General features: G+C 52.0%; 4 protein-coding genes, 2 long non-coding RNA genes and 2 pseudogenes across 11 annotated transcripts; 4 read left to right on the top strand and 4 right to left on the bottom strand.

Annotated features, from left to right (window-relative positions):
* Positions 1 to 17,961: 17,961 nt before the first annotated feature.
* LOC142452506 (large ribosomal subunit protein uL29 pseudogene) lies at positions 17,962 to 18,317 on the top strand (annotated as a pseudogene).
* Positions 18,318 to 38,700: 20,383 nt separating this feature from the next.
* On the top strand, positions 38,701 to 43,829 carry LOC142453627 (uncharacterized). The gene is made up of 3 exons (XR_012785398.1): positions 38,701 to 38,900; positions 41,626 to 41,760; positions 43,471 to 43,829. It is a non-coding gene; the product is annotated as an uncharacterized LOC142453627 (long non-coding RNA).
* On the bottom strand, positions 40,922 to 60,403 carry MED20 (mediator complex subunit 20). Of its 2 annotated transcripts, none has more exons than XM_075555121.1 (4): positions 60,189 to 60,338; positions 58,941 to 59,095; positions 53,632 to 53,885; positions 40,922 to 46,925 (listed from the first exon to the last, which is right to left on the bottom strand). In XM_075555121.1, the coding sequence occupies exons 2-4, from the start codon at positions 59,083 to 59,085 to the stop codon at positions 46,710 to 46,712; spliced, it is 615 nt and encodes a 204-aa protein (XP_075411236.1). In that variant the 5' UTR covers positions 59,086 to 59,095; positions 60,189 to 60,338; the 3' UTR covers positions 40,922 to 46,709. The 2 variants fall into 2 exon arrangements, with proteins under 2 accessions (XP_075411236.1, XP_075411235.1); XM_075555120.1 differs by having other exon boundaries at positions 40,935 to 46,925; positions 60,278 to 60,403.
* A 63-nt stretch (positions 60,404 to 60,466) lies between these two features.
* BYSL (bystin like) lies at positions 60,467 to 70,213 on the top strand. The gene is made up of 7 exons (XM_075555116.1): positions 60,467 to 61,048; positions 62,081 to 62,243; positions 66,110 to 66,248; positions 66,424 to 66,557; positions 67,055 to 67,215; positions 67,365 to 67,467; positions 67,805 to 70,213. Exons 1-7 carry the CDS (start codon positions 60,784 to 60,786, stop codon positions 68,151 to 68,153), a joined length of 1,314 nt encoding a protein of 437 aa, XP_075411231.1. The 5' UTR covers positions 60,467 to 60,783; the 3' UTR covers positions 68,154 to 70,213.
* CCND3 (cyclin D3) lies at positions 69,022 to 75,904 on the bottom strand. 2 transcript variants are annotated; one of them, XM_075555117.1, is made up of 5 exons: positions 75,674 to 75,904; positions 74,607 to 74,822; positions 71,567 to 71,726; positions 70,920 to 71,056; positions 69,022 to 70,493 (listed from the first exon to the last, which is right to left on the bottom strand). In XM_075555117.1, exons 1-5 carry the CDS (start codon positions 75,869 to 75,871, stop codon positions 70,332 to 70,334), a joined length of 873 nt encoding a protein of 290 aa, XP_075411232.1. In that variant the 5' UTR covers positions 75,872 to 75,904; the 3' UTR covers positions 69,022 to 70,331. The 2 variants fall into 2 exon arrangements, with proteins under 2 accessions (XP_075411232.1, XP_075411233.1); XM_075555118.1 differs by lacking the exons at positions 74,607 to 74,822; positions 75,674 to 75,904 and adding an exon at positions 73,356 to 73,379.
* A 9,529-nt stretch (positions 75,905 to 85,433) lies between these two features.
* LOC142452944 (uncharacterized) lies at positions 85,434 to 182,557 on the bottom strand. Of its 3 annotated transcripts, XR_012785352.1 has the most exons (4): positions 182,273 to 182,557; positions 165,837 to 165,932; positions 86,948 to 87,011; positions 85,434 to 86,046 (listed from the first exon to the last, which is right to left on the bottom strand). It is a non-coding gene; the product is annotated as an uncharacterized LOC142452944 (long non-coding RNA). The 3 variants fall into 3 exon arrangements; XR_012785354.1 differs by lacking the exons at positions 165,837 to 165,932; positions 182,273 to 182,557 and adding an exon at positions 100,564 to 100,620; XR_012785353.1 differs by lacking the exons at positions 165,837 to 165,932; positions 182,273 to 182,557 and adding an exon at positions 98,781 to 98,970.
* A 1,026-nt stretch (positions 182,558 to 183,583) lies between these two features.
* On the top strand, positions 183,584 to 200,118 carry TAF8 (TATA-box binding protein associated factor 8). 2 transcript variants are annotated; one of them, XM_075555114.1, is made up of 9 exons: positions 183,584 to 183,669; positions 184,728 to 184,884; positions 186,474 to 186,572; positions 186,884 to 186,946; positions 188,130 to 188,254; positions 192,111 to 192,258; positions 193,487 to 193,629; positions 197,899 to 198,038; positions 198,193 to 200,118. In XM_075555114.1, exons 1-9 carry the CDS (start codon positions 183,625 to 183,627, stop codon positions 198,290 to 198,292), a joined length of 1,020 nt encoding a protein of 339 aa, XP_075411229.1. In that variant the 5' UTR covers positions 183,584 to 183,624; the 3' UTR covers positions 198,293 to 200,118. The 2 variants fall into 2 exon arrangements, with proteins under 2 accessions (XP_075411229.1, XP_075411230.1); XM_075555115.1 differs by having other exon boundaries at positions 198,280 to 200,114.
* A 19,082-nt stretch (positions 200,119 to 219,200) lies between these two features.
* Positions 219,201 to 219,540, bottom strand: LOC142452505 (large ribosomal subunit protein eL33 pseudogene; annotated as a pseudogene).
* Positions 219,541 to 220,150: the final 610 nt, after the last annotated feature.

The following is a 220,150-nucleotide window of genomic DNA, read 5'->3' as shown; positions in this document are numbered from 1 at the left end:
GCTCTAAAGGAAAGTTTTCTCTCCAAGCTCTGGGTGAGGCCCTTGCCATCTTTCCACGTTTGCTGACCCAGCATCCCTTGGCGATCCCGTGTGTCCTGATGTCAACCTTCCCCTGGGACTAGGAGGGTCTCAGCACAGGGACCCTAAGTCCAAAGGACATGTGCCCATCACTGCTCTTCTTTCTTGGCAGTAGTAGATCCCTCGAATCTCTGCTTCCTTGTTTAATCTCTTTTACAGCTCAAAAGAGATGGAGTCAAAATACAATTAAATCCTGTGGATTACATAATCTACCTGCCTCTGAGCCTGCTTCACTAATGTCACAGAGGTTGGGATTTATAATACATAGAAAAATCACATCAGATTACAAAAGGGAAGACAATTGCAGTATGAGGACCATGGCCTGAGCCAAAGTGGAGCATTTTTGGGGGGACACACCTGTCAGCTAGCGTTCCATGCTACCCACTTATTAGCAGGTGACTTTGAGCAACTCACTAGAGGCTTGCGGCCTCTATTGCCTTATCTGCCTCCCTCCAAGGGCGCTATGAAGAGCAAAGAAGATAACGTGCTTGTAAGCCTACTGTAAACTGACCAGAGCAGTACCTGTATGTCTCACCCTTGGTAGCAGGAAGAGCAACGACTGCAGATCGCCACGCAGGTGAGAAGAGGTGCTGAGGTTCACATAGTCAGAGGCAGGCTGGGATGAAAGAGCCAGATCATTCGGGTAAAAGTCAAAAAAATCTTAAAATGTTTACTATATAACCGCTGTTTTAATTCAGAAACCTCATGGACTTAATTGAAAGCCTCAGGAAGACTAAAGAACTGTGGATTCCTTCTCACCCAACGCCCCAGAGAGCTGAAGGCAATGGCACACGACGAACTTGTATTCGCCGCCATCGTCCGAGATAAAGACGAGCAAAATCAATACCAAATTCCATTTCCTTGCTAGAGCTGCGGTGTCCTCGACAGAAATCGCTTTCCACATAGCACACGCCCCGGTTGCTCTTTCACCGTGCCGCTTAATCCCACACACTAATCCTGCTTTTTCTACGCCCAACAGATAATGCATCATGATTGCTAGCGTTCAGTCTGCCAGCGCACGTTCAAGCCATTTCAAAAACATTACTTCTGTCATTGGAGGCACTTTTTATAAACACTACACACCCCTTTGTCAGCCGAGAGCAGGGACGACAATGGGGCGGGACACTTGTGAACACTTATTATGCTCCTACTAGATGCCACGCTGGCGGAGGTGTTCTCACATATGTTTGCTCCGTTAATTCTCACAATGAGGTCGGTGTTGGTGGCGTTTTACAGATGAGGGGATGGAGGCTCAAACTGGTTATTAAATGAGTGGCCCAGGCTCACACAGCAAGGCAGCAGCAGCGTCGAGGCGCATGGTAATTGCTGTAAATTGTGCCATTCCAGTAACTGTACACCAGTGGCAAGGAACTCAAGCGGCGCTGAAGTGAAGGTGTATGCCCTTGGTCCACTGTGGTTTGCAGAGAGCAACACGAGCTTACGGGCCGATTCAACAGAAAGACTTCTCACTGCAGCTAGGTATCTTCAGGGAAGACACGGAAAGGGAAACATCAATGCCCTCACTAAGTAGCTCTCAACAGCTGTTTTCAACAAGCTATCACCTGCTACATAAGCAATTGTGTCCCCACAAAATTACGTTATCAACGTCTTGGCCCCGGTAGGTACCCGAGTCTGCGATTCTGTTAGGAAATAGGATTTGTTATGTCAACGGGGTCATACCAGAGTAGGGTGGGTCCTAAATCTCCAATCACTTCCCAGCCACCCAAAAAGAGCGAATGGACTAAGAGCTGCACACAAGGTAAGGAAAGAGAGGACAATTACGTCAGATCACAAAAGTGGGGATAATTACACAAAATGGAGAATCATGGCTCAACCAAATTAAAACATTTTGGGGGAAAGACAATTCAAGAACACCAATTAACTCCAGAGGCTGCTAACGAGAAAGGCATACCTCCTACAGCTATACCCTGAAGTCAAACTTCCAGCCTCCTGAGCTGTGAGAAAATAAATTCCTACTCTTTAAAGCTGTCCACTTATTTCACTCCAAAAAACCTCACTGCCATTGAGTCTGTCTGGCTGTTGTTTTTGTCATAGTATCTCTATTCAACTAAGACATCCGCTCTTAGAGAGCAGATGTAAATATTCACCCAAACATTAAACCAACATTTAAAATAGTTTAAATAAAAAGTGCTATAAAGCATCTCCTTCCATCACAGCTCTTCCTTAAAAAAAGTTAACTCTAGTGTAAATATCAGTATTCACTAGAGTATAAACATATGTAATAGTGTTGGTTTTCATGCAAATCTCCATTTAAAAAACTATTATTTTGTCATGCCTTACGCTGACCCATGTCTCCTTTCATCCACTTTTCTGTTGTATGTCGCTCAGGAAGGGGGTTATAGGTAGATCATTGTGATCAATTTCATTTATAAATTATCAAGGGATTCGTGAGGGAGGGAAGGAAAAAATGAGGAGCCAATTCCAAGGGCCCAAGTAGAAAGAAAATGTTTTGAAAAGAATGACAACAAATGTACAAATGTGCTTGACACAATAGAGGTATGTATGTATTTTGAAAATAACTGTATGAACCCCCAGTAAAATGATTTAAAAATAAAAAGAACAGACAAAAATATTAAAAAACTAATATTTAGAAAAACTAATATTTTAGATGGACCCCAAAACAGACTATGTTAACAATATAAAACAGTTTTAAGTGGCTACATAAATTCATGCCAAGCCAAGTTAGCAATAGTGGGTCAAGACCTAAAAGTCTGTACAGATTTACAAATAAATGCTTCTAGTAGAAACAACATGGCTTGAAGATAAACAAGCGGCCATCTAGCTCAGAAGCAACAAAGCCTACATGGAAGAACACACCAGCCTGTGTGATCGCGTGGTCCTGAAGGGATCAGTTATCAGGCATCAAAGAACAAAAAATCATATCATTGGCTGCACACCTCCATGATACGATCGCCAAAGACAAACGGGTGCATAAGCAAATGTGGCGAAGAAATCTGATGGTGCCCAGCTATCGAAAGGGATAGCGTCTGGGGTCTTAAAGGCTTGAAGGTGAACAAGCGGCCATCTAGCTCAGAAGCAATAAAGCCCACATGGAAGAAGCACACCAGCCGGTGCGATCACGAGGTGCCAAAGGAACCAGGTATAAGGCATCATGCAAAAAAAAAAAAAAGAATATACTATTATATATATATATATACCATAGTGAATGAAGGGGGAAGTGCAGAGTCTAATAAGCTACAGTGGCTTGGAGCTTGGGTAGGGAGCCAGATTGGCTGGGTTAGAATCTCAGCAGGGCCAAATTAATAGATACGTAAATGCTCGGTGCCTGTTTCCTTGCCTCTCAAGGTTCTTGGGAGGTGAGGATGTACTAAATGTTCAGAGAGCTGATGGCAGCTCAATAAATTACGCTGTCCAGTAATCACTGGGCTGCTAGTCACAAGGTCAGCGGTTCAAACCCACCAGCTGCACTTCAGGAGAAAGAAGAGGTAAGGTGTCTGCTCTCATAAAGATTTAATACCTTCAAATTTGGCTAGACCAGAGTATGTACACTGGTTCAGATAAGAGCTGGAAACACAGGGAATCCAGGACAGATTCCAGGAGAGTAAGGGGAAGGTGGGGGGGGGGGGGGGAGAAAAGGGGAACTGATCACAGTGATCTACATATAACCCCTTCCAGGGGGACAGACAACAGAAGAGAGGGTGAAGGGAGACACTGGTCAGTGTAAGACATGAAAAATAAAATTATAAATGATCAAGGGTTCATGAGGGAGGGAGAGTGTGGGAGGGGGAAATGAGCTGATACCAAAGGCTCAAATAGAAAGAAAAGATTTTGAGAATGATGATGGCAACATATGTACAAATGTGCTTGACACAATGGGTGGATGGATCAATTGTGATAAGAGCTGTACGAGCCTCCAATAAAATTATTTTTTTTAAAAAAAAAGAAGAACTGAGACTAGAAGAGCTGTAAATACAAAGCTTGAGCGAGTCACCACCCCTCAGGGTTCACGTTCCCACTCCACACAGGGAAGGGCTTCTCCAACCCTCCTTCTCCAGTTCAATTAAGGGCTTGCACCGGCACTTGCTCTTTCAGTCCTAGCAAGCTATGCTTCTCTTATTCCTGTCCGCCTGCGATAAATCAGAACCTGCAGTACGATCCCTTCACAGGCTTGGAAAAGCATTTGGTTTAAAAGTACTTGTGATGGGTTTATTGTGCCAACCTGGCCTATAGGAACATGTGGGATTCATCAAGTTGCAGTTTGATTGGAAGGCAGACAGATAAATGGCTCTTCAAGGCCCGCCCGTGTGTCTCTTGCTCCCTGGTCATCAGACCAGCATGCTGCCGCTTTAGCTAGTTCTCTGCCTCAACCTGTGTGCTACTCCACCTGTGGACCAACCCAACACATGGATTGTGTTGCTGGAGCTTGAGGTTCCTTTAAGACCTGCTTCACCACGCTGCTGGCTACTGGTGGGTATATCCCTTGAACTGTGGCTCATGGATCCTGCTGCCTTGCAGTGCTTGAGTTCCATATCCCATCCGGGCCGGCTTTCCTAAGCTCCCAGTTACTGGCTGTTGCTGACCCACCCTGCTGTCTGCTGCCTGTGGGCAGACTCCACCTGCCTTTTCTGAGGAAGAACTCCACTGTCTGCTTCCTTGACCTTGGACCTGGCAGCCTATGTGAGTTGATGGATTTCCAGTATATTAACTGTTACACCAGTGGTTCTCAACCTGTGGGTCAAGACCCCTTTGGGAGTTGAATGACCCTTTCATTGGAGTCGCCTAAGACCATTGGAAAACACATTTCCGCAGGTCTTAAGAACAGAGACACCGCTCCTCTATCCGTGTCCAGGTGGTCCACCCACATGCAGATACACCCACATACAAGTACTCAGTGTGAAGTCTGTTATCCATGCCACATCATGCTTCAGGACAAAATTTCATTTAGTACTTGTAATTAGAAATAAATATTTTGACTCACTCTTACTTACTCACTCTCACCCACTCACTCTCACTCACTCTCACTCACTCACTCTCATTCACTCACTCTCACTCACCCTCTCACTCACTCACTCTCTCACTCACTCATTGTCACTCTCTCACTCATTCACTCTCTCACTGTCACTCTCACTCACTCTCTCACTCACTCACTCACTCACCCTCTCACTCACTCTCTCACTCACTGTCACTCTCTCACTCTCTTACTCACTCACTCTCACTCACCCTTACTCTCTCTCTCACTCACTCACTCACTCTCTCACTGTCACTCTCACTTATTCACTCACTCTCACTCACCCTCTCACTCACTCACTCTCTCACTCACTCACTGTCACTCTCTCACTCTCTTATTCACTCACTCTCACTCACCCTCTTACTCTCTCACTCACTCTCACTCACCCTCTCACTCACTCACCCTCTCACTCACTCTCTCACTCACTGTCACTCTCTCACTCTCTTATTCACTCACTCTCACTCACCCTCTTACTCTCTCACTCACTCTCTCACTCACTCTCACTCACCCTCTCACCCTCTCACTCACTCTCTCACTCACTGTCACTCTCTCACTCTCTTACTCACTCACTCTCACTCACCCTTACTCTCTCTCTCACTCACTCACTCACTCACTCTCTCACTGTCACTCTCACTTATTCACTCACTCTCACTCACCCTCTCACTCACTCACTCACTCACTGTCACTCTCTCACTCTCTTATTCACTCACTCTCACTCACCCTCTTACTCTCTCACTCACTCTCTCACTCACTCTCACTCACCCTCTCACCCTCTCACTCACTCTCTCACTCACTGTCACTCTCTCACTCTCTTACTCACTCACTCTCACTCACCCTTACTCTCTCTCTCACTCACTCACTCACTCACTCTCTCACTGTCACTCTCACTTATTCACTCACTCTCACTCACCCTCTCACTCACTCACTCACTCACTGTCACTCTCTCACTCTCTTATTCACTCACTCTCACTCACCCTCTTACTCTCTCACTCACTCTCACTCACCCTCTCACTCACTCACCCTCTCACTCACTCTCTCACTCACTGTCACTCTCTCACTCTCTTATTCACTCACTCTCACTCACCCTCTTACTCTCTCACTCACTCTCTCACTCACTCTCACTCACCCTCTCACTCACTCACTCTCTCACTCACTCACTGTCACTCTCTCACTCTCTTATTCACTCACTCTCACTCACCCTCTTACTCTCTCACTCACTCTCTCACTCACTCTCACTCACTCACACTCACACAAAAAAGAAATATTTCACACTATTGCATATTGTTTTTGTGATTGATCACTATGCTTTCATGATGTTCAATTTGTAACAATGAAAATACATCCTGCATATTAGATATATTTACATGACGATTCATAACAGCAGCAAAATGATAGTGATGAAGTAGCAACGAAAATAATGTTATGGTTGGGGGGGATCACCACCACATGAGGAACTGTATGAAAGGGTGACGGCATTAGGAAGGTTGAGAACCACTGTTACACGAAAGTGAGTTGAACTGAGCCCTCTGTACTGCTGTGTGGACTTTTTATTCCTTCCTCCTGTATAAACCTATATATGTATATATATTTAGTTTTTTAATAGATATATTTGTTTAAAAAAAACAACCTTCAGAATCCTGCCTCAGCTTGCTCTGAGTCAGAATCTACTTGATGGCAGTGAGGTAGTGTCTCTGAATCAACCTACTGACAGTGGGTTTGGGTTTGGGCCTTTCCCTTGTGGGAAACAGGAAACTATAGACGTAAACAGATGTAAGGCCTTGTGTGGCGTTCAGAACTTGAAATACGATAAAGTTTCGAATGTAAAGCAGGAGGAAAAGACATAAAATCCTAACTTCTGTGGCGGTGGCCAGAAGCGTGAATGGCCCTGAGGATGCCACCGCTAAGTGTTCCACTGTTAACTGAGGCCAGAGGTTCAAGCCCACCCAGAGGCTCCACGGAAGACAGCTGGGCTCCCATAGTGAGGGCCGCTGAGGAAATCCCACGGGGGCGGCTCGACTCTGTTCCGTGGGGTCACTATGAACGAGGGTGAACGCGGTGGCACCTAGCAACAGCACAGGACAGCGCTACCTGGGGGCGGGGCCGGGAAGGATCACAGAACTTTCACACTCCAAAGGCCTGTCTGTGACTAGTCTTTAAAATGTACACTCAACATTTCTGTCTCACATATCATATGTTTGACAACAAAGAATAGAAAGCAATAGATTCCCAGGGCATAACAGTGAGAAATCATTGTTTAATGTTAGAGAGAAAGTCAAAAGCAGAGCCATGCGTCGATTCAGGTTCATAATGAAGGTATCCTGTAGGGCAGGGCAGGGCAGAGCAGCTCCCAGGAGTTTCCAAAGATGACTATCTGTACGGGACAGGCTGCCTCATCTTCCTCCCGAGCAGCTGCTGGATTCACACTGCTGACCAGGTGCAGTGCAGTGTGTAAACACCATGCCACCAGGGAGGGGAAACCCCAGTGCCCTAAGCCCCTAGATCTCTGTTGATTGTGTTTGTGACAGCTTAGCCTGGGCCTGGGAGAATTTCCATCAGATTCTATTCACTCTTCCACAAAAACAATACAAAAACTCACTGCCATTGAACTGACTCTCACTCATAGGGACCCTATAGGAAAGGGTAAAATGGCCTCTTTGGGGCTCCAACCTTTTTACATCAGGAGGGTTTGAACCTTGTTCAGTGCTCAGCCTAATAGCACCAGGGCTCCTCTATTCAAGCTTCGCGGTCTTCCTGAGTCAGCTGGTACGAAGGGTGTCCCTGATGTGCTAATAGCACCCCTGTACAGTCATGACATGTAAGGAATCTCAGAGGACGTCTCTTCTCCTTCTTCACTTTCCAGATAAGGGAACAGGGAACCCACTGACTTTGAGAAAACGAGCAGGCTGTCCCCACTCCACTCCCACCACTAGTCCCTGGAGCAGGGACTGGAGAGACAGGGAATCAGACTGTCCGCAATCTGATGTGAGTTCCAAGGGAGGCCGGCCCACGGAGGAGCATGGGGAGTCGCTCAGGGAAAGCACCAGAAATCCTGACAGGAGGGTCTCTGACCCCAAAGACAATGATATATATGAAAACAGCCCAACATATGGGGACATGGGGGTGTTCTGGGGCAACGTGCATCAAGTACACAGACAGGAGGAGAGGAGGCTGACAGAACCTGTGTGCAGCCCGGGGTGAGATGGAGGGTGGGGCCTTGGGAGAGGAGAGCCGAAGTTTGCAAAATTAGTCCAAAGAGCATTCCGGTGTTTCTCCTAGAGAACTTGTTCACATTTTTAAATATCTTCTTCCTTTGCCTACATCAAAAAATATTTTAACAAATATACTAATTTATCCTAAATCACCTTATTTGTTGTTGTTATAAGTAAGTAACTTTACCTGTGAAGTATGAAGGAAAAAAGAAACCTTATAAGTGTGAGTTATAAAATCTTTAAAACAGCAGCATCTTCAACTGGTAACGACACAAAGCTTCCTATATTTTAAAGTTGATAAAGATAGTCAAGGGACACTAGCCTCCCTATAATAGCAAGGAGGAAAACATTTTTTTTAAATCCCGCACATAATTGTGATCTTAAGCCTACATCTAAATGATCAGGGCATTTGGGAGACCTATGGGTGGCTGAGGGAGAAAGATGGACTTTCTACTCCTGTGTAGAGTTATAGTCTTTACACCCACAGGGCAGCTCTACCCTGTCACGCAGGGTCGCTGTGAGTCGAATGGACTCGATGGCAGTGAGTCTGGGGGGCTGAAGGGCTTCCATTGCTAGTTAGTTCATGAGCGAGGACAGAACCCCACTGATAACAAAAAGAAGGCCAGAGAGGAGACTCAGAGTTCCAACTCTGCCGCTCTCTAGACCTGTTTCCGTATCTGTAGAAAGGTCACACAAGTTCACTGAGAAGCAGCCCGGCTGGCCAAATGGTTAAGCCCTGGGCTACCTAACTAACGGGGTTCTTTACGAGAACACCTAGAAATCTGCTCTGGAAAGATCACCGTCGAGGAAATCCTACTCAGGTGTCACTTCCCTTATAGTGAATGATACATTAGATATTAATGTAAAGAGGGGGCAGAAACCGAAACAAGCATATGTCATCTTCAACTCTGCTACTGCAGCTAAATTTCTGCAATTGCTCCAAGCTGCCGAACAGACTGTGAGCCCGGTGCACGGCGCCTGGCGGGAAGGCTTCCGGTCTTCCTGCAGCACGTGGGGATTTGCAGCTGCCTGTCAGGAGTCTGTGTGTGGCCACGATGCCGCAGCACTTCAGCACGGATCAGGAAAGAAGCCGGAGCCCTGGGCTGCCAATCACCGGCCCGCGTCAACCCAGCGGCTCACACAGCTCATTGTGCAATCCTGGGGGTGGGGATGGGGGTGCTATCGGCCTGGTCACAGCACTTCGCTCCATTGTGATGGCGGTTGCCATGACTGGGGTGTCAACTCAACAGCTGTAAACAACAAATTAAATCTTGTGCTAAGGCAGACTAGCAAAGAAAAAGCTTGGTCTTTCAGCTAAACATGGTGCCCTGAGCACCTGCATTTACCTCTGCGCTCCCTGAAACGACAGGAGAAATCTAAACCCCTCAAGGGCAAAGAATAAAAACAGGAGCAGCAACACCACCATTTTGGGGGGAAACAGATGGATACAGTGGAGAGCTTAGCAGAGTGGAAAGTGGAAACCTACAAGCATGTGGAGGGGAGGCAACACGCTGAATCGGGCTGGAGGCCACTAGCAGAGCTTACAGTGCCTCCGACAGTGGGCCGGTAGAAGGGCCAGAGAGAGAGCGATGGCAGACCTCTACCCCTGGCTTCCCAGCCTGGTCCAGAGCAGCAGCTGGGCCAAAGATGGGAGCTCTCCTTTGGCAAGATCACTAGAGGGACTCGACTTTGGTAGAGCTCAGACAGACTTAAGGCCTACCGCTCTAAGGCAGATGCAGGGGAGACCGCCTCAGCCCCACACTCAGCAGCCAGGCTTGTAAGCCCCAAGCAAGTGGCTGGAGGAGTCATTCTGAGGAAAGAGTTGGCCCAAGAAAAACTCACCTGTAAACACTGATGCCTAAAATCAACCCAACAGCAACCAACAATGGAACCACCCAGAGAAGACACGGAGTTCCCCGCCCCTGCCTACCACTGGTTGCTGGTTCACGCACTGTCATCGAGGTGACTCTGATTCATACAGACCCTATAGGGCACGGCAGAACTGCCCCTACGGGTTTCTGAGACTGTAAGTCTTTAGGGGAGTAGAAAGCCTCATCTTTCTCCTGCTGTGCAGCTGCTGAATTTGAACTGCTGGGCTTGTAGTAAGCAGCCCAGTTCATAATCCACTGTGCCACCAGGGTTCCTTGGTTAATATTTAGAAACCCGGACTCGGCAAATAAAGCATTCTGTTTTAACGAGTCCCAGAATCACAGTGGTTAAAGCACTTAGCTGCTTACCAACAGGTCAACAGTTCAAACCCAATAGCCACTCTGCAGGAGGGTGGTAGTCAGCGTCCATGAAGAGGACAGCCTGGGAAACCAAATGGCGTGGCTCGACTCTGTCCCATGGAGTCACTAGGAGTTGGAATGGACGCAACAGCATGGATTTGATTTTTACCAGTTTTTCATGATTTGCTTTAAATATTTCTATTTTTTTAATTTAATAAATCATTTTATTGGGGCTCATACAACTCTTATCACAATCCATACATACATCAATTGAGTAAACCACCCTTACACATTCGTTGCCCTCGTCATTCTCAAAATTCACCTTCCACTTGGGTTCCTGGAATCAGCTCGGTTTCCTTTTTTTCCCTTCCCTTCCTTCCTCACTCCCCCCTCCCCCCTATACCCTTAATAGTTTATAAATTATTATTTTATCTTATCTTACATTGCCTGGCGTTTCCCCTCACCCACCTTCCCATTGCCCATCCCCGAGATCGGTTCTCCCTTTCTACACCCACTTCCCTCCTGGTGTCGCCACTCCCACTGCTGGTCCTGAGGGGTTCATCCGTCCTAGATTCCCTGTGTTTCCAGATCCCTACTGCACCGCTGTACATCCTCTGGTCTAACCAGGTCCGCAAGGTAGAAATGGAATGATAATGGTGGGGGGGAGGTGTCTATTTTTTTTTAAGAGCAGTTTCGGGTCCATAGAAAAATTGTGCAGAAAGGTTCCTTACCCCTCCTTTTCTCCCTATCCCTGGTTTCTGCTATTATTAATATCTAGTATTTGTGTGGTGCCTGTCACAGCTGATGAGCCACTACTGACACACTCTTGGGAACTGCCGTCCTCAGTTTACGTCAGGGCTCACTCTGCGCTGCTGGCCTGTTCTAGCTGTTTTGACAAGCGCAGAATGTCAAACAAGCACCATGACAGTTTCATGGTGTCACTGTCCGAAAAATACCCTGCGCTCCTACCCAACTCAACTATTAAAATTAATAGCAAAAAATAATAAGATTAACAGCACCAGGTTGAAAATGGGGGTGGGAGGTAGGGAAATGGCACACTGGTTATATAGGAGGGGCTCTTCAAAAGATTGGTAGACAAATTCCATTAGCTCTTGACTCCATTTTTCTCCAAGAACTTTTAGATGTCATCCATAGCTCGTCATTAGTGTTCAGGAATCAGATTGGCTCTTGAGAGATCCCCTCTAAATTTAGGAGGGATAAGTGTATCAGGGGGGATAAATCAATACCACTCCAGGTTGTATTTTGGTTCTTGTGGATTTATTTGAATTTTCAACCTCAACTTGAACTTACTTCTGAGCAATTGATGGTCTACTCCACAGTTGGCCCCTGGCCTCGTTTTCAATGTTGATATTGAGCTTCTCCATCACACTGAGCCTGAAGGACGGCTCAAATCAATTGCCTGGAGACAGCTCTTAAGCTTTGACCCAAACCATACCATGATGTCATCTCTAAGCTAAACAATAATTTACCTCACATCATAAATGCTCCTTGAGCACTGTATTCATTTAAAGCGTTATCTATTTGAATCAAATGAATGCCAATAACAATAACAACACTACCATAGAGTCAATTATGACTCATAACAGACCTAGAGGACAGAGCAGTACTGCTCCCTAGGATTCCCAAGGCTCTAAGTCTTTGTGGGTGCAGTCTCAGCTTTCTCCCGCAGAGCAGCAGCGGGGTTCAAATGCTGACTGTGCAGCTAGCAGTCCTGTGCTTAACCAGTGCACCACCTGGGATCCCCATGAACGCAGTAATTCTAAGAGACAGATAAGAGCTGGGGTGAAGTAATATTACTGACTTATGGCTCCTCTAGCCATACCACCAACTGATTAGGTGGGGCCATGCAAATCAAGTGTGTCAAGCACTAGTAGAGGAATTGGCCAGTTTTGTCATTCCCCTGGGTCTCAGAGGGCTGGCTCAGGTGAAAGTTCCTGTGACCGTTGAGAGCAGGGCCACCAGTGGAGACCACGTGATACCCCTGCCTGAAGTGGTGGAGGCAACAGAGGAGCCATTCTGAGACACAGGAGAGGAACTGTGACATGGAGACCATGGGGTGGTGAGGGGGAAGCCAGCAGGCTCCCTGCCAGCTGAACAAAGCAGAGGCAAAGGGATCATGTGGCTGGGAGACTGAGGACCAGAGAGACCAGTGGTTGCTGGCTGAGGAGAGGTGTTGTTAGGGACTCAAGACTGCATCCTTCATGTTTTCTGAGCCTGGCTTGGGACAACTTGTGAACTTCCCTACTAAGCCCCCATAACTGTGAGTCTTGCCTGAGGCCTGTGTAACCATGGCAGTGGATTCTCGAGGCTGGCAGAGAAGTAGTGTTTGGGTCAGAACAGGGTAAAGGAAGGATGGAAGACAGAGGCGTGTCTGACCCCTGCCTTATAGCAACTGGTCTTGAGCTGGGATTTAGCTGAGTTCTCCCTACCCCTACAGAAGCTGAAGGAGGTCAGATGTGGTTTCCCTGTTGTTCGTCAAGAACTTTAAGGGTTAAAAAAGAACTTTAAGGGTTAATGGTGGGGAAATGACGTGGGCAGACATTGGAAGAATGATAACACAGTGTGAAGCGTGGAACTGTTATCAATGAGCTATATACATAAAAACTGCTGAGTTGGGGACTTGTTTTGTTATGTGCAGTTTTACCAAAATTGAAATTTTATTTGAAAAAACTGCCCATGCACTTACTGTAAGACATCTTTTGCTTCTAACTCTGAGCAATTACAAATAGTGAACATGTGACTCACACACCAAACAGCCAAGGGCATTGAAAGAAATCCTCCAAATGATTAAAACAGATGGAAAAATAAAGTTGCTCAGAGGAAACAAAGATTGGTGAAGAAAAGCTGAAGAAAGCTGTTTAAAAATTATAATTCGCAGGGGGAGGAGAAAAAAGGAAAATGAGCTGATTCCAGGAACCCAAGTGGAAGGCGAATTTTGAGAATGACGAGGGCAACGAATGTGTAAGGGTGGTTTACTCAATTGATGTATGTATGGATTGTGATAAGAGTTGTATGAGCCCCAATAAAAAGATTTATTATATATTAAATTAAAAAATTACAATTCACATACTTAGAAAAGTGCTACTCTAGGAAACAAAAATAGAAGATGAGTTTAAAAGTCACATGCTAAAAAATTAAAAAGTCACATGGTGAGGGGAAAAAATCATTAAAATTCAAAATATGAAAGCTGAACTATAAAAACTCAATGAAGAGCAGAAATAGTAAAAACTTCAGAGAGAAAGAATAAAAGAACTGGATAGAGGGGAAGGAGTGGGTTAGAATTCAAGAAAATTATCCAGAATTGAAGAAAAATGTGTTTACACACTGAAACAGTATTCAGTGCACTCAACACAAAGGATAAAACAAAGCCCAGAGTGAGGCAGGTTATTATAACATTTCAGATCATTGAGAACAAAAACAAGAAACTAAAAGTAACCCGGGCGGGGATGGAGAAGCACAACAGTGCTGAACTTCTTAGAGCAAGACCTGAAGCTAGAAATCAATAGGGCGCTGCATCTAAAGCTCTGAGGGCGTATCGTGCAATCTATACCCAGGTCCACTAGAAATCGAGAGCCACAGAAAGACATTCTCGTTCTCAGACAAAGCGAATTCCCACCGTTTTTCTCTGGAGGGTACTGGAGGATGAGCTCCCTGAAAATGAAGTCCGGGTCTGCAGGTGGAACCCCCGGGACCTGGTCACTCACTGGGACTTGAACTGAACTCACCCCTGTGGCTCCATCTGCAGCCAAACAATGAACAGGTTTATAACAACACTAACAACACTATTGGTGTGCACCCACCTTAGGCCCATGGACCAAGTGGGACCCAGGAGGCACAATGCACGGGGTTAAGAAGGAAGGAGGAAGGGAGTCAGGAAACGCAGGAGCATGCAGGTGCGCTGGGTGATGCTCTGCAGAAAGGACAGACATCGGGACAGTAACTGCACAGATCTGAAGGACACATTATCCCCACTTTTCAAAACAGCAGTATAAGCCTACTATGTGGGATGTGGTATGACGTACCAAAGACTTAAAAATAGAGGTATTTGGAATGGCCAATGTTACGACCGGGGAAAACAGGTGGGTATTTTTTCCCCCTAATTCTGCAAACTTTAAGATTTTTTTTAATTATTATTTTTTTTAATCTTAAGGCGGGATGTTTGAAGGTGGATGCTTGATCACTGTTGAATGCAGTCGAATCAGTTCTCACACATCACAACCCCACAGGACACAGGAGAACATCTTCCTCTCACAGAGCTCTTGGTGGGTTCCAATCATCAACCTTTGACAAAAACTAAAATTTAAAAGATGCTTAAGATTAAAAAAGGCTTAGAGATCACATCTAAAAATAAGGTTTTCCCCAACTAACCCAGTGGATGAATGGACCACTCACACATTAGTCTCCGCGACCCTGACAATAGAAGAACAGAAGGGTGTCCGGCTACCACCACCAGCTGCCGTGGAAAGACTGAATTCCCAGACCCTGGGGAGAAATCATGAAAAAGACCAGGCTGACTGGCCTTGGGGAGACTGGTGGAATCCCAGGGAGAATGGCTCTTCCTCACCCTGTAAGTCTGGAACGGAATTCACCTCTGTAGCCCAATTTTTCAGCCAAACAATAGAATGATGACAGTACAGAGGTCCACACACCAAGACATAATCAGCCATTTGAGAGGAAAAGGACAGCATTTCCCCAAGGACCACACTGAGAAGGGGGAGGGAGGAGGAAGCAATGGAAGGAGAAACAGAGGGACGGAATGGATAAGGCGCGGTGGGGACTGCAATCAATACGGAATAAAATGTTAAGAATGATTGATTTGCTCGGTAAAGCTTCACCCGGTTCACAACAAAAAGGGTGGGTTTCTAAAATTAACTAACCCCAGTACGATTCAAAAACACCACACACACACACACACACACACACACACACACACACACACACACACAGAAGGGTGGGGACAGATATTTGGCCTGTGGTCAGTTTGTTGATCCAATCACTATTCTAGCACCTTATTTCAACCGGATCCGACTGTTTGTTTACTCATTTCTTACAGCTGCCTCCCTGGAGAGTAAGTCGCTTTTCTATCTTGTTGCCACCAAGTCTCTGCACCTAGAACACATTCCAGTTTACTGCGCCACAAAATAACCCAAGCTCACTGCCACAGAGTCGATGCCAACCCACAGAGACCCTGTAGGACAGGGGAGAATTGCTCCTCTGACATTCTGGGACTAACTCTTCACAGGAGTAGAAAGCCTCGTCTTTCTCCCGAGGCGTGGCTACTAGTTTCGAACTACGGATCTTGCTGCTCACAGCCCAAAGCATAACTATGCCAAATACTTGGTAAATGAAAAATACATAAATGAAAATCTGACTTTCCAAGCAAGATTTCTGAGGGAAGAAAAACAACACTACAGAAAGAAACTAACAAAATCAAAGAATTTGTAAAGTTTTGTGGTTTTGTCTCAAAAAATTTAAAAGCATGAAATATTGTTTTTCTGATACTCAGTCAAATGTCAGCATAACCACAAAACCAGCAAACAATTAAAAAAGAAAAAAATTAAATTATTAGGGTGTTATTGGAAAAAGTTCATGGTTCACAACTATGTCAATCTCTTAAATTAAAATTTTTTTCACTCAGTCAAGCAGATGCCAGACTAATCTCACTTAGACACCTGACAGTCGCATTTTGGTCAGAAATGCAAGCTTCTAAAGTCGTACTGGTTTCTCTGGGGAGAGTCCAGCAGCATTTCGAGTCAGGTGCGCATTCTTTCCTGTAGACTGAGCCAAGTAAAGGTGGGGTTCACACGCAATTGTAAACAACCGCTGCTAAACGTCATCTGAGATTCTGAGACGCACGTGGTATCTAGTTCACTGTACCACAATAAGGGCACTTGCCTTCCTCATTCCCAAATTAGTACTTTAAAAAAGTTGCCAAAGACTCCCCAGAAAAGCTTCGAGAGCTAATAGAGGAATTCAGCAAAAAGTTGCGGTGCACAGGAGCAGCAACCCAATATAGCAGGGTTTCTAATGCACTGACCGAAACCTCCACACACAGAATCATTGCCAGGAGTGGGCTCTGCCCCATAGCAGCCCTAGTGGACAGACTAACATTACCCCTGTGTTCGTTATGGAAGCAGAAAACCTCATCTCTCTCCCGCAGAGCAGCTGGTGGCTTCTAACTGCTGACCTTGCAGTTAGCAGCCCAGCATGGAGCCACTCCATCACCAGGCTCCTTAAAGATGAATCTGAAAGGGATGTTATGGAAATTATTCCATTTACAACAATAGCATCTAAGAAAACAAACCATCTAGGAATCAATTAAAATAGGGGTGTGGAAGACTTAAACATTGAAAATTATAAAACGCCGCTGAGAAGGACTGAAGAAGATATAGGTAAATGGAAAGATATTCTGTGGTAATGGATTGGAAGACTTAATATTAAGATGTCAATACCACCTAGCAGTCAATAGATTCAATGCAACTCCAACCAAAATTCCAACAGCCTTCTTTACAGAAGCAGCCAAACCAGTGCCCTACTTTATATGGAATGGCAAGAAGCCCTGAAGAGATACAACGATGCTGATGGAGTTCAAGGTAGGAAGAGGCACACTTCCTGATTGTAAAACATACTGCACGGCTAGTTATCAAAACAGCGTGGCACTGGTATAAAAATAGCTAACGATGGAATGGACCCGACAGTCCAGTAACAAGCCCACACCCCTATGGTCAACTGATGTTTGATGAGTGCGGTAGGTTCATTCAACGGAGAAAGAAGAGTCTCTTCAATACATAGTGCTGGAAAAACTAGATTTGTGCCTGCAGAAAGCTGAACCAGGACCCCAAAACAAATTCAATATGGACGAAGGACCTACACATGCAGGCTGAACTCATAAACCTATCAGAACAAGAAGCAAGGGCACTTCTGCCACCCTAGCTTTCAACAACCACTGTCTAGTAACAGGAGCACAACGGCAATAACATAAGAGACCTCAGAAAAATAAAAACTCGTGTTCATCAAAAGGCTTTCCTGAAAAAGTGAAAAGACATGCACTAGCTAGCCAAATATATATGTAACTTCAACAGCTTAGCAGTAACAAGATCAATAGCTGATCATGAAATGGCAAAATGGCTTGACTATAGACACCTCACCAAAGAGGACTTTCAAACCAATTTTTCCGGTGGCCACCAGGAGCTTAACCACTGCACCACCAAGGGTGCCTTCTATGGAAGGATGAGGGACAAGCCTGTCATTCTGAGAAAGAGCCCAGGGCGGGGAATTTCTCCTACCTTTATTGAGAAATGCTATGAAGCAAGAGCAGTAAGCATGGTATCGACACAGGGTCTTGGTTGGGGGGCGGAGGGAGCTGACACCAAGGGCTCAATAGAAAGTAAATGTCTATAGTCTCTTTCCCTGGGCAGGATTCTACAGCTCAGCCATGGTCAAGATGAAAGCCCGGGACCATCCCTGCAAGGAGGAGGAAGAGCTGCTCAAACAGCTGGACCACTTGAAGGTGGGGTTGTCGCAGCGGTGTGCTTCCAAGCTCTCCAAAATCCGAGTTGCCCGTAAATCCTTAGCTCAAGTTCTCACCGTCATCAGCCAGACACAGAAGGAGAACCTCAGCGAGTTATACCAGGCTAGGAAGGCCAAGCCTGGTATCTGCAGGCCAAGCGCTGCCGGCTGCACATGAAGACCAAGAAGCAGCGGCTGTACCCACTGCGCACGTACGCAGTCAAGGCACAGGTGTGCGCATCAATAAAACAAACTGGCTGGGGGAAAAAAGCCAATGTCTAGAAAAGAAGGATGGCAACATATGTACCAGTGTGCTTGATACGACTGATGTATGGATTGTTATAAGAGTTGTAAGAGCCCCCAATAAAATGATCTTTTAATAATAATAAGAAACCATAGGATCTGATCTCAGGGGTGACTGGAAATGAGTGGAGTCTCAAAATATCACAATGACTGAGCAGCACGCCCACAGTGCCCCCCTGAGAAACTGGGAGACAAATGAACGCATGCTCATGAACCATGTGTACAAAAGGAAAACTTGGTTTACAATCATGGTGTCACCGCAAATCAATTGGAGTGTGTAGATGGCTGTGTCCAGTGGTTCTCAACCGGTGGGTCGCGACTCCTTTGGGGGTTGAACGATCCTTTTCACAGGGACCACTCGATTCATCACAGTAGCAAAATGGCAATGATGAAGTAGCAATGAAAATACTTTTATGGTTGGGGGTCACCACCACACAAGGAACTGTATGAAAGGGTCGCGGCATTGGGAAAGTTGAGAACCACGGGTTTTGTAGATGGTGTTGGGAAGATTAGGCATTTCCTGTGTAGAAACAAAGCACAGGGGATCCCAATTCTCATTTCTTATTTCATGAAGGTCACTCTGAGACACTGCAGACATAGTGGGAAAGGAAGAAAAACCCTATGGTAAAGGGAAGAAATATGGGGAGGCGATCGGGGGAAACAAGTCCAAAAATGTCAAAAAATAGATAAATGGGATTCAAAACAATCATGGGATTCAAAACAAAATGAAAAGATAATGGAAAATTCCCAGACTTTTCTAAAACCCTTTTATGTACATATTTTCTTTTTTTGTGTGTTATTTTGTACATAATTTCTATTGTGAATTGGGTAGAGTTTTTCAGAGCACATCATCCATTCAACAGTTCATACACGCTTTGTGTCATTAATTGCAATCCTCACAAATGAGCATCGCATATCTCCCTTCCTCCCTGTTATCCACTTCCGGTCCTCCTCCATGGGAGCCCTTCTGAGCTTCGCCCTTGGGCAAATCAAGCATTCGAAGTTGTCCTGCAGAGCTCCTTGGTGTGACTATGTCCCCTTTTAGGCCAGTGGGTGAGTTGTTCTCTTGACTTGAGGGGTGACCAAGGCCACAGTCTCAAGGGTGCTGCCATTTTCCATCTCTGTCTAGTAAGCCTGGTCATCTTTACAATTTCTGGGTTTTATTCGACATCTCTCTCCCGCTCAATGATAGCCGGGCGCCTAATTCTTCTGGTCTCAGAGTTGTGGGGAGCAGACTGGCGGTGATGGTCCATTAGTGCACTGGACTAACTGCTTCCATGCACCTACAGTTTTCTTCACTCTTCCTCTCTATGGATGGGAAGAGAGCAGTAGCAGCACCTTAGATGGCTGATCCTGAGCTTGGAAGACCCTGGAGCAGGATGCCAAGCATTGTGTTTGTGGACTGTTATACCAATTAACTTTGGGCTCCACCAGACCATGGTCCTGAGCTCCTAGGCCCCATGACTCATTCCTTGAAGATTTGGTTCCATGTACAAAATGTTCCTAACTTTGTCCCCTGTATGCTCCATCACATTCATAGATACATTTACTGTAAAAGTAAATATCCACATTAAAACATCCTTTGTCAAACCTATGTATAGTATGTATTTTGGAGTATACTCTCACTCCTCTCATGCCCATTCAGCCTTCATGTCTATCCATGCACATACTCACAGATCACCGCTACTGCAGGTGTGTGCATATAGCAGTATTCACCTCTGTTGCCTGTAACTTACACTCCTCCCAGGGTCTTGCTCTGCCTCCATCATAGCTGGCCAACCTCCCACTTACTGTATATTGTCTTTCCCTTCACCCAAATTAACAAGCATATCTTCTAGCCCAGAGGTTCTCAACCTGCCTGTGGGTCGAATGTTCTCAACCCAAAGGGGCCGAACAACCCTTTCATAGGGGTCGTCCGATTCATAACAGTAGCAAAATTACAGTTATGAAATAGTAACAAAGATAATTTTATGGTTGGGGGGTGTCATCACAATATGAACTGTTTCAAAGGGTCGTGGCATTAGGAAGGTTGAGACCCACTGCTCTAGCCAGTAACTCACCCTCCTTCCCCTGATAACCATCAAAGGAAGTTTCCTTTAGTGTGTACATCTGATCCTGACATTCCACAATGCCTCAGAGTATTTGTGCTTTTGTGACGGACTTGTTTCCCTAACTGCAATGTCCTCCAGGTTCACCCATCCCTTCTCCTCTAACACGGCGGAGTGTCCCACTCTGTGCAGGCACCACACTGTGTACCCGTGTGCCATCAGTGGGCATTTTGGTCATCTCCGTCCTCTTGCCATTGTGAACAGCATTGCTGCGATGAATGAGTGTGCCCGGATCTATTTCCATTCACTCTTTGATAGACTTGACAACATTTCTGTGCAAAAAAGAATACCAAAGAAAACTGCAAAAGGACAGTCACAGACAGGCAGACAGATGGACGGTGTTGGTTGCTGGGGCGTTGATCCCAGCTCGGGAAGGCCCCGTGTGTTCTGAGTAGACATGAGCTCCACGGGGTTTTCAGGGCTGTGAGCTCGCAGAGGCAGAGCGCTAGGCCTGGATTCTGAGGCAACTCCAGGTGGGGTACGCACCGCTAATCTTTTAATGAGCCGTCCCACTCAAAAGCCACTGCCATCAAGTCGGCTTGAATTCATAGCAACTCTACAGGACAGAACAGAACCGCCCCTTTGGGTTTCTGAGGCTCTAAGGCTACAAAAGCAGAAGGCCTCGTCTTTCTTCTGCAGAGCTACTGGTGGATTCGAACTGCTGACTGTGCAGTCAGTTAGCCAACCTCACAACCCACTACACCACCAGGGCTCCTCAGTTAGTAATCCAGCGCTTGCCAAAGTGCACCACTCGTGCAATCACATAGGAGCCCTGTGGGTATAGTGGCCATGCATTGGGCTGCTAACCCAAAGGGGCAGTTTTACCCTGTCCTATTGGTCACTAGGAGTCAGCTACCCCACGGGCAGTGCGTTTGGACTCAGATGTCCGCAACAAGAAAAATACAGGAAACACTAAGGAAGTAGAGAGGCAGTTCACCGAAGGACAGCCACTCACTGGAGCATGAAGAACTGCTAACACTCACTAGTCATGAGAAAGCAGAAGCTAAAACGCAACACTGCTGAATGAGAAATATTAGAAATGTGGACATACCAAGTGTTGGTGAGGTCGTGGGCATGCAGTGCTTGTGGGGTTTAAAGTGACAAGGTTACTGAGCAATCTGACAGTATCTATGCCACAGTGCCAACCCTGAGCCACGATCCCAGAGAAGTTCTCAGTGGCATCCAAAAGGGGCGTGTACAAGACTGGTGGTGGCGGTGGCAGTGTTTGTGGTATCCTAGGTGCCCATCACTATGGGGATGGCTGCCACCACGGAATACTACTAGGTGGCAGGTAGGAGCAATTAGCTCCAAGTACATGCAACCTGATACAGAGTTTCAAACAGTACTGAGTGAAAAATGTCAAAACAGGAGCAAGGATCTACCATATTTTTACAGGGAGAAAATTATGGGCAATTCTGCAACAGGGACGTGCAATGAGAATTTTTCTAACTAAAAATGCACATACCAAAAAAAATCACTAAATAATATTTAAAGTTCTATACCAAGTGTCAAGCACATTAAAAAAGGGTACCTATGGGCACAAGAATTGAGGCTGTATTAATAAGCTGAATAAGATAATGTCACACACCAATCAACGCAAGACTATTCAAATCAAGGAATATGAAGCCAAAATTCAGGGGAAGAATATGTTTTTATTCCTACATTCATTTACTCAATAAAAGCTTACTGAGAACCTCTTAAAGGAGTCCTGGTGGAGTAGTGGTTATGCATTGGGCTGTGACCCATATGGACACCAGTTGAAAACCACCAGCATCTGAGGGAAAGAAGACTGGCATTCTACTCCCACAAACAGTTACGGTCTTGGAAAGCCCCTGGGGGGTCACTGTGAGTTAGCTTGATGGTAGTGAGTTTGCTTTTGTTGTTTTTGGAGCACCTCTGCAGTGGCAGGTACTATGCTTAAATGTGAATATTATTTCTGTAACTTCTGCTGATGGGTTTCTTGGGAGTTAAACCTCAAAAACTATAAGTTAACTGGCTGTGAAAGAGAGAAAAGACTTACATTAAAACACATATGCCTCCCAAAAAAGGTTAACACCATTCTTAAAATAGCAGACTATGAATGAGCTGTGGTGTTCAATCTGTGTCCCGAGGTGGGCGATGCCACCCCCTGGGGCCCAGGAGGGTTGCAAAAGCAGATCCCTATACCTTACCACGGATCATGAGCTATAGCACAAACGTTCTTCACTGCCAGGGGATAATGCGAAAAATAAATTATTTTTCACCTGGAAAAAAGGGATTGTAGACTAAATAAGTTTGGGAAGCGGTATGCTAGATGAATATAATAAGATGAAAACATGTATTAGAAGAAGCTTTTTTTTTTTTTTAGTTTGGCCCCTGGCTGCTGAGCCCATTGAGACACATGGTGAGCGACAAGAGCAGACTAGAACTGCTCATCTGGTTGCCTGGACTGGCTCTCCCTCCCTCCCTGGAAACAATCAGACCACGTCCTTCTCCCATGGGGCAGCTGGTGGGTTTGAACGGACAACCCTGTGGGTTAGCAGCCCTGTTCTCATCCCACTGGGACCACCCTGGCTTCCTATCTGACGTAAAGAAAACAATTGCATTTGGGAGATTTTTTTCTACTTTATTAAAAAAACAAACACTTCAACTGCTCAGGAACACTTCCCACCAGATTTCTGTTTTCTGAAAGATTTCACAAGCAGAGTGCTGGCTGCCAATGTAGGTGTTGTAGCTAATGTGCTCATTACACCACACTGCTAACAAAAACTGATTAACACATTCAGTGTAAGTCACAGAGCTACTCCACATCTCCTGAGCACAGAGAAAGGCATTTGGGCCTGTTCCCCCCCAAATTACCTAGCCCCCTATTTTTAAATTATCTCACAATTGTAATAAAATGCCACAAACCCAAAATGTTGTTTAGAGAAAACTTGTAAACTGTCGGCTCTCCGATAGAAATTCCACCAGCAGTTCACACCTCGATGCTAACCAACAGAAGAGCTGTTAATACTACCAAAGGGACTCAAGCTTGGGGGCCAGTTGCATATAAGAGGTGAACCATTAATTTAAAGAAGCTTACAAAAGGTACCTTTTCGTTAAATAACATTAAGCTAATAACATCATTCACTAGCTAGCATTGAGCACTTAGTACATGCCACTCTGTTGGAAACACTGTATCTGCATTATTGAAGTTGATCCTCACAATAACCCAAAGGACGAGACATTAAGATCATTTCCAATGTACAGATCAACTCTCAAATCAAACGTAGGCTCTAAAACCTACACCGAAGAGTCTCAACTTCCACTAGATGCCCCTTTCCTGTCATCCTTGTCCTCATTCCTGAGGTCAACCTTATCAGAATGAAGCCATTCTTGCCTATAGCCAACCTCTCTACTTTTTCCTTAAACTCCTACGCTCTCATGGAGATGTGCTCAGTGAGCCCCATCCTCATAGGCCTGTTAAGTTTAAAACTGCAGAGAGCCCTGGTAGCACTGTGGGATAAGTGTTGGGCTGCAAACCACAGGTTGGTGGTTCAAATCAAGTCACTCCGTGGGAGAAAGGCTCCCACCAAGATTTCCAGGGTCACTAATCTGTCTTGGAAGAAGTATGGTCAGCGTGCTTCCCTTTGAGGCAAGGGTAGAAGAGTGACTACATCTTACATACTTTGGACATGCTGTCAAGAGAGCCCAGTTCCCAGAGAACATCGTCATGCCTAGGACAGTCGAGGGGCAATGAAAAGAGGAAGGCCGTCAACCAGGAGGACTGGCACTGTAGGTACAGCAGTGTGCTCCTGCAAAGGAATGATGGTGAGGCCATGTTCCCTTCTGGTGTCACTATGGGTCACAACCGACCTGATGGCATCTGACAACGTAAGTATCAACCCAACGGCAGTGGGTTTTAACAGTATAGAAAAAGTGAGTATTTCTTGATTCTCAAAAAGGTACAACCTAATCCTAGTCCTTGTATTTTATAAAAATAGGAATCGAATATGACTGAGTGTGTGTGTAGAACATGATATACCGTTTATACTTGTGTATAAGCCGAGTTTTTCAGCACAAAAAAAACGTACTGAAACACTGGGGTTCGGCTTATACACGGGTCAGTGGTACCCCAGCGAGGTGTAACATCTCGCTGAGCGGCCCCGGCCCCACCCCCTCCCCAGGTAACGGGACGGGTGACCGTTATCTCATGGGTGACTGCCGTTTCTCCGCTGTTCATTCAAAGCCCCGCTGACACTGCAGGGCTTTGAATGTTTATTTACTCACATCTAACCAATCTGAGCCGTCCTATGACGTGTATCTTTGAATAAGTCTTTTAAAGACCGTGCATGAAGGATGTGGCATGAGTGGATGTCATCTGGTCAAGCCCGACTAACAAAAGGAGGACATCTCATGAAGCCTGACATAGAGTTAATAGCAAAGTGGGTTCGAGATGCATGGGAAGTCATTCCAGAAGACACGGTGCGACGTGCCTTCCAGAAATGTAGTATTAGTAATGCTATGGATGGCAGTGAAGACTGCGCTTTGTATGAAAATGACAACAGTGATGGTGATGACGGTGATCTCAGTGAGGACAGAGTCTATGATGACCTCACACCAGCTGAAGCTCTGCATTGGGATACGGATGATGATGAGGAATCCAGTTTTAAAGGATTTTAACTCTTTCCATTTTAGCTTGGTTGCTGATTGAGCCCAGGAAATAGTACTCTTAAGGTATCATTGTTGGTACCTTATTGTTTTTGCTGAACCAATATTTCATTTACTGTGCTAGTTTACTAATGTTAAATGACTTGTCCTTTTATTTGTTTTTTATTTAAAATAACTATTTAAATACATGACCCCACTGATGTCTCAATTTGTAGTAATTTTATTTTCATTTGTTTTGACTATTGAAACTCACCAAAAGCTTCTGCATTTTCCACCCAAAGCTTATGCTTGCGTCAATCAATTTTTCTGGTTTCCCAGGTAATAATTAGGTACCTCGGCTTATACTCGGGTTGGCTTATATTCGAGTGTATATGGTATATTTCTTACATAATGGCATCTTCCCATATCAGCACATAAGAGATCTACTGCATTCTCAACAGCTAAATGGTATTCCATTGTGCAGACCCATCATAAATTATTTAACTAGTACCTGGATAGACATCTCAGATACTGGGGGAGGGGGGGAAGGGGGTTGTTTTATTTGGGGGGAAGAGCATGTTATGTTTTCACTATAACAAAACTGCTCTAAAGAAGAGCATTTACTTACATGCAAGTGAATGGATTTATCTGTAAGACAAATTCCTAAAAGTGGAATTGCTGAACCTCAGGGCACATATATTTGTAAATTCTAATAGACACTGCCAAATTTGCCTCTAAGAAATCTTACATTCCCAATGGGCTGAGAGTCCCAGCTGCCTCACCCAGTACTGGCTTGCCTCAGCCTTTGTAACTTAAGCAAAAAGTGGTGATTATATTTTTATTTTAGATTTATTTAAATCATTAGGAGTACTGCATTTATGGCTTGAATTAATTTTCAATTTTTGATTAGCTATAGGCTAATTTGAATAGCCTTCAGAATAGAGAGGGGATACAAGCAGCACATTAACAGTATAACTGAGGAGAGTGGTCATGTTTAATCAACCTCAGAATTTAGCACAGGGTATCCAGTGATGGCAACCACAAATCATTCTAATCTTTTCATGAAAGCACTTTTACCTTTCCCTTGAACTACACTGTTACCTGTTTCCCAAAGTTATACCATATGCTTTAGAGACTTTGTTTCTTTTAAAACAGCCGTTCTCAACCTGTGGGTTGCCACTCCTTTGGGGTCAAATGACCCTTCCACAGGGTCACCCGATTTATAGCAGTAGCAAAATGACAGTGATGAAGTAGCAATGAAAATAATGTTATGGTTGGGGGGTCACCACAACACGAGGAAGTGTATTAAGGGGTCACGGCATTAGGAAGGTTGAGAAGCAGTTTTAAAAGAATGTATTTAATTCCCTCCACTGTCCTCTTTACTAAATAAATTGCAGTGGGTGCTATGAATTAACTATGCATGGTCTTATAACTCCTGCACAGTGACTGGGGGAAGATGATTCAAAGAAGGTGCTTATGGCTCAACAAGAGGACTGGACAGATTATTAACATGCAAATGAGATGTATGGAACCCTTAGGGGGGGCATGCAATTAAGATGTATGGAACCATAATGATGGATTTGTCAGTTTTTCCATCCCAGAGGTAGGAAGAGGGAGCGTCACTCTTACTCAGAAAGAAGAGCTGGGAGCTGAGACTGTCCTTCTCCGTGCCAGGGTCCCTGCGCTGAGAACCTCTTAGACCCAGGAGACAGAAAGAGCTACAACAGCACAGGCAGCAGAAGATGGCAAGCAGCAGAGAAATGGCCGCTGCAGAGCCAGGCGATTAGCATGAGAGGCAGGGTGGGGCCCCTCCAGGCACCTGCTGCCAGAGCTAAAGAGCTTTCTAACTGTTGCTTGAAGAGCAAACAGAGGACAAGAAAAGGAAGTGAGAGGGAGAGAGAAACTTGCCTTGCAGGCATGGCTGAGAAGTTGAACTGCCAGAAGAAATGTATTCTGAGTGGTTCTGGTTCCTGTTACCCAGAGGATCCCCATACTGAGTAAGGCCTATAAACTCCGTGTAGCCACTGCCGTGAGGTCAGTAGGGAAGTCATGCTGTGTAAGGGAAGGCTAGTATCCAAATTGATAGCGAGGTTGGCACGAGGGAGAATGTCTGACTTGGACTGCACAGCGATCAGTGTTAGGCTGATGTTGAACTTGATGAAGTCTCCGTTCTCTCTGAAGTGGAACCAGGCGGTCCACCAACCCTCCCTGCCACATCCTTCTGGAACTTACTCATAACACCTCTCTGTGTGATCAGTCCATTTTGATATTTTACTTTATCTTCAATATTGCTCATGAATCTGACCTTTGACCTCCTCTAGAGAGGTTAAGGTTCTTGTTAGGTTGCTGTTACAGGCTGCAATTCAAACACAGGCGTGACTGCATGTGATAGGGCAGGACTGCCCCACCGGGTGTTGGGGGTTGTAATCTGTATAGACACACATCACCTCCTTTACTCCCCTAGAATCACGGGGTGGGTTCAGGCGTTCATGTTGGCTGGCAAACTGAGTGCTTCACTAGTGGGTCACCAGGGCTCCTTAGCGTGTGCTTACTGTTGAGCCATAAGCACCCAGTATGATTAACACACTGGGACAGAAAAGGAGAGGGGGAGGATGTTGGCACAGCCAGTGGTCTGCAGTGTTGATCAAAACAAGCACTGGGAGCAGGGCCACGTCCTCTCTGCCCCTAGGCGAGGGATACTTGGCTATGCCACTGTCCAGGGTCACACGTCCACAGTTACACTATGAGCCACGCTGGCCACACGCTCTCCTAGTTGACTTTCTTTGTGGCCATCTCCAGGTAACCGTTTGTCAGGGGGAAATCCAATCAGCTTCGATGGGGGCTGGGACCTGACTGTCCTGATCAATTAGTACCCAGCAGCATACCCACTGCACGAGAAGCTTCCCACGCGGCCTGGCTTTCGGGAGGGTTTGGGCTCAAAAGTAGCCACATCTCTCCATCCTCCCTTGGATTTTCCACGGAATGTGTCTTCTTTCCGAAACTCACTGACCCCAGGGGCTTTATTTCAGTCAAGAAGAGCCTTTGCTACTGGAATACGCCCACGTGGCACAGCCAAGCCAGCAGCGTACATGACAGACAGGCCACATCATCTTTCCCATTCCGGAGCCATCCGTACAGCAGGCGGGAGGAGGGCACGGAGCCAGGCTCTCGTCACTCGCTGCTTCATTCTGAAAAAGCTGACACCAGGGGAGGGCCAGGTCCTCCTTTGGAGGGACATGGGTGTCTTAGAAAAGCAGCAGGACTACTCTCCCAGCCCTTCCTTCCCCTGCCTGCCTGCCTGCCCGCCCGCCCGGCCCAAGAAGCAGCACTGAGTTCCAAAGACAATGACCAGAAAGAAGCTCTGTATCCTGCTGCCGGGAGGGAAAGCGTCCTGAGCTCCAAACGCTGCCAGACTGCCTGGCTAATCCTCCTCAAATCCCACAACATTGAGGTGGGGGGTGGGGTGGAGTTGAAAACAATCAAACATGGCACCCAGGGGCGGGAGTTCTGGATTATAGGAGGTCACAGACCTCCTATTTGAATTTGGGAGTGGGGGAGGGGAGGGAAGCTGTGTTCAAAAGCCTGTACATTTCTAAAATCGCCACACACAAAAATGCCTCTTACCCCTGGTCCTTCTGTGCTAACCAACATCTGTCCCCAGTCATCCAGGAGCCCTGGTTGAGAGGAAGGCACTTTCACACAGTGAGGTGGGGGGAGATGCTACTAGAGTGTAAATTACTAATTAACTCGATAGAAGACAAAGAGAGAAAATACCTGTCACTGATGGCTGTTTACAACTTGACATGTAATAAAAACAACCCTGGAAATTTCAGGAGAGAGCCTTCCTTTCCAGATTTCCATTAGCATGTAAATGGCAAAGAAGCCCCTTATAGTTGGCTACAGAAAGTGCCCATGTCTCTGAAGCCATAATGCATGGCTGGAAAGGATGCTTTCCAAATAATCTGTGATCGTCTCATCCTTAATGAAATCCAAGTGTTTTTAATTATTACAATCCGCTCTAATTGGGAGCTGCATTTCATAGCTTTGATGGTCACTTGAAGCTCACTAGCCCTGCGTTTCTCCGTTGGTCAGCAGACAGCTACTATCCCTTTCACTCACACTGGACAGGCTCACTCCTCTATCAAAGGTACAGGCTTGTCATTTCCAGAGAGCTTCGCTAAAAGGTGGCCGCAGCGGTGGGAGCCACTAGCAGATCTGTCGTCTCAGTGGCTTTACTGCTGCTCTAACAGAAATGACACAGGTAGTGGCTTCAACAATCCAGCTTATTCGGTGAGGTGGTCAGAAGTTCAGACCGTCAGCTTTTCTCTGTTCCTCCCAGAGAAAGGTTCTTGTCATCTGTCAACATCTAAGGGCCTGGCATTCCGTAGAGAGCTAGCTCCCTGTGTCTTGGCATTTATGCTCCCTGGGTCTAGAAATTTCTCAGCTCAGGGTCCAAATGACTTGCTTGGATTGGGGGCCTTTATCTGGATCGTACTGAGGCCCCTCCCATGCAGGCCACACCCCGGGGAGGCCCCCCTTTATCTAGGATCAAGGAGGTGACTTCATAAGGGTGAGGCTTCCCACCCTACCCCTGCCTCATTCCCCACCAGCAGAGGTCAGGATTGGCAGCACCTCAGGAAAAAGGCCCAAAATTTAGGTTCACTTTTGGGGGAGGTGCTGGAAGGCTGAGGAGACATGGTAGCTCAGTGGTTAAGCACCCAGCTGCTAACTGCAAAGTTCTGTGGTTTGAAAGCCCCCAGCTGATTCGTGGGAGAAAGATATGACCACCCAATTCCCTACGGAGTTCCAGTGGTGGAAACCTAACAGAGCAGTTCCACTTTGTCCTCGAGGGTTGCCATGAGTGGGAATGTTAACATACACATCCCTCACCACAGAGCAAACCTGTGTAGGAAACGACATTGCTAAAAGCGTCCATTTTACCCTTTTGGCTTTCTCCGCCGCGCGAAGTTACTTCCGTGTTGTTGTGCTGTTATGAGGAGCCATGGAGCTGTTGCAGTTCATGGTGACCCTGTCACTGCCTGAGCCTGCCTGCCACCACTGCTGGGCCCGCACCCACTGTTGCAGTCACGGTGCCAACCTAGCTCCCGGACACTACACACGGAAACACACAAAAAACTCACTATTGTGATTCCAACTCAGACCCGACAGGGCAGAGCAGAACGGTACGGGGGGGGGGGGGTGTTGGAGACTGTCACTCTTTGGCTTCAGGTGAGAGGTAACCAGAATCATTTCAGTCAGGAGACCATACTCATTCACTGCCATTGAGCCACTTCTGACTCACAGAGACCCTTTCGGGAATAAAAAGCTTCATCTTTTCTCGAGCAGGAGAGCAGTTAGTGGCTTTGAACTGCTGACCTTGAGGTCACTACATCACCAGGACTCCTCCAGGCTACCTAAGCATCACAAATTATGCATTTCGCCTATTTCATGCTACTGGTGTTAAAAGGCCCCCGACTCCTGTTTCTCTGTGCCACAATCACCCATACTTCTTGAGTGCTAGCTAGTAAGTCCTAAACACCCCATGTGGGAGCCAGCCACGCTAGATGCTAAGGAAGCTCTCAACAGAAGGTACCCAAGACAGTTCTCACTGATGAGGGAGGGGGCACCGCCTGGGTCCTTCATGGGTGAAAGGCATTCTCTCAGAATGAACTGACGACAACAGATCATCGCCACAGAATCCACTTGAATCCAACCTTGAGATATCTGTGCTTTGAGTGTTTGATTAAAACACATGCCAATTTTTCTGTACGTTTGAAAAATTATAGTCATGTCAAAACTCATCCACAATCCAACTAGTAGCTCCCGCGTACGATTGCTGCATGTTTCAAACCATTTACGCGCAAGCTCAAGGCGGGCACTTAGTAAGCACTCGGTGATGACTGGAGAGTTCCAAAAGTGAGCAGTTGAATTTGTGAGTAGGCCAGAAGCAAGCCCGGGTAGATGTGCTCACCGAGGACTCGCAGGGGCACACACAGGAAGATGAGAGCAAAAGCCCCGGGGCGCACAGTGGGAACGGATTCTGCTTATGCATACCTGCACTGAAACAAGCGATGCAGTTTGCCTTAATAGGCAACACTTTTCAACTGCAAACCTGTTAGGTAAACACCAAGTCCAGGGTCTTATCCTAGCTAAAGAGGTCAAATGGTATCCACTGATCGGCAATGCAGTCAGGCATTTAGAAAATTGGTTTGGGTTAGACTGGAAGAACTAGATGGTGCCTCACTACCAGTATTGATCATTCTGATCAGGGACCTGACAGAATGGGAAGAAAGAAATGGAGCCTGATAAACAGGGAGAAAGATGTGAAGAGAGCTTGAATCTGTAAGTCCAGACTTACTGGGTCGGTTGAGACTAACGGGCACCCTGCGACTACTGCCTCCAGAATATTCCTTAAACCTCGGACAGAAATGATCCTTAAGTCAATTTTCATTCGAACAACAGATTGGTACACAGAATGGAGGCAAATGGGTTATGTGCGGGGCTACACACTGCCAAGACTGGCAGTTCAAGCCCACCAGCTCCTCTGAAGGAGAAAGGGGAGGCTTTCTGCTCCTGTGACAGACGTAGAGCCTCAGAAACCTCACAGGGGCAGTTCTCTTCTGTCCCAAAGGGTGCGATGAGTCCGAATGGACTCGATGGCAGCGAGCTTGAGTTTTGCAGGTTACTCATGAATATGACACTCCATTAAAAAGAGGGCAACATGTGGACACAACATGTGGACACACAGGTGTGCTTGACACAATGGATGGATGGATGGATGGACTGTGATAAGCGCTGTACGAGCCCCCAATAAAATGTTAAAAAAAATAAATTTTAAAAAGAAAAGTAAAAAAAATCATTTCTATGAGACCAAAAGGGCAGGAGTTACTCTACAGTAAAAATCAAGGAGCAGGGAAACTAGAACACAGGAAATGGAGCAACAAGAACACAATTCAAGAGCATGGTGATGCCTTATGAAAAATGTAAGGATCCCAGGGGCTTACATGGAGAGCAAATGTTTTGAGAATGATGAGGGTAACAAATGTACAAAGGTGCTTTATACAATTGATGTATGGATTGTGATAAGAGTTGTATGAGCCCCAAATAAGATGATTTTTTTTAAAAGAAGAAAATAAAATACTCCTTGGATAACAAACCAAGGAGTAAAAAGTTCCAGTAATAATACTATCAGTAAAGTAGATCTAGCTGCATGTTAAAAAGAAAAATGTAAGGATCGTCACTGAACAATTTTGAATAAACTGTCAAATCAGAACCTAATTTGCTGTGTACATTTCCCCTTAGAGTACATTGTTGTTGTTTGCTCTCCGTTACAAATACAATTTTGGAACAAAAACCAGAGCAGTAAGAGCCATGAGGTAACCCTTCATGCTCAGGTTCCTCAGCTAGCCCTGTAACGCCTGAATTTTCAATTTCAGGGGAAAAAATTCTTTTGTTTTTATTCTTTACTTTCATAGTTATCAATATATATAACAACCAAAATATATTAAAATATAAAATTTGCAATGTTTTTTAAATGTAACCAAATTGTCGCATTCGTCCATGGATTTATAATGAATGTCATAATTGAATGTTATGAAAATGGCACAGTCGGTGTTATAGGGCTAGAAATGAAGGAAACAAAGGTAATGACAATCACAGGGACAATTTGAGACTTGATAAACAAGATTTATTAAGAGTACACAAACCAGTCGTTTAATCTGGAGACAAGCGTGACAAGGGTACCGACAAGAACAGAGGGCAGTCTGCCTGTAAAATGCCCAGGTTCAAATCCCAAGCCCACAACTTAGTAGCTTTCTACATCATAAGCAGCCAAATTAGAGACTAAATGTATAATTGTACTACTTTCTTGACAAAAAAGTATCGCTTGTACTACAAGCTTCTCCGCTCTCAACCTGTCCTCAGTATTACCTTGGATAAGTCACTCCACCGCCTCTAATGGGGACACTAATGGTGTCTCCCTGTCAGCACTGTGAGGCACAGAGGGCTCCCACTGTGCAGTCTTTACAAAGTGTCCGACTCAAAAGCCCCATAGGTGAGGGCCGGTCGGGTTGCTGTCTAGCCATTGCCGACTCACAGAGACCCCATGTGTCGCAGAACTGGGTTCCACGGGGCTTCCAGGGACTGATTTTCCAGAAGTGGATCAACACCCTTTCTTCCACAGCTGGCCTGGAACTTCCAGGGGTGAACCGTTAGCATTACTCAGGGACTCCATTCATGAGTTAGCTACTATTATTAAGTTCATGAGAGGTCAGAATGAGTCAGAGTTGACACAATGTCAGTGAGATCAGTTACAAGCCACCAAGCTACCAACCACCCAACCCAGCCGACTGTCACTGAGCCACTTTCAATGTATAGTGAACCTATATGGAGATTTCTGAAGTTTCACAAATCTTTGTGGAAGCAGACAGCCTCATCTTTCTCCCTTAGAGCAACTGGTGGGTTTGAACCTCTAACCTCGAGGTTAACAGTTCAATGCTTACCTGACAAGGTCACCAACCCAAAACCCAGCTCCCTGCCATCGAGTCAATGCTGACTCATAGCGACCTCTAGCGGGTTTCCAAGACTGTAACCATTTATGGGAATTGAAAGCGCCTAAAAACTCAAAACCAAGCTCACTCCCATCAAATGGATTCTAACTCTTAATGTCCCTATAGGACACAGTAGAATTGTCCCTATTGGTTTCTGAGACTATAAATCTTAATAGTGGCAGAAAGCCTCATATTTCTCTTTTCAAGTAGCCTATAGGTTTGCATTATTGATCTTGTGGTTGGCAGCCTAGCATGGAGCCGACTATGGGACCAGGGCTCCTGACCAGAGGGAGGAGAGCTGTATACATACTGAAAAGGAAGTGACTGTTTTAACTCAAATGAGAACAAGACAAAAGAAAACAAATGCAAACACAGCATTAAGTTTATGCTGGCTAGACTGAAGATAGACTCTCCTGGTAGAGAAAATAAACTCTAGAAAAGATGATCAAAAAGGGTACCAAAACCTCTTAGGATTTATGAAAATAGGATAAATGTTGATCTACCTGGGATGATTTAAGTGGGATATTGATAAAAGTTGCAGGTTAAACTAGAGGTCCTTTCAAGGTCTCTTCCCATCCAAAGAATCTACGATTAACCAGAAAAACATTTAATCATGTACCAGCTACTCAATCAAATCTGAAAGTATAAAGAGACATTTTAAGTAGGTTGGTGGGGAGATGATAACTCAAATAAAGCAATGTTGGGTAAAACGCTACTTGCAGAATAAGCAAGCGTGAAGCTTAAAATGTTCATGGGGGCCCTTGTTGAGGCCTTGTATCATTATTGGAACCTAATGATCAATTTTCATATAGTCCTGGAAACGTCAGCTGAGAAATAACCGTTTGCAATGAAAAATCTGAACTTAGCACACTGGACACACACACACACAAAATACACACGCGCATGCACCAAAACAACTGCCACTGAGTTGATTCTGCATCACAGACGCCCTATATAGGGTTTCCAAGACTGTAGATCTTCACAGGAGCAAACAGCCTCATCTTTTTACCCTCATAGTGGCAGGTGGGTTTGAACAGCTAACCACTCAGTTAGCAGCTCAACTGCTTACCCAACAGCACTTAACCACCAGTGCCAGCAGGGTGCCAATGACAGAGCCCAAATGAACTCTTTCCCTTGGTTAACCTTATAGTTTACATTTTCTTCTTCTTCATTATCTTTGATAATGTGGATACTGATTTTTAAAAATTAAGCAAACAAAGAACCCTACCATCAAGTTGATTCTGGCTCACAGTGACCATACAGAACAGGGTAGACCTGCCCCCTAGGCTGTATGAGACTATGACTCTTTACTCAACTGAAATTCAGTCATCCATTCAAGAGCGACTCACAGCAGCCCCATAGGGGAGGGTAGAACTCCCCCTGTGGGTTTCCAAGATCGTAACTCCTCACAGAAGTAAACAGCTTCATCTTTATCCTGCAGAGAGGATGGCTAGTGGTTCCAAACTGCTGACCTTTCAGTGAGCAGTACAATGCATAACCACCAAGAACGGGAAAAGCCTCGTCTTTCTCCTGTGGAGTGGCTGATGGGTTTGAACCGCTGACTTTGTGGTTAGCAGACCAATATGTAACTAATTATGCCACCAGTAACAAGGATAAAACAATTACGTTACGAAAATGACAATTCCATACATCGAGCGCATAGTACTACTAGCCCCAGTCCAAAGTCACCTCCCAATGAGGGGAGTGCGCACAGCTACCTCCCAGAAACAATGCCACCTCCCAGAGTCACTCTTCAACTAGAAGTGTAAGATTTGCAAGCTAATCCTTTGGAATGTAGCAGCAAAATAGTAATCTTTAAGCACCTTCGGTGAAATTGCTAAATCAATCTAGTCATCTTGAACACCTGCTCCAGGAAACAACCCCCCCAAACGAAAAATGATACCACTCACCCAGGTAGCAGGTGAATCCAGAAAGATTTAAGATTCTAGTCCTATATATGAATGACCAATGGTTCTAATATCTACTAATCAAAATCGAATCTTTGTCATTACAAATACCCAACACCCAATCTTTACTACTTAGAAACACCCACAAAACTGTGTAATTCAAAATTCCTGCAACCTGGGAGGTGGAAAAAATGTATTATGTTATCTGAATGTCCATTAATGAAACAGCCCTACCTAAGATTATCCAACATAAGCCCTGCTGGAGTAGTGATTTCGTGTTGGGCTGCTAAACACAAGGTCAGCAGTTCGAAAACACCAACTGCTCCACAAGAGAAAAATGAGGCTTTCCTACTCCCATAGAGTTAGAGCCTCAGAAACCCACAGGGGCAGTTTTACCCTGTTCTACGGGGTCGCTATTGAGTCGGAATTGAACAGGGGGCAGTGAGTTTATTTAATTCTCCAAGGAGCACTGGTGGAAGACTGGTTAAAGCATTTGGTTGCTAAATGAAAGGTCCATGGTTTGAATCCACCCCGTAGCTCTAAAGAGAAAAGACCTACCAGTCTGTTCCCATAAAGATGACAGCTCAGGAAACCCTATCAGGTAAGTCTTCTGTGTCCTGTAGAGTTGCTACCAATAAGATTTGACTTGATGGCACCAAACAACAAGATTCTCAGGGAAGAGTTTACAGTTTCCCTCGATAAACTACATGCTATCTTTTGGCACCATCAATAGTGAGCTACATGTAAAAGCTGGAGAGCTGCCATCAAATCACTCGATAAAAAAAACCAGAGCCTGGTTGCAAATCTCTTCTTTGAGGTTCCAAGACCATTCTAAACATCAAAAGCTTATAAAGTTAATGGTAACAGGGCCTTCATTCTCAACCACAAAACAGGAGGGGGCTGCGGAGCTGTCCAAGGCTCCAGCTTGCAATTGTATCTTAGGAGATATTTTTGAAAATGATACAAAATTACTCATCATTGGGGCTCAAAACATTATTTCCGCATGGAAGACCCATCCCGCCACTCTAAAATCCTACTTTCAAATTCTGCTCTTCTTTTATTTCATTTGGTTAACTGGATGAGTGATGTATTGCTCTATAAAACATCCCACACAAAGCTAAAGGCTGCTAGGGAACCCAGAGCCCTTACAGCTCTGACTCAAATCTCTTTTTGAATCAACTTCCTCTGTTGGTTATTGTGCTTTCCTCTGAAATGATTTCTCAATGTTCTCCAGCCACTGGAAACAATTAAGCTGAGATTTGATTGATTCATAGAAACAAAAAATGATTCTCATCGTTTCCCATCCCAACAGTGGTGCGCTCTCTGTTGAGAAGCACTGTGCCCAGCATTTGTCTGGTCCAGCACTGCTAGCCCACTAACCCCATCACGCCCGTCGGCAGCAGGCACACGGCCACGCTGGAAGGCAACACAGCCTGGTTTCCAATCATCACGTTAGTGAGGCGCAGAGGTCTGTCTGCTCCCAGAGTTGGAAGCATTATCATTCCCGAAAGAGCACAATCAAATCAAAACGAGCCTCCTCTGTTCAAAGTGGACAAGAAACTCGGGTTAAAAGCGATTGAAAGGTGGAGCTAGATTGGATGCCTAGCAGAAAGAAAGAGGTCTCTGGAATTTCCTACTTTGGGGGACAAAGGGACTCACAGTTTCCACACACAGGTCTCTTCTCAACAAAGAATTCCTTTCTCATATCCCCCCACCTCCCAATACAGATATGCACTGCCGCCCTTACTTTATAGCTGGTATCTCTGGGTCCTTGTCCACTCACCATGGTTTCTCCTCTTCCACACCAAAGGCTCCCTGCACTTGGTCCTACCTCACAGGCTCTGCACCCTGACCCATTCAGACCTCTGGGACAAGTCCCCCAAAGAGTACATGTGACCCCCACTCCCTTGAAGGCTACCCTAGTTCCAATCCATCACAACCACCCCCCACCCCCCAGCTTCCCTTGACCCCTTTCTCTTCCCTTACTGTCCCCTCATCCTTTAATCTCCGTGGCCCATCTCTTCCAAGCTCCTCGCCATCTGGCTCCAGCTCTGTCACTTCTCCTCCCTGTTCTTACCTGGGGTCTTGCTGAACCTCTTCAATTAACACCATTCCCAGTTAGCCTTGTCCCCGGGGGGCCACAGCCTCCGCCTGCTTCTCCCTAGTCATGCCCAATCCCCCATCACAATCGCCTGCCACTCTGCTCTCCTTCCGGGCTCCGCCGGGCTCCCGTGCCGTGGGTGTTTCACCCACCCTGCCTGGCTGGACTGAATTCACGCCCACTAACCCGTACCTTCCTCCGGAAAACGCCGGTCCCGGCCCTTCAGCTCATCTCGCTGTGCACTAGTTCACACCCTTGTCACGTCTGGCTCTTAATCACTCGCTCTCATCCCCCTACTCCAACTGTTCCCCTAGCTCTGCCCCTCCTCGCCTGCCACTTCCAACTCTGACCCCAGTCCCCCACACCCCAACACCATCTCTTGCCACCAAGCGATGCTCTGACACCTAACCCTAGGCTCCCTGGCCCCGAGCCCCGCTCCCCCTACCCTCAGCCCCTGCCTGCTGCCCCTCAGCCTCCTTCCGCCCTCCAGGGCTGGCTTTGCCTCACTCCTTCTCTCCCGGGCTCCTAACCCTTTCTCCCGTCACCCTCCTCACCTCAGTCTCGCCCGGGTTCCCCCCAGCCGCCCCTACAACCTTCCCTTCCCTCTCCCTCCCAGGCTTTTGCCCTGCACCCAGTCGCCGTCCACCCCGCCAAAAGGAAGCGCCCGCGCTCCCCGCCCCTCGCCCGCCGGCCCCCGCCCGGGGCGCCCCGGCCCGCCGGCTCCGCGGTCCCGCCCCCTGCGCCGCTCCTCCCGCCCGCGAGGCGCGCGCCGCCTTTGTCGCCCCTCACCCGGTGTGTGGACCGTGCTTCTTTAAAGGGGAGGGCCGGCGTGCCCGAGGTGCCAGTCCCCGCCTCCGAGCCTCGGAACGGGCTCCCCGGCCGCCGCGGCCACCCCGACCCCCGCCCCCACCCCGAGAGCGACCCCCTTGGCCGCCGCCCCCGCCCCCGCCCCGGGCCCCCTTCTATTTACCGCCATCATCAGCACGCGCGAGCTGTCACCAGGGCGCGAGACAACCGAGCCCGGCCCCGCCCCCTGCCCGCCCATTGGCCCGCCCGCCGGAGCCCCGCCCCCAGCCCCGCATTGCGCCAACGGCGCCGCGCTGGGCCGCGACCCCGGCTCCGGGCGGCCGCGCGGGGGCCGCAGTTTAGGGTCAGCCTCAAACGGGCGGCCGACGCGAGCCTGGCGTGAGGGGCGGCGGCGCGGGGGGGCTCTGCGGATGGCGGGCCGAAGTTTGGTTGAGGCACAGGAGGGTAACTCCGGAGGCTTCCAGACAAAGAGACTCTTAAAGGTACAGGCTGGCGTCGGTCCCCTCCTCCTTAAAGGGCCAGCGCCGCCTCCGGCCCGCCCCGCCCCCGCGCCCCGCACCGTGCGGGACTGTTAGCGCGGATTCCTCGCGCGCCCTTGGAGCGCTCCTCGCGCCGCTCCCCCTCCCGCTGCCATCGGTGCCTTACGTGCTGGGAAAGACGCCGGTGGCTTTAACCGTGTGGTGCCGTAAGCAGCAGCCTCCCCACCTTGGGGCGGCGGCGTGGGTGAAAGTTGACTGTTGGCTCCCAGGCTGCGAGCACGTGTCTGGCTTTGGCCACAGGTGACCGTGACCGTGGCCGGCTCCGCTCGTCCCGCCCGCCCCCGCTCCAGGAGCAGGTTCGCTGTCGGACGCAGGGAAAGTTCAGCTCGAGGGAAATAAACCCGGCCGCGTTGGGAGTGGCCCTACGACTCCTGGTGGACCCACGGGGGACCCACGGGAAACAGGAGCCGCAGTTTCTTCCAGTTTCTCTTTCCCCCGAAAGAGCCAAGGAAACCGAGGGGTGGGTCTACCCCGTCCTGCAGGGTTGCTGAGTCGGCATCGAGTTTGGTCTCCTGTATAACTTCTAAAGGCAGGGGTCCTCCCGGAATAGCCATCAGGAGGAAGATTCCCAGCAGTTTGAGGAGGACGCATTCATCAGCCATGGTGATGCAGTCGGGTTAGCATTCGACTGCTAACCACAAGGTCGGCAGTTCGAACGCACCAGCCACTCGAGGCAGAAAGTGGAGGCTACTGCTTCCATAGATTTATAGCCCCAGCCCCTATAGATAAGGTTGCTGTGAGTCCGATTTGACTGTGTGTGTCTGTGTGTTCTGTTTTAATTACAGCAGTGGTTCTCAGGGCTTGGGAGCCCACTAAGGGTCCCTGAAGCCCATCAGGATATTCCTGAGGTCAAAGCTATTTTTATAATTATACTGAGACATTATTTGTCTTTGGCATTGTGATGACATGTGACAGTATTAAGGCGATCACACCGAGCCCTACTAGTAGTCATGGTATATGTCACAATAAAGCCTGTTTCATTTAGATGTCTTCAATGAAACACTAAAAATTACTGATTTTACTCAATGTCAACTCTCAGGTAAGCATCTTTTTTCTTTTAATAGTAATATTTTACGTGATGTAAGTGAAGTACAAGTATGCTTGTTCCTTATTGAAGTATAATGGTTGTCTTAATCCATTATGGCTCGCAGTGTCCCTATGGACCAACTGTGGGTTTCCAAAGCTGTAAGTCTTCTGAGAGCTGTGGGAGAGCAGGAAACTTCGTCTGTCTCCTGGAAAGTGGCTGGAGGTTTTGAACTGCCAGCCTTGCCGACAGCAGCCGACTTGATAAGCACTATACTCCCAAGGCTCACTACCTCCAGGCAAAGCACTTTGCCACTGGTTTGAGTTGAAGGAACTAGGGTTATAGGTTCTTGGAACACCATTTTTACTCGAACGAACAGCTTCCAGGTTTGTACGCTCATGCTTGGGTCATGGGTAGATATTTCCTTGAAAGTGAACCTGACAGCATTTATCAGCATTGATAAAATCCAAGGTTTTAAGTAAAAATGATTATTGTGGAAAACCTGTATCCAGCACTGTATGAGTTTCCCCATTCTTTTCTAGTGAGACCAGTGGTATTAAATGATTTTTTTTTATCATTCAATAATGAAATGTGTCCATGTCTGGAAGATAGACAAGTTTCCAAACAGCCAGGCCATGCCACAAAATTAACAGCCAACTAACAGATGAAGTCAAAGTGCTAGATACACCAATGAGTGTCAACAGAGAGAGAATGAGTTTGTTGATAGAGTTGGAGACACTGCAGCTAACCCTCAGTGCAGTTTTGATGTGTTTCAAAGTAGAATATCCACACTAGTCCTTCCTCTCCCAACTGTGCCTGTGGGGGGGTTTGGATTATCTTAGCATCTTCAACCAAAACCTCGTATTGCCACACATTGAATACGGAAGCATACCTGTTCACTTCAAGCAGACACCCAAGATCTTTGCAAAATTATAAAACACTGCCATTGTTCTGAAAAAAAGTAGTTATTTTTCATGAAAATATTTTGTTGGTGTCATCGGTTTATTGTTGCCTTTAATGAACACACCATTTAAGTTTTAAAATTGTGAATAAGATAAATAGCAATAGTCACAGTCTACGTACACAAATGGTCGTCAGGGCTCTTAATACTTCTTTAGAGCATCAAGGGTTTAATGCAAACAAAACAGCTCATAATCCTATTAGCTAAAGGCAGAGAAAGAACAAGAAGGCCATTTTAAGCCATTCAAATATGAAGAGGCAAGGTAGCTGGCTGCTGAAACGTTTTATAAGTAGATTCAAACTAGGTCAGGGTCTTCAATGGGGAATGAAAAATGGGATCAGGAATACTTAACTTTCTTTAAGAACACAATTGTTTAAAAGCCAAACCATATATTGCCTTAAAAAATATTTCAAGCAGCAAAGCCCACTTGGGAGAAGCACACCAGCCTTTGTTAACAGGATAAGAGTGGGCATCAGAAGACCCAAAACAATCAAATATATCAAAGCAAATGATGGGGGTCAGAGTGGTGACCCAAACCCCATCTGTAGATAATTGGACATTCCCTCACAGAAGAGTCACAAGGAAGGAATGAGACAGCCAGGGTTTAGCACAGCACCGATGGAACCCACAACATTCCTCTAGTTCTTGAATACTTTCTCTCTCTCTCTCTCTCATGACCCCAGTTCTACCTTACAAATCCGACTAGACTGGAGCATGTACACCAGTACAGATAAGAGCTCTCGACACATGGAATCCAGGACAAATAAACTCCTCAGGTACAGCAATGGGAGTAGTGACACCATGAAGGTAGGAGAAAGGTGAGGAGAAACGGGGGACTGACTACAATGATGTATAACCACCACCACCACTCCCAAACAACATGGATGAAGGGTGGTGAACGATATGAAAATGATTTAAAATTTATCAGGAGTCCATGAGGGTAGGGAAGGAGGGGGAAAAAAACTGATTCCAAGGGCTCAAAGAGAAAGAAAATATTTTGAAAATGATGAAGGCAACATATATACAAAGGTGCTTGATAATTGATGTATGATTATAAGAGCCCCCAATAAAATGACTTATGTATTTAAAAAATTGTTTTCAGAGAGAACTAATGAGGATGAGGGGAAGTGGGAGTGGATTTGTTATACATGAAAAGAACAGTCATTTCTAACCCCTTTTTCTCTTTAACTCGGCAGTCTCTTCGGAGAACAAGTAAAATTTCAGCATTATGAGCATTGAAAATGTATTCTAACTTATTTTTAAAAAATAGTAAATCTGCGCTCATTGATCTGGTTACAAAAAGCACACCTGACTGACACACACTCTGCACTGCTTGTCTTGTTACAAAAACACTTTAGAGGGCAGGCGGTGAGCCCGGGAGGGTCTAAAACAGAAACAAAAACACTCTTTGTATGGGGCAAACCAGCTACCGAGCAGGAATGATCCCAGGGCTCCGTCTGACATCCTAAGCAGACACAGTCCACTCAGCATCAAGAGGTGCAAGAGCAGAGGCGGCACGTCCCCACCATTCTCCACTGGGCCCCTCCCACTGGACAGACTGAAGTTCCTTTGGAAATCGGGTCAATGCCATAGCCACCCCCACCCTCCCAGAGCCTCTTAGGCTGCCGGTGGGAGTGGTGGGAATGTGGCAACAGTAACAAGTGTCTGCGCTTGCACCGACCAAAGAACATTCAAAATCAACGTGTACCATCGGGCATGGCATTGGGAGCCTTCACTGCAGCCTGGGCTCTGACCACAGAACAGGTGCCTGCAGCCCTTCCAACACCTGTCTGTTAGGACCTGCGCCCCAAACGCTGAGCTTAAACTTTCATTTTCAATTCTGACACGGAAGCAGGGCTTCTTAAAACTTTTTCCACACATGACCCCTGTCGCCAAAAGTTTCATGCAACCTGGGGATTTTGGCATAAGAAAGGAAGTGTACAAATCAAACATGGCTTTTAAAGGAGTGATTTTGATAGCACTGCCAAGCACATCTAACTCTGCTGGTATCTTTGGCTATAAGCATGTGTATGCTTGGAGTAAGGCTGCAGTGAAGTCACACAACGGAAGCCCTGCCCCGAAGACCCCCAACTTCTGCATTTTCTCATCGCCGTGCGTTCAGACAAGCCTTTTACTATGGCCAGCTGTTTCGAGACACCCCCACCCCCCACCCAAATACTCAGCCAGTGTCAGCAGCTCTGGAGTGGTCATCCCTCTAGCAGAAGGCTGCACACCTCTTGGCGCGGCCACAGCCTCACCTGGCCTGTCCACACTACAAACCCTTTCCCATTTCCACTTCCGTCTGCGGGGATCGAGGCTCTATCAGTGTGGTCCTTAGTCTCCCTCTTAAAGCACTTGTGAAAAACGACATTGACCATCAACAGGTCTGTGTACTAGGGGCCAGGGCAGAGATGTGTTGGCAAATTAAAGACCATGAGAAAATTAGTTCTCTTTTGCCCTCATAATCCCAAGAAATTTTTTTGTGTTCATTTCACCAGCGATAACTATTTCTCTGTCTCATCAATCAGTTGGGAAAATGAAAAAATACTCATTATGCCGAACAATGCTGATCCCAGGAGTGTGTCACAGAGGAACAGGAAGCCCTGGAGCCACCAAGGATGTGACACAGATTGCTTCCCACATGGACTCCTGCCCGTGTCGGAGGACGAGCGTGTGTGGCGTGATAAAGAAGGGGGAACCTGCAGGAAGCGAAGAGCCTGGGCAGGTTCTTCTCAGAAACTCGCTGAACGTGGACAGAAAATCCCCTGGACAGAAACCTGGAGGTGTGGTCCACAAGACCACAGCCAGTTCCAGCTGGACATGTTTCAACACTACCGGCCTGTTCCTCCTTCATAAAGGTGTTTGTTTGTTTGGGGGGGGAGGGGGAAGGAGGGGGTTGCAATTTGTTTTCAGATCAATTTTTTAAATTAAAAGATCATTTTATTGGGAGTTCGTACAGCTCTTATAACAAGCAATTGTATCGAGCGTATTTGTACACATGTGGCCATCATTTTCTAGACATTTACTTTCTATTTGCTCTTTTCAAAAAAACATTTTATTGGGGGCTCATACAACTCTTACCACAATCCATACATCCATCCATGTGTCAAGCACATCTGTACATTTTTGCTGCCATCATCATTCTAGATCACAGATCTTACAAACACTGCACCCCCCCCTCCCCAAACCACACATGTACACACAGTTCCACCTCCAGTCCAGGGCACCCCAGCCCTCTGGGGAGCCCTGCTTGTCACATTCTCCCACCCCACGGCTGCAGCCTGATAAAGGTCTCCCCCTTGGGAAGCCCAATACTATACACAGTCTCCACCACCTGGGAGGGACGTGGCAGATTTTTGTTTGGAATTTTTTGTCCTAAAGTCATACACCCAGGAGGAAGGAATTCCCCTAGACGAGGCCAAACCCAGGCTTCGGGACCTCTTCATGGAGAGACTGAGTATTGGATCAAGGTCAACTTAGGTGACCTTCAGGTTCTTTCCAGCTAAGAGACTGATTTGATAAAAGTCTATACCATGGGTTCCCAAATGTATGTGGCCTACCACCCCCTTTTCAAGGAAAATAAAAATACATATATACATAGCATCCTCCCTGGCAATGAAAAACTTCTGTAGTATAGCCCAGAATTCACGATAACGTGAAGACACCTGCATAGATAACCCTCCTTGGGTCATCCCAGCGCCCCCCAGTGCCCACTTTGATAAAGACTTCTTCTATACAGTCGGCAGAAACTCCCCTTGGGGGACAGCCCACCCAAGTGACTGTTTAAAACACCAAGCCCCAGAATTGGCCTCAACCTGTCAGTACAACTGGTTACACCATCCCAGAAGGCAACAGTGACTCGGCCTTGCCACCAACGGATAGGGGGAGGGAGCCCGAGACCAGGAAAAGGCAGGACTGTATTACAGGTTTGAGGCTTGGAAACAGGCCACAAGGCCACACATCAGGCCTGCCCAGCTTGGCATCAACTGGGAAGGCTCTCAGAACTGTCTAGCCCTCTGACTTCTTGTAGACACTGGTATAAGAGAGTCTAAGAGTCAGTGTGTGACAGCTGCAGGATGCGCTTGGGTAGGAATTGCTAACCCTCCCAGACCCGAGTTTGGGAAAAAGAAGCGCTCACTAAATGCCGCCCTAGTTGGGGGAGAAAGCGCTCACTAAATGCGGCACCCGGAAGCTTTGGGAATGGATGCTGTGGACCCTGGGTGGAGGCAGATCTGAGAGCTGGACCAGCAGTCATGCTTTAAGAAACTCCTTCAACAGAGTAGTGGCACCAGTAACGTGGGGGTGGAAGGAGGCAGGACTTCCGGCCCGGCCTCAAGCTCGGAAGAAAGGAAGCAGGCAGTGTGGAACCAGGGTCACAGAGAATCAGAACTTCTCTGGAGAGCCAGGGCGGCACAGAGCAGGAACCGTCACTGAGCGCCAGAACGTAGGCTGGACGCATCGTAGAACATAGCGTTTCTTTCCCTCATCTTCAGGTGTAAAGTGCTCACTACGCTATGCTAGTCTCTGGTGCACGTTAAAATGTTAGGTCAAAACAGATGGAAAAGTCCCCATTCTCCCTGGAAACAGGTGGCCCGTGAGGGTGGCAGGAGTCCCGAGTGAAGCCTGGTCCTGACTCAGCTCCCTGCTTTGGGAGCAGAGCACAGCCTCGCCGTCGGGCTTGGTGAAGAGCGAGGGCTTCAGGGGCTGCCAGATGCCATGCCAAGGCTGTGACTTCCAGCATGCCTCTCAGCAAACAGGCTGCAGTGATGTGCCAACCACAGGGATGTAGCCTTGAAAGAGGAAATGTTTCTTCGAGTCTCACTCATCCTCCCCCGGAGAATGTAGGCCTGGAGCTGATGAGTCTGCTTTGATCCCGGGAAAAGGACACCTCCAGGGTCAGGTGGACAAGATAGGAGGCACTCGATTTCCTGCCGCCCTTGTAGTTTTCACTGCCATCAAGGCGATGGTGATGAGTAGCAACCCTATAGGACAGGGAGGAACTGCCCTTGTGAGTTCCCGAGACTGACCGTTGACAGGAGTAGAAAGCCCCATGTATGTCCTAAGGAGCGTTGGGTGTTTCGACCTGCCAACCTTGGGCACCACAAGCCCAACTGGGAACCACTACGCCACCAACGTCGTCTTACAGAGTCCGTGAGGGCAAAATGACATTCCATCTAGAAGGGTTACTGGACATTTGGTTTTCTGTGTGGCAGCAGCTTAGCCTGTGGCTTAAAAAAAATTCACAACAGAATGAAAAGGTGTCAAGAGACTGAGTTCAAATGACTGAGGTAACACAATTCACTTCAGCAAACAGTTGAGAGGCCAGCTGTATCCTCTGAGAACAAAAAGAGGCCTTTATTACAGCAGTCCAAGCACAAGGTGCAGTCTGTCCAATGGCAGGGTGAGGCCAGACCCTCACTAGGCAGAGATGCAGGCTGCTTTCTCCACCAAGACTCGGCAGGGACGCCCTGTCCTACGTTTCCCCCACAGCAGAATAGGGCCAAACTTCACCACTCTTCATCATCCCCATCCTCCAGGTCTCACCAGGTCCAGCCAGGCTCTGGGTCAGGCAAGCTGCTAGAGGGGACTGTGTGTGAGTGTCAGGGGAGAGGGGTTCCAGATCACAAGTCACAACTGGGAACTGGAGACACAAAAGAAGCTTCCATGACTGTTCAAGGTTTCCGGGTCTCAAAAGCCTAGGGGTGCAGCCCCTGCTCCTCCTGTGGTGACCCTTGAAGACCGAGCTTGGCCAGGTAGCCGCCAGGCACTAACGAATCCCAGCCACCGGCACCTGCTGCTGCTTGCGGATCTTGTTGAAGAGCTCCATGTACTGGACCATGGTATCTGCTGGGCCGTACACGGCATCGTGTCTGTTCCCGAACACGGACGGAGCCCCCGGTGTGTGGCTGCCTAGAAAACTCTGCAGGAACTCAAGCAGCAGGCTCCAGCAGTCGCTGGCCACGACACAGGGGCCATACTCCACCTGGAGGGGCAAAGGAACAGACTAGGGTGAGAGAGGGCCAGGGGCAGACAGCCGCCTCCTCTCTCTGGCACCTGCTAAAGACACACACCTTCTGGCACACTGTTGGTCCACAGAAAACATCGCCCCCACACATCAAGAACTCAACACCTCCAGGATGGATCCTGGTTGGCAGTTCCATTAACTTTCTCGGAGTTGTGCCAACCCACGGCAGCTCCAGCCCCGCCCTCCTCGCTGAAGGTTTGTGTGGTGGTTTAGCTGAGGGTTCCAGAGCAGATCACAGTTCTACTTCAGCAACTTGCACACATTTTGCTTCAACTCATCAGTTCTCATGCCCTCAGTGTGCCATTGCTTATCCTACTTCCTCCCCGTGTTCCCTTCCCAGTCCTGCCCTCTGGCCGTGAGGAAGCGCTGTCCTTCCGATCTTAGCTGATTACTCTAACACAGGGCTGAATCCGGTGCCGGTGCTGAAGGGGGGATGAAGGGCCACAGTCCTGGGAGTCCCACTAACCTCTCTCTGACCAGTAGGCCTGGTTTCTCTTTGAACTTCAGAATCCTCTGCCAGTTTTCTCCAACTCTAGCCAGGCCCTTCTGATGGGATCTAGCTCCTGTTGATGATCTCTGGGCCATATAGACCAAGTACAGACTGAGGGCAAGCAAAATTTGAGGGAAATGGAAGGGGTGTGTGTGGGGGGAGGGAGGAGTGTTCTACAGTCATACTGTGGAACTCAAGTTGTTCCAAAGTCATGGTGAACACCCACAAGTTTGAGAACTGAACAAAGTTTTCCCATAAGAACCAATGAAAAACCAAATAATTGATTCTGCGGACCCAAAATTAACTAATAAATTCATTTTTCCAGGGTTTAAAGTTAACAGCATAAGAGCCATAGGTTGTGGAAATACATCCTAAAACATCTAAGTACAATAAATACAGTACATTAAATATCCGAACACAGTACAGTAAATAAAGTTACAGTATTTTGCACAATGCACACACACGGCACAATGACATGTCTGAAGGCACTCTGAGCGAGAGCGATGCTTAGACTGAAGCGTCACCGCTCTGTGTTCACTACGAGAAGTCACGCATGACTCTCTCGAGCCAGACAGGTTTATTCCAGACAGATTCTCCATTGACTATCAAGCAAAGTTACAAACACCAGATTTTTTTAGAACCTTGTTATTGTAGTAGTGGAAAGTTCAAGGCTGGGGCGATTCGTATCACTAACCAAGGTATCACTGTAGTACAGGGCAGAACACATGCATTGGCCCATGAGCCTTAAGACCAAACACCACCATAAGGCAGACCCAGGCAGACCTCTGACCTAAGTAGTCATTTCCCATTCAACATGGCAAAGGCCATAACGTTTACATCTTAGGTTTTCTCATCTCTCTCAATGTTTCACTGAAAAGATGGTATGGAAGGAAAATCACTGGTAATTATGAGAAATACGCTTACAAATACGGCTGGAGTGTGTCTGCGCTGCACACTTAGGAGGCTCAACAAACTATGGGTCCCCAGCAGGTGTGGGCAAGTGCAAAGTCGAGCAAAGCGTGAAGGTGTTAGGAGACTGTGGCCGGAACAGACCGCGCTTCGGAGCAGGAACTTGCACTAATGGCCTTCTCTCCATCTGGGATGGCTCCTAGCGCCTCACTGTCCATCTCTCAACAGCTTTTGAAAAAATGTTTGCTGTTGGGAATATAGGAAACACAAGGTATGAAATCCAATAGTGTCAACATATATTAACTTGGCGACACTAACAATCTCCGAGTTATACAAGCATTCTCTCTCCTTTACTGACTTGATCTTTCCTCCTCTGCGTAAACACACTGCCCCCTAGTCAATTCCAACTCAGAAGCACGACACATGCTAGGAGGGCCCATGCGTCTGCATGGTGAAACCCTACTGAAATTGCAGGAGCCCAATGGGAAAGTCCTTGGCTGCTACCTGAAGGGAAAGCTAGCGGTCTGCTCCGAGAGACTGCTGCTGCTGTTCTTGGGTGCCATGCGGTGACGTCCAACTCCACGGGCTCCGTGTAACGGCAGAATGAAACACCGCCTTGTCCTTAGTCATCGCTGTGTCTCAGCACTGGGTGGCAGCCAGTGTAAAGGCAACGACTTGAGGAGCATCTTCTTTTCCTTGTTCTGTTTTCCATCTTCTTTCTCCAGGACCCGCTCCTGTACCAAGAATGATGTCATCCTCTAGAGATTACTCCCTCCTAATAGCATGTCCAAAGTACCTGAGATGGGGTCTAGCTTTCAAAGGGCATTTCTTCCAAGACAGATTTCTTTGGTAATTAGAGGTATCAATAGTCTTCCCCAACATATTTTGTGTTTCAATTGTGATTTGGTGAAAGTTTACAGAGCAAACTGGTTTTCCACGCATTACTTCTTACACATCGCTTCATCTCACGGCGTTGATTGCAAACCCCACAATAATGCCTCCCCTTTTCCATCTCGCCTCCTTTCTCCTCCCCTCTGAGCTGTATCCCTGGGGAAATGCCATCCTCTTGGGGTCTGGTGTGGTTGGTTTACGTAGGCGTAGTGCCCCCTGGTGTTATGGTTCACTTTATAAGCCTTTGAGTGGAGGAAAGTTGAAGTCTAAGGCCACAGCTTCCAGGGATGGGAGGTGAGAAAGGGGGTCCCACCAGTCTCTGCCAGTTCGCCTGATCTTCATTATTTTGAGTTTTGTTCCAGTTTCCTCCCTTTGCATCCTGGATCTCCTACTGTGATCCCTTTCAGTCGTCAGCAGTGTTTACGAACACCTTCTAGTTCTTCTGGTCTCCGTCCTAAAAACTAGAGTTCAAGTGGTCAATCCATCGGTCCTTAGTAACTTAGTAATCTTCAAGCTGTTTCTGAATGCAGCCTGAATTTCTGACACTTCCCTATGTACGCTACAACCATTTTAAAAGTTATCTTTGACGAAATTTTACCTGCATGATATTAATGATATTCTGTAGTGATTTCGGCATTCCACTGGATCACTTTTCTTTGAAATGGCACAAATGGAAGAATCTCTTCCAGCATGCTGTCATCCAAATTTCTTGGCATGGATGAGTGAATGAGCACTTCCAGCATCGTGTCCATTTGTGTGAACAGCTCAACTGATACAGAGAGCTTGTGGGTTTTATTCCAGATCACCACCAGAGAGCAAGGCACACACATTTTCTGGTTTCCCAGTTGCTAAAGAAGTTGCTGCCACTACTCTGTAGTGCAGTTAACATTATGAAAAAGTTTGAAATACTGTGAGAATTCTCAAGCTCTGGAACAAAGACCCAAAGTGGGCACATGCTGTTGAGAAAGCGGCCTCGACAGACTTGTCTGATGCAGGATCACCACAAATCTCCATTCTGAGAAAGTCACAGCACTGCAACGCGCAATCACGGAAGTGAAATAAAATGAGGTGTGCCTATCTTCTGACAAGTCCTGGAGCCTTGTCTTTAGCGAGCGCCTTCCATGCACGATGGACGTCTTCCTTCAGGGCCGCGGATTCTCATGCATATGCTGCCTCCCGAAAGGGCTCCACACCGGCCAGTCCCTTTGTGATGCGGAGACTCCGGACTCCTTCCATTTGCTTCTGCTGCTCCCTGCAGCATGCAATATTTTGCCCATAGAATCCTTCGAGGACGCAACTTACAACTTGTGGGGTTTTCCCTTCAGTGCAGCTTGAGAAGTGCCACGTCCTTCCTCTTTGGTTTTCCACCTCGAGTTCTTTGTACATTTCATTGTATTATTTTACTTTGCCCATCTCATGCTACCCTTGAAATCTGTTCATCTATTTAAGCGCAAGCTTCATAATCCCTCTGACAGTCCCTTTGGTCTTTCTATCACACAAAATAAAAAGGAAGATTTATAGCCAGGCTGAGCTTCTGGGCTGTCCCATCAAACACAGTCTTTCCCAGGTATCTCGGTGAGTCATCCTGGTGGTTGTCAAGCCGTGACTCAGATGACGGAGCCGAATGCGGGAACATCCGCTTTGAGACCCTGCAGTTCCTCCACTAGGTACTGTGGCCCCACGTCAGCAGTGGTCCCCAGGGCGAGAGCCGCAGTAGCCACTAGAGTCCACGCTGCAGCCAGAAGAGACTGGAGGACGCTTTGGGGGGGCACTTGGGATGGGGCTATTAGCAGGACATTTCAGCAAGACTTTCAATCTTGGTCACAGACAAGCGCAGTGATGGTCCCTGGAGAGTCTGAGAGCTCTTTCTTTCCTATTTAATAACGCTTTGTGGTAAAGGGGGGTGGGGAGAACTAAATAAATCAATAACTGGATAAATAAATGCTTTGCTTTCTTCGTGTATGATGCCTTTGTTGACATCCCTTAACTGTTCTGGTTTGGTCTTGAGTCCAATCTAATTTTTGAAACAGTCTGGAAATTGAGGCAGGAAACACTCCTGGCCTGACTTTGGCGCCTGTGGATTTGTTGTATTGTCTGGGGCTCAGCTTGAACCTGCATAAGAGCACTTGATCCTCGGTTTCTGTCAACCCCTGGCCTCGTTCTGATGGATGAGTCTCGTCACAGATGTAGCTGATTCATCTATTGAGGCCCGCATGTGTAGTCAGCAGCCACGTAGGTTGCTAAAAGGTCTCTGCAGTGGTCAAGTGGTAGGTCTTACAAAAAAATCCTGTGTCATCTCTGGCTTCATGTCTACTACCAACACCTTATTTTCCAACTACCAGGTCCTTCTTGTTTCCAACTTTCACATTCCCGTGATCTCCGGGAATTATGGGGCCCACCTTGAGTGCATGGGTGGCCAGTCTCAGGCTAAAGAAGGTGGTAGAGTTATTAATGTGCTTCATCGCAGGCATAGTGGTGGGGGTGTCACTTCGAGTCACAGGCTCCTGGCCGTCCTTGGAGGCGTATGGATATTAGCCTACACTGTCAGTGCTCTACTCCAACACCGATTCTGCGATGCTCTTTTGGACAACGAAAGTGCTGCCATCCCTTCAGTTTGTTGTTCCCAGCATAGTAAAGCACAGGACGGTCCAATTCAAACTGGCCAATACTAGCCCATTTCAGCTCACTCGGGTCTAGGCTTCCAATCCATGAGCATTCCATTCGCTGCTGACAACTTCTCCTTTTCCTAGATTTCTACTTTGTATGCTCCGTGTTCCGATGATCAATGTATGCTGCCAGCTGTTTCTTCTCGTTTTGCATGGGGCCACGTCTGCCAATGGTCCCGAAAGCTCTGTTCCATCGGCAGCTTTAGGTTGACGACTCTACTTCTTACAGGAGGCAGCTCTTCCCCAGGCCTATCTTGAGAGCTTTCCAACCTGCAGGGCTCAGCTTCTGGTACTGTTGTGTTCTTACACAAATAATACACACACGACACTACTGCTGCACGCCACTCCTCTCCACAACAGGTGAGTTTGCTATCAGCACCCCATGCAGCCCATCAGTTACTTGGGCGCGTGGGGTTGGGGGTGGGAGAATCTGCCCAGAGGTAGACACTTTGAATTAGGGAAAGTCAGGCAAAGTACTCAGCCAACGAGGAGCCAGGGGAGGGACTCTGAACTAGAGGATATAACGCTGCTAAGATGTCCCTTGTGCATGCTGTCCCCGTCAGTCTGCTGAGGCTTGGGCCCCACTTTTGCAAAACTGACTTGGGCCCAACAGAAGAAAGCCGCTATCAGACAATGCTCTGCTGCTGTTCATGAGGCTGGCACTGACCCGTTTGCTCAGAAGTGCATCGCCAGGGCCTCCTTCCAAAGCTGCCCTAAGTCTGGACGCTCTGCTGAAACCTGCCCGCCACAGGTGACCTTGCTGGTATTTCTAATACCTGCCACATAGCTTCCAGAACCACTCCAATCTGCAAGCCATCAATGATCTAACTGATCAATGAGTAATATGCTATATAAATCACAACCTTGGAAACCCTATGGGGCAGACCTACTCTGCCCTGCAGGGTCGCTACAAGTCAAAACAGACTCTGGCACAGAGGAGCCAAAATGAAACTCACACAATCCCCAAGTTAGCAAAGCTCTTTCTAGTCTGTGACTTCACAGACAGTCAGGGCCTCTCGTACAACATTTCTCACAAACGAATGTTAAAGACCGTTTGTACATGCTGTCCCTACTCCCTTAGTAAAGTATAAACTTCCCAGAGACTGGCTGTGACTTCGTTTTCTGTCTCTCATGCCACTGGGCACCTGGTGGCACCTGTGGGCTTGCAGGGTTTCCTGGAGGATTCCCTCTTTGCAATTTTCAACATGTATCTTTAGCCGCAAAGATAAACTCGGCACGCACGCACACAGCACTACCACAGAAGAAAGTAGACCACAGATTAAAAAGATAAAGGTACTTTTGCTACTCGACCTTTGAGACAAGTATGCCAAATAGAGGTATGTGTGGGGACATGAGTTTAGGCCCCCTTCCCCTAATGAACTGCACCGAAAGACGTCCTGGGCTGCCCAGCCCTTTTCCTGATGGGTGATTGGGCCCTCTACACAATACACCAGTCCCTCTTGGCACATCCCCCAGGAAGTCACTCTTCCCCTGCGGAACCAGCCTTCCCATTCCTCCTCCTGGCTTAGAGAGTCCTAGAGCCATTAAGGACAGGGTGAGGCCATTCGGGGAGAGGGGGAAATGGTGCTCTGGTGGGACAAAGCAGGGTGGCATGAATCTATGTGCCAACTACGAGAAACCTCCCTAGACGCTTTCACCGAGTGGCCCCCTTCAGTGCATCCTGACTCCCATCTCAGCCCCGTCTTACCTCCACGGAGATGCCCCGGGCGCTGGGCCCCATGGTTACGGTGCCCACCTTCACTAGGAAGTCACAGTACTGGTAGCGGGTGCCCCGGGTCTCAATCTTGCTGGCTTTGGCACTCTGGAAAAAACCCTTGAGCTTCAGCATGAGCACGTCAAAGTTGGTGTCGGCAATCAGGCAGGGGCCGTTCTCAAAGAGGGCGAAGCAGCTCAGAGGACACTCGGAGTTGTGCATCACGTACATCAGCTTCCCAGACTGGCCTGTGAGGGCACACACACGGCTCGTCACCGCTGGCTCCACTGGCAACCCCCGAGAGAGAGTCAAAGGCACGGCCCAGGGCCAGATGGCAGTCTCTGTGGGGGAATCCCCCTCCAGACAGCTTTCCCTGGGAGGAAGGGGGAGGGACAGCAGACGAGGCAGCATGTGCTAAAAGCAGCCGGCCCAACAAAGCATAGTGAGGGCCACCAAGGAAACTGCAGCAGTGTTGTTAACGGGCTCGTTCTGAAACCGAGGACTGAGCTTAATTTTGAGAATTAAGAATGCATAGCCACTTGACAGGTACCCTTCGGTATGCACTGTATATGCCTCAATGGGGAAAAGGAAATCTAAGTAACAGCATGGAAGCAAGCCAAACAAAGCCACTCTGCAGTCTTCTGTCCACCCTACCTACCCTGACAACCTGCATCCTACGGATACGGAAAAGGGCCCGGAAGCCACAAAGGGACACACCTGAGAGCATGAGGTGGGAGGCCAGCCAGGCCGTGAGGAAGAAGTTGCAGCCAACATGCCTCAGGAGTTTCTCCCGAAAGCAATGAGGAAGCCTTTGGAAATCTGAAGATGTCCAGATGCCTGGTGGCAGGTATGCCCAGGAGGGAAGAAACCCAGAGGCATACCTCAGTGGGATGACCCGGAAGATGAGATCATGGACTCAGGTGATGCTGGAATGGGCTGGGCCCTTGGAGAGCATGTGACAGAGTGAATGGGGGAAGATCTGTTACAAAGTCCAGCCTTCGTGCTATGGGGAGAGGGTTTTTTCTTTGTTGTGAGATCTGAAAGGAGCCCATGAGCCCAGAAGCACGTAAGCAGAGAGGGAGAAGGACAGAGGCTGCAGGGAGCTCCCCAAGCACTGCTGAGCGCACAGAACACCTTCTCCAATGTTCTCACCATGGATTTGGGCTCTAGCCATCTAAACTACGAGAACATACAGGCCCATCGGTGGCTTCCCAAGTTTGCATTCATTCCCCTGCTGACTTTCAAGCCCACCCAGGCACACCCCTCTCCTCCAGGGGTACACTGGAGGGAGAGACCTGGTGATCGCTTCCATTAAGGTTACAAACTCCACACTCACCGCCATCAAGTCAGTGCGACTCACAGCAACCCTACAGGGCAGGGTAGAACTGCCCGTGAGTTTCTGAGACGGTCGCTGTTTACAGGAGTAGAAAGCCCTGTCTTTCTCCTGAGGGCGCCTGGTTGTTTTGAACTACCGACCTTGTAGATCGCAGCCCCACATGTAACCACTATGCCACCAGGGTTCTGTCCATTAAGACTGCAGTCAAGAACACATGCTGGAGCAGACCTACTGTGTAAGAATGGAGTCACCGTGGGCTGGAGCTGGCACCATGGCAACTAACACAAACAAACGTACCAGTGGTCTTGAGAAGCAGCCCTCTTCAGCAGAAACACAGGAGGGATGGAAAGAGCTAGTCTCAGCCTGGCTAACTTCTAAGAAATGGATTTTCTCCCTGGTTCCTGTAGGTTCGTGAAGAAGGGGAGCTGAACTTAGATGGTTAATATGGGAAATGGAAGGAGGCAGGAAAGGGAACGCAAGCCCTCCTTCCAGGATGCACTGTGAGAGTTAATCCCAGGGATGTCAGTTCTTACACTTACCCCACCCGTGGGTTAGGATCTAAGCAATACACAAGTACTCAGCCCTTGACCTCAGGAAGCTGTCAACCTCACTAGAGATAAGCAAAACACTTCAACCACCACCACCAAAAACACTCCCACAAGATGGCAAACTATGTGGGAAAGACCAGAGATCTTTTGGAAGGAAAGACGCCAGGGAAGGGGAGAAACGGATGGGTGAGAGTCGGCGGGAACCACTGTCACCAGAACAGCAGGCTCTAGACTGGGAGGTGAACAGGACGAGGCTTCCGAGATGGGTTCAGAGAGCAGCGATGGGAACGAGTGAGATAGGCCGGGCAGGGGCGCCTATGAATATCCTTACCCAGCCCTGTCCTAGACACAACAGGCTCTGCATTCCACACACCCACCGATCCCTCTCGACAACTTTCACCACCTCTTTTGCTTTTCTTTAATAGCAACCAAAGCTGACCTCTTCATTCCGCTCTCCTGCACGCAACGCTAACTATACGCTTAACAGACACTACAAGGGCCTCCAAGGACAGGCCTGGTCTTGAAAAGCGTCTGAGAGTCAACTGAAGTTTTCTTTCATGAAGAGGCGCCGCTGCTGGGTGTTCACACACGCAGAGGATACTGGTTTATCATGGTAACACCAGCCCATCTCTGTGAAGCAGCAGACCCAGGGCTATGGCACAGCTCCTCTTTCACAGAGGAGAAACAGGAAGCTGAGAAAGCAAAGGGGGTAAAAAGTGACTTCTCTAAGTAGTTCTCAAAAGTGTGGGTCCCAGTCCAGCAGCATCTATAGCACCTGGAAACTTGTAATACATGCCACGTCTCAGGTCCCACCCCAAACTTCCAACCTGAGGAAGAAACGCTGGCTTCCTAGAAGTGTGTGTGTATTGACAAGCCCTCTGTTGGGTGATGCTCGAATGATCAGAGGGAGGATCAACCCAGACCCACTGTGGCTGAATTAATCCAGGGTCATTACAACCCTCCAGGACGGACTAGAACTAGCCCCTAGGGTCCCACGGCTACCTCTTTACAGAAACAAAAGGGGGGGGGGTCAGACTGCTGGCCTTTTAGTTAGCAGCCACTGCCCCACCAGAACTGGAACTCAACCCAGGCTGCCTCAGCCCATTTCTGGATCTTTCCACTCCATTTTACTGACTGCCACAGATGGGTCCTGTCTCCCCAACTAGCCTGGAAGCTCCTTGAAAGTGCAGGTCCCACCACGAAAGAGCCTGCACGAAGCAGTTTCACTTGAACTAGTATGTGCCCACCTTTGACGATCAACAAATGTCTCCTTTCCTGAATGTGTTCCTAACTACAGGTACTACTACTCTTGACGTGGCCAGCCTCCCTTTTGAAGGTGAAAGCAGATGGGACTCTGCCGTTAGTGACGTCTCAGTTCCTACTGATTACATCACCACATTAGAAGGCGCTTACTAATGATTGTCTCCATTTTAGAGGGGAAAGGCCAGTGCTGGGAAGGGTCCAGATGGATTCCACAGAGGGCATTTAATGACAAGGGATCAGCCCAGGAGAAGTGAAAGATGCAAAGGGGACAGTGAGGCAACCCAGAGAACCTCCCAGAAAGCTACTACCAACCTGTGGGCCGAGGGGGGAAGAGAAGGTGGGCTGTTGTCAGAACCGGAACCAGAGCTGCCGAGCCAGAGCGAGGGCCACAACTGTGGCCTGGAAATGAGGGAGAGAACCTCTGCAATGTCCCTTCCTCCTAGCACAGCGGTTCTCAACCTGTGGGTCACGACCCCTTAGGGGGTCGAACAACCCTTTCACAGGGGTTGCCCAATTCATCACAGTAGCAAACTGACAGTGATGAAGTAGTACCGAGAATAATCTATGGTTGGGGCCACTACCACATAAGGAACTGTATTGAAGGGTCGCAGCATTAGAAGGTTGAGAACCACAGTCCTTATTTGAAACCATCCCCAGATCTCCCAGTGGCAAAAGGTAACTAAAAAGGAGTCTGGGAAACGCAGTCTGTAAGTGCATGGATCTAAAGTGGAACAGGCAAATGGCAAGCAAGGAAATAGTCACAGATGTACATTTAATGAGCGGTAAGGCCAGGACTCAAGAGTCTGTGTCCACAACCCCTGCTCGGAATCTTGGTGCTACGCAAGTCACAAAAGAGCTAAGAGCATGAGAACCCAGGTCTCTAACTCATATTCAAAGATCCCTTCTTTTCCTCTCTACCACTGATACCTCCATCTCATCCAGGCAAATTCTTTCAAGCACAAGTTGGTCAAAGTCAAAGCTGTGTTAAAGACGTGGTCAAAACCAACTGGCTAGGGGTTAATACAGAAAGTACTTCAAAAATCACACACAAAGACTTCTGAGCCAAAGAGTGTTTTCTTAAATAGTACGCACAAAGATCAACTGGGGGGAAAAAAAGACTCCTTTAAAAGAAAAAGAAAAGGGAGATTAAAAAAAAAAAAGATCAACTGGGAAACTCATTAAAAAGTAGACTGTGGGCCTGCAGCCAGGAACAGCCGTTCCTGGAGCCAGGAACGGCCACTTTAACAAGTATCCCACGTGGTTCTGATGCTCTGGGCCAGCAACCAATCCTTTGAGAACACAGCTTTTAAAAGGTCAAACTGGAAGACAGTCATACAAGCTCTAACCTAAGAGATGAATCACCCCGTCTACTGCAAGCTTCAGGGTGGATTACAACTTAAGGTCAAGAAGAGCCTCACAGCTGCACCAACAAACATGCTAAAAGGAGAAAAGGCTGACGTTGTCAAAGGTTCCATTTGGCTCGGAATCATGATCAATGTGCACAGAAGCAGCAAGCAAGCAGTCAGGGGATGCGTTGCTCTGGGCAAACCTGCTGCACCAGACCTTCTTGCAAGTGTTGAGAGATGTAACACCTGACCCCAAGCCACGGTGTTTTCAATCACCTCATATACATATGGAAGTTAGACAATGAATCCAGCAAAGGAGGACCTGATCCATCTGAACCATGGTTTTGGTGAAGAACACGGAAAGTAGCGTGGACCACCAAAAGAACAAGCAAATCCTTCTGGGAAGAAGGACAACCTGCATGCTCCTCGGAAGTGAGGACATGTTACCAGGAGAGACCAGTCTCTGGAGAAGGCTATGACACTTGGTAAAGTACCGGACCAGCGAAAACGAGAAGATAACTGACAGAGTGGTTACATCAACAGGCTCAAGCATGACAACAACGAGGCTGGCACACCTGGCACACATCGGGGTCCTCACTCCCAACATCATGACAACAAGGAGGCTGGCACAGGATCGGGCACTGAGAGGGGAGTCGTTGTGAATCAGAACCAGCAGCACCCAACAGCAACAAGAGATGAAGGCCTGACAGTATCCTTCTTAGGAAACGCGCAGAAAGACTTTGAAGAACACCAATGTCCATCGGACTCCCCAGTCAGGCTTCAAATCCATTATGGACCCATCTCACTGACCTTGGCTGCCAAGGGTGGCAGCAGCCGTGTGGTAGGTCTCACAGTCCACACAAAAAGTTCCTTGTTTCTCTGCTCCCAGCATCTCCAGTTTCCGGGTGAGGAGCTCCACAGTCTGCTGGATGCTCTTGCCCTCGGCCACAGGCATCTGAGACACACTGGAAGGTGAGGATTGAAAACATCAGTATCCAGAGACACACAAGAACCCGCTGAAGCCATTCCCTCACAACCCATAGGTCCGAGAATTACCTTGGAGACCACCTCCCCTCACACCTGTATCCCTGAGGGCTCCTCTACCAGGTGTCCTCAAACTGCAGCCCGCAGAAGACATTTATACAGCCCGCCGGGTGTTTTTGCCCCGCTTGGTTTTTTTTACTTCAAAATAAGATATGTGCAATGTGCATAGGAATTTGTTCATAGTTTTTTTTAATAGTCCTGCCCTCCAACAGATCTGAGGGGCAGTGAACTGCCCCGTTTAAAATGGTTGAGGACCCCTGCAGAGCACAGGTTTCAGGACTTCCATACCAGTTCAGGGAGCTTTCTAGTACACCAGCATTTCCACAGCATGGCAAGTGGGCCAAAGACTCAAGTCCCACTGACTGGGAATTCTATAACACAATGACACCCTCAGTGGTATCATGGGCAAGGGATGTTCTCTGCAATTCTTCCAGTTCTGACTGCACCACAGGCGAGAGTCTGTTTGGAGTTAGTCCGTTCTTACCAACTACACAACACAACACTACACAACAGTGTGAGCCTGGGCTGTAAGGAGAGTTAAGGCTTACACCATTTTAGAGGTAAAAACGACTAGAGAAATTAGACCAACCATGGAATCCAACAGAGTAGGAAGCATATCCCGAAGAGGTGAAGCAACTGGAAGCCCCGCTCGCCTCATTACCAATGTCTAAGCCCCCCCCGCTTTAAATCGGAGATGTTAAAAAAGCCAAGGTATCTTCTCCTTGCCCATCCCCGACTCCCTCGAGTCTTGCCGGCTGATACTGCCGGATCGGGGGTCCATTTCGGAGGCTGAAGTCCCACCCTCGGCAGCTGAGCTCCGGCCTCACTAGCAGGAGGAGGTCCACGACCACGGCGGGCATTCTGGGGCGAAACCTTTCCCCTGCCGCCTCCCAGAAGGACGGGCTCCTCGTCGACGAGGCAGGACCGGGAAACCCGCAGCCCTCCAGGTGTCTTCTTCCCCACAACCCGGGACATTTTGCTCAGTTCCCCGCGGAGGGCGGACCCCGACCGCACCCGTCCTCCCGCGTCTCCTCCAGGCGCCGAGGGTCCTACGCGACCCCAAGGCCCGCGCCACAAGCCCCGGGTGACTCTCGCAGCCCTACCAAGTCACTCCCATGGCGAGGGGCAAGCGCGAGGGGCCTGCGGACGCTTGAAACGCAGCGCCAACGGAAGCCTGGGCGGAAGGAAGAGCTCCGGAAGTGACGTACTAACCGAGCGCCAAGTCAACCCGCCCACGAGGCACGGAGCGGCCGGCGACGCCCCGGTGACGTCAGCCGCGCCCGCCCCGCCCCGCCCCCCGGCTGGCGGGGCCTGAAATGCGCATCCGGCCGGCTCGACGCGGGGGCCTGTGAGACGAGGGGAGCATGGCGGGGACCCCCGCCGCCGGCCGCACGCTCGCGCTGAAGGGCGAGAGGCATATTTCGGACCTCGGGCTCCGCGGCTCTCTCCGGGCGTGGGGAGACTGGCCACCGTTTCTGGCCTCCGAACGCTGGGGGGCGCTGTGCTCCGCGCGTGGCCTCTTGGGAGCTGGAACTGCCCGTGGCAGTCCCATTCGGCTTCTCTTCTCGCGACCCACGTGGGAGCCTTCCCGGTAACTTTTTTGAGCGAAATGCCCAAAGTTAAGGCGGCCCGCGGGGCCCGAGATCGGGAAAAACACGCGCCTCTGGCGGAGCAGATCCTGACTGCGGACGCAGTCCGGGAAGGGACCCGGGAAAAGCGGAGGGGCCGCGGGGCCCGAGAAGAGGAAGACTATGTGGACCCCCAGCTGACCCGGCGTATTTTGCAACAAGCGCGACAGCAGCAGGAGGAGCTGGAGACGGAGCATGGGCCTAGAAACAAGGCCTCTGCTCCGAAGGAGCGCACCACGCGACTGGGTGAGCGGCGACGGGGCCGGGATCGAGGAAGGGAGTGCTTTGTTGCGGATGGATGACCTGTGATGACAGCGTCGGGAATAGGTTGGAATTAAAAAGGTGGGGTCCGTAGTACACCCTTAGAGAGGTGACCGGACCCAGGAGCGAATTTAGAGAGGTCAACCCCACCACGCCCCTCCTAGGTGTGGGCGCTTTATCCGTGCGCTGTTTTGGTGAGATTTCTTGACGCCGCTTCCTGACGGCTCCAATCTTCTCCCCACTCATCATGATGTTCTCGATTGGTCCAATTGTGAGGATTTTTGTACTCCCCACATTGAGTGGACTGTAGGGCTGCCAAGTACTAGAGTAGTCCAGTTGAGAGATGGTGGTGGCTTGAAGTGGTCTGATTCCAGATAAGGGGGCGGGCACAACAGTGAGAGGCTCCGGTTTGGAAATGAAGGTTAAGAAGTCCATACACTAAGCCCCATGCCACTCCAGTGATCAGAGACAGGACAACAGATGAGCCAGCAAAGTCAGAGGTGGTGACATGGGATGTCGCAGTCATTTGGAGGGGAGGGACGTAGCTGGAAGGTCATCTAATCTGGAAAAGCTTCCTCGTTGTTATGGGAGAACTTCTATTTTCCCTTTCGTGGAGTGTAGTGTCTAATTGTTTCACTGCCCCTCCCCTAGGCTGTTGGCTTCTAAAGCCAGTACCATCTTGTTCTTTTTCTGTGTCCAAACCCCTAGCATAGTTGGAAGGATAATAGGAGACACCGGTGACAGAGTCATGCAACAAGTGACTAACTAGAAGAGCTTGGTTGGTCTAACTTTAGAGGTGCCAGCTGAGGACAGGAAGGTCCTTTGAGAGGGGCTTTTAAAAACTGGAAGAAAACAAAAACTTTTTTTTTTTGAAGCCCCCTCGTGTGTGAATCTGTTTCATCGTACACATCTCTGTCTGCTGCAGGCACTTGTGCGACTTGCACCAGACACTTGTTCGAGCTGAAAAGATTCTGAACTGCTCCTCACTCCTTGTCACGCCCCTCTCCGGTCTTCTAGGTCCAGGAGTGCCCCAGGATGGATCGGATGAGGAGGATGAGGAGTGGCCCACCCTGGAGAAGGCTGCCACAATGTCAGGGGTGAGCCACCACGCAGAGGTGGTGGTGGACGCTGAGGATGAACGTGCTATTGAGATGTTCATGAATAAGAACCCTCCTGCCAGGTAGGGCTGGCATGGCCTGGCATTTGGGATCGCAAGTTCTGGTGGAAAGGTCCCACGCAGAAGCAAATACCCTGGCAGACCTTGGCTTCCCTGGCTTTGGGAACGTTGCTGAGTTTTTCAGGACCACCATGGCAAAGCTGGGCCTTCCTGAGGACCGCTACTAAAGATGGGAATGGCTAGACTTGGAACGCATCCTCCCTTCTGCTCGTTGTGATTGCCTGGGCAGACGGGTGGGGGGTGTCTTTCTGCGTCTCTGGGGAGGCCCGTTGCCATTGCTGTGTGATGTTGGTAGCTGTTGGCTCACGGTAAGCACAATCACCTGGGCAAAATCTCTTCCACACTTGGAGCTTCCTTGAATCCTGGAGCTCCCAACCTTGGGGGCCCTGCCGTTTGAACAGTTCTTTATTAGGTCGGCTGCCTGGTGCCAGGGCAGCATCCTTGACCTCTAACTACTGGATAACCAGTCGCAACTCTCCCCCCAGTGGTGATGCCTAATGTCACTGCCATCATGTCAGCTCCACTCAGTCACCCTAATAGGACAGGGTAGGGCTGCCCCTGTGAGTTTCCAAGACTGTCATTTGTGTTTGTGTGTGTGACTACTTTTTTAACGGGACTAGAAAACCTCATCTTTCTCCCAAGGAGCAGTTGGTGGTTTTGAACTACTCTTTTCCCATGGAGCAGCTGGTAGGCTTAAACTGCCAGGGCTTTGTGGTTGACTGCTTGGTGCTTAACTCACCGCACCACCAGGGATCCTCATGTCTCCTGGGAGGGAAGGGGAACAAAATTGCCTTACCTGCCTTGTGAAAACTTAGATAGTGAATAAGGAAGAGTGCAGACGGATCGGTGTTTGAATTACAGTGAAAGCACCACGGAGTGCCAGAAGAACAAACAAATCTGTCTGTAGGTCTTGGAAGAAGTACAGCCAGAGTGCTCCTTAGAGGCAAGGGTGACAAGACTTTATTTCATGTACTTTAAAAGAGCTGCCTTTCTGGAGAAGAGCAGCATCGCGCATGGTAACAGTCGACACAAAAGAGGGAGACCCTCAGCGATCGCACAGTGGCTGCAGCCTGGCCTCACAGCGAACAACAGTTGTGAGGGTGGTGTGGGCCGGGAGAGGGTTCATTCTGTTATGTGACCTACAGTGTCGCTGTGAGTCAGAGCCGCTAACAGGCACCAGTAGCCCTGCTCGTGCCGTGGGTAAACACTGGCCACGAGCTGAAAGATCAGTAGTTCTAGCCCACCAGCCCCTCCGCAGGAGAAACCCTTGGCATCTGCTTCCACACAGACTGCCGGCCTTGGCAGCCCGTTAGGGCGGGTGTCCTCTGTCCTGTGCAGTCACTATGCGGCAGAGTCGACTCGGAGACACTGGGTGTGGTTTGGGTTTTTAGGCTAAATGCAAGGGTTAGGTAGGCCACTGCTAACAAGAAGGTTGGTGATTCGAATCGACCCAGCAGATCCACTGGGGACAGTGACAAAAGATCACCACCAAAGGGCTACTAGCTATTGGTGATAGGGCTGCGTAGTCTACTGTAGTCACATCAGTAGACGGTACAACTGTCAACAGTTGAGATTAGCCACAATTGTGTGGCAGGTCATTGTCCGAATCACGTGCTTAGTGCCGTAGTTCTTCCACCTGCGGATCTTAAAGGCTTGCAAGCAACTGTCCAAGGCACAAGAGAATGGGTTCCTGTTCACCTGGAGCAGCAGAGGGACAAGAAGCACAGGGACCTGGGGGTGCAGGTGACATGCTGGCTCTGGCTCCCTGTTCAGAGTCTGTAATGCCCACTTGCATGTTTGGGCGGGGCCATGCAAATCAGTTGTGCAACGCTCGTCCAGGGGATTGGTCAGTTTGCCTTTCGACGGGGCTAGAAGAACCACCAGCAGAGTGTCTACAAGAGGAGGCGCTGCCTGAGCTCCGATAACCCACAGCCTCACAGTCCAGCCCGACACGCAGTGACCCTTCTATAGGACTGCCGAGGCTGTGAATCCTTCCCTCCGAGCTGTTGCTGGCTTTGAACTGCTGTCTTCTGGGTTGTGAACTGCTGTCTTCTGGGTTGTAATCGTGAGCATTGTGTGTGGCCATGGTGACAGGTGACTGAACCCAGCCAAGAAGTTTCAGGCCGTGGGAGGGGTGGGTGATTGCCGCAGCAGATAAAGGAGGATGGCGGTGGAAGCGGATCTTCTCTCCATTTTGTGGTCATCTTTCTTCGGCAGCCGTGGAGCTGGAGTCTCCTCCCTTGGGAAGCCAGCAGAAGCCAGAAGCGGCCCCCATGCCATTTCCTCGAGACCTTAAACCAGAAGTACCCCCAGGGTGTTCTTCAAACCCAAGAGTGGAATGCGTCGCTTAACCAGTCGAGAATACCCGCTTTCAGCGCTCTGCCCTTTTGAGAACTGTCTGTGGGATGAAATGGATAGCAGCAACTAGCTAGCAACCTCGGGGGGCAGCGAGCTGATGCTCACGAGGCGGGAAGAGCCCCGGGAAGGAGCGTGAGGGGTGCACAGCCAGCTGACATCGGGTGGCGGGATTGCACTTGTCGAAGCTGTTGAGCTGGGGCAGTTTGTGTGTATTCTCCACCTCCCGTAGCCCATTACAGAGCAAAGGTGGTAGCCGCCACTCTGAGATGCAAGTCATTCAGTAGCTCCCGCAGAAGCCTGGCACTGAGCCTTGGGTGGGGACAGTCTAGGGACAGGTCCCTCACTGGTTCATGGGACTCTGGTGCCGACTAAACAGGAGTGTGTCCTTGGTCCTGTGGGCTGTTTGGGGTGGAGTGGAGTGCAGGATGGGGCCGAGCCTCTTAACAAGGTCTCGCCAAGCTCAGACTTAGGGCCTGGGCCCCGACCAAGAACCTCGGGGTTCTCCTGCAGTGTCTCCACTCCACGTCCGAGATGATGTTCACAAGCAGGGCGGAAGCATTTGCCACCTCAGAGTAAATGTAAGAGGGGAACAAACAACTGTCATCAGCCCTGTGTAGGGTTTCTGAAATGGAATCTTTTTTTTTTTTCCCTTGGGGGCACTAAACAGCTCTTAGAATAATCCCTACATGCATCGTACTGAGCACATTTATACATATGTTGCTATCGGGTCCTCTTTTTTTCCCTGCCTTCCCACCCTGGTAAGCCCTTGATAACTTCTAAAGCATCTTTTATTTCCATCTTCTACACCATCCGCTCAAGGCTGCAAACCTTGGCGGGAGCAGATAGCCCCGTCTTCCTCCCAAAGAGCGGCCGGTGGGTCGCACCACCGTCTGACTAGACGCAGACTCCTAAAGTAGACCTTGAACTCAGCAGGCAAAGGCCGTTTAGTTTGGGGGCACATTATGGTGGTCCATGAAGTATCTGAACTCTAGACTCTAAAGGACCAGGGTTTGAGTCCTTGCTGCCGCCCCCTCCCTGTGTTCCCGCCCCCAGTCTTGGCTGCTTTATTAGCCTCTTGAATCTCAGTTCTTATCTCTGTATAAGGAACTGAATAATAGCCAGGCCTTTATTCCATGGCTCCCCTGGGTAGTCTGAGCCATCACCCTTTCAGGGAGTGGCCGGGCGGATTTGCCACCTGTGGACGCTGGCGCATCTGGTCAGGTTGGTGGTTAGTTGCCCTGCTTTCCAGCTGAGGAAACTCGGGGATGGAGCGGTCGGTCTCGCACGGACTGGACTTGGGCAGTGTGTGTGGTAAACTCCACGAGAGGGCCACCTGTGTCATGTGTGGGATGACACCGCCCCTTTGTGATTCGGGGGTGGGTGGGTGGACTGAGAGGGCAGAAGCTGCATGCCTTGCTGGACCTCAGGTTCAGCCCAAGTTCACAAGGGACTGGGAGGAGTCCAGACCCTCCTGAAATGACCACAACCTCTCCCTCTTCCCTACCTCCCAGACGCACTCTAGCGGACATCATCATGGAGAAGCTGACGGAGAAGCAGACGGAGGTCGAGACGGTCATGTCCGAGGTGTCAGGCTTCCCTATGCCCCAGCTGGACCCCAGGGTCCTGGAGGTCTACAAAGGAGTCCGGGAGGTAAGAGGCAGGGCAACCCCAGCAGGGGCTGTGGGTGACAGAGAACAGACTGCGGAGTGGACTCGGCTTCCCAGTCCTGCTCCACCATCTAGGGGCTTGGCAAGTTTGGGTGAATTCCATGAATGGTCTCGTTTCCCTGTCTTCAATGAGGAAAATATGCTCTCCCGGACCCCAGGTGCTATCCAAGTACCGCAGTGGGAGACTGCCCAAGGCGTTCAAGGTCATCCCGGCGCTCTCCAACTGGGAGCAGATCCTGTACATCACCGAGCCCTCCTCCTGGACGGCAGCTTCCATGTACCAAGCCACCCGGTAGGGAGAAGGCGGCACGGGTGCCAGAAGGCCAGCTTCCCCCTCCCCCTGCCCACCCCTCAGAGATGACAATGTGTTCTTCCCATCAGCCCTCCCCCAGCTTTTCCGGTGTCCTGTTTCAGGCCAGGCTCTGGTGGGAAGCCCCTGTAATGGGAGTCTAGGTCAAAGGCTCCTAACTGCTTGGCTACGCTCCTGGAGGGTCGGCGTGGCCACAGCAGCCTCTGGCGGCACCCACCGGGACCCTCGGTGTGAGGAGGGCAGGCAGCTGAACAAGCTGTCACTGGGGGAGCGCTGATTCTCCCAGAGGTGGACAGAGTGCACCTGACTTAGGGCATGGCTATGCCCTGCAGTCCCCTCTAGTCTGCCCACCCCTCCTGCGCACGCCCTACTCAGAAAGAACGGGTTCGGCTCTTACTTAGAAAAGGGGCCATCCACAGTGACACGAAAGGGGAGGCGCCAGATGACACAGAAACTCTTTCCTCCTTCCCGCACCCCAGGATTTTCACCTCCAACCTGAAGGAGCGCATGGCCCAGCGCTTCTTCAACCTCGTGCTGCTGCCCCGGATCCGCGATGACATCGCCGAATACAAGCGGCTCAACTTCCACCTCTACATGGCCCTCAAGAAGGCTCTGTTCAAGCCCGGCGCCTGGTTTAAAGGTGGGGGCCCAGGCGGGGGCCTGCAGCAGCGAAAGGGTCTTGCAGGGAAATGGGTGTCTCCGCGGCCAGCCTCCAGTGCCTTTCCTCGGACTGTCCTACTGTGACCGCCTTCCGGCGCTCAGTGACCCGCCTCTCTGGCCCTTTCCCAGGGATCCTGCTCCCACTGTGCGAGTCCGGCACCTGCACACTCCGGGAAGCCATCATCGTGGGCAGCATCATGACCAAGTGCTCCATCCCAGTGCTGCACGCCAGGTAGTACTAGGGGCGGTCAGGGGCTGGCCCTGCACTTCTGTTGGGGGTATGATCACGCCAGTGGGCCCCGTGCTTAGCCGAATGAGTGAGTGAACGAACACGGAAATTAGTTGAGTGGAGAGTTTCGGCAGGTACTAGCTGCAGAGGGACAAGGGCTCGCCAGAGGTTAGGGGGGTGAGATGGGCCCATGTAGCAACACTCCTTGTCCAAGTATAAGATGGGGTTGGTAAGCAGAAGGCCCCCTCGATGCCAGGGTAGGGGCCTCCAAAGGAGGGGACATGCGGGATCTTCCAATGTTGCCCCACCACCAAGCGCAGGCCGCCTCCCTTTCCTGCAGCGCGGCCATGCTGAGAATCTCCGAGATGGAATACAGTGGTGCCAACAGCATCTTCCTGCGGACGCTGCTGGAGAAGAAGTACGCCCTGCCCTACCGGGTGCTCGACGCTGTGGTCTTCCACTTCCTGAGCTTCCGGGCCGAGAAGCGCCAGCTGCCCGTGCTGTGGCACCAGTGCCTCCTGGCCCTGGCCCAGCGCTACAAGGCAGACCTGTCCGCCGACCAGAAGAAGGCCCTCCTGGAACTGCTCCGACTACAGCCCCATCCACAGGTGTCACCCGAGATCAGGCGTGAGCTTCAGAGCGCAGTCCCCCGAGACGTGGAAGATGTGGCCCCTGCCACCATGGACTGAGATGGTTACAGCACCCAGATGGTGGCTAGAGGATACTTGGGACCTTTAGGCTGCACATCAGGGGTGGGATGGGGTGTCCCACCAGTCTCCTTGCCATTTGGGGTCCTGGTCCCTGTTCAGTTGTGAAATGGGTCTTGATACCTCACCGCCCCACGCCCCCCAATGGCAGCCCCTGGAAGTGTTTAAAGACTTAAAAGTAAAGCCAAGTCCTGTTGTAGCACCTGGATTTCTCTGTGCACTCCTACTTGAGCAGGTGCTCTGACCCAGTTCACTCTTAAGTTCCTTTCCCCGGGCCACATCCCTCCCAGGGCCTCCTAGCCCCAGAAGGCATTGCACCACGACCCCCACCTCGTGGAATGTCTGCCAAATGTGTTAGCTGTACATGACATGCCTAGTCAAGGAATGCCCTTCCCCAAGGACATGGAGACCCAGGGCTGGAGGAGAGTCCTCCCAGGCCTGGGCTGACAGCTTGGGAGCAAGGGGTGGGGGCTGTCCAGGCCAAGGGCCATATAAGGCCCTGCAACTGTTAATACTGGTTAACACTCACCTCACCAGAGCAGTCCCAACCATCACAGGAGGGTCCCGCAGGTGATGTTGTAAATGTGCCCCACCCTGTTCTAGATCAAGGGTTGGTGGCTCCACTTGGGCCTGACGGCTGTTATGGAACTGGTAAAGCCCCTTTTGTGAGAAAGAACCATGAGCTCCCCCACTGTCTGAGCATTTGCTAGAGCACCCCTTCGCTGACATGTCTTTGGCTGTAACCCTTCTGTGCTTCTGAAGACATCAGTGTTCTCAACCCAATGGGTGTTTTCAGGGACAATTCCCAGCAGCGAGCTTCAGGTCCTTGTCGAGGTACGAGGGCTGTGGATTGTGTTTCTTGACCATTTATTTAGCAATTCTGCAACACTTTGTTACAACAAAATATCACCGGTATGCGGTTTTTGAGCACGGTGTCCCCAGCCCCGTGTTGCCTGTGATTCTGTGTGCATGTGTCGGGACGCTTATGGCCTGGGAGGGCAGACCCAGAGAGAGGGGCCCGCAGGGCCTGAAAGACGGACAGTCGTGGCTCTCTTACAGAAAAAGCTGCTCACTAGGGTCCCTTTCTAAGCTCATCCGCCATGGATACAGCAGGTTTTTCTAACCCACAAAACCATCCGATCCAAGAAATCGGGGTGCACTTTATTCCAGAATCTTTATTGAGATCTGATGGCGGCTCTGGGCTACCAGCCGGCACCTTGTGGCCATCAGAGAAGACTTATGTCCATTGGGCTTCCCTCCCTCTCCAGCAGGGGCCAAGGGGAGGGGAGAGCAGGGCCCCACCCCAGGGGATAGCAGCTCCTTGGCCACAGACTCTGATCAGCAGCAGAGGGAGGAATACAGCCAGCACCAGGGTCCCTACCGCTTGTGGGGCAGACGGGGCCCCCCACACCCTTCTCACAGTTGTACTCAAAACAATAAATTAAAACGCCGTCTTCCTTCAGCACTGACCCCTCTCAATCACAGGAGAAGCTGGAAGGAAAGGCGAAGGAAGGAGGAATTGGTTGTCCCTGCCCCTCTGCCCATGGCCAAGACCCTTCTCTTAGGAGCAGCTAGGAACACGGACTAGTCTATGCGTCTGTGCGTCCATCCAGAGTGTGGCGAGGGGAGCTGTCTGGGTGGTGCCCCCTCAGACCTGTCCATCACAACGTCGGGAATTTCCGCTTCAGAAGGACCCCCAATCCAAATGCAGTAAGCCCTAGATGGGTTCAGCACCCTAAGAAGGCACGGGGAGGCATTTTGGCAATTGGGAACATGAAAGCCTCAGAGAAGGGGACTTCCGCAAGGAATGCTCGCTGGGTTGCGCTTGTGTTTCTTGGATTTTTTTTTTTTTTAAACCTGCTTCAATTTGGTCTCTGAGCAGCCCAGATCACCCCCAGCTAGAGTCGGGAAGGAGCTGTTCAGCTAGAGGAAGGGGGAGGAGCCTGACCAGCCACCCAATCACGGCTGGCTGGCCCAGCCCCTTAGTGCACAGTGCAGGGATAGGTAGGACCTGGCCCATAGGCTAGAAGAGGGGTGTATAAGAGGAGCCCCCTCAGGCTTCATATGTGGCTTGACTAATTCTCGCAGGGCAGGAGGTGGGGATGGGGGCAGTGTCCCCTCCTCTGCTCCTGGTGGCCACTTGAGGGGGCCTCACCGAGGCTACAGGTTGACGGCTGTGACATCTGTAGGCGTGCTGGTCTGGCTGGGCTCGTTGCTGGAGCCGCGGAGGGCCTTGGGCACAGGGCTGGAGTTGGAGCGGGGGTCCCTGAGGCTGTCCCTGAGCGCCGTTTCAATCTGCTCCTGACAGGCCCGCAGGCAGTCCTGGGAACGGGAGAGGGGGCGGGAAACAGGTCGGTTGCTCACCCCCACCCCCGATCTGGCAGCCACCTCCCTGCACACAGGGAAGTCTGGGGAGGGGAGGCGATGCAGCCTAGCCCCAGGAATCGGCCTTCGGTTCTTAGAAACTGGCAAGAGGATGTGGCAAGGGGGTGTGAGAGCAACCCTGCATCCGATACCCACCCCACCCCAACACACCAACACTTGGCACGGAGAGATGGCCCAGCCCCAGGCCCCGCTCCATCACCCAAGACACTGGAACTCCTCTCCAGACCAAGGCAGGAGAGAAAAAGCCCCAAGGGTGGGGGGCCTAAAGCCAGGAGCCCCGGAGAAGGTTGGGGCATTGGAGGCTCAACGAACAGCCAGTGGGACTTCACAGTCACGGCTGCTGCCCAGCTGCCCAGCACTCACCACTTCAGTGCCGGTGATCCCTGCCAGCAACTCCGTGAGCTCATCAGCAGACAGGGAGGTGGCACCCAGGCCTTGCACTGCAGCTCCCACGCTGCCCGTAGCGATCATAGATGGCGGGTACATGGCAAACGTATAATCTAGGAAAGGGAGGGAACCGTGGGGTCAGGAGGAGAACAGGGCGACAGCAAGCTTCCCAGGCAGCCCAGGGAGAGCAGAGGCAAGCTAGGGACTCTCCACAGGGAAGCCAGGATATGAGCAGAAAGGGGGGGTCCCCTTCCGTGGTGGACAGAGGCAAACATGTCCCAGAGTCTGGGGAACAGACAAGGCCCACCTCAGTGTGAACACAGGGCCAAGAAACCTGGGTTCTCAGCCCAACCTTCCTCCGGACCTTGAGCAAGTCACTCCCCTGCTCTAAGCCCTCCTTTTCCCCATCTACACGGGGAGGAGAAAGGGGTCTCTAAGATCCCATCCAGTTTGGATTGTTCTTCAGCCTTCCTGCATGGGTTCTGAACGCAGGGGGGTGGTGCTCAGAGAGGAGATAATGTCTAAAGGAGTGTAGACACTGGAACTGCCTCCGAGCTGGCACACCCCTACTCCAAGTCTTTCGTTCCCCCAATCTGTCCACAAGCTGTGCACAGGGCTCTTACCAGTCGCACAGAGAGCCAAAAAGGTCTGGGCGTGCTTTCTGACCAAGTCCTGCCGGTCGCTGGGCAGGGTGAGCCGGTGCAGAATCAGAGGCAGGAAATCGTGGGCAATCACAGCGGCCAGGTCCCACTTGAGCCTGCCCAGGACCAGCAGCTCCCAATCCTGAGGGTGGGAGAAGAAGGCAGGCTCAGTGGTGGAGGAAGGGAGTCAAGGAGGGAGTCTCAAAGGAAAGGAGGCCCACCTACATCCTTCTGAAGGTCAGGACCCCCAGTGGGGCTCCTGGGCTTAGGGCCTGGGACTGCAGAGGGCAGAGAGAATACAGAAGAGCAAGGGGCATTTGCTTTGAGCCTCTGGACCACATCCAGGTGGTGTGCGTCCTGAAGGAAGGCCTCATATGGATTCTCTCTCTGAATCCCGATTTGGCCATCTCAGGGTGCCGGGGTGCAACCGCTGGGGTGCTTCTCCAGATGGCACACCTGGCTCCAAGTGGAAAACACAACACACTTTTTTTTCAGGCTACACTGATAAGATATGGCCAGCACCACCGTGAACTCAAGGTTCCTCTGAATCAAACACAAAGACCCTCTATCACCCCAATGCCTCAAGAAAGGGGGGGGGCTCTCCCCCAATTTCACATTCTAACCAAGGCCACATCGCTTGAGCAAAGCACAGTGGGCAAGAGGCCGCCCCCGCTCGGGCCCTGACACTGGGCCTCCCCTGAGGTTCCTCAAAGGGGAGCTTGCCCAACCCAAGCCACATCCCCTTGGTGGGACAGTCAGGGTGGGCCCTGGGGGGTGGCAGCCACCCTTTGTAACCGGGGCCCAGATGATGCCAGTGCCCAGTGAGTCTCAGGAAGCAAAGTCAGAGAGACTGCATCCAGATGACCCCCAAAGGACCCAACTGTGCCCCTCCCCCTCCAGGCCTATAAATCCTGGCTGGGTCGGAGGGAGCCTGGGAGCCCCACCCAACCCACCCGTCTGGTGTTCCCAGCCCTGGCCCCATTTCCGAGTTGCACTGAGGATTTCTTCATTGTTTTATCTCAGGAAGGAACTCGTGGGTTTGACCCCGTATTAAGGCAAACATGACGACCCCGCCCAACCTCTTCCAGGCCCCCAGCCACAGCTGTCCCCCGTCCTGGCCCCAGAGGAGGTGGCATTCTCCCAAATAAGACCCAAGTCCCTCACGGGGCCCCACAGAAAACAGCCTGGCCTGGAGCCAGAGTGTGGGGAGCAGGAAAGCGAGGATTCAGCTTGCACTGATTCCAGTGGCCACACTTAACTCCCAAGCCAGGCGGGAGCACCAGGCCCGCTAGCCTGCCCTGTAACAGAGGCAACCCCTAACCAACCTAGCCCTACCTTGGTGGAAAAGACCCCTGGGAGGGATTAGCTGTTTCTTCCATGACCCCACCCAGCCAGCCAGCCCTCTGGCCTTCCAGACAATGTGGTATGGGTAGCTGTCTGAGCTTCTGCACTTGGCTGCTTCAGTCAGTGTGAGCGACACTTAAGGCCCAGCCCTTGCCTCCTCTGGGCCTCATGTTCTCTGCTGCACCAGGCCTCGGGTGGACTGCAATTCTCCTGAACTTCCGGGCAGCCATCTACAAAATTGTCCCTCCGCTCAGGCAGAGGGAGCGAGGGAAGTATAGTTTTGACTTTTCTGAAAAAACTCCCCCCTTCCCCAGTATTTTCACAAAAAGGACGCCTCCCATTCTCCCTTCCAGCCCAAATCCCCTCCAAGCACATCTTGCTCTGGGGCCTGGAAACCAGCTCCCCCTTCAGACTTGCCCCAAAGTACCAGATTCATCAAAAGGGCCCAGAGGCCTCCCAGATTCCCAATTCGGGCCTCCTCCTCCTCCCATCTCTGAGAGCTACTTGGCAGGAAGAGGAATCTTGTTCCTTGATTCACAGCAGTTGGGGGCCCCAGTACCCTGGCCTGCCCGCCAGCCAATCACAGGCGACTTGCATGCTGCCCTCCTCCCTGGAGATGGGGCCCAGAGACTGCTCTCAGGGTCAGTGGAAGACTTGGCCAGCCCGCCCTGGAGAGCAAGGTGGAGGAAGGTGCCAGCTCACCCACCCTCTACCCCAGGCTCCCCCCCCCGCCCCGCCCCCAGATGCTCTGCCCGCCCTCAGTCACCTCTTCCAGGGCTGCCCGGCTCTACCATCTCCTCCTGGGGCTCAGGGAGGAAAGAGAACCCAGCGACTTTGCTGCCCTGCCCAAGTTCCCAGCAAGAGGCCCAGGGAGCCGCTTCCCACACCGCGGGGGTGACAGCAGCTCCCCACAGGGTTATGAAAGACCTTGGTCAGAGTGGGCGGGCCAGGGGAGGGGGATCATTATCAAGTCCAAGCAGCTGCAGCCCAGCTCCCTGGCCTGTCCCGAAGGCCCGCGGAGGAAAGGGGCTTCCTTCCATCGGACCCAAAGCGGGGGCTCAGGCTCCTCTGAATGAGGGTGGGGGGTAGGGGTGGCCTGGGGCGCTGGGAAGGAAAATGAAAGGCGGGCGAAGGGGGTGGGGGGGCCGGGGAATGCGGCGCCCTGCCTCGGCGCAATCAGGGCCTGGCTTCAATCAGCTCTGGGCGGCTTTTCTATCACAACGTCCACCCCGGGAGAAAGAAACCAAGGCAGCCCCTCCCCCACCCGCAGCGCATTCCACTCCACCACGCCAGTGGGGGTGCGCAGGCATGCCCTGCTGCGGCCAATAAATAACTCACGGCGGCTTTGTCAACCCAGAGGCAAAGGACTAGAGAGTGCAGACATGCAGCCGGACTTGTTGCTCTCTGGGGGAGACGGGGCCGGTGGCGCCCCCTGGAGGCCGGGAGGAGGGGCTTGCGTTCCTGCGGGCAGCTCCGGCCTGGCCATCACGCACTGCCATGTTTTGCTTCCCACCCCCGTTCCTTTCGAAATGCAAGCTCGGCCGGCCTCCTCCCGAGGCCTGGTTGCCTCCCCTGGGCGGCGGAAAGCCTCGCTGGCCGTGGCGTTCCTGCTCCTGGGAAGCGGGGTGGCCGGAGGTGTTGGGGGGGCGGGGAGGGGGGCTGGGAGAGAGCTACGCACCAGCATCTGGCGATGGGAGATAGCATGGTCCGAGTAGATGCAGAGTTTTTCGATGGTCACGGGCTTGCAGTCCCGCAGCTTGGAGGCCAGCAGCATGCAGACCGAGCCCAGCAGCTGCAGCTGCGTCTTACGAGTGGGGACGGCGGACAGGAATCGATCCACGTAGTTCATGGCCAGGAGGAAGACTTCCTCCTCGCAGTGCTGCTCCTCGCACACCTGGGGGAGGACGCGTGGTCACTGCACGAGCCCAGCCCGGGCAGCCGCGGGCGCGGGGGGGACACGGAGAATGGGGGCGCGGAAGGCGGAGAGGGTTCGTAAGGGTACCGACAGTCAGTACAAGGACCAACATGGAGAACGCAGCGCCCTCCCCAAGGCGGCGCCCCCCCACTTCCTCTGCACTGCACGCAGGCAAACGGGGGTGGGGGGCGGAGGGAGTAAGCCTGGGGGTGCGGGAAGGGGGGCTTCCTTCGCTCGGGCCCCTCTCGAACGATTCCCAGTTGGGACTCCCATCCCCCCACGGCGAGGGGGGACGGAAGAGGCACTCGTGGTAGCCGGAGAGCGGGGACCTTCCCCTCATGACCACCACCCGCTGCACACACCCAAGGGGAAGGGAGGAGACTCCTGCCGCCGCCTCCCGCACTTTTCGTTTCCCCGTCCGTCCGCCGGAACAGCCCGAGCGCCACCACCCCCCCGCCTGCCTCCCCCGGCCAGAACCCCGCGACGGGGCACCAGGACTGGCTCTGGGGTGGCGGCTGCCAAGCGCAGGGTTTTCCAGGCTCGCTCTCCAGACCGCGGGGTGGGGGGGATAGTCGGGGGGGGTGGATCGCAGGAGGCTCCGAAGGGTGGAGAGCGGCCCTTGTCCCCCTTCCCCGGGCCGACGAGACCGAGTTCAGAGCGCCCCAAAGAGGTGGGGCTCCGAGTCGGAAGGCGCCCGGGTGGGGGAAGGACGCGGGCCAGCCCGAAGGAAAGCGCGCAGGCCGCAGAGTGTGGGCCGCCGAAAGCATCGGGCCCGGGATGGGGCGCTGGGAGACGCAGACGCGGGATGGGGGACCCCGTGGGCGCCGTACCTCCAGCATCCAGTACGCCAGCATCTTCCTCATGTGCGGCTTGATCTCGTACTGCACGCACTGGAAGTAGGAGACGCACGGCAGGTAGCGTTCCTCCATGCGCAGCAGGGTCTGCAGGACGCGCTGGTCCTCCAGCAGCTGCAGGTCCGGCCCGGCCCGGGGCGACTGCTGGATGTTCTCGCAACACATCAGCTCCATTCTCGGGCGGGCGGGCGGGCGGGCGGGACACGCGTGCGGACTGGCGAGCGGCGCGCAGCAGAGTGAGCAACGCGGGGCTGGCACTGCGCGCTGCAAGCCCAGCCCGCCCGCCGCCCGCGCGCCCGCTTCCCTGACAGGCGCCCCGCCCCTCGCGACGATGTAGCAACCGTGGAATGCTGGACGGCTCAACGTTCCAAGGGGCGGGGCCCGCGCCGGCGCCCTCCTCCACCCGGCCCGTCGCATTGGTCCGCGGGGCGCCAGCCCGCCGGCTTCCGGGCGCTCCGGGCCCTCCTGACCGCCGGGTGGGGCCAGCTTCCCGGGAGGCGGGCCTCTGCCCGGCCAATGAGCCTGCCCGCTTCCCAGCTCGGGCTCCTGTCTCCAAGGCAGGAATTCTCCCCTCCAGAGGTTATTCATTCATTCATCTGTGCATTGGCCCGTCCCCCCACCCCCTCCGTCCACAGCGTGCTCCCGGGAGCGCGCTAACAATAGCAAGGGCTCGGCCACCACGTTGCAAAGTACTCCGAGTACAAGGCGTCGCCGCATCCCCGGGAAGCCCCTCCTACCGGCGGGGAAACTGAGGCAGGCGCTAGGAAAGGAATGAAGTCCAAGCCAGAGCAGGCATGGAAAAACTGGCCAGCTCACGCCCAACACTGACGCCACTCTTCCTGCGGTCCCCGCACCAGTGTCTTGGGCCTCCTTCCTGACGACATCCCTGAATGGAATCACGTCTGCATTCCTTGTGAGCAGGACGGGCCTCGCTTGTAAGGCAATAAATACAAGGCCTCACCTTGCCATGAAGTTAGCTGAGCGGCTCCCACAAGCCCGTAAGGCCGGCCCCAGTTCGTTTCTGTTTGGGGAAGACATGAGCACAGGATAGAAAAATGTTCTTGCTCACGCTCTGCAAAATCTATTTGCTTTTTACATTTTTTTTCTTTTTCCCCACGTCCCAAACTGGGAGTCACTTTGTAGTTTAACCCAAATTCCACAGGACTGAGAGGCTGACAACAGGTCTCCACGGAATGGAATGGGGATTCCCCCCACCCCATCGCCTGAGGTTCTTCCCTTCCTAAGTGAGTTACTCAAGCCTTTATAGAAAGGCAAGTTCTATGAAAACCTTGTTCACAATAAACTTTTACACACACACACACAAAGAGAGAAAGCCCTCGTGATGTTATATAATATACAAGGGAGCTTAAAAGATTCATGAACCCCAAAAATCTCCATGATCTTTAAATTCCATTTTCCCCACAAACTTTTAGAAGCCCCCTCATACGTAGTACATTTTATCATATTGACAACATGGAAATTTTTATGTGTGGTGGAGAAAACAAAAAAAAATGCCAGTATGCTACCAAAAAAGGAAAATAATCACTTGTAATTTCACTGTCTAAAAGTAAAGGAAGCTGGCCAAGGAAAAGGAGGCTCACAGGAAAAACCTCGGACTACCTGCAGGATCTGAGGGTCCAACCCACCAGCCACTCCCAGGGAGAAAGATTTTACAACCTAAGACACTGTCTCCATGACTGGAGTCTGCTCAGAGCAGTGGGTGGGCTTTCAGAGAGAAAGGGGTCCTAGAGGCTCAGTTAGGTTACCTGGTTGGCTGAAAGCTCTGTGGTGCCAACCCATGGAGATTACAGCTTAGAAACTCTTCTGTGCCAATTCTCTAGTGCCCTAGAGCGGTTCTCAACCTTCCTTTCCTACAGTTCCTCATGCGGTGGTGACCCCCCGGCCCCAACCAGAACATTATTTTCATTGCTACTTCATCACTGTCATTTTGCTACTGTTGTGAATCAGGCGACTCCTGGGAAAGGGTCCTTCAAACCCTAAAGGGGTCGCAACCCACAGATTGAGAACCACTGTAGAGTCACTAAGAGAATAGTCTTAAATACAATACTTTGGTTATTCTAATAATTTTTCTCCCAATTAGCACGCACATTTATAAAAATAGGATCAGCATCAGCTTTTGTTGGTTGCTTTCCACTAAAAAAAAAACTAAATAGATTATATACTGTCAGCACTTTTTTCATGTCATTAAACTTTCTGTAGCGTTTTCCAAGACTACATAGTATTCTAGTAGATGAATAAATCTTAATGTATTTTACTTTGCAAATCTGTATTGTCTGGATTTTGAGTTGTTTCAAGTTCTTCCCTATTAGAATCAAAACATGTTTGTTGTATCATCTTTGTCGTCACTTATGATTATTCCTAGAAGGGGAATTTCTAGATTATGAAACGTTTTAAGGCTTTTGAGACAGTTCTTATTACCAAATTTCCTGGTTAATTGATCTATTCTCACCAACACTAGGTATCGATAAAAAGTATTTCCAACTAGAGATGAAAAGTAATGACATATTATTAGACATCCAGATCTCTTAAAAATTAAAGTTACCTGTATGAGGGTGTATGCCTTAATTCCTAAGTATTCATTACATTTTTAGGATATTAAGCCTGTGTCATATATTTTGGTTTGAGTTTTGAGTTTCTTGTTTGCCATTTATTTTGGAGCTTATGATGAATTTATCGTGCAAAGAATGTTTTTTTAAAATTTGTATTATTTGTCAATCTTGAATGATTTCTGCCTTTGAAGCACACCTTCTACACCCTTGAATTACAGAACTACTAGAAGAAAACAGGGATTTAAAAAATATAATTTTTACTGGGGGCTTATACAGCTCTTAACACAATCCTTACATACATCCATTGTGTCAAGCACATTTGTACATTTGTTGCCCTCATCATTCTCAAAACATTTTCTTTCTACTTGAGCCCTTGATATCAGCTCTTTTTTCCCCCCTCCGTTCTCCACCCTCCCTTCCTCCTGAACCCTTGATAATTTATAAAAAAAAATTTTAAACATAGGGATTATTCACAGAACCCCGCCCCTTTTCTTCTTCTTCAAATCACCCTGGGAGCTTATTAAAAATACAAAGAGATTCCTGGGCCCCATTCCAGGGCTTCTCATTCTACTTGTCTGAGGTGAGAGCTAGAACCCTACATTTTCAATAGTACATACAATATATGCGATATTAGATATTTTAAAATACATATTTAAGGCCTGATTTCCCTTATCCACGGGTCCTTCGTTGTGAGCTGGAGCCCATTGGACCTCAATGAACAACTGTAGCAAGGAAGACAAAGAGGAACCAAATCCGCTCTGCTGCTCAGGTCTTCCCAGGGCTCTCCCCTTCTCCGCAGTGCCTCCCTCTGCCACGGCTACCCGGGTTCCTGGGCTGGAGGGATCCTCCCTGCTCAGTTTATGCTTTCACACATCTAGGCCCAGCTCAGGTTAACCCTCCTTCCAGAAGCCTTCCCTCAACAGCCCAGTTATCAGAACTAACCTGTGGCCTCCAACCCCCTGTCCAGGTTCGCCCTCTCGATCCCAGGGCAAGCTCCTGGGCAGCGGAAGACATCTCCTGTACTGAAATCCAGCTATGTGCCGGGTCCCAGGCAAGGCGTCTACAGTGCACCCTCTCGTTTCACAAGTCTGAGTTACACGCTGAGGGGTGTTTTGGAAGGGAAAACTGGGGTTATGTTGAGATTAAGTAGTTTACTAGTGATTTATTTCACGCCCCACAAACCACCCCACTTCCAGTGCTACCCTGCGTCTGGTTAAGGGCAGGGACTCCGTGAGAGAGAGAGAGAGAGAGTGTGTGTGTGTGCTTTGCAGTTCCTGGGACCAACAAGAATACAAAAGGGGGTTCCAAAAATTGGTGGAAAAATCCCAGTTTTTCCAATTCCATTTTCCCATGAATTTTTCAAAGCTATTTTGCATGTTGTTTTGTGTCAGTCTTAATATTCCAGGATCGATTCATCCTTACATCCAACTTTATGAGGATACTATGCTGTTCCCCCATTTTACAGAGAGGAAGACCAACATTCAGCTCGCCTATGAACCAAAACCGAACTTACAGCCATCAAGCAGACTCAGTGACCCTCCTGTGGACCTCCGAGGCTGTAACGATTCAGTGGAGTAGCAAGCCTCATCTTTCGCCTCATCTTTGGCTGGTGGTTTCAAACTGTCAACCACACAGATCAAAGCCCAACTCCCAAGCACTGTATCAGTTAAGCGGTAAATGCAGGCTTCAAACCGAGCAGTCTGACTCCAGCATCCTCTCAGCCATTTCACTCCGCTGCCTCCCAGGCGACCCCATGATTGTGGATGGTTGAGTTGTTACTTTATTCCTCAAGGGGAGGGCGCAGAGAGGTCGCCCTGTTCTAGAAGTTCAGGTAATTCTCAGTACCTGGGGAGGCGGAACGCCCGCAGTAGAGGTCTCTGAAGGAATCCTCCACCCCACCCTTGGCTGGTACTGCCATGTCCAAAACTAGGACCTCATCAAGTGACAACCTTCCCCAGCTGGGACTGCCGTGCCCAAAGCGGGGCTTCCATCCTGGATCCCAAAGACCAAGACGACAACCCCACCCCCCATGAGTTGACTGACTGCAAAGGGGGCCGGGGGTTCAACCCAAGGTCGAACTCCACCAGGACGTCCACCTCCTCCAAGAAACTGGGCCTCCCCTGTTTTTCACTACAAGAGGAAAACGACCTAGTGAGGAACAGGGTCCAGCTGGAGTGGAATTTCTAGTCGGGAACATTCCATCAGACAAAGCTAGAGGGGGGCTGGGAATGGGATCCCACAGGTCAGAGGAGACCCTAAGGACAAAGGAAGAGAGATCCAGTGCTTTCTTCCTTCTTGTCTTGATCTGTGCTCCATCTGGGAGCCAAAGGGTAAACAAGGTGAGGCCCACATCACCCCACTACATTCCATGGGTCAGGTGCCAGCAAACCTACTGAGATCATAAATAGAGCCGCCGGGGCAGCCTGGGGGTTGGGCTGGAGGGAGATATCCTATTCTCCATAAAGGGAGGTGGACAAGACTCTGGAGACACTATTTGGGGCCTGGCTTCACACCTTAGGATTTCGAAAGTCTCTGGACACTCTCCCTGCTCTAAGTTTCCTCCCCTGAGCCACAGAGATCACGATAGCCCCGAATCAAGCCCAAAGGGCTAGTCTGAGAACGACCTGAAACAATGTGCAGAACCCCTCTTGCCCAGGCCTGCTGCATAGAGATCGTTCAAAACGGTAACTCCTGCAAAAGGTGTCCTCTTCTCTTGTTATTCCTTGCTCAGAAACAGCCCTTGCTGCTGTGGGCCTGGGCCCAGAAGCCCTCAGAGAAGCGAATGCTTCCGTGGAGGCAACGTTCTAACAAACCCAGAGATCCCATTCACAACGGCAATCACAGGGTCCCCGGAAGGTGGCGAACACCCTGCGCTGCCCCTCTACCCTCACTGGCTGGGGGACCCTAGAGAAGTAGCATAGCCTCCCTGTGCCTCAGTTTCCTTTTCTGGAAAAGGAGGGCTACACCCTACTACTCGATATATCATTCTCCTAGGGAGGTTGGGAAGATGACACGGTGGGTTTGTATAAAACACATGGAAAGGTGCCTGGCTTAGGGTGGGCCCTTAACAGAAGTTCATTCAAAGTGTGGCAGTTACATACTCTCCTGTGAACTTGCAAAGGGGTGGACTCTAGCCTGTATATCAGGTCATAGCCAATCACGCTCCTGTGTGGGCATGGCCTTCTTCTGAGGATTCTGGGAACTCCTATCTCCCTCCTGGGAGGCTGGACACACACTCTCCCTGCAAGACTTTCCAGTTGACAAGCCACATGGAACAACACTGACGGAGCTAGAGTCCTGGAGCTGGAGGAGCCACATGGAGACGAAGCACTGAGTTGCTTCCACCACCACTGGATCCACAAGACTTTCCACCCACTGGCCTGTGGTCTTCCTGCATTCGGCATCATTGCATGTGTTGAATGAGTCTGAAGAGCAATTTGCAGACTGGTATCGGACATAGCCATTGCTCTGATATAAAGCTCTTTCTTATAAACACGCGAGTGTCTATGAATTTGTTTCTCCAAGGAGCCCACACCTTCATGGTCACGGTCAAAAACAGAAAACACATAGCTACAGAAAAGCTGAGCAAAAAAGTCTGATGAACACCAAAGCGCAGGCAACAATAGGGCCACGGACACCTTGCCTTTCATCCCTGAGTGTGCTGTGTGGGACCATTTGAGTGACAGACGGCCGAATGTCCGAGGCAGGGCCAGGCTCCCACACAACACGGTGAACATCCTTCCAAAGCCAAACACACCTGAATAAAAACCCGGAGAGAACCCGTGGCCACAAAGTCAATCCTGACTCATGGCTACCCCGTGAAACGTGCAGGCGCAGTGGACGTAATACGAGCCCTGTGACACCCCGCCTCTGCTCCCCCATAGAATTATTTTGAGGACTCCCTAGCTTAGGGTTTGCAATGGTTGGCTATTTTGGAGGTGGGCACCCTGGAGGGCTCAAATCTGCCACCTTTCCCTGGACTGCTTACCAAGTTCAGCCTTTAACTAGAAGGGGATTACCCTATGTAGCCCAAGGGCATACGTCCTCAATTGTCTCAATAATATCCTTTGGTGAATTTTTTTTCCTTCCTAATCCAAGATCCATTCAAAGATTGTTTGCCTATAGTTTCCCTAACTCTTTTATCTCCTTGAATGGAGGAGAGGTTCTCTGGATCTCCTCCCTCTCTCCTGCCTGAACCCCCCCTCTCCCTTGATAACACTGATATTTTGACAGCCAGAGGATTTCTACTATGGACCTCAACTTGGAGATGTCTGTTTTCTCATGAATCGCTAATAGGTTAACTATTTCTGATAGAGATTTGGGGGCAGGTGGGGAGAGATCCACACACTGGTTAGAATTTGGTTTTGTTTCTTTAAGGATTCAAGGGGGACTTTGGAGCTTACCAGGACTGATTTGAGCATCTATTGTTCAGGAACCCTGGTGGACCGGGAGGAGCTATGCGGAGGAGCTACGCACTGAAAGACCAGGCTTTCTGCTCTCCTAAGGGTTAACAGTCTCGGAAACCCACAAAGGCAGTTCTACCCTGTCCTTTAGGGTCACTATGAGTCGGCACTGATGGCAGTGAGCCTGTTTGTTTTGTTTATACTTGTATAAGATTTCAGGTCATCTTCAAACTTTTTGTTCCCCCTTCCTATCAATTTAAAACCAAGAACACCCTCACGATATATAGAGACCCAGTGGCGTGTTGGGTTACATCACCCACATATAACCCCCAAAATCACTGCCACCCGGTGGATTCCGACTCACAACAACCCTATGGGGCAGGGCAGACGTGTCCCTGTGGGTTTCTGAGGCGGTAAATGTCTATGGGAGCTGACAACCTCGTCTTTCTCCCGCCACCCAGAGAGTAATTAATTGGCAAACTACATCTCTGGGCTACTCTAATAAACAATACACACACACTACAGCCATCTAGCTGGGAAGCAACAAAGGCCACATGGAAGAAGCACGCCAGCCTGTGCGATCACTAGGTGTCAATAGGATCAGGTATCAGGCATCAAAGAACAAAATATCGTATGTGAAAGGAGGAGTGTGGATTGGAGACCCAAAGCTCATCTGTAGGCAACTGGACAGCCCCTTACAGAAGGGTCTGGGGAGATGAGCCGGTCAGGGTGCCGCGTAGCACCCATGAAGGATACTTCTCTACTTCTCCAATGCTTCCTCCTCCTCCCCCATCAGGATCCCAATTCGACCTTACAAATCCAGCTAGACCAGAGGATGCAGACTGGTACAGATAAGAGCTGGAAACACAGGGAATCCAGGACAGATCAACCCCTGGGGCCACTAATGAGTTGCGATTACCAGGAGAGTAAGAGGAAGGTGGGGTAGAAAGGGGGAACCAATCACAATGATCTATATATAACCCCCTCCCTGGGGGATAGACAACAGAAAAGTGGGTGAAGGGAGACATCAGACAGTGTAAGACAAGAAAAAAATAATAACTTATAAATTATCAAGGGGGATGGAGGGAGGGAAGGCAGGGGAGGGAGGGGGGAAATGAGGAGCTGATACCAAGGGCTCAAGTAGAAAGAAAAGGTTTTGAGAATGATGGTGACAAATGTACAAATGTCCTTGACACCATGATGGATGGATGGTGATAAGAGTTGTACGAGCCCCAATGAAATGATTTTAAATAATTAAATGATATGCATTATAGAATATACTCAGAAATGTTAAGAAGGATAAAACAAAATACGTAGAAATGGTCGCATTTTCTCCCTCCAATACAAGGATCCTGCGTGGCACTGTGGGTTAAGTACTGGGCTGTTAAGCAGAAGGTTGAATATTCAAGCCCACCAGCCACTCCACGGTGGAAAGATATGATAGCCTGCACCTGTAAAGATTTACAGCCTCAGAAACCCTACAGACCAGTTAGTTCCATCCTATCTGGTAGGGCCGCTGAGTCAGAATGTCTTACACATACCCAGAATTCACCATGACATAGGTGTGCAGCTCCCAAGATGGGTTTGACTACCGGTCAGAAAACTCTCTCCCATTTCCGCCCCACTGCAGTCAGTAGTACCCCAGAAGGCTGGCCTGGGTTGACCTGTCTTCTGTAGGAGACAGTGCTGGGCAAATCTAGACAGCTGTCCAACTACAACTATATCACTTCTCCAAAAACAGATCAGGCCCTGCAATGAACCCTCCTCCTGCTGCAGGCTCACTCATTTCACAAGATGGCAAACTGGTCCTTCCAAGCTAAGAGGGGCTGCTCCCTCCAGCCTCGGGCTGCCCTGTGGGCATGAGGGTTGCCATAGGAAGGGGCTTCCAAAAGCTGGGGGACAGGGAATGATAAGATGATGGAATTTTCCCACTAATTGACCAGCACCTCCGGTAGAGTCCGCTTTGTTTCCCAGGGAAAAGGCGGGCCCAAAGGAGTTGCTGTCCTGTTGATGGCGTCTAGGTCTTGCAAATCCCAATCCTGTCCAGCGGCAAATTATACTCTGCTTTCAAACCAGCTCTAGAACCCAACTTCAATGCATCCCACCTTGGCCACCAGGGTCTAAATTCAAGGCTTCCTGTTCCATGCCGGTTCCCCAGGCCCAATTTTCTCACCCAACCCCATTTTTGGTTGATGATCTGCCCACAACACATCTCTACTCCTTCCCCCTTTCTCTATTTCCATGGCTACCATCCTCATCTAAAGAAGACCCTGTTCTCACCTGGCTTCCGGCAGGTGCTTCCCAATGGGGCCCTCTAGTCTACCACCACTGTTCCTCTTCCCTCCCCTCCCCTCCCTTTCCGTCCCCTCCCCTCTACTGACCAACCTCTACTGGCCCTCCTGTCACCCGGACTCCATGTCTAAGGCCTCACACTGCTCACTGGGCTCTAGGTCAGCGGTTCTCAACCTGTGGGTCACAAACCCTTGGGGGGGTGTCAAACGACCCTTTCACAGGGGTTGCCTGATTCATAACAGTAGCAAAATGACAGTGATGAAGTAGCAATGAAAATAACATGGTTGGGGGGTCACCACCGTAGGAGGAACTGTATGAAAGGGTCACGGCATAGGAAGGCGGAGAACCGCTGCTCTGGGTGATCTGCATCCAAGCACCAGCATCACTGGGAGGGTGCAGGGAATCAGAACGCTCCAGGCAACAGGGCCGGGGAGGAGAGGGTGCAACGACACTGAGAAGAAAAACCAGCAATTTATTATTAAGCATAAAAAGATCCCTGTAGTTAGTTGTAACAGCAAAAACATTTTTTTCTGGGAGCCCAGTTTACATGGATCCATACGCCTACCAGCCTACACCTACATCGATTTATTTTTTGAAGCGTCTCATGCCCTCTGGCCGGAGGCCGTATTATGCACCCAATCACAGCAGGCCTGGGGCATGTGCTCCGAGGCGGCCCCTCTTGCTTCCCTTGCCGCCGGGCTTCTTCCAGTGGCCGTTTGTCAAATGTTCTGGTGTCTGAGCTCCCCTCTCGCGGTAAGAAGACCAGGGATTACTTGGGACCTTTGAATGATGGTGTGGGCGAAGGACACAGACAGCACCACGGACTGCCGGACGAGCGCACACAGGGCGTCTTAGAAAAGGTTCAGCCGGAACGCTCCTTCGGAGGGAGGATGGCGAGGCTTCGTCTCGTCGTTCGCACCTGTCATCGGGAATGCCGGGTAAGTTCATGGCGAAGGGCATGATGCTTGGTCAAGTAGAGGGTCAATGAAAGAAGAGTCAGGCCCTCAGAGCTGTGATGGTGCGGGTGGAGCGGGACCAGGCCGCATTTCGTTCTGTTTGACGCAGGGTCGCGATGAGCCGGAACCTGAAACAAGAGCAACAACAGTGTGGTTCTCAGCATCTGTGACCCTTTAACACTAACAGCTCTGGGGAGGTAGCAGTCATCAAAGGAAAACAAGGGGAAGGGGGACAATTTTTTAAAAAGCCTTCCACTCCTAATTCCACGTGAAGCATGATAGCTAGTAAGGGGTAGAGCGACATGGGAGCCTGAGAGCGGATGACTAATGATCTAGGTGACACAAGACCTGAGACCACTGCCCGTGGCCCACCTCCCACACTGTCTGGGCCACACAGGCCTCCTTGTTATCCCTGAAGCATGTCAGGCAGGCGGGTCCTCTTTGGATCTGCTGCGCCATCTGCCTGGAATCTTCTCCCCCCAGCCCCCGCCCCCATGGCCCACTCCCTCACCTCCTTCAGGTTTAAGCCCCATTGTCATGTTCCTCATCAAGCCTTTCCTGGCCATCCTGTTGCATTTGTGAAGCTCCCCCACCAAGCCCGGACACTTCCTTTTGTTGTTTTCTCTGCTCACCACAAATAACTAGCACACTACAGATGTGAAGTCCATGCTCTGCTTATCCTGTGTCCCTTCCTCCCCTCCCACCGCCACCAAACAGAAGCTCCTGGGGGACAAGGGACTTTTCCTTCCGCCATCGCCACCAGAAGGGCTCCTGGTGTATGGAAGGTGCTCCAAAAAATTCCTTTTTGAATGAATGAATGAACGCAAGGACAACCAAAAATCACCCCAGCACAAGTCACCTGATCCATGGCCAGGCCGGGTGTGGTAAAAGGGGGGTTTGACAGGAGAGGCTGCTGCCTCCAGCCTTCGCATGCGGATGCCGGTGGCCATACATTGCCCTTAAAATATAAGCCCCTCCGTAGTTCAATTAAAACTAAATACATAGACGAGTTGCCTGCAAGCCACACACCAGGTTCCACGGGCCAGATCCGACCTGCAGGGAAGCCAAGTGCGACCTCGAGCTTGTAAACCACCTACGAAGAGAAGAAAGCTCTGACCTTGGCCTCTGGGCCTCCCCAGCTTGCTTCCTATCATCAGAACACAGCCTCCCTAAGGACACGCGCGCCTCTCTCCCTTTCGGGTTAGGTTTCTGATTACGTGCGGCTTTCTTTCCTGTTCCGTTATTCTGTTTGAGCTTTCGGGCCCAAGGCGAAAGCCAAGGGAGGCGACCCCTGGGCCTCAGTGCAGGAGGTGGGTCGTCTTCCAGAGCCTGACCCTAGAAGTCAGCTCCTCTGTGGGGTCGGGGGGGGGGGGGGGTTCCATAGCTCCTCGCTCTAAGGATGAGAAAGCGGCCGGGGCATGAGTTTGGCAGAATAGTTGCCTGAGTGAGGGAGTGCTGGAGCTGGGCCCCAGCTCTGCTCTTGAGCTTCTCTGGGCTCACCTGCCCCGTGGGGAGGGGAGAGCGCCAGCACCTACCGCTCACAGGGAGGCCATGTTGACTAATATGGCAAATGCACCTGGAAACAGGGCCCAGCCCAACCTGGTGCCAGCCCGTGGAGACGACCTGCATGATCAGGTAGAGCTGAGCTGCGCGGGGTTTTCTTGGCTCTTCATCTGATTCAAGCCAGGGCTTTCTTCCGCAGCCCCCACCCCCACCGGCTCAAACCACCAAACCTTTGGGCCACACGGGCCTCCTTGTTATTCCCGGAGCATGCCAGGCAGGCAGGTCCTACATAAGCCACTGTACCAGCCAGAGACCCATAACACCGTCAGATACATAACAAGGGGAGCTGTGGCCAGCAAGTGCTGAGCGGAGTCCCTTGTAAGAGCCTCCAGGTCACCGTGACAATTGTCAGGAGCCTGAGCATAAATGGATCCCGAGTTGTCGTGCAGACATTCAGTCTCACTCCCCGTTGTGATCACTGGGGGAAGTGACTCGGAGCCACGGTGTGATGCCATTTCACACCCACTGGGAAGACCATGAGTCCTGGTGGCACAGGGGTTACGCGTTAGGCTGCCACGCGAAAGGCCTACAGTTAGAAACCACCAGCTGCTCCACAGGAGACAGACAGGCTTTCTCAACAGCCACAGTCTCAGAAACTCAAAGCGTCCCACGGGGTCACCATGAAGCAACGGCGGGCGGCTCGATGGCAGTGGAGGATGCCTGTAATCACCCTGGGTGTCCCTGAGGCTGGGAGCCCACAATGGGGCATCCTCTTTGTTAAACAGACTGGCGACGCCTCACACAGGGAACCGTAGGGTTGGCGCGATGAGCCAGGAAGGTACCTATAATGAAAGCAGGCGCCCACTGAAGAGCTGTACTGAATATCCGCAGCAGCAAAGTTCAGAAGCCACAAGGAGCTCCAACCCAACGGCCATCAAGTGATGGCTAGGCAAACATCGAGTCAGGTGTCATAGGGAGCCTGATGGTGTAATGGGTTATGTGTCGGGCTGCTAACCTCAAGGTCAGCAGTTCAAATCTACCAGGGAGAAAGGTGAGGGAGCTTTCTGCTCCCATAATGATATGGAGCGTTGGAAATCCACGGGGGCAGTTCCACCCTGTCCTGCATTCTCGCTAGGAGCCAGAAGTGACTTGATGACAAAGAGCTGTTTTCAATCACGTACAACAAAAAGAGAATATTATTGGGCTGCAAAAAGGAAATGAAGGGTCAAAGAAGAAAAAAGACAAGTGTTTTGCTTTTTGGGTTTTGTTTTTTTTTTTACGGTTAATTTTTGGTCTGGGATTTTCTAGCAGCCACCAGGAGGTAAGCAAGGTGGCTTATACCTTGATGGAAAGGATGGATGTATTGGGAGTGGTGGGGGGGCATGGTTCTGGTCCCCTGAACTCTTTCTTTTGGCTCCCCTGAGTCAGCCTGTGGCAGAAGTGGGACTGTAAGATCTTAAGAGAGTAAGTGGGGAGGGCGAGGCAGAAAGGCGGGTACCCCCAAAGCATAAACAGTAGGGTCTGAAGTGGTGCACCCCCACCCCCAGCCCAAACTGTGGTACAGCCAGCCATGGCAGCCTCCCCTAGCATTTTAAGTGGCAATACGCTACCTGTTGGCTAAATGCTTTCTCTGAGCCAGACAGACACAGGGAACTTTACCACGTTTGCTTACTTAAGTCTCAACCAAACTCTATGAGGGATAGAAGCTATCTTGCCCTCATGAGACAGATGAGCAAGCAGATTCACAGAGAGGTCAGGTAGTTCACCAAAGGCCACAGGGCTAGTAAATGGCTGATTGCGTTCGGGCGGCCCAGATGGAGACCTAGAGACAAGGACTCTAGGGAAGTAGTTAACTTGGGAGTTGATTCCAGAAAGCACCGGAAGGGAAGGGAAGAAAGGAGCCAGGAAGGGCAGGAAAAGGCAGTAAAGAGCACGTCATTAAGTGAGTTACCATGTGGGCAACTGGAGCCCAGCCCCGCTGTGGAACTCTGGGAGACAATGAAGAACACATGTCTCGGCGCATTATTTTTAAAAAATGAGCATCACTCACATCAATGGCGGGAAATCGTATGATTGTATCAGCAGACCCAGAAGAGGCACCGGATCTACAAGTCAGCATCCAGGGGCCATCAGAAAAACGCTCGGCAAACAAGGGAAAGACATCAACTCAACCTCACAGTCAATCTCTTAGTGTGACACCAGGAGAGCAAACCCGGCATAGCCCCAAGTAGGCCAGGCCAGCGAGCACAACTTCCAGGCCCTTGGCAGAGGCTGGGAAGGCCCGAGATGTGCTGGTTCCTCCGTGACCAACCTCGCCAGTCCTTTCCTGGGAGCCCTTTCCCATCCCACCGCCTTCTCCTCCCCTCGAACCTGCTCACGAATGGCACCACTTTCTTCGGCACTCTCAGTGCCGTCTGTCTTGGGCTTCTCCCTTCCTTTGGTTCCCGGGATCTACTCGACTACTTGGCTCACCAAATGTCTCCCGAGCACTTACGCAGACGCCACCTCTCCGACATCTCTCAGAATCTGCCACCATGGAACCCCCCGGGGAGAATTTGGTAGCACAGTCCAAAATCACTCTCTGCAAACCTGAACCTCATCTGAAGTCTCAGATTCTGTCTTCAAAATGGACTTGCAGTTTGGATTCTTCTACAGTGGAGCCCAAAATTGTTATAAAGCACAAATACTGGTGGAAATAATATACAGTTTCAAGGGACATGGAATTCCAATGGGCGCCATATTTTAGCACACCCTGGGTGGGCATCTTGGGGTTCTCAACCCCGAGTTTCAAAGATGAGGCCTACTTCAAGGCCTCCCCGTCTTCACTTGTTGGCCTTATCAATCCGGATCAATGGCTCAAAGCCATCAGATTAATCTCTCTCTGACACTCTTTTCATCTCCAGTCCAAGGACCTGCTTATCGGGGCCAATTTAAAAGTCAACCAGCCTGACTTTCAAAGTTCTCCATCAAGAGGCTCCAGACAGCCCATTCAAGTTTATCTCGGCACTAGCACCACAGCCTACCTCAGGGTCTTATCACCCACCGCCTACATCCTGCTCCTTGCCCCAAAGCCAGCCCTTCCCTGGAGGCTTAGCTCTTGGCCCATGTCTTCTGGGAAACCTCTAGGGCCCGAAGGCTGGAATGCCCATGGGAACTGAGAGCCAGGCTGGTCGGATCGGGAAGCCCAGACAGGGGAGAAGGCTGGCCCCGACGTGCACAGCCAGTGTCTGACACTAGTCTGACTGCTTCTAGTGAATACAAGCGGTCCCCCCCCCCAACCCCCCAGGAAACAGAAAGTTCTGCAGCCAGGTACCACATCCCACCCCCTCTACCCGCCCAGCCCCCAAGGCTTGGTTCCTTAGTCCGGACCACTCTCACTCAGCCCAGGAGTTGGTTCGGGCTCACAGTGACCCCACAGGCAGGGCAGAACTTCCCCTGGGGGCTTCATTGACTCATCTATTTTTTCATTCCCTCCAGGAGCGCTGTCTCCTTCAATCAGCCATCCCACAGATCCTCAGGGAGGGTCTAGCAGATTCGAGACATGCCTGGGGCCATGAACAATATAAAGAGCTAAGAAAAGACCATCCTTGTCTTTCTTCTACACTGAATACGATCTCCTGGGGGCGAAATAGGATGGGCTTTGCTTGTCTTCTTAATTTACCTGTTAGTTTAGTCTCGGCCTCTTGTATAAGGCTTTTGGGAAAGGTCTCTGAAATAGACATGGAATCTTCCCGGGTTCTTTGGTCTTTAGTGTCCAGTAGCGGTTCTCAAGATCCCTTTGGGGGTCGAATGACCCTTTCACAGGGGTCACCTAAGACCATCGGAAATACGTATTTTCGGATGGTCTAAAGAACCAAGACACGGCTCTCCAGGCGGGTCTGGTCACATGCAGACGCCCACCTAAGCGTACCCGGCATAAAGACTTATCCATGCTACACCATGCTTCAAGACAAAGTCTCATTGATTTGTCATTAGAAATAAATATTCCACAATATAGAGTTACATATTGTTTTTGTGATTCATCACTATGCTTTAATGATGTTTAATTTGTAACAATGAAAATACATCCTGCCTATCAGATCTTTACATGGCGATTCACAACAGTAGCAAAACGACAGTGATGAAGCAGCAATGAAAATTATTTGATGGTTGGGGGTCACCACCCCATGAGGAACTGTGTGAGAGTCGCGGCCTGAGGAAGGTTGAGAACCACTCATGCAGACAGAGTAGGGATCCGTTCCAGTTAGTACCCGATGCATCTATTAGTAGCATACCCTTCACCATGGCTTTTCAACGTGTCCCAATTCGTTGTAATGAGTACCGGTGAGGTTGAAGCGCAAGATGACCTTCCATCTATTGCTGTGGGAATGCCCAAGCGTGCTGCCATTTGGGGAAACGGTTAGGTCATTCTCCAAAATGTTAGACACAAAATCCTAAAAAAAAGCTGGGGAAAAAAAAGCTATCAAGTCAGATCTGACTCAGTGATGCTGTATGTTTTTGGTTTTTTAAAAAATTATTTTATTAGGGGCACATACAATTCTTATCACAATCCACACATACATCCATTGTGTCAAGAACATATGTACATCTGTTGCCATCATCATTCTCAAAACATCTGCCTTCTACTTGAGCCCTTAATATCTGCTGCTCATTTTCCCCCTCCCTCCCCACTCCCTCCTACCTCATGAACCCTTCATAATTCATAAATTATTATTTTGTCATATATTACAATGTCTGATGTCTCTCCCTGCCTTCTCTGCTGTTCATCCCCCAGGGAGGAGGCTATACATAGATTCTTGTAATCAGTTCTCCCTTTCTACCCCACATTCTCTCCACCCTCCAGGCATCGCCACTCTCGCCACTGGTTCTGGAGGAGTCATCTGTCATCGATTCCCTGTGTTTCCAGTTGCAATCTGTACCTAGGTACATCCTCTGGTCTAGCCAGATTTGTAAGGTAGAATTGGGATCATGATTGGGGGGGGGGGGGGGAAGCATTTAAGAACTAGAGGAAAGTTACATGTTTCATCGTTGCTACCCTGCACCCTGACTGGCTCATGTCCTCCCCACAACCCTTCAGTAAGGGGTGTCCAGTTGGCTACCAATGGGCTTTGAGTCTCTACTCTGCACTCACCCACATTTTCAATGATATGCTTTTTTGTTCCTTGATGCTTGATACCTGATCCCTTCGACAACTCGTGGTCACACAGGCTGGTGTGTTTCTTCCATGTGGGCTTTGTTGCTTCTGAACTAGATGGGCTATATAGGTTTTATGAGGCTTTATAAATCTCTATGGGAGTAAACCATCTCATCTTTCTCCCTCCGGGTGTCTGGGGAGCTTGAACTGTCCACCTTGAGGTGAGCAATCCAACAATTACCCAACGGAGCCACCTGGGTTAAAAGGTACTTTATAAACCAATGATCTGAATCTTAGGCATATACTCAAGTGACAAGAGAACATAAACCCACGCAAAAATATGGATACAAATGTTCCTATTAGCATTATTGATAACAACCAAAAAGTGGAAACAAGCCAAATAGCCATCAACGGAAGAATGGATGAGTACTTCCATGGTAAACTTATATCCAATGGAATACGCAAGGAAGACCGCTCAGCCATAAAGCATGGCTATACCCACCTCTACATGAACCTTGAGAATATTATGCCAAGTAGGAGACTCGGGTCACAAAAGCCCACCTCCTAGATGGCTGCAGTTTATAAAATGTCCAGGACAAACATTTATATGGACGGAAAGTAGAGCGGTGGCTGCGTAGGGCTGAAGGGGGCCCTGGTGATACAACGCCGAAGCAGTGGGTTAATCACCCAAATGAGCCGCTTGAGCCACAAGAGAAAAGGCCTGGTGCTCCATCAGCTCCTGCAAAGACTTCCGAGTAGGAAACTCAGGGCAGTTCTCCTCCATCCTATATGGTCACTCTGAGTCCTGACCAATGACCCAAAGAGACGGCGGAAGGAGAGAGGCAGGCAGGAGGGGTGGTAAGGGACCATGACTGCCAATGGATCCTTGGTTTCTTTGCCAGGGTGATAAAACAATGTTCTCAAATTCAATTGTGGTGAGCGAGGCACCACTTTGTAAGCATACAAAACCCACTGAACTGCACGCTTTAGAGTGGTAAGTTTTATGGCTGGAAATTACATCTCCATAAAATGTTTAATGTGCTCCAGTCGGATAAGAAATTATACAGTCCTCTTCTGTCTAAGAAGGCCTGATTGCAAGTGACTGACAGTGTGAGTCTAGCTTTTGAGTTCAGCCATAGTCTGAACCTCAGCTCTACTATTTCCTGGCTGTGGCAACCAAGAGAAATTCTTTTTTTTTTTTTAGAATTAATTAACTTTTATTTTATTTTATTTTTAATTTTAACAATTTATTGGGGCTCATACAATTCTTTTCACAGTTCATATATATACATACATCAATTGTATAAAGCACATCTGTACAGTCTTTGCCCTAATCATTTTTTTCTCTTTTCTTCTTTTACATTTTATTAGGGGAGAAATTCTTTTATCCCCTGCCCCTCTGCAAAAAAGTAACAATGTTCACCTCGCAGGGTGACGACAAGTCATCAATGCATGAAGCGCTCTAGAAGCCTGCGTATGCACACGGAAGGTAATACATGGTTTCGTACACACTGACGCATGCAAAAGTCGAACACAGGACTGAGAGCGGGATGGGCAGAGGCTGCCAGGAAACAACTCAAGACTCAGAGAGTGGTGTGCGTACACAGAGTCCTGGTGGAGCAGTCGTTAAAGCACCTGTCTGCTAACATCAAGGTCAGCGGTTCAAACCCAGCAGCTACTCCTCAGGAGAGCAGTGTGCGTATAGACATTTCAAAAAACAAGAGGCACCCCCGAAAAGAGATGACCTTATTATCAGGGCAAAACGTTCCCAACAACATTCGCCCCAAGAGAATTCAACAGCAGATCAAGAAAACAATACATCACGATTCATACCGGAGATGTCAGGACGGCACGTTGGAATTCACCACATAAATAAAACACAGGAAAGAGTGACTTGGTTATCTCCATCAACGCCGGAAAAAAGAAAACAAAAAAACACGTGATAAAATCCTTTCCTCAAAAAAACTCTCCATAAAATAGGAACGGAAGGGAAACGCCTCCGCTTGATGAGGAGCATGTACCCAGAGCCGACAGCCGAGGTGACTCTCAAGGGAGGAGGCCTGAGGTCACGGAGGAAGGCCCGGGTGTCCGTGACCCGCACTCTTACTTCATACTGTACAGGAAACCCTAGCTGGAGCAGGGAGCCAAGAGAGGGACATACGGGTACTCAAACCTGGAGGGAAGGGGGTCAAGCCATCCTTGTTTGCAGATGCCGCGACCTCTACACTGACAATGCCGGGGCCGCGGCAAGCAGTTACTAGAACCAGAAGAGAGCTCCAGGCCAGGGCCAGATCCACACACGCTGAACACATATTAGAATCGGGGTCCTCTATGCTAATGAGGAAAGTAAAACAAATAAGACAAAGCCCCCAAAGCCACCAACAATGCCACTTACAAGAGTTCCCAGAAGGATGAAACGCGTAGGAAAAACCTTAACCAGGGTCATAAAAGACCAACACAAGGAAAGCTAGAAAAACTGCTGCGAGAAGCTGAAAGAGAGCTACATGAATGGAAAATACCCCATGTGCATCGGTTGAAAGCCTTAACCTCGTAAACATGGACCCCCAAAGCAATGTCTCTCTACATGACGCGATCTTAATCCAAATCCCTCAGCTTCGTTTGTGAAGCGGAAAAACTAAGCTGCAACTTCATGGGAGAAAGAAGGACGTCCCAAACAGCTACAGAGAACGCAGCAGACGCGGCCGCAGCCTTCTCATCTCCAAACGCGCCGTGCGGCCAAGGCGCATGGGAACAGGCTTGCCAGCCGATTGCAGGGCGAAGACCTTGTTCCCATTAACAAATGGCGCTGGCCAAACGGGACTTCTTCATGCAGACCAGCAGAGCAGGCGCAGTGTCTCAGCGCAGGTGCAAAGACTCACCCACGATGGATTTGTACAGTCGCGCACGATTCTGGGTGGTGACATGGGTTTACGAGCAAAGGACCCACTCGGGGGCCGTATCCAGCCTCCCAAAGAAAACGGGGAACCGCACAGCCCACAGAAAGATGCGTTGGATAACTAGCGAAACACAACAACACTGGCCATCCCCGAGGCCGCCCAACTCCCAGTGACCCTGAGGGTGGGACAGAACCGGCCCCTGGGTTCCCAAGGCTGTAAATCTGTATGGGATCGGAGCAGAGAGCTTCCACTTTCTCCCACGGAGGAGCAGCTGGTGGGTTCAGACTGACGACGACTTTGTGGCTGCAGTAAAATGAGGGAAAAAGAGAATACGAAACAGAACCTAGAGACTTGGGGGGGGAATATTTGTCCAGGATACATCTGATAAGGATCTAATTTCGAAAAGATAACGGCGCTGTCCACACCGCAAAACAAAAAAGCCAAACAATCCGATGAAAATCAGGGCAAAGGACGCGAAGAGACACTGTACCTCGAAGAACTCAGGCAGGCAGCAGATGAATGGAAAGAGGCCCGTGACCATTAGCTACTAGCGATGAGCGACCATCTCACCCCAGCAAAAATGATAACGATAAACAACAACAACAGAAGACGGCCAACGCTGGCAAGGTTGTGGGAGGGTCGAACTGTCCTACCCTGGTGGCTGGTGGGATTGTAACATGGTGCAACCACTGTGGAAAACCGCTTCTCAAAAAGAGTAGAAACCGAAAACCTTCGCACCCACTCCTAGGGGTGTTGTGTGGGGTCAAGGAGTCAGTTCTGACCCACCAACTGAACGAGGCATTGACCATCATGAGCCATCCTCACAGTGGTCCTCTGCATCCAGCCGAAACATCCGAGGGCGGGGACACAGACAGCTGCTCCCCTGTCCTCGCTCCGGCATTAGCAAAAGGACAGCAACAAACAAGCAGGCCACTGCATCCTGGCAGAGTGGACGTGAAAACTACTGTCCGCACATACAACGGGACAGGGTGGGACTGTACGAAATACCCACGAGCCCCTGAACTGTCGTCTCACGTGGATGAATCTGGAGAAAACAATACCGAGTGACATGAATCAACCACAGAAAAACAAGTCGGATAAAAATGTCAGTGTCGCGTATCGTTTCAAGATTACACTGACTCACTGCCATCAAGTTGATTCCAACTCCCAGAGACGCTGTAGGGCAGGGTGGGACTGCCTCGGTGGGTTTCTGAGACTAGCTCTCTATGGGAGAGCAAGCCTCCCCTTTCTTCCGGATTATGCAGATATTATGATTCCAAAAAATCAAGAATAGATTAGGTAGATATGACACTCTAAGTATATGAAATCAAAATCCTATGGTGGTTACTAGAGATGGGAGGGAGAAAGCGGGGGAAAACACTTTCTGAATAGTGAGTAGAATGTGACGGAAGGTAAACAAAGGCACTAAGCCGCAGAGGAAAAGGGGGCACTTCAGTAGATGCTGAAACAGCAGTAAAACCAGCTAGAAGTACGTGTGCGGTTACACGGGTAGATATGGATCTGTGTGTGTGCACGGAATGGCAAACGAGTACACGTATGCGCTTCCACAAGTGTCCCTGTAGGCATGGGTCTGTACACTGTGTGTGAGCGCCACACCATCCACACATAGAGCAAACCGCGTAGGGGGTGTGGTTCTGGGGGCTTCCATCCAAATGACTCAAGGGGCTAATTTACTAGGTTAGAAGGTTTGGGACCATAGTCTTGTGTGGGAGAAGGGCAACTTAGCCAGTCATTCACAAAGATAATATTCTATACCCTTAATTGAGGAGCACCACTTGGAGTCTTCAAACTTTTCAAGTGGCCATCCAAGAGAGAGCTATTGAAAAGCAAACGCCCCCAGAAGACAGCAGTTACCAGGCTTCACAGCCACACAAACGTCGGGAGGCAGGAGAGCTAAACGGGGCCCGGCTCCCAGCCATTCTGACCAGGGATGCAATAAGTCTGGGACAGAATGGGAGGGGAAAAAAAACAGACCCAAACTGAAATTCCTCCAAAGGAGCCGACTCACTGGGCTGCAGGAGACTGGGGAAACCCTGGAAATGATCCCCCGAAGATGACCTTTGAACTTGGGTGTGAAGTTGGCACCTTTCAGCCTAATAACAGACTGGTTTATAAAACAGACAGTACCATTTCTTAACCGTTGCTTTAAACCATAATGACAAGAAACGAACGGGTCAACACTGACCCAAAGGCAAAGATGAGGCGGCAAGGAGGGAAAAGGGAGCCAGGTCCACGAGGAGAAATTAAGAGACAGCAGAGGCACTGTAAAGACTGGAACCAATGCATAGAGCAACGTGTATAAAACTGTGAAAGGAGATCCTAATTTGCTGTGTAAAAGTGTACCTAAAATGGTAATACTTAGATCACACACACACACACACAGCCACTGAGCTGATTCTAACTCATAGGGACCCTATAGGACCAGAAGAGAATGGTACATCCTTACGGTATAGCTTCACCTTTCTGGTGAGTTTGAACCACGGACCTTGCGGCGAGCAGCCCGTGCTGAAGGGAGCCACCAGGCTCCTCAGGGGGAACCTAAAACAGCAGGTGAAGCCCTGGAGAGCATTCCCCACACTGCCCATCCCATCCTGCTCAGCCGCTGAGCCCCTCCCTGGTCCCTTGTAGTGCTGCTCCAAGGCTGAGTTCCCTGGAGAAGAATGAGGAGACATTGAGAACCCCACCCTCAGGAGTTTCCTCCTCGGCAGTGGGAGGCTGGGCACAGACACAAAGAGCATGTAAACAAGCCCAGGCTGGCCGGAAGCACCCCGTCCCCCAGTGTCTCTGGGCAGATAACTGGACAAGATCAGTGCGGCGCTTCCCTTGAGATGTGGCCTCCAGCACCTCCCCTCAGATGCCAAAGCGGCTCACCAGGCCTTCCAACACCACTGGTTTTCCTCGACTTTGTCCAACACCACCTCACAGTTAGTTCATTCGTGGATTCCTCCTCTGCCTGTCTCCAGAATCCCAAGTTTTTGCCAAAAGCCAAAGCTTTACTCTTCTCTCCTCACGCTCACCTTGGAAGCAAGTCACTCCATTCCTTCGCCCTCCTCTTACCTGGTTTTCTAGCCCTGCTGGCTTGGTGGTAAGTGCTCCCAGCGACTAACTCAAAAGACAGCGGTTCGAAACCACCCGGCCGCTCCAAGGGAGCGCCATGTGGCAGACATGCTATGGGGCGCAGCTCTGCTTTTTGGTTTGGTTTTGCTTACCTCCAGCTGAAACTCCTGGCCCACAGCCACAGCTAGATAGCACACAGATGCCTTGAATTAAAATTGCCCCCAAACCCCTTGTATAGTATGTCAATTACCATTATCCACTGAGTCACTGAGGCAAGAGAAAAAAAGGGTTCCATTATCAGCTTTGTCTCCTGCTCTAACAGCTTCCCAAGCGGGCCTTCCGTCTCCAGCTCCCAAATGCCTCGGGAATGTGCTCCCTTCCCTCCACTCCCTGCTCCAATACTTGGCCCAATCCGATGGTTCGACTCCTTACTGGTTTCTACCTGCAGTCACCGGCTCCAGCCCTGCTCCTGCCCAAATGGTCTTCCAAAAACTTCAGGAATGCACACGTGTTTCCTCTGCTTCTCGAAACTCTCAAACTCCCATGTTGACAGGATTAAATCCAGAAATGGACACTCAAAGCCTGCCATTAAAACCACAGACTGCCTGTCATGATCTAACCTTCCTCTCCGCTCCCAACATGAGCCCCCGCCTCCCAAACACACCCCCTCCACAAACCGACATCCCAGCTCAGCTCCACTGAATCCAACACCAAAGCTTGCGCTTGGCTCACACGGTTCTGCCCAAAACCAAACTGCCCACCTCCACCACTCCTGAAATGCTCAAGTCTCACCCCTTCACACACATTGTGGGTGTCAAGAAGCAGTGGAGGGTCACCCAGCAGTGGCACCAACGTCCCATACTTAGGGGTCTGGTCCTCAGTTTGCAGATGGGGAAGATGGCTCTTCTGATGCTGCCCGGAGGGGAGAATGGAGAATGGACACAATCTCACTGGCTCTCGGGCACACCACAGCAATTGATGCGCCAGACAGGTAAACTGAGTCCCCAAGTGGCTACCAAGTTAACTCATTAGCTCGTGCTCTGCTTGACCGGAGGAGCCAACCCCAGTGAGAGGGCTGCTTGATCAAACACGCCTCCGGCGCCTACACACACGGAGGGGTGGTCAGCAGTGACGAGTCGAGAAAAGCACAGGCCCGTGGGGACAAGAGCCCACTGGATTGATGGACCATGCAGACCTCCGCCTCCACGACCCCGAGACCAGGAGGACCAGAGGGTGCCCAGCCACCACTGCTACGGACCGCTCTGCCTGGGATCGCAGCGCCGGGTCCTCAGATGGGGAGGAAAATGTAGAACAACATTCAAAATCACTTAAGAAACAAAACAAAGCAACAAAGCGGGCTTCCGGGCCTGATAGCTAGAGACTGACGAAATCCCGGAGACTGCAGCCCTCAGACGCCCTTCAAGCCAGGAACTGCATTCACCCCTGGATCAGCTTTCAGCCCAACAATAGACAGGTCTATAAGGTCAACTAAGAATACCAAGGACATGTGCACGCTTACAACAATCAACCACATAGGCCAAAGGGCAGCCTCTGCCCTGCTGCACACGCGGACCGGCAGGAAGCAATGGGGAAGAAGGCCCAGGGAAACGGGAAACACGGGGAGGAAACGGGGAGAGCGCAGTGACACGGTGGGGGCGGCCACCAAGAAGCATCCAGTGGGAAAGTCGTGTGCTCTTGCCCCCAAGTCCCAGTGAAACAGTTAAAAATAAATGACGCATTACAGGGCTTGGGGTCCAGCAGGGCCGCCGCTTACCCCGGGGCTTTGGACGCCCTATCTCGACTTGACTTCCTCGTCTGTGGAATGGGGCTCCTAACTCCTAGGCCTGGCTGTTCCCTCCACTTGGAAACCACTCCTCCCTTGGTGCCTTTCTTGTATTCCCCAGGCTGCTCAGTTTTTCCTGTTCAGAGCGGCTTTTCCTGATCTTCCTGGATCAAAGGGGGAACCACCCCCTTCCCGCTCAGCTCCCCCTTGCCCATCTTCAGGGCCTGCCCAGTGGGAAGTGCTTGCTCACCTATAGCCGCATGAAGCTCATCTGCTCATAAGACTGGTCCAGTGGAATGTGTTTGCCACTGTGCTCTCGGAAACGAAGACCAAGAACACATACCTCTGTCCAGGGGGTGGATCCTGACTCATCACCCCCCTAGGGGACCGCATACAAGTCGAATGATGTGACTTTTTATTGTGGGGTGGGGGAACGTTTACAGGGCACTTTCTGGTTCCTGGTTCGTCTCATTCCTTGCAATCTTCTCAGTGCAACCCATTTCCCACTTCTGTTTCCTGCCTCTATTCTGCCTTTTTCCCAACCCTTCTGAACAAAATCCTGGGGTGAATGCTGCCCTCTTGATCCTAATAGTCAGTTGTTGGAGAGCAAGTGTGTGCCTCAGTCGGGTTACCGTCTCTCTCATCATCCTGTCTATTGTTGGGCTGAGGAGCGGAGTGGTAAAGGTTGGCAGTTCTAAACCACTCGGTGGGTAGTTGGGGGTGGAGATGAGCCTTTCTTCTGCCGTCAGGAGTCACAGTCGCAGAAACCCACAGGGGCAGTTCTACCCTGACCTCCAGGGTCACCAAGAGCCAGAACTGACTTGATGGCACTGAGTTGTTTTGTTGGCTGACAACTGAGCCACAGGGAAGAAAGATCTCAGGTCCAGACCTGAAGGGTGACTGCGGGCCACGGTCTCTTGTGGCTCCATCAGTCTCTCGGGGTGTAGCGTTTTATCTTTCCCCTTCTCTATTTAGGACCTTCCAATGAGGATCCCTTTCAGAGCAGATGGCAGCAGTGGCCTGGCACCATCTAGTTCTTCTGGTCTCAGAGTGGGGACGTGGTCCATCAGTTCACAGTAATCATGGTTTCTGTGTGTCTCTGGCTTTCTTTCTCTGGATGGGGTGAGATCAATGGTTGTACCTTAGATGGCTGCTTACGTGCTTTTCAGAACAATCCCCCTCCCCAAGCACCACAGCCGGACAGGCTCTGAGTGTACCATGTGATGTAGGTGGTCATCTTCAGGGAGGCCGACTGCGACGGCTTCGTCCCATGGGACAGCTAGCTGGTGGATCCAAACGGCTGACCTTCCAGGGGCAGCCCAGCACTTTAACCCCGGCCCTCCCACGGCTGGCTCCGAAGGAACACCCAGACTCCACAAATGTAAAACCTTCCTAAGAGAGTCTCCCACGGAAGTCTGCAATATGCCGGCCACCCAGGAATGCTCAGGGAGAGTTGGGGACCATGGAGGCCTCACAGTTTCACTGGGCAGACACAGAAACCCTGGAGAAGGACACCTGCTTCCCCCGCCAGGTGTGTCTGCGTCGCCTTCTCCCAGGGAGGGCTTGACGATGTGGCCTGAGCTGTATTTTGAGTGGGAAATGGCCAAGTGAGGAGGAGAGAGGGAAGCAGGAGGGACAAGTGAGGCCGTGGCTTGCTTGGTGTGTGGTTCCGCCATGCCAGCAGGATGAACCTGAGGTGGGAGGGTGGCAGGAGTGGGGGGTGGGGGGGTTCGAAGGCAGAGCCCATCAGTAAAGGGCTTGAGGCCGCAGGGCAGAGTTCAAGCTGTATATGAAAGGAGAGCCATAAAAGAGAGGGCTTTAATCTAGACAAGAAAGAACCTGAGTAGTCAGGCATCTGGGCATGAGGTTGCCAAAAGTAAGAAGCCACTAAATAGCGACCAACAACAACAAAGCAGAAAGTCGATAACAGGTTCTTGCCCAAACCTAGTGAGCCGTTCCCAGGGCAGCTTATATAAAAGAAATACAGAAGAAATGAGAGCGAGGGGGAGCGAGTACCGGACTGTGACAGAGGGGCGGCCCGGATGATACTCAAGTTTCTGGCTTTGGGACTTCAATGGAAGCGTATTTCTATTTCCTCTGATAGGGTTAAAATGGGGGAACAGATCCGGGGGGAAACTTTGAGGTCCCCAAGAAGTGGAGGGAAGCCCTCTAGCAGGTGGATCTAATACACAAGTGACATTTACCAGGTATTTACCTTACCTTGTACTCCTCAGGCTCGTGGCAATACTAGTAGTACTGTTAGGTAGCTAGATGGAAGGACGGGGGGGCTGTCCCTTCCAGGCCGGCTAAGGCTCCGGAGAGGAGCTTGGAAAGAAACCAGGCAACCCTTGAACACTAGGACCCCCCAGGCCCAGGAAAATCCAAGCCCTCGGACACGCCCACCTTGGGCACCAGCAAATGACATCACACAGCTGGACCCAACTCAGCTATGAGGTCAACCAATACCTCCAGCCATGCCCCCCCAGCCAGGGGGGGGCGGCGGCAGCGAATAAAGGCAGGGAGCACGCCCCAGCATGCTCTCTTGGCACCCCACTTGGCCTGCCGCCAATGTCTTCTGCTCTGCCCTTGCTGGGGGACATGCTGTCTGGAGGGCCTCTGAGTGAGGGGCCTGCACTTGCCTGCCTGCCCCCTCAGGGCCCACATGGGCTTGACCTCTCGGCCTCTGGGGAGTCCCCAGTTTCCACCCCTGTGGGTGTTTCTTTCCCATTGGTGGTTCCTGCCCAGTTGTGAGCCTCCCCCCCCACAACCACAACACACACATGCAGCTTGGCACGCTTTCCAGAAATAGTGCGCCGTGCCCTTTTGAGACCGTAAAACCTGGACCTTTTCCCGTCCTTCATAAAAACTGACCTGAGTGACAAAATGCGCCTCAGCGGGCGAAGCCAAGGACCGAGGTACGACCCGCTCCAGAAACCTAACCATATGACTGTCCCATTTCATGGGTGAGAACACTGAAACTAAGGATTACCATGATTTGTACGGCCCGTTAGCAGCCCTGGGACTCGGTCAAGTGAGGTCACACCCACCAGCCGCACGGAGGGAACAGATGAGACTCCACGTAGGGTCCCCATGAGCCAGGCGGACGGACACAGTGGCTGCCACCTTGAGCCAGGCCCAGCAGCCATTGTGAGGTCGGTGCAGGGCCAGCTCATGTCCCCTCTGTTGTGTGCATGGTCGCTGGGGGTCAGGACGGGCTGGATGGCACCGAACAACCACAACACGGGTCAGAATCTACTTGAGAGCTCTGGTGTCATCGTGGGGTACAGGTTGGGCTGCTAACCCCGTGGCCAGCTGTTCGAAACCACCAGCTGCTCCATGGAAGAAAGCTGAGGCTTTCTGCTCCCCGTACAGCCCGAGTCTCGGAAACTCAGAGGCAGCTCTACCCTGTCCTGTAGGGTTACGCTGAGTCAGAATTGACCTGTGGCCACGAGTTTGGTTTGCTTTGGGTTTGGGCATGTGTTTGTTTAAAAGGCCCACAGCTAAGTCCCCCTGCTACATCTGACAACCTACCTCTGCCCTTAACCTTGAAGCCAGGGGGCCTTGACAGCTCGCAGGCGGAGCAGTGGAGGCAGGGAGTGGAAAGGGCCCCTAGGGGCAGTGGCATTCCCAGAGCGTTTGGGGGGTAAGTGAAGAGGGAGAGGCTCCAAAGGAAACACAAGTCAGGCCAGAGGGTGGGACAGGAAGCCAAGAGAGTTCATGCTGGCTCAGCCACAACGCGGCCTCTCAGGGTCTGCAAGCTAGACCCCTCCGCAGCCTCGGCAGAGTCCCCACGACTACCGGCCGGCGCCCTCCCACCCCACGTACGCATTGCATTCTTCCTTTAGAAATGTTAATAGAGGCCAGGGGTTAAGGTTCGGCCTTCCTGGGGCTTCGGCAGCCTTTGTGTTTCACTAAGTCCGTTTGCATATCTTTGCTCTGACCCATTATGCATCGATTTTATAGTTTACATCTGAGTGGAACAATCTTAATTTCAATTTCTGGGAAGAGTCCTTCAGGCTGGCCTCCCGTGGACTACCGCATAATAAATGAGCTGGGCCTCTAGACTCACGCCCCAAAACAAACCACACTCACCGCATGGAGTCCTTCCCAGGGCTCATCAACCCGACAGGGCAGAACTGCCCCTGTGCGTCCATCCCACTCCCCCCTCCCACCGGTGCAATTCTTTATGGGAGTAAAGGACTGGTCTTTCTCTCCAGGAGTGGCTGGTGGTTTCGAACTGCTGACCTTTCGGTTAGCAACCAACTCCTACGAATCACTAGGCCCACTGCAGGGCTCCTGGCCAAGATGACAGCAGGCCCTGCTGTCCAACGCTGGCTGGTTTTGTCTCACCTCGGCGTTGCTCCCTGTGAAATGGGGAGAAGATACATGACACCAGAGAACCTGCCCTGGCTCTGCTTCGGTCTCCCCGACTTTCCTGCCTTTGACAGTATAAAGCCGCCGCGACATTTTTCAACGGCTCACTTCCATGGGAAAAAATTGGGGCTTTCTGCCTTTTACAGACATTGTGGCGGAAGTGTCAGGCTGTAACTCAACAGGTTGGCGGTTCAAAACCACCAGGTGCTCCTCTGGAGAGAGACGGGGTTTTCTACTTGCATCAACAGTGACACTCTTGGAAAATCAACGGGGCAGCTCTACCCTGCCCTATAGGCTGGCTAGGAGACGGTATGGATTTGATGGCAGAGAGTCTGCTTTGGTTTGGCTTTCCCAAGTTTTACTGTGCCCATTAAAGGTGACAGGAGCCCAGGTGGCATGATGATTACGAGATGGGCTGCTAACAGCAAGGTCAGCAGTTCAAAGCCACCAGCCGCCCTGGGAGAAAGCCGAGGCTTTCTACTTCTGTAAAAAGTCACTCTGGAGCAGGCAGGCCCTGTCTTACTGGGTTGCTATGGAGTCGGCAATGGAGACGAGGGCAGCAGGTTTGGTGAGATGCTACAGGTGGTCCATCGCGCATGCCCTGCTGTTAGGCCTATCCATTGACTGCTCGGCAAGAGTAGTCGGGAACTGTGACAGCGCTTCTAGTCCCCAGCCTCAATGTCAGAAGCTTAGTTGTGGGGCCCAGGCTCTGCGTGCATCCCTGTTCCCCGGGAGACCTGGGAACAGCCAAGGGCGGAGGACCACAAGACCTAGTCAGGGATCGCTCCCCTCCCCTGGTCGCACCGGTTGCACCTCCTTAGGGAATTTATCCAGGCCCATCCACAAACAAAGGGGCCCTGGGGGTGCACTGGTTGAACTCCTGACTCTTAAATAGCCAGCAGTGGTGTTTGGTGGCCTCCGGTCTGGCCGGTTCTGACCCTGTGTAAAACACAGTGACACACTGCCGGTCCTGGGGCAGCGGCCTCACGACTGTTATTGAGTCCACTGAGTCCACTTATCTTGTGGAGGGTCTTCCTCCTTGCTGACCCTCCCCGTTACCAAGGAGCCCTGGTGGGCTACACTCTGAGCTGCTGCCCCCAGGCTCAGCGGTTCGAATGTCCCAGCTGCTGACTGGCAGTCGCAGGAGCCCTTAGGGGCTAGTCTATTCCGCGCTGTGAGGTCGCTGAGAGTCCACGTCAAGGAGCCGGCAGTGCATTGAGTCTGTGTTTCCTGAGAACAGGTCCAAGGTTCGTGAGACATACGGAACGGGGCAGCTGCTCCACCCCAGAGACCCGTGGCGTGGGGGGGGGTCTGCTTCTATACAGATGCACAGCCTTGGAGACCGGAGATGTTCCCTTCCGTCACGTGGCATCTCCGCCAGTGGGATCAGGCTCGATGGGCAGGAAATGTCGGCGGTGAACTGTCTCTAGGAGGAAAAACTGTCCTTCCCAGTGGCTGAGAATTCTCGCAGGGCCACCTCGCTCCTGGACTGGTTGTGGCGAGTCCCAAAGCAGTCATCGATTGAGTCATGTTTAGTCATTATAATAATTTCGTGGTCAGAGGGAGAGCTCAAGCTTTCTAATTTATTCATATATTCACTCATTTGCAGTGCACCCCCCCCCACCTTAAGCCCTCGAGAGCATGGATAATCGAGAATTCATACAAATCCAGGGGTCTGTCTGTCTGGAAGAAATGGACAGAGAAACAGCACAAACTCACTCATGTCTCCTCTAGTTATCAATCAACTGCCCTGCCTTTCCCAATAATACCAGCAGCAGTGGCTGCATGCAAATATCGTGTGGTTGGCATGGTTCCAAGTGCCCTGTGAGAAGTCCTTCCATCTTCACGTTCACCTCCCGTCACGTCATGGATGAGGTGACCAGAGGTGACAGGGCCTGCCAGGGTCACACAGCTAGGAAGTGGCGGGGTCAGGACATAAACAGATCTCTGGATCCAGGATCCAGCTTTCCTGACGATGCCAAAGAGACTGGAGCTGGGCAGGCCCTGGCAGCCCGATGGTAAGACTTTACCCAAGAGAAAAGCCTGCTGCACTTCCAGGCCTGGTGAGGAGTCAGCAAGAAGAGGGGGTGAGCCCCAGGGAAACCAGACGGGGGATGTGGTGGGGGGGTCACTACTGACCACAGGCTGCAGGCTTCCTGGATTCCCTGGCAGAGGAATGAATGACCCGAAAGGGAAATTCCTCCAGGAAAAGAAAGCATTTTTGAGGTTTTTAAGCCCTCCCCCACCCCCCCATCTCTGATGTCAAACCCATGGTTTCATTGATGTGTCAGAGGACTGCCTGTCACCTTCCACTCCCAAGCAGTGATGTCACCAAGGCTGCACAGGTCTGCGAGGCCTCCAGGCAGCCCAGCTCCCAGCCCCTGGAAGCTGACTGCAGGCCAGCTCCTTACCTGCCCTGATCTGATTGGAGAAAAGTCACTGGAAGTAGATCCCATCGCACATCTCCCTCTCCGTGACCCAAGAAAGAAGCATTCGTGATTCCAGGACCCCTTCGCTCCCATCTCCCGTGAGCATTTCGAAGCCCCCTAGTATGTGCTCCGAATGAGTCAATCGGTCAGTCAGGGGAGTAAGTCACACACAAATGCTGGCTGAGCTCTGCTCAATGAAGCCTTTGGAATCAAGAACCCCTGGGCCGGAGGCCTATCGTTCAGGACAGAGCCATGCTGGAGCAAGGGTCAAGCGCTCAGCTAACCCCAAAGACCTGGTGCTTGTCTCCCGTAAAGAGTCTAACCTCACACCCTGTTCCGTAGGGCCGCCAGGCTCTGCAGCGGACTCACACAGACCACCACCAACCGCTTAAGCAAGCCTCGGTTTTTCTATCTAAAAACGGAGACATTGGTCTTCCAGCCACAAGTGTGAAGGGAGGACGAGATGACATGAAAGGGGCAAAGCTTTTGGTATACGGAGGGTGCCCGCCCAACGTCCTGCCACCGTCAGAAGCTAGAAATCCAACAGGAATACCCCTCACCCCACCCCTCCCACCACTGGTCCAGTGAGAGGGGAGATGGAATAACCAATACAATAGGATGACTGCCTGCGGGAAGACCCCATTCCCAAGGCTAGGGCCCGGGGAGGAAGAAGCAGCCAACTGCTTAGCTGGGGCAGGGCGGGTGCGGCCAGGAAGTTCTTGCAGAAGTCTCAAATGCAGCACTTCCGGGCCATCATCACCTGCACACAGTCACCTGGGGAACTGGCTCTGTAGTGCTGGGCGCGGCCCAGATTCGGTATTTCTTACCAGCCCCCACAGCTGTGGCTGGCCTAGTGGACACGTAGCTGCGGGGTGGGGCTCTCTACCTCCCTGTAGCTTGCACCTGCCCTCGCTCACAGACTGCCTTGCTATCCTGTGTGTCCACTCTAGGGCCATCCGCCCGCTGCCATCGAGTGGCTCTGTCTGGACTCATAGCGACTCCAATACCAGCATTAAAGTGATGGCAGCGGGGCTGGTGAATGCTGCTGCCAGACCCCAGACCCCAGCCACCCCCTGAGGAGTCAGTCCAATGTCCCTTCTCATCCTCATCCGTCAGCCTGATGCCGCTGGTCATTTGTTTGCCTCTCCCCCAGTGAGAAGTAATGCGTTCCTGTTAAAAGGTCATGGAGTTATGGAAAAGGACTCTCCACTGTGAATCTTTCATTCATGTCAGCCATCTCCAAACCATCTCCAGTGGTAAGAGACGGCAAGTGGTCCTGGGAAAGATTTAAGATTTTGTGCTGGTTGGACACGAATAATAATACTATTAATGAAGAGGATACTTCACTGCGCACAATGGGGTACGAGGTTTCACCAGTGCAAAGACCATGTCCAATCACTGCAGCAGAAACACACGACAGGTCCTAAGGCCTTCCGGTTCCTAGCTGAAAAACTCGGGAGGTGGCCCCAGAGCTGAACACAATCCTAATACGTATAGGACATTTCCAACAGGAAGCTGGAAAGCTAAAATAAACTTTTCTAAACTGTCGATAAGAAAATAATCTCCAACGACTCATGCTAGAAGAATTCTGCATGGTATTTCTCTCTCCTCTGTGAAAAATGCTGTAAAATCATCATCGCCACATGGAGAGGCGGTCCAAGAGGATGCCGCCAGAAGGCCTAAGGAGAGGGTATTAGAGAGGAAAGTGGGGTGTCAGAGTGCGTACTCGCTGGGCTGCTGACAGAAGCCAGCAGCGGGAAACCATCGCAGACCCACAGGACAGAGAAGAGGCTTTCTCCTCCCGTAAAGAATTTCAGTCTCAGAAACCCACAGGGCCAGTTCTACCCTGTCCTCCTGGGTCACTGTGAGTCGGAATCGACTCAGTGAAGTAGGTGAGTGTGGGTCACTTTTCTGGATTCTCTGATGATTGGATTGTGATGGTTTCCGCTTTACATATTTTCTTGGCATTTATTAAAAAAATTTTTTTCAAGACCATTTTTTTGTTGGAGCTCAGACAGACAGACATCCAACCATCCCACGGAGCAGCATTGTACAATGGCTACACTCCCTTCTGGAACTCCTGAACATCAGCTCCCTTTGACCCCGCACCCCCGGATAGTTTGTGATTTCAATTCAGTATCTACACAGATACCCCCTCCATACCTAACTCTGTACCAGACGGGGCATTGCTGATCTTAAAGGAGCCTCGAATCCAGTTGGTGACCACTCGCTGAGCTCCAGGACCGGGACTGATTGAAGATGGCTTCACTGTGAGGGGGGATGATTTACAGAGCACACCATCGGTTTCCACTCCGCGGCTCGGACGCATTTTATTCTTGGCCATTGACGGCAATTCCCACAATGTAACCTACCTCACCCCACTTCCTCCAGCGTTTCCGGTTTCTCTTCCTCCTCCTGTCCCAAACCATCCCGAACTTTGTCCACAAGGAAGGGCTGCTCTCCGGGCCTCACACGATTGGCTCCGCTCAGGTGTGTGCGCCTTGTTGGCGTTATTGTTCCTCACAGCGACCTGTCACTCGGCTGAAAATGGAGCCCCGGGGCGGGTTCGATTCCACCCCTGACAGTGACTAGGGGTCCCAGCCATCTCTGGGGTCCACCGTCTCGAGCCGACCAGGAACCCTGGTCCTATTTTATGATGAGTTCTGTTTCACGGGTCTCTCCCACAACCTTCTAATAGTATCTCTTTCCAGGCCAACGGTCCGCGGTCTCCGGGCACCGTTTAACGCCTTCCGATCTCCGTATGGCTTGTGAGGACTGCGACTGGCACGGTCCATGAGCCCACTGGACGCACAGGGCACACAGTTCAATGCCACCGCTCACGAGGTTCTCCTCGTGCAACCGCTGCGTCCTTGTCTCTGCCCCGTCAGCGCGAGCGCACTGTCCCTCAAGGGCCTGGCTAATGCGCCCAGTGGCTGCCGTCCCTTTGCCCGCACACACACAGGCCTTTAAAGAGCGTCAGCTCCCAGCACACATGCCTTACTCGTTAAGCAGAACCGCCACGCCACTTCGCTTTGAGAGGACTTCAAGGGGTTATTTTCCAGGGAGGGTTTGAAGGTGCAGCTCTTGGGGGGGGCGAGCGCTGCAGTTTCCTCAAACTTTCTTTAAACCAGAAAACCAAAACCCCTGCCGTGGCACCCAAAAGGATGGACAGACAGAGTAGGTTTCCCCAGGCTCTACACTGTCAGGAGGCAGACAGCCTCATCTTTCTCCCCAGGAGAGTGGCCGGGAAGGTGGGGGTGGGAGGGGGTTGTGAGCAGCTCAGTGTGAGGCCCCCTATGTCGTCATCATCATCATCATCATCGTCATCATCATTGCCAGGGCTTGGTGTTTTTCCTTTAAAGGTTCCCTCCTCCCCCTACGACACCCCCTCCCCCCTAAGACTGTACAAGCCTTAGTGTCTTGATCTGCCCGGGGTGTTCCTGAAAGCAGGTGCGGTTTGGTCTGAAGCTGGCGGGGAATCACGGGCCACCACTGGCTGGCTGCGTGGCCCAAGACAAGTGACTCCCCCTCCCTGAATTTCAGCTTTCGACAGAACAAGTCTATCTACTGGGTAGACTTGTCTTGCCGATTCAGTGCGATATTCTTTGGAGAGGGTCTATTATTATAAGGCCATTTCAATGACCTTGTGGCCAAGAGACAGTTGAGGCAGTGCGAGGTTAATCTGAGGTCACGGGCGCTGAGGGGCTGTCCTGCAGAGAGAATCAGGATTTCAAGTGCATATGAACAAACTCACTTCCTCTCCACCTCCTCCCACCCCCCTTTCAAGACAGGAAATAAAATGCAAACGTGGATCTAACCCATCAGTCATCCCCACACCCCTCCCGCACCCCCTAACAGTACTGGGAGGATGGAGCAAGGGCAGCGTGGGGAAGAAGTCCTGAATCACATGAACTGGAGAAATAAATCCTTACTGGTTTTGTACCCTACTTTTCCCCCACCCATTCCAGCAGCCCTGCAAACGCGTGCCAATTGTGTCCTGAGCACCCTGATTTCGTTCCCACGGAGACCCTATCTGGTAAGGACTTCTCATTGACATTTGCACAGAAATGGGGGCTCCGAGAGGGGCAGGCCCTGACCTGGAGAGGGGCCCAGTCTGAAGACCTCTGTGGTGGTCACCTAATCTGGTGTCAATTTAAGGATGAAGAGTGAAGGGGTGGAGTCTAGGCTGTCAATCTGGAGCTAGCCAATGAGACTTCAGTGTGGGCATGGCCTTCTCCTGAGAATTCTGGTTCTTCCTTCTTGGAGGCGGAAGACACCTCTCTGCTACTCCCTGGGAGACCTTGCAGAAGACAAGCCACATGAACACAACCAGACCTCAGAAGCCGGAGAAGCCACAGAGAGACCCCTGCCAGCGCTGAGATGCTTACAACGCCACTGGATCCAAAGACTCTCTACCCACTGGCTTGTGATCATCCTGCATCTGGCTTCATTGCATGCGTTTCATGAGTCTGGAGAGGACTTTATGGATAGCCTTGGACTGGACTGGGTTGGGATGTTTTCTCCATGTTCAATTGCTCTTCTTATACACATGTGTGTCCATGGATTTGTTTCTCTAATCTGCCCATCAGACCTGTTTGTCTAATGCACCAGGCCAGGCTACCTCCCAGTCAACGGTGCTCTCTGTACAATGAACCTGGACATTAAGTGTGTGCTGGGGTGGGGAGGGGCCTAACAGACCCTTATAGTTCGTCTTCAAAGTCTAGTGCTAGCCCCAGCCAAGTCAAATGGCTCCTGCTTTCTCCAAACCTGTCCTGCTGATTCGGGCTTTTGCTTCCGATGCTCACAGCAACGCTCCAAACTACATCTCTTCGCAGCTCTAGGAGCCACAGGGGCGGGTGTCAGAAGGCCCCCTGCCTCTAACCTGCTTGAGTCCCTGTCAGTTGATTGCTCTGTGACCTGGTTTGCCACTATTTTAGAAACAAGAGAGCTCCAGGATCCTCTGCAGCCTCAAGGCCATAACACAGGTAACTGATGAGACTTTGAGTAGATCTTCAGGCTTCTCCATGGAGACGGCTCGGGGCGGATGAGAACTTTCAGCCTTTTGACTAGTAGCCAGAGAATCCACTGTGTGTCCCACCCAGGGCCTCCACACAGTATCCTAAGGGGCTTCCAAAAGTTCAGGATGGAATGGGAAAATGACAGATCCCCTACCCCGCTACAAACCTTTCAAAGCCCCCTCGGTACATGGCGGTTAATGAGACGTGGGTGCTGGTTCTGAAGCTGAACTCTCCCAGGCCCTGACTCTGGCCCTGGCTCCTGAAGCTTCCCTTTCCTCCTCTGTGAAAGCATGGTTGTTCTCCTATCCATAGTCCCTGTCAGGTGAGGGCAAAAGACAGGAACGGGACAATGCCCTGCATCATGCGAAGGACCTAGTGCAGTGGTTCTCAACCTGTGGGTCGCCACCCCTTTGGGGGGGGTGTGGCAAACAACCCTTTCACAGGGGTCGCCTAAGACCATCAAAAAACAGATATTTCCAATGGTCTTAGGAACCAAGGCACGGCTCCTCTATCCGTCTCTAGGCGGGTCCGCCCACATGCAGACGCCCACATACAAGTACGGACAGGCATGAAGACCGTTACCCATGCTACACCATGCTTCAAGACAAAATTGCATTCTTTTGTTCTTAGAAATAAATATTTCACAATATTGAGTGACATATTGTTTTTGTGATCAATCACTATGCTCTAATGATGTTCAATTTCTAACCATGAAAATACATCCTGCCTATCTGATATTGACATGACGATGCATCATAGTGGCAAAAGGACAGTGATGAAATAGCAAAGAACATAATGTTATGGTTGGGGGGCCCTACCCCATGAGGCGCTGTATAAAGGGTGGCGGCGTGAGGAAGGTGGAGAACCGCTGTCCTAGGAAAATAAGGTGGTCATAGTTCAATACCGTCCACGGTGCCCTCACGCTGCCCTGTCTGTCTTCACCAAGCACCCGAGTAGGTAACCTTGTGGGGAAAATGACTCAGAGAATGGGGGACAGGGCAAAGGGATAGGGGACGTACAGGCAAGGAGACCACAGACGGCTGCACCCCACTTAACCGGGAGCAGGCACTGTCTTGCCCTCCGCCCACCCCTGCGTCTCTGGGCAACGTCAATGCGGTGGTCGGCTGGATGGGGTTAGAGAACACGGAAAGATCCAAAGGAGAAAGGACAGCTCGCGCTAAGATGCACCCCCATCTTCTATTTCAGTAGGCAAAGCCGGACCCCTGAGTTGCGTGCGGCATTGAGACTTCTCCCACCCCTTTTTGGTCCCTTCCCTTCTTGATACACCCTCCTCAAGAATAGTCCCTCATGTGGTGGTGACCCCACCAACCATAACATTATTGTCGTTGCTACTTCATCACTGTCATTTTGCTACTGTGATGAACCGGGAGACCCCTGTGAAAGGGTCATTCGACCCCCCCCACCCCCCAAAGGGGTCATGACCCACAGGTTGAGAACCGCTGCTCTACGGAATGGTTGAGCCAAATGTTCCGTCGTGGTACCCAGGCAAAGAAGGTAGTTGTTCACGGGGGCACTCAGCCACACGTTCCCTACCCTCCTCTCTCTCCTGACTCCCCACCGTCCTGGAGGCTCCTGAAGAGAAGAGACCAGCTTTGCGCCCGAGAAGGTTGCATGCAGGCCTCTAAGACCCAGGGCCCGCAGAGTGAACTGGGAGGGAGCGAAGCGGCACTAACACCACCATTAGCCAATGAGCCGGGATGTCCCACAGCGCCACCAGGCGCTTCCATCCCAGGAGCCAGATGCCATGTGTCTGGTTGGCGACTCGTAAGCGTTGGGTCATTGTTTGGGGACATCTAAGACACAACTTCTACCAACTCCACTCTTATGATGACAACGGGCTACACGATCCTACCATCAATGATTTTTCCAATACCATGACCTCCAACCCCCACCCCCCCACCCCATCTCCTTCCCCTCCTACCATGGTAATGTTGGTCTTTGTACACCGCTTGTCTTGTTCTGTTTGGCTTGTTTTTTTGAAATATAAGAAAGGTCACACAATGTTTGCCCTTTTGTGATTACCCTGTTGCACTGGGCGCAACGTCCTCGAACTCTCGAAGCTTCCCTCCCTCCTCTGTAAAACGGCGGCTGTACTTCTTTGGCAGTTCCCATCTTACAGGGTGGTGCCGGTAAGCCTTAGGAACTGCCAAGTGCTGGGTGTCCTGCGAAGGACTCCATGAAAGAAGGCCGCACGGCCATTATGGCCATTACTGGCCATGGTGCCCTCCGCCTCTGGGTGGTTCTGGGGCTGCTGCGATGAAAACTGGTGGGCAGTCTAAGGGTGACGGCGGAGCAGCGTGACAGATGCAATTCATGTCACCGCACTCCCTATGGGAAGGCCGCAGAGCGGTCGGGGTTGTGGAATACATATTACTGACCACAATACTTCTTTTTAAAAGGGAAAGGCGTTGTTAAAGGTTAAAAACAAAAACCAACCTTACAATGATCATGCCCTGGTCAACGAATACAATGGGATTTAAAAAGTTTTTTGGGGAAAAAATCACCGATCTCTTAATTCAATTTCCTCTCATATTGTCCTCCTGTCCCATCACCCACCCCCACTGACCCCCAGCCCTCAATGAAGCCATATCCATTCACCCCACTGTGAAGGGCGACATCAACATGGTGCTAACCCTCCCCCCCCCAACAGAAACAACCGGAGGCTGCTGGGGCCACTTGAGTCACACAGAAAAACAAAGTCGGGGCTCAGTGTCCCATGAGTTGGTGTGTGCCAACTGAGGCCGATGGAAACTTCACCAGCTGTGTGGCGAGAGCTCCCAGTGGAGGGTCCCCAGTCCCCTGCGTGACCACTCAACAAGAACCCTGCTTGGCTGGGTCACACAGAGGCAGCACCTGCTGGACCACACAGCGTTACAGTTCAGTTCCCAGCTTAGTGCTCCCTCTGGGTAAGGCTGCACTATTATCAGCCGAAGAGAAATGGGGGTGGGGGGTGCCACTCTGGTATTTCTCTTGAGCTTAACTGTCATCTCCCCCCTGCTTCTTCATCCCTCCAAGCACATCATGTTTTGCAAAGGGTATACATGCATGACCTTGTGTAAGAAAAGAGATGATCATGATTTACATGTGCACACTGCATAACTGTCCCAGAGTGCTTGCCCCCACTAATGGAGCCACGTCTTCACAACAACACCAGGAGCTGTGGACACTCACAAGGAGACACAGGGGCCATGCCTGGGGAGACAGGACACCTTCATGGGTACCTCAGGCCTGGAACCATCCCCTCAGCCTCCCAGATTCCAAAACAAACCTGGCGAGTCAGTCCCCAGGGGTCTTCACTCTTGGGGAGGGTTCAAGGTGATCAGCACCCCTAGACAACTAGACCATCCAGACTGCCGCGGGTGAACTGGTAGTAGGGTGCAGAGGTCTGGGCAGACAAGACAGAGATGCCTGGGGTCTGGTGCGGCCAAGTTCCCTCCCTGAAGACTGTTCCTTAGGGGACCAGAAAGGTGGGCAAGCGAGGCCGTTCTCCGAGAGAGATTGTCAAAGGGACATGGACCCAAGTGGGGATGCCTGGGCCAGGCCACCTCTCCCTTAATGACCTCTGTTCTTTTGTTTTTCCCCCGCTTCTTAGGTCTCCGGGATGAACTGCCCTTTCTCCACAGATATGTCAACTTTCCAGTTGGGTAGCAATTAGGCCGCAGGCCTTCTTGTCCACAAGCGAGTCTGCCTCCTCAAAACCACCGTGCCACCGCTCCATCCAGTCCGCTGGGGTGACGTGGGTTACTTACCTCTCAGGAGCTGGGCCTTCTTTTGTCCCAACTCTCACGGAGATGAAGTGAGGGCCTCCTGGTCAGATCATCCTTTGGACAGGAGGACAGCTGTGATGAGGAGACTGTCTTTTGTATGTGACACAGGAAAGCAGACGGGAAGAGCCAGCCCTGATCGCCCCCACCTGCTCCGTGCTCCACACTCCAGAACTCCTCCATCAAGACCCTTCAGAAGGGGCTGGACCTCCAGAACCTTCCTTAAATGCCCTGCTGCCAGGGACACCCAACGGCCATCTGGTAGCTGCACGGGCAAGGCTGTGTTTCCTGTTTGTGCGCAGTCCCCCATCCAGAGGCTCCTGTCTGCACAACGACTCACTGACGGGATGGGTCTGACACCGCACGGGGGACTCAAAGGGGACCACAGAGTCCTCTCCTTCGGCTGACCCAAATGACTTGCCACCCAGTTCCCAGAAACTTACACCTGAAAAACAAATGAAACACCCCCACCCCTGCTTGTAGAGAACAAGGAATAAATAAGGCCATGGCTCCTTCGGATTCTTAAGGAAAACATCTAGAGGCCACATGAAGCTGGTTTTACCGAGGATGGATCTCCTGAACACTGGATCGGAAGGGAGAGCTCAGGGGGAAAAAGGACGGTGCTTTAAATAAAGTGGGGTCCGTTTAATTTTTTTTTTAATAAAAGCTCGCTATGTATCGCATGACAGTAGCGTGGGCTGACAGGCCTCAGACTCCCTCCCTGCAAATGGTCCACACAGCCCTGGCCCGAACGTCTTACAGGAAGAGGAATTCACAAACGCCAAAAGGCTCTTAGGCCGTGGCCGCAACAACAGGCTCTAGGTGAGCAGCCCTTGTGCGATGGTGCAGGCCAGGCAGTGCTGCTTCGTGCTGCTGTGCTCAGGCTCCCGCTGCACCGAGGAACCGATCGACGCACCTGACAACCACCACCTCCTGATACCCACCACCAGCCCAGTGGTTGGGGATGCCTGCTCACGCTCACATATGCTCTGCAGCTTACTTTTCCCGTTTGGTAGGCATCCTGGTTTTTAACCCTATCACGCTTGAATTTTTAACTTCAGGAAATTTGTTTGTTCTTACTCTTTACTTTCGTAGTTACCAATGTATATATTAATATATGCATTTAATTAAATGTTATGAAAACGTCCCACTCGGCGTCATAGGGTTAAATACGACTGCATTTCCTAGAGCACTTTTAGGTTAAGAAGAGGGATTAATCTGGGCAGAAGGCACAAGGACCCTCTGCTCTCACACCCCCTGCAGACTGTTTCGTGTGTCCTTTAGTTTAACAACGGCCAAATAAGCATGTAGCTGAACGTCGCTATGAGCTCCATTGTAACGTGAGCAAATCCAGGGGCATGACGTGTGTCCCTCAGCAGTCACGTGCTGCTGCCTATACCAGGTGCCATGGAGTCGTTAGGTTGCAGTGAGCCACCAAGTCGGCCCAACTCAATGCAACCCAATGGACAGCAGGGTGAACCTTCCGCGCATGCCCAGTGCACGACTGTGGTCCCTGTGTGTGCTGACAGCCCTGGTAGCATGGGAGTTATACAAGGGACGTCTCACCACGAGGTCAGCAGTTCAAAACTCCCAGCCAGCTGTTCTGCAAGTAAGAAAGACAAAGCTTTCCATTCTTCTGTAAAGAGCGACAGTCTCAGGATCCCACGGGGGTCCCCATTCTACCCTGTCCTATAGATGGGGTCACTTTGAATCAGAAGCTACTTGATGGCAGTGGGTGTGGGTGTTTGTGTATTTTGAGTGTCTAATCCGCCTAGGAATATCGTCAGGTCCTAGACTGCACAGGATCCTGTTTTCATTGGCTGATTTTTCAGTAAGAGACGGCCAGGCCTTTTCTCCTCACCTGTCTTGTTAGAAAGTGCTGCTAAAACCTGTTTGCCCCCGGGAGATCTTCCGGTCTTTGAAATACTAGTGGCACGGCTTCCCAGCATCAAAGCAACATACAAGCTGCCACACCACAGCACATGGACAGAGAGGGAGTGAATTATAAAAGTAGTCATGCCATCAGAGTCCAAAAAATGGACACAATAACCCTGACTATCAGTGGACTGAAATCAGGCATTAAAAGACTGAAGCTGGCAGACTGGCTTAGAAAACACAACCTATCAATCTGCTGCCTACAGGAGACACATCTCAAGACTACAGACAAAAAATAGGCTGAGACTCAAAGGCTGGAGAAAAGCATACCAAGAAAACAGCAATCAAAAGAAGGAGTTGCAAACCCAATCTTGGATAAAATTGACCTCAAAGTGCAAACCATAAAAAGAGATGAGGAGGAACACTACATATAATGCTAAAGGGAATGGTAGACAAGGAACCAGTAAGCATTTTAAACATATATTCCCTGAACAAGAGGCCGGCGGAATACGTCAACCAAACACTCCAAAAGATGAAAAAAGAAATCACAGGCTCAACAATTATAGTGGGTGACTTCAATACACTGCTCTCTGAGAAAGATGGATCACAGGGAAAGAAATTCAACAAGGAGGCTAGAGATCTAAACGCTACAGTGAGACAATTTGACCTGAGAGATATTCACAGAACTCTTCATTCAAATACAAAATAAATTCACATTCTTTTCAATCCCGCATGGCACATGTTCGAAGATAGACTACATGCTGGACACAAGGCAAATCTACATCAATTTAAGCACATTGCTATCATACATACCACTCTCTGAACACTGTGCCATAAAGAAGGGAAAGAAACCAAGAGGAGAGAACCGATCTCGGAGATCTATGTGTAACCTCCTCTCTGGGAGATGGGCAATGGGGAGGCGGGTGAGGGGAGACGCCGGGGAGTGTAAGATAAGATATAATAATTATTTATAAACTATCAAGGGACCAGGGGTGGGATCGGGGAGGGAAGGGGATGGGGGAAAAAAGAGGGAAACCGAGCTGATTCCAGGAACCCAAGTGGAAGGTGAATTATGAGAATGATGAGTGCAACGAATGTATAAGGGTGCTTTGCTCAATTGATGTATGTACAGACTGTGATAAGAGCCTTATGAGCCCCAATAAAAAGATTTAAAAAAAAAAGAAACCAAGAGGAAAAAATTGGAGAATGAATAACTCTCTACTGAAAAAGGAGTGTGTACTGGCCCAGATCAGAGATGAAATTAGGAAATTTCTAGAAACCAACAAGAATGAGAACACGACGTACCAAAACTTATGGGACACAGCAAAGGCAGTTATCAGAGGAAGTTTCATAGCAATACATGCACACCTGAGAAAGGAAGAGAGACTCATGATTGATATGCTAACACAAAGTTTACAACAACTAAAGCACAGTCAGCAGGACAATCCTACTAATAGCAAAAGAAAATAAACAATAAAAATCAGGCCTGAGATTCAGGAGAGGGGAAATAAGAAAACTATGGGGAAAATTAACACTGCTAAAAGTTGGCTCTTTGAAAGGATAAATGGAATCGACAGACCGCTGGCAAACCTAACCAAAGAAAGGAGGGAACAAATTTTAATAGCAAGAATGAGGGATGAGAGAGGGGACTTTACAACAGACCCTAATGAAATCAAAAGTATAATTACACAGTACTGCGAAGGATTGTACTCCAATGAATTAACAACTTGGAGGACATGGACAAATTCTTGGAAAAACAATCCCTCCCTAGACTATCCCCAAAGGATGTCAAGAATCTCAACAGACCCATAGCAATGGAAGAAATAGACAAGGTTATCAAGGGATTACCAACCAAAAAATCCCCTGGACCAGACGGTTTCACAGGAGAATTGTACCAAGCATTCAGGGAAGAACTGACACCAATCCTACACAAACTCTTCCAGAACACAGAAAAAGACGGCAAACTTCCAAACTCCTTCTATGAAGCTAGTATAACTCTGATACCAAAACCACAAGAATTGAGAACTACGACCAATAACCCTAATGAACATCAATGCAAAAATCCTTAACAAAGTACTGGCCAAGAGAATACAAAAGTAGACAATAATTCACCACGACCAAATGGGACTCATACCAGGGATTCAGGGATGGTTCAACAAACAAAAGTCCATTAGTATCACTGATATGAAAAATTATAAAAATGAAATGACATAATATTGATAGGTGCGAAAAAAGCACTCAACAACATCCAACACCAATTCCCGTTTAAGACACTCAAGAAGATAGGCATGCAAAGAAAAGATATCAAAGGTATTTGCATGGGAAGGAAGAGGTGAAACTATCGTTATTTGCAGATTATATGATTTTATATATGGAAAAAGCTCTACAAGGGGAGTACTGGAAGCAATAGAGGAGTTTGGCAGAGTGGCAGGATGCAAGATCAACAAACAGAAGTCCATTGGACTGTTATACACATCAGATAAGACCACAGAAGAGGAGATCAAAAGGTGGTACCCTGCACAATACCCAGCACAAATTGAAATACCTAGGGATACAGTTGACTAAAAGAACAAAAGATCTCTACGAGGAAAACTACAGAACACTATTACAAGAAACCACGAGCGACCTCAACAAATGGAGGAATAACCCATGCTCGTGGATTGGAAGGCTCAATATAGTAAAGATGTCAGTTCTGCCCAAGGCACTATATAAGTTTAATGCAATCCTGATACAATTATCCTCATCTTTCTTCAAAGAAATGGAAAAACTGATTACCAATTTCATATGGAGAAGGAAGAAGCCCAGAATTAGCAGAGAACTCCCCAAGAAGAAGGACACAGTGGGAGGGCTTGCTTTACCTGACTTTAGCACATACTACACAGCCACAGTTGTCAAAACCGCAATGACAGATACTCAGACCAATGGAAAAGAACTGAAACCCCAGAAATAAAGTAAGTCAGCATACAGACAAATGATCCTTGAAAAGGTCCCAAAAAATATCCAATGGGAAGCAGATGCCTTCTTCAACAAGGGGTAAATGTTTTGGACAGGGTTCTCTAGAGAGACAAACCAGATTGCTAGTAATTATATATAAATATATTTATAAAGATAGATATATAATACAAGAAATGAACCATTAAATTATATACAGATAGATAATACAAGAAATTAACAGTTAAATTATAAAGCAGTGAGACACTAGCAGTCCCTTAAGGCTTGAGAGCCGTCAGTTACCAGTCCCTTTCTGTAGAGAGAGCTGGGCTATATATACCCAGGCAGCAAACAGCAAGGCAGGTCCCCAACTGTCATCAACTGTCAGTCCCCAGCTCCAGAGACGAACATTCCAATGGTGTGGGCTTAAAGGGACCTCAAATTACAGCGACACAGTCCACAGGGTAGGCATCCCACAGGTAGTGTACCCCTTTAAACTGAGGCACAGAACAAGCAAGGCGAGGCTCACCGAGCCATTTATCCCTCTGCCCTTCAGTTAATCCTACTTGTGTTTATCGGCCAGGCTGGCACAATAAACTATCGCAGGGTGCTGGAAAAAAATGGATATCTACCTGCAGAAAAATGAAGCAAGACTCTTATCTAACTCCATGCACAAGAATAAACTCAAGGTGGATCACAAACCTCTAGGTAAACCTCCAAACTATTAAGGCCATCAATCAGGGAATTGGGACCAACCCGAGAACTTTGGTACAGAGAATACACAGGCTATCAGAAATAGGGAAGGACACAAACACAGAGGAGGCACAAATTGACAAGTGGGATATACTGAAGATAAAACACCTGTGGACTGGGAAAACATCTTTAGCAATGACACATCACACAAAGGCCTTATTACTAAAATCTACAAATACTCTGCCAGCTTCCAAAAAGAAAAAAACTAATTGCCCACTGAGGAGGTGGGCCAAGGAAGGACCTGAACAGAAGTTTCACAGGGGCAGAAATCTGAATGGTCAAAAACATGAGAAAATGTTCCCGATCATTAACCATAAAATAAATGCAAATTAAAACAACTATGAGATACCACCTGACACCCTCAAAGATAGCCCAATTCAAAAAGTCAGAAAGCAACAAATGTTGGGAGGGCTATGGCAAGATAGGAATTCTCATCCACTGCTGGTGGACCTGTAGGTATGTACAGCCACTATGGAAATCAATCTGGTGATCTCTAAAACAGATGAAAATCGAGTTACAATACGACCCATCAATCCCCTACTGGGCATATACCCAGAAGAGGCAAGAAATAAACCAAGCCCAGACATCTGTGTTTCAATGTTCATCGCAGCACAGTTCACAATCGCAAGGAGTTGGAAACAACCCAAATTTCCATCAACAGATGAATGGATTAAAAAACTGTGGTATATACCTACAATGGAGTACTACGCATCGCTAAAAAGCAGTGATGAACGTATGAAGTACATGGCGGCATGGGAAGAACTTAGTAATTATGCTAAGCAAAGTAAGCCAAGCACAAAGGATAGATAAAACATGAGTCCGCTGAGGTAAGCTTTAAAAATATATATATATAAGGGGCATATAGAGCTTCTGTATATAAACATTCCTGGGGTGAGGTCCAGGTAGTATGGCAGGGGCCAGACGGAATCCAGGGATACATATGGCAGCCAACTAAAAAGGGGTGGTGGTGGAAAGAAATGGGTAGCGGGGTCACAAGGCACTGACCCACCCAAGGAAAGGATATTTTTTATATCTCCACTGGGCAAGAGGGGCTAGACTTCAACCTGATACTCCAAGATGTGAACACAACATACCAGCATGAAACAGGAAGCCAGTAGAGAGGTCTGAAGAGCCAGTCCCAATCCCAACTATGTGGACACCTGCCCCTACCCCCAGCAAAATTTATTTCAGAGGACAGCACTGAATCTGCAGCTCCGGGAGAGGGACATGTCTGATAAGAGCACGTGGGAGCAAATGAAGTGGGAGGAAGAGAGAGTGGAACACATCCTGGTCCACCAAGCCTTGAGGATGATATTCCCGCTCAGAGCAGCCAATCCGCAGAGAGGACTGTATGGCCAGCCCCACTATGAGACACCACATCCCTCACTGACCCATAGCCCTATGGGGGACAACACTGGAGACACAGTGTGGGAACTGCACCCCTTCTGATCCCACCACACCAAGGCAAAACACTAAGGGCATACAATAAAACAGCAAGGGTAGCAGAGCAAGGAAGTCCCGAGGGAGTACCAAAAATAGACTTTGGGGCCGGGGTGTGGCATCCCATCAGACTCCACCAGAAAAACACTCCTAAAGGTCAACAAACAGACTGAACTATTTACAAGCTTTGCTCTTTTTTTGTCATTTTTTTGTTTTGTTTTCTTTTGTTGCTTTGTTTTGCTCTGCCTTGTTTTTGTGCATATGCTGATTTCTGCAGGTCTATCTAGCTAAGATAGGCAGGATAAACAATCTGGAGGAGAAACCAACAGGACTGATGGTTCCAGAGGGTCAGGGGAAGAGGGGAAGGTGGGGGAAAGGAAGTGGTGTTTACAAACCCAGGGACAAGGGTACAACAAGTGATCCAAAATAAGTGGTGAGGAGGGTGTAGGAGGCTTGGTAGGGCTTCATCAAGGGCAATGTAACCAATAGGAATGACTGAAACCCAAATGAAGGCTGAGCATTATAGTGGGTGTGTTAGTGGGTACATTAGAGAAATAAATTCACAGAAACCCATTATGTTTAAGAGAGAGTTTTATACAAAGGGTAAGTGCACATCAAGAAAACATTCCAACCACCAATCCACAAAGTCCTCCTCCATCTCACAAAACACACACTATGATGCCGACTGCAGGAGGAAAGCCCAGTCAGTGAGCGTGTAAGCATCTCAGCGCTGGCAGGGGTCTCCACACAGCTGCTCCAACACCCAGTACCGCATCAGAGTAGGTCCATGTGGCTTCTCCTTAGGGATGTCTTGCAGGAAGTGAGCCTTGCCGGCTGAAGCAGGGAACTGGCTAAGGCAGCTGAACCCTGGTCCGACCACCAGAAAGCAAGAGATCTGAGAAATTGAAAGGTGAGGCTCACTGAGCCCTTTAACTCTCTGCCCTTCAATTAACCCCCATGTGTTTATCAGCCAGGTTGACACAATAAACTTTAACTATCTCACTGGGACAAGAGGAAAGTAAAAGGAAACAGAGGAAAGAACTAGGAGGCAAAGGGCATTTACAGAGGTCTAAATACAGGCATGTATATATGTAAATATATTTATACACGATGATGGGGAAATAAATCTATGTGCATATATTTATAAGTTTAGTATTAAGGTAGCAGATGGACACTGGACCTCTACTCAAGCACTCCCTCAATGCAAGAATACTTTGTTCTATTAAACTGGCATTCCATGATGCTCACCTTCCTGAAAAAAATTGCTTAAGACAAATGGGTGCAAAAGCAAATGTGGTGAAGAAAGTTGATGGTGCCCGGCTATCAAAAGATAAAGCATCCAGGGTCTTAAAGGCTGAAGGTAAATAAGCGGCCACCTAGCTAAGAAGCAACAAAGCCCACGTGGAAGAAGCACACCAGCCTGTGTGATAACAAGGTATCGAAGCGACCAGGTATCAGGCATCAAAGAACAAAAAAATCCTATCATTGTGAATGAGGGGGAGTGCGGAGTGGGGACCCAAAGCCCATCTGTAGGCAAGTAGACATCCCCTTATGGAAGGGTGAAGAGGAGGAGACGAGCCAGTCAGGGTGCAGTGTAGCAACAATGAAACATACAACTTTCCTCTAGTTCTTAAATGCGTCCCTACACTATCATGATCCCAATTCTACCTTACAAATCCGGCTAGACCAGAGGATGTGCACTGGTACAGACAGGAACTGGAAACACGGGGATTCCCGGACTGATTATCCCTTCAGGACCAGCAGTGAGAGTGGTGATACTGGGAGGGTGGAGGGTGAGTGGGTTGGAAAGGGGGAATCAATTACAAGGATCTACATGTGACCTCCTCCCTGGGTGACAGACAACAGAAAAGTGGGTGAAGGGAGATATCGGACAGTGTAAGACATGACAAAATAATAATTTATAAATTATCCCTAGGGAGGGAAGGGGCAGGGAGGGAGGGGAAAAATGAGGAGCTAATACCAAGGATTCAAGTAGAAAGCAAATGCTTTGAGAATGATGAGGGCAACAATGGGCAAATGTCCTTGACACAATGGATGGATGTATGGATTGTGATAAGAGTTGTATGAGCCCACAATAAAATGAGTAAAATAAAAGAGTAATCACGCACATTTTAACAATTTTGGAATTTTAATAATTTTGAAACGGTAGAAGAGAACACTGCTCACAGTCTTACCAATCAGGAAACCGTCTCTGTTAACATTTTTTTTTTTAATTATTTTTTATTTTTTAACAATTTATTGGGGCTCATACAATTCTTGTCACAGTTCATACATATACATACATCAATTGTATAAAGCACATCTGTACAGTCTTTGCCCTAATCATTTTTTTCTCTTTTCTTCTTTTACATTATATTAGGGGCTCATACAACTCTTATCACAATCCATACATATACATACATCAATTGTATAAAGCACACCCATACTCTGTTAACATTTTGATCATGCTTCACAAGGGGGTTATTTTGTTTTATAAAGATGAAGGTTTTTTTAATGCAAGAGTATTTTTAACTTGGCTCCAATTTTAGCTTCTTTGTAAATTTGGTTGGAGGAATTTGCTGTTTCATTAAGCTCAGGGTTGTCGGCATAGCCTAACACTCAGAATATCAGTGACTGCTCAAAACCCTCCACAGACTCTCCGCGTGTCAAGCAAATAATTTCCAAATGGCTTGGTTTGGCACTCAAGGTCCTCCCGGAGCTTCTCAAGACGGTCTTTATCTTTTGTTTCCATTTCCATACTCTGGCCCAAGTAGCCAACCTAGTATCCTAGCTATGGGGCCTCCACTGCCTGCACCCTTTCTGTATTTTTCCCATCCTCTGGGACTCTGTGGCACTGGTCGTTCCGGATGACCTGTCCACAGCAAACAAGCAGGGCGAAGGGTGGCCGCCTTCAACTTCCAAGGCACAACGTGGTTGTTTGTCATACAAGCAGTCATCTCCACCAACACGACCGTTCCAAGAGTCGCTTTTTCAGTTTCCCCACGAACTGTCCTCCCCCCCTCCCCCCAATACACACGAAAGGCCACGAGGAACCTGGGCCCGGAGAGAGGCCAGCTGACGGCAGAGCTAAAATGGACTCTGAGTTTCCTTCTTCCACCTACTGCCACCTCCGGCCCTGAGGTCCCCCACGTCCTACCATCACTTTCTCGGGGACAACATCTAGGGGCCACCTCCCACTCCTCTCTCCGCCACACACCCCATACCCACGCCGTCAGTGATCCAAACACGTGTCAGCATCTCCACAGGAACTCTGGAAGCCCCGGTACCTGTTCCTCGCCTGGGCTAAAGCAGTCGCCCGGCCTGGCCTTCCTGCCCGCAGTCTGGCTTCTCAGCACACTATTTCCAACCTACCCGTCAAAGGGCTCCTTTCAGAAGGTGACATTAAGAGCAGACCCTTACTTGCCTTCAGTGGATCCCACAGCCTGCCATTGCACTTAGAATTAAAACACAAAACCCAGCCCCTGGACATCTCTTTGGCCCCCTTTCTCACTACTCTGCCTTCGGTGGCTCCTTTACAGCCATTCTGGCCTCCTAAAGCCGGAAGTCAAATTCACTGTTGTCTAGTCATTCCTGACTCATGGCAACCCTGCAGGACAAGGTGGAAACAGGGTAGAACTAACTGCCTCTGTGGATTCCTGAGGCTGTAACTCTTCATGGGAGTAGCATGCGTCATCTTCTTCCTGGGAGCAGCTGGTGGCTTTGAACTGCTGACCTTGCACGGTTACCAGCCCGGCGCGTAACCACTGCGCTACCGGGGCTCCCTAAAGGTCCCTCCAACTCACAGACACCTTCGCGCCTGTCTTCACACTTGTGCACCTGCTTTCTTTGCCCAGAAAGCAGAGCAGCAAGTCACCTGTGTCTGGTGAGCACCTGAAATGGGGTCGATCTGCAGTGGGGTGTGCCTGGGAGAATAAAATATGTGGGTAAGTCAAAAAGACCCGTACCCGATCACGGATTTCTCTATGGACCAAAAACAGCGAAAGCTGAAGCTGTCGTTTCTCAACACACCTTCCATCTAGGGCTACGCGGTTCTTCTACACGCTGGATTCCAAGCCTCGGTCTCCCAAACAGTTTGTAGTATCTTATTAATTAATGGGCTTTATGTGGGTCACATGAAAAAGACAACCTTTTAGCGACATCAGCTGAAGGGAAATGTTCAAACAATCACTCCTTTCTTCGCATGGTTTTACACGCGGTTACTCGACTATTTTAAGTTACCTTCCATTTCTACTGGACAAAGCTGACCCGGACCTGGCTTCTCCTCCCCCGCCCCAGCACCTAGTAAGTACGTCAATGCGTGATGGCCCTGCCACATGGCTCGCCTGGTCCCCCAGCCTCCTGACGGATGCGCACAGGACACCTGTCTTCTCTGGCTGCGCCTGAGGGCCTAGGTTGCTCTCCCAGCCCCCGGGCTTAAATGCTGCTCCCTGTCTCCCTCCCACCACCCAGGACACAAAGGGCGGCTGGCATGCTCTGCAGAAGGGCCCCCCAGTCATAATTCACTTTGTGTGAGCAGCAACCTTTGCCCCCTCTACCATCAGTCCTTCTCAGGGAACCCGCTTTGCTTCAGGAACATGGTGGAATCTGACCGGAGCACTGGGCTGGCTGGGAAAAGGGCGCATGGGGGGAGGGGGGAGCAGCGTGACGGTCTGGGCACTGGTGTGGGAGTCACAGAGCAGCAGGGAAATAGGCAAGGGGGCAGGAGAGGGCTGAGGGAGGCGGGGCCTGGGAAGCTACTGCATTAAACGTCCCTACTTGGCCAAAGAGCCGACAGAGGCCTAAGTGCAGGCTGTAAACCAGGGGCTGCAGGAAAGTCGGACAGGAAATGGCTGCCCCACAGAGAAGGGTCCCATTCGGGTGCAGGGATTGGGCAGGGCGATTTCTCCGGACCATTCCAGGGGGACCATTCATCCGTCCTGTCGTCCTCAGTCCCTGTTGTGCATCTCGTGGGTTCCCTTTGGGGGACCTGAGGTGTGTCAGAGCCCCGTCGCCCCCTTTAGGGATTTCATGGCTGTCACCTTTGGAAGCAGGCCACCAGGCCTTTCTTGCGAGGCGCCGAGGTGTGGGTCTGAAGGATGAATGCTATCACAAACTTCCACGGAGGCTCCAGGGTCAGTCTTCTGTGAGGCCATGAGCTCCTTACACACAGGGTTTCCCGTAAGTCCGCCACTTAGATGCTCAGGAAACCGAAATGATTTTGAGGGGGAGTGGGTGAGTCGGTGTAGAAGTGCCAGGGCTCTTTGTCTGGGGCAGGCAGTTTTAAATAGATGGCATGATACTCAGGAGGGGCTACTCTGCTTGCGTTGAAACCAGGGCTTCAGGCTCGGGCAAGAGGGGCTTCAGGATGTCGGAACAGCCTCACCACTGGGGCTGGAGGAGTAGCAGGATCACGGGAGCGGCGGACGTCTGGGGAGGCCCTGTGCCGTGCTCCCGTCGGCCTCCAAGGAGCTCACGCTCAGACGGAGCCTGTGAAGAGACTCAGGCTGTTCGAGCTTGAAGCTGGGATCGCTGAGGCCCACAGACATCAAGGGCCTTGCCCAGGGCCATGCAGCTGGTGGGCCGGGCGACTAGGATTCAGTCCCTCAAATATGACAGTCACATAATAACCACAAGAATCATAATTACAGAAACATCAAGCCGCCACTGATTAAGCACCTACTATGCGCCAGATAAAGGAGCTCTGTTGGCATGGTGGTTACGCGTAGGACTGCTACCTGCAAGGATGGCAGTTTGGAAGCACCAGCTGCCGCTTGGGGGAAGGAAGGGCTCTCCTCCCATAAAGAGTTAGACGCTCCGGGCGGGGGCGGGAGGGGGAGCCCATCTCAGGGGCTCAAGTAGGAAGAGGATGCTTTGGCAATGAGGATGGCGGCATATGTGCAAATGTGCTGGACACTCTGGATGAACCCATGGATTGTGAGAAGAGATTTAAGAGCCCCAATAAAAGTATTTAATAAAGAGAGAGAGAGACTCAGAAACTCACAGGGGCAGTTCTACCCTGTCGATAGGGTGCTAATGAGCCAGCATCGACGGGTTGGCCGTGCACTGGGTTATGAGCCACATAATGCAGTACTGTAAGGACATTCACCTTGTGCCATGGCATTTGCAAGTGTTTGCTAGGTGGGGGGGAAATGTAGTAGTTCCCTTATCTAACTAAAGCCAGGGCTCTTAACCACAATGCCTAGAAGAAGGCCCAGGGGGACAGTCAGCTGACCTGAACAACAGTAATTATGTTCAATATAATTAGCAAAGATGAATAGCAAAGTGGCTTGAGCAACAGTAATTCACAAGATCGTTTCCAGAGTGGTTGCGCATGGCCGATGTCCTTTGATGCTGACAACCTGCGCTGGAGTAGGCTGGGGAAGACAGTCTATTTACACCCACGAGAAAGAAGAGCCCCAAACTCCAGGGTCCAGTTGAGCCGGACCCCAGGGCGCTCTAACAAGGCGGTGCACCTGTGCTAGGACAAAAAGCACAGAAAGAATGTGGTACCTTGACTTCAAACTCTGTTATGTGATGAAACATACACCTTTCCTCTGGTTCCTAAATGCTTTTCCCCCTCTCCCCCACGATCATGATCCCAATTCTACCTTACAAATCTGGCTAGACCAGAGGATGTACACTGGTGCAGATAGGAACTGGAAACACAGGGAATCCAGGACAGATGATCCCTTCAGGACCAGTGCTGAGAGTGGCGATACCGGGAGGGTGGAGGGAAGGTGGGGTAGAAAGGGGGAACCGATTACAAGGATCTACATATAACCTCCTCCCTGGGGGATGGACAACAGAAAAGTGAGTGAAGGGAGATGTTGGACAATGTAAGATATGACAAAATAATAATAATTTATAAATTATCAAGGGTTCATGAGGGAGGGGGAGGGGGGAGGAAGGGGAAAAAGGAGGAGTTGATACCAAGGGCTCAAGTAGAAAGCAAATGTTTTGAGAATGATGAGGGCAACAAATGTACAAATGTGCTTGAGACAATGGATGGATGGGTGGATTGTGATGAGAGTTGTAAAAGCCCCAGTAAAATGATTTTAAAAGAATCTGTATGTTTATTAGAGTCTGTTACAATAACCCTTATTGTGTGCCGGAATGACAGAGTACGTGTGCCAGTGCACCCTCAATTGGCAATGGTTTAAAAGACACCCAGCTGTGTAAGTCTGGTGCATTAAAGAAACAAATCCACAGAAACTCATATACAAGAGAGAGAACATCCCAACCCAGTGCTGCCGAAGCCCACAAGTCCAACATTAGCCCGTATGTCCAACACCAATCCACAAAGTTCTCCTCCATCTCACAAAACACACACTATGATGCCGACTGCAGGAGGAAAGCTGAGTCAGTGAATGTGTAAGCATCTCAGCACTGGCAGGGGTCTCCACATGGCTGCTCCAGCACCCAGGGCTGCATCAGGGGAGGTCCATGTGGCTTCTCCTCAGGGATGTCTTGCAGGAAGTGAGCCTTGCAAGCTAAAGCAGGGAACTGGCTAAGGCAGCTGCACCCTGGTCCGACCATCAGAAAGCAAGAGACCTGAGAACTAGAAAGGCGAGGGTCACCCTCTGCCCTTCAATTAACCCCACATGTTTATCGGCCAGGTTGGTACAATAAACTGACTATACCACCAGCTAAACTAGACAAAAAACGACGAGGAAAATCAACGTGTCTACCTTCGAGTACTCCATCTACCTCTTTGGGCAACAAGATGAAGCAACCAAAAAAAACAGAAAGCATTTAGGTGACCCCAACAATGTCACTGACGAGCTCGATCAGAGGTTGATGCACACACAGAGATTCTTTCAAATGGAAGAAGGAATATGTATGACACTGTACTCTACTTTCAACCATAAAGCAAGGATCCAAAGTATTTTTAAAATCAGTATCATACATAAATCCAGGGTGTGGTGTAGCACTGATGAAACGCGTAACTATCCTCTAGTTCTTTAATATTTCCTCCCCTATGATGGTCTTTTTTTGTTTGTTTTACCTCATTAATCATGTTAGATTTTTGAATATTCATGTGTATATTTAAGATCATTCGGTACATGAAAGCCAAGATAGGTAACCCTTCAGAAAGAGTAATAGGAGTAATGGCTCCCTCAGGGTGAGGGAAGAAAGGCGGGGTGGGGTGTAGGAGATAAGGGCTGATAACATTGATAACTGTATATCCCACTTGAGGGGAATGTGTAAGAGATGGCAAACAAAAAAATCAAACTATTACAGAAAAAATATGGCTTCTTGGTGGGAGGGGAGAAAGGGGAGCTGCTATCAAGGAGTTCAAGAAGAATGAAAAGTACTAAAAATAAGAAAGAAAATGTTTTGAAGTTGACGGTGGCACCAATTGTATAATGCTGCTTGATATGATTGAACTATGGACCGTTATGTTATCTGTAAGAGCTCCTAATAAAATTATTTAAAAAAATTTTTTTTAATTTTAAGTAAAATAAAATCAGTATCATACAGAGGGTGTTATTGGAAATGAAGAGGAGATAGGCTATTACAACATGGTGAGCCTAAAGTCATGAACTGCACACCAAAAATAGCTGAAATGGTGATGGCCATGCTAGAGATATATTTAAACACACACACACACGCACGCACACACACACGAAAGACAAAAGGTATGTAGTCAGAAATAGGACAAGTGTTTTGATAGACTTTTCAGGTAACTGTGAATCTTCTTCTTTGGTTCAATACCAAAACTTAGCAAGTGGTCGCCTCAGAGAAGACAGTTAGCACATGGAATCGGACACCCTACCCAGAAACTTCTGAGACTCCTCTCATGTTCACTGTGGGTCAGACGCTGGTTGGGGTGTTAACTGCAACCTCCTGAGAAAGATGTGAGCTTCTTTGTTCCCCAACAGATTCACAGTCTCAGAAATCCTACATGGGCTCGCCAGGAGTCAGAATCAACTGGCTAGCAGTGGGTGTTTTTGTTTATTTTTTCAGTCTAGTGTCACCGTGGTTGAAGCATGCGGCTGCTAGCTGACAGGTCAGGGATTCAAACCACCAGCCCCTCTGAGCAGAAAGACGGGGCAGTCACCGTCTACGAAAATGTACAGACTCGAAACGCTATGGGGCAATTCTAATTTCTCCAAGACGGTCATCTACGAATGGGAATCAATGCAATGGTCTGGATTTGGTTTAATCTGCCTTAAACAAACAAACAAAAAAGTTATATATATTAGCTGACCAAAATGCAAATGAGTTTGAAAGCCACAGCGGCAGCAACAAAATCCCACACGTGTGGGGAATTTAAAACACATTTCCAAATAACTGACGGGACAGAGAAAACTCCCCCTTGTAAATGTAAAACACAGTGTATGTGTTCCTGCAGCAGAGACTACACACAGCAGAATGCACTCCTCCTCAAGGACACCGAGAACATTCTGCACGGCAGCAATCCCTTCGGGCCTCCAGTGCTCCGGCTGTCCTTCTCCAGTGGCCCTTAGATCTCTCCGCTACTCTTTCACGTGGCCTTGACCCCAAAGGGGCCGTCCAGAGATGAGCGTGGAGCTGGAGGCAGACATTCTGTACTAGCTAAGATAACCTATTATTTGTGTTTTAAAAGACTTCAGGGGATACTTCCAGTGGAAAGTTTTAAGGTGATTCGGGCAATACTTTTAGAGGCTCATCCAGCCTCAGTGGTTCCACAAAGTCTGGATTCCATGAGAACTTTGTAAAAAAAATCATTTTATTGCAGGCTCATATAGCTCTTATCACAACCCATCCATCCATGGTGTCAAACACATTTATACATATGTTGCCGTCATCATTTTCAAAACATTTCTTTCTAGCGAGTCTTTGATATCAGCTCATTTCCCTGCCCCTACCCTCCCTCCCTAAACCCTTGATAATTGATCTTTTTTTTTTTTCTGTCTTATACTGACCAATGTCTCCCTCCACCCACTTTTCTGTTGTCTGTCCCCCTGGGAAGGGGTTATATGTAGATCATTGTGATCGGTTCCCTCTTTCTTCCCCACCTTCCCCTTCCCCTCCTGGAATCACTACTCTCATTATTGGTCCTGAGGGGTTTATCTGTCCTGGATTCCCTGTGTTTCCAGCTCTTATCTGTACCCACGTACATGCCTTGATCTAGCCAGATTTGTAAGGTAGAATTGGGGTCATGATAGTGGGGTGTGGGGGGAGAAGGAAGCATTAAAGAACTAGAGGAAAGTTGTATGTTTTGTCAGTGCTATAATGCACCCTGACTGGCTCGTCTCTTCCTTGTGACCCTTCTGTAAGGGGATGTCCAATTGTCTACAGATGGGCTTTGGGTCTCCACTCCACCCTCCCCCTCATTCACATTGACATGATAATTTGTTTTGCGTCTTTGATGCCTGATACCTGATCCTTTCGACACCTCGTGATCGCACAGGCTGGTGTGCTTCTTCCATGTGGGCTTTGTTGCTTCTGAGCTAGATGGCCGCTTGTTTATCTTCAAGCCTTTAAGACCCCAGATGCTATATCTTTAGATAGCCGGACACCACCAGCTTCCTTCACCGTATTTGTTTATGCGCCCATTTTCCATAAGAAATTTTAAGTTATCTTCTGCCTCCCCTCCTCCCTGCCAACCAGGGGAAAGAAAGCCATCTTCCTGAATCAATAAAAAATTTCTGAGTAAAAGGAGAAAAATAAAAATAGCACATCTTAAAACTTATGGGATGTTTGGACAGACTGTCAGGAGAGACCAGTCCTAGGGGAAGGACATCAGTTTGGGAAAGTTAGAGGGGCAGCTAATTCGGGAAGGCTAATTGGACTGACACAGTGGCTGCACCCACAGGCTCCAACATAAGGAGTAACTGCGCAAACAGTGCAGGGCCAGGCGGTGTCTCCTTCTCTTGGACACCGAGGGTCACTAGAAGCAAGGACCGTCACCATGGCAGTCGACAACAACACGCCAAGAGCCAACTCTTCCGCTAGGCACCGACTCACGAGAAATAGACCTGTATGCCTGCAAAAGATGTGCTTCAATCCAGCCCAAATCTGGAGCCAATCCAAACATCCACCTATCGGAGGGTACAGAAACAAAGTCGATCCGTACAATGAAATCCTGCTGGGTAACAAAAAGAAGCAAGGGATGGGCACACACGGGGTATGCTGAGGGGAAGAAGCCGGGTAGACCGAGACTGTATGCACAATGCCACTTAGGAGACCTGCCAGGCAGGCAGTCTAACACGGACTACCTCTGGTGGTGGAGGTGCAATTGCTGAGTTGTCCTCCCTCCTCCCGGCAGGTAGTCTAACACGGACTACCTCTGGTGGTGGAGGTGCAATTGCTGAGCCGTCCTCCCTCCTCCCGGCAAACCTTCCTGGAGGATAAAAATGCCCATCTTGGTCTGAGTGCCGGCAATATGTGTTTACATTTCTCAAAACTCACGACAGCCACATACCTAACACCTGCGTTTTATGATACGTACAGTCAACACACTAAAAAAGAAAGGCAGGATGTAGCGTTAGAACCATACTTAAAGGAAAACATGCAGCCTTAAGCACACTTCTTGGTGGGGGTGGGGGGGCAGAGGCATGGAAACCGAGCATAAAAATTAGAAAGCGGGAGAGAGGAGAGACTGGGCGAAATCTTTTAAAACAGAAAGAATGCAGTCACAATGAAAACGATGTTAAGTGTACCACAGCAGTATGAAACATTTGAAATATGGGGTGGGGGCATGACCAAAATATGACACGGCGTGTCACGGACACACGACATGTGCATGCTCTTGGACTAGCTCGGTGCAGGGCTGCCTCAAATCTTCAGTGAAACACACACACACACATGCATGACCTGCGGAGCACAGTAAGCCAACTACAATAAAGCAAGGCATGCCTGTACTGTGCTTTAATTACTCCGCCTCCTTACCTGTGTGCATGTACATTAACATACGTAGACCTATCTTTGATATTCTGCAGGAACCTGTACCACGTCATACTTTAATAGCGATTGGTTACTCTCGATACGCTAGCTGTAAGAGGCGTTTTCTGCTTTGAGGATGAAGATGTCAGTGTTCGTTCCAGAACGGGTGGCAGAGGGGGATGAAAGAAAGCCAGAAACAAGCGCGGAGAGGGAGGCTGGGCTCTCCCACTGGGTGTGATTGATGGGTGGGCTGGTGGGTGGCAATGAGGGTGCTTCATAAGGCCGGATTCCCACTGAAGTCAGGGCAAGGGCTGAGTGAAGGGCGAAGAAGAGGCTGGAAGGCTCAGCGGGAAGACCCCTCACCATGACCTTTAAGAGGGCAGTTTTGACCGACTGGCAGGAGGCGGCGTCCAAACGCAGGGGGTTAAATTGTGAATGAATCAAGAGCACAAACTGGAAAGCACCCAAGGGCCTGACAATCACGGTCTGGCTGAGCAAGCATCGTGCCATTCATCGAAGAAATGATGCTGTGTCCGTACATAGACCGGCTTGCAAAAGTAGGTGACGTCAAAAATGTCGGGGCACAAAATGGCATTTGTGCAGATTACAATTCTGAAAGGGCACGCGTGTGCGCAGGGACGGAGATCACAGGCCATGCTCACGGACGCTGGTGTGAGTCGATGTGGCTTTTCCCCCCTCCCTCTCTCCCTTTCTGTGTCTGGAATGTTGATGGGCAAACAGAAACGTGTAATGTTTCTTTAAAATAAAGCATGGCTTTTGAAGAAATGGAAGGCCACTCCTTGGAGCAAACTGACTGGGACAGGAAGGAATGAGATGGCCCGGCAGCTGGAAGAGTGTGAAGGCTGGGGGCAGCAGCTGCAGGGGTGGGGGTGGGGGGAGCCAGGGGCTGCCAGGGAAGGCGGAAGAGAGGGGGAAGGCTGCTTGGCTTCCTTTCTTGCCTCTCTTCCTATCCTACTTGGGGCTTTCTAAAAATGAAAAAGAAAGAACAGTGCTCCTTGGGACAGATCCAGTGTCCAGCGTATGTACTGATGGGGAAAGCAGACAGCGAGACCCCCCACCCTCCTCTCCCATCCTGTCAGGAGTTCGGGTGTCTCTTTGCCCTGCTCATAGTCTGTCGGGTTTGGGAGTGGGGGGCCCTTAAGAAGCTATGCACCGCAGCGTGGGCCCCAACTGGGCAGCCATCTCTACATGCACACCAGTCACCAAGATGGTGTTCTCGAGTCACGCGTGCGCGCGCACACACACGCGCGTGCACACGCACACGAGTACACACACACGTTTCCATTTGCACCAGATTTTCCTCACACAGTGATGACTGACAAGGACGCTGTTAAAACGCAGGACTTGAGAATGCAAACGGGGAGGGCTCCCGTCCTGTCCTCCAGTGGTCAGCTGCTGCTGGCAGTCTGGAAGGGTCTTGCCAAAGAAGGTGTGCTGTGTTGCTTTTATATTTTTTGGTCTATGGGCATACAAGGATTTCTGTGTATGTTCACGTGTGGCTTTGTGGGCAGCTCTGCAGCAGAGGCGTGGAGCAAGGCTCCACTCCGGGAGCACAGCAGGTCCTTCCTGGGAGCTGAACCTCCTGCTTCCAAACTTGAAAAGCCAGCTGCTGGGGGCTCTGACTCCTAGTGAAACCCCATCCCCACCCCTGTCTCCCCCCTCCCCCCCTGTGCATGATCAGTGGCTGGTGTTTCCTGGGGAAGTAAGATTACCAGGCTTTTCTTCCACGGCACTTTGGGGTGGACTCGAACCACCACCCGCCCAGTTAACAGCTGCATCAGGACCTAACTGCACCCACCAGGGGCTCCTGTAGGTCGGCCAGGCCAAGAGGGCGAAGGGAAACTGAGAGCAGAGCCTGCAGTAAGCTGTGCTCTCTCTCCTTACCGCTGGCAGGAGAACAGACAGACAACAGGAGGGGTGGCCGGCCCGGAGGGGACAGGCCATGGAGGTGGTGGGCACACCAACACAGAGAGGGTCTTCTTTCGGCCTTCTTCCCTGGAAGCCAGGGTGCCGTCCCCGTCCAGGGAAGTCACAGGGGCTGGCGAGGCAGGAAGGGTCATGCTTTGAGCCTGAATGATCATGCACCCCCCACCCCACCCCCACCCCTGCTGGGGGGAGGGGGCAGCTCTTTCTCCTGCTGTCAGTAGGGCAGGGTCCACTTATCTGAAGCTTTGAGGGAAGTTCTAGAACATGTTTTCTCAAAGCACAGCCCTTAGAACAGCCGCAGCCAGACAAACATGTGAGAAATGCAAATTCCTGGTCCCTACCCTAGTCCTACTGAGGCCACTATCTGGGTGGGGTGGAATTTGGCTCTTTCTATCAGCCTTCCAGGGGAGGCTGTCAATGAGTAAGGAAGATAGACAGACAGAATAAGGAATGGACTTAAATTATAGTGCGGGTCAGGAATATTGCATAGACCCATGGCTGGCGGAAGGAAATGAAAACGAATCTCAGAAATGTAGCCAGTGTGTCCCTGAGAAGCAAGGCCACCAGAGAGACGTCCTCTCCCTTGCTTTGGGCATGTTCTCAGAGGAAACCTGCAGCCAGACTGCACAGCTGCAGCAGCAGGCCCGCAGGCAACGGTTGGGCGCAGGGCACAGGCCTGGGGGGCACGGTGGACAGGGCCACTATGGGTCAGAACCAGCCCAGTGGCCCCTCACAACAGGGGATTCGGGCACCTGGTCAACTCTGAGCACCTTTGCTCCAATCACAGGCGTGAGCAGAGTCCACAGCGCAGGGGATGGGCTGACCGACGCACAACTGGTCTTCTGTGGACTGAGAGGCTTTAGCCAATGTCCGCGAGCCAAGCCGCCCTCCCCTCCCCTCTCTCCACCTCTCAACAAGAGGCTCCGCCGTGGAAAATGTGGCAACAATTACGGGTGGGGGTTACACAACAGGATGACACTGATGGGATACCCCTAAGCTGCTGCTCAGGGGAGGAATGCAGAATGGGGAAATGGGCCACACGTATACAGACACAAGTTGGAAATCCACTCGATGGCAGGGAGGCACACACACACACACACACACACACACACACACAACTACCACCACAGCACCAAGCAGCACATCAGACAAGGGGGGTGGCAGTGGGAACTACTGTCTTCTACTTCCCCTTGCCTGGGCCCTCTCCCCGTAGATAGCACTCTGCTCCTGGGGCGCTGATTGGTGGGCTGCAGGGCAGGGCAGTTCTTCAATGGTGGGGAGGAAATGGGGTGTGGCTTCTATGTGGCAGGAGGGGTGGGGGGGTGGAGGGAAAGGAGAGGGAGAATGTCCTCATTTCACCCAGCTGCATCTGCCTGCACCTGTTGGGCTGAGGCTGGAGGACAGACACCAAGCCCGACAGCAAACGAAATGCAGCCCCACCCTTGACGCGGGGCTGCCTCCCACATGACAGCGGGCCTGGGGTAACCGACAGGAAGACTGTGAATGACTTCAGGTGGCCTAGGGGCTGGGGGAAGCAGCTGGGCTTCTCTGGGGTGGGCCAACGGCCTGCTTGACTCCCGGGCTCTCAGGGCTCTGGGGGCAAGGTTGGCGGGGTGGTGGGGGTGGAGCCTAACAGGCAACTGGGGGACCTTTGCTAGGGTTGAACATCACTGCAGAGAGGGAAGAGGGCGTCCAAACAGTTCATCCCTGCAGGCAGAGAAGGCTTCCTGGTTTCCTAAACCCACATTCCAGGGCATTCCTTAGCTACGTAATGAGCAATAGCCTGCATTTATAAAGTTCTCTCTTTAGCCCGTTCTCCATGGAAACAATACAGCAGTTCATCCAAGCAATGACCTGGTCAGCTGTTGCGTGTCCAACAGGGACCCCCAAGCACTGACGCTCACGACGGGCGCTGGGAAGTTCACTAGCAAGGAAAGCCCTAGGTGAATCTAGGGACAGTGACTCGCTTGCTAGTTTCTTACCAGTACAGCAGGGGAGGTTGTGGGGGAAGAAGGAGCCGGCAAGAACAAAGATAAACATGGAGAAAATGTTCTTCTTAATATATTCAAGCCATTGAGCTCTATGGTACATACATTTTATGTCAACACAACTTTTAACATACTACATGCTTCTGATTTATGAGTCGATCAACAAAAGGACAGCTGAATCATGTTAAAATGAAAAGGCAGGCCCTGGGGCCTCCCCAGAGAAGGCCTGGTAGCACAGGGTCAGCACTGGGCTGCCAAACCTCGAAGCTGGCCGTTCAAGACCACTAGTCTCTCCATGGCCAACGCCAAGGCTACCCGTGTCCGTGAAGACTGACTCAAGGGTTATTGGGTCTTGGCACCGGCTCCTCTGGGAGTTCTGACATGTGAAGTCAGATGTACAGGAAACGCTGTCCGGTGACTGACTCCGGGGGACACTCAACTTGATGGCCGTGGTGAGCCTTTCCACCAGAGCTTCGGATGTCGGGGTGGGGCTCAGGATCATGCATTTTTTATGTGCTCCCTAGAAATGTGGATGCACTGAAGCTCTACTCGGAGAGACTCGGGTGCCGGTGTAAGGTGCCAGGCACTAAACCAGGGGTTCTCAAACTTCCTCATGTTGTGACCCTTTCACACAGTTCCTCATGTAGTGGTGACCCCCCTGTCCATAACATGATTTTCGTGGCTACTTCATCATTGTCGTTTTGCTACTGTGATGACTCGGGCGACCCCTGTGAAAGGGCCGTTGGCCCCCCCCAAAGGGGTCACGACCCACAGGTTGAGAACCGCTGGACTAGATGCTCGGATGGGAAGGGAGGAATCAGTGAACTTGAGAACTCCAAGCCTCCCTCGAACTAAGGAGACAGCCAAGGAGCCCACCAAAGCTGCTCGCTGTGAATCCAGGAACCGCCCCACAGTAGGGGAAGAGGGGCGCTCACAGCCCCCCACCCCAAAAAGAGAGCCTCCGACTGGCCCCCTCCCTGCTACAGCAGTCAGCTAAGGTCCACAAATGTCAGGTCAGCAGGCTTTGCGTAGCCCTTTCTCCTGTGAGTCCTTGAGCCAGTTACTGGACTTTCTGCGCCTCCATGTCCTCATCGGCACAAAGGGGTCCCGGCCAGAGAAGGCTGGAGGAGCGGTGCGAGATGACAAGGGTCTGGCCTGCGGCTGGCGCAGAGTGCCTTCTCCTATCACTTTCTGGAAGAAGAGGCGCCCTTCTCGGCAGAGGGGACAGGGGAGAACCTGAAGGAAGTCATAAGCCTCGAAAAAGGTGAGCGTGTCCCCTTGGGGACGTCAGTCGTTGGTGCACGGAGGCCACAGGGGAGGAAACGCAGGGCGTCCGGGGAGATGGGCTGGGGGTGGGCATCCAGGTTTTAGTTATGGGCTGGGCAGCACCATGGGACCCCTGTGTGTCTCACACAGAGCTCTCCTTGCTGAAGAGCCCAAGGGACTCAAGCAGTCGCCGCAGTCTTCTCCCCATCTTAGCTTTTTTAATTCAAAACTCACTGCCATCAAGCTGACGCTGACTCATCTCGATCCCCGGGGGTTTCTGAGACTGTACCTGTGGGTGGGAGCAGAAAGCCCAGTCTTTCTCCCTATGAGCTGCCGGCGGCTTCGAGCTGCTGACCATGCGGATCTCAGCCCAATGTGTAAGCACTACACCGCCGGGGTTCCTTTTAAAGGACCTCTCCTTCAGAAATGCTGTCAAGAAAAACTACAGGAGACTTCGGAAGACATGACCACTGACTATAACCTAGGACCTGGGCTGCTGTTATTGGGGGGTCGGGAGGGAGATATTATGAAATCTTTCAATGGGCTTATCATAAAAGGGGGATCGAGCCTACAGATTCGATCATCGCGTACGTCGGCTCCTAGCAACCTCATACGACAGCAAGAACTGCCCCTGTGAGTTCCAGAGACTAACTGCTTACGGGAGTAGAAAGCCCCATCTCTCTCCCTAGGAGGGGCTGCTGGTTTTGAACTGCTGATCCTCTAGATCGCAGCCCAATGTGTAACCACTATGCCATGGTTTTGTTTGGACTTTTATTTTTTTAAAGGCATTCTAAAGAAAGAGGCAAAGACGAATATATTGCTGAGAGAACTTGTCTGCGACCACCCACTGATGGTGGAGACGAGTTTAAAGATACTCTGGGAGAGACCCACGCGTGTAGGAACTGGTACGCTGGCAGCAACACTTTCTGTGCCATCTGTTCGCCGTCTCCATCCTTTAGAACGCACACCTTCTGCGGGCAGGAGTTTTGCCTGGACCCAATGCACAGAACCTAAAAGTCCTGGCGCCGTACTAGAATCTTACACCTAAGAACTCACACATAATGAGATCTTACTACAAAGTAGGTTCCGATTCGGTACCTCTGCGACTCCCAGCAGGAGGTCTAACTGGGCTCGAAGGCCTGAATAGTAGGCAAACATTCAATACATACATGCCGAACAGACGAATAACTTATTACATGAATAACTTCTTAAACCACATCGCACACCAGTAATACTTCTAACTCACATTCAACCACAAAAAACCCCACTCGCCGGCATCGAGTCGATGCCAACTCATAGCGACCCTCTAGGGCAGGGTAGCGCTGCCCCTCTGGGTCTCTAGGAGTGCCACTCTTCCGGAGTAGAAAGCCCGCTCGTTCTCCCAAAGAGCGGCTGGTGCTTCCAAACCGCCGACCTTGACCTTAGCAGCCCAGGCAGCACCACTGAGCCCCCAGGGCTCCTAAAACAGGCTCAGTAATCCGCGACTCATTAAAACGCAATAGGAGAAAAACGAAAGCAATACTAGAAGGTGACAAGCAATTCCCGGCACTCGGACAAGCGCTGTCTGCATCGAAACAGGCCAGAAGAGAACACGCCAACCGCTAATGGCGCCTGTTTCTCAGCACTGGCATCGTGGCCCACTGCCATTGCCGTTTCTATGACAGCCCAGTGTCACTCTTCTGGGGAGGAAGACACCCAGTCTGTGTGTGCGTGGGCCGTGTCACGGCGGCCTCCTCTCGACCACTCGGCCATACACATCCTCCCAGTGACAGAGTGAACACCGGCTAACACACGGCCTTGCTTTCCGAAAGCTTCCCGTTTAATCAACAACGACTCAGAGGGAGACCGGGCACCTCATCCTGTGTCGCCGGCCGAGGAATCCGGCCTTGCCTCAGTGGCAGAGGGAAAGTGGGGGCCAGGGGCAGGGGGCGAGCAGCTCCCTGCACAACCTGAGAGCAGACACACTGGATGGTGGGCTTTTGGATGGACGATGCTATGCAAGAATCCCGATCACAAGGCAGAGGGTGCCGGACGAAACTTCAAATTCTCATGGAATCTAGACTTTCTGAAGCCACCAAGGGCAGGCCAATCCCCGGAACGCCCTTTACACTAAAAACCAGAACGATCCCTCCTGGCTGAGCTGGGAAAGAATGCTGGCCCTGGGTGCTGCACCTTTCCCAGACCTATCTCCCTGGAATCAAATGGTTATGCCGCTCCAAGAACGTGCGCAATGTCACAGAACCGCCTCTGGAGCAAGGGCCGGGTGGTTACCCTTGGCTGGGCCTCTGTCTCAACAACAAAATTCATTCAATTTTTTTTAAAAAACCTTATCTCCTACTTTTTTTTCTTTTCTGTCCCTGAGCAATGCCATGATTAATAAATGGGGAGAGAAACATTCCCAGCGGAGAGAGGGGGAAGAGGCCTGAGGCTCAAGGAAGTGGAAGCAACTTGCTCAAGGTTACAAATCCACCCCAGTATCTGGAGCCAGGGTTTCGAGGCCAGGCGGAGTTTGGCTCCAGAAGGGATGCTCCTTACCACGCCACCACGCTCAGACAAAAAGCCGAGCTCACCAAGCTCACGGCCGTCAAGTCCATGCCGCCTCACAGTGACCCCCTAGGGCAGGGGGCAGTTGCCCCCTGTGGGTATCCGAGATGGTCATTCTTGACGGAAGTAGAGAGCCCATCTTTTTTTCCCAAAGAGCGGTTGGTGGCTTTGAACTGCTGACCTTGCAGTGAGCAGCCCAGCACGCAATTACTACACCACCGTGGCTCTTCCACCACCGTATAGAGACTCCAATTAGTTTCTTCCAAGCAACCGTGACCCCCAAACGGGAGATGAGGGCTATGAAGGCGAGGGGAGGGGCGGGGTGGGATCTGGCCTTCCTGAACCGATTAAGAAGGTACCAAGTGCTCACTGCCTCACTGAGGCCTTGCGACTCCGTTGGAAACAGAGCTATCTCCGCCGTCAGGTTATTCATAGAAGAAAGCTGGCTTCAGTGGGTTGGAATCCCTGCAGAGACACTTGAAGTTTACTAATTCCTCTGCACTGCAGTGACCTTCTCTACGGTGGCCTTTCTACAACGAGTGGATAAGAAGAGGTCCTGGTGGGAGGTGTCACCTGAGGAAACAGATTCAAGACGCACCACGGTGCCTGTGCCGTCAGGACCCACCATGCTGGCCCCCGATTCTCGGTGACCCCAAGGTGCTCCCTGGCTGCATCTGTGGAACGGAACCTGGTCTCCCACGAGGAAGGCGAGAATCCCACCACTCCAGCGATCATGGTGCCGGGTCAATGTCAGACTCAGAGGGAAGGCTAGCTACCGATTTCCACGAACTCCGGCTTCCGGGGTTCGCGCTCTTGCGAGGACAACCTGCTGATGCGTTCACTGAGAGGAGAGGGCGCCACCAGGAAACGCTGGTGGGACAGAAGGATTCTGGGTGGAGGCCTGACTCTGCAGAGGAGGGCGAGGGCCTGTCCTGGACGCACAGAGCCCCAGGTCTGTCCCGCCACCCACCCACCCCCAGGCTGCACCTCTGCTCAAACTTCCGGATCTCCTGCCCCTTCTGCCCAGGGTCCCGGCCTCAGCTGTCTCCGTAATCAGGGCCCCACAGCCTGTCCAGCAGGGAGTGGGAGCGCCTGGCACTTGGGGCCTGGGAGGGCCCCTGATAAACAGCTGGAACTCTTGTGTAAAAGGAGAAGCCGAAAGGAGCCACCTCGGCCAGGGGAGGGGCCGATGACTCACACAGCTGCTGCCCACCCCTCGGGGTCCTCCAGCCTCTGCTAGAGACCCAGTGCACAGCCTTCCCAGGCTGCGCCCCTCTGCGCCGCCCCAGACCAGGCACGGGGTCCATTACACAGGGTGGCCGCTGCCTGTTCCGGCCCTGGGGTCCCAAACCAGCCTGGGAGGCCCACGAAGCAGGCCTTTTGTCTCCATAAGCGCTTAGGGAACATCTGTGAAATCACACAAGGCCTGAGTCAAATATGGGTGGGAGATTACACAGGCATTTAAAAAATGTATATGCTGACATGCAGGGGGCGGGGAGGGGAGAGGAGACCCAGTGTGCTAAAATGCTATGTAAAGAGGGGAAATATAAAATTGGGTATGCAAACTAATCCAACTCTGTAAAACATGATTACTTACGATTCCCATTTGATGAGGCTGTTTTTTTTTAACAGAGTGAGACCACAGCAGAAAGGTTCTGAGAGGCACATTCCAAGTGCCGGGCCTGGTTTTCCACCAGGGGTGGGGTGCAGGGGAAAGGGGGCTGGAGGAATTTGCTCCTTTTAATTTCTTCCTCTCTGTTACGGGGCTTTATAAAAAGGGAAGGCCTGCTTTCCTTTGTGAAGTGTTTGACTAGCCCCTTTAATTATAGTCATTTGAAAATTAAACATGAAGCGGAACAAGTATTTAGACCAAGGGTTTAGTTAATTGGATGAAGGTCACTTTAATGAACACACTGACGGAAACACAAACTTCAACGAGTTTGACTTTGGGGGACAAGAATGATAGGTGACTCTTCTAACCTTTTCCTATTTTTCTACAAATTTCCTATCATGAGAAAGTGCTCCTTTTGGGGGAGTGTCTTTTTTTTAAGGTTTTTTTTTGTCTTCTTTTTATGACTTTAAAGCTCTTGAAAATAAAGTTTAGAGGAGGGCTGAAAAAGGGGAGCCTGGGACATTCTTAGGCCGGTGGCACTATCCTGTGTGATACTGTCACGGTGGACACGTGGGATTACGCATTTGTCAAAGCCTGTAAAGCTTAAATTAAAAAAAATTTTTTTAATCCCATAGGACTCTGAAACAAGAAGAAATGACCCCAATATCCACTTGGCTGTTATTGTAACAAGCGTGCCACACAAATGTAAGATGCTAATAGGCGTGTAGCGTGTGTGTGTGTGTGTGTGTGTGTGTGTTTTGGGGGAGGGCTGTCAGACGTGGTACATACTACACACCATATTCTGGATAGCTACAACTTCTCCGAAAGTAGCCTTTATGCAGCAAAATGAACGGTTTAGAAGAGTGGATGAATGGGTAGAAGAATAGCTCCCCCCAGCCCCCCTCTCTGTCCATCTGCAACACACCACACAGGAAACATGGGACTGTCCTTCCATCACCACAAGGTGTTGGGTCAGGTCCCCAGAAGGGCTTTATCACAAACCGCATGCTTCCAGCCTCCATCCACAATGCCCTCCTCCATCTGCACCCTGGGGTAGAGGTGAGAGGCTGGAGCACAAAGCCCTTGCCCTGGCCAGGACAGTCATAGCTTCTGCCCGGCCCGCACCTCCACCTCTCAAGCCCCCAAGCTCAGCCCTCCATGAGCACCTGGCTGCCAGGCTGGCCTCAGAGTGACCACAGCTTGCTCAGCAAGACTCCCCATTGGCTACCTGCTGTTCTCGCGCTGCCCCTCATTTGCTTATCGTGGGAGCATCACAGACACGGATGGCCACCAGTGGGAGGGCAAGGCCAGGAGCCCCCAGGAGCACTTCAGGGCTGAATGAAAGGGACGGGTAGGAGCAGTGAAGTTCTCATGCCGCGACCCTTGAATACAGTTCCTCATGACCCCCAACCGTAACATTATGTTCATTGCTACTTCATCACTGTCATTTTGCTGCTGTTATGAATCGTCGTGTAACTATCGGACAGGCAGGATGTCTTGTCATTGTTACAAATGGAACAAAATTAAAGCATAGTGATGAATCACAAAAACAATATGTCATTATGCATTGAGAAATGGTTATTTCTAATGACAAATCAATGAAATTTTGTCTTGAAGCATGGGTACGTAGCATGGGTAACAGTCTTCATGTAACAATAGTAAACCGCATTACTACATTTTGACAGCATGCGTAAAAACCCAACGTCAGTGCCAAGGTTGAGGTAGCTTCTTTCTCACCAGATCAGCACATCTGCACGTGGACGGACCTGCCTGGAGACGGACAGAGGCACGGGGTCTCGATTCCTAAGACCATCAGAAATATGTGTTTTCCAATGGTCCTGGGCGATCCCTGTGAAAGGGTCGTTCGACCCCCAAAGGGCTCACGACCCACAGGTTGAGAACCTCTGTGTTGCAGGCTGCAGCGCCCACACCCCGGGAGGCTCACCGCCTGCACCCAAACATAACATACACTAGGAGGCACCACCAAGGGGGGGAGGGGATGTGGGGGCGTGGAGGCTCCTCCAGATGGTACGTGGTCTGGACCTTGAGGAAAAAAAAGGTCACATTGGACAGTCAGGGTGGAGGAGCACATAAAGGACATTCCAGGCAGGGGCCCTGGGTGAGTCAAGGGAAAAGCAGGAGCACATATCAGGCATTCCTGCCTGAGGAGAGAGGGTAATAAAGGTTGACTGCGGATGAAAGGGCTGGGTAGATAGGCTGAGCCAATCCCAGGAGAACCAGACACTGTGATAAGGAGATGACATTCCCTGGGCCTGGGAAGCAGACGCCCTGGTGGCAGTGGTCACGGCGCTCCATGGCAAGCAGGCACGGCTTTAGTTGGAACACGGCAGCCACCACGCTGCAGGAAGACGGAGTTGTCAGCTTCCATGAAGGGCGCGGCCATGGAAGCCCTCTGGGCCATGAGTCAGACTGCACCAGACAGCAGTGGGCCGGGTGGGTGACGCTGGAAAGCCTCCGATGGTCTTTGAGCAGTGACACAATGGGCGTCCGTCCTTGGGTGCCCTTGAGTCAGTTCCAGCGCATGGTGACCCTGCGTACACCAGGGCGAAACGCCGCCCGGTCCTGTACCAGCTTCATAACCCGTGTCCCGTTCGAGCCCATGACTGCCGGGTCTTGTGGAAGTCTTCCCCTATTTCTTTTTAAATCATTAAACTTAAATCATTTCATTGGGGGCTCGTACAATTCTTAATCGCAATGCACCCCACACATCCATCCGTTGTGTCGAGCACATTTGTACACTCATTGCCATCACCATTCTCAACACGTTTTCTTTCTACTTGAGTCCTTGGTATCAGCTCATTTGTCCCCCTCCCGGGTCTTCCTCCTTGTTGCTCACTTTGCCAAACATGTGGTCCTTGCCCGGGGACACTGGCCTCTGCGGACAACACGTCCAAAGTACGTGACAGGAAGGGAAGCCATGGGAGCACGTACAAGTGCCCAGGTGGGCAGCACGGAGGCCCAAGTAGACGTGCAGCCCCAGGAGCGGGGATGAGAGGCCGACGGAAATAGTCAGCCTGCTCCCACGTGCAGGGCGTGTCCGGCAAGAGAGTCGACGTGTGTGGTGCAACTCTCTGTTCCACTGATTCTCCTCTGTGACACGGTCTCTCGTGAGATGAGCTATGGTGACCCCGACTGACGGAGGGAGCTCTGAGTACCAGTAGGTTCACCAGCGGCCTGGGGTCACTTTGCCGGGGAGTGGTCAGCTGGATTCAAACCCCAGGCTCGCTCCAGCTGCCAGCCAAAGAGCCCCTTCGTCAGCCCGTTTGCTTTCAGACTGTCTTCTATTCGTGGCATCATCCAGCACTGCAGTGCTTCAGTGCCCACGCCTGGGAGGGAGGGACGGATTGATGGGCAGACGGACGGATGCATGGCTGGATGCCAGCCTGGCAAGGAAAGCCTCCCTGCACGTGCAGGAGGGAGGGTGCAGGGAAGAGATATGTAAGGTAAGTGGAAAATTAAAAAACAAAAAAACCCCCAAACAATCCACCAGCCTTGTTCTGTGACCGCTTCCTCCAGGGCGGGCCTAGGTTTTCAACTGTGTGCTCACAGCAGGCACCGACAGTCCAACACACGCACAGACACACACACACAGACCTATTTATTTACTTCCTCTGTGAGGGGTAAATAAAGATCAGATGAAAACAGGCTTCCCCAAACTGCTGGGGGGTGTCTCCCCCAGGTGTTGCCCCAGTCCTTGGCCCAGAGAAGTCACAGGCGGTTGCCTGCTCGTGTCACCCACACTCCCCTGACGCCTGTGCGGATCTGGTTCATGGGGAAGGCCCGCCTGTGCAGGGGGGAAGGAGACGGGGCAGGGCTAAGCTTCCTCAGCCCTCCTCCAGGGCAGGCTGGGGCAACATGCACTCAGCCACCCAGCGAGGGTGTGCAAAAGAACCGGCAAAGGGCAAGCTCAGGGTGCTGGAGCTACCCCCCCACCCCCACCCTCTCTCAAGGCCAAGTGCTTGACCTTGGATTGTCTCATCTTGCGGGAGGGGCAGTTAGGGCAGGGGTTGCTCTCAACCACTGCAGAGGTATCTCATTATTTCTAACAGCAGGGGCTGCCCGACTGACCTGGGGGTACCTACAAGTGCCATCCACCCAGCCACTCCCACCCGCCACTGTCCCTGCTAGGTAAAAATCTCCCACTCAGGAGCCAAGACCGTGGGACTCAGGCGGCCCCTGTCCGCCCAGCGACCACTTCAACTGCAGGGATGGAGGCTTGGGCCCCACGTTCTCTGTATGTATCTGGTCTCCACGGCTTGGCTTATACACACCAGCCACTGCCAGTGTTTTCTTGTGTATGTGTGTGTGTGTATTTGTGTGTGTGTGTTGGGTTTACTTATTGTGAGTTAGGCAATAGCGAGGTTGACACTTCAAACACCTCTGCCTTCAGGCGTTCAAATCACTTGCCAACCCCCCCCCCCCCAAACAGTTTCCTGACTGCTCTGCTCCAGCTTGTAGGCCTCTAGCCTCCCTTTCACCCAGGTGCACACCTGTCCCCCTCTGGTCCATTGTTGCATCACCCCTCTGAAGCCCTCCCCACTGGGCGACCTCTGAAGTCTGTTCCCTTTGGCCTGAAAGTCTGTCATGTTTCCCCCTTGGAGTTAGGGCTCTCATACAACACGGGTCCTTTCGGGGTTGATGAACTTCGCTTGGCAGGATGTTCTCCGGGTCCACCCATGTCAGGAGGTGCTGCATGGTCTCCTCTTTCAGGGAGCCCTGGTGGCACAGTGGTTACATGTCAGACTGCGAACCTCAAGGTCTGCCCTTCAAAACCACAAATCGCATCAAAGGCAAAAGACAGGGCTTTCTACTCCCACGAAGAGTTACCGCCTCGGAAACTCACAGGGGCAGCTCTACCCTGTCCTCTAGGAGCCACATCGACTCAATTGGTCGTGCACTTTGGTTTTTTTTTATAGTATTTGTGTTAGTCTGGGTGGGCTAGAGAAACAAATTCATAGACACTCATATGTGTACAAGAGCTTTATATTAGATAAAAGAGCAATTATATATTGAGAAAACATCCCATCCCAGTCCAGATCAAGTCCCTAAGTCCGATATTAGCCCATATGTCTGATACCAATCTGTAAATCCCTCTTCAGACTCACACAACACATACAATAACACCGAATGCAGGGAGATCACAGGCCAGTGGGTGGAAAGTCTTGTGGATCCAGTGTTGGTGGAAGCATCTCAGTGCTGACATGGGTCTCCACGTGACTACTTCAGCTCCAGGGCTCTGGCTCCATCAGTGTGTCTCCACGTCTTGTCAACAGGAAGACGAAGCAGAGAGAGTGTCTGGCCTCCAGGGAGCTATTTATCTCTAATGTACCTCCAAATGAGGTCACCAAGCTGCGACCTGATTGACGGGCTAGACTCCACCCCTTCCACAAGTTGACACATTATGGAGTGGCAAAGTATTCCACTGTGCGCATGGACCCAAGTTTTTTATGCATTCTCCCACTGATGGGTGTTTGGGCTGTGTCCATCTTGTTGCCATCGTGGGCAGTTCTGCGATGAACATGGGTATACGTTTGCCAAGTGTGTTAGTCACATAATCTGTTGTCAATTTGAGACTACAAGAGGGAAGGGGTGGAGCTGAGCCTGTCAATCAGGTCGCAGCCTGATGATGCCTCCTTGTGGGCGTGGCCTTCTCATGAGGATTCTGGGAACTTCCTCTCTTTCTCCCTGGAGGTGGGCCACACACACACTCTCTGTGCCTTGGTCTTCCTGTGGACAAGCCACGTGGAGCGACACTGAGACCTGAGCGGGCCATGCGGCAGAGACCTGCAGAGACTGCCCTGTGATGCTTCCACCACCACTGGATCCACAAGGCTTTTCATCCGCCGGCCTGTGATCTTCCTGCATTCCGCATCACTACATGTGCTGCGAGAGTCTACAGTGGGATTGACGGACTAGTATTGGGCATATGGGCGAATATTGGATTTAGGGACTTGATTGGGACTGGGCTGGGATGTTTTCTTAATATACAATTACTCTTTGACCTAAAGCCCTCTCTTACACACACGAGTGTCTCTGCGTTTGTTTCTCTAGTCCACCTGGATGAACACAGGGTCGCAGGGTTTGTAAGCTCTGTGAGACAAGGGGAGGGGCCACCTTGTTCTTTTCTCTGGCCTGGCATGCCCATGTGGCCAGCTGCAGCTGGGTCACCTCTGACTCACAGTGACCCTCTGTTATAGTTTATTGTGCCTTAAAGGACTGCTAGTGTCTCACTGCTTTATAATTTAACTGTTAATTTCTTGTATTATCTATCTGTATATAATTTAATGGTTCATTTATTAAATTACATATCTATCTTTATAAATATATTTATATATAATTACTAGCAATCTGGTCTGTCTCTCTAGAGAACCCTGTCCAACACACCCTCCATGTGTTAGAGCACCGAGGCTCCAACGGCTTTCCATGGCTGGTTTTTCTGATGTGGATCACCAGGGCCTTTCTTCTGAGGCACCTGTGGGGAACAGCCAAGGGCGTTAACCATTTGGGCTGCACAGGGCTGGGAATTCACAGCACACATTCCATAAAACAAACACCGAGTAAATGAGTGAACGAAAACATGACTTGGCACCAATTCTACTAGACTGGCAGCCTCGGGCTATCTGGAGCGTCCCACCTCAGGGGCAGCGGGCTTCTGGTTCCCTCATTTTTGATGACACACCTTGACCTTTTGTCCAGTGATGGCACTAGGGTTGGTGTGCCACCCAGTGTGGTAACTCATGATGTCACTTACCCTGCCCCGCCCCCATCATGAACTTGCCCCCGTACCAGACCACACAGAATCCTTAGGAACGTTTAGTATCAATTTTAAACACAGCATAGTATGTGACAGGAGGGGAAGGTGAGGTAGAAAGGGGGAACCGATCACAAGGATCTACACACAACCCCCTCCCTGGGGGACGGACAACAGAAAAGTGGGTGAAGGGAGATGTCGGACAATTAAAAAAAATAATAAGTTATCAAGGGTTGGTGAGGGAGGGGGGACAGGAGAGGGGGGAGGGGAATGAGGAGCCGATACCAGGGGTTCAAGTAGAAAGCAAATGTTTTGAGAATGATGATGGCAACAAATGTACAAATGTGCTTGACACAATAGATGGATGGATGTACGGATTGCGATAAGAGCTGTACGAGCCCCCAATAAAATGTTTTTTTAAAAAGAATAGTATGTGACAGGGCTGTAGGTTGCTTAAATGTAATCTTTGTTAGATTGCATGAATACCAGCAACAAAATTGTAAAGTCTTCCACACTGAGTCACATGGTGAGTTCCTGCATGAGTCACTGCACGGAAGCCTCTTTCCATTTTTCTCCTTTTCCCTGAATTACTACTTCCTCCTCAAAAAGGCACGGATACAGATTCATTCCTTACCATGATCCTCTGCCTACAACACCTGACAATTTTCGTGGCAAAAATGCCAGCAATGAAACAGCAGCACCTGCTTGCAGAACTGGTAGCGTCTGTGGGCAAGCAAGGCCACAGGATTGGAAGTGTACTGTCCTTGGGCCGCAATGACCGCTCTGACCTGAGCGCAGGAACCATTGCATACCTGTAAGCTGGGCTTATGGAACACGTGGTGACCACTAACTACCAAAGCCGAGCCAAATCCACCGCTCCGGAGTCGATTCCGACCCACAGCGACCTGCTGCACCACAAACCGCCGCCCTGCCCGGTGCTGCGCAGCGCTCACACGTGCACCCGTGCCTGAGCCCAAGGCTGCAGCCCCGGTGTCCGTCCATCTTGCTGAGGGTCCCCCTCTCTTTCACTGCCCTCTCCTTTCCCAGCACGGTGTCCTTCCCCAGCGACTGGCCTCTCCTGTCAAGTCCAAAGGGCATCAGATGCGGTTTCGCCACCCTTTCCTCTGAAGAGCAAGATCCGTTTGCCCGGTTAGCGGTCCACGGCACTCTCAGAACTTCTCCTCCAGCGCCACAGTTCAAGTGCATGCCCGGCTTCCACGAGCACCGTGAAGTCTCCAAAGTAACAGCCTTGCTTTTCAACTCTTCACGGGTGCCTTCCTCTGGGTGGCTTCGAACTGCTGACCTGTGGCTAGCAGCCCAACGCATCCCCACTAACCCCCCAGGGCTTCATTGCTAACCAAGGGATACAGATAGGTTTTAGGCGCTCCTCGGCACGGGAAACTTTTTATTGTGAGTTGGGTGTGCGTGTGGGTGGGAGAGGGGTTGCGTCAGATCACCATTTCTGCAGTCAACAACCTAGGAGACTTCTACGGGGTTGGCTCGATACAAATAATACTTTTCGACTGAAAGACGTGGTCACTTGCGTGTCCTCTCCCTCCCACGGTGTCACCTGGGGTGGCCCCGAGGCCCTGTGTGCTCCCAGCGAGGCCACTGCTTCAGTCTCTGCCAGAAGTCTGGAGCCAAGAGGCCGGTCCCCGAGAACCAGGAGCGCTGTCCCTGCCCGGCTCCCCACCCTCCGGGCACCCGGGGCTGGGGAACTTGGGGTATGACTTAGTTACGCTGGCTTCTCTCTAGGGGTCAGGCAAGGACAGTGGCTGCCGTGCCCTCAAGTTGACGCAGACCGTGAGCTGAACTGCCGTGGTCAATCAGGTCATAGCCAATGAGGCCTCTGCGTGGGCATGGCCTTCTCCTGAGGATTCTGGGAACTCCTGGATTTCCTCCTTGGAGACAGGAACCAGTCTCTCTCTCTCTCTCTCTCTCTCTCTCTCTCTCTCTCTCTCTCTCTCTGAGGAGAAGCCACATGGACCTACCCTGATGCTGCCTGGGAGCTGGAGGAGCCACGTGGAGACCCGGGCCAGCACTGAGATGCTTCCAGCACCACTGGACCCAAAGACTTCCCACCCACTGGCCTGTGATCGTCCTGCACTTGGCGTCATTGCATGTGTTTCGTGAGTCTGAAGAGGACTTTATAGATTGATGTGGGACACATGGGCTAACATCGGACTTATGGACTTGATCTGGACTAGGCTGGGATGCTTTCTCAATGTTCAATTGCTCTTGTATATAAACCTCTTTCTTATACACGAGTCTCTATGAATTTGTTTCTCTAGTCAACCCTGACTAACACAGCACCCAGATGCTTCACCACTGCACCTCTGGCTCCTTCCAGACAGCTGGGCCCCCCAAAAGGAAGGATGGTGGTCCTCCATGGGCCTTGGTGGTCCTCACCCCAATCCCTCAGAGCTCTGAGATAAAGGGCTTCATAGGAGCCCCCTAGGGGCAAGCCCCTCCTTGAATAGCCAGAGAGGAGGGTCAGCCCGGGAAGAGAGCATTAGCCAAGGGGGCTGCAGCCTGACGGTCCGAGGGCTTCCCACAGAGTAGTCCGTCTGAATCCATCCTCACCCAGGGGCTCACCTGGTCCCTTCCCATCCAGATCCTGGGGCAAAATGTGAACCACCTCCACCTGCCCAATCTACTTCCTCCTCCTTGTCCCTTTCACATGAGAAACCCCAGCATGTATGTTTGCCAAACTCCTTTGCAGTTAAGTGTGGCAGGTGACCAGCCTTGGGCTGGCAGGATGAGTCAGGCGGCCCATCTTGAAAAAGAGAGCATGGTCTCCTCCTCCTCTTCCTTCCCACTGGCTGGACTGTGGGGTGTGCTATCTTCAACACCTTAGGCCGTAGAAGAGAACCTCACAGGAGGGGCCTGGGCCTCCACCCTGCCCCATCTGGGTGACCCCAGATCCCCTAAGCTGGGGTGTCTACCAGAAGCTTCATGTTGTTTAGGTCTCTGGTTGTTCGGTGCAGTTTCAGTCGCCAAACCTCCCCCTCCCCTTGAGTCCCGGGACGGCCTAAGCCGTGAAAAGCACTCAGCTAAAAAGTTGGAAGTTCAAGTCCACCCCAAGGCACCTTGGAGAATGAGCCAGGCAATCTACTTGTGAACGTCAGCCACTGACAGCCCGACAGGGGCTCAGTGCTGCCACGACGTCACCACGCACTGGATTAGACTCTGAAACAAAAAGTTGAACCTCCCTGAATGATCCTTGCAGAGCCCTGGGGTAGTGGTCTGTATAGTGGTTACAAATTAGGCTGCTGACTACAAGGTCAGCAGTTCAAATCCACCAGCTACACCACAAGAGAAAAATGAGGCTTTCTAATTCTGAAAGAGCCACAGCCCTAGAAACCCACAGGGTCACTGTGATTCAGAACCAATATGATGGCAGTGAGGGGACCCTCGGGTCAGGGGTTGGGCTGCAAACCCCAAGTGCGGCAGCTCAAACCCACCAGCCATCCGTGCAGAGAAAGACGGAGCTGTGTGCTCCTCTGCAGACGGACAGTCTGGGAAACCACACCCAGGGGGCTCCGCGTTGGCATGGGCTTGGCGGCCGTGGGTTGTCTTTTGTTTGGTTTTGTTGAAGGCTCATTCACATGCATCCTTTGGTGTCAGGATGCGGACGGGTACAAGGTATGTTGGGGGTCCTTCCTCCTCACCCACATCCTCAGCCTTCCCTCTCCCTATCAGTAAATTCTATCAGGTCAGCTTTCCCAAGGCTCAGAGCCGGAGCGGGGGACATCCGGCCCCCAGGCTGTAGAGTGGGGTGAAATAGTCAGGATCGGCTAAAGTCACAGGCCCCACAAAAAGTCACTGGTCCAGCGTCACATTCTCATGGTTGGCAAATGGACTCTGACTCTTACCGACCCTGTGGAGCAGGGAGTGAACTGCCCCAGGGGGTTTCTGAGACTGCAAATCTCTACAGGAGTACAGAGCCTCGTCTTTCTCCCTAGCAAAGGCTGGCGGTTTAGAACTGCCCACCTGGTGGTTAGCAGGCCAATGTGCAACCACTACCCCACTGGGGACTTCTACTGTCATCACATTAGGAGTGAGTTAATTAAAGGTTTGACTAAATATAGCAGGCTATTTTTTTTAATTAAAAGATTTTATTGAGTAGGTCTGTCTAAGTAAGATAGGCTGGATGAACACTCTCGAGGAGAAAACAACAGGACCAACAGTTCCAGGGAGACATGGGAGAGGGGGAGGTGGGGGGAAAGGAAGTGGTGTTAACAAGCCCAGGGACAAGGGAACAACAAGTGATCCAAATTGGTGGTGAGGAGGGTGTGGGAGGCCTGGTAGGGCATGATCAAGGGTAATGTAACTAAGAGGAATTGCTGAAACCCTGGTGGAGACTGAGCATCATAGTGGGACAGGAGGAATGTCAAGGGAAATAGAGGAAAGAGATGGGAGGCAAAGGGCATTTATAGAGGTCTAGATAAAGACATGCACATATGAAAACATATTTATGTATGAGAATAGGAAAATAGATCTATTTATAGGTTTAGTATTAAGGTAGCAGAAGCACATTGGACCTCCACTCAAGTACTCCTTCAATGCAAGAATACTTTCTTCTATTAAATTGGCATTTTATGATGCTCACCTTCCCGACACAACCGCTAAAGACAAAGCGGGTGAATAAGCAAATGTGGTGAAGAAAGCGGATGGTGCCCGGCTATCAAAAGATATAGCGTCTGAGGTCTTAAAGGCTTGAAGGTAAACAAGCAGCCATCTAGCTCAGAAGCAACAAAGTCCACATGGAAGAAGCACACCAGCCTGTGTGACCACGAGCTGTCGAAGGGATCAGGTATCAGGCATCATCAGAACAAAAAAATCTTACCATAGAGAATGAGGGGGGGAATGCGGAATGGAGACCCAAAGCCCATTTGTCGGCCACTGGAGATCCCCTTGCAGAGGGGTCTAGGGGAGGAGACGAGCCAGACAGGGTGTGATGTAGCAACAATGAAAATTACAACTTTCCTCTAGTTCCTAAATGCTTCCTCCCCGTTCACTATCATGATCTGAATTCTACCTTGAAAGTCTGGCTACACCAGATGATGGACACTGGTACAGATAGGAACCAGAAACACAGGGAATCCAGGGTGAATGATCCCTTCAGGACCACTGGTGTGAGTGGCGATACTGGGAGGGCAGAGCAAGGGTGGGTTGGAAAGGGGGATCCGATTACAAGGATCTACATGTGACCTCCTCCCTGGGGAATGGACAACAGAAAAGTGGGTGAAGGGAGACATCGAACAGTGCAAGATATGACAAAATAATGATTTATAAATTATACAGGGTTCATGAGGGAGGGGGAGTTGGGAGAGAGGGGTAAAATGAGGAGCTGATGCGGGCAATGAATGTACAGATGTGCTTTACACAATGGATGTATGTATGGATTGTGATAAGAGTTGTATGGGCCCCTAATAAAATGATTAAAATTAAAAATATATATTTTATTGGGGGCTCTAACAATTCTTGTTACAATGCACACATCAACCGTATCAGGCATAATTGTACATATATTGTCACTGTCTTTTCTAGACAATTACTGTCTATTGAGCCCTTGAGATCAGCTCCTCTTTTCTTCCCTCCCCCTCCCCAACTTTTAAAATTTTTATTTTATTTATTTCACCCCCCCCCCCATCAATTTTTAAGCTGACACTTTTGTAGGGCCCATGAGTGAGGTCATAAATATCCAAATGGCTCTTGAGCAGAAAAAGGTCCCCTCCCCCAAGTTAGACAAAGTGTATCTTCCAGGCAGAGAACCCCCACCCTGCTCTCCACCCCTCACCCACTGCCACTGCGTCAGTGCAGAATCACGGCAACCTTTCAGGGCCCCAGTGCCACTCTTCACAGTCAAAAGCCTCATCTCTCTCCCGAGGAGCAGCTGGTGGTTTTGAACTGCTGGCCTGTCAGATCTCAGCCCAACGTGTACCCACAACACTACAGGGCCCCCCCCCCAGCAGCCGCTGCAAACCGGCACAAAAGCCCCGTCTCGCCCTCACACACCTGCCTGATGCTTCCCTCCAACTGACCGCTTCCCAGACAACCTCTCTGGGAGAAGAGGCTCTTCCACGTCACGGGGCCTTGTCTGGCCAGACACACCTGAGCATGACAGACCTGTGCGGAGTGCCTGCCCCTTCCCGGCTCAACCTACCATGGCACCCGGCTTTCTCCACCGAGGAGTGCTAACGGTTCCCAGGCAGCGGTTCTCCGCCTTCCTCACGCTGCGACCCTTTCACACAGGTGGGCCCCCCCCCAACCATAGCATTATTGTCACTGTCACTTCATCCAAGGTTTAGGCGACCCCTGTGAAAGGGTCGTGTGACCCCCAGCTTGAGAAGCCTCCCATCACACACCTGTGAGGCCGTGGGCGGCGGGGTCATTACTGTGCAGGTGAGGCTGGTGTAGGACCCGCTGGAGGCAGGTCCCCAGTAGAAGGGGGCTGGGGAGGCCCTAGGAAGGGACAGGCAGAGCTGAACATGACATCAAGGAAGCGTGGGAGAGGGCGTGAAAGACACTGCTGGAGTCTTGTCTCCCAGAGGCCTCCAGCTTACACAAGCACCACCACCCCCCACCCCCCACCCCCGCCTCTATCCCCCATGACCATCGCCACCGCACCATCAGCGGCCGTCTCTCGCCTCATCTTCCTTCCTGCCCTCGAGAAGGCAGAAGAAGGGGGCAGAAGCAGCTGCCTGGTCTAGTAACCCCCCCCCCCCCCCCCCGAGCCGTGCAGGCCGGAGCTGCCAGGGCTGGTAGAAGGTGAGAGCTCTGGAGACAGAGGGGCTGAGTGTCACACCACTGCCTTAAGCTTTAACTTCTTGATCTGTCTGCTGGGGATGAGGAGGAGGCTACTGTTATAGGATCAGGTAGGAGAGGAACAAAGGGGATTGGCAGCCAACCCACCCCCCACCATGGACTCTACTCTGACTCACAGTGACCCCGTGGGGGCGGTTCTGAGGCTGGAACTCCTGACAGGAGCAGCCAGCCTCATCTTCCTCCCATGCAGCAGCTGGTGGGGCTGAAGTTCCCACCTGGTGGTTAGCAGTTCAGTGATTCTCCAACAGAGCCACCAGGCGCCCTGAAGACAAAGGCTGGCTTCCGGGAGCTGCCGTGCGCACCCAGAAGGGCCCTGCACTGGCTTCAAAGTGCTGCTGTTCCCAACTTGAGATTCTTCATGGTTTCTGAAAAGGGTCCCGGCCATCACTAGCACCCGCTTACTGAATCTGGCTGTAGACACGTGGGTGACTAAGCAAGGGAGATGCCCAGCTGTCAGAGAGTCGCGACATTAGAGGATTTGGGGCCTTGTGAAGCCCCTGAGTGGTGAAACCTCACGGAGACTGCTTTTCCAGGACCCTGAGACCAGAAGAACTAGAGGGTGCCCGACTGCAGCTACTGCGGCCACCAGCTGCACTGACAGGGACCACGCCAGAGCCGCGGTTCTCAACCTGGGGGTCCAATGACCCTTCCACAGGGGTCGCCCGATTCAAAACAGCAGCAAAGTGATAACGATGAAGTAGCAAAGAAAATAATGTTATGTTGGGGGAACACCACCATATGAGGAACTGTATGAAAGGGTCACGGCATTAGGAAGGTTGAGAACCACTGCATTAGAGGGTCCTGGTTACAAGAGGAAAGGGGAAAGAGCTAGGAGGCAAAGGGCATTCATAGAGGTCTAAATACAGGCATGCGCATATGTAAATACATTTATATATGTAACAACAGGGAAATAGATCTATGTGCATAGATTCATTTGTTAAGTATTAAGGCAGAAGACAGACATTGGGCCTCCACTCAAGTACTCCTTCAAAGCAAGAACACATTGTTCTAATAACCCACATTCTGTGATGCTCACCTTCCCTGACACGATCGCTGAAGACAAATGGGTGCATAAGCAAATGTGGTGAAGAAAGCTGATGGTGCCCAGCTATCAAAAGATACAGCATCTGGAGTCTTACAGGCTTGAAGGTGAACTAGCGGCCATCTAGCTCAGAAGCAACAAAGCCCACATGCAAGAAGCACACCAGCCTGTGTGATCACGAGGTGTTGAAGGGATCAGGAATAAGGCATCAAAGACCCCAAACAAAAAAAATCATACCATTGTGAATGAGGGGGGGTGCAGAGTGGAGACCCAGAGCCCATCTGTAGACAACTGGACATCCCTTTATAGAAGGGTCACAAGGAAGCGAGATAAGCCAGTCAGGGTGCAGTGTAGCAACGATGAAACATACAACTCTCCTCTAGTTCTTTAATGTTTCCTCCCCCGCTATCATGATCAAAATGCTACCTTACAAATCTGGCTAGACCAGAGCATGCACACAGATAAGAGCTGGAAACACAGGAAATCCAGGACAGATCAACCTCTCAGGACCAATACTGAGAATAGTGATACTAGGAGGGAAAGAGGAAAGTGGGGGGAGCAAAAGGGAACTGAACACAAGGATCTACATATAACCCCCTCCCTGGGGGATGGGCAACAGGAAAGTTAGTGGAGACAGAGGTCAGTGTAAGACATGAAAAAAATAATTCATAAATTACCAAAGGATCATGAGGTGGGAGTGTGTGTGTGGGGGGGGATGAGCTGATACCAAGGGCTCAAGTAGGAAGAAAATGTTTTGAAAATGATGATGGCAACATATGCACAAATGTGCTTGACACGATGGATGCATGGATGGATTGTGATAAGAGCTGTAGGAGCCCCGGAGGAAATAAATATATAAATAAATAAAAGGTTCTGGGTAGGGTCAGAGGAACAAAGCTCAAAATCATGAAAACCAGCCCACGCTTACAGGTCAGAGGTCTGGAAGGGAACTTATCCGGGTAGCTCAATTCTGAGCCGCACAATCAACAGTTCAGAGGGGACAGTAACCCGTGGGAGGCACACACTTCAACTCACCACCATTGGACATCAAGGGGCCCAAGGGCAAAGTTCAGAGAGGTAAGGGGTGGAGAGGGGCAGAGGTGAGACGCAGGGCAGAGGGGGGGGTGAGCGGTGTTCTGTTGAGGGGACTGTCACAGATGAGATCCCGTAGTCTGCTTCTCTGTGGGTGAACCGCTGAATGTGAGACGGGTGATCTGCTTAGTAAGCTTCCGTCTGATTCACAAATCGATGGTAGGTGGCTGGAACCCACCCAGGGGCGCCTCGAAAGAAAGGCCTGGTGAACCACTTCCAGACGTCCTCAGCCCGGGAAGCCGCAGGGAGCGCAGTTCTACCCAGCAACACAGGGAGCCCCTGCTGTCTCGCTGGATGCTGCTGTACTTTTAGGAAAGACCTACCTGTTTGGGCTAACTGAAAAAAAAAAAAGAGAGAGTTTTCACTTTTATGGGGGGGGGGGGAAATGACAAAAAGGGAAACGAGCCATCCTGACTGTGTCTTGCAGAGCACCTTAAAGAGGTGTCCCCAGACGAGATGCACCCCCCGGCCCCCGCAGGATCGGAGCATGGACCTGTGTCTTGCTGCACGTGGCACCACTGGGGTCCTGCTGGTGCAGTGGTCACGCACTGGGCTGCAATGTGCAGGGTCAGGAGCTCGAAGCCATCAGCCGCTCCACAGGAGAACCTGGGGCTCTCTACTCCGCTAAAGAGTGACAGTCTCGGAAAACCCCGGGGCAGGCCTGTAGGGTAGCTGTGAATCGGAATGGGCTTGATGGCAGGGAGTTTGGTTTTGTTTGTTTGGTTGGTTTTATGTGCTACTTGGTAGGTCATTTTTTCGGGCCTGGGGAAACACTTTTGGAAGTGTTTCCCAAATAAATTACTTTTTTCCCAAATAAATTCGTTTAATTTGCTTTATACCATTCTGACTCACCAAGGTTCCATAAGCACTCTCTCCTCTCCGATGGCGGGTGAAGCCTGGGCATGGGGTTGCCTTCAGGCAGAGGTTTCTCGGGAGTGGGGTGAGGGGGGGCTCATAGGCGTCCTCTAAGTAGAGCGATGTAGCTAGCAAGGCTGCCGGGAGTTATAAACAGGCAGCAAGACCTCCATGCTCACTCTTGCTCCGTATTGGGGTGACTTCCCTTTGGATGACCAGGCCACCAGGCAGGACGTGGAGCCCACCACGGCCTCCCTCTCCCAATCATCGTCCCACCTCGGCCAAAGGCACCTCAGGTACCCCTGGGAAACCCCCCTCACATGCCCCCCATGTGATCCTCTGCATGCCCAGGACAGGATGTCCACAGGAGTCCTCCTTCGTCAGGATGTGGGGGGACTGGTGACCTGGGAGTGTGGGGTGAGATGGAATAGGGCTGTTAATTATTGCTCACAGGGCCTGGGGGTTGGCTTCGTCACAGGAGGTGGACAGGGCTGTCCCTTCTACTTCCCAGATTGGGACGCCAGGTGGGCACGTCTAGAAAGTCACCTGGGGCTTCCTGGGCACTGACTTGAACCCTCTCAGAAGCTACAGAGCCTTGTGTGGGGGTTCCCTTGCGCTGGGTACCCTTGACCCTCCCAGAGCAGCCCATAGGGTGTCCCCGGGGCACATCGCCCTCCCCTGCTGGGCTTTGTGTTCCCAGAGGGCAGAGGCCACCCACGGTGACAGCAGACCCAGATGTTTGCAGACCGGCCATGAGGCTCACTCCACATCACCCCCACCTCCCCAGGCCCTGCTTCCGCCCCCTGTGCTCCCCCCAGGCCCCCAGATGCACCCAGACTTCTCTTCCTGGACCTTCCTGGAGCGGCCCAGGGGAGAGCTGAGGGTGGCCCGGTCTGGCAGGTGAGGCTGGCCCTGCAAGAGGCCCCTCTCCATCCGCCTCCGGCCACCTGTCCTGAACACTCACTCCCTTCCAGACAGCTGGAGCGCGGCCTCTCTCCCGGGCCCCTGGTGGTGCTGGAGGCCAGGATTACAGGGCTGGGAAGGACGCTCTTCAGGGAGTGTGGCCAAGGCCGAGCTGGGGCCCTGCTAGCTCATGGGGGAGAAGAGTGTGCGGGCGAGGGGGCGGGGTGGGAGAAGCAGTGGGAACTGGGGGTGGAAGCAGAGAATGGAATGTAAAGTTTGTTCTCCTGGGGGCACAGCTGTTTGTTCTGATCTGCCCCGTCAGCTGCTGCCTATCCCTTATCTTGGGGCCTAACCCAGCTCCACCTCTTGCTCTGTTCCCAGCTGAGCTGGGGAGGGCAGATAATGGTGGGGCACCCCGGCTCTGCCCTCGTGGTTTCCTTGCGAGGGGGGCCCCACACTCTGAGCCCCCCAGGTGGGAGTCATGGGTCCCCTCACCTGGCTGCACCCCCCCCCCAGGGCCATGACCATTGCAGTCGGGTACGGAGCACTGCCTGGCTTTCCTGATGCCGCGGGACCCGGCGGGGTTGGCAGATCAGGCAGGCTTCCTCGGGCACATGGGGCAGAGGCAGCCGCCACCTCCAAGCCCATCTGGGCCTTCCGGCCTCCGTGCCAGCTTTGCTCTGGGCACACACTTGCTCGTCTCCCCTGCACTGCTCTGAAACGGGGCCAAGACGCTTCGGACCGATGGAAGCCTGTCCTGAGATGGGTTTTGCATTTTTCTCACTATTACATCCCAGGACTTTTGACATAAGGAAAAAGAAAAATGAGAGAGAGAGAGAATCCACAGTTGTACGACTCAAGCAGAATAGCCGTGAGCATTCTTCTGCAGTCCATTCCGAGTCTTTTCCCTGCATGCACGCTCGTGCGCACGCGCACACACACCACCACCACCACCACCACCCCACCTCTCTGTCTAGTACACCCTGCATCCTGATCTCCTCTCCCTCTACCCCACGGGGAAGGAACTTCAAGGTATTTTACGTCCGCGTATTTGTCCGCAAATGGCACCTAGGACGGCTGCACCCCAGAGCATGGAGGGCCACACCTCATGATGAGCTACCTCAGCTGTTCCCGGGGTTGGCCACCGTGCAGAACAAGGGGAAGAAAATGATCCTGAACACAGCGTCTTCCATAATTATTCAATCCGGGCGGGTCCGTGAAAATAGAATCGCTAAGCCAGAGGGCCGGGGTGTTTTAGAGGCTATTTCCTTGGGGGGCAACAATGACAGTGAGGGACTTCCACATGCCAGTGACTGGCCTGAACCCTCCAGCCGGGGGCAGTCCCCACGGGGGCAGTGCTGCTTTGTCACCCGGGTGCTCGGGAGGCAGGTCAACCCGCTTTCACCAGACCACTTTCCAAATGGATGCCATGCCCACACCACAAAGCCACAGGTGGGGCCTCTGTCTGATCCTCTACTTCTTATCTAGCTCTATCTACTATCATGTTATTGGGAGGTCCTACAGGTCTCCTAACATTCCATAGTTCAATCACATCAAGCAGTGCTGTACAGTTGCTACCAGGTAGCAGTTACATCATCTCCTGTCAACTTGAGAAGGGGTGGAGTCTAGCCTGATGATCAGGTCACAGCTTGATGACCTCATTTGGAGGCGCGGCAGAGATAAATAGCTCACTGGAGGCCAGACTCACACTCTCTGCAAGACATTCCTGGTGACAAGCCACATGGAACTACGTTGATGGAGCCAGGGCCCTGGAGCTGGAGAAGCCACATGGAGACCCACACCAGTGCTGAGAAGCTTCCAGCACCACTGGATCCACAGACTTTCCACCCACTGTCCTGTGATCTTCCTGCACTCAGCATCATTGCATGTGTTACATGAGTCTGAAGAGAAATGTATAGACTGGTATCAGACTTATGAACTAATGTCGGACTTATGGACTTGATCTGGACTGGGCTGGGATGTTTTCTCAATATACAATTACTCTTGATCTAAAGCTCTTTCTGATACACTTACAAATGTCTATGAATTTGTTTCTCTGCTCTGCCCAAACTAACACATACCACGACCAGTTTCAAAACATGTTCTTTCTTCTTGAACTCCTTGATGGCTGCCCCCCTGTACCCCCTCCCTTCCTCAAGCACGTCCCCTGAGACACACGACTGTTGCCGCGAGCTAGCTGTGTCCTGTGCCTACGTCACTCGAGGGTGCCATTGATGCACGTTCCAGAGGCCCCTGAAAGAAAGGGCTGGTGATCTGCCTCCACACAGACCCAGAAAACATCAGGACACGCGGAATCCAGGGGCAGGAACGGAATGGGAGCAGCGGCACCTGCAGGGCAGGGAAGATGTGGAGCCAGGGGAAGAAGGGGGTACCTATCGACTCAACCACACCCCATCCCCTCCAGGGGGACGAGCAACAGAAGTCGTGGGTGCAGGGAGACAGCGGTCAGTGTAAGACAAGAAAACAATGAAAATTTATCATTTATCAAGGGGCCGCGAGGAGGGGACGAGAGGGAGGGAAGAAGGAGGAGCTGACACCAAGGGCTCACTAGACAGTAATTGTTTATAAAATAACGATGGCAACATATGCACACATATGCTTGATACAAACGATCTATGGATTGTTATAAGAGTTGTAAGTGCCCCCAACAAAAATGATCTTTTAATTAAAAAACAAAACAACAGTCATTGGGAACACTAAGGCTCAAAACCATACAAGAGACCAAGCAGGCTCCCTGGTGGGACCCCGAGAACATGGCCCTGAACCTCCCCGAGCATCCAGAACTAAGCTCTCCCGCCTGGTCCCCTTTTCAGCCGAGCCACAGACGGATCAGGGGAGCAGAGAGCTGCGTAGGGCACTCACGCTCGGAATCATCGACCCTTCGAGATCAATAGGGCGGCGCTTGCTTACCCAAGGACAACCAACGTTCCGAAGGGTCAGGAGAGAAGGCGGAGTGCTGACAGGAAACCCAGCAGCGAGGCCACGGGGACGGGGGTGGGGCGCTGAGTGGGGGGACACAGAACGTGTACACGTTGCCGAACGTTCTGTCAACTGCCACCCCATTCACCATGACGACACAGAAACAGAGGAAGGCTGACCTTTCATGGGACCACCAGAATCCGGCCAGAGAGCCTGTGGACACATTTGTGACAGCGTCCCTGGTGTCGCCGGACCACCTGCACACAAACCTTCCATCGTGAACTGAATGCACTCTGCAGAAAGCAACAGGAAAACCTCCGGCCAAGCGCAGTTCTCCTCAAAGGCCTTCAAAGGCCCCCTTTAGGTGCCGAAACAAGACCGAACTCCCCACCCAACGCTCTGGAGGCACCAGGAGTTGCAAGCAGGCTTTTAAGTCACGCGGCTTTCGGCAGCCAGCACCACCCCCCCACCGCCTCTTTGGGGCTGAGAATCCTCCTTCTTCTGGCACCCCCACTTCAGCTACAGGGATCTCCTCTCCCCTAAATGTAAATCCAAGACCCAACACGCCCGCCCTCCTCCATGGAAGCTGGGGGTCGGGGGGCATCCATTGAAATCGTGCACGAGCCAAGGGGAGGGGGCGGTCGACTACCCTCAACTTCCACGTCCCTCTTGCCCATCCTCCAGCATCTGGTCAGATTTCTGTCCATGTCCAAGCCCAATTCTGCCTTCCCAGCAAGCTTGACTCCCTGGCATCCTTCCAGCGAATTCCCCCTGGCTTATGTCCACAGTCTGGGTTGATAACAGAACCCTGAGAACGGAGACCTTCCCAACCCAGGGCCTTTCAAGTGACAAGTCAGGATGCTGGCTGGGTCATGAAGTCAATCAAGATCAGGATTTCCCCCCACTTGGTTTGTTTGTTTTTGTTTGCAACCGATGCAACAGAATAGGAGACTGTCAGGAACGGGGTCTACCACGAGGCAAGCAGGAGCAGAACGGAGAACCCTGACCCACTGCTCTTGGGACTGCAGCAGGGCAGGCCGCGGTGGAAGGCCTTCCAAACTGCTCTCAGGAACATCCCGCACAACCCAAAGCGGGCCCACAGACGGACACGTGAACACCGCTGCTCGTGGCGGCAGTGTCCACCGCAGCCAAGAGGTGGACACATCCCCAACGCCCAGCCGCAGACGAGCGGGGAAACAGAAGGTGGCCCGTACGTACAATGGTTCCCCGGAAGAAATGAGAATCGGATACTTACTCCCAGACGGTATGAACCTCAGAAACATCACGCGGAGTCCAACGATGAGCCAGTCACAAAGGGCCGACAGTGCCCGGTTTCACCGATGGGAGAGGCCTAGGTGGGAGAACGCAGAGAGACGGATGCGGGTCAGTGCTCCATAGAGGCCTGGTGGGGGGGGGGGCATTGCTGAGGTCCCCTGGGTGCTGATGGGCAGAATGGTGGTGGTTTCCACAGTCACCAAACTACACATGTCCACAGCCCTGAAATGGGAGCCGCTCATCCCCTGGGACAAAAATCCAGTCACACGAGGAGCCAGGCTTCCTGGTCGGAGGGAGATGCGGCCCCTCGTCACCCCCTCAGGGCTGGAAGAGCCCCCCACAGGGGTCCTGCTTTCAGTAAATAAGGGGCCCAAAGGGGGGAGAAGGGCACTTGGGAGGTCTACACACTTTAGACTAACCAACCATGTGAGATCAGCGGGGCGGCGCTCGCCCAAGGACAGGGTTCAGAAGGCTTAGGAGAGCAGGCCCGATGGAAATGGGACGTGCAGGGAGGAGGTGGGGTGAGTCTCCTTACAGGGAGGGCATTGTAAGGGATAAGACAGAACAAAATACACAGGAATCGAGTGATCTGCCGACCTCCACCTGTCTAAGCAGGTACCTTATCCGGGTGACATGTATTGCTCTGTGAAACTTTCGTGTCGCATGTCTACCTTCAAAGGTGTGTTTGCGGCATGTCCTCATGACCTAGGGAGCCCCGGGGGTGAAGTGGTGCTGAGCTGGGCTGCTGACCGCAAGGGCAGCAGTTTGAAACCACCAGCCGCTCCACGGGAGGCAGACGAGGGTCTCTACTCCCATGAGCCACAGTGTGGAGAACTCACAGGGGGCAGCAGTTGTACTCCGTCCTCTAGGGTTACTTACTGTGAGTCAGAACTGATTTGATGGCCGTGAGTTTGAGATTTATGAAACAAAATGGTAGCATTTCTAGTTGGGGTTTTTTGTTTGTTTTTTCTAATGTCCTTGCTGGACTTGAGTTACTAAGAAGACAGAGCAGAGCAGTGCCCCCCCACCCCCATGTGGTTCATCTTTCTCTTCCAATCAATCTCCAGCTCTGGTGAAATACACTTCCGTGCCAAGAGAAAGGTATATTTCAAGATCCATCCATTACCTGCCCCTACCACTTAGGTCACGTAATTATAGCGAACATCTCCTTACGTGGTGCCAGGTCTGAAATGCTCGCCCGTGGCCACCCAAGGCAAGATAGGGGGTCTCTATTCTCCTGGATCAACCGCGGAAGGGGTGCCAGCAAAGAGAGGAGCAGCTGGGACGTGGGGCTGATTCTGCTGTCCCTCCCCCAGCAGGCACGACTGCCCTGCTAGCGCTACCGGACCTTTCGATCGAAGACTCTATAGAAGACGTGTGGTCAAAAGGAAGAAACTACCGAGCAGAATCTCAAGTGCTCGTAGAATCCAGACTTTCTGGAGCCATGAGGGCTTGACAAACCCCTGAAGCCATTGCCCCAAGATAACGTTAAATCCCCAAGAGCCCTAGAAGTCATCTTAAAAACAAACGACAGCTTAGCCTAACAGGCAAAGCGTGCTCGTCTTGAGCACGACGCTCTTTTAAGGCCCCATGTAGACGGGCTCAAAGGACCAACAGCCGCTCCCAAGATTCCCCAGACACCTTAGAGGGCAACGAGTTTGTGTTACAGGTGAAGGGACCTCCCAGGACAGAGGTGTGCTGGTGATTGCACAAGTCAGACTCATCCCGACCACTGAGTCAGACGCTGAGTCGCTGTGTGGTTGGGTGCGCGTACTCTCAACAACAGGGCTTCTTAAATGAACACCGTCCCCTCCTGGATTTTAGATTTCTATGCTGCCCTCTCTAGGTAGTACAGCCCAGGTGGGGTTCTTGATTTTCATCATGGATTGAATTATGCCCCCCCTCCCCTCCCAGTGTATGCACCAAACTTGGCTGGGCACCATTCTCGGGGGGTTGGCAGTTATATCCTGCGGGAATTTGGCAGTTACTCGATCATCCTCATGATGTGATGCGATCAATGGTATGAGGGTTAGGGTGGGGTCGCCCTACTACCAGGGCGTGGGCTGCAACACCCTTTCTCTCTTAAAAGGACCAAAGGAGAGGGGGGAGGTGGTAGTGTCCTGATGACCACCAAAGAAAGCGTGTTCTTTGGACCCAAGGTCCCTTCCCTAAGAACCGTCCGGACACAGGGTAAAACTGGCATCAAGGAACATGGAGATCTTCAAGAAATGCCACGCCAACGGATGGATACTGGAAGGAGACCAAAGGCGGAACCCACAGTCAGCAGACAGCCTTCCTTCGAGAGCGGACACCACTGGCCACCTAAACCGACCACACTTCCCTAGATCCCAGGCACCCTTTTGCCATCTTCCCGCCCTCCCCCTCCTTCATCTGTCCCCGGCCACCTACAGCAGCACACAGCCTAGCGGGCGAGCCCAGCACGGGTGGGCAGACACTACGCAGGGCAGCGGATGCCTCACGCCTGCCTTCTGAACCGAGACTAGGTTCTGCTGCTTCCACTTTCAAAATATTTTGCCAAATCACCGCCCACGGCCCCCTCCGCTCCCATCGATACCGGCCTCACCCTGGTCTCAATCCTTTTAATATTGTGCCTCTCTCTCTCTCCCTCCGGCTCTGGCATGCGCTATACTGTCCTGGGGATTGTCCCAAAGCCGCTCCGATCACGCCACGTCCTCACTCAAGAGCCCTTTGGTGGCTCCCTCGCGTTACTCTTGGTTTTCATATGTGATCTCTGTGAATACTTCATTTCTGAAGCCGAGTTTCAAACCAGCCAACTCCCCAGCCGACCGCTCGCCACTCGGCAACTTCGCCAGCTCCCCAAACTTGGTTCGGGCTCCGTTCCCCACTGGACACCAGCTCCTCTCCAGGCCCTTTCGAATCATATAGAGGCATGGCGGCCACACTGCTGTCATACATGTTAACCCCAGCAACGTACTGCCACAGGCGGGAGCTGATCCAAAGCTCCAGCCGTCTTCCAGGAAAAGAGATGTGCAGAAATTGTAAAAAAACCACCACCAGGCCACATATCCCAAGAAATCCTTATTTTTCTTCTCTCTTCCCTCCCCGGGTTGCTGTTTAAAAATATAAATAGCTGCTGCCAAGGGTGACATGTAATGAGTTTCTTACTGTTACTCTCGAGAACCGACTATGCAGTTTTTCAAATCCCTTGCTTCAAACGTTGCACGAAAAAAATGAAATGTCAAGAGAAACAACCTGTAGGGACAAGAATGCTTGGGGTCGTTTTTCAAGGGTGTAAAGCGTTCTCAAGACCAAAAAGTTGGGGGGTAACGATTGCCATAGAAACTAGAAGATATGACACAGTGTTCAAGACCATTCAAAAGCTACCTGCCCCCTTCCAGTTTCCCACGGCACTGTCCCCCAACCCCCTCAGGTGGCACAGCTAAGAAAATAGCAACCAAACTACAGAAACCCATCAATTTAGATCACGTGATCCCTTAATACACACTCAATCGAATGCTCGCCAGAGACTCGGGCCCGTGTCTGTGACTGGCGATGCTGCAGAGTCTGGGAGATGGGCAGGATGCCCACACCCAGGCTGTGGCGGAAGGCCTGGTGTCAGCCCTTTCCCCGGCTACCTACAGGGCCAGCCGTTCAAATCCGCCAGTCGCTCCGAGGGAGGAAGGTGACGCGGTCTATCCCCGGGAAGGCGTCCGTCTCGGAACCCACAGGGGCAGCTCTACCCTGTCCTATGGGGTCGGTCAGCCTCGGCGTGGACCGGACGGCTTGGTGTTTTGTGAGATTTTCAAAGGGATGCTGTTATGCGCTATTGTTGGAGTTCATCTTTGACTCACAGTGACCCCTGCTAACGGGGAGAACCACCCTGGGGGGGTGTTCCTAGGCTGTTTAAGTTTTAAAGGAGACCGTGTGGCGTGGTGCCCAGCTGCCAGCCAAAAGGTCGGCTTCAGGTCGAACCCACTGACCGCTCCACAGGAGAGCGATGTCGCAGCAGCTGTACTCCATTCGAGAGGGTCCCTGTGAGTCGGAATGAAGAGCTGGCAATGAATATTACACACACACACACACACACACACACAGAGTTTGGAAAAGTTTGTGTAAATATGGAATCAAAAGATAATGGGGCTCTAAAATGGATGTGATCATGACTGTACAACTCTTCTTGATGTGAATGAACTCTTGTTGGCCATTTGGATTGTGTGTGTGTTTGAGTGTGTGTGTATGTGTGTGCGCGCGCGCGTGCGTCTGTTCCACTGACTTGGAGCCCAGCGCTGCCCATAAGGCATAGCTCCTTCGTAAGGGAGGACTGGGCAGAGAAAGGTCACTGGGTGACTGTGCTGGACAGATGTGTTGGCCACCCGGGCCGGGGCTGCTGCCCCTTTCTGGTGGAAGAGCTGAGTTTCCAGCCCTCACGTGAAGGCCAAGGCTGCAGGCCTGGCCCTAGGACTCAGCTTAACCACCCACTGCCCAGGTGTTTGCCTACAGCCACTGCCATGGGCCTGGAGGGGCAGAAAGAAGCGGCAGAGGGCGTTGGGGATAGAGTGGAGGCTTCTTTGCACCATTCACCACCACCTCAGTGGGGGCGGCTGTGGGCAGGCTGACTCACCCAGGGGTGCCATCTGCCCCAGCAAAGCTCTCATTTGCTGCCGCCACCACTTCCACTTCCTGGGTCGTGTGGGGCACCTGACCTCCCTGCTGGGGCCTCCTGGTTCCTTCCCTTCGGTCTTGCTTGGCTCAGGAGACAGACAATCCAGACGCTCCAGTCAGGAGCCCTGAGGGGTCCAGGATGCTCCAAGGACTCAGCCCAACACACGAACCCCCCAAAACATATGTGCGAGTGTGTTTCATTCACCCATTCTCCTTCACACAGACGCAGAGCGTGGGCCTGCCAGCTGTCTGCTCGACGTGTCCCGAGCATGAGGCGCGGTGTTGGTAAGGCTCACAGAGCAGGGCAAGCTCAGAGCTTTGGGGTAAGGACTGGCTTGTGGAGGGGGAGCATGTCTGGGCACTTAATTTGGGGAGGTGAGGCCTACAGCAGGTGGAATGCCCTGTGGGTATTTATTAGCATCCCTGGTGGTGTAGTGCCGGGCTGCTAACTGAATGGTTGGCAGTTCAAATCCACCAGCTGCTCCTCAGGAGAAAGATGAGATTTTCTCAGAAACCCACTGGGGCAGTTCCTCTCTACCTTATGGTCACTCTGGGGCAGAGATGATGACTCAATGGCCGTGACAGAATACTGTCACGTCCTGCAGGAGCAACAGTATCCCAAGCACGTCTCAGTGGAGTCGTAACCTTTCACCTATTAATGTCCACAAAGAACCCCATCATCTTGAGCCGGGTCTGTAAGCTTTGGAACGTCACGGAGAAGCAGAGGGCACTGAGGGAGACGGAGCTTCGAGAGCGCACTGTGGGTGGCAAGACAGAGCGTGTCTCTTGTCTCTTCTCCCCAGGAACGGCCAGTGGGCTCAAACCCTGACTTCTGCTGAAGAGCTTAACCAGTGTGCCCCCCCCCACGTCGCCTACATAAACATGTAAATACTTATCACAGCTCTTGGGCGGCAACTATAAATAGGAACACACACACACTGAGGGCTGTGCCTGGGACGGGGCGGAGCGGTGTAAAGATAAGCCGTTCTGATTACCCATATTGTTATCAGGCTGTGTGTCTGGGCAGGACATGGGGGTGCACGGGGAACACCCCCCACCCCCAGATCACCAAAAACGATTCCCAGAAGCTGGGCCAGGAAGAGCAGGAAAAACGAGGGCATGCTCAGGGCCCGTGAAGACTGAGCTGACAGTTGGCTGGCTGTCCAGTGGTCTGAGCTCCAACCCAAGAGGCCAGGCCCGGGCGGAAAAGGCCTGCGTGTCCTTGGAGAGCAAGAGACCTGTGAGGAAAACTCAGCCGTCTGAGACGTGGACGTCAAGTCAAAAGAAAACAAGCCGAGAAGCCCAAATCCAGGCTGTCCCCAGGACCAGCAGGTAGCAGCTGCCTGGAGGAAGGATAAAGGAAGGAAGGAGGGCTGGAAGAGACGAGAAGGTTCCACAGCCTGGCCGGCGTCCAGCCACCCTGCCCATCTGAGAGTGGCCCCACGATCCTCCCTGCGATGAAAATAGACCCCGCACTGAACCGGTTCCAAGTTTACAGTTTTGTCCTAGACACCGCTTAGAGGGGAGAGGACCAAACGGGAAGGGAAAAAAGGGGGGGGGTGAGGGGCCTGCTGCTGGGAGGTGGTGACCCTCCTCCCTGCCACCATGCAAAGGCAGCTTTGTGCTTGCCCCTTGCCAGACAGGAAGACACCTCCCCTGAGCCGGCTTCACAACGGTCCCCAGCACCCAGCACAGAGAGCTTAATCAAGGGGAGTACAAGAAAGCGTCTGTGAACAATAGACAGATGCCTTCCTGGGGCCAGGCAAGCTGAGGGCCTCTGATGGAGCCTCATCCTCCACCCCCCTGGCCAGGCCTCTCCTCCTCCTCCTCCTCTGGCTGGATCCCGGGATGGGCTTTTCCTCCCAAGGCCTGCATCTGTCTGAGGCCCCTGCTCCCACTTCCTTTCCCAGAACTCGGGGACCCCAGGGAGGGGGGCAGGGAGGGGTAGCTGTGTCGAGGGGGAGAGAACAGAGCAGAACAGAGCGGGAGGGAGGGAGGGGGGTAAGCTGGAGCACACAAAAAAAGCTGGGGCCGGAGTTGGGAGTTTCTGGGACAGCCCCAACTTCAAGGATCCCGTCCAACGGCCTGACCATGGGCCAGATCGCTCTGTGCGGACTTTTGAGTGTGCAGGGTGAAATGAAGCCAGGGGTGGCATGACGAAGACCAAGCTGGTCCTACGCCCACCCAAGGCCAGCCCCATGCCCACCCTCCAGAGTTCAGTGCGGGGGGGGGGGGGGAGAGCGAGGGAGCCAGCATGTTCCTTAGCAGCAGCTGTCGCCTGAGGACTTGGTGGGTGCTGGGCAGGGCTCTGTGCTATTACCTCATGAGAGCAGGGCCCCGGAGCTGGACTGCCCGGGTTCTAATACCCCTCTGCACCTCATTCCCCATGCCTCAGTCTCCTCCTTGGTCGAGCAGGGTGTCAAACTGGCGGCCTGCAGGCCCCATGCAGCCCCCGAGGTAATTTTTTGTGGCCCATGATGCTCTGAAATAAAATGTGCATACGGTATTGCCTCGATCTCCCCTAAGTGCTATTTCCTTCCTAACATTTTTTTCTATGTTCATTCAATTTATTTCGGGGTGCCAGTTTGACACCCCTGGTCAAAAGCATAGTCCTGAGCACCCCAAACAGGGGCACCCCAAACTTCTGGGGAGAACTACCACTTCACAGAGGTGCAAACTCAGCCTCCAAACGCAAGGCCACCGCCGACCCCCCACACCTGGGGGGGTTCCTGTCTGGGGAGCACAGGCTCTCAGCCACTCAGTGGTTGCCTGAGCAGATTTTACAGGACCATGGTGCCCGCCCCACCGCCCACCCCCTGCAGCTCCACCATTGTTTGACCGCTCCAGGCCTGGTCTTAGGGAGGAAGTTACATCGTGGAAACCCACAGGGGCAGTTTGTGGGGTCGCTCTAAGGAGTTGTTACCAACCCATGAGTGAGTGAGTGAGTGAGTGAGTGAGTGAGTGTGTGTGTGTGTGTGTTGGGGGGCGGGCGGGGACCGGGCTGCGCGCCCTACCAGATGCCCAGCACCATACATGGAAGGCTTGCCCGGCCGGCCCGCCCCCCACAGCACCCTCTGGACACGGGGCTCGCACACAGCACTGTCGGCGCGCGGGTGGGGGAGGGCAGGCCATGGGCGGCCCAGGCAACCCCCCCCCCCCCCCCCCGCAGCCTTCCTGAGCCCTGCCTAGGCCTCTGCTCTCACCTTAGGAGGGGCTGTCCTGAGGGCCATTGCAGGCGTGGTGGGAGAAGTGGGGCTTCCGAGGCCCCTAAAACGCTATGAGATGGTCTCGCACGTGGGTCTAACTCTTTCTGTCTCCGGGGCGGAGGGTCAGGAAGGAGCGAGAGAAAGTGGGGGGGGGGGCGCAGCCACGACAGACAGCCCTGCCTGCAGGCTCTGGTGTGAGGCTGGAGGGGAACGATGGGCACGCACGTCTCGTTATTTGCTTTTTGTTGGGGGGCTCGGCTGGGTCAGAAACGGCTTTTCTGAGCTCCACGTGTAGACGGCTGGGCTGGGGGCGCGCACGCGCACGCGCACACCGGCGGCCGCCGAAGCGCTAGGTGGCGCTCTCCCCCAGCCAGGCGCACGTGGAGCAGCACGCGGGGCGGCGGCGCCACCTAGTGGACAGTGTGCGCACACTCGACACGTGGGCACAACTCCCGGACCTGGGGGCGGGGGGAGCCCATGGGCGAGGAAGCTGGGGCCCGCAGGCCGACCCACTGACATCCAGCCAACTGACTCCTAAGAGGCTCTACAGCTCACAGAACTGCCCCTGTGGGTTATCGAGACGGTAATTCTTCACGAGTAAGAAAGCCCCGCCCTTCTCTCCGAGGCGTGGCAGGTTTCGAACTGCTGACCTTGTAGCCAGCAGCCCAATGCGTCGCCACTATGCCTCCCTGGGCCCTGTATGTCACTGTGGGGCTTCTGAACCAAGCCCGACTTTTAAATGGCCGCCTTTTAAATGGCTGATAAAGGCTTTCAAGCTTTCTCTTGCACTAAAGTGAGGGTAACCCATAAAAGTAAAAGAGCAGCATCCGAGAGCCGTCAACCAGAGGCGAGCAGTTCAGCATCGGCAGGGGATGGAGCGCAGCAGGCCGGATGGGAGAGGAGAGGAGGGGAGGGGGCCGTAAACAGGAAGCACCGGGAGGAAGTGGGATCAGGCGGTCACAGGGGCTGTGTGTGATCAGTGTCACAGAACAAAAGGTGCACAAGCCACTGGCCCGGAAAGCAATTTGCTCTGCAAAACTTTCACCCAAGTTACAATAAATAAAAAGTAAAGCTAAATAAGACCTGTGCGTACCCAGTCCAACTTACCTACAGACTCATCTAAAAGACACCCGGGTTGGGGGGGTGGTGGTTAGTCAAAGACAAATGACAACAACTTGCAGACCTTAACTTCAAACCTCAACTTCCACGATCAGAAGAACTAGATGCTGCTCGGGGTGACTACTATGGACTGACCCTTCTAAACGGGATCTCATTTGAAGGTTGTAGCTAGGGCGGGAGAAAAACGTGGGAAACTCAAAATCATTAACAGGCATCCTGGTGGGGGAGAGACTGGGGGAACCCACTACTGTGGCTGTTAGCCCTCCTCCACAATCAGTCAAGCAGTAGATGGGTGTGCAAAGGAACAAGAACACCCAGGAGCCATGCACTCCTTAGGACAGTCAACTATGTGAGACCCCATGGGAAGCATCTGCCATCAAGTTCAGAAGGCAGGAAGGGTTGGGAGAGGAGGAGGGATGGAAACAGGCAAGAGGAAGGAAGTGGGACGCCAGAGGATACATTCTGGGGATTGCAACCTATGTCGTGAAAGAAAACGCATGTGGATTGTTGAATAAAAACTCAATTCCTGGCGGTTTGATGCTCACCCTCATGAAGAGTCCACTGAAGATACAGAACAGTGTGGTGAAAAAAGCAGACGGTGCCCAGCTATCAGAAAGAATAGCATCTGGGGTCTTAAAGGCTCGTTTACAAACAAGCAGCCATCTAAGTGAGGCATCCACTAAGTCTACATGGAAGATGCACACCAGCCTCTGTGATCCAAGAATTATAAAGAATATAATCCAAATCTAAAGGAGGGAATGATATGCAAGCTTAAATTTTGAACTGCTGACTTGCAGGTTATGGAGGACAGTGGAAGCCCAAAATCCATTTTCAGGGTCCACACATGGATTAAGCCTCTTTGATCACAGTTGAAGGCTGGGAACGAACGGCCCTGCTATCAGAGAGCATCGTAAAGCTGATGATGGCCGACATAGCTGGGTCAAAATCCAATATCATTTGATCTCCCCATTGACCCATTTTAAAGCAGTTTCACTTTCTTAAAAAGGGGGGATAGATGTGGATTAGGCTCCTGGTGAACCCCTCTGACCGCAGACCAGGGAAGTGAGGAGCCTTGTTAACATGCAGAATGCATTGGAAAGGAGATTGCTGGAGCTGCAGTTTGGTAAAAATTTAGCACCCTATCATTTGATCTCCCTTATGGTCCATTTGAATTTCTTCTAGCTTTAAATATTTTTTGCTTTCTTTCCCATTGAGGTTTTTAATCTGTTTTACTTTGTTATCCCCGTTGATTTATTTCTTTAATGTTTCTCAGTATAGGAAACCCAGACTTCGTAAATCTAGACAGTGACTGGGTTAATGGTTCCTTGGGGGAATGACAGGATGGGTGGGGTAATGGGGAGCTAATACTCATGCGAACAAGAATGACGAAAATGTTCTCAAACTGACCCGTGGTGGTGACTGCAAAACTCTTCTCAATAGGATCGAACTATTGAATTGTATGATGTGAGAATTTCCTGTCAATAAAACCACTGAATGAAACCTGATTTCTTTTGTAACCCTTCACTCGAGTCACCATAAAAATTTAAAAAAAAGAATTTTACAAAGACACACTCTTGGGCCACAATCTCATCTGTAAGCAGGGCTGCTGGTCATTATACTGGAGGGTTAGAGACTGAGGGGCCCCTCCTCCAGCATCTGCTCAAGACTCCCAGGGCATTGGGCAATTACTTGCTAGAAAGTTCTTGTGCACTTTGGAAATTCTGCTTCTCCGAGGCTCCCATCAATCCCTTCACCCACCCCAGAGCAATCAGTTCAGATCTGTGACTCCAGCTACCACACAGCGTCTTCAATCTTCTCCCTGCTGGCTCTCAGCGGGCCTCTCTGGCTTCCCCTGCTGCCCCCTGCTGCCATCCGCTGTCGATGCATTCAGTAGCTTTCCTTTTTCAAAGGGACCCGGGCTTAAGTCCTACTTCCAGGAATCTGTACAGTCTGGCAAACCCCATGGGGTGGTTCTCCCCTGTCCTATGGGGTGGTTAAGAGTCAGGGCTTAGCCTCAAGGGCAGTGGCTTTGGCCTGGGTTCTGGTTTCCTCAAGGTGAATTAGAGAGCCAAAAATCCCCTTCCGAGTCTGCTCTGGAGCCCTCTTGTGCCCACACAGGCGGTGTCGTGTCTAGATCTCAGCCTCCCTACTACTCGGGGCAGAATCTGGAGTGTTGAGGAAAGGGTGGTGTAGAAGCAAACAGCTTGAACTCCACACCAAACGCACAGCCATGGTCCATTCTAACTCAGAGCGACCCTACAGGACAGGGGAGAACTGCCTGTGGGTTTTCCAGGTTGTAACTCTTTACCCTGTGTGTCTCCCGTGAAGCAGCTAGTGGCTTCAAACTTCGGACCTTGAGGATAGCAGCTTGACACGTTAACCACTACACCACCAGGGTCCTCTGTTTCTTACTAGCTGTGTGACCCCAGGCACGTTCCTTAGCCTTTCTGGGCCTCTGTTTCTTCATGGTGAATGGGGGGTGCAGGCATTTACTAAGCCCAAGTATGAACACGGAAGGAGAAAAGGCAGATAAGATAAAGGCAGGGCTCCTTGGCAGCTGTGTTCAGCTCCAACATGGCCAGTGCAGAGGTCCGTCTGGACTTGGGGATACAAGGTGACTTGGGGACAGAGGAGAAAAGGCGGCTTTTGGGAATCCCAGTGAAGGTCAACGCCTACCCCATTTTTAGGGATGTCCCTGGCCACCCGCTGGTATAGGGAGGGTCTTGGCACCTTCTAGAAACTAGTTTAAAATTTAAATGTCTTTGTAGGCAAGATAAACACACCTCCGCTTGGTGGGGGGTAGGGGGAGAGAAACTTGGCTTGGGGCCCAGAACTTTCCCCACCCTAGTGCTCTCTAAACTTCCTCTTGTGGTTTCTCAGAGTACAACCTGTCCCCACTGCCAAGCGGAGGAGCAGACCAGGGCCTGGGGCAGGGGGCTGGGATGAGTCACGAGTTCCACTGCTCACACACCCCCCACCCGCCCCAGAAGGGAGGGCGGTGTGTGGTGGAGCCTAGCAGTCTATACACATCCAGCTGATCTCGCTCTCACCTCCTGCTGGCCTGTTCTCTGCAGGGCTTTCCTCTAGCTCTGGCCCACCCTGACCCGTCCCCCTCCCCCTCCCATCACAGGCTCCTCTCTCAAAGGGGTGCACCGTGTAGTTTGGGCTGTGGTTAAGCCAAAAAGGGACCTTCTGCCTGGGGGGGGGTGTCCCTAGGCCTGGGACTGGGGCTCTTGCTTCAGAAAGGTGGCAGAAACACTGGCTGCAGTTCTGCGGGCATCTCTGCTCTGTGGCCTGGAGCATCATGGGTGGTTTTTCCGGCCTGCCCTGGGGGAATGGGTGGGAGAGGGACTTGACTTTGGGATGAAGCTGCTGTGGGGGAAGAGAGGTAGGAGGTGAATCTCTATCTGATCTGGACCGAACTGTGCCCCTAGCCCCCGAATGAGGTACTGGAATCCTATCCCAGACCCGTGGTTTTCCTGACCAATCACACTCCCGAGGCCGTCTGTGTAGTCTGTCCTGAGCTTGGTCACTGTTTACTCATAAGGGACAGCACAGACAGAGCCAAACCAGCACCGGCAGAGGAAGAAAGAGGCCACAAGATCACCAAGGAACTAAGGACGACTGCTGGCCCTGTGCGATAGGGGCGGGCTCCTAACCTCAAGGTCTATGGTTCAAACCCACCCGCCTCTGGAGGGAGAAAGACGACCATGCTAGCTGACCCTGTAATGCAGCGGTTCTCAACCTGCAGTCTCGGCCCCTGTGGGGGCTGAACAACCCTTTCATAGTCATCACAGTGTCAACATGACAGTGATGAGGTAGCAACGGAAATCATGTTATGGCTGGGGGGTCACCACCACATGAGGAACTGCATGAAAGGGCTATAGCCTTCCGAAGGTGGAGAACGGCTGTTGTAAGTCCGGAAACCCTTAAACAGGGTGGCTTTGAGTTGGATTTGACTGGAAGGCAGTGGTAGTAGGTAATCCGAGACAACGAGTGAAGGTGCCCCCCCCCCCGGGTCCCCTAGACTGAGGGCCCGGGGATCTTTGTCTACAGAGAGCCAGTGGACATTTTTCACAGCATGAGCCACCCAGCAGGATCACCTGACAGCTTGTGGTTGCTGGGTGCTATAGGGTGCTGTCCTGTGGAGTCTGTTTCGAACTCACCATAACCTGTGTACAACAGAAGGAAGCCCTGAGCAGCCACTGGATCAATCCATCGTGTCCGGGGGCCCTCCTCTTCCTCACTAGCCCTGGACTTGACCAAGCGTGATGTCCTTCTCCGGGGATTGGTCTCTCCTGACAACACGTCCAAAGTGTGTGAGACCCAGTCTCGTCATCCTGGCTGCTAAGGAGCATTCTGGCTGTGCCTCCTCCAAAACAGATGTCGGTTCCTTTGGCAGGCCGTGGCACTTTCCATAATTAGCCTGCTGTGTTTCATTAACTCATCCCTGGTGTGATGGCCGCCAATGGCCACTCTTGGGTGAGGTGTGATGATAGCTGGTATTGCTGATTCGGCGGTTCTTGTAGGACCTGTGGGCATGAGGTTCCGAATCCTGCCCTCGAGCCACGCACCAAATTCAGACTTCTAGCCTTCCTGCCCTGTTAAGCCCAAAGCATCTTCTTATAGAACACTTCCATAGTTCTGTTACAGCAGCACTAGGAGAGTTTCTGGACAGAATTTGATAAAATGTGGGGCAAGACCCCAAATCCTAAGACACCAAGCTCACGGGTTGGATAGAACCTGGTAGAACTCCTAAGACCAGAGCCCGTGGTCACCCTTCAGGTGGGAAACAATGCAGGGGGTGGTGGTGGCTACATCTCCAGCCAAACAATAGACAGGTGTCTAAGACGGACAATAGCACCAGTGAGGGGCACACCCAGAGAATTAACTCCCTAAGATCAAAGGGCAGCATCTACCACGGGACAGAGTTCAGCTGGCTGGGAGAAGAGGACAAAGGGGCATGGAAACGGGTGTAATCCTGAGGGGGCTGCAGTGAATGAGCCGAAACAAGATGATGCGTAGGAATGGTTCTGGTTCGGTGTAAACGTGATGGTCTTTAAACCGTCACTCAGTTCACAGAAAATTGTAAGCAAATATCGTAATGCCTTGTGTCTTTTAAGATTCCTGCGCGCCCACCTGTGGATCAGCTTCCCTTACTCGACTACCCACAGCTAGCAGACAAGTCCTGGCAGGTCCTCCTGGAACCCAGGCCATGGGGATCTTGGCTCTCTGTAAAGATTCCCAACAAAAGCAGCCCAGACTCTGTGGTCTACAACCCTGAGTTCCTCCTTGCATCTAACCTTGGTTCCTCTGGGGACACTGACACCCCTCCTTCCCCTTGCTGTGCCACTGCCACTGGGTCGGCCCCAACTCGTAGTGACCCCACAGGACCGGGGGGAACGTCCCCTGGGGGTTTCTGAGACTGTCACTCTTTGCGGGAGTAGAAAGCCTCCTCTTTCTCCCTTGGAGCAGCTTGTGGTTTCGAGCTGCCGACCTTGCAGTTAGCAGCCAGGGCTCCAAAGCACACTCAGGACCATCAGGAGAAGAGAGCAGCTGTGTGCTGCCCCCACAGCCTGCTCCAGGCCTGCTGGGCTTCCTGTAAACAGAACAAGCGCCCATGCTCAGCTAGCTAACAGGCTCACGCCCCCTCAAATCACCTGTGTGTGCAGGCCTACAGACTGACTCCCTTCAGGAAACTCCCAGCCCCGGTTCTGGAGCACCTTCTGTGTGGTCTCTTGAGGGGACAGGCAGTGAAGAACAGAGCCTCCCAGGTCAAGTGACCTGGACTTCAACTCCAGCTCTGCCCCTAGGAAGACTCCTTGTTCCTTCAGAGCCCGAGTTCTCGTGTGTCTCAGTTGGAGATAAACCCAGTGCCCACCTCACAGAGCTGTTAGTGCCAACGAGTCAACTCCGATGTGACAGAGGGGACCTACCTACCCCAGCAGGTGTTCTCAGCTGTCATCTGTCTGGAGGCAGGTATCCAGGCCTTGCTCCTGTGGAGCAGGTGGGTGGGTTTGAACTACCCACCTTTCAGGTGGCCCAGAGCCTGCTGTGTCACGAGGGGCCTTTATAGGGCTGAATGAGCAGGGACATCCGAAGCCCTTGGAAGAAGCCCAAGGGAAACTGGGATATTAGACTCCCTGAGGGCTGCCACTACGAGGAAACCTACTGTAACGCCCCCCCACCCCCCAAACACACTCTCCTCCCACCCACCCCCACTCTCCCCACTCTCAAGGCTCCAGGAGGCAGAGGTGCTTGACTTGCCCACCATTTTCTCCCCAGCATTTAACCTGTGCAGACACAGAGCACCTGCCCCAGCAAAGACGGAGGAAACAAATGAGTGGGCAGCCTCACCTGTCTCTCACAGGAGGCCGGGCATTGTGAGTGCACGAGACCGCAGGAAAACAGTGAGGCCACTTCTGGAACCTGCTGCGCCACACCCCCCTCCGCCCCCTCCACACACACCAGAAAGGAGGTGGTGGTCCTCCGGGGGGTGGGGAGGGGGACACAAGGACTGGTTGGTTGGAGGAACCCGTTTCAGAGTCCAGGGATGGGGAGTGGGTGGCCCTGGACAGTGCAGTCTACCACATCGCCCCCAGGGGGACCCCTCCTGGCTACACGGCTGTGCTGGGAATTCCAGGGTTCTTGGGAAGCAGCCCGGAAACTGTCTTTCCCTGAATTTACACTCTTCACTCTCTAGTCATGCCTAGACAGTGGGCTACGGAGAGGAGGGAATTCTGTCTGCATCCAACGGCCAGGCGCACAGGCGGTGTTCATACAGCTTTGTGGACCCGAGTACGTGCCCCCCCAAAGCCAGTGCACTGCTCCTCTGCCGCTTGAATAGTCCTCTCTCAGCACCCATCTCAAACGCCCCTTCTCTCCGTGGCCTTCCCCCAACCATCTCAGCCGCAGCACGGATCTCCTGTTCTGAGACCCACCGAGGAGGAGGGCGGCACGAAGCGCAGCCCCGCACCCTCAGCGCTCCACACACCATGCTGCGCATCAGTGGGTGCTTGCAGTGAGCCAATTAATGCTCCCTGAGAAAAGGCAACGGACCAATGCTTTCTGTCCTCCCAAACAACATCGTGGGTTTTGTTGTTTTCTTCCAAGACCCAGAGGATGCTAAGGCCATCATCATCTGTCTGGCATCAGACACCCCGGAGGAGCCCACTGAGGGGGTCTTTCCTTCAGTTTCGCAGGTCTGCCCACCTGGGGGGCACCTCCAGGCTCTCTGCCCACACCGGGTCTCTGAATAGGACGGTGCAGGGCGGCCCGGGAAAGGCACTTGGCTTCCCGGTCATCTCGGAGCTGAGATCTGAGGATGTGCCCCCACCTAGAAAAGCCTGCGGAAGGGGTTGGGGGCTGCCCTGCGGACAGAGAGTGGGCAGAGCTCCAGAACCCACCGGGAGCTTGGAGGGCGCGGCAGCCCCCAGAGCCCACTCACCTCCAGCAGCCGGCTCAGGACTGCAGCCGGAGCTCCAGAGCCCGCAGGGAAGGGGGGGCGAGGCTGACGCCCCATCCCTCCTGGGCAAGTGAGTCCTCCCACGGAGCGCTGGACGCGGACGCAGGCGCGCGCCGTCTCCTGCAGCCTCTGGCTTGCGTTCTCGGGGAGAAGCTTGCACCCCTCCCCCGGCACCCAAACAGAGCCGGTCTCCACCCCCACCCCACCCCCCCGACGCAGTGTGTTTACAAGTCTGCCGCGGGCCGCTGATCCCGAGGTGAAAGCCGGGCAGGAAGTGGGGCAGAGGGGGCGGGGGCTGCCGCAGGGCTGGAGCGCGGGGTGGGGGCGGGTGGCCCGGAGTGCTCGCTCCGCTGTCCCCCCCCCACCAGATCCCCGCCCGGAGGGGCCCCCCTCCCCAGGCCCAGAGGGCGGGGGTCGCTCGCCGATGCGCAGGTGTGGGCGGAGTTCCCAGACCGCTGCGGGCTGGGCGCACGCCAAGGCCCGCCACGCGCTGCCCAGGAAATCAACAAGAGGCCCCCTTTCCCGATCGCTTACTGGACGGCTGGTCCCGTGACGAAGCCTCCTCTTGCCGCCCCAGGGCCCAGTCCCACCGCCCTTCTGCAAGATAGAGGACACGGAGGCACCGTGCGGTGCGCCAAGTCGCCCCTTTCCAAGCTGGCGAGCGTGCATCCAAAGCCCGCGTCCGCGCCCCGGCGAACAGGCGCGGGGGCATCAGGGGCTCCGGGGACGGGACCTGGGGGCCGAGGGGCAAAGGCACAGCTCCCTCGGGGCGCCTCCCGGGAGGGTGCGCAGGGAAAGCTTGCGATTGAGGGAGGGGTGTCCGAGTGGGAAGCGGCCACCGGGCAGCCTCGGGTACGAAACCCGAAAGTTGGGTGCTTCCACTGCGCAAATTAGCTCGTCCGGAGAGCCACTCGGGGAGCTAGATAACGGGGGTGCCCAGAACCCACCCCTCGCTCCCACAGTGAGTCGGGCAGTGCCGGGCTCCGCCAGGTGTTGGTCATCACAGGGCAGCTTTGCCGAACGCCGCGAGGGTAGACGGCCTCCTGGGCCATTCTGGGAGCGTGCGCTTTGCGAGAAAGGATTTCCAGCCGAAATAGGGTTCTTCGCATTAGTAAGACCGAGGAGAAGGGCGCATTCTCGGGATACTGTGAGGTCACGTGACCGGCGCATCCTCGGGATGCCGGCCCCGCCCGCTCAGAAGCTTAAAGCACCGCCTCCTTGCCGCCCCGCCTCCTTGCCGCCCCGCCTCCTTGCCGCCCCGCCTCCTTGCCGCCCCGCCCCGTGACTACAAGTCCCACCTCTCCCCGCGCGCGCGCGCATTACGACAGAGCAAGATGGCCGACACGGCGGCTCCGGCCGGGGCCGGCGGCTCCGGAACGGTAAGAGCAGGAGGCGCAGGGCGCCCCGTAACTTGCCCCGGGCCTGGGTGACGAGCGCGTGCCCACGGGCCCAGCCCCGCCACAAGCTCTGAGGGGGAGCGAGTCTGTCGGGCCTTGTGGGCACCCCCTTCTCAGCAGTTGACGGAGGCCTCCCGAGTTGGAGGACCTGCTTCCTGATTGGCTCGTTCCCGGTTGGGGGCTGGGAACCCGGAACACGTCCTGATTGGTCCGGAGCGACCGTTTTCGCCTCCTGATTGGCCCACTCCAGCGGGAGCGATTCCCGTTTCAAAGTGTTTGCTTCCCTGTTTCCTGCGTGCTTCGCTGGGCTCCACTCCCCGCATCGAGCTGCTTTTAATTGACCTTGTTGGTGAAGTGCGTGGGGGGTGGAAGGCTAAGTGGACGGAGCTTCATGTTTGGGGGAGATCGATATAAATTCGGTCTCATTATCTATGCACGCCTTCAAGTATTTATGCTGCAGATCTGCCAAACTAGAAAGCACAGAACAATCTTTACGCCCGGAGTGTCTATTAATGGATTTATGATGGTAGAATAAGGGTGAAACTAGAAAAGGGTAATCGCTGTCGTCAAGTTTTGCATACAGAGACTTGGGCTTTGGGGCCGTGTGCCCCAGCACCCCAGACCCCCACCCCACAATTATCCGTCAGGAAGGGGAGCCATTAGGTTTTACTGGAATTGTAAGTTTTAGGAAGGCCGCGGCAACCCTTGTATTAACACTGCTTGGAGTGAGATGGGTGTTAGGTTAATACTCAGTTGACCAAGGTCTCTTAAGTCTAGAGGGTGACCCCCGAGGGACAGAGTAGAACTGCCCCTGTGGGTTTCTGAAGCAGACTGCTATGTTTTCATCTCACGGAATGGCTTCTGAGTTTGAACTGCCCCCCCCTTTAACAGCCAAGTGCTTAACCTTTGTGTCACTAGGGCTTCTTAGCCTTTTATTAAGGACCGATAAATTGATATTTCGCAAAGAACTTTGCGTGCCATGCACTGTGACTGTATCCTTGTCCTGTGTCTAAACGTCTCCCTGGGCTGCTGATTGACAGAGATCAGGAAGTAAGCAGTCTACTAATCCAGCCGATAACTACCATCTGGCCCGGAGGCGAACCCTGCAAGTGGTGGTGAGCTCCTTACTGACCGAGGCCGGGTTCGAAAGTGCTGAGAAGGCGTCCGTGGAAACGCTCACGGAGATGCTGCAGAGCTGTGAGTACTGGGAAGCGGCCTGAGGTCTCTCTGAGTCATCCCCGGCCTCGGTTCTGAGTCCTGTCCTGTGACCCGGTGGGAGAATGTCAGAAAATGTCGAGCCTCGGAAAGTGGTTCACAGGTTTTGGAAATCACCTGAACCTGGGTAGAAAGCATCACTCTGCCACTAACTAGCTGCGAGATGTCACTAAATGCTTTGCAGATTTTACACACACACACACACACACACACACACACACGGAAATATTTGCCGCACTGGAGCATAGCACTGCACAAGCACACATTCCATTATCCATCGGCGTCACATTGTCATCATGGTCCATGTCTGCCTCTGCATGAGAGGATGACAGTCAGAGGTAAAGAGAGTTTTATTTTTTTAATTTTATTTTTCAGCAGTTCCATTGGCACTTCATCCACATGACAGACAATTCAACATTCAGTCATTTCAAGAGTTGTGCTGTTATCAACCACAATCAAATCTAGAACATTTTCTTCTTCCTTGTACTCATTGGAGTTCTATTTTATGGAAATAGTTTTGACCTCGTGAACTTTTGAAAGGATTTCAGGGACTCACAGGGTTTCCTAGACCGTTTGGCAACTTTTTTCCCCCTAAAGGAACCAACTGCTAATCCCCAAAAGGCAAGAATTCTGTTCTTCAAAAGATCTTGGAATTTTTAGTTTAAAAAGGTCCCGCTGGTGTATTCCTCTCAAAATCTCCACACGAGAGAGCTTTTTGCCCTGAGAGGAAATGGGTGCTGTTGAAGGTGATGCAGCTGTGGGGGAAAGCTACGAGGATTAGCCGGGAAAGATGTGGAGATGGTTTTTAAGGGCTCTCACTGGACACACAAAGGGGCCCCAGACGAGTAAGGTCCCTGGAACTCGCATGGGGACGTTAGCCCGAGGTTGGGGTGGTTTATGCCGAAGGGCTTGTTGAGACTGTGGCATCTGCTTGTCATCAGGCGCTCTGGACATGGAAGTGGCAGGGCTGCTTTCTGACTGACTAACCCCTGGGCTCCCCTGAGCCCAGTCTTAGACGGCTGCCAAGCCCAGGCAGCGGGTTGTTGGCTGCAGCGACTATGCCCAGAGCTCCCGGCGGGAAGCGAAGGCAACCCCAAAAAGATACTTCCTCTGCTGCCTGGCTTATTTGTGGGCTGCTCTCCCAGAGCTCGTGTTAGATGATCCTACAGTGCGCAGATGCTGCCCACTGCGTTGGTGCTTGGGGACTTGCTCAGGGTAGTGTGGGGAGTCGGTGGCGGGTCTTCATCTTCTGAACCACCAGGCATGACGTCGGTCAGTAAGGCCTTACCCAGCATGCCTTACTCGTCTGGGGCCCCCTGTGCGTCCAGTGAGAGCCGAGGCGCTTCCCCGGGGAAAGACGGTTGTGTGGGTGTGTGAGAGCACGGCTGCCCGGCATCCCTACAACCTCCTTCCACCACGGCCAAAGCCCATGCATGGAGCCCGGCCTCCTGAACTCCACTCCACATGCTTGCCTCCCGCGGAGAAACGCTAGCATGACTGTTTGTTAGCGTCTCCGCGTCAGGCGCAAGGAAAACAGGAAACAAGACTCTCTACCTTTGGTCCCTTCTTAGACATTTCGGAAATTGGGAGGAGCGCCAAGTCTTACTGCGAGCACACGGCCAGGACGCAGCCCACGCTGTCGGATATCGTGGTCACCCTCGTGGAGATGGGTGAGTAAAGCGTCCAGGGCCCAGGTCCTCCTGGCCACTGAGTCACAGTCACGAGAGGAGGAGGAACCACCCCCTGTTGGCCGTGACAGCTCAGTGGCCTTGCATTAGCGTTTTTGCTTTTAAGCTTTTGGGCTTGATGGAGCGAAGGTTCCCCTGAACTGTTTGAGAGGCCACCCCGACTGTTGAGGGTTCTGTTGGAACTTCTCTTGGGAGGCGGGCAGAGTTGGGAGCTTTTCCTCGCCACATAGCTCCCATTTCCCTGCTCCGTATCCGGTGGTCTGGACAGCAAGTCTTCTTTTCCTGCCTCTTAGGTTTCAACGTGGACACTCTCCCTGCTTATGCGAAGCGGTCCCAGAGGATGGTCATCACTGCCCGTAAGTGGTTTTGAACTGAACTGCCCAGCAGAGTCCTGGGGGTGTGGTGCTTACAAGTTGGGCTGCTAACCACAAGATCAGCAGTTCAACACCACCACCTCCTCCAGGGGAGAAAGACGAGGCTGTCTGCTCCCATAGAGCGTTACAGCCTCAGACACCCGGGGGTCGCTGTGAGGCGAACGGACTTGAAGGCAGTGAGTTTGGTTTTCTGCAGACTCCGTGGGTGCTCGGCTCAGGCTCGTGGGATGAGTTGGTTGAGAGGGGGCAGGGATGGGTTGGGTCACTCCTTGTTGGTTGCAGACTCTCCCAAGCTTTGAACTGCCTATCACCCCGTCTTCATAGGGTTGAAATAGGGTCCCGCCGAGACGCCCGTCTCTGAGCTGCTGCAGCGGTTCTTGTGCCTTAAGTCCCAGAGGAGCAGTCAGTGCTGTGTGGAAAACAGGGCTGTCCTTGTTCTTCCTTAGATTGGGGGTCAACAAACTGCCCTGTGGGGGCCGAGTCCAGCTGCTCTGATTTTGCAAATAAAGTTTTACTGACGCGCAGCCATGTCGTTGGTTTCCTTGTGCTGCGTGCCAGCTGTCAGCAGCTTTGACAGAGCCTCTGGCCCGCGAGGCTTGCACGGGCTGAACGCTCTCCCTTTGCCTGGAAAGCTTGCTGAGCAAGCTGAGCAGTGACAGCTCGGCCTGGAAAGCCTCCCAAAGAAGCAGCTGGGTTTTGTTTGTATTTTATGGCTCTTGCATTGGTGGGTTCTTTTTAGTGTTTGAAAAGGTGTTACTCTCAAAGTTGTCCCTTGCTGTCGGTCAGCCCACACGTAGCTTCCCTGGCTCGCAGCGTTTCTACACTGCGTACAGTGTCAGGGGTCCTGAGAAAAGGCGAATTAATCTGTCCTCTCCCCAGCTCCTCTGCAGCCTGCCTGCAAAGGGCACGTCAGCGCAGTCGCCTGCCACCTACCTGAGAGTCATGCGGGCAGCTTGCTGCGGGTGGGAGCGCCAGCCTGCGACCCCTGACCTCCTCGGGACCCTGAGCTACTCAAGGCCCTTTCTGCAGAGCAACTGAGAAGCCCCTTAGTCCCAAGCTGGAGGCCCAGCATCCCCTTTTGAGGAAAGGCGGGTTTGGGCAGAGACCGTAGCTGTGGACACTGGGGCCGTGGGTGGACGAGTAACTGGTTGTGACTCTGTTGCAGCTCCAGTGACCAATCAGCCAGTGACCCCCAAGGCCCTCACAGCAGGGCAGAACCGGCCGCACCCGCCACACATCCCCAGCCACTTCCCCGAGTTCCCGGACCCCCACACCTACATCAAAACTCCGGTGAGTGACGAGGCCGTGGAGGGGGGGGATGGGAGGCCTGTGACCGATGCCAAGCAGAGTCAGTTCCTGCTGACGCTCAGACTGCAGCCCCAAAGCATGCGTGTGGGTGAAAGGTGTCGGGCACTGGGGCTCTCCTCGTGGAGAAGTAGTTTGGACGAATGAGAGTCATGCGCTCAAACGGGCTGATGAGAATTTTGTTTAACAAAGAAGTTGAAATGGAACCCGGTCGTACCTCTCCCACAAAATCACAGTTACGATGGCCACGTTCATCAACATTGGGAGGACCATCCACAGATGAGCTCGGGGAATTATTGTGTCTGTGTGCTCCTCTGGAATTTTCAGACTTTTCCATCGTGTTTTAAAACAAAGGGTACCCCTGAGGCCGTGGCCTGGAGACACCCTTTATTGCTTACTTATTTGTTTAAAGATCACGTTATTGGGGCTCTTACAGCTCTTTCATTGTTACTGTTAATCATTTTACTGAGAGCTCCTACCGCTCTTCTCACCATCCATCCATCGTGTCAAGCACGTTTGTTTATATTGTCATCATCGTTCTCAAAACATGTTCTACCTGAGCCCTTGGTCGCAGCTCATTCCCCCACCCCGAGCCCTTGATAATTTGCAAATTATTATTTTTCCATGCCTTACACTGACCGCTGTCTTCCTTCACCCACTTTTCTGTTGCCCGTCCCCCAGGGAGAAGGGTAAATGTAGATCACTGTGATCGGCTCCCTCTTTCTACCCCCACCTTCCCTATCCACCACTTGGTTATTGCTACTCTCGTCATTGGTCCCGAGGGGTTTATCTGACCTGGACTCCGTGTGTTGTGCACTCTTCTCTGTCCCTGTGCACATGCTCCGGTCTAGCCCACAGTGAAAGGCAGGACTGGGGTCATGATGGTGGGGAAGCCTCAAGGAACCAGAGGAGTACTGTGTGTTTCATCAGGCCTATACTGCGCCTGGTCGACTCATCCCCACCTTAGGACCCTTCTGTGAGGGATGTCCCAGTTCTGCAGATGGGTTTTGGGTCTCTGCTCTGACCCCTCGTTCTCAGCAATGTGGTTTCTGTTTGTTTGGGGTCTTCTGGTGCCTGATGATTGCACCGGCTGGTGTGCTTCCTCCATGTGGGCCTTGTTGCTTCTCTGCTGGATGGCTGCTTGTTTAACTCCAAGCCTTTAAGGCCCCAGACGCTATATCTGGGGCACCATCAGCTTTCTTCACCACCTTTGCTTGTTCACCCGCTTTGTCTTCAGCGATCGTGCCGGAAATGCTGGTTGTCTAGAAATGTCATAATTTCACCGTTTTATTTGAGGGCAGTCGTGCTGAGCATTTGATTTGGTTAGCAGTTTTTGAGTTTGTACGTGGCCTCCCATTGCCTTCCTTGTTGCGCTCCTTTTGAAAACTTGGAGCTAGTCTCCTTGGTCCCCTCTGCAGTTAACTTTTCCTTTTTCTAGAGGAAAATTGATAAAGATATCATGGTGGGAAAGAAAGACTGCCAACGTGTTCCTGCGTTGAGGGAGGGCTTGAGCAGAGGCCCAAAGTCCATGTACCACCTCAACGTATCGCCATATACATATGTGTGCATAGGCCTATACCTCTGTTTTTAGGAATTAATGTTTTTACCTAGGTACACACCTATGTTTACTACCCTTTCAACCTGGACCTGAACCCACTCCAGAGATCACCTTCGAGCCCAACAACACACAGGCCCATCCAGCAAACAGGAGCTCTCGTGAGGGGCGATCTGCTCAGAGCACCAGCTGTACAAGAGTCAAAGGGCAGCACGTGCCCAGGAACAGGGTTCAGGAGGCAGGGACGATGGGCAGGTGGGAGGGGGGACCAGGAGGGCGCGGCCCGAGTGCTGTCACCAGCAAGGGCTTGAAACAACCGTCAGGAAACACCTTGTGTGTGCATTGTCAAATGGGAGACTGGCTCTGTTCACGCTCACCCACACCACAATAAAACGTTCCAAGTAAGTAACGTTAACAGGAGACAAAAGCCTGCCGCCCTGGAATGGGTTTTGACTCACACAGCGTCCCTGTGTAAGGTTTCCCAGGCTGTGGATCTGTATGGGAGCAAACAGCCTCAGATTTCTCCCACCGAGCAGCTTGCAGGTTTGAACCGCCAACCTTGGCGCTCGGCGGTCCAACATTTAGCCTACAGCGCCACACTTTAAAAACACTTGACTAGTCATGGGTGAGGCGCCCTGGTCGTGTCGTGGGTTGCATGGTGGGCTGCTAGCCACAAGCTCAGCAGTTTGAAACCACCAGCTGCTCCTGGGGAGAAAGGGGGCCTTCTGCGCCCGTCAAGATGTACAGCCTCAGAACCCGCCAGGGCCAGTTCGCCCCAGTCCGTAGGGTTGACAGGAGTCAGAATTGACTTGCTGGCAGTGAGCTCGGGGTTTTGTTTTGCTTGTTAAATATCACGCAGTGGAACTCTTAAGTCTGAGCAAGGACCGGTGCAGTAGTCCTCTGGTTTGAATGTGCTCCTGTGGGCCTAACAGCAGTTTCCCCTTGTCTGGAAAAAGTGCTGTGTGCAAAGGTGGCCCCAGAGGCAGCTCCACTCTCCAGCCCCTGCCCTGCCTGCACACAGGGCCGAGGTGTAAGCATGGCTGCCGGGAGGGCTGCGGGGTAAGTCCTCAGGCCATGCATGCACATGGGGGGAAACATGTCTGCCCCCCCTGCAACCGAGCCGGACCATGGGCTCAGTGTGCAAACTGACCACACGGTCCAGTGCATGTGGCCTGCGTGCTGCCCAGTCAGCCCTGACTCAACACGCTGTGCCAGCACCAGGCATCGCGGTGGAGGCGGATCATTCGGTCTTTTCTCCTGGGAAGTAGCTGGTGTGTTCAAAGCATCCACCTTTAGGCTCTCCGCTGAGCGCTTCACCGTTGTGCCATCCCTCGTTTGCCGCCATTTGCCAAGGAACTAAGATAAGGTTAGGTGCCTGGGTGGCACTACATGGTTTGCACCCGGCTCCCAACCACAAGGTCAGTTGATGGACTCCACCCAGGGCGCTGTGGGATAAAGGCCTGGCAGTCTGCTTCCGTGAGGTTGGAGCAATTGAAGGACACTGCGGGTTGCTCACAGCAAGGCTGGCGCTCCAGGGGACGGCAGACAAGCCTGTCTGCCACTGTGAGGACTTACTCTGTCCAAGAGGGTCGCCGCGAGTCAGTGCCATTCCATTTGGTGGCAGTGAGTTGTTGTTATGAAAAGGGCAGTAAGAAGAGCCCGGGAACAGTGACTGCTTCCAGAACCCTCTCTCCAGATCGGGCGAGCAGGGCCGTGCTCGGTCCGGGCTGTCATGTCGCCCTCGTCCTCAGCACTCGACAAGGATCTGGCCAGCTTCTGCATCGGATGCCATCTCTCCTGTGGTTGACCCCAGAGCGCCTGTCACCAGAGGGGGCGTGCTCGCCCTCCTTCCTGTGTTCCCAGTCACACCTCTCCCTGTCCATCTGTCCAGAGGGTCTGTGTGAAGAGTCTGCCCATCCCGGGAGGGTTGGGACAATCCCCCGGTGCACTTAGGCAGCCCCTCAACGTATGCCAGGGGTCACTTCACGCCGAGGGAACCTGGTGGCCCCTGTCAGCGCTCCATCCACCCCCCCTGAGGTTAGTGGGTTTATAAATGAGACCAGCGCTCTCTGTGGCTGAGTAAAGGCCTGAATTCCATCCGCTCGTTAAAATATTTGGAGCCGTCTTGCTCCTGAAGGTGAGAGATGCGCATGTATGCATGGCAGTGACGCTGTCTTCTTTCTGCCTTCAGGAAATTGCTGTTTGAATCCTGGCCCCTGGGTCCCTGAGAGTGGACCAGGAGCCGTGGGGTGACCCTGCTGCCCTGTGCGCTCTTTCTCTCTCCAGACCTACCGTGAGCCTGTGTCGGACTACCAGGTCCTGCGGGAGAAAGCTGCGTCCCAGCGCCGCGACGTGGAGCGGGCACTCACCCGCTTCATGGCCAAGACGGGCGAGACCCAGAGTCTCTTCAGAGACGACGTCAGCACCTTTCCACGTGAGCATCCCCCCGTTTCCCTGCCTTGCATTCGAGAGCCTCCCACCCGTCCGGGAGGAAGACACAGGACCTGCTGTTCTTAGCTCCTTTCCCAGGCCATCAGGGCCTGTCCCCAGCGAGGACCCTGAGGGAGCAACCTCTGCCCAGCTGGCCCATATGCGGGCATTGGCTGGCACCAGGAAGCAGGTGGTTACAGGGTCTCTGGCTGCCCTTCTCACTGAATGTGGCGTCTGGTGTCTGACCCAGCACCACAGTGTGCCCCAGGCGGCCATGCCGCTCGGATTCCGTGGCGCTGTGTGCTCGGCACTCGACTCTGGCTTATGGCCACTCCATATGTCAGGGTGCCCTGGGCTGCCATCTCTGCAGAGGTCAGGCTCCCAGAGCCTTGGGCTGGGTGTGAACCACAGCCCCGTGCTCAGCTGGGGTGCCAGCAGGGCACCTAAGGCCGGCTTTCACAAAGGTGAAGGAAGGAAACTGGCCAAGAGAGTCACTACCCTGGCAGGACGGCAGGACTTGGCACCTAGAGAAATGAAGCCACACAACTAGTCGGCAGCATGCACACCCCTCCTGAGGGCAGCTCCCCCACCTCGGCCGGTGGGAATGCTCTTAGCCTGGCTCCCAGTACGTGTGGCACTTTCCGTTTTCGTCCTCAGTGTTGGTTTGTTGTGTCCACAGTTTCTTTCTCTCCTTCCCTTTCCTTCTGGAGAAAGTGGGGGGGGTCTCATTGACCCGAGTATACTCGAGGGAAATCTCAAGACCCGCGTCTGGACTTGAGCCCCTCAGGCTGGAAGACTGGACAGCCCTGCTCTAGAAATAAGACACCATGGCGTTAACTGGCCCTGGGCCCAAGATCACAGAGCTGCTCCTTGCTAGGGTTCAGGGGTGCTGGACTGCGACTCATCACCGGCAGTGGGGAAGCTCCAGCTGGAAGTTCCCGCGGAGACTTCGGGAGGGTTGCTGGGGTCAATGACTGGGCTTTCGTGGTGGGTGTCCTCTGCAGTCACACTGCCCGAGTTTGGAACCCACCTGGCTGTGCCTTGGGTTCCTCGTGTGCAAGCCGCGGGTTCTAATTACACTTAACTGAGAGCATCGTGGTGAGCATTGGAGCCGGGGGCCCTTGCCTGGCCCCTAGTAAGTGCCCGGAGCACATGGACTGCTTCGTGCTGCTTGCTGCCTAGGCCTGCCCCAGGGACCGTGGAGCAGATGTGCCTCTCTTCCCTCCTCCCAGTGATCGCTGCCAGACCGTTCACCATCCCCTACCTGACGGCCCTGCTTCCCTCCGAGCTGGAGATGCAGCAGATGGAGGAGACGGATTCCTCCGAGCAGGACGAGCAGACGGACACTGAGAACCTCCCTCTTCACGCCAGCACGGTAGGTTCTGCCCAGGCCGGTCTCCAGCCTGTTGCCCCAGATCTCTGGCTTTATGCCAGGAGCTTACATGATGGGTCCCTGATGTCCAGGTGTGACCTGCCCGCCATCTGGAGCGAAATCCACATCCTGGAGAGTCAGTCACTCATTCACAGATGCTTAAAGAAGTGCCTGGCAGGGCCAGGTTCTAGGGGGTTTCACAGGATACCAAGTAGACAAGGTCCCCTGCCCCCACGGAGCAAAGGGGCCACAATCAAGCAGGGGACAGGAAGTGTGTGTGTCGCGGTGGGCCCGGGGCATGGACGGCTGGTAGGGTGACCCGAGAAGGCGGCAGGTGAGTCAAGACCTGAAGGGAACGAGGCAGAGCTTTCCGGCAGAGGGGGCGGCCGACGCCAAGGCCCTGCCTGCAGTGAGTGTGTGCCTGCCGCGCTGAAGCGCAGCCAGGACCAGACGCAGTGGAGGAGCGGGGTCAGAGGGCCCCGTTGACATTGATCACCTTAGGGAGAACGGAGCCTCGTCTCAGGTGCCTGTGCTATGACGAGGCTAGTGACACCACGCTCGGTGTGGCCGCCATACCTCCCCTGGCCACGGACGGACGTTGCACGTGCAGACTGTTGGCTCACGGCGCCTGAAGGGTGGTCGCTAGATGGAGCAGCGGAGGAGTGAGGGTTCGACAGACCCTTACAGTCAGCTTTCCATACACAGCCATCCTTGAAAACTGGCGTGTGTGTGTGTGTGTTTGTGTGTGTGTGTTTAGAACCCCTGCTGACCCATTGGATTACACTTTGTGCTCCTCACCACAAGGTCAGCGGTTCACAACCCCCAGCTGCTCCACAGCAGCTAGACGAGGCTGTCTGCTCTTTTTAAGAGTCACAATACAGAAAGAAACCCCCAGGGGCCGTGTCCTGTAGGGTCAGTATGACTCAGAATCCACTGGATGGTAGCGAGCTTGGTGTTTATTTTTTGGTTTGGGTTGTGGTGGTGGTGGTGGTGATGTGTGTGCGTGTGAGAGAGAAAGAATGAATTTGGATTTTATTCTAAGCCACAGGAAGCCTTTGGGTATGTATTATTGTTAATCATGGGGTTTACACTTCAGACTGTCAACTTCGTATTCTGCAGTTTGAACCACTCATCAGACTCACCCACACTGCATTCTCCTCCCTCTGGCGACTGTCTTCCATTTCATCCCAGGTAGCACCGGTCAGTCTAGCCCAGTGCTTCTCAACCTCCCTAATGCCGCTATTCTTTCATACAGTTCCTGTGTGGTGGTGACCCCCAACCATAAAAGTGCTTTCGTTGCTGCTTCATCACTGTCATTTTGCTACTGTTATGAATCAGGCGACCCCTGTGAAAGGGGTCGAGACCCGCAGGTTGAGAACCACTGGTTCGGCCCATTGCCCTCTTCCCTTCCTAGTCCTGCCCCGTCTGCAAACTCAGATGGAGGTCTTTGACCAATCTTATCCCTTATAACAGTGTTCTCATAAATCATTTGTCTTCTGGAGATTGGCTGATTCCATTGGGTATCTTTTAATCAGACAGGTGATGTGGTTATATGATTTGTGTTTTTGTATGATTTAGCATGGTGGTGGAGCACGGTGTTTTGTTTTGGTGGTAAAAAAATAAATACGAGGGGGCTTCCAAACATTTGTGGAGAAATTGCATTGTCTTTCCGTTTCGTTTTTCCATGAGTTTACGGAGGCCCCTTCGTCTATGGGACGCTGGTCTTTCGGGCCGTGTGCCTACCGCCGGTGGCATGGATCACGATCACCCTCGTGCTGTGCCCTCCACTTCTGCAGTGCTGCGTGCTTCCATCACCTCACCTGGGACTCAGTAACGCACCTCTCACCCATCCTCCCCGCTCGCCATCGAAAGCGTTCATCAGGGCGCCTCTGTCTTTCCTGCTACCTCCTGCAGTGAGCTGCCTCTGGTCGCAGCTGGGTGGGTGTCAGTGAGGCCTCCAGTCCAGAGCAGCCTCACGGCGACCTCTGTGCCCTCTGACGGAGGGGTTGGATCAGATAGGGCCTGACATGTAGGCCTTTGGAAGAGCCACTTCGTGCTCGGACTGGTGCAGCTGCCCCTCCTGCATGGAGCCAGGTGTGTTTTGTGCCGTCTAGTCCAGCAGCAGGCCTCTGGTAGTGGATGCCCTTCATCTCTTGCCCCTACCTGCAGCAGGGGACTCTGGGTGCACTTCTCCCCGACGGAGCCCGGCCGGCAGCAGGGGGCGCACTGCAGCACAGCTGCCCTTGCGACTAGTCGCCGTTTTTTTGGATGTGATCTTTCTGCCTCCTCTCTCTCTCTCTCTCTCTCTCTCTCTCTCTCTCTCTCTCTCTCTCTCTCTCTCTCTCTCTCTCTCTCTCTCTCTCTCTGCCTCCTCTCTCTCTCTCACACACACACACACACACACACACACACACACTTCAGAGAACTAGATGGTAGAAAGAAAATGGACGTCATCGTCCATAGTCCCCAGCCCACCTCCCGTGGTTTGAGCGTGTTGGGAGCCCGCGCGGCCCAGGATGCAAGATTTCTGCATGAGCAGTTGTGCGCGTTGACCGGGTTCCTGCAGCGGTGGGTGTGGCCCTCGTCCCCCTCCTTCCCACCACGTGCTTCCCTGTGAACGGCAACTGGGGTGCAGGCCCAGAACCGGTTTCTCACACCTCAACATGCTGCTTCCCTTATTGCTGACACACAGTCAGGGCTTTCTTTATTTCAGTCGGGATCCTGTTGATACACGTGAACTTAGATGTGCTTCCACAGACCACGTTTCCTCCAGAAACAGACCGTTGTTTTGTTTGTTTGTTGATGAATTGGGTGAAGGTTGGTGTGCATTGCGTTTCCCGGCGTTGACTGCCGTCTGTCTCCGCGCTGTGACGGTGCCTGTCCACTCCCTCCTGTGGGCCCTGTTCCCATCCCCCTCCTCTCTGGGCCCCTGCACTCTGTCCTTGGAGGGAGTGCTAGCCTCTGGGTCTCAAGTGGTCCTTGATTCTGAGGTGCGGACACCTCGCGAGCTTTCCTCTCCCCTTCCAGACCTGTGTCGTTGGGCTGAAGCCTGAGCCATGGGGGAGTTCATCGTCAGACGGAAAGGGTGACTGAGGGCCAGATCTCAGGAGTTCCGCCCGCCTCAGTCCGACCATTCACCTTGGTCTTCATGATGTTGACAGTCCGCCCTCCGTGTGAGGGACCTTGTAGTGTGAGCCGTTTCAGAACAGCCCGGGGCAGTCTGGGCACCCCCTGATCCGACCACAGGCTCGCGCAGCTGACGTCCCCTTGGCCCAGCGGCCACTTGGACTGTTTCCTGGGTCTTTGCTCCTTCGCACTGTCCTCCGGCCGCCAGGGAGAGGCCAGCGGTGGCACTGAAGACCCTCGTGGATGTGGAGCACTGCCATTCCAGTCCGCTTCCCTGCCTCCCGAGCCTGTGGTCCTGGTTCTTAGGCATGGCGGCCGGATCTTATGGGTGTGTGCTAAGTTACATCTTTCTTCCGGTGTTTCCATAATTAAGGTCGTAGTAAGCGTCCGTACGTGGACACGTAGCCGACAGGGATGAGCCCCCTAGCGTGTGCTGTCAGTAGCGTGTGTGACTGCCTCTCCCCGGGTTTGGGAGTAGACGTTGACTCATGCCGAGCTGCAGTGAGCCTGTCCTTGGGACATCTGGGGTGGTGGCTGATGGCATTTTCCACACACACACACACACACACGATCTGTTCACTTACTCTCCCTAGCCCAATGTCTATACTGCTTCTCCCCTTTTTGTGCTCCGAGCCTTGGTCCAGCGGCTCCCTGGTCTGACTGCACAGGCGTGCCGCCCTGGGCAAGTGAAGAAGGCAGCCCAACGGGGGCAGAGTCTCTGGGCGTGGGCTGCGGGTCCCCGGGGCACTGTGCCGACCCCATAGGTTCTCTGCTGGGCCCGCACCCTAGTCCAGAGCCAGGAGTTTGGGTCGTTTTCTTTCCCCCACAGGTGGGCTGCTTTCCTCCCTCCCACGAAGTGCAGTGTCCGTGCCCCCTCTCGGGCCCTCTCCCCTGCTAGCCAGCTGCTGCCTGGCACCTTGGGAAGGCCGTGGGCCCCGGGCCCCAGAGTTCTCCGTGAACACAAACAAAACCCAGGCGACTTTCCTGGTGGTGGAGTAGGTGACCTGTCGGGCCTCACCCCTGGCGGTGGCTGTGGTGTGGAGTGGAGGGCAGGCGAGTGGTTACTCTTCTCACGGGCATTTGGCCGCTTTCCTGATGCAATCCAACAGGGATTGTTTTGACACCCCACGCCACCCCCCCGCACAGGACGATTCAGGAGCTGAAAAGGAGAACGCGTCTGTCCTGCAGCAGAACGCGTCCTTGCCGGGAAGCCGGAATGGGGAGGAGAGCATCATCGACAACCCCTACCTGCGGCCCGTGAAGAAGCCCAAGATCCGCAGGAAGAAGTGAGTGCGAGATGGGGGCCAAGCGGAGGCAGCTGGCAGTCTTCTCTGCGCCTTGGCAGGAAAGAGGCTGGCCGGTGGGTGGCTGGGAAGGCTGAGGGGATACCGCTGGTGAGAAGGCAGTAATTTCTTCCCTTTCCTCTCCTGTGCCCTGCAGCCCGGGGCCCAGGAGCAGATCCCCTGCCTGTGGGAGAGCCGACCAGGGCCCTGCCGCCCAGGCCCCATGGGTCCCTCTTCCTTCCAGGTCCCTCTCCTGAGCTGCAAAGGAAGCCTGGCTCATGCGGGACGGGCGCCCCCATCCTGGGCGAGTGAAGGCACTGGAGGCGGGACGTGAGGGGGCCTCCACCTGTCCGTGTGGCTGAGCCCGGCCAGCAGCAGTTTGAACCTTTGGGCTGAGGAAGAGAGCAGGGTGATTCTGAGGCTGCTTTGCCATCCAGGCCCCACAGAGGGGGAGGGGGGCAGCTGGTGACTTTTTCTGTCCATCCCAGAACTCGCTGCTTGCTTTGAAGCCTGGAAGACAGGGGAGGGGTGGTGGCAGGAAAGTAAAGCCCTCTCTCCCCCTGCTTTGCTGACCACCTGAGAGACTGCCCAGGTTGAGGTTCAGGGTGTCCGGGCCCCCAGTGACTCACAGGCGCCTGTGGAATGAATTGGTCGTCCCAGAACCACCTCCTCAGCAGAGTCTTCAGCCGGCCCCCAGCTCCCCTGTTGAACTGACTGGACCTGGCGCTGGCGGGTAGACGGACCTGCCAGGGAACCTCCTATTCCCCCGCCAGTCAGTGCAGAAAGTGCCTCACACCGGAGCCACCGCGTCCCCACCCTCCTGGGAAACAGGCTTGCTCGGACCAGAGCCTGCCCTGGGTGCCCTGGCACCGGTCTCTTGGTAGGAGAGCCAGACCACCAGCAGCAGGAAGCCCGTGTCTTCCGAGGGCTGAGCAGCCTGGCTGGGCTGGAAGGCGGTGTGGACAAAGCCACGTGCCTCCTCCTCAAGGCGCCCAGGGGCAAAGCCAAGGCCCCTTCCAGGAGCAGGTGGGACTCGCTCCACCACAGCCTCCTGAGGGAAGCCAGCCTCATCCTCAGCGACCTCTACACACCGGGAAACAAGCAGCCTGGCCACGAAACCGCCAGGCAGCCAACCCTCGCTTGGCTGCAATCCAGAGGGAGAAATCACAGGTGCATCTACACCCAGAGGTTCAGCACAAGATGGTCAGGGGTCCGGGGCAAAGGCTGTGTGGACGTGGGCCGTCTTCTTTCACGTGCCTGTCAACGTGGTGGCAGGATAGCAGGCTTCCCAGACACTCCATCCCTTGGCCTGGAAGGAGGGATGCTCCCGGAGACCAGCGACTTCTCCGGCCCTGGACCAGATAGGAGTTGGTGGTGACGCAGACCTCCTGCGGAGCAGCACAACTAGCTAGCCGGGGACCCCACCCGGCCTCCTGGTGCAGGAGCTGTGCTGGCCCCTTGCCCTGGTGGCTCAGCTCTTGGTGAGTTTAAGTACAGCCCTGGCTTTGAGGCGTGGCGTGTGCAGGCTGTCCTCTGCCTTCAGAAACGGCCGTGCCTGGACAAGCCCCCGCGGCACCCGTTGTGCTGAAGGGCAGGGTGGGCTGCTGTTGGGGTAGCAGAGACGGCGGGGGTGGCTGTGATTCTGCTCCCTAGGGGGGCGCTGAGAAACCATTAGACTTCTGGAATTGTAGACCCGCCATTACTGTGTAAAACTGTGCATACTTCTCAAGGTTTATTTATAAATTTCTATTTTTTATAACTTCGGAGGATTTGTTTTGGGGGTGGGGCTTAGGGGTGGGAAACCATCCACAGAGTCAAATGAAAAATGCGTGCATATCCGCACATAATGATCGAATAAAACCTCTGTACGTGAAATAGCATCGTGAGCTTCGCACTTGTGTTCCACCTCCTATTGGACTAAGTAACCAGGAACCTGAGAAAGGGTGGGTTTGGGAGCCTTTCCAACCCAGGCAGAGGAACAGGTGTCCCGGCCGGCCGGCGCCCACAGTGGCCAGGCTTCCCCTGCTGCTGGCTTTCCCATCGCCGCTCTCCCTGGAGCCTTTGCTGCAAGCCATCCCGTACTGTGTCGTCGGGTTGGTCAGTGTCAGAATGGGCCTGACCTTCTGGAACCTTTCACTGTGAGACCGGGATCGACTAACAGGAAGTCCAGGGAGGTCCCCTGGGCCCTGGGCCCACCCCCCTAGGGGCAGTCCCTTGCCTCTCCAGTCAGGGCAGCAGCAAAACCATAGGCCCCCTTCACCTCTGACCAGGGTTGCACACCCACAAACCAGGAGCCCTGCTGGTGCAGAAGTGACCCCGGAAGGTGGGCAGTCTGACCCTGCCGTTGCTGCCCGGGAGAGGGACGAGGCCATCTGCCTCCAGCAGCACGACCGCCTCACAAGCCCGGGGTCTCTGAGTCGGAATGGGGGGCGCGGAGTCTAATGGCCTGCACCCCGTGTGTGCGTGCGTGCGTGCGTGTGTGTGTGTGTGTGTGTTGTACATAACTCCCGCTGCCACCAGCCTCGGGCTCTGCTGTCTCAGTCACCACACCTTCCCCCTTTTCTCCCCCAACCCGCTGGCAGCCAGTCCTCTGCTCTCCGTCTCTGTCACCTCATTCCAAAGCATGTTGTGTAACTGGACCGTATAGGATGTAACCTTTGGAGAGGGGCTCCCCGCCCAGTGGGCTGCCTGGAGATCCATCCAGGTGGCTGGTGCATTTCTTTCTGTGGGGCGGGTGTACCATTGTTCAGTTCACCCGTGCAAGGACCACTGAACTGCTCCCAGTGTTTGCCTGTGACCAATAAAGTTTCTTCGAACTTCAGTTTTCCTTTTTCTGGGGTAAATGCCTGAGTGGATTGCTTAACCCTGTCCCTGGGTATGCATCTGATTGCTAACAGAAAGGTCAGCAGTTCAAAACCGTCAACTGTTCTGCAGAAGAAAAAGCTTTCCACTCCTCTAAATAATTAATTACAAGCTGGGGTGCCCCCAGGGGGTCTGCACTACATGCGTTGGAATGAGCTCAACAGCAGGGGTTGGGGTGTCTGGCTTGGATCCCTGCTGGCAAAAATTGTGCGCCCTTGACCAGCCGGGATGGAGGCCACGACTCTGAGCTCCAGGCCTGGAAGCTCTGGCCCAGCAGCTCCACAGAAGGCAGCCGCGTGATTTCTTCCTGGGGGGTTACAGCCAAGAAATAGGGAACGCGCTTCTCTGTACCCCACAGGCACCCCTAAGGGAGACCCAGGATCTGGACGCTTTCAAGATACCTGCATGTTTAGAGGAAATGGCCCAGCTCTTCCTCCTGAGAGACTGCACCTTTGCATTCCTGTAAGCCATGAATGTCGAGGGCACCCCCCCCCCCACTGCTTAAGCCCAAGGTCTTGTTCAATTCCTTATTGTGTTGGGAACTCCAACAGGTGTCCTGACATTCCCTAATTCCAGTAGTTCAAGCAGTCTGTTTCCATACACTTTCTTCTTGAATTCTTTTTTTCTCAGCTCCCCTTTATCCCCCTCCCACCTTTCTCCCAGGAACCCTTGTTCTTGTTACATATTATTACTATTATATATGTATATATTTCACTTGTACTCTCACTCGCCCCCCTGGAACAAGTGGAGTTGGACAGTCATTGCTCAGTTCTCCCAAGCCCAAAGGCTCGACGTTTTTCTTTTCCATCTTTTCAGAGATGTTTGTCAGTTCATACTGGACGTTTTAAAAGGTCCATGCCCCACCTTGACTGAGTTGTTTGTACATAGCGGTGTTTAGACAGGTTCGTGCTTAGCCTGGGGACATCCCTGCTCTAGCACCGTTTGTTGGCAAAGCTACCCCACCGTGGAACTGTTGGCACGTTTGTCTGAAGTCCACAGAGCATAGCTGTGTGGTCTGATACTTGTTTTTAACACACCACCATGTCGTCATCACCCTCAGAAATCAGCAGCAATTATTGGTGTTCAGACTGGCGGTGAGTAGAACTGCCCCATGGCTTTCCAACACTAATAGGGAAGTGTGTGGACTGAGCCGAGGCAGGTCAGCGCCCCGCTTCCCTGCATGTCCCCAGAGGTCGGCAGCTGCTCCCGAAACCAGGAGACCCAAGAACAATGCTTGGAATGCCGGACTTCCTGGGAACTGGTCAGCCTGCCCGCCAGAGCTAATAAACTACATCCTGGACCATAAACCTTGCTGCTGTAGCACGGATACCCCCCCCCCTTTGCCCCACTTTCCTTTAAAACCCCCTGGACCCAAACAAAGCCTGCGATTCCCCTGGGCTGCTTGCTAGACCCAGGAGCTCCCCCTAATAAAGCTATTTGTTTCTGCTCTCCCCTTGTCCTTTCAGTTGTCTGTCCATCTCCCGTCTCCCGGTGCCTCAGTTTACCTCTCAGGAAGCACCTAGCCACCACTTTCTCCTGCAGTGGCAGGTGCGTTGGACCCACCTACCCAGCAGCAGTCATGTGTGACCAGGACCCCTTGAATTGTCCGTTACCCCAAAAGTAGACACACACTGACCTGGGAGGTCAGGAGGCTGCGGAGTGGCCGAGCCACAGTGTGGTCACAGTCCCTGCTCCTTCACCTCCCACACTCCTTCCCTGGGACTGGCTCCCACTCTGTCCATCCCCTGCACCTAGCACTGCCTTGGGCAAGGTGGTTCCCACCATACCCTCATTCTTGCTCGCCTGGGATGGGAGGAGAGGGAGCTGGAAGTGGGACTAGGTAAGGAGGGTGTGGTGGTGAGGCCAGCCTAGGCCGCTCACCCCTGCCCCTCTTCCACGGTGGAGTCTACAGGGCGTGGAACGGGTTTCATGATGGATCTGTGTCAGAGTAACCAGCCTCTGACAATCCCACAGGTCCATAGGGGCAGTTGCATGGTGATAATATAGAAAGACTAAAGTCATAGAAGATAGGAAAGGTAGAAAGAATATAAAGGAGTCAGACACGTTTTATAGTAGCCTGCTCACCTCCTGGATGGCCATGATCTCAGCAGCCAGGTCTGCAGAGAGTGGGAGGAGAAAGAGGACTATATTTCTGATCAAGGCTTATATATACTTAGGGGTGTGCAAGCCCCCCTGATTACAGGAACCACATAGTCACAGGAAGGGGTTGTACCTTAGGCATCCAGCAATGGGAGGGGGACGATCTAGGGGTGTACACACAACAGGAAGGGGAGGGTCTAGGTGTACACCTGTGACAAGAAACAAGATGGGTGGATCCTGGATTTAAGATGGCAGCCTGACTTTAGTCGTCCTTGAGCTGGCTTGATCATTCTGAGCTCTCCTTCAGGAAACCAATCCACTGTCATCAGCAGGGTTTGGGCCCCACCTATGGTGGCACAGACTAGAGTCTGATTGCTCTGGAGGGCCGAAGCCTTCAGGGAGATAACTTGCTTGCTTCCACACGTGCTACTTTGGGCCCTTTACCATGTGTTGCAAGCCAGTGCCCTAGGTCTGACATCTGGGGGAGACAACCTGGGGAAAAGCCTTCTTGTAACCCACAGATCTGTAACATCCCTGACATTCCTAGCGTGGGTGTGGAGGGAGAAGCGCGGTCTCTCACTGCCCGGGGTGCCCAGCAGAGGAGCTGGAGCGGTTCTGGGTTAAATGGTGTGTACCAGGAGGCAGCAGGCTGCTCTAACAACAAGCCCCCAAATGGCTTCCTAAAACAGGGAAGTCCAGGCCGGGGCCCCAGAGCTGTTTGGTGAGACGGAAGGCCTCCTCATCACTCTGGGTGCGGCTCATATCCCGTGTCTGGAAGATGTTTGCCGCTCTGTCTGCATGGTCCACACCCCAGCACTGGAGAAGAGGGAAAGAGCATGTGGGGGAGAGCACCCCCCCTTCAAGAGGGTCTTGTGCCCCAGTCACAGGACCCCACGCAGCTGTACGGGAAGCGAGAAGTGGGTTTTAGCCGGGCAGCACGTCATCACCCACGGGAGTGAGCGCCGTCACCACGGGCACAGCCAGCAGTCTCTGCCCCAGGGGAGGGTTAGTGAGTGGGTCCAGGAATGCCTCGGCGGGCGGTGGGCACACACAGAGCCCGCCTGAGCAGCCCCCCATCCCCAGGCCAGTGCTCAGGCACTCAGAATGGGGCCCCTGAGTCAAAGCTAATGCCCGTGTCCCCTTCAAGGTCAGCGAGCTGTCCTTGGTAGTGGCTCCTTTGCCTTCGCTCTTTGTTACCCTCTTTCACTGGCTCCCCCCACCACCCACCTGCAGGTGGTCCCAGACCACAGCCTCTGACGACACTGCTCCTCACCCAGCAATGCCCCACCCTGCCCCTCCTGTACATCCCCGCTTCCCCCTGAGCCACCTCCCATCACTTTTCAATTCACTGAGGCTGGATTTGATGTCTTCACTTCTCCTGCCAAGCCACTCCGACTCCGTCATGCGTCACCCTGCCCGCCTTGGGCCAGGCTTGGTGAGCGATGTCTCTCGGGCACCGGTCTAGTCACCGCCCCCTGCCTGCTCTTCTCCCTGGCCAGCCCGATGATGCTGTTTCTCCCAGGCTGTGGTCGCTGCCAAGCTCACCTTCCTCCAAGACTTAGTTCTGTCGTCTCTCCCAACCCACTGCCTTCCGCGGGCTCGTGCCAGTGCCGTGGGTGGGTGGGTGGTTTGCCTTGTAGAACTCTCCCTTGTCTTCCATACACTCAGCACAGGTGAGTCTGCCGGACACCATGCCAGGACGCAGTGCTGAAGCAGACAGGCATGACCCTGCCCCCAGGAACTCACTGTGGTGGGAAGGCACACAGGTGGCAAACCAACCAGGACTGCTGTGGCTTGTGGCGCAGGACAGGGTCATCGGGAGGAGGGAAGGTCACCGTCATCGCGGTAGTACCCGGGGTCTTTATCCGAGGGCCCCCTCCCCTCCAGACAATCCCAGGGGCTGCCAGCCAAGCTGATGGGACTCACGGGCCCATGTGTTCCCAGGCCAGGCTGCTCTGCTTGGTTCTCTTGGCTGGGGCTGTAAGCTGTGTGGGCACCAGCCCATGGCCAAGCCTTTCTTAAACTGCACCACTGACTGGCTCCAAACCACCAGCCTCTAGGCCACTTCACTAAAACACACGCACACACGCACACATACACACACACACCTCATTTCCATCTAGTTGATAGTAACTCATAACAGGGTAGCATTGCCTCCCGTGGATTTCCCAGACAGTAACACTTTACGGGAGTAGAGAGCCTCATTTTACTCCCCCAGAGCAACTGGTGGATTTGAACCACTGACCTGGCAGTTAGCCCAATGCATAACCACTGTGCCAGCCAGCGGGGCTCTCCTTAGGTTACTAGTCCAGTGCAAACCGCGTGTGCGACCCAGGAGCCGCCGCCTCCCCACCATCCCCTCCCAGACCCTCCATCCACCCTGCCTCCGGTCCTCCCCGCAGACACATCACCTGCCCATCCCTCCTTCATTGAGCTGCTGGCTTCCGTTGCTCGGACAGCGCGGAGACAGCAGGACGTGCGTCCGGAAAACGTGCGCACACCCAAGTTGGGTGACTGGAGGGGCGTGTCATAAAAGAGGCTGCCTACAAAGGTGAGGCCAGCTCTGGCCGGGATAGCCCAGGAGCTAGTGGCAGAGCCGGAGCTGCTGGCTGAGGGGCCGGGAGGGGAGAGGGGGCGGGGACTAGCTCCCCAAAGGTGCTGGAGGGGCTGGGACCAGGGACCCGGCAGAGGAAGGAGGGTCATCCTGTCTGGGCTTCCCTCTCTTTTAGTATGCTGTTCTCAGGAAGCCAGAGGCATGGGGTCTGGTGGTGGGCACAGAGCCAGGGGAAAAGATACAGTGGATGGGGATGGGGGGATTGGTAGGAGGCAAATGAAAGAAGCTGAGTCCCTGTGTTAGCCTGGGTGGACTAGAGAAACAAATGCATAGACACTCATATGTATGTAACAAAGAGCTTTATAGACAAGAGCAATTGAATATTAAAATGCCCCAGCCCAATCCAGATCAAGTCCATAATCCGATATTACCCCATATGTCCGATACCAATCTATAAAGCCCTCTTCAGACTCAAACAAAACACATGCAATGATGCTGAATGCAGGAGGATCACAGGCCAGAGGGTGGGAAGTCTTGTGGATCCAGTGGCGGTGGAAGCATCTCAGCGCTGGCAGGGGTCTCCAGGTGGCTCCTCCGGTTCCCAGGGCACGGGCACTATCAGCGTAGTGCCAAGCGTCTCGTCAGTAGAGCGTCTCTCAGGGAGTGAGCAGAGAGAATTGTCTCTGGTCTCCAAGGAGGAAATACAGGAGTTCCCAGAATCCTGCAGAGAAGGCCATGCCCACACGGAAGCCTCATTGGCTATGACCTGACTGACAGACTAGACTCCACCCCTTTACTCATAATCCTCTCAAGTCTCAAGTTGACACGATTATGTAGCGGCCACAGTGCTAAGTGCCGGCTGATGTCCAGGAGGGGCAAGATCCCCGGGTGCACTGAGGGGCCAGCTGTGAGGAGAGGGTCCAGCAGGCAGGAGGGTGCCCGCCCCAGCAGGCACCTGCGGGATCAGAGAGGAGCAGGGCTGCCTGTGCGGAGCCCCCGCCGGGTCTGAGTGCAGCGGTGGGAGGCTGTTCAGAGTAAGAGGGCAGCCGGGAAGAGGCAGGAGTCGCCTCTGCTGTGAGCAGAGCCTTCAGGCTGCTGGGGGAAGAGCGGCCTGTGTGGGACCTGAGGCCCTTCTCTGAGCCGCTGATGGCGGCCGCCTGGGGCCCTGGATGGCTAAGCAAGCATAAGGCCAGCCTGGCAGGTCAAAGGTGCCAGTCGCTCGGGGGGAGGATGAGGCTGTGTGCGCTCATAAGGGTTTCGCGCCCTGCAGGCGTGGGAAGCTTCTTTTTCCTTCCAAGGCCATTTGGATATTTATAACATCGTTCAGGGACACGCTGGCCAGATTTTGTTAACTCACCCCTGGTGGGCCGGCAGAGCTCCGAGGGAGAAAGACGGGGCTTTCTACTTCCATCAACAGTCTGGGAAAACTGCCCTCCAGGGTCACTGTGGGTCAGCACCGATGCGATGGCAGGGAATGAGTTCGTTTGCTTGTTCGAATGTGAGGGCCGCCTCTTTTTGTGTGACATCAGCAGGTATGGGCGATCTTGCGGGCCCCACTGGGCCCAAAGGCGGCCGGTCCCAGGCCCTGCTTCACAAGGTGTCCCTGAGTGGGAACAGACTCGTGGCAGTGTGGTAAGTTTGGGTTTTCTCTTACAGTTCCGTGCAGTTGGGGCATCCAGCCGGGAGATGACCAGCGTCTCCCCTCCTAACCCCCCCAAAGCTGGAGGACCTGAGAGTGTGACTACTCACTGCAGGCTGAGCCCCTCTCAAGGGGCCAGCTCGGCACTGGAGTTCGCAACGTCCTCATCATTGTGTTGGGGTGACCACACCCACACAGGGGACCTGAGTAACCAGGGAAGAGGAGATAAGGGTGGGAGGCTGCGGCTGGATCCACAAGGGTGAGGTGAGGGGGGAAGCTTCTGGGAGGAGGTGAGTGAGGCTGGGGGTGGGGTGGGGTCTGAGATGGCCTGAGGGGAGGTGACCCAATGACCAGTTGTTCTGGACTCATTTAGACTCGTGGTGGCCACATTTTGGATATCTCTTAGGAACCGATGTTCTGCCAGAGACGGGTCTGAACCGTGACCCTGTAGAACCTCGATCGTGTCCTTCTTAGGCCGCTCCTCCCTGCGCAGCTGCTCCGCGGTCCTCGCCCGCCCACCCGCTGTGGAACGGATGCCCACCACCACCACCATAGCAGCGTCTTGTGTTTTGGGTGAAAGTCTACAGAGCAAACCGGTCCCCACTGAGCAACTGCTCTCCGTATAGAAGCCGCAGTCAGGAAATCAGATGACCCGTCGCTCTGGGACGAAGCTGAAGCCCAAGGGAAGCAGGGCTCTCACTTTGAGGACTAGGGGCCCCACGTCGCCGTCTTTTCAGTTGCCTCCCACGCATGGGAAAGTCGGCTCCTGAATGCGGAAGATCTATGAAGAATGGATGCACTTGCCTTGAAGTGCTGGCAGAGCGCATCCGAAGCACGGTGGATGTGTTAGGTTTCTCTCTCCGGCCTAAATCTCAGCCTCGGTCCTTGGCTCCGCGCGAGAAAGATTTCACGCCGAAGCCGGGCTCGTGATCCAAGTGAATTTAATGAAAGTTCAAAGAAGCATCAGGTTTTACACGGCACCCATAGGATTCCTTTGACCATGCGGCCTGGCAGAGACTGCTCCGGGACACGCAAGGATCTCTCTCCTCCCACGAAGACCACCAGACCGCCCAAGCAAGACAAGACAAAAGACCAAGAGAGCCTCTCCTTTCCGGTCCCTGCCTTTTAAAGGGTTCCCGGGGGAGGTGTGGTGAACGACCCCAGGTCGATTCCATTGGCTGAATTGCAATCACCAGGCCCAGGTGGGCTGCTCCAGGTGTAACGCCCATCCAAGCCCACTGGCGGGAAAATCCAGCTTTTGTCTTTTGCTGGCTCTCCCGGGCATGCGTAAATGGACTTCCCACTTCCCTAGGCTAAGCTACCTAACAGATGGACTCCCAGGACAACCGGACCTGTCTCGGAGTCCTGACCAGAGTACTCCTTAGAAGCACCGACGGCAGGGCTTCATCTCCCCGACTTCAGACATGGCCTCAGGAGAGGCCAGCCCTTGGGGAAAGGACATCCTGCTCGCCAAAGCAGAGGGGCAGCGACCAGAGAGGGAGACCATGGGATGGAATGACGCAGAGGCTGCAACCAAGGGCCCGGACACGACAACAGTGGTGAGGAGGACGCAGGACCAGACGGTGTTCTGTTGGGTTGTACACAGGGTCGCTGTGAGTCAGACAAAGACGACTGACCTCCCACAGTCCATTCATCTAGCTTCCCCGCCCACCCTTTTCACCTTTGCATCTTTGCTTAGGGCAACCGTGGCCCATGAGAGGCTCCTTCAAACCGCAGAGTCAGGACTGACTTCCCGGGAGGCTCTGGGGGGTTTCCCTCGCGCTGGAGGAGGGAGCTTGCCTCGCTGGGAGTCTGCCCGGGTGTGTGGGTCCCCAGTCACATCCTCTTTCCTTCCGGACTCAGCCTCAGCCGCAGACAGCGGCTCACGGTGCCTCTGTCTATCACTGAAACAACATTGGCCTTCTCTGAACGGCAACTGACTGTGTCCCAGCTGCCCTGCGGCCAACGTTGGCCATGGCCACGCTCAGCCCTGCAAGCGAGGTCAAGGTATTTCCCGCCTTCTTGGAGTGGATGGCTCGCCTCGGTCTCCGTTTCATTCATGTAGCTTGTCTTTCTCAGAAAAGTTGTTTTCCGTCTTCCCTAGAAAAGTTGTTATGTTAGGTAGCTCTAGCGTAGGGATGGGGCATGTCCGTTAACGCATGCCCAGAGAGCCAAGCACAGGAACAAGGAGTGGCGCACTGCACATGCTCAGAGATTTAGGTTTCCCACCGGCAGGCATGGGTGGGCGCTAAACCTGGATCGGCCCACCTGGGCCAGGTGAATTCAATTCAGCCAATGGGGTCGATCAGAGGTCTCCCACCACACCTCCCCGTGGAATCCTTGAAAAGGCAGGAGCCCAGAGTTGAGAGGGAGGGAGAGCTTTGTCTGCACGATGCTGAGCAGCTTCCGCCAGGCTGCATGGTCGGGAGGAGTCCTATGGGTGCCGTGTAAACCTGAAACTTCTAGCTCTCATAAAACTCACTTGGATCATGAGCCAGGCTTTGGCGTGAATTCTTTCTCACGCAGAGCCAAGGACCGAGGTATAGGTCTAGCTCTAGAGAGATCTAACAGCTTGACTCCACTTTGCGTAGGGAATATATGTACCTGGCGGGTATGAAAGAGAAAAGGTAAATGAAGCAGGAAGTGATGACTTAGCATCTCCCTTCTCCCCTGCCCCCAGCCCCTTCCGGGAGGTTCTGGCACCCCAGCATCATGATCATCTTATGTGTGCTCCCCCGAGACGGTCCACGCCCTCGGGGCAATTGCTTGTATATGCTGTGCACCTTTTCTCACAGGACAGGTGATGCAGACACTGGCCACGCTGGGCTTTCTCGGTTCTGTGTTTTCACTCCTAGCTTGTCCTTTGGGCGATGGGTCCACGTCAACAATAAGGAGCTTCATCACCCCATCTGGCTCTGCCTCCTGCCCCGTTGTGTGGCTCTCCCCTAGCTTACGTAACCAGTTATCACCCAGGAAGCTATTCACCCTGGGGAACCAGCCAGTGGACACACCCAAGGGCCCAGCCTTGTGCTGTTTGGAAGATCAGTCACTTCCCTGGTGCCTGCTTGATGGGGACGGCTGCTGCCTAGCTCCTCTCAGACGAGTTCCAGTCTACAGTCCCTCCGGAGCACCTGTTTGCTTACACTCCTGTCACCTGGTGTCTTGAAGGGTGTTGGACCTGGCTAGTCCGGTAGGCGGTTTTAGTGGAAGTGGGCGGCTGAGTTCCTGTTCCTGTTCTATTCATGGTAGCCAACGAGTGTGTGTATCTCAGCTGGCCTCGGGGACAGAGTTGCCGGGCTGTGTGGACGCCCAGCACAGGGTACCTGAATCCAGCTCAGGGCAACTAGTAAGCCAGCCTCTAACAACCATGGGGGTTCCATAGGTGCCATTGTATGGCGATTATATAGCAAGGTCATGATAGAGTCATAGAGAATAGGAAAGAAGATAAAGGAGTCAGACACAATTTATGGTAGCATGCTCACCTCTGGGGCGGCCATGCTCTCAGCAGCCATGTCCACGCAGAGAGAGGGAGGGGACCAGAGAACCCTATTTGTTTCTGACCAAAGCCCCCCTGATTACAGGTAAGCACATATGTCACAGGAAGGGGTTGTACAGTACAACAATGGGAGGGGGATCATCTAGGGGTATACACGCAATAGGAAGGGGAGGGTCTAGGAGTACGCATGGGACAGGATGGGCGGATCCTAGATCCAAGATGGCAGCCTGACCTTGGTCATCCTTGAACTCCTTCAGGAAAGCAATCCACAATCCTTATCAGCAGGGAGTGGGCCCCACCGAAGGTGGGACAGACAGTATCTGATTGCCCCAGGTGGCCGATGCCCTCAGGGAGAAGAGTGTCAAGGAAGCTGACCTCCCATGCTCCAGCAAGCAGCAGCCTAGGTTTGGCATATATGTGGGGGAGACAACCTGAGGAAAAGGCTCTCTGCATCACACGGTACCCCAGCATAGACAAAAAGGAGCCCAAACTCTTTCTGGACTGGGCCTCTGGGAGAAGGCTCAGGGCCCGTGTGTCAGTCCTGGGAGACTCAGACATGTCTAAGAAAGAGCTTTTATAGAAAGAGCAATTGCACATTAAGAAAACAGCCCAGCCCAGTCCGGTTCAAGTCCATAAGTCCAACATTAGCCCATATGTCTGATACCAATCTCTAAATTCCTCTTCAGACTCACAAAACACGTGCAATGACACCCAATTTGGGAAGATCCCAGGCCAGTGGGTGGAGAGTCTTGTGGATCCAGAGTCGTTGTAAGCATCTCAGCGCTGGCAGGGGTCTCCATGTGGCTGTTCCAGCTCAGGGCACTACTAGTGTAGTTCCATGTGTCTGGTCAGCTGCAAAATCTCCCAGGGACTGAGCAGAGAGAGTGTCTCCGCTCTCCATGGAGGAATACCGGAGTTTCCCAGAATCCTCAGGGGAAGGCCATGCTCACACAGAGGCCTCATTGGCTATGACCTGATTGACAGGCTAGGCTCCACCCCTTCACTCTTAATCCTCAAATTGACACCAGATTATGTAACTATCACAGCAGGTAATATTCAGAGCTAGATATTTCAGGCAGAGCGAACTGAGGATATAAAATCTCAGGAGACGAAGGCTGAAGATGGGCCCCGAGGGCCTGGAGGTCATGCTGAGTCCACAGACTGCATGGTGGGCTAAGCACTCCGCCAACAGTCCCCCGTAAGTCTCACTTCACCACGAGGTAACAAACAACAACAAACCCCTGTTGACTCTGACTCATTCTGAGGCTGTAAATCTTCCCCAGGAACAGACAGCCTCATCTCTCTCCCACAGAGCAGCTGGTGGGTTCAAACCTGCAGCCTTGTGGTCAGTAGGCCAGCGCTTACCTGAAACAGGCACAACAAGAACTCCGTTTACATGTGGATCACTGCATTTAATGACAGTACTATTGCTTCTAAGGAGCCCTGGTACTTCAGTAGATTATACATTAGGCTACTGACCAGGAGGTCAGCAGTTCTAAACCACCAGTCGCTCCAAGGGAGAGAGATGAGGTTGTCTGCTCCTGTAGAGAGCTGCAACCTTGCAAACCCAAAGGGGAAGCCCTGCTCTGACCTCCAGGGTCGACACAAGGTGGAGTGGATGCGATGACAGTGATTTGGGGATTATTATCTGTGCTGCTTAGCAGAGGCTTAGAAGGCTAAGTGACTTGTGCAATATCACCAGGCTCCTCAGTGGCACAGCCGGGCATGGACTGGACTCCCCTCTCTGGACCCTGCCCACCCCCTCTGAGAGCAGCAGGGCAGAAGTGATCTGATTACTGCGTGGGTGGAAGGGTAGTATGCCCTTGCTCAGCCCCAAAGTGGTGGCCACATGTTCTACGGGGGTGGGGGTGGGGGGGCACAGAAAGGCTGTTCAAAGACCCCAGCCCACTCCCAGCATGCAGCTTGAGAGACTGTTTCTGAGAGATCTTCCTCTGGAGAATGAGGAGGCTGGTGGAGTCCTGGTCAGGCTGTGAACCACAAGGTCAGTAGGTTGAAGTCACCGGCCACTCGGAGAAAGCTGAGGCTTTCTACTCCCTTAAAGGGCGACAGTTTTGGAAACCCCCCAGGGGCAGTTCTACCCTGTCCTGTAAGGTCGCCATGAGTTGGCATCGCTGTGATGGCCGTGAGTTTGGGTTTTTTGAGTGACCAAGTACAGATGGACATACACCTTTTCCATCCCTCCTCTGTCCCCTACCCCCAGCCACAGTACCCTTGGTGGCCGTCCGAATACTCTCCCCGACAGCGGTTTTTTTCCTCCGCTGCATAAGGCAGGTCCTTCTGGAGACCCAGTTCTGTGTACTTAGCCAAGTGCCTTCAGAGGGAGGGTGCCCAGTGAGCCTCCTCCCGGGAAAAAGAGCCTGTCTCCCCACACCCTTGTAGCGCCCAGAGCTGTGGCAAAGCGGGGTGGCAGGGCAGCTCAGGGCACAGTTCTGATCATGATGGAGGTGGTTTTCCCACGGTGAGTATTTAAAATAGTGCCCACACACCACACCACATGCGTTGACCAAGGACACCCACTCTCCCCGCCTCTTGCAGTTTCCTCTGCGGCTCAGGAACTGCTTGGGGTGCCAGCACCTCTGTGCCACCAGCTTCTCCACGTAGAACTGCTTCTTGGTGACTGGGATCAGCGGGGAGACATCGCAGCCTCTCCCCAGCCTCAGACACTGCCCTTTCCTGGACTAGCCTCCCCTGCAAATCATGTGGTCTGAGCAGCTCGGTTTCTCCTCCTCCTCCCTGCATCCCTTGAGCCAGAGGCCTTGTGAAGAATTACTATTGGACCCTAGGCTACCAAGCCCGCCCCACGGTGGGGGACGGCCTCCAGGAGAAGAACAGAGGTCCAAGAAACACCCCCATCCGTCTCAGCGAGGCCAGCTCGTTCTCCCGATTTCCTCAGGGACAGAGAGACCAGGTGAGATGGAAAACAACAGCTTGGACCAAGCGGACAGCCGTTGAGAAGTAAGGTGTGATCGGAAACAGTGGCTTCAGGTGGACGTGCATGAGATGGACTGGCTGTGGCTGTCATGAGGAAGCAATCAAGGCCACTTGAGATGCCCTCCGACAGCCAGGGCCAGACGCTCAGGAAGCCGTGGACTTCCGGGAGCCATCCGGGTGGGAGCGCTATGTTAGGAAAACCGTTCCTGCCAAGGAACAACCAGGTCATTGAACGCCTCCGCTCCAGTCGGCAGGATGTCATTTTCTGACGATCACACTCAATTCGGGGGGAGGGCTCACCTGGACTGGCGGGCTGCCATGCCGACCTCCATGAATGCCCAGGCTGGCGTCTGCATGTGGTTGCTTTATCCTGCCCCGCCCCCTAAATGTTGTTTATGATATTGTTGTTTTTCTGAAACAATATGCAGCGAAACAGGCACCTGACATAAACAACTTCATAAACAACTTCTAGCGGCCATCCCCCTCGGCCTCCTTTCCCGAGTCCTTTCCCTTCAGGTAAACTCGCTGCCCCCAAGGTTCCGAGCTCGCCCTGGGAGTTACTGTTGTTAATGGAAGGAGCCCTGGTGGCATAGTGGGTAATGAGCTGGGCTGCCATCCGCAAGGTCAGCAGTTCAAAACCACCAGCCGTGCTTCGGGAGAAAAACGGGGCTTTCCGCTCCAGTACGCCGCCCCAGTCTGGGAAACCCACTCGAGCAGTTCTAGCCTGCCCTGCAGGGTCACTGAGTCAATGCCGATGGCAGTGATAACGGGGCTGAGGTTTGGGGTGTCAGTTTGATCCCCCATAGAGAGCTCTTACATAATGTTTAACTTAAGACAGACTGGCCGTCTGGGTAAACCAGGGAAACAACTCCACAGAAACTCAGACGTCGAGGGAGGGGGGAGCGGGGAGGGAGGGGAAAAAAAAAAGAGGACCTGATGCAAGGGGCTTAAGTGGAGAGAAAATGCTTTGAGGATGATTGGGGCAGGGAATGTATGGATGTGCTTTATACAATTGATGTATGTATATGTATGGATTGTGATAAGAGTTGTATGAACCCTAATAAAATGTTAAAAAAAAAAAAAGAAACTCAGACGTCTAAGAGAGAGTTTTATACAAAGGGGAAGTGTATATTCAGAAAGCATCCCAACCCCGTCCAGTCTAAGCCCAAATGTCTGACTTAGTCTATATGCCCGACCCCATCTACAAAGTCCTCCTCAAACTCACAAAGCACAAACAATGACACTGAATGCAGGACAATCACAGGCCAGTCGGTAGAAAGTCTTTGAATCCAGTGGTGTTGCAAGCATCTCAGAGCTGGCAGGGGTCTCCACGTGGCTGCTCCAGCACCCAGGGCTGCATCGGGGTAGGTCCATGTGGCTTCTCCTCATGGATGTCTTGCAGGAAGTGAGCCTTGCCAGCTGAAGCAGGGAACTGGCTAAGGCAGCTGCACCCTGGTCCGACCATCAGAAAGCAAGAGACCAGAAAACTAGAAAGGCGAGGCTCACAGAGCCATTTATCTCTCCTCCCTTCAATTAAACTGCCCTTCAATGAATCCCACATGTGTTTATCGGCCAGGTTGGCACAATAAGCCTTAACCTAGCACTCAAACCTTGGTGTTCAACTTTAAGGAGACTTGAAGGGATATTCCTGGTTTAGAGCTAAAGATGATCTCAGGGCAAGAGTTCCAGAAGTTCATTCACCTTCCACGGCTCCAGGAAACCTAGAGTCCATCGGGACGTGAAATTCTGTTCCACCTTCTTTGACCAGGACAAAGTGTCGTGTAAGGGTAGCCGGGTATCATCTGGTGCTTCTGATCTCACGGCAAAGAAAGCCATTTCACACCTATGTCTCCCCCCCACCCCACTGCTGTCCTTCCTCTGCTGCTCCAGGTGGGCGGAGACCAAACGTGCGGTGTGCTTGAAGATCTCAGGGACTCCACACAGGAGGAGGAGGTGGCCCAGTGACCAGGGATGTCCCATGAAGCCGTGACCCCAAAACTCCAAACCGAGGAACCAAATCCCACAAGAGGTTTGGTTGTAGGCAGGCAGCTGGAGCAGCTACTTTTTTGGGGGGTGGGGCAGGGGGAGGGTCAGTAATCTGTGGCTGTTTTGTTTTATTACACACTAGACCAACTAGCCCACCCCAACTCCCTAAGCACATGTTCAGCGTGGTGTGGGGTACACGGATGCCTTTTTGGTGAGCGTGTTACAGAGGCCCTGGCTGGGTCCAGATTGAGTGAGGCCAGTTGTGGAACGTAGGGGCAGAAGAGCAGGTGATGGGCCTGTCATAGTGGTCAGGGTGTCGAGGACATACACCAGGCCAGGTGGAAGCAGAAGCATTGGATCGGGGGCTTTGGGAGAAGGGCACCCCGTCCCTGTGCCAGACCCATATCCATGGGGAAGCAGCGAGGGCAGCCAGGGGTGGCCCCACTCTGTAACAGTGGGTGCTTCCTGGCGGAGGAGCAGGGGGCAGGGAGCACCCACAGAGCTCAGCTGCTGGCATCAACCCTGGCTCTGCCCATAAATCTGTTTTCTCCCCGATTAAAACGGAGGCGGTATTTGCCCCTCCAGCGTTGTGAAGGGGAAGTTTGCCTTCGAAACCTCTCTCCACCCATGCCCAAGCACCTCTGCCCACCTTCACCTGCGCCCTACTCCCATGGCCTGGGGTTGTCCTCGGGCCAAAGCCAAGTAGGAGGCTCACAACTTCCAGGTGATAGATAGGCAGTTTGGTTTGGGATAGGTAATTCACTTTTGCGTATGATAGGCGTTTAATAGCATCCCTGGTCTCTGCCCACTACACCCCCTTAGGACCCTCCCAGCGTGGACATCAAAAAAAATCACCAGGCATTCCAAACTCCCCCGTGAGGGGTAAACATCCACCCTGCTTGCAAACCCATGAGCTAATAACACAAAGTTACACAGCTAGCATCAGGAAGAGGCTGCTGGGAGACAGTTCAGGGGTGGCAGAACTTTCTGTCAAATCAGAACGTATCTCCTGTTGTCTCCTCTATTTAGTTTCTCTGCAGGGAGATCACAGGAATGTTCTGGAAGACAGTGTTGCCTATACTTGCAAAAGCTCCCGAGTCAGACTGCTTGCCTAGGTCTCCTGGCCCTGCCACTGGGGAGCTCTGTGACCCTGGGTGAGGCCCCGAAACTTTGATTTCTTGTGCTCTGTCCTTCGTGAACTGGGGATAGAAAACGTGCCCACCTCCGGAGGCCAATGAAATAAACAGACTGCCAACTCCGGTTCATAGCCCTCCCTGGCTTGCTACAGGACAACGGAGAACTGGCCCTGCGGATTTCTAAAGCTCTACTTCTTTACTGATGCAGACCACCTACTTTCTCTCCCAAGGAGCAGCTGGTGGGTTTGAACTCCTGACCGTGTGGTTACCTCAATATGTAACTCATGACACCACTAAAACAACAACAACAACAACAATAAAAACCCAGAAAACTCACTGTCATCGAGTCGATTCTGACTCAGATTGACCCTACAGGACAGGGTAGAACTGCCCTTGTGGGTTTCTGAGACTGCCATTCTCTACAGGAGCCAAAAGCCTCATCTTCCTCCAGCAGAACAGCCAGTGGTTTTGAACTGCTGACCTTGTGGTTAGCAGCCCAAGGTGTAAACGACTACACCACCGGGGCTCCTAGGAGAGCTCATTGCAAATAGGAATTCTCCGCCCGTCCTGACCCCACTGAATTACAAGCTCTGAGAGCAAGTTGCAGGAATCTGCAATTTAACACGCGTCCCAGTGGTTCTCACTCAAGAATGAGAATGGCTTATGTATCTGACAGCACAGGGATCTGAAGACTCTGAGCCCAATTCCCACGCCACACCCTTGGAGTTCAGTTGCCTGTGACCAGGGCGCCACCTGCGGGCTAAAGCCTGCCCCTCAGCGCCCGCATGTTGGCAGCTCGGAGTTGGTGATCCCACGTGTGGTCTGTACAGTCACACTGCTCCATGCAGTTCTCGTGGCTACAACCCTAATGGGAGCAGATCTCTAGACCTTGTCTTCCAGAGAGCCGCCGGGTGGGGCTGAATCGCCAACCTCCAGGTGAGCCCACAAGGTCCACCAGGGAGACTGGGTGAGAGGCGCAGCAGACAAGGACAGTACTGGGCTCCAGGGCACATTGCCTCTTCTCATGCCCCTCCCAGCCCCCACCCCAACCAAAGAAACCAGGTTAAAATGAATGTCCAGCCGTCAGGGCTGAAACAAAATGTGCACAGGCTGCTGAATGGGGAAACCGATCTGCTCTGTAAACCTCCACTCAATGCACAGCAAAATAAACAAACAAATAGGAGATCGTCGAGGGCAGCTTTACACAACCCACTGATGACCATGAGACAGCAGTGGTGTGTGAGGGTGTTTGTGTACAATAACAGACTTACCCCGTAAATCCAAACTCACGGTCATCGATAGCAGACCCTGTTGGACAGGGGAGCACTGTCTCTGAGTTTTCAAGACTGGGACTCTTTTTAAATCATTTTATTAGGGGCTCATACAACTCTTATCACAATCCATACATATATCAATTGTGTAAAGCACATCTGTACATTCCTTGCCCTCATCATTCTCAAAACATTTGCTCTCCACTCAAGCCCCTGGCATCAGCTCATTTTCCCCCTCCCTCCCCGCTCCGCCTCCATCATCAACCCTTGATTATTATTATTTTGTCATATCTTGGACTGTTCGACGTCTCTCTTCACCTACTTTTCTGTTGTCTGTCCCCCAGGGAGGAGGTCACATGTAGATCGTTTTAATCGGTTCCCCCTTCGCAACCCACCCTCCTTCTACCCTCCCAGTATCACCACTCTCACCACTGGTCCTGAAGGGATCATCTGTCCTGGATTCGCTGTGTTTCCAGTTCCTATCTGTACCAGTGTACGTCCTCTGGTCTAGCCAGATTTGTAAGGTAGAATTGGGATCATGATAGTGGGGGGGGGGGAAATGAAGCATTTAGGAACTAGAAGAAAGTTGTATGTTTCATCATTGCTACCCTGCACCCTGACTGGCTTGTCTCCTCCCTGCGACCCTTCCATAAGGGGATGTGCAATTTCCTACAGATGGGCTTTGCATCTCCACTCCGCACTCCCCCCCTTATTCACAATATGATTTTTTGTTCTGATGATGCCTGATACCTGATTCCTTCGACACCTCGTGATCGCACAGGCTGATGTGCTTCTTCCATGTGGGCTTTGTTGCTTCTAAGCTAGATGGCTGCTTGTTTATCTGCAAGCCTTTAAGACCCCAGATGCTATATCTTTTGATAGCCGGACACCATCAGCTTTCTTCACTGGATACTGGAACTCTTTGCGGGAGTAGAAAGCCTCATCTTTCTTACACAGAGCATCTGGTGTGTTCAAACTGCCGACCTTGCAGTTATCATCCCAAAAAGTAGTGCCCCGTGCCACCCAGGCTCCCCCTAATCAGTGGTTCTTACACTTCCTCATGCCGCTATCTTTTAACACAGTTCCTCGTGTTGTGGTGACACCCCAACCATAACATTCTTTTCTTTTTTTTTAAATAAATGCACAATTTTATTTATTTACTTTTAAGTTTAAATTCTTGAGGGGTACAGTGTCACACAGAGTCTGTGTCCATTAGGCTTAGCAGGCAGGTTGCTGTGGAATTTGGCCCGAACCATGCCAGTGTTTCCACGGGCACGAGTTACCTTTCCCAGATGACTCTGGTTTTGTTAGGTTTGCCGCCAGGAGTCACTGTGTTGTTCTTTGCTTTGTACACATAAGCACATCTCTTGCCTAAATAAAATTCCGTTTCATCTCGGGCATAAACACCTTCAAATTTAAGAAGAGCCGTGTGCTCCTTCTGGTTCCCTAGACCCGTTTCTAGCCAGCAGAAATGGCCTTGGACCACAGCCTGCCAGACAGATTTGTCATTTAGAAGTCCTGTTCCCAGCAGGCCCCCAAATTGTCAGCAACTCCATAACATTATTTTCTTTCTTTTTTTTTTTAACAATTTATTGGGGCTCATACAATTCTTATCACAGTCCATGCATATACACATACATCAATTGTATAAAGCACATCTGTACAGTCTTTGCCCTAATCATTTTTTTCTCCTTTTTTCTTTTTTTACATTTTATTAGGGACTCATACAACTCTTATCACCATCCATACATATACATACATCAATTGTATAAAGCACATCCATACATTCCCTGCCCCAATCATTCTCAAGGCATTTGCTCTCCACTTAAGCCCCTTGCATCAGGTCCTCTTTTTTTTTTCCTCTCCCTCCCCTTTTCCCCCTCCCTCATGTGCCCTTGGTAATTTATACATCGTTATTTTGTCATATCTTGCCCTATCCGGAGTCTCCCTTCCCCCCTTCTCTGCTGTCCCTCTCCCAGGGAAGAGGTCACATGTGGATCCTTGTAATCAGTTCCCCCTTTCCAACCCACTCACCCTCCACTCTCCCAGCATCGTCCCTCACACCCTTGGTCCTGAAGGTATCATCCACCCTGGATTCCCTGTACCTCCAGCCCTCATA

The sequence above is a fragment of the Tenrec ecaudatus genome, chromosome 7 (genome assembly GCF_050624435.1).
Source record: "Tenrec ecaudatus isolate mTenEca1 chromosome 7, mTenEca1.hap1, whole genome shotgun sequence".
In the NCBI taxonomy this organism is placed as follows: Eukaryota; Metazoa; Chordata; class Mammalia; order Afrosoricida; family Tenrecidae; genus Tenrec; species Tenrec ecaudatus.
This window is presented reverse-complemented; position numbering and strand designations above follow the sequence as displayed.

What these genes read in the sequence shown, in the direction of transcription:
- MED20 (XM_075555120.1), bottom strand. An exon ending in TGCCACCCTTGGCAGCCAAG is followed by an intron (nt 53,886 to 58,940) that starts GTCAGTGAGATG and finishes GTGCCCTCACAG; the next exon opens with GCCAGTCTGGGAAGCTGATG. An exon ending in CCCGGGGCATCTCCGTGGAG is followed by an intron (nt 46,926 to 53,631) that starts GTAAGACGGGGC and finishes TTGCCCCTCCAG; the next exon opens with GTGGAGTATGGCCCCTGTGT.
- BYSL (XM_075555116.1), top strand. Translation starts at nt 60,784, where the DNA reads ATGCCCAAAGTTAAGGCGGCCCGCGGGGCCCGAGATCGGGAAAAACAC. An exon ending in GGAGCGCACCACGCGACTGG is followed by an intron (nt 61,049 to 62,080) that starts GTGAGCGGCGAC and finishes CCGGTCTTCTAG; the next exon opens with GTCCAGGAGTGCCCCAGGAT. An exon ending in GCCCGGCGCCTGGTTTAAAG is followed by an intron (nt 67,216 to 67,364) that starts GTGGGGGCCCAG and finishes GCCCTTTCCCAG; the next exon opens with GGATCCTGCTCCCACTGTGC.
- CCND3 (XM_075555117.1), bottom strand. Translation starts at nt 75,871, where the DNA reads ATGGAGCTGATGTGTTGCGAGAACATCCAGCAGTCGCCCCGGGCCGGG. An exon ending in TGGCGTACTGGATGCTGGAG is followed by an intron (nt 74,823 to 75,673) that starts GTACGGCGCCCA and finishes GTCCTCCCCCAG; the next exon opens with GTGTGCGAGGAGCAGCACTG. An exon ending in GGATCACCGGCACTGAAGTG is followed by an intron (nt 70,494 to 70,919) that starts GTGAGTGCTGGG and finishes TCCCGTTCCCAG; the next exon opens with GACTGCCTGCGGGCCTGTCA.
- TAF8 (XM_075555114.1), top strand. Translation starts at nt 183,625, where the DNA reads ATGGCCGACACGGCGGCTCCGGCCGGGGCCGGCGGCTCCGGAACG. An exon ending in GGGCCGGCGGCTCCGGAACG is followed by an intron (nt 183,670 to 184,727) that starts GTAAGAGCAGGA and finishes GCTGATTGACAG; the next exon opens with AGATCAGGAAGTAAGCAGTC. An exon ending in ACACCTACATCAAAACTCCG is followed by an intron (nt 188,255 to 192,110) that starts GTGAGTGACGAG and finishes TTCTCTCTCCAG; the next exon opens with ACCTACCGTGAGCCTGTGTC.